The sequence below is a fragment of the Callithrix jacchus genome, chromosome 7 (assembly GCF_049354715.1).
Source record: "Callithrix jacchus isolate 240 chromosome 7, calJac240_pri, whole genome shotgun sequence".
NCBI lineage: Eukaryota > Metazoa > Chordata > Mammalia > Primates > Cebidae > Callithrix > Callithrix jacchus.
This window is the reverse complement of record NC_133508.1, coordinates 28,075,886-28,293,809: the sequence shown is the minus strand read 5'-3', so window position 1 is coordinate 28,293,809 and position 217,924 is coordinate 28,075,886. Positions and strand designations below refer to the sequence as shown.

At 38.5% G+C, this 217,924-nt stretch overlaps 1 protein-coding gene across 13 annotated transcripts; it reads left to right on the top strand.

Moving 5' to 3' along the window:
- Positions 1 to 502: 502 nt before the first annotated feature.
- On the top strand, positions 503 to 164,134 carry ODAD2 (outer dynein arm docking complex subunit 2). Of its 13 annotated transcripts, none has more exons than XM_035306996.3 (20): positions 503 to 650; positions 4,432 to 4,692; positions 12,803 to 12,960; positions 15,111 to 15,303; positions 16,346 to 16,452; positions 16,657 to 16,793; positions 19,642 to 19,758; positions 31,329 to 31,534; positions 33,610 to 33,708; positions 40,633 to 40,780; positions 59,553 to 59,699; positions 66,436 to 66,645; positions 70,699 to 70,941; positions 71,639 to 71,749; positions 74,713 to 74,867; positions 76,352 to 76,594; positions 92,615 to 92,729; positions 114,168 to 114,356; positions 115,928 to 116,149; positions 163,676 to 164,134. In XM_035306996.3, exons 2-20 carry the CDS (start codon positions 4,469 to 4,471, stop codon positions 163,787 to 163,789), a joined length of 3,138 nt encoding a protein of 1,045 aa, XP_035162887.1. In that variant the 5' UTR covers positions 503 to 650; positions 4,432 to 4,468; the 3' UTR covers positions 163,790 to 164,134. The 13 variants fall into 13 exon arrangements, with proteins under 13 accessions (XP_035162887.1, XP_008998342.1, XP_035162888.1 ...); XM_009000094.5 differs by lacking the exon at positions 503 to 650 and adding an exon at positions 774 to 814; XM_035306997.3 differs by lacking the exon at positions 503 to 650 and adding an exon at positions 774 to 3,417.
- Positions 164,135 to 217,924: the final 53,790 nt, after the last annotated feature.

Below are 217,924 nucleotides of genomic sequence, written 5' to 3'. Positions count from 1 at the left end.
TTATCCCTCACTGGGTTTCCAGTTGGCATTCTTGCTGGTAGGGTGTCTCCAGGTGGGGTCAAAATCATCTTAATGGACAAAGGTAAAAGCCATTTTAAAAAGAGATGGAGGACATGGTTTCATTTCACTCCCATCCTGTGCCCTATTGAAGAGCGCTTTCTGTTTCTCCGGTGAGAATCAGAGTATTCTAGTAAACCTCCAATATCCTATGAGTGGCCTTATGCTATTTGGGGGTATTCAGTGAAGATTTCAGGTACATACAACGCACTTGTCTGGAAGCCTGTGGAGAAATACAAAACAGAGTTTCTAAGGAATATTTTCTGTTTCCTTTCTGCTCCATTTTAAGTTTCTGCCAACTTCCCCAACTGCTCACGACCTTCGAGAAGGTCAGCCTTTCCCACCGCGTGGAGTGAGTTGGAATACCTACTCGGGAGTTGCATAAAAGTGTTTGAGAAAGGGAAATGCAGAGTTGAGTAAAAGTGTTTCCCAGGAGGGGCAGAGCGGAAAGCAGCAGGTGGCCGGGGCTGGTGGAACCCAGCTCGGGCGCAGAGCGTCTCCGGTGCGGGTATTCGGTGCAGCAGGTCCGCGGGAACCTCGGAGGCACAGAGGTCCCGGGACCGCGGTGATTGACGCGGCTGCATCACGGCCAGGTGAGGGTGGGAGCGGAGGGCTGCGGCGGCGCCCGGGGGAGGGCACAGGCCCGGGAGGCCTCAGCCAAGGGCGCAACTGCGCGCGGCCGCCGCACGCGCGGTGTTGACCTGCGTCCTAGCAACAGGCGGGCGCCGACTGCGGCGGGGCAGGGCGCTGGCTGCAGGTGAGTGCGGCCGGGGGGTGGGGGTCCCCACGCCCAACCCCGCGGGGGCTCTGCAGCCGGCCGCGCGGATGGGGAAACCGAGGCCGCTCTCCGGCCCCACCGCTGCTGCTCTCGCCAGCTCCCCTTTCCCTCCCGAGGGCCGAGGCCCGCCCTCTCCCCCTCTGTCTCCCAGCCTCACTCCTCCCAGCGAGGCCTGGCCTCGGCCCCCGCCCGCGGACCGTCTGCTCCTCGGTCCCCGCGCCCCCCTCTGCATCACCCCCGCACCAGCCCCTCCCGGATCCGCTCTCCACTTCTCCCGCTGCTTCCTGGCCTCTCCTGACCCTGGTTGGTCTTTCTCCTCCGCCCTTGCAGCCCTGCCTCCCGCTCCCAGCGTGGTCTTCCAGGTCCCTTCACACCTCGTCCCCTTAGCGAATTCATCCCTGGAAACCGGGATTCCAGCTCTGACGCCCCCTTCTTGTAATGAGTCTAGTGGGGGCCTAGGCTTAGCTTTGGTTTTACTTACGGCCCTGTTTATGTCAGTTTGAAAGTTCGATTTTTCATAGGTCTTTCTGAGTAACTTCTGTATTCTCAGAAAGCCGAGCATGCGCGGGCTCCCGGTGGATGTTACAACCACATTTGTAGATCTCAGAGCCGAAGACTGCCTTTCCATCGCCCCCTAAAGAATTCGGTTGTGCTTCTGCTTAAGTGTTAACGACATGATTCTGATTCCGGAATGGGTTTCATTTCACTAATGATGCTGGAAGCTTGAAATTGACCCTTAAAAAGAAAAACAATCTATGGCATCTATTGGATAAAGAGAAAAATGAGTGTTAAGTGATTCCCAGTTTATGTAAACATCCCAGTTTATGTAAACACGTAACCAAAAACTTTTTCCCTTTAAATCTTTAAATTTATTTTCTTTATTTCAAAGGCATGTGCTATGTATTTATATGGATTCATTTTAACTATGGTTCTTAAGCCAAAAGAGCTAATGGGAATTGGTAATGGGTAGAAACTGGAGAGCAACTGGTCTTGATTTTTAAGTCTTAGTTTCGAGTCGTACTAACCATTTTTTAACACCATTTATTTATTTATTTATTTATTTTCTAATAACATTGAACTTGCCTTCTGGATTGTCATAGACCACGCTGAGGTTTTCTTAAGCCGACCAACCTTCTTGAATAAAAATCTTGTGCATTGCTACGGTTCACTAGACTTGGAAATACAGTTTGAATAGATTCAAATGTTACGTTTCTGTCAAAATTTATCTTGACGTAAAAAAGAACGATTTTGCATTTCTTAGTTCTGTGTTAAGGGTCCTTCGAGAAGTTACTATATGCTATGTTGACTACCACAGTGTTAGCAGAATCTATGTTAATTTCACATTTTTTTCTTAAAAATGTGCAAGAAGCAATCTTTATAAGATCACCGACACAACTGTTATGTTTAAGATGAAAGACAGAACTGTTCACCTAAGCCTTTCTGTATAAGATAAGCTATTTGCACTTATTTTATACTATTTTACACTTATTTTATACAACATTGGGAAACTTGAGAGTCTCACACATACAAATCAAAATATGTTTATGTGTTTAAATCTAAAGATTTTCTCATCAATTAGCAATAGAAACAAAATGCTGGAATACTAAAACAAATGCCCAGAACAAATTCGTGCACTAACTTCTATATTTTATGTCATGAACTCTTGGGTATATATGTCTGGATCAGTTGTTCTAGACCCTGTCTGATCCAGTGCTTGTTTTCATAACAAATATTTTGTAATGCTGCTTTATTATCCTGAAATCAAGATTATAGACTATAATCCTACATATTTAATGTTTTAAATATCTATAGCGTGCTAACTATAAAACGAAAGAAAATAATTGAAATAAAATATCTGCATGTAAACACTAGAGTATACCACTACACTAGAGTATATAAGGAAGTAGTCAGATTCCCAGCCTTGCGCAGAATGACCGTGAACACAGCAGCCCCAAATGCAGACTGATACAGACATGTCATTGCAACTTAAATTTCTCAAATAACATCGCCATAAATGGTGTCATTTTCCAAAATGCTGAGCTCTTGGTACCATTCCATGTAAAACGAAGTATGTACAACCTTTCTTTCCTTTATGATAGCTACGGTTCTGGGAAATTCAGGGTGTATTAAAACTGTGACAAAACACTTTGCAGTTTTTGCAAAGTGCAGAAAAATTCTAGGCTCAGGTAGTGCTTATCTGAAGTTTTTCACTTACCAGATGCCTGGAAGTTACATCAGAATTCTTCCTTCTGAGGTACTGTCCTGCACAAAAGGATATTTTACATCCTTGGTCCTCAACACTAAAGGCTGGTAATGCCCCCTTTCCTATCATGTTGATAACTAGACATCTCTATAATATTTCTATACTCTTTTATCGGCAGAAGGTACTGACCTTTTGTGATCCAATGATCTCCTGTGATTGAATTTAATAGTTCTAAGATTAAATACAGTACAGAATGTAAAACCTACAAGTCTAATCTTTGTACTTTGAACCTTTGTAATAATGATCGGAGAAAGAAGCTAATTTTATTCTATATTTAACTTTATAGCCATTCTAATATTCTGGAAGAACGACTTTATTGGTAAGAGTTATTACAAAAATGAGAAAACAAACAAGTATAGATTATCTGCAAAAAATGTCTTATAATTTCCTTATAAAGTCAGAATATGTTTTCTAATTGGTTCTTATTTAATGTTACAGACATTGTTATTTTTTAAAAGATCTTCTTTTACAGACTAATTTCTACTTAGCCAATGTGAAATTTGTTTCACTTGAATTTGCTTTAAATTTTACCACTAGACTCTTCTGATAACTAATGTAGATAAAAAGGCTGGAAGAGCCTCACTTATTCCTACCTCTCTTACATTAACTCTTAAGAAGGTTGTGAATTACAGTAAATGTCATTCTGGGCAGGATATATGGGCAGGGAATGTGGTATTTGGATTGTCCAGATATTCTGGTAATAGGATCAATGTGTCCTATATCATTTTTCAGAAAAAAAATTATATTTCTCAGTACTGTTCTTATTCTATTTCTTTTTTAACGGAGAAGGCACTTGGGGAGCCCAAAGCTGTCAGAATCATGTTAATCCGTCATCATTATGATGATGCAGATATTATCACTATAAGATACTCGGGATAAAGTATTCCATTTAATAGTATAATTCTAAGCAATGTATGTCCTGGTTCAAAGGAGGGTTTGTCCCTGAAAATGCTGGCTCCCAGCAGAGCTGTGAACCAAAGCCCTGAATACCAACCTCTTTCACTTCTTTTTTCCACTCTTGGAGTTTTTTCGTTTGGGTTTTATGCCTATCTGTTTGAATCCTCTCTCTTAGGCCCCAGGGAATTAGAAAGAAGTTATTAATTTCAGGGTAGGCAAATATCAGAAAGTTCTTACATACTAGTTAGTTTTACCTAGTGCTGGTTTACTACTTTCTTGAACTGAAGAGCAATTAGATAATCTTAAAGAAATCACTCTTCTAAGATTAATAAGCGGAATGTGAGGTGGGGAGCACGAACGTAAAGTCTTGAAAATGAAAAATGTTTCCAGGGAAAGGTGGATGCTATTGTCTCTTTCTCTCTCTACTCTGATGTAGTGATTGTGCTAAGCAGGTCTGCGCACTGGCAGGTCCCATGGGTTTGGCTCTGGCGAAATTGGCGCAGTGGACCGCTGCTGGACATGGAGCTGGAACCCTGGAAATCACCCCTCTAAATGAAGCGATACTGAAAGAAATTATTACGTTTGTGGAGAGTTTTATCTATAAATATCCACAAGAGGCAAAATTTGTTTTTGTGGAACCACTTGAGTGGAACACAAGTTTGGCACCTTCAGAATTTGAATCAGGTTATGTTGTCAGGTAAGCCAGTTAATTGCTTCTAGTATTTGATATCTTCATTGTAAACATCTTCACCAATTGGTTGTAGGTTTGGGGGCAAGTCACCTAAACTCTTTGAATCTCAGAAGTCCCCTAAACCAGGGATTGTTCACCAGAGACACACAGGTGAAGTCTGAGGAGATTTGGCTTTACCAACATAGTATCTATCTAAGTTTTAAATCTAAAGTTTTTATTAATCAATGAGAGCTTGTTATGTTGCTCAGGTTGGCCTTGAACTCATAGCCTTGCCTCCTCAAGTGCCAGGACAACTGGCCAGAGCCACCGCGGCTCCTGAATCTAAAGTTTTTAAATGAAATTTTAATTTTTAATTTTTGTGGGTAAATTTCTTTTGACATTATCCAGGTAACTACACTGTCAACATTCATTGCTGCTTTCTGCCTGGCCTTTCCACCCATATGCTTGTGTGTGTGTGTGTGTGTGTGTGTGTGTGTATGCACTTTTTAGAAATGGAATCTCTCTATGTTGCCCAGGGTGGTCTCAAATACCTGGCCTCAAGTGATCCTCCCGCCTCCCGCCTCAGCCTTCTAAAATGCTAGGATTACAGGCATGAGCCACCACACCGGGTCATCCATATTCTTTCTAATTTTATTTTCATAAGTTTGTGGGGTACTACTGTATTGCCTGCTGGATTCCAGGAGCCATTGCTTTCGTGACCTCTGCTGTAGACAAAAATCTCTTCTGGTATTTAAATTCATCAATTCCTGGGAATAGCAGCAGGAGGTGGGGTGGGGGTGTGATAAAGGATTAATTTTGATTTTGCTCAATATAAGGGAGAGAATTCTTTTTTTTTTTTTAATTTTTTATTGGATTTTAGGTTTTGGGGTACATGAGCAGAGCATGCAAGACAGTTGCATAGGAACACACATGGCAGTGTGCTTTTCTTTCCTTCTCCCCTTCACCCACATTTGGCATTTCTCCCTAGGCTATCCCTCCCCACCTCCCCCTCCCACTGGCCCTCCCCTTTTCCCCCCAATAGACCCCAGTGTTTAGTACTCCCCTTTCTGTGTCCATGTGTTCTCATTTTTCATCACCCGCTTATGAGTGAGAATATGCGGTGTTTCATTTTCTGTTCTTGTGTCAGTTTGCTGAGGGAGAGAATTCTTAAGACTTAGTACTGTCTTCAGATGAGAGCCTTTCAAATCTGAGATGAAAAAAAATTTACTTTTGTCTCAAACAGTGAATCTATCTCATTCAAACATCGCTAATATATATATACATACATATATACACACACATAAATTATATAAACATAAATATAATTGCATAAGAATATATTATTTCATTACACATTAAAATTATACAAGAAACAAGCTAACAAATACACACACACACATATATAGGTACACATGCACACACCCCTATATATATATTTTGCCAACCTTAGTTTATTTTTACACCTTAGGCATTCTATTTTTTACTGCCTTGTTCTTTGGTTTGGATATGAACTGTTAAAGTCCAATCATGTCAAAAGAAGTTCCCTAGCTAGCCAAAGCTTCCTGTAGCTGCTGTTTCCCTTTTCTCCCTTTGGGATTATTTGTGAGAATAAAGTCAGAATTTCATTTTTAGAACTGGAGCAAAACCATTCTTAAACTGCATTTCAGGAGTTCTTTAATTCTTATATTGGTCAGCCTTCTCTCTGAGTTGATTGAAATCTTTTTTCTTTTTCTTCTGGAGACAGAGTCTTGCTCTTTTGCCCAGGCTGGAGTGCAGTGGCATGATCTTGGCTCACTGCAACTTCCGCCTCCCGGGTTCAAGCAATTCTCTTGCCTCAGTTCTTCCATGCCTGGTGAATTTTTTTGTATTTTAGGAAAGATGGGATTTCACCATGTTGCCCAGGCTGGTCTCAAACTCCTGAGCTCAGGCCATCCACCTGCCTTGGCCTCCCAAGATGCTAGGATTACAGGTGTGAGCCACCACACCCAGCCTGAAATCTTATTTTTTTTAATGGTGCATTTTTATTTCTAACTATGCCAGTGGTAACTTTCTCCAGAAGTGCTTGTCATTTCTGTGTCATTCAGCTTTCTTCCTAACCTTTGAAATACGATCTCCTACCTAAATGAATTAAAAACATATTAACTACTTGGCTGATCGAGGTGGCTCACACTTGTAATCCCAGCACTTTGAGAGGCTGAGTGGGCAGATCACCAGAGATCAGGATTTAAAGACCAGCCTGGCCAACATGGTAAAACCCTATCTCTACCAAAAATACAAAAATTAGCCTGGTGTGATGGCGCATGCCTGTAATCCCAGCTACTCTGGAGGTTGAGGCAGGAGAATTGCTTGGTTCTGGGAGGTGGAGGTTGCAGTGAGTGAGATTGTGCCACTGCACTCCAGCCTGGGCGAAAAAGCAAAACTCAATCTCAAAAAAAAATATTAGTTACTATTTTTTACAAAAATGCTTTTAAAGCAGATGATAGAAAAGAATATCATGATTCTAATTGTTTTGCCTCTGTATGAATTTTTGCTCCAAGCACAAACATGACCGCATCTGCCCCCTAATTAGGTGGGCTGTGACACATATGACTCAAATCTTTCACTGTTTCTCCTCTATTCTTGTTCAGCTTCTTTTTGCTTTATTTCCATTCTTACATCTCAGCACACATTTATTTATTTATTTATTATTTATTTGAGACAGGGTCTGGTTCTGTTGCCTACACTGGAGTGCAGTGGCATGATCATAGCTGACTGCAGCCTCCACTCCTGGTTTCAATGGATCCTCCCACCTCGGCCCGCCAAGCAGCTAGGACAATAGGCACTATAGGCACATACTACCACACCCGGTCAATTTTTCTATTTTTCATAGAGACACTATCTCACTATCTTTCTCTCACTGGTCTTGTACCCTTGGCCTCAAGAGATCCTTCCACCTTGGTCTTCTGAATTGCTGGTGTTTCAGACCTGAGCCACTGTGCCCAGTTCTGCATGCAGTCTTTATGCACAATGTTCCCTCCTAAGAAGGACACTTTGAAACAATTACTCTTTGATTTTTATACTTTGGTCATGTTTACTATGTAACTTTTCCTTGGGCTAATTTGTCAATCCATTCTTTTTGTGTCTGACCTTCATTGATGATATCTTTGATGTTGGAAGGGTAGAGAGAGGTATTGCTGTTGTAATAGAAGGAAGCCATGCTTGCCTGGCTCTGATGAAAACCAAGATTGCCTTGAAGAAGGCAAAGGGTACAGCTGAGATTTTGGTCATAATGGAAAATACCAGATGCTTTAACATCCAGGTTTTGACTATACCCCTGGTCTACTCCCCAAGCCAAAGAAAGTTCAGTAACCATAGCCAGTCAGGGTGTGCTACATCAACCAGTGATGTCAACCAGAGATATTCTCCATTGCCCAGAGACTGATTATCAAAACAGTCCCCACAACCTCATTCAATCCCCTTTAGACCAAACACACTCTTTTGGCTTCTCTGCTGTTAGTGCACTATTTATACATTTAATGAAAATGGGGAAGCTACTTTCCTTCCAGACAGGATTCAGGTCTGGGCATCCATATGTAAGGCCAAGATTATCCTGAAGGATTTAAGCTTGGAGTCTCCAGATGTGTTTCTACCAAATAGAAATATCCTTAGATATTTTAGAGTAAAGGCAGATGCCTCTCCTTGTGGGTAGACCTCTCAGGCCTCTTATTCCAAAGGAAGTTAAGTTTTATTTACACTGATTCTGCCGAAGTAGATAAGTCACCCTTTTTTGGTTGGTCTCTGCAGACATTGATGGGAATATATTTATATTTGTGGCCTTAGCTCTCATTTGATGTTGTCCATTCCAAATGCACTCTGGGCAACAGTCAATAAAAGTTGATCATCCTTTTTCTGAGTAGGCTAATGAGCATCTGATACTGAAATAGATACTTTAGTCACACACTAGAAAGGTTTTATGTTTCATCAACTGCCTTCTCTACTTTTGTGCTGATTATAGCACTGTCCATGTTACATGATTTGTCTTTTCCTTAGAATTATTCTCAGTGTTTTCATCCTGTGATAACATTTGTCATCATCTCTCCACGCTCAGTTTTGGGGTGGAGCTGGGGGTCAAATAGTTCTACTTTTATTTCATGGAAATCACAGACCTCTTTTTCATTTACTTACTTACTTACTTAAGACTGAATTTCACTCTTGTTGCACAGGCTAGAGTACAATGGGGCAATCTCAACTCACCACAGCCTCTACCTCCCAGGTTCAAGCAATTCTCCTGTCTCAGCCTCCCGAGTAGCTGGGATTACAGGTTTGTGCCACCACGCCAGGCTAATTTTTGGATTTCTAGTAGAGACATCGTTTCTCCACGTTGGTATGTACTGATCTCAAACTCCCAATCTCAGGGGATCTGCCTGCCTTGGCCCCCGAAAGTGCTGGGATTGCAGGTGTGAGCCACTGCACTCAGCCAGGTCTTTTTTTGTTATCATTTACAATTGCTTTTGTTCTTATCAGACAGGGTAAAATTCATAATCTTCCTAAAACAACTCAGAATGAAGCCTAAATCTGTTATAAACTAAGAGCAAATGACACCACTCAATGGCAATACCATCTGTGGCACACAGAACAGAGGTACTTTTAGCCTTTCAAATGTGGCTTGGGAAATTTATAAATTGGATAAGCATCCAGAATCACGTGAAAATGCTATTACCTAATTTTTTTTCCTTCTCTGGTAGAACTACAGTATGTTTTTTGAATCAAATGTGCTATGATGTTGCCATATTTTAGTTTTAAATTCTGACTCCACCACATCTCAGTGATTTATACATTGAGATAAAAATATGTTCTGGAAAGGAAGTCAGGTTGCCTGACCAATAGGGGTCTTCCCCTCAAGAATGCACAATTCACACATAGTTCATACCTTTCCGGACCTTAGTTTTCTGATCAATATCATGAAAGGTGGAATTTACATGATCTCTAAGGTTACATTCAACCTATAAAATAGTATTGTTTTATGAGACAATAATTATTGCATTTTGGTAAAATTTCTAGGTCACAGTAGTAGGATCAGTGCCCTAAGTTTTATTATTAAGCTATTTATTTTTTTGTCCCTGAAAACTGCTAAATAGTTTCTTAACTATGGCCTTATTTTCTATATTACTATTTAGACATGCATTTATTAAGTAATAAGACACTCAATGAGGCCGGGTGTGGTGGCCCACACCAGTAAGCTCAGAACTCTGGGAGGTGGAGATGGGAGACTCACTCGAACCCAGGAGTTCAAGGCTAGCCTGGGCAACATAGCAAGACCTTGTCTCCAAAAAATAAATAGTAAATAACTAAAGAGACAAATAAATAAACAGCCAGGAGTGGCGGCATGTGGCTGTAGTCCCAGCTACTTGGGAGGCTGAGGGAGAAGGATCCCTTGAGCCCAGGAGTTTGAGGCTGCAGAGAGCTATGATTGTGCCACTGTACTCCAGCCTGGGTGACAGAGCAAGAAGATCCTAGCTCTTAAAAAAACAACAAGCAAACAGCAAAACCCACTAAACTCGATATACTGGGGATTAAAGAAAAAAGACATTTTCCTGCTTTCTTGCTTTAGAATATAAACAGAATTTTTAGCTCCTTTCGACAATTCTGGTTTAAAAATCTCTCCATCAGGCCATTGGAGTTTTCAATAGCTTTTTCTTCTGACCTTCATAAGGTGGGTGCAGCGTTTTCTTTCCAAGAGCTCATTCTTTAGGTGTTAGAAACTGTGAGCCTGAAAACTGAAACTTCTTCTTCGAAATCCTGTGTATAGCTGGCCTTTTAAAAAAAAAAAATCTATTTTATTTTTTTGAGATGGGGTCTCACTCTGTCACTCACGTTGGAGTGCAGTAGTGTGATGTCAGCCCACTGCAACCTCCACCTCCTGGGCTCAAGTGATCTTCCCATCTCAGCCTCCCAAGTAGCTGGGACCACAAGCATGTGCCACCATGCCTGGTTAATGTAGCTGGCATTTTATTTATTAATTCTGTTAAGTTACAGGCTTCAACTGGTAGGAGCAATGAAAAAATGTCACCTGTGCCCGTGGGTTTCTCACCAGGAGTTTCGCTCTTTCCAGTTAAGTAGCTTGGTATCTGTGGCATTCGGTCAGCCTATTGCTTAGCCCTCTTTCCATCCACTTAGCATAAGTGGCCAGCCCTTGATGTGAGTAACCTTTAGGTAACAGGCCTTTAAGAAATCTCTTCAGTCCTAAGGACATTATTCCAGAAGCTTATTTTAGAGAAAATATACATTTTGTACACAATGCATGTCATTGGCAAGTCTACATATTTTATTCATTCATTTATTCCACAGATGTTTACTAAATGCCTTCTATGTGCAGTTCCTACCTGAAGTCCTGGAGATAGGGTAGTCCCTATCTGTACCCAGCAGAAGCAGACTGATAAAGTCCCTCTGTGAGCCCTCTTTTGCTGCTGTAACACATTGCCACAAACCTAATGGCTTAACACACACAAATGTATTACCTTATAGTTCTAGAGGTCAGAAGTCTAAAATGAATCTGCAGGGCTAAAAGCAAGGTATTGATAGGGTTGCATTCCTTCTGGAAGCTCAAGGAGAATTTATTCTTTGCTTTTCAAGCTTCTGGAGGCCCCTCCGTTCCTTGGCTCATGACTCACGGCTTATGGCTCCTTGGCTCATGGCCCACATCACTCCCACCACTGCTTCCATCAGCCTATTCCTGTCACTGCTTCCGTTCTTCCTGTCTTTCTAAGAACCCTGGTGATTATGTTTGGCTCCCTCCAGATGCCCAGAATAGTCTCCCCATCTCAGGATCCTTGACTTAATTTCCATGCAGAGTCCCTTTTGCCATGTAAGGTGACATGTTCATAGGTTTTGGGGATTAGGATGTGGCCATTATTCTGTCCCCCATAGTTCCTCTCCTCTTGTTTCTATTCTAGTGAGATCATCAGTAGTAAGTAATGCGGGTCAGTCAGATTTACTTTTTCTGATGAACTAGCAACATTTTACATCTATACATCTAAAAGCACTTCAAAATATGTTAGATTAGGCCAGGCATGATGGCTCAATGCCTGTAATCCCAGCACTTTGGGAGGCTGAAGCGGGTGGATCCCTTGAGCTCAGAAATTCAAGACCTGCCCGGCCAACATGGTGTAGCCCCATATCTACTAAAACTACAAAAATTAGCCAGGTGTGGTGGTGTGTGCCTCTAGTCTCAGCTACTTGGAAAGTTGAGGTGGGAGGATTGCTTGAGCTCAGGAGGCAGAGGTTGCAGTTACCCGAGATTGCACCACTGCACTCTAACCTGGGTGCCAGAGGGAGACCATCTCAAAAAAAAGAAAAAAAAAAGCTAGATCAGGTGTTAAGGTGTCAGCAGTTTCATCAGAGACAGCCTCCTATAATACAAAACCTGGACAGTTTAGTTAACGTTGTAAGTGGTGGAAATCTATAGAAATATTACTTTCATAAAAATATCTTAATATTTTTTAAATGTCAACCTGAAAAAAATCATTAAAATGGATAGAAACGCGAAGCTAGGAGACTCAATAACTTTTGATCAGGAAGCGCCCATTTAGAAAAACTGCCTCTTATCCCAAGGCAGACTAAATAAAGGAGTTTAGAGTGGGAAAGGAATCCACAGAGAGGATCTAGTGTGCCTTGAGTTTACTTTTTTTTCATAGCTTTTTTGTTCATAAACACAGTGTAGCCAAGAAAACCCCTAACCACTAATTACTGTGGTGTAAGAATTTTTATAAATAAAATAACATTAGAAATCCCCAAAGTATAAATGATTTGGCAGAACCAATGATTTTTTAAATGTGCCAGAAATCAACGCGTTTTAGAGAAACAAAACCAAAAACTGTGACTATTCGAGTTAAATTGTGAATCCAAGAAATTGCTAAAAAAAAAAAAAAAAATTCTTCCTTGGATATATCCTACTGGTCACTGTGGTTGCTGGTAAGTTTAAGGATGTAAGAGTTTGAGTGTGGAAGAAAGTGGGAAAATAGATGAGCCACTAACAGATGTATTTGTATTTTCTCTATTTTATAATGAGATATAGGAATAATCTGTCTAAATGTCTTAAATTTAATTTCTCCTGGCCTCCAGGTAGCATGAAGCTTTCAATTTTTTTTTAATTTTTTAGTGAAACAACAGTCAAATCAGAAGAAGTTGATAAAAATGGACAGCCTTTGCTATTTCTCTCTGTACCACAAATTAAAATTAGGAGCTTTGGGCAGCTGTCACGCTTATTATTTATTGCCAAAACTGCGAAGCTGAAGGAAGCACAAGCGTGTGTTGAAGGTGATCTTAGTCCTCCAGTCTGTAATTTGTACTTGTAGAAACAGTCTTGCTGGGGATCTGGGGAAAGGGTGGGAGGGTCATTTGTTAGAGTCTCTTGAAAAAAGTTCTACAATCTACAAAGTAGAAAGTCAAATGTACAACTTCATGAAAACGTTATTAATTTTCCTTGGCTGAAATATTATGCTCCTATCAAATTTCTGCTTTAAAATGAAAAGTCTGCTACATTACCACTAGTAAGTTTCTAGGTTTCTAGTTTTAGCATATGGTTTGAAAGAGAACCTTCTCAGCTTCTGGAAAGCACAGGGGGCTGTAGCCTGTGAGCTCAGTGTCAGGAGAGGAGACAGATGACAAGGGCCGGCTTCTGAATCCACTCTCTCCCTTGGCTTACTGCTCTGATGAATGAAAATCTATTTCCTTTAAAATGAATGTGCACTCTTCCTTTAGCAGAGACAGCCTTTAATAATCTCTCTTTCCACTTTTCTCAGCCGTATTCCGCTGTGGACCTCACAGCCTTCTGTGAATAGTTACAGTCATTCAACACTGTGGCAAATATTTTTCTTCTTCTTAAAGATCTGTGATGTTCGCACTATCATCTAATCATCTAACATGCAATAAATGAATGTGTTTTCCTGCTATAATCATGTTGTAAATGTTTCTTATGAGTAGAAATAGCTATTCATAGGTAATAATGTGTGTTTTTCTTTTTGGAATTATGTGACCAGTGGGTTTCTGGCACATGGTATTTGATTTCTGCCCATTTCTGTATGAGATAGGAAGATGGTCTTTTTTTTTTTTTAAGATCCCAACCTCAGGACTGAAGGGGTTTTTTTATGTCTTGCCTATTATTCCTTATTAGGTGAGAGTATCAAGTCTTGAAGAGTAAAGCTGAATTGAAGAAGATAGTTAATAGATGGATTGTTCATTCAATTCAACTTAATTGATAGACATGATACGTAGATTTCTATATAGCTAAATACTTATCCATTAGCTAAATACTTTTCCTTTGCTGCATTTTGCTGTTTCTGCAAGAATCTTGCCTTAGTTTCAGGTCCATGTTGCGTGGTACATGGCAATTTGGTAGTCAGTTTTATGTCATTCCTCAGAATCCACCAGCTATATCTTTCTGTAAATCTCTGTGATAACAGCCATAAGGCTATTAAGTTGAGATGCTCAATAAATGGTGAATTCTTTGGTATTCTTTGCTCTGCTCTTCTTCCCCCAGTGAAGTCCTTTTCGCAGCCCAAAGGCCGTGGCATATCCCATGGCCACATGGGAAGGTTAATGCCATCACTATACTTTTCTCATGTCATTTCAATCAAGCTTTCTAAATTAGTCTCATAGGCCTTCCTCCCCAAACCCCATCTCAATGTATATATATTTTTTCATCTTTCTCAAATTTTTCTATTCTAAACAAGGACTTTCCCCTTTCTCCTTCATTTTCAATCATATTGGGTTTTGACACTTACCAAATTCTGTTTTCAACATCTCTAGGTTCAACTTTCACATGTATCAGCCTTGATCATGAAGTGGTGTTTGTTTTTCAATATAACTTTAATATATATATATGTATGTATATATATATATGTTGCTAGATGTGTTTTCCAACTCTAAGACCACATGGCATTGTGAATATGCAGCAGTTTGAATAGGTGCGAAAGACTGGTAGTGGGTCTGTAGGCTTAGGAAAGCATGCTATTTTGGAAAGAAAGCCTTTATAAATACCCAGCACTGGTACACACACACACCTACAAACATGCACATATACTTCTATGATGATTCTTCTAAGGAGATAATTATTTCTCTATCTTCAAATAAATTCCTGATATACTAATTGAATGTACATTCTGAACAATGCCCCACAGCCAATGAACAAAGAAATAATGAATGAAGGTGTTGGTCTTTGTGCTATTAGGGAGATATGTAGATATTATAATATAAACTAGAGCATCTCATGAGATAGAAGAAAGTTCCTAAAAGCAATGGAATCTCAGACATAGAGATGAATTCTAATTGGGTGGATTAGAAAAAGCTTGATGAAAGAAACACATTTGAATAGACTTTGAAGGATTGATTAGTCTTAATGTTTGTTGTGCTAGAAGACAAAAGCGTAATGTTTATTTGTCTCCTTTTGTTGTTGTTGTTGTTGTCAGCTAACAGAGACCCCATAGTAAAAATCCTGGGTTCTGATTATAATACAATGAAAGAAGACTCAATTGCATTAAATATTCTTGATAAAATTACCAGAGATGATGATCCTGAACGTGAAATTAAGAAGAAGATTGCTATGCTGCTTAAGCAGTTGGATCGGCACCTCCTCAATCATTCCCTAAAACATATTTCATTGTGAGTCTTTTTTAAAAAGGAACCTCTAGTGGATTGAGCCACGATTGCACCACTGCACTCCAGCCAGGGTGACAGAACAACACTCTATCTCAAAATAGATGGATAAATACATAAAAAATAAATTTAAATTAAAAAATTTAAAAAGAACCTTTAAAAATTAGTTACAGAGTTGCTTTCAGAGTTTTAGAAAAAACACACAAGAAAAATGAAGTATGGAAGTTATTGCTATGGATTTAACTTTACATTTTATTGGAACGAACAATTTTCTTGGAATTAATTTATTCTAGTTCTAAAAATTAGAAGTTGCAGGTAACATTGCTAAAACATTCTGGTGGGGTTTCATGCAATTCTGAAGACATCAGGTGGCCTTATGATTTTCAAAGGCTCTTAAGACTATTATGCAAATTATTATATTATAATGCCAATATCATGTAGAGTTTGTATAGTCCAAAGCATGTTCATTTTTCTAATATTTTTTACTATTAGAATATTATCAGTACAAAATAAAGTGAATATTTAATGGAGTATGTTTAACGTTGCATTCAACATGAATCAATAATGTCCTCATGTGTTGACAGTGCTGCTATAAAATTATAGCACAGCTAAAATTAACTGCAATTTTTTTTTTTTTTTTTTTTTTTTGAGATGGAGTTTCACTCTTGTTACCCAGGCTGGAGTACAATGGCGTGATCTCGGCTCACCGCAACCTCCGCCTCCTGGGTTCAGGCAATTCTCCTGCCTCAGCCTCCTGAGTAGCTGGGATTACAGGCACGTGCCACCATACCCAGCTGATGTTTTTGTATTTTTAGTAGGGATGGGGTTTCACCATGTTGACCAGGATGGTCTCGATCTCTTGACCTCGTGATCCACCCGCCTCGGCCTCCCAAAGTGCTGGGATTACAGGTGGAGCCACCGCGCCTGGCCCAATTGCAATTTTAATTATAAAAAAAGATATTTATCATGATATAATGAAATGTGTTCATGTTTTTCCTGTAGATTCTGTTTAAAGTATTTAAGCTGACATTTTAAACATTTATTTCAGAGAAATAAGTTTAAATCCCATGACGGTGAAGAAGGATATAGAACTGCTCAAACGTTTCTCAGGAAAAGGAGACCAAACAGTCTTGGAATCTATTGAATATACTTCAGGTTTGATGCTTTCTCAGGCTCATTTTAGGTTATTTACATTTTTATAATTATATTTTCAAAATGCTTTCAATGTCTACATTACAAGAGAGGGTTTAAGAAGGGGAAAACTTAAAATTTCCACAGTATTTATTTTGTGGAAGCCAACACTTTTTACCAAACTCTAGGTTAAAAAACTCTTGTTAATTGCTTGATAATTGGTTTCAGATTATGAATTTTCAAATGGATGTCGAGCCCCACCTTGGAGACAAATTCATGGGGAAATGTGTTATGTGCTGGTGAAACCTCACGATGGTGAGACTTTGTGCGTTACTTGCAGTGCAGGAGGAGTATTTTTAAATGGTGTAAGTAAAATTTTAAAAACTTAACTAAAGCCAGTGGACTTTGGTTGTGAGCTGTAAATGTCTCAAGGGTTGTGTCCCAATGACCACAGAGAATGAATTATCGTTCTGTGGGATAGGAGCTGATTTTTTTGATATATGCCTACTGGGAAAATCCAAAATAGCTTGAGAATGAGCTCTCTTATTCCCCACTGCAGGTCATTAAGCCAATCTGATAAGAAATGAGCTTCCAAGTGACCCATTCCACATTATAAAGGTTTTTAACATAATTACTTCATTGTTCATTACACAGCTACCAAAGGATAGAAAGGACAAAAAAGGAGCATTGAGGTAATACAGATGTCATAACTGCAGCTTGCATCCTAAGAGTTGGAGGGATGAAGGGACAGAGAAGGGCTTATCTAAATGTAGAAGTTTGGAGACAGCTTCCCATGAAGCCAGGATCCATACCTCTGGGGAGGGCCCCCTTCCAGGCTGTGCTGGTCCCCTCAGAGTTCAGACCATCTCCATCAGGTGGGCTCCAGATCTCTGGAGAGTGGGCACTGTTCAGTTAATGCTGGTACCTCAGGAAGAGGATCCTTGTAGAGCTAGCAGAGCTGGGACCCAGACCTTTGAATATGGAGCACTGGATTGCTGATAGTGATATTTCGCAGGGGGTGTGGTGAGCCTGGTTCTGGTACTGTGAAAAAGAAACTAACCTGGAAACTGGAACCAACTGTTTCTACTGGAAGCAACTGCCACTGCAAGGAAGGAAGGGCCGTTGCTGGGGTGACTCTAGCAGGGACGGTGGGCCAGCAGGAAGGAGCAGGTTCCTCCTTCCACTCCCAGCCTTTCAGTCTTCCTTTAGCTGATTCTAATGACAGAGCCTAACCTAGGCTGGCAAAGGAGAAATACAACAATGCAGATTCCCTGCCTGAGTAGCACAAAGTAGAGGCTGGGTGGCTGGGTTTTGAGCTGAGTGATAAACAGCACACAGTATTCTAGGTTAAAACACTTTTAACCTAGGATACACAGAGACTCAAAACAAAGGGATGAAGAAAGATTTACCAACCAAATGGAGAGCAAAAATAAATAAATAAAAAGCAGGAGTTGCAATTCTCGCCTCTGATAAAAAAATTTTAAAGCAACAAAGATATAATGGTAAAAGGATCAATGCAACAAGAAGAGCTAACGATCCTAAATATATAGGCACCCAATACAGGAACACCCAGATACATAAGACCTATAAAGAGACTTAGACTCCCTAGACTCCCACACAATAATAGTGGGAGACTTCAACATCAGTATTAGATAGATCATTGAGACAGAAAATTAGTAAGGATATTCAGGACTTGAACTCAGATCCGGAACAAGTAAACTTAATAAACATTTATAGAATATTTAAATATACAAAATATACATTCTTATCAGTATCACATCACACCTACTCATAGGTTTAAATGAAATATTGATCGGCCATTATTAAGCATAATTATTAGCATAAAAGAGGTTTTCAATACCCATTTTTAGAATAAAACATTCCTGTTCTCTCTCCCTCTTTTTCTTCCTCTGTCTTCCTCTCCTTCATTCCTTTTTCTGTTCTTTCTTTCTTTCTTTAAAAAAAAAAGAAAAACTTTTAGACTCATCCCTATTCACAGAACCAGCTAGAAGGAGCTTAGCTTTCACCTCTGCAACATCCTGCCTTCAGTATCTTCAACATAAATTTGAAACTCAGAAGCAAAATTCTACAAGGAGCACCCAAGTCCTTAATGGGGACCCAGCCATCACAGGGGACTGCTGGGAGGGTTATGACATCTTGGCTTGGGTTGGTACTAAAATGCTGGAGCCTCTTTTCTGATTACCTATAGGCATCTTTCTGACATGCCTTTTGGTACTTTTCTTATTAGCATGACACTGAGCTCATTTCTACAAAGAGGAAGTACAAAAATAAGATTTTGCTTTGATTTGTCATGATATCTTAGAAAAATGAAATCTCTAACTAGGAATAAGAGATAAAAGGAGAAATGATTTTTTTGACCTTCTGGAGGTGGGCAGGGAGTCTTTATTTCTATCAAAGGTTATTATTGATCTATGCACATACAACTTATTTAGCATGGAAATATCTAAGTAAAGTAAATCCCTTTAAGTTAAAAAAAATGAAAGATAAGGACCATAAAACTACACACTAGTCATATGTATAGAAATGTTTTTGTGTATACAGTTGTATATAACATACTACAGTTACTTATATTTATATAGATACAGTTATGTGATGTGTATACATACATATATTGTGTTCTAGAGGAACAGGAAGAAATGTAGGGAGGAAAAGGAAAATGAAGAAAGGAAAGAGAGGAAGAGAGAGGGAGACACATGGGTGTATGGACAGATCATTACATAGAGATCTAGAAAAGAAGCCTATAGCAACCATGCGGCAGACAGAACAGAGTGTGACAAACAGGAACATTGGCTTTTTCATGGTGAAATTCTAACCTTGAAGCCTTTTATGACTTCATCAACTAAGGCTCCTGAAGTCATAATGCATGTTCAGAGTAGAGGAGAGTAGAGAGAAGGAAGCTCTCACTCCTCTGCTGAGTAGCAGAGTGCCTTACATGCACATAGGAGGTACTCGGTAAATGCTTGCTGAATGAATAAACAATTCAGTGAATGAAGGAATGAGTGAATGAATGGATAAATAGATAACATTAAATTAAGGAGGAAGGATTTTGCCTACACATTCCATGTATAAAGACTACCATACAGATTCTTCAGGGATGAAACAATGCACGTGCTTAGCTCGTGATATATTATTGGTCAGGTTCTTACAATTGTTCTTATGTTAATCATAGAACTAAACTTATTTTTCCCAAAGGGCAAAACAGATGATGAAGAGGACATTAATTATGAGAGAAAAGGTTCCATTTATAAAGATCTTGTCACATTTTTAAGAGAAAAATCACCACAATTTTTAGAAAACATGTCTAAACAGGTAAGTTTTATGGTTTCTTTTGAGCTTTCATAGCATTATGTTACTAAACTACAACTTTCTATGGTACAAGAAAAACAGGTAATTTTGCCTATTTTTGGATACTTTTTATTATTAGTGGTTTTTAACAACATAATATAAAAATATTATAAATGTACCATTGTTCAGGGTTCAGTGGCATTAATTACATTTGCAATGTTGTGCAAATATCACTATTGTCGATTTCTAAGTCTTTTTCATATCCCCAACTTAAACTACACCCATTAAGCAATAATTCACCATTTCTTCTCCCCCGACTTCCTGGTTAACTCTGATCTTGTGTCTATTTCTATTAGGCTTCTTATTTTAGATATTTCACATCACTGGAGTGGTACAGTATTTGTCCTTTTGTGTCTGGCTTCTTTCAGTTAGCATAGTGTTTCCAAGGCTCATCCATGCTATAGCATGTATGAGAATTTCATTCTTTTTATACTTGAATACTATTTTGTTTATGTATAGACCACATTTGGCTTATGCATTGGGTTGTTCTACCTTTTGGCTATTGTGAATAATGCCGCTATGAATATTGGGGTACAGGTATCTGTTGAGTTCTTATTTTCAATTCTTTTGGGTCTGTTCCTAAAAGTGGGTCGTATGGTCATTCTGTATTTAACTTTTGAGGGAACTGCCAACCTGTTTTCGATGGAGGCCACACCATTTTCATTCCCACCAGCAATATCCAAAGATTCCACTTTCTTCACATCCTTGTTAGCACTTCTTATTTTCTAGACTGTTGTTTAATTACAAACATCATAGCCAGTGTGAAGAGGTAATCCCACGGAGGCTTTGATTTGCATTTCCCTAACATTTAGTGATGTTGACCATATTTTCATGTGTTTGTAGGTTATCTGTTTATCTTCTTTGAGGAAATGTCCATTGGGTCCTTAGCCTATATTTTAAATGGAATCTTTTTGTTGAGTTTTCATTTTTGTATATGCTGGATATTAGCCCCTTATCAGATAGAAGGTTTACAAATGTTTTATCTTATTCTGTGGATGGCCTTTTAACTTTCTTGATAGTGTTCTTTACACACAAACATTTTTAATTTTGATGAAGCCTAATTTACCAATTTTTTTCTTAGGTTGTCTGTGCTTTTATTATCATATTTAAGAAATCATTGCCAAATCCAAGGTCATGAAAATTTGCTTCTTTGTTTTTCTCTAAGGATTGTATAGTTCTCTAAGGATTGTCTTAGCTCTTAAATTTAGGCGTTTGATCTCTTTTGAGTTGATTTTTGTCTGTGGTATAAGATAAGGTTCCAATTTCATTCTTTTGCATGTAGATAGTAAGTTTTCCCAGCACCATTTGTTGAAGAGATTGTTCTTTCTTCATTGGATGGTCTTGGCTTCCTTGTTGAAGATCAGTTGATCATAGATGGAAGAGTTTGCTTGGGGACTTTTAATTCTATTCCATTGGTCTATGTGTCTCTCTTTATATCAGTATCACATTGTTTTGATTACTATAGTTATATTAGTTTTGACATCAGGAAGTGGGAATCCTCAAACTTTGTTCTTGTTTTTTAATACTGTTTTGGCTATTTGATATACCTTGACACTCTATATGAATTTTAGGCTTGGTTTTACATTTCTGCAAAAAATACCATTGAGATTTTGATAGAATTTATGAGATTTCATTGAATTTATGAATTGCTTTACATAGTATTGCCATCTTAACCATATGAGGTCCTGTTTCTGAACAGGAAGTATATTTCCATTTATTTGTGTGTTTAACGGCTTTCAGCAATATTTAGTAGTTTTCTGTGTACAGGTTTTTCTCCTTTGTTATATTTACTCATTAATATTTTATTACTTTTGATATTACTATAAATGAAATTGTCTTCTAAATTTCATTTTTGATCATTCACTGGTGGTAAATACAACTTTTTGAGTGTTCAAATCAGATCTAATTTCTGTGTCTTAAAGTTAAGATTGGATTTCACAACTTCACTGAATTCATTTAACTCTGTATATGTGTGTGTGTGTGTGGTGTATTGTTAGGTTTTTCTGCATACAAGATTATGCCATCTGCATACAGAGATAGTTTTACTTCTTCCTTTCCAATTTAGACGATTTTACAATTTCTTTTTCTTGACTAATTACTGAGGCTAGGACTTCCTAGACTATGTTGAATAAGAGTGGTGAAAGCTGGCATACTTTTCTGATTTCTGATCTTTTTCTCTTGAGATGGAGTCTCATTCTGTTACACAGGCTGGAGTGCAGTAGCATGATCTTGAGTCACTGCAACCTTCACCTCTCCTCCCAGGTTCAAGTGATTCTCATGCCTCAGGCTCCTGAGTAGCTGGGATCACAGGCAACTGCTACCATGCCCAGCTAATATTTGGATTTTTAGTAGAGATGGGGTTTCAACATATTGGCCAGGCTGGTCTCGAACTCTTGGCCTCAAATGATATGCCTCCCTTGGCCTCCCAAAGTGCTTGGATTACAGCTCTGAGCCACCATGCCTAGCCTGATTCCTGATCTTAATTGACAAGCTTTTAGGCTTTCACTGTTGATCCTGATTTTAGCTGTGGAATTTTCCTATGTGCCCTTTAGCATGTTGAAGAAGTTTCCTTCTACTCAGTTTTTCTTTTCTTTTCTTTTTTGAGACAGAGGCTTGCTCTTGGGGTGCAGTGGCATGATCTTGGCTCACTGCAACCTCCACCTCCTGGGTTCATGCAATTCTCCTGTCGTAGCCTCCCTAGTAGCTGGGATTCCAAGCATACACCACCACACCTGGTATTTTTAATAGAGATGGGGTTTTGCCATGTTGGCCAAGCTGGTTTCAAATTCCTAACCTCAGGTGATCCACCTGCCTCCCAAAGTGCTGGGATTACAGGTATAAGCTACCATGCCCGGCCCCAGTTTTCCTTTTCTTGGTGCACCCATCATTTGGTAGACCTTCCTGAGAAGAAGATGTACATGGGAGGGAAAAAAAAGGAGGATTTGCATGTTAGAGAATACCTTTATTATTTTCTCACAGTTGTTTCTAGAGAAATGGTTTGAAATTTTTAATTTTTAGTTAGCATTTCAAAGGCTTATGTTTCTATGTGAACTGTTTTGGCTTTTTCCCTTCTTTGGGAGCCTTTAGGATCTTCCTTGGTGTTCTGTAATTTTTGTGGTATAGTTTATGCAGATTTTTGTTTGTTTTTGAGATTCATCCATGCTTTTCCATCTATCATTAATTTATTGCTTTTATGGGTGTATATTATTTTGTTATATGGCTATGCCACAATTTGTTTATCCACTCACCTGTTAATGGATGTAGGGTCATTTCAGGTTTTGGTCTATTAGAAATAAAACTACTAAGAACATTTTTGTACAAGGATTTTTATGATTATATAGTTTCATTATGCCTAGATTAAAAACCTAAGAGTAAAATGGTAAGGTCATATGGTAGTTGTATGTTTAACTTTTTAAGCAACTGGTAAATGGCTCTCCATAGTGGTTGCAATAATATACATTGATGTTGGCAATGTATGAGAGTCCCAGTTCTTCCACATACCCATCATTAACTGGTATTGTCACTCTTTTAACTACAGACATTCTAATAGTTGTATACTAGTATCACATTTGGTTTTAATTTGCATTTTTTGAATGCATCTTTTCATGTGTTTATTTGCCATTCACATATCTTATGTGATAAAGTGTCTATTCAGACTCTTTGTCCATTTTTTTTATTGGGCTATTCAGCTTCTCATTGAGTTGCAACAATCTTTATATAAGTTCTTGGCTTATTTATTCTGTCAGATATTTGATTTATAAATATTTTGTCCCAATCTGGGTCTTGCATTTTAATTCTCCAGTGTCTTTCAAAGAGCAAATGTCTTCAATTTTGATAAAGTTCAACTTAAAAAAAATTTTTTTTCTTAAATTTATTTATTATACTTTAAGTTCTGGGGTACATGTGCAAATCATGCAGGTTTGTTATATAGGTATACACGTGCCATGGTGGTGGTTTGCTGCATCCATCACCTTGTCATCTACATTAGGTATTTCTCCTAATACTATCCTTCCCAAATCCCTGACCCCCCGCTATTCCTCCCCTAGCCCCCTGCCCTCCAGGCCCTGGTGTGTGATGTTCCTCTCCCTGTGTCTGTGTATTCTCATTGTTCAACACCCACTTATGAGTGACAACATGCAGTATTTGGTTTTCTGTTCTTGTGTCAGTTTGCTGAGAATGATGGTTTCTGGTTTCATCCATGTTCCTGCAAAGGACATGAACTCATTGTTTTTTATGGCTACATAGTATTCCATGGTGTATATGTGCCATATTTTCTTTATCCAATCTATCATTGATGGGCATTTGAGTTGGTTCCGAGTCTTTACTATTGTGAACAGTGCCATAGTAAACATATGTGTGCATGTGTCTTTATAATAGAATGATTTATACTCCTTTGAGTATATACCCAAGTAATGGGATTGCTGGGTCAAATGGTATTTCTAGTTCTAGATCCTTGAGAAGTTGCCATACTGCCTTCCACAATGATTGAATTAATTTACACTCCCACCAAACTGTGTAAAAGCATTCCTATTTCTCCACATCCTCTCCAGCATCTGTCATCTCTTGATTTTCTAATGATCACAGCTCTAACTGGCATGAGATGGTATCTCAGTGTGATTTTGATTTCTATTTCTCTAATGACCAATGATGAGCTTTATTTCATGTTTGTTGGCTGCATAAATATCTTCTTTTGAAAAGCGTCTATTCATATCCTTTGCCAACTTTTTGATGGGGTTTATTGTATTTTTCTCGTAAATTTGTTTAAGTTGTCTGTAGATTCTGGATATTAACCCTTTGTTAGATGGGTAGATTGCAAAATTTTTTTCCCATTATGTTCATTGCCGGTTAACTCTATTGATAGTTTCTTTTGCTGTGCAGAAGCTCTTAAGTTTAATTAGATCCCATTTGTCTATTTTGGCTTTTGTTGCCTTTGCTTTTGGTGTTTTAGTTATGAAGTCCTTGTCTATGCCTATGTCCTGAATGGTATTACCTAGGTTTTCTTCTAGGATTTTAATGGTGTTAGGTCTTTTGTTCAAATAGTTAATCCATCTAGAGTTAATTTTTGTATAAGAAGTAAGGAAGGGGTCCAGTTTCAGCTTTTTGCTTATGGCTAGCCCTTTTTCCCAACACCATTTATTAAATAGGGAATCCTTTCCCCATTGCTTGTTTTTGTCAGGTTTTTCAAAGATCAGATGATTGTAGTTGCGTGACGTTCTTTCTGAGGCCTCTGTTGTGTTCCATTGGTCTATATCTCTGTTTTGGTACAGTATCATGCTGTTTTGATTACAGTAGCCTTGTAATATAGTTTGAAGTCAGGTAGCATGATGCCTCCAGCTTTGAGGTTTTTTTTTTGTCTTTTTTGCTTAGGATTGTCTTGTGGGCTCTTTTTTTGGTTCCATATGAAGTTTAAGGTGGTTTTTCCAATTCTGTGAAGAAAGTCATTGGTAGTTTGATGGGGGTAACATTGCATGTATAAATTAATTTTGGGCAGTATGGCCATTTTCACAATATTGATTCTTCCTAACCATGAGCATGGTGTATTTTTCTATCTGTTTGTGTCTTCTCTTATTTCCTTGATCAGTGGTTTATAGTTCTCCTTGAAGAGGTCCTCCACACCTCTTGTTAGTTGTATTTCTAGGTGTTTTATTCTCTTTGTAGCAATTTTGAATGGGAGTTCACTCATGATTTGGCTCTGTTTGTCTGTTACTGGTGTATAGGAATGCTTACAATTTTTGCACATTGATTTTGTATCATGAGACTTTGCTGAAGTTGCTTATCAGCTTAAGGAGATCTAGGGCTGAGACGATGGGGTTTTCTAAATATACAATTAGGTCATCTGCAAACAGGGACCATTTGATGTCCTGTCTTCCTATTCTAATACCCTTTCTTTCTCTTGCCTAATGGCCCTAGCCAGAAATTCTAATACTATGCTGAATAGCAGTGGTGAGAGAGGGCATCCTTGTCTTGTGCCAGTTTTCAAAGGGAATGCTTCCAGTTTTTGCCCATTCAGCATGCTATTGGCTGTGAGTTTGTCATAAATAGCTCTTATTACTTTAAGATACTATCCATCAATACCTAGTTTATTGAGAGTTTTTAGGATAAAGGTTGAGTTTTGTCGAAGGCCTTTTCTGCATCTATTGAGATCATTATGTGGTTTTTGTCTTTGGTTCTGTTTATGTGATGGATTACATTTATAGATTTTCAGATCTTGAACCAGCCTTGCATCCCTGAGATGAAGCCAACTTGATCATGATGTATAAGCTTTTTGATATGCTGTTGGATTCAGTTTGCCAGTATTTTATTGAAGAATATTGCATCAATTTTCATCACGGATATTGGCCTGAAATCTTCTTTTTTAATTGTGTCTCTGCCAGGTTTTGGTATCAGGATGATGTTGGTCTCATAATATGAGTTAGGGAGGATTCCCTCTTTTGTATTGTTTGAAATAGTTTCAGGAGGAATGGCACCAGCTCCTCTTTGTACCTCTGGTAGAATTTGGCTGTAAACCCAACTGGTCCTAGACTTTTTTTGGTTGATAGGCTATTAATTGCTGCCTCAACTTCAGACCTTGTTATTGGTCTATTCAGGAATTCAACTTCTTCCTGGTTAAGTCTTGGGAGGGTGCATGTGACCAAGAATTTATCCATTTCTTCTAGATTTACTGGTTTATTTGCATAGAGGTGTTTGTGGTAATCTTTGATGGTAGTTTGTATTTCTGTGGGATTGGTGGTGATATCCTCTTTGTCATTTTTTATTGCATCTATTTGAATATTCTCTCTCTTCTTTTTTATTAGTCTAGTTAGCAGTCTATTTTGTTCATCTTTTCAAAAAACCAGCTCCTGGATTTATTGATTTTTTTTGAAGGTTTTTTTCTGTCTCTATCTGCTTCAGTTCTGCTTTGATCTTAGTTACTTCTTGCCTTCTGCTAACTTTTGAATTTGTTTGATCTTGCTTCACTAGTTCTTTTAATCATGATGTTAGGGTGTTGATTTTATATCTTTCCTCGCTTCTCTGGTGGGCATTTAGTGATGCAGATTTCCCTCTAGACACTACTTTAAACGTGTCCCAGAGATTGTGGTACGTAGTGCCTTCATTCTCATTGGTTTTGAAGAACATCTTTATTTCTGCCTTCATTTCATTATTTATCTAGTCATCATTCAGGAGCAGTTGTTTAGTTTCCTTGCAGTTGTGTGGTTTTAAGTGAGTTTCTTAATCCTGAGTTCTATTGAGTGCACTGTGGTCTGAGAGACTGGTTGTTAGGTTTTACATTCTTTTGCATCTGGTGAGGAGTGTTTTACATCCAATTATGTGGTCAATTTTAGAATAAGTGTGATGTGGTGCTGAGAAGAATGTATATTCTATGGTTTTGGGGTGGATAGTTCTGTAGATGTCTATTGGGTCTGGTTGGTCCAGATCTGACCTTTTAATATCTATAGAATTTGTAGTCATTGTTACCTCTCATTCCTAACATTGGTCATTTGTGGGGTTTTTTATTCTGAGCCATCTGGCTTTTGAACTACAGATTTACTAAATTTTCTCAGGGAACTAGCTTTAGGTTTAATTTTTCTCTTTTCTACTTTGATATTTATGTCTTCTTATTTGGGGTTTAATTTACTCTTATTTCTCTAGTTTTTTTAAAATGTCACGATATATTTAATTTAATCTAGTCATATTTGTATATGAAAAAATTTTATGAATTCAGTTGTGAATAATGTTTTATTTGGAGCATACAAAACAATGGATTCTCAGCCCAAAAGCTCCTTCAGCTGATAACCAACTTCAGCAATGTTTCAGGATACAAAATCAATTTACAAAAATTACCAGAATTCCTGTAAACAATAGCCAAGCCAAGAGCCAAATCAGGAATGCAATCCCATTTACAATTATCACAAAAAGAATAAAATACCTAGGAATATAGCTAACCAGAAAGGTAAAAGATCCCTACAAGGAGAATTACAAAACACTACAAAGAAATCAGAAATGACACAAACAAATGAAAAAACATCCTATGCTCATGGATTGAAAGGATAAATATCATTCAAATGGCCATACTGTGTGAAGCAAGTTAGAGATTCAATGCTATTCCTATCAAACTACCAAAAACATTCTTCACAGAACTAGGAAAAACTATTTTAAAATTCATATGGAACTAGAAAAGAACCCAAATAGCCAAGACAATCCTAAGGAAAAAAAAAGCTGGAGGTATCACTCTACCCAACTTCAAACTATACCACAGGGCTACAGTAACCAAAACAACGTGGTACAGGCATAAAAAGCAGACACATAGACCAATGGAACAGAATAGAGAGCCCAGAAACAAGGCTGTAAACCTACAACCATCTGATCTATGACAAAGCTGACAGAAACAAACAATGGGAAAGGACTCTATTCAATAAATGGTGTTGGGATAACTGGCTAGCCATATGCAGAGATTGAAACATATGCCCCCTTTCTTATACTGTATACAAAAATCAACTAAAGAGCAGTAAAAGACTTAAATGGAAAGCTCAAAACTATAAAAACCCCAGAAGACCACCTAGACAATATAATTTTTAACATAGAAACTGGCAAAGATTTCATGACAAAAATGACAAAAGTAATTGCAACAGAAGCAAAAATTGATGAGTGGGATCTAATTAACATAAGAGCTTCTGCATAGCAAACTATCAACAGAATAAACAGACAGCCTACAGAATGGGAGAAAATATTTGCAAATGATGCGTCTGACAAAGGTTTAATATCTAGCATCTATAAGGAATGGATTTACAAGAAAAAAACAACCCTATTAAAAAGTGGACAAAGGACATCAACAGATACTTTTCAAAAGAAGACATACATGTAGCCAACAAGCATGTAGAAAAAGCTCAATATCACTGATTATTGGAGAAATGCAAATCAAAACCACAGTGAGATATGTCACACCACTCAGAATGGCTATTATCAAGAAGTTAAAAAATAGCAAATGCTGGTGAAGTTGCAGAAAAAAAGGAATGTTCATACACTGTTGGTGGGAGTGTAAATTAGTTCAGTCATTGTGGAAAGCAGCATGGCAATTCCTCAAGGAGCTAAAAACAGAACTACCATGTAACCTAGCACTTTCATTGCTGTGTATATACCCAAAGAAACATAAAGACACAATCACACATACGTTCATTGTGGCACTATTCACAGTAGTAAAGACATCAAATCAACCTAAATACCCATCAGTGGTAGACTGGATAAAGAAACTATGGTACATATATGCCATGGAATACTACACAGCCATAAAAATGTGATCATGTCCTTTTTAGGAAGAAAACCAAATAGCACATGTTCCCACTTATAAATGGGAGCTAAATGATGAGAACACATGGACACGAAGGGGAACAATAGACCCTGGGGCCTAGTTGAGGGTGGAGGATGGGAGAAGAGAGAAGATCAGAAAAAAATAACTATTGGGTATAGGCTTACTACCTGAATGATGAAATCATCTGTACAACAAATCTCTGGGCATGAGTTTATCTATATAACAAACCTTCACATGTACCCATGAACACAAATTATTTTATTTTTAGTAGAGATGGGGTTTTGCCATGTTGGCTGGGCTAGTCTCGAAATCCTGGCCTCAAGTGCTCTGCCTGTCTCAGCCTCTATTTTTTTTGTCCATAAGATTTCATGCTGCAAATTTCTTTATGAGCATTGCGTAAACTGTATTCCACAGATTTTAATGTATGATGTTTTTATTCAATATATATGAGGAATTTCTGTAGATCTTTTACTAATTTCTAGTTCTGTTCCAATGTATTAAGATACTTTATATGATTTTCATTACTTTAAGCTTGTTAATGTTCATTTTATTGTCCAGCATATGGTCTATTTTGGTGAATTTTTCTTTGTACATTTGAGGAGACTGTGTATTCTGGTGTTATTGAGTGGTGTGTCTTTTAAATGTCAATTAAGTCAAGTTGTTTGGTTGTGTTGCTCAGGTCTTCTATATCGTTACTGAAGTTTTGTCTGTTCATTTATTGAATGCTGAGACAGTTTTGAAGTCTACCAATTATGGATATATCTACTTTTCCTTTTAGCTCTATGTTTCCTTCCTATATTACGAAGCTCTGTTGTTTGGTGAATATACATTTACAATCATGTGCCAACTGATTCCTTATTAGTATGTGTGCCCTTCTTTGTCTCTGTCAATATTATTTGCTTTGGAGTCCATATTGTCTGATTTTAATATGGCCATTCCTGCTTTCTTTTGATTATTCTTTGCATGAACTATTCTTCTCCAGCCTTTTACTTCTGATGTAGTTGTATCTTTATATATAAAATAGTTTCTTTAGGCCATAAATAGTTAGGTTTCCTTTTTCATCCAGTTTGATGATTTCCCATTTAATTGATGTGTGTAAACCATTTTCACTTGCTGTAACTACAAATAAGTTAAATTTAAATGTACTATCTTGCTACTTGTTTTCTGATTGTTTCATCTGCTCTTTGTGGTGTTTTCCTTTCTCTGCCCCTTTTGAATTGAGCTTTTAAAAATGATTCCATTTTATTTATGCTATTAGTTTGCTAGCTATATTTCTTATTAAAAGTTTCTTAGCTGCCCTCCAGCTTATAATACATATCTCGAATTTATGATGTCTCCTTTAAGTAAGATTGTAAAATTCACAAATAGTTTAAGAAACTTACAACAATATACTATTCTTTGTGTTATTGTTGTCATACATTTTATTTCTACATGTCATAAAGCCCTCAAAACTTTGTTACTATTTTTGCTTTAAATAATTACTATTTTAGAATAATTAAAAATAATACACAAAGTTTTGTATATTTATTTTTACCATTTCTATAGCTTTTACTTTTTTTTGCATAGATCCATGTTTTGCATAGATCCGTGAGATGATGTTAATTCTGATGAATAATTTTCTTTAACATTTCTAGCACAGGTCTCCTGGCAGTGAATTTTCTGTTTTTGTTCATCTGTGAAGGTTTTTATTTTGCCTTTATTTTTTAAAGATTTTTGTTTTGCTCTTAATATAGAATTTTGGGTTGACATGTTTTTTTTGTGTGCTTTTTGCTTTTTAGTTCTTTAAAGATATTACTCTCTATTTTTCTGGTTTGCAGTGTTTCTGATGAGAGGTCTCTTACATTCTTATGTTCCTTCCTTTGTATTTAATATGTCTGTCACACTTGTCTACCTTCAAGATGTTCCCTTTATCTTTAGTGGAAGTAATTTCAATATGATGATTTTCAGTCAGTAGAGGGTTTTAGTTTAATTTTTTTGGTGGTGGTGAGGTACGAGCAGGTCCAGCCCTGCTGTTGTAGCTGTGCGTGCTGCCGCAGAGGTGTGAGTTTAGAAACATCACATTACTTACTGTCTACCTAACTCCGAAAGAAGCCTTAGTCTTGACACTGCCCTTATTTAGCTGTTACTAAGCACCACAAGTGAGATGCATCTGAGACTTCCTTTCCTGTATTTACCACCAGCATTAATCTTCAGAGAACCCTAGGTAATTCAGATATCATTACAAATTATTCTCATTTTATAAATAAAGGGGATTAGCTTCAATGAAGAACAGCAAAAGGAAAAGGATCCACTTAGCGAAGCCCCCAAGAAGGACGAAGCAGCTGCCTTCCACAAAGACATTTCTGGTTCAGACAAGAGGTCACTGGAGAAGAACCAAATTAATTTCGGGAGGAATCAAATGACCAAGAGATTAGAACCAAGCTTAAACTGGAAGACCACTGTTAATTACAAACAGTATGTAGACAATTGCATTAGTTTTCAGATGCATCTTTAGTAACCATATTCGCCTAATTTTTCACTTAACTTTATTTTGTTTTATTTTATTGTATGTATGTATGTATTTATGTATGTATGTATGTATGTATGTATTTTGAGAGGGAGTCTTGCTCTGTCACCAGAGTGTACCTCTCAGCTCACTGCAACCTCCGCCTCCCAGGTTCAAGTGATTTTCCTGCCTTGGCCTCCCGAGTAGCTGGAATTACAGGCACATGCCTGGCTAACTTTTTATTTTATTTTTTATTTTTGGTAGAGACAGGGTTACATCATGTTGGCCAGAATGGTCTCAAACTCCTAACCTCAAGTGATCTGTCTGCCTTGACTTCCCAAAGTGCTGGGATTACAGGTGTGAGCCACTGCATCTGGCCAGAACTTTTTTTATAATAGAAAAATACTGGGTAGATGTTTACATGTCCCTCTAAGGCACAGGTTGATTCCTTTCTGCCTCTCTTTGTATTCTAAGCAGAAAGATTTGGTAGAGTTTGTGTGTGGAGCACCATGGAGGGAAGGGAAGAACACAATTCACTTTCATATAGTTGGTGAGGCAGGGCAAATAATACACAGAAAAGATGATACAACACGTGGAGAAGTCACAGGGGAAATGTAAAAACCATGGCAGAGACCTGATTAAGTAAACACCGGGAAAATGTGGAATGAGGAAAATTACATGGAGTTAATCAGGAAAACTGTCACAGAGATAATGTCTTTTCTTTTAACAGAATTTTAATACTATAAAAAGGCTAGAGTCTAAAAAATATGAATGGGTCTGTATAAAGTAGACACTGGCTTGATGAATGTATGAAATATACTGAACAAGTGCCATTTAAGACCCTCTATAAATAGGTGTCAAAGCAAAAATTGAGGGCCGATGTTACTTAAATGCTGGGGCAGTCCAAAACACCTAGAGCACGATTTATTTATATATGTATGCATTTATTTGTTTTTGAGACAGAGTCTCACTGTCACCCAGGCTGGAGTCCAGTGGCACAAACCCGGCTCACTGCAACCTCCCCCTCCCGGCTTCAAGCAATTCTCCTGCCTCAGCCTCCCAAGTAGCTTGGATTTACAGGTGTGTGCCACCACACCAGGCTAATTTTTGTATTTTTAATAGAGATGGGTTTTTGCCCTGTTGGCCAGGCTAGTCTCCAACTCCTGAGCTCAAGTAATCCACCCACCTTTCCCTCCAAAAGTGCTGGGACTACAGGCGTGAGCCACTGCACCCAGCCCACTTAAAAAAATTTAGCAAATAGTTTGCAAGTCGTGGCCTGTAAGTGATGTTCTATGTTGTCCCATTTTTGGGTTAAGAACTGGCTCCTGGCTAATCACACAGGGACTTTTTCCTGCAGGGATTCTGAGAACTACAGGGCGATTGTGTTTTGGAAGCAAACCCTGAGCACTGTTTGAAAAAAGGAGTCCTGTGGAGAGGAGAGACACTCTGGCTCCTCTGATTGATTCTCATCAATCTTGGGGCGTTTGACTTTTGTGGCTCTGTTTGAAAGAGTCGATGTGCAAATGAAAAGTGCATGGGCAACTCTGTTAACGGAGAAGCGAGTTTTAAACTACTGCTTTTTCCATATGCTTACTCTTTCAACTATGAGATTCCTTAGCAGGTGTTCAAGGGAGAACACAGAATGTGCCAAGGACTATGCAAAGCCTGCGAATACCTGGAAAACCAGGTGCAGGCCCTGTTGCAATGTTGGATGGGGAAGATAACTAGACAACTAGAATTGAGGGTGATACATACCTAGACTAGAAGCCATTGGATGAAGGATTCACAGCAACAGTGGCAGCCTGTGAAGACCTGTTCCTAGGTGCTGGACAGAATGTTTCTTCAATACGTAAAACATAGGGCTGTGCTGAAAGAGTGAAAGAGACAGCTCCGAGTGTCAGAATGAGGCTGGAACTCTGTCAGGAACACATATCATTTGAGTGCATGGAAATAATGGACTATATATCTACATTGCCATCTTTTATTTTTTATTCATTATCATAAAGCAATAAAGTTAATATATTTACATATATATATATTTTAGGAGCAAAGGCTCAGTGAAAGAAATCCAAGAGGACAAACACACAGGAAAACTTGAAAAAACAAGACTATCTGTTTCACTCGGAAGAGCACAATTACGTCGGTACGTTTCTGGTCAACATGACAAATTCCCTAAAGCCACCTCACACAGTGGGCTGGTGAGCATGCAAATTAATGCCATTCTTACTATCAGGGTTCCAAGATATTTACATTGACAGTTACTAGGAGTGTTAGTAAAAACGATAACACTGGATTTCTTTAAATACTTTTACAAGATATTCTTCTCATGCAGACTTACCTGAAATACAGGGATTTACTAGCATTAGTTGACTCTGGGAAAAGAAATGTATTTAATGCCAAGAGCAGTGAACGAAGTTTTAGGAGCACTGGGCTCCTACTGATGACGTCTTGCCTCTAAACAGTCACGTCGTGGCAAAATTAATGTTATCTGTCTGAGCGTCCCTTTGCTAATCACAAATGACTGCTGATTTTGAAGTGGTCTACGTTATTGCTAATGAAAACAATTAAATATGAGGGCAACTAGTAAACTTCTTAGTTGATTGTCAGTGTGACAAAAGAAGTGACATATCTGGAAGATAAGGATCAGCCAGTTTTATGAGTTTCGGAGTGGCAGATATTAGCGCTTTTGTTACAAACTCATAGAAGTCATTGAGGCTGTGTCCATTTTTTTTTGTTTTGTTCTCTCTAAGTTGTTCAGATTGAGTAAATTCTGTTGTTCTATCTTCAAGTTCATTTATTTTTTCTTCTGCCCTATTCTTCAACTAATTCCATTCAGTGAGTTTTTAATTTCATTTTTTATAATTTTTAGTTCTAATATTTCCATTTGCTTTTTCTTTTCTATCTTCTATTTCTTTGCCAAGACTTTCTATTTTTTTCATTTGTTTCAAGCATGTTTATGTTGCCTACTGAAATATTTTTAAGATGGTGGCTGTCATTTCTGTCAGATAATTCATACATCTTCATCTCCTTGATATTGGCATTTTTCAATTGTCTGTTCTCATTCAAGATGAGGTCTTCCCTATTCCTGGTATGACAAATAATTTTCAGTTGAAATGTAGACATTTTGGTTATTATGAGACTCTGGACCTTATTTAAATCTTTTATTTATTTATTTATTTGAGACAGAGTCTTGGTCTGTCACCCAGGCTGGAGTGCAGTGGTACAATCTTGGCTCACAGCAACCTCCGCCTCCTGGATTCAAGTAATTCTCCTGCCTCAGCCTCCTGAGTAGCTGGGATTACAGGCATGCACTACCACACCTGGCTAATTCTTGTATTTTTAGTAGATACAGGGTTTTGCCATGCCAGCCAGGCTGGTCTTGAACACATGGACTCATGTGATCCTCCCGCCTCAGCCTTCCAATGTGCTGAGATTACAGATATGAGCCACTGCACCTGGCCTAAATCTTGTATTTTAGAAAACCTTCTCTGCCACTATATTTGCAGGTTGAGGTGTGTGCTGCTTCCCTAGGCTGGTGAGGAATAGAAATAGCAGGTTTTCCCGTAGGCCTTCATTGACACCTAAGGGGACAGGCAAGGAGGTCCTCATTGTTTCTGGAGGGTGGTGGGAGTTTATGCTCCACCTATGACTCTGCTGATACCAGCCTGACAGTGTGACAGGGGAGTCCTCAGTTACTTTGTCAGTGAGCTCTACTGACATCACAGTTCAGGGGAGTGGTTTCATTTTTGTTGAGAGGCAGTGAGCATCTGACTCTCTGTCAGGCCTTCTCTGATGCCACCCCAGCAGGTGGGTTGCAGTGTTTTCTTACAGTCTGACAAAGATAGACCCCAAGGCTCTTCACTTGGCCTTTGCTGTAAGAGGTAGAGTTGGGCCACGCTGTTTTCTGCAGTATTGACTGAAATAGATCATTTGTTATCTAAACATTTTCTGTTCTTATTAGGCTTTCCTTTTCTGGCCCTTTGAATTAGACAGAGCGTGACTTTCTTGGGTCCTGTTTTTTGTCTGCACCCACTGGAGTTTCTGCTTTGCTGGCTTTTCCAGTGCCCAGTCTAGGATGAATGAGACAGAAATAGAACCCAGGGAATGCACCGCTGTGTTCCCTTTAGATCCCTAGGTAGTCCTCTTTTTTTTTCCCCCTCTATCTTTCAGATTCACCTTATGCTTGTTTTATATACAGTATCCAAATTTTTAGCTGTACTTGGTGGGAGAAATAAAGAAAAGTATATCTACTTCATCTTTCCTAAAATAGATATTGGGCCAAAGTATTTCATTTTTAGCTAGTTAGAGAACTTTAGGGTAATAGGTTAAGGTAAAGTTGTGTATCTAAACAACAACTATTATTCAATGATAAAAATGAAAAGTTCTCTGTGTCTAATCTTGCCTAAGTAGATAGAATGCTGTGGTAGAGAAGTGTTTCTTAAAGTGGAATTTGTAGATCAATTCAACATTGGTGTTTGCTTCTTTTTCCTCCTGAATATGCAGTTGCTATGGGATAGGATAGGAAGGAATCATGTCAAATAGGAAAAGCATTTTAAAGTTAGCTATCAAAGGAAAAAAAAAGGCAGCTTTTCTTTGGGGTGCTGCTTTTTAAAATGGGATTATGGAGTGATTGGGTTGACATATTTCATTCTGCCCTCAACTCCAGGAGCTTGTTAGGCTAAGAGAAAGTAAATTTAGGCTTTCCCCAAAGAATTTAGACCTATTCTAGTATATGCTTCAATCTGGAATCTTTAAGTTAAATTTAAGCCACTTCTTGAATAGACCTGATCTACTGGAAACTTCACTCAGGAGGCTTGTTAAATGGGAACAGATGCTTCAATTCAGGCCTTCCCTCTACCGTGGTCCAGAGAGCACAATCATAGTATTTTACACGCAAATTGGCTTTTGGAAGTGCAAAAATTGGGGCTCTCTGTGCCAAAAAACCTGTAAGAAATAAAGAGAATCATGGAATCTTGCAAATTAATACAATTTAAAAATTGCCCATCCTCTTCCTATGTTCCAAAATGGAATAGAGTAGAAAAGACTTTTACGGACGAGAACCCACGGGGAGTTGGAGAGAGGAGAGGAGGGAGAGAAACAAAGAAAATGAGAAAGAATTAGATATGAGCATGAGGCTTGAATGGACTATTCCTTGCCCATGAGCTTAATGTTGAGTTAGAAGCTTCTAGAGCAATGAGGAATAAAGTTTGCTTTCTCTTAAGACTTTTTAGAATTAGAGCACAATGATCATGATTCCACTTATTCTATTTTTGTAAATCAATGTTAAATTTCTGCAGATGGCCCGTTTTCAGCCCTCGTTGATTTCACTCCAGGTTTGCACTGTGTAGGGTGTCAGTAACCCTTTTATGGATTACCTCGTACCCAGATATGTTTCTGAAAGATTAATGGGAGCCCAGAATGAATACATGACTCCAGGGAGCGGCTGGTAGGGTCCTTGGGTTCCTTTTACCCATGGACACAACTCTAAATGCAAACCCGATTGAGTCATGTCTCCTCCTGGACTTTCACCCCTGTCCTGCTCTACAATATCCCATCTGAATCATTCTTCCACTTTGCTCTTTCTTTTACATTTTTGACTTGGGCCTCCTCATACTACAAGGAAATGAATTTCTTTATGTCCTCACCCTATGCACTAAAGCCTCCACTCTCTCCTTTCTTGCATTTATTGAAAGTTTTCCTTGACAGCAGAGATTCTCCTTCAGGACCTTCTTTTCCCAAGGTCCTGTATAATCACAGAGGCAGAAATCTCCTCTTTATTGCTTCAAACTACCTTACTCTTCAGATTCGACCTCCTTTCCCATGAAGCTGATGTAAGCCTCTGACTTTGCTGTTTTCCATAGATCCATGATCACTCATGATGTTAACATTGACTTGCTGTGACTTTCATCCTACATCCAGTCATCATCTTGAAAAATCTGAAACCCCAAGAGGAAGACCAGGACCAAATCTTGGCCTACACACTCCCTGGTTTCAGTCTCCCTGACTGTCGCCTCCTCTCCATCAACCTGCCTCTGTTGCCACTTCCTGGAATTATCACCAAAAATACCCTCCTTTCATAATCTTAACCTAGACTGCATTCATTTTTTCATTCATTTATTCACACATGCTTTAATCTCTTGATTCTTCTAGCAAATATTTATTGAATGACTTTCTTGTGCTAGGTGAGACGGTATAAAAGACCAAAATGGTCCTTGCCTTTATGGAACTTACTAATACAATACAAGAAAACAGAAATAAAAATTTTCTGATAGTTACCCAGGTGGACAAGGTGCTAAGCTTCAAAATAATGGGAACTTAGATAATTACTCATAGACCACAGCTTTGATTCTGCCATTGCTGAAGATCAAGGTGAAGGCAAAAACCTAACAAGTTACTTAATTGATAGGGTCCCTAAGATTAAAACAGATCAGATCTTCAAAAGCAAAACCACAGCTTTTCCTTGGAGTTTGAGAAAGATACTGAAAGACGGCATTCTTCAGCAGCATTCCCTTGATACCTGGTAGCCAACAGGCCCTCCATGCACGTTTGTTGAATGTATATGCATGATAATACAGAACTATCTAACAAGTATTTCATGCTCTCTCTATGCCAGGCACTGTGATAAGCTCTTTACATACTAATTGCTGTTATCATCCCCGATTCTCAGGTGAGGAAACTGAGGCACATGTGAGTTAAATGACTACACCAACTCCCATAAGAACCAAGGGAACAGCTCCCATTACAACTATTTGTTTTACACAGCCACTTTACTAACCATGGAGTTTTGTTCATGCCTATTATTATTATTATTATTGAGACAGAGTCTTGCTCTGTCATCCAGGCTGCAGTGCAGTGGCACAGTCTTGCCTCACTGCAACCTCTGCCTCCCAGGTTCAAGTAATTCTCCTATCTCAGACTCCTGAGTAACTGGGACAAGAGGTGTGTGCCACCACACTCAGCTAATTTTTGTATTTTTAGTAGAGACAGGGTTTCACCATGTCGGCCATGCTGGTCTCAAACTCCCGACTTCAAGCAATCTACTCACCTTGGCCTCCCAAAGTGCTAAGATTACAGGCATGAGTTACAATGCCTGGCCCAAATTATTTTTTAACTCATTATCTCTATAATGAGAGTAATAACAACCTCCTAGATTGTTGAAAGAATTAAAAGGAGACATTTTACCCAGAGTCTGTTGTCCCGAATTCTTGTGACCAAATTCATGGGATTCTGAAAAACTCGCTTTAAAAAAGGGTAATGAAATTCATATAATGTATAATATATAACAACCTCTATTGAACCGTGAGCCAATATCCTATAATCAAAAACATGAGCATTTCTGTAGTGAAACATGAGTATTCACAATGAATTAGAGCAATAAAGGCCATAAATAGTCTAGTATCAATTCATACAAGGCCTCAGCAACAGGTTAAGTCCAGTGGGGGGAAAAGTCCATTTTCAGAGCTTTTTGGATTTCAGAATTAGAGGAAAAGTATTGTGGACTTGTGTTTTCTATAGTGGTCACTGACCTTGTGGCTTTGATATTTAAGGACACCTTAATATGTGATTGGCAAGAGTCATATTTTAAGTAATTTTGGATCCTTCAAGATGAATGATTTTTTTTTTTCTTTCCCCTTAATTTCTCTGAGGTTTCCTTGCTTGTAGAATGGGGATAATAGAGCCTGCCTTGTGAGGTGGTTGTGGGGTTTAGAAATAATGAGTACCTGGGACAAAATCGACATTTAGAACTGGTGGCTGCTGTTGGTATTATTTGATATTAAAATCAGCTAGAAGACCTAAAAGTTTGCTTCTGTCCTGTGAGATCAGGAACATATGGGAAACAATATCAGGATCAACATCCTGGGATGAGTGATGGACGAGCAGCTCCGGAAGCATCATTGTGGGTTTGGTGACCCAATGGCAATAACCTCACATCCAGCAGTGGGAGGTGAAGACAGGCTGGTGTGATGAGTGTGCATGAGAGACCTCTGCAGGGACACAGGGTATATATGAGATTACAGAAGGCTCTTATAATACTGTTGCCCATGCATCAAACCACAGAATGTAATGTTCTTCTGTGGAACTCAACACTTTGCATGCTAATGCCTCTCAGAGTCGGTGGTTAACTCTCGGTCCTGAACCTGATGATGTTCATGTCATTGCTGTTCTTTGGCACCTTGGCTTTCCAGGTACTTTGCTGTAGGCGTTCTGGAAAGATGTGCTGAATAGTGACTCTCCTTGGTAACAGAGCCTCTTTCACTTGAGGGCCTTGCAGCACTGTCCAGTTGAATTTTCTGGAATAATAGAAATACTCAGTGTCTGAGCTGTCCCGTGTGGTACATGGGCCATGAGCACTTGAAATGTGGCTAGTGTGCTTAGAGAACTGAATTTTTAAACTTTCTTCAATTTTAGTTAAATAAGTAAGTTGAAATACCTGTAAATATAGATGACCACATGTAATGAGTGGCGGTATTACTGAAAAGTATGACCTGAGGACATTTACTGAATTCTTTTGTTTATTTCTCACTGTTTTCTTTATCATGATTATTGCACCCAGAGCAATTGCACCTGCGATAGAGACAGGTTTATTCATCTCACGCATTTCCTTTTTTATTTTACTTTTTTTGAGACAAAGTCTTGCTCTGTCTCCCACACTGGAGTGCAGTGGTGTGGTAATGTAATAATGGTTTACTGCAGCTCAAACTCCTGGGCTCAAGTGATCTTCCTACCTCAGCCTTCTGAGTAGCTGGGATTACAGACATTCACCACTATGTCTGGCTAATTAAAAAAATATATATTTTTTTGTAGCTCAACATAGCAGAGTCTTGCTATGTTGTCCAGGCTGGTGTTGAACTCTTGGCCTCAAGTGATCCTCCTACCTCAGCCTCCCAAAGCACTGGGATTATAGGCATGAGCCACTGCACCTGGCCTCATGTAGCTCTTAATAGAGATCTACTAGAACTCAGAAGGTGTTGGTATCTGATCCATTGCTTGTGTCCATGTTGCCAAAATATTATTATTACCATCTCCACACTATAGCTTACATATATATATGTTGTTATTGTTCTAGAAAGAGTGCTGAAAAGATTGAGGAAATCATTAGTGACAGTTCCTCAGAAAGTGAGGAAGATGAAGAACCACCTGACCATCGTCAGGAAGCAAATGCAGATTTGCCATCAGAATATTGGCAAATTCAGAAGCTGGTGAAATATTTAAAGGTAAGAAAGGTCTATGGCACTATGTTTGTAATGTTCATTTAGAATACTTTCCCAAAAATATATATGCTGCTTTCAAGTTTACTTTATGTTTCTTTCAAATAAGAGTAGCAAACACTCCTGTTGTTTTATCTAGTGTGTGCAGGGGAAGGTCTTATTACCCTGAGAATGCAAGATTCATCCTCATGGAGCAAGCAGGCTGCCTGGTACCATCCCTCTCTCCTGGCTGGAGAGTGGGCCTGGTAAACAGCTGAAATTGTGACTTGCTGCCATTTTATGATTTGTAGTATGGTGTGGAAGAAATAACATGGATTTTTAAAGCTGAATTTTGGTTAAACTCTAGGCTGTTTCATTTACTAGCAATGTCACTGTTGAAACATTACAGTTTGATCCCTGATTTTCTTCAACCCATGGAATAAAATTAATATACCTGTACTACAGATTATTATAAAGTTTTAAAAAATATACTTGAAACATACAGCATGGTTTCTGAGACATTGTTGGTGCTTATAGTGTGGATTGGTCCGTTTTCATTTCTCTCTTAAGTCAGATAGCATATATGAGAATATTTTACATAATAATTGGCCCACATAATGTATTTAAGTACTTGAATTTGTGGGAGGGCAAGGGAAATGGCTCACCAAAACCCAGATTAATATTTATTTCGACATCAGATAGCAGGTATTGATGGTCTTTAGGCCTTGTGTAAAGCCAATGTCCAGAAGTATTTGTGAAAAAACATTTGACTTAATTCATGTTTTCTTTTTGGTTTTCCATGTCTTTGGTCAATCAACCAAGGGCATTTGCCAGTGGCTTTCCTTGACTTAATTATTGCGCAATGTAAACATTTATCAAAATACTACATTGTATCCCATAAATATATACAATTATTCTTGGTCAGTTAAAAATAAATAATATTTTGGCCAGGTGAGGTGACTCACACCTGTAATCCCAGCACTTTGGGAGGCCAAGGCGGGTGGATCATCTGGGGTCGGGAGTTCAAGACCAGCCTGGCCAACATGGTGAAATCTCATCTCCATGAAAAATACCAAAAACGTTTACCCAGGAATGGTGGTGGATGCCTATTATCTCAGCTATGGGAGGCTGAGGCAGGATAATCGCTTGAACCCTGGAGGCAGAGGTTGAGCCAAGATCACCCCATTGCACTCCAGCCTGGGGGGCAAGAGCAAAACTCTGTCTTAAAATAAATAAATAAATAAATAAATAAATAAATAAATAAATAAATAAATAAATATTTTCATATCTCAAAAAGGGTATGAGCTTATATGAAGCCCTAATGCTCAACTTGAAGACCCTTTTGGCAGGCTCTTAATGATTTAACCAACATCAAGGCAAAATGAAATTTTTTATTTTTAATTTGGACTGTTTGTCATGAAAGAAACCTCTAGACTATTGGAGAGGACAGTTAATATTTTGTGAGTTTTAAAATTTCATTTTTAAGCATGATACTTTATAAATATTAAATATTTTTATGGCATCTGTCAATTTTTAAAATGGTTTTTATTTGGCATTTATTTTGTGTTAATGTTTTCCTCAGTGTTTTGTATTATGAAATTTCTATATCAAGTGCTTATTGTTTTTACATGTTGGTGCAGTATATAATTATGTCACATAATAATAAATAATAATATTATTTGGCTCATAATAATACATATAATATATATAATAATAATATTTGGCTCATTATAATCTGGCTCAATAATAAATCATGCATTTATTACATAAGATTTTTTTTTTACAGAAAACCTCTGAAATTTTGAGCATAACTCTACCACAAAAACATGATTTACTGTTTATTATGATAGAAATGATTCACTCTTATTACAGGCATTCATTATTGTTTAAAGACATGTAAATGAAATGTTAGGAAAAATACAGAATCATATAACTTGGGAACTCATGCAAATTCCTAGGAATTTTGATTGCATATTCCTAGATCTTGAAGATTAATCTGTTGGGAATTTGGAAACACTAGCATGGAGCACAGGCCAGATTCAGGCCACATGCTCCTGAGCTCCCCTTTGCCAGGAGTACTTGTGCACAAACCACATTGATTGACACAGCGGCCTAGTCTGGCATGTACAGTGACTATGTGCAGCCTTGGGGCACTTAGGACACCCTTGCAACAGTGCCTCTGCATCTGTGCCAAACCACAGAGCCTCCTGTGATCGTCTCTCCTGGACTCTTAAAAAGCATGTCATCTAGGGAGGGGGGAACTGGCAGTGGAGAACTTTGCCAACACTACTCCCTCTCTTTGAGGTGGACAGCTCTAGACAGGCCCAATGGGGCTTAGACATGGCCCTTCCTTTCTTCCTTCCCCCTTCCTTCCCCTCCCCTCCCCTCCCCTCCTTTCCACTTCCCTCCTCCCCTTCTCCTCCCCTTCCCTTCCCTTCCCTTCCCTTTTCTTCCCTTTTCTTTCCTTTCTTTCCTTCTTTCTCCTTTCCTTTCTTCCTTCTCTTTTTTACCCTCCCCTCCCCTCCCCTCCCCTCCCCTCCGCTCCCCTCCCCTCTCCTCTTCCTTTTTCTCTTTCCCAGGCTGATCTTGAACTCCTGGCCTTAAGCAATCTTCCCACCTTGGCTTCCCAAAGTGTTGGGATTACAGGCATAAGCCACTATGCTTGTCCAAGGCATAGCCTTTCAGAAGATGCATTAAGAGAGTCCTGAGTTTTTCCCAAGAGTCCTGGTCCATTATCTTAATTTTATTAGCAAAAGGAAACATAGTCAAAATGGCAGAAACAAAAGATGGGCCAGGAAGCAGAATACCAGAGTAATTAGAAGCATGGTCTTTGACGCTGGAAAGACCAGCTGAGTTGAAATTCTGCCGCTTACTCAGTGGCCCTGGGTGAGTTGACTAACCCCTATAAGCTTCAGTTTCCTCACTGGCGAAGATGGAAAAATAAAAGTTCTCTCATATTAGGATTATTTAATGAAATATAACACATGTAAAGTGCTTAGCACAAAGAACTTGGTAACCGTTGGCAATTATAATTATTTCTATTGCTTATTATTATTGTAGAAAACGTGTGGCATGGAGACTTAACTGACTTGTATAGGTGGCCTTCAATTTTTACTTTCAGTTCTCTAGCAACCAGTAAAAGGAGGGAAACAAAGTGAGTTAATACAGAAAGGGAAAGTCTCTCAGCATCTCAAAATGAAAACAAACCAGTTGCCAGTGAGTATAACTGATCCTGGTGCTAAGAGCAGAAAGAATTTTCTCCCTTAGGATTTAATGGGGCAGGCATGGAGTGAGAGAGTGAACAGCCTCAATAATATCCTCCCAGTGAACAGAGCAAAGAGAGTGTCTCAAATAGCCTAATTACTGGATAACTATCTTGAGTTTTTCAACTATTTAGAGTAAGTCCATGTAGCATTAGGCAAAAAAGAGATGCACTATTTCTGTCCCAGTACAGCTAAAGAAAACATTTATTGATGAAGTGCTACTTAAATTTGCACAAGTTATTCATCAATAAATCATGTGCAAATGTGATACTCTTGGCCAGACAGTAAATTGCTTGGAATTCTTATAGTTCCCACAGGTAAATTTTCTTAACATAGCCAATAAAAGGAAAAGTGTATCTATAAATGATTTCAAGGTTTTTGACACAGATAAATGTTTTATATGGAGACACAAAACAATATTAAAAGTCTATGAAATGCAAAATTGAATGTCTCTAGGTAATCTCAAAATAAATACACCTGACATTTTAATTTGTGAAATTATGACTTAAATGTAGATTTAAGCTAGCAGAGAAATGTTCATGTTGACCTGACTTTCTATTTACCATTTTCCAAGTAGTGTAATGTCTGTGATTGTTGGGAAAAAAAGATTTGATGAGCTCATTAATACCCAAACAGGTCAGTGAACCATAGCTTATTCGTCTGGAGCTATGAGCTCATATGTTGGCACATACATGGCTTTTGTATTTAATTATTTGGTTTGACATATGTTAATTTCAATCTGCAAGTTTTTTCATCCAGAGTTTTTGAACACAATGTAATTTTCAAATTAATGAATATATCGTATTTTTACTCACCAACCTTCCAGCTTCTTTTCTCCCTGCAGCTGATGACTCTGTATTCTAATTCTTAAGGAAGCAATGAATCCCCTTTTCAGCTACCTTACTGATAAGCACCTGTGTTCTGCCTTCTGCCATTCTGATGGTTCAGGTTGTCTGTCTTAATACCTACTTCTTGAGTAGAGAGACCAGATTAAATTTATTGCTGTATCTTGCAGAGCATCTTGCTAATGGGTGCAAACTCGCCTCCCCACCTCTGCCCCTATGGTGCAAAAGGGAGAGGATGAGGTTCCTTAGTGGCAGGCCTTTGCTGTTCTGCACTCTCAGCTCCCTGAAAGTAGTTCTTCCGGCCTCTGAGCCTGCCTTTCCTTCTGCTGTTGACTTCTTTCCCACTTTTCTTGCATCCTTCTCTCTTTCTTTTCCTGCCTTTTTTCTTGTAGACATACCAGTAGATTGCTCTATTTGGTAACTTTATATGGATTTTATATTCTTCCCTGGCCAGGATTGTTTAAAAATTTTGCAAGGAAAATGTCTTGCTTTTGATCACTTCCAGTGATTAAAGGAGATGGTTTGTTAACGTCTCTATGCTCCATACTAATTCTATGAGTCTCTCTAAAACTTGAGTGAAATCGTGCTCATTTCTAAATAAGGTATGTGGAGATCCCCTTTTGTAAAATAGGAGAAGGGATGTAGGATATTTCCTTTGTTTGGAAATGTGGAAATAAATATTAGTTACAAGTACTGTATGCTATAAATTCATACAAACGGGGATCCTTCAGTAGAGATGGGTAAAATGTTGAAAGGTAATAATTATAAGTAGATTTGCATTTTATACACATTGTAATGAAAAAGAATTTCTGGACCCAAGGTCAAAAACATGTTGAAATCCATTTCAATGTGGATTGAAGGTGGAGTGGTCATGGTACTTAACACTATAGGATCAGTAAATCCAAGAACAAATTGAAAAGACTAGAATAGTGCCGAGAACATGGTTGGGTGGTCAGCTTTTTGGTAGTTTAGGGACATGTCAGAGGCTGGGCCTAGAATTTTGATTTATCTCCCTTGAAGATATTTCCTGGAGCTGTCACTAGAGGATAAGTTGCTCGTATTATCCAGGCACCAGCTCTAGGCTCCACAACGGTTATATGGGTAAGCACAGCTGGACATCTGCCCTTAGTGTGAGTTGCTTCATCCAGCCAGTCTTACTCCTGAGTACTTGCTGCAATGATGGAGCCCTCTAGGGTTCATTCCCAGGGCCTTTTCTCCATGGGTACCTCCTCCCTGTGGGATGCCAGCTTCTGTACCTGGGATTTTGATCACAGTCCAGGTGGGAGAATGGGGAAAAGGATGATGAAAGCATTGATTTGGAAAGATGAATCCAGCAGCAGGTGATATGCCATGTGAATCTGATGGGAAGGGATGAGAAGACAGTGACAATGGTTACATGGGTAGAAAGGATGGGAATTACCACACATTCATCCTCTCCCCTAACCCATGATGGGTTGGTGAGGGGTAGGCTGATATGTTCATTCTACATCATCAAATTCCTAAAACATTAGTGTTGATTTCACGTTTCACATGAGCCAGATTGTTTGCCATGCTTTTGCTCTGTAACTACAAATTGAGAATTTTCAGGCCATGAAAAGTGAAGATGCCTGGTGGATCTCAGCTTAGCAGTGGCCAATACTCTGTTCCAGAGTGACATCTAAAAGACATTCACATCAGAAATGCCACTGGGCTGCCAACTTCAGAAGGGACCCCCAGAATTCTTTCCTTGGCATATTTTGGATTTCTTCTCTGGAGGGGGATTCTTGGCAAGGACATTTTTCAGACCTGAAAAGCTTTGTTAAGGACTCCATTTGTGGGGCTCAGTTCCTTAATGATCTTACGTAAACGGATTACACACACACACACACACACACACACACACACACTCCTTGATCGGTTAGAGTTTGAGTGGTAATTGGAAGTTGTATGAGTTTTTGTTGTAGGAATTTGATGTACTTTGCAATCAATTACAGTTAATTAAATTCCTTTCCCATTACTTGAGTTTTGGGTATAGAGTGGCAGGTAGTTTGATCCTTGTTTCATTGGTGGAAAAGCTGAGAAATTCTTTGCTCCAGGCCACACAGAAGGCTGGCACCGAGTCCAGGCTTCTGTCTTTATTGCCCATTGCCTGGTTGTTCTGTTCCACTGTCAAGAAATTCAGGACCCAGGAGGCCTGCAGAGCTTGCTCTTGTACCTTTCTATCATTTCTCTTGTTTGGATTTGTTTATTTGAGTAAGGGAGTCAACAGGGAGCCCTTTCTATAAAGAAACTCAGTATTCACGTTTGGACGGCCATATTAGACTGTGCTCTTTTGCTAAGTTTTTACTTATAAAAATGGAAACTATTGTGATGGCACAGTTATTCTTGTTAAAAATAGTCTTTCAAAAATGGAAAACAATAGTCACTGTTTATCCACTCGAATCAACTCCAGTAGTTAGAAAGGAAAATAAGTACCACGTTCTTGAGAAACTTTCTTTAAGTTAATACATGTGTTGCTGCATTGATGCAGGTTGACTTTCTTAAAAAAGTCAGTGACAAACAGTAGGAGAACTTTTGTGATTATTTTTTTAAAATTGCCTGTTTGAAATCATAAGATATTTAAATTCTATCAGCTAAAAAATGTCTACTCATAATCTGCATTCATGTTTCCATAAATATTGTAGTGTAAGAAATGAATGTACTTTATTTGGATTACTGATAATGTATGTTATTTGTATGCTTATATTGCCCACAAAAGAAGAATTTGTCTTCTTTTATTTTTGTTATAAGGGAGATTGTGGAAGAAATGGAGAGGCTCATCTCCATCATTCCCAAAGAGAAATCTATATTTAAGTTTTCGAGCTTTAAGCTCTCCTTGTCTCTTGGTTGTCATAAATAAATATTTGTGGAGAAAAAGCAGAGTAAAGACAATTAGATCAGTATGATAATACAATGCTACTGACTTACAACAGTTTATATGACGACTAGCTAGCACTAAGCTACCACATCAACTTAATAACTGAAAAATGACAATATGAAAAATCTCAGGGGAGTTTCCTTAAGCTTTAACTCATTCATTCATTCACTCATGTGTTTATTCATGAATGTGTGTTATGAGCCAGCACAGCTAGAGCATAATGACATGATACACATACTCATCTAGTTATTTATACAATTTTTTATTGGAATGAACTGTGATATCTAAGGCAGTTTTATGTAGTAGATCTTTTTAGGGGAATTTCTTGCCCCATATATTTGCAGCAACACTTATTTTTGTTCCTTAAAATATGCTTTTCCCTTAAAATTAATTTAAGAAAACTAAGTACCCATTGGAGAAAAGTAATAGTACTGGCTAGTTCCCAGTTTATATAATGTGCTAGGCTGCTTTGCTTTCTGTTTTAAAAACACACACTCATGTCCTGTTACAGAGTCTGCATGCTGAAGAATTTCTAAACATATGAATTAAGGCATGAATAAGAGGCATCAGATTTGGTATAAATGATTTTTCATTTTACATCTCTCTATAAATCTATTGTTATCATTATCTAAAATTGCGTATTTGCAAGAAACATATTAAACTCCATGACCCTTTTTGGTAAATTGGCCTTGAGATTTCTGTTGGAGGGCTGTGGCTCTTCCCAGCCCTTGCTCCCTGGGTGTGTATGGCTGTCTGGTTGTGGCTGCTGATGTTTCTGTGACATAGAGCATAGCAGAAGCACGTGTTATTCTTCTCCTATTTCCCTTACTCCCTTCTGTGTTTAAAATATTTAAATATTGTACAAATAATACACTCATATATGCTTAGTGTGAAACTTCAAGCCATGCAAAGTGGAAGCCCCTTCCAGATATTTCTCTGCTTATATACATATACATATGTAGTTTATTCACATAAATGAAATCTTATTTCTTAGTCTACATTTTGCTTTTTGTATTTAATATGCTGTCTTGGTGATCTTTCATATCTACCACACTCCTTTTAATTATTATATAGTATATCATTAAAGGTGTATATCATTAATGTATTTAACAGTTGCCTTATTGATAACATTTAAGTTGCCTCTCAATTCAGTTTTTGTTACTACAAACAATACTGCAGCTAATATTTTTTACATATTCTTTGGATATATACATTATTTCTATGGAATGGGTTCTTTGAAATAAAATTACTTGGGTCAAAGAGAATGCACATTTACATTTTGATAACACTAATAGGGAGTTCTATACACATGTCAATATATTTATAAGATTTTTGATTGGAATGAACCATGATAGCTAAGGCAGTTTTATTTAATTGTTCAATGGGTATAAAATTTTATTTATGGGCTGGGGGTGGTGGCTCACGCCTGTAATCCCAGCACTTTGGGAGGCCGAGGAGGGTGGATCACGAGGTCAACAGATCGAGACCATCCTGGTCAATTTGGTGAAACCTTGCCTCTACTAAAAATACAACAAATTAGCTGAGCATGGTGGCGCATGCCTGTAATCCCAGCTACTCAGGAGGCTGAGGCAGGAGAATTGCCTGAACCCAGGAGGCAGAGGTTGCAGTGAGCCGAGATCGCGCCATTGCACTCCAGCCTGTAACAAGAGCGAAACTCCGTCTCAAAAAAAAAATTTTTTTTTTATTTATGGAAGATGAATAAGTTCTAGATATCTGCTGTACAACATAGTACATGTAGTAAACAGTATATATCGTGCACTTAAAACATTTAAGAAGTAGATTTCATATTAAGTGTTCTCACCACAAGAAAGGCAGAGATGAAGGAAATTTTTTCAGATGATGGATATATTTATTACTTTCATTGTAGTAATGATTTCACAGGTATATGCATATATCCAAACTCATCAAATTGTATACATTAAAGATGTGCAGTTTCTTACTATCAATTATATCTCAATAAAGCTATTTAAAACAAAGAGAAAAATAATATATGCACACTAAAATTTGAGAAGCCTTGCATTAAAAATTTTTATAGAGAAATAATGAAGAGTAATAAACAAAACAAACTTGGTTTATGTAAAAAAAGGTTTCATAGCTCTTTACAGAAAGCAAACATCAATTTACACTCTACCTGTAACATAGCAATGGTTTTCAGTCTTGGACCCTCAACCTCAGAGTGAAATTAGCCAAGGCTGTTAAACAAAGGAGCAAATAAACAAAAGACCCTGATGCCCAGGTACTGTTTTTTGGAAGTTTTGATTGAATTTGTCCAATATGGAATCTAGGCATTAATAGACTTTTAAATCTCCCCATGGTATTAAAATTGTTCATCTACAATGAGAACACATGGACACAGGGAGGGGAACAACACACACTGGGGCCTGTCGGGGAGATGGGCAAGGGGACAGGGGAGCATTAGGACAAAGAGCCGAATGTTTGTGAGGGTCAAAACCTACCTAGGGTTGGTGGGTGCAGCAAACCACATGGCACACATTTACCTTTGTAACAAACCTGCACATTCTGCATATGTATCCTGGAACTTAAAGTAAAAAAAAAAGGTTGTTAATCTAGGATTTAAATCCATTGTTTTAAATTCTCATTGATGGTCAGTCTTTTTATTTTGGCCAATTCTCATAGGGGCAAAATGGATCTAGTCTAAATTTTCGTATTTCTGATTACTAGTGAGGTTGATGATTTTTTTATATGTCGAATAGCCATTTTTTTGATCTTTTGCATACTTTTTCTGTGTGGTTGTTTGTCTTTTTAATTTTTGATGATGTAAATTAAACCTTTGTCTGTTATACTAATTGCAGATACTTATTTTCTCTTAGCATGTCAGATGTCTTTATTTTTTGAGATGGAATCTTGCTCTGTTGTCCAGGCTGGAGTGCAGTGGCAAGATCTTGGCTCACTGCAGCCTCTGCCTCCCTGGTTCAAGCAATTCTCCTGTCTGAGCCTCCTGAGCAGCTGGGACTACAGGAATGTGCCACCACACATGGCTAATTTTTGTATTTTTAGTAGAGATGGGATTTCACCATATTGGTCAGGCTGGTCTTGAACTCCTGACCTCAGGTGATCCACCTGCCTTGGCCTCTCAAAGTACTGACATTATAGGTGTAAACCACCACACCCAGCTGGATGTCTTTTTATGTACTCTTTTGTACATTAATAAATATTTACTATTTCTTCATGGCTTATAGGTTTTATTTCTTAGGAACTAGGAGTTCAGTTTTTATATCAATTATACCTCAATAAAGCTGTTTAAAACAAAGAGAAAAATAATATATGTTTTTCTAATATAGACTGGGCTTTTCTGAAGTCATTCCAAGAGGACAAAAATACTTTCCAGTTCCCTCTGTTAGTTTTATAGCTTTTTAAAAAAATTTTAAAGTTCAAATTCTTAATCCTTCTGGAATTCACTTGATGTGTAATGTAAGGTAAGGATCTAACTTCACTTATTTTTCTCTAGAGGGACAGTCAATTGTATCAGTACAGACTATTGGCCTATCTGCTTTTCCTCCAATGATCTGGGATGCCACCTTCATAAAATTCTGCCATCTCACGTGTGAGAGTTTGTGGATCTTTCTCTTTGCATTAACTTATTTGGATGTTCCCACGCTAATTCCGTGCTGTTTTAATTACCATAGCTTTGATATATTTTGATATTTGGTAGACCAGATCTTGGCTCACTGCAACCTCTGCCTCCCTGGTACCTTTCCATTTTTAAAACTTATTTTTTGGATTTTTCATCCTGGATCATCTTTAGAATAAATTGAAAATCAAGTTAACAAACCCCTAAAATTCTGTTGGCATTTTGGTTGGTTTACACGAATTTATAAATTATTTTTTTATAAACTGCAATTGTAATAATGTTGAATTAAGGCTGGCCACGGTGGCTCAGGCCTGTAACCCCAGCACTTTGAGAGGCTGAGGTGGGGGAATCATCTGAAATGAGGAGTTTGAGACCAGCCTGACCAACATGGAGAAACCCCGTCTCTACTAAAAATACAAAAAAATAGCCAGGCATGGTGGCACATGCCTGTAGTCCCAGCTACTCAGGAGGCTGAGGCAGGAGAATCACTTAAATCTGGGAGGCAGAGGTTGCAGTGAACCAAGATCATGCCATTGCACTCCAGCCTGGGCAACAAGAGCGAAACTCCATCTCAAAAAAAATAAATACAATAAAATAATTTTATTTCTTAGGAAATAAAATAAATAAATCAATAAATAAAATTGAATCACCCTGCTCAGGCCATTTAGTCTTTTACATACATTAGTGATATTTAGTAGGTTTTTTTCATGTGTATCAAAAGCATTTTCTATGAAATTTAGTCATAGATATTTTCTTATTATGTTGCTAATACTGACATGGGAACTTTTTCAAATTAAATATTTTGATTTGTTATTGTTAGTGCATAAATGGTTACTTTAAAATTCTGCTCTTGTATCCAGCCACTTTATTAAACTTTTTCAAATTCATTGTAATTACTCAGCTCATGCTTAGTCTTTTTAGTAAAATAATTATATTTGCTATAAATTTTTCCTCATTGCAATAACTAGAACATTCCAATAATTTTAAATTCCTGTAAATGTTTCATGGCAAATTAAAAAAAAAAGTGTATGGGCCAGGCCTGGTGGTGCATGCCTCTGGTACTAGTTGCTTGGGAGGCTGAGGCAAGAGGATCTCTTGAGACTGGGAGATGGAGGTTGCAGTGAGCTGAGATCACACCATTGCACTCCAGCCTGGGCAACAGAGCAAGACTCTGCCTCAAAATAAATAAATAAATACAATTAAAATAATGTATATACCATCCTTGCATGGTTCCTCACCCATTCCTGATAAAACATTCTCAGCAAGCTTGTAAAACAGCAACCTGAAGTCTACTTTATTTAAGAATATATGTATATTTTTCTTCTGGAAACAGTATTTTCTTTTTCTCCTCTGGGTTCCGTTCAGTCTTAGGTTTATGCGTGCTAAGTCATCAGTATAAAATAGACTTGCAAATAAACAGAAGGAACACGATGTCTTTTTCTGTGTTGACTCACATGGTTATGTACCACTCACTGTTGGTACCTGCCTGGTACCATTTCTGATCCTGGGAGAAGAAGAGTAACTCTAAGCCAACCTTCATGTTGGGCACCAGGTCCCTGTGATCATTAATGAGCAGTTGCTGGCAGGAGTTTGCTTTTCTTGCTCTCTGAATGGCATGTTTGAAGGAAAAAATGCTGAGAATGTTTGAAGCCAGCTGCATGACCATGTGATAATTGTGCCACTTTTTCAAGTCTCACCAGCTGCTTTCTGATTGCAGATGGAGAAGCCATGTGAGGTAGGGACAGGACAAGCGGCCTCTGGTCCTGATTATTCCCTGCCTGCCTTCTGGTCTCACTGTGGTCATGTGAGGCTGTGACAATAACTTCAAATGATGTCCTTGCAAGCATGTTGCCCAACAGAGTTGGAGTTTCATCTATGCTAATAGCATTCTTTCTTGAACAAAGTTGATAAAAACCTTTCAAAAGTTTCTTTACGGTTCATGATGAGTCACCTCTACCTCCTACTGCAATTCATCTTCTGTTCTCTGAATCCCTGCAGTAACCTGACTGGTGTCCATGCATCCATCCACACTTGCCCCATCCAGCCAGAGCGATCTTTTACAAATGGCATCATTGTAAATTACATTGGCCAATCTTGAAATAAAGATGAACATTCTCAGCCCAGACTCTGGGCCCAGCAGCCCAGCTGGTTTTCAGCTCATCTTGCACCATGCTCCCACCCTGGGCTCTGGCCTCCTTTAGGGGCTAAACATGACATGCTCTACTCCCCTGGGTTTTTGCATATACTCTTTGCTCTGACAGGTGGACATTTCATCACATCCCCTCCTTTGCCTGGGAAATCACCTATTTTCTGCCCAGATCTCAACTCAGATGTTCTTTCGCAATGGGTGATGCTCCAATTTAGGTCAGAGTTCCCTGTGATGTCCTCCCACAGCTCCACACCCTGTCCTGTGTAGCACTTCTCAGCTTCATAGTTTCTGTTTATTTGGGTGATCTTAATAAAGTTAAAAACTTTCTCCTCCACTACACTATAAGCTCCATGAAGGCAAGGACAGTGTCTGTTTTTGTACACTGGTGTGGCTCTAGTGCCGACCATCCAGCATGGCAACACATTTGTTGAATGAAATAACAAAATAACACAAAAGTGATTTGAGGCAGCCCACTCCCTGTTTTACTCTTGAATACATGGCTCATTTCCACATAGCAAATGTTTGTTTCTTCCTTATCAATGGTAAGGGAGGGACACTGCTCTATATAGTCCATGGGGTAATACTTACTTATTTCAAAGATTTTATTTGAAGTTATTTTAAAAAATCAATACTGTTTAGGAAGATATCTTTAATTCATCTTGTCTTTCAAAAATAAATCTTAAGAATAGTGAGAGAGAGCCACTTTCACTTAATCTCTGCATGTTTAAAACCTAATGGTGACAGTGAACCAATGCCTCCTAGTCATTGGAAAGAATGCCAATTGCAAAAAAAAAAAAAAAAAAAAAAATCCAAAGACCAACAGAGCCTGGAGATGTTTGAAAAGAAACAGAGGCAGGCAGACAGCTAGCAAAAGAATTGCATTAATTTAAGAAGTGGAAAAGCTTATTGGAAGCATTTTTCAAAGTCCTTCAGAAGCTAGTAAAATCATATTTTAGTGTATTTTCTCTAGCTCTTAAAACCTCACAAATGCAAATGCATGATAAAATGTGAAAATAAGTATTGGTAACTAATTATATTCTCAGGGGAGATTTAGTTGACAAAGGAGCGTGTTTGCACGTTTTCTTCTCAGTTTGATGTTTATGGCATCTGGACAAAGTGGAACGAACATTCAAAAATACTTTGACATAGCTGGTATTTAAAGAATAGCAATTGGCTAACTTTTGTGGCTCTGTATGTTGAATATTTTGGCTCCTGTCCTCTGGTATTCATTCTGAAAGATTTATAATCCTTTTGGGAGTGTGGTCAGTGACAAGAGTAGAACTAAATCCTGAAATGTGGAAAAACTAACTTTCCCTAATATAAAACTGTTCTACAAAAAATCCCTCAAGCCTATGAATATGTTTCCAGATTTTCAGAAAAAAAGTTGATTTACAGAATTTTTTTTCTTTAAGTATCTAACTTCTTGATGATCACTATAAATTGTCAGTCTTTTGCGTTACAAATTAGCCTAGAGATAATTCAGAAAAATGTGAACTCTTACCTTTGGGACATCTGCTGCAATTAAATGGCCTTTAAGAATTTATGTCATTGGTTATAGTGTAAATAATGAAATAAAGCCCAAAAGATGGGGAAATTGCCTAGAAGAGAAAAATTAAGACAACTTGAAATAGAAAACAAAGATTATGCTGAGTGTATAAGCCCAAAAATTGCTACCAAAGAAAATACTATAATGCAAGAATAGCAGTCAAGAAAGTCCTCAGCATGCACGATTAAGAATGTCAGGATGGTACATTCTTCTTCACAGAGTGGATCTGGGGCGGGAGGAGGCTCTTGGCTTAACCGAGGCATGACACGCTGTTCCATGTCTTCTTGCACTTTCTAGTCATGCTTAAGTCTGAAGCCTCTGCCTAAATAACTCCTCTAGCTGAAGCACTTGGTTTGGATTTCCAAACCCTTAATATAGGAACACTGCTCTGCTCCTTCAGACACTCCTGGGGAGGATTCTGGCTCCTTTTAACCTTTAAATTCAGAAAAAAATGAGCTTCGTTCAAATGAATTGTTTTTCTTATTTTCTTTGTTCTTTCTTTTTGTGCATGATTTAATTTCCTTTAATTGTGGTTAGCATTTAGAGTCTCCTTTATTATTATGTTAAAAAAATGTGTTTCTAGAGACAGGGTCTCACTGTGTTGCCCAGCCTTGAGTGTAGTGGTGTGATCAAAGCTCACTGCAGCCTCCAACTCCTAGGCTCAAGCAGTCCTCCTACCTCAGCCTTCCGAGTAGCTGGGATTACAGGTGCATGCCTGCACACTCAGACTAGATTCTTCTTCATGGCTTATAAAATATCTGCCTTTTGTTTTTCTAAAGAGGAAATGGAAGTATTGGCTTATAGGAGTCTTGTGCACCCAAATATGGGAGTTTATGAACGTGACAGTTATAGATAGGATTTTTAAATTTCATATTTCAAAACCAATGTATGAAAATTGGTGATATTGGTGGTGGTTACTTTTCTCCTTGATAGGAAGTAGAAAAGACACTAAAAGGGTTGGGCATGGTGGCTCACGCCTGTAATCCCAGCACATTGGGAGGCCGAGGCGGGTGGATCACGAGGTCAAGAGATTGAGACCATCCTGGTCAACATGGTGAAACCCCATCTCTACTAAAAATACAAAAAATTAGCTGGGCACGATGACGCATGCCTGTAATCCCAGCTACTCAGGAGGCTGAGGCGGGAGAATTGCCTGAACCCAGGAGGCGGAGGTTATGGTGAGCTGAGATTGCGCCATTGCACTCCAGCCTGGGTAACAAGAGAGAAACTCTGTCTCAAAAAAGAAAAGAAACGAAAAGAAAAGACACTAAAAGCTGTAAGAACATGACTTATTTTATGTGTAAATGGTAAAACTGAAGCTCTAGTCATTCTAAATTGTGAATGTAGAGGACAGCCTGGTGCATCCATTGGAAGCATTCATGTAGAAAACGAAAATTGTCAGTGACATCTTCACGGGATAGATGTTGAGAACATTTCTAGAGGCGTGGAAAGAATTTTCTTAAAAGGAGTAAGAAAAAAGGCTGACATCTCAACCTTTCTGTTTTCACGTTGGATCCTCTGGTAATCCCATTTCTGATTCCTATGCTAAAAGTCTTGTGTTGAATTCACAAGAGGATCTGCATATGTGTACATGTGTGATATGAAGGAGGAGGGGTTTGGGCAGCTTGTATGTAATTTCCATTTTCTGTGTTAACCTTATTATACATAAGACATGAACATGAAGAGATGAAGATAAATTGGTTAAGAGGTACAACAATACAGTGATATAGTACAATTAAGTTTAAGTTCCCTATTATAGTAAAGAAATTATAGTTAAGAATAATTTATTGTATATTTCAAAATAGCTAGAAGGGAGGAATTATAAAGTTCTCACCACAAAGAAAAGTGTGTGAGGTGATAAATATCTTAATTATCCTGATTTGGTCTCTACACATTGTATACATACATAGGATTATTACATGTAGTCTCAAAATACATACAACTATTATATATAAATTAAAAAATATTTTAAAAAATAACCTATTGTATTGAATTCACAAGAAGATTTGTGTATGCACAAGCTTGTGCTAGGGAGAAGGGAGTTTGCAGCTGGTATATAATTTTCATGGTCCGTGCTAAGCCTATTATATATTATCTATTTTATATATAGAAATATACTTTTTTGTCTTTTTTTATTATATTTTAAGTTCTGGGGTACATGTGTAGAATGTGCAGGTTTGTTATGTAGGTATACACATGCCATGATGGTTTACTGCATCCATCACCCTGTTATCTACGTTAGGTATTTCTCCTAATGCTATCACTTCCCTATCACCCCACCCCTTTCTATCCCTCCATTATCCCCCACCCCCCAACAGGCCCCAGTGCGTGATGTTCCTCCCCTCCCCATATCTATGTGTTCTCATTGCTCAACACCCACTTATAAGTGAGAATATGTGGTGTTTGATTTTTTGTTTTTGGGTCAGTTTGCTGAGAATGATGGTTTCCAGCTTTATCCATGTCCTTGCAAATGGCATGAACTCACCCTTTTTTATGGCTGCATAGTATTCCATAGTGTGTGTGTGTGTGTGTGTGTGTGTGTGTGTGTGTGTGTGTGTATGCTGCATTTTCTTTATCCAGTCTATCACTGATGGGCATTTGGGTTGGTTCCAAATCTTTGCTATTGTGAACAGTGCCACAAGAAACATACATGTTCATGTGTCTTTATAATAGAATTATTTATAATTGCTTTGAGTATACATCCAGTAATGGGATTGCTGGGTCAAATGGAATTTCTATTTCTAGGTCCTTGAGGAATCGCCACACTGTCTTCCACAATGGTTGAACTAATTTACACTCCCACCAACAGTGTAAAAGCGTTCCTATTTCTCCACATCCTCTCCAGCATCTGTTGTGTCCTGATTTTTTAATGATAGCTATTCTAACTGGCATGAGATGGTATCTCAATGTTACATTTTTATATTTATATTTATTATGTGTAATGTATTTAAAATGTTAAATTTATATGTAAACATAATGTATATTTTATATATTCAAATGTATATTTTAAAATTATAAAATATATAATGGATAATAGATAATGTATAAATTTATAAAATGGATGTTTACCTTATTTACTATGTATATCTAATCTATTTATATACATAATTATATATATACAGATAAATAATGGCAGTATATTGTAATGCTTAATAAATGGAAATAAACATAATTTGAAGGTGTATTCCCTTTAAACATCATTACTACGTTTTGAAGCAGGAATCAAAGGCTTGTCTATTACCAACACCTTTTGCAAAAATGAGCAGCAGTCTTGCTTTTGTGTGTGATGAGCTACTTCAGTGCTGATGTCAGAACTCCTGTTTATCAGCCAGCTGAATAGCAGTAGCAATAATATGTGCTACTCCTTAGAAGATTTTCAAAGCAGAAATGACCCATGGACATTCTCTAAGAATTCCTGCAGTGAATTCTGATTTTAATCTCCTGGCAGATCCGGTTCCCTGGTCAATCATTCTGTTTTAGTTTTAATCTTTCAGATTTTTTTCATTTTTTGAATCCTGAAGGAGCATCTCACCACTACTCTTTACATATAGTGATTCACCAAGAAGACATTGGCTTGCAAGACTCTCTGTGTTGGACCAGGATTTTGCTCACCACATTGATGCTTTCTCTCTTCTTTTTTTTGTTTTTGAGACGCAGTTTCGCTCTTGTTACCCAGGCTGGAATGCAACGGCGTGATCTCAGCAACCTCCACCTCCTGGGTTCAGGCAATTCTCCTGCCTCAGCCTCCTGAGTAGCTGGGATTACAGGCATGTGCCACCATGCCCAGCTAATTTTTTGTATTTTTAGTAGAGATGGGGTTTCACCATGTTGACCAGGATGGTCTCGATCTCTTGACCTCATGATCCACCCGCCTCAGCCTCCCAAAGTGCTGGTATTATAGGCGTGAGCCACCGCGCTCGGCCGCTTTCTTCTTTGTCCTGCCCATCCCATTGATTTCCAGAACCGATTGGAATTGCTTCTCTTTTCCCAACTCCACGTCCCTCACACCACCTACTCTAGGTTTCAGTATGGGTTGCAGTGCTGCTTCCTGCATGGTTTCCTTTTCTCTGGGTTCTCCTTATTTCAGGGTGTTCTATGCACATCTGTAGGAATAATTTTCAGACATACTTTGCATCATGCAATACCCTGTTCAAGAATTGGGGGGACTATCTCTTAGCTCCATGTACATCTTCCATTCCGCAGTCAGCCTCTCAAGGCTGGCCCCATGACTCTCTTTAATAGATGAATACTGCCCGATGTTATGACTGTTTAAAGGAGACAGCCCACCTTTAATGTTGACTCTTAATTGGAAAAATGTTTTACGATGCTCTGTACGGCTTTTCCATGCTTTAACTCTACCTGATCCATTTAACAAATTCTAGCCCACTCAGAGACACGTTTCCTAGTTCATGGATTCATAACTATTTAGTGCATTTCTATGGGACCATGGTCTTACTTAACCTTTCTCTGGTATTGCATCTTTATAGGGAGGAAATCAGACAGCTACAGTGATTGCGTTGTGTTCAATGAGGGATTTCAACTTAGCTCAAGAAACCTGCCAGTTGGCCATCAGAGATGTTGGAGGCCTGGAAGTGCTGATAAATTTGCTTGAAACTGATGAAGTCAAATGTAAGGTAAGTGGCTCTGTCACAATGGATGTGGAGTCTTTTTTTTTTTTTTTTAAATTTTTTATTGGATTTTAGGTTTTGGGGTACATGAGCAGAGCATGCAAGACAGTTGTGTAGGAACACACATGGCAGTGTGCTTTTCTTTCCTTCTCCCCTTCACCCACATTTGGCATTTCTCCCCAGGCTATCCTTCCCCACCTCCCCCTCCCACTGGCCCTCCCCTTTTCCCCCCAATAGACCCCAGTGTTTAGTACTCCCCTTTCTGTGTCCATGTGTTCTCATTTTTCATCACCCGCCTATGAGTGAGAATATGCGGTGTTTCATTTTCTGTTCTTGTGTCAGTTTGCTGAGGATGACGTTCTCCAGATTCATCCATGTCCCTACAAACGACACGAACTCATCATTTCTGATTGCTGCATAATAGTCCATGGTGTATATGTGCCACATTTTTCCAATCCAATCTATTATCAATGGGCATGTTGGTTGATTCCAGGTCTTTGCTATTGTAAACAGTGCTGCAATGAACATTCGTGTACATGTGTCCTTATAGTAGAACGATTTATAGTCTTTTGGATATATACCCAGTAATGGGATTGCTGGGTCAAATGGAATTTCTATTTCTAAGGCCTTGAGGAATCGCCACACTGTCTTCCACAATGGTTGAACTAATTTACACTCCCACCAACAGTGTAAAAGTGTTCCTTTTTCTCCACATCCTCTCCAGCATCTGTTGTCTCCAGATTTTTTAATCATCGCCATTCTAACTGGCGTGAGATGGTATCTCAATGTGGTTTTGATTTGCATCTCTCTGATGACCAGTGACGATGAGCATTTTTTCATATGATTGTTGGCCTCATATATGTCTTCTTTCGTAAAGTGTCTGTTCATATCCTTTGCCCACTTTTGAATGGGCTTGTTTGTTTTTTTCCTGTAAATCCGTTTGAGTTCTTTGTAAATTGTGGATATCAGCCGTTTGTCAGATAGGTAAACTGCAAATATTTTTTCCCATTCTGTTGGTTGCCGATCCACTCTAGTGACTGTTTCTTTTGCCGTGCAGAAGCTGTGCAGTTTCATTAGGTCCCATTTGTCTATTTTGGCTTTTGTTGCCAATGCTTTTGGTGTTTTGTTCATGAAGTCCTTGCCTACTCCTATGTCCTGGATATTTTTGCCTAGATTTCCTTCTAGGGTTTTTATGGTGCCAGGTCTTATGTTTAAGTCTTTAATCCATCTGGAGTTAATTTTAGTGTAAGGTGTCAGGAAGGGGTCCAGTTTCTGCTTTCTGCACATGGCTAGCCAGTTTTCCCAACACCATTTGTTAAACAGGGAATCCTTTCCCCCTTGCTTGTTTTTGTCAGGTTTATCAAAGATTGTATCGTTGTAGATATGTTGTGTTGCCTCCGGTGCCTCTGTTTTGTTCCATTGGTCTATATCTCTGTTTCGGTACCAGTACCATGCTGTTTTGAGTACTGTAGCCTTGTAGTATAGTTTGAAATCCGGTAGTGTGATGTCCCCCGCTGTGTTCTTTTTGCTTAGAATTGACTTGGCTATGCGGGCTCTCTTTTGGTTCCATATGAAGTTCATGGTGGTTTTTTCCAGTTCTGTGAAGAAAGTCAATGGTAGCTTGATGGGGATAGCGTTGATTCTGTAAATTACTTTGGGCAGTATAGCCATTTTCACGATGTTAATTCTTCCTAACCATGAACATGGAATGTTTCTCCATCTGTTTGTGTCCTCTCTGATTTCATTGGGCAGTGGTTTGTAGTTCTCCTTGAAGAGGTCCCTTACGTTCCTTGTGAGTTGTATTCCAAGGTATTTTATTCTTTTTGTAGCAATTGTGAATGGCAGTTCGTTCTTGATTTGGCTTTCTTTAAGTCTGTTATTGGTGTAGACGAATGCTTGTGATTTTTGCACATTGATTTTATATCCTGAGACTTTGCTGAAGTTGCTTATCAGTTTCAGGAGTTTTTGGGCTGAGGTGATGGGGTCTTCTAGATATACTATCATGTCGTCTGCAAATAGAGACAATTTGGCTTCCACCTTTCCTATTTGAATACCCTTTATTTCTTTTTCTTGCCTGATTGCTCTGGCTAGAACTTCCAGAACTATATTGAATAGGAGTGGTGAAAGAGGGCATCCTTGTCTAGTGCCAGATTTCAAAGGGAATGCTTCCAGTTTTTGCCCATTCAGTGTGATATTGGCTGTTGGTTTGTCATAAATAGCTTTTATTACTTTGAGATACGTTCCATCGATACCGAGTTTATTGAGGGTTTTTAGCATAAGGGGCTGTTGAATTTTGTCAAATGCCTTCTCTGCGTCAATTGAGATAATCATGTGGTTTTTGTTTTTGGTTCTGTTTATGTGGTGAATTACATTTATAGACTTGCGTATGTTGAACCAGCCTTGTATCCCCGGGATGAATCCTACTTGATCATGGTGAATAAGTTTTTTTGATTTGCTGTTGCATTCGGCTTGCCAATATTTTATTGAAGATTTTTGCATCTATGTTCATCATGGATATTGGCCTGAAGTTTTCTTTTCTTGTTGGGTCTCTGCCGGGTTTTGGTATCAGAATGATATTGGTCTCGTAAAATGATTTGGCAAGTATTCCCTCTTTTTGGATTGTTTGAAATAGTTTTAGAAGAATGGTACCAGCTCCTCTTTGTGTGTCTGGTAGAATTTGGCTGTGAACCCGTCTGGACCTGGGCTTTTTTTGTGTGGTAGGCTCTTAATTGCTACCTCGACTTCTGACCTTGTTATTGGTCTATTCATAGTTTTAGCTTCCTCCTGGTTTAGGCTTGGGAGGATGCAGGAGTCCAGGAATTTATCCATTTCTTCCAGGTTTACTAGTTTATGTGCATAGAGTTGTTTGTAATATTCTCTGATGATGGTTTGAATTTCTGTGGAATCTGTGGTGATTTCCCCTTTATCATTTTTTATTGCATCTATTTGGTTGTTCTCTCTTTTCTTTTTAATCAATCTGGCTAGTGGTCTGTCTATTTTGTTGATCTTTTCAAAAAACCAGCTCTTGGATTTATTGATTTTTTGAAGGGTTTTTCGTGTCTCAATCTCCTTCAGTTCAGCTCTGATCTTAGTTATTTCTTGTCTTCTGCTGGGTTTTGAGTTTTTTTGATCTTGCTCCTCTAGCTCTTTCAATTTTGACGATAGGGTGTCAATTTTGGATCTCTCCATTCTCCTCATATGGGCACTTATTGCTATATACTTTCCTCTAGAGACTGCTTTAAATGTGTCCCAGAGGTTCTGGCATGTTGTGTCTTCGTTCTCATTGGTTTCGAAGAACTTCTTTATTTCTGACTTCATTTCATTGTTTACCCAGTCAACATTCAAGAGCCAGTTGTTCAGTTTCCATGAAGCTGTGCGGTTCTGGGTTGGTTTCTGTATTCTGAGTTCTAACTTGATTGCACTATGGTCTGAGAGGCTGTTTGTTATGATTTCAGTTGTTTTGCATTTGTTGAGCAGTGCTTTACTTCCAATTATGTGGTCAATTTTTGAGTAGGTGTGATGTGGTGCTGAGAAGAATGTATATTCTGTGGATTTGGGGTGGAGAGTTCTGTAAATGTCTATCAGGTTTGCTTGCTCCAGGTCTGAGTTCAAGCCCTGGATATCCTTGTTGATTTTCTGTCTGGTTGATCTATCTAATATTGACAGTGGAGTGTTAAAGTCTCCCACTATTATTGTGTGGGAGTCTAAGTCTCTTTGTAAGTCATTAAGAACTTGCCTTATGTATCTGGGTGCTCCTGCATTGGGTCCATATATGTTTAGAATCGTTAGCTCTTCTTGTTTTATCAATCCTTTTACCATTATGTAATGGCCTTCTTTGTCTCTTTTGATCTTTGTTGCTTTAAAGTCTATTTTATCAGAGATGAGAATTGCAACTCCTGCTTTTTTTTGCTCTCCATTTGCTTGGTAAATCTTCCTCCATCCCTTTATTTTGAGACTTTGTGTATCCTTGCATGTGAGATCGGTTTCCTGGATACAGCACACTGATGTGTTTTGGATTTTTATCCAATTTGCCAGTCTGTGTCTTTTGATTGGTGCATTTAGTCCATTTACATTTAGGGTTAATGTTGTTATGTGTGAATTTGATACTGCCATTTTGATTCTAAGTGGCTGTTTTGCCTGTTAGTTGTTGTAGATTCTTCATTATGTTGATGCTCTTTAGCATTTAGTGTGATTTTGGAATGCCTGGTACTGGTTGTTCCTTTCTATGTGTAGTGCCTCTTTTAGGAGCTCTTGTAAAGCAGGCCTGGTGGTGACAAAATCTCTGAGTACTTGCTTGTTCGCAAAGGATTTTATTTTTCCTTCACTTCTGAAGCTCAGTTTGGCTGGATATGAAATTCTGGGTTGAAAGTTCTTTTCTTTAAAAATGTTGAATATTGGCCCCACTCTCTTCTGGCTTGTAGTGTTTCTGCTGAGAGATCTGCTGTGAGTCTGATGGGCTTCCCTTTGTGGGTAACTCGACCTTTCTCTCTGGCTGCCCTTAGTATTTTCTCCTTTATTTCAACCTTGTTGAATCTGACGATTATGTGCCTTGGGGTTGCTCTTCTTGCAGAATATCTTTGTGGTGTTCTCTGTATTTCCTGCATTTGAGTGTTGGCCTGTCTTGCTAGGTGGGGGAAGTTTTCCTGGATGATGTCCTGAAGAGTATTTTCCAGCTTGGATTCATTCTCTTCGTCCCCTTCTGGTACACCTATCAAACGTAGGTTAGGTCTTTTCACATAGTCCCACATTTCTTGGAGACTTTGTTCATTTCTTTTTGCGCTTTTTTCTCTAATCTTGGTTTCTCATTTTATTTCATTGAGTTGGTCTTCGACTTCAGATATTCTTTCTTCTGCTTGGTCAATTCGGCTATTGAAACTTGTGCATGCTTCGCGAAGTTCTCATATTGTGTTTTTCAGCTCCTTTAATTCATTCATATTCCTCTCTAGGTTACCCATTCTTGTTATCATTTCCTCATATCTTTTTTTAAGTTCCTTAGTTTCTTTGCATTGATTTAATACATGTTCTTTTAGCTCACAAAAGTTTCTCATTATCCACCTTCTGAAGTCTAATTCCGTCATTTTGTCACAGTCATTCTCCATCCAGCTTTGTTCCCTTGCTGGTGAGGAGTTTTGGTCCTTTCTAGGAGGCGAGGTGTTCTGGTTTCGGGTGTTTTCCTCCTTTTTTCGCTGGTTTCTTCCCATCTTTGTGGGTTTATCCGCTTGTCGTCTGCGTAGTTGCTGACTTTTCGATTGGGTCTCTGAGTGGACACCCAGATTGTTGATGATGAAGTCTTTCTGTTACTTGGTTTTCCTTCTACCAGCCTAGCCCCTTTGCTGTACGACTGCTGAGGTCCACTCCAGGCCCTGCTTGTCTGGGGTGCACCTCTAGCAGCTGTGGCACAGTGAGGGATGCTACCCGTTTCTTTTTCTGCTATCTTTGTCCCAGGATGATGCCTGCCAAATGTCAGTCTTTTGGATATAGAGGGGTCAGGGAGCTGCTTGAGGAGACAGTCTGTTCTTTTTAGGAGCTCAATTTCCGAGCTGTGAGCTCTGTTGTTCATTCAGGGCTGTTAGGCTGCTATGTTTGATTCTGCTGCAACAGAGCTCATTAAAAAAACCCTTTTTTTCTCAAATGCTCTGTGTTGGGGGGTTCGGGCTTTATTTTTCGATGTCCATTGAGGTGTCCTGCCCAGCTAGGGGGCAGACTAGCCACTGTTTGCCTGCCGAGTCTCCGCCCTGCTGTTGTGTGATTCGCCCTGTTCCTGCAGGCTCTGCTGTGGTCTCTGCCATGCCCTGCGGCGGAGTCTCTTCATTGTAGCGTGTTGCCTCGGCAACGGCAGGCTGCCTCAGCAGTGGGCGTGTATCTCAGTAGGGACGGGTTGCCTCGGCAACGGGAGGCTGTGTCTGCAGTGGGCGTGTATCTCAGTTGGGGCGGGTTGCCTCAGTAGTGGTGGATGCCCCTCCCCCACAGAGCATCTTGGACCGTCTGCTCGGGATAGTTTGAAATCGCGGTTTTGTTCGTCCCACTGGGTACCCTGAACGCTCTGTCCCTGCAATCCCCTGGGCTGGCCTACTGTCCAAGTCTCGTTCAGTCTCAAGTCCAGCCCTCTCAAGTCTCAGGTTGCCGGTTCAACAGGGCACCTGGACAAGTGCGCCCTGTGGGGACTGCTGGGTAGGGCCGGCCGCCACCGCCCCGGCTGCCGGCTTCACCAGGCAGACTTACTGCCTGGCGTCCCGTGTCTTTTTTATACTTGGGAGTTTCCCCGTTCTGTGGGCAACAAAGATCAGTCTGGAAATGCAACTCCAACTCACCTCTTTGCGGATTCAACGAGAGCTCCAATCCTGGGTTGTTCTCACAGCGCCATCTTGAGTCCTCCGGATGTGGAGTCTTGTTCCACCTTCCTGGGGCTCTCTTCTTAGCTCTAGGTGTCAGCCATTCCTTTGCTGCCTGGTTCTTGTCTTTATCTGCTGTTACTGCTGATGACCTGCTAATTCTGTTCACTGCGCTTTGTCTTTTCTCTGCTTTTCTTCTTTCTTTTGCTCTTCTCCATTCGTCTCTCATGCTTCCTGAATTAGGATTGTTTACGTAAATGAGAGAATATGCAGGATGTGTGTAACCTCTGGGAATGGAAACTATTTCTTAAAAAACTTAACTGGGGAAGGATTTTATGTAGACTCGGAATTTTTAAAAACATAGCATGGGTTACATATTCACCACTCTTTTTTCTTTTTTTCTCACACAGATTGGTTCATTAAAAATACTGAAGGAAATCAGTCATAATCCGCAAATCAGACGTAATATTGTTGACCTTGGGGGCTTACCAATTATGGTGAATATACTTGATTCTCCACACAAGAGTCTAAAGTGTTTGGCAGCTGAGACCATCGCGAATGTCGCCAAGTTTACAAGAGCACGGCGGGTGGTGAGGCAGTATGGGGGGATCACCAAACTGGTGAGTAGCCCTGACGTCATGATTGCCATCGAGCGCCAGCTGCACCACACACAGCTCCTTGCTGTCCTTCCTGGCCATGCTGGACATTCCATAGCCATGAGAGCGTGTTCTAGGAGCCTTCTGTCTGTATCACTTGTCCTTGAAAATTATTTTTGCATATTTATATTACTGAGTGTCCAAAATAAAAAATGTTCAAACTCATTTTTCAAAGAAATAGAAAATGTTTAAAGCAGATGTAATGGTCACCACCTATTGGTAGGGATGCATTCATGTATAGATTCATGTATAGATGTAAGAATGCAAAGCTGAAAACTGCTGCTCGGTGGAAAGCTGAAAACTTTAAAACATCAAAAGCTTTATAACTTGAAAAGCTGTTGACATCTATGATGCCATTTTTTTTTTTTTTTTTCAAGCAGGATCTCATTTCTGTTGCTCAGGCTAGAGTGCAGTGGTGCGATTTTGGCTCATTGCAACCTCTGCTTCCCAAGTTCAAGCGATTCTCCTGCCTCAGACTCCCAAGTAGCTGGGATTACAGGCACCTGCCACTGTGCCTGGCTAATTTCTGTATTTTTAGTAGAGATAGGATTTCACCATGTTAGCCAGGCTGGTCTCAAACTCCTGACCACAAATAATCCACCTACCTTGGCTTCCCAAAGTGTTGGGATTACAGGCATGAGCCACCATGCCCAGCCTATGATGCCACCAATAGACTGTAAAGATCTACCCACTATTATAGAGAGCAAATCCACTAGAAATAAACACAAACAAATTGTTCTCGGAAGTGATGACTGATTTTTCTTCCTATTTTTCTGCATTTGACAATTTGCCTTTTATGTGTAAGTCTTACTGGTGGCCCACGGCCTCTAATGTGGTGACCTTACTGGGAAAATGCTCTTCCAAGTGGACAGTCCGAGCTGCAGGCTCTTGTTCATCTCATTGTTAGAAGACTGAGAGCTGAAAACAGCCTGGGTGTTTAGCAGTATGTGCTCAGTAAAATGGTCTGCAGTGTATCCACAAGAAATATCCACTGAGACAGCTATCACTATTGTGTTGAAAATTTATTTATTTATTATTTTGAGATGGAGTCTCTCTCTGTCACCCAGGCTAGAGTGCAGTGGTGTGATCTCAGCTCAGTGCAACCTCTGCCTCCCAGATTCAAGGAATTTTTCTGTCTCAGCCTCCCAAGTAGCTGAGACTACAGGCGCATGCCACCGAGCCTGGCTAATTTTCATATTTTTAGTAGAGACAGGATTTCACTGTGTTAGTCAGTCTGGTCTCGAACTCAAGAGCTCATGCAATCCACTCACCTTGCCCTCCCAAAGTCCTGGGATTACAGTTGTGAGCCACCACACCCAGCTTGAATGTATATTTAATAGCAAGAAATAAAGTGCATAATATTTAATATTGTATAAAATCATGGCAGGATTAAAAACTGTTGCTATCTATGATCCCAATTTTTAGAAATAAGCATTAGAAATAAACACACACATTGCTCTCAAGGGTTTTCTCTGAAGTGATGACTAATTTTTCTGCCTACTTTTCTACATTTGCCAATTTGTCTTCTATTTCTAAGTCTTGCTCTTATAATCAGAAAAAGTAATTTTCTCAATAGCTAGCATCAAAATAAAAATACCAGAATCCTGCTTACCACCTTTGCCATCATTAGGAAAGGCTTTTAAAAAGTAAACATGTTTTCACCTCCTTAATAAGGATCATTAGCTCTGTGTCTCCCCCAGAACTGTTATCTTACTGTATTGTTTCCACTTCTGCACTTTAAGTGACAGGCCTTATTCATCCTTGTGCCTTTCAGAGCACGTAGCCCAGTTCCTTACCCATATTAAGGGTTAATGCATAATTCACGTAAGGGTGAATATGGATTTTAATGTAAATATGTACACTGAGAAATGTGTTCAGAAATTTGCCAAAAGACATTCTGTGTTTTCACTTGTCATCTTTAGAGCATTATAAATGTATTAGTTTCAAAAATAAGATAGAATCATGACTGGATAGATGCATGAATAGTTGGTGAGATACGTAATAAAATGAAAGTGGCAGAATGTTAATTACAGACTCTAGGTGGTGGATGTAGGGAAGTCTGTTGTGCAATCACTGTAAAATTCTTGAAGATTTTCTGTTTGAAAATTTTCATTAAAAATGCCAGAGAAAATGTAATTATTACTATGATTATCATTATTCTGCTTAAATAATGAAATAATTTGGCAGGTTGATGTGACTGTCTCCTGACACCACGCCCATTAAACTGTAATAATGGATAATGTAACATAAAATTTAAATATGTTTTATGCATCACATCAGGAATCTAGTACAGTAAGTCCTCATTTAATATCATCAGCAGGTTCTCAAAAATTGTGACTTTAAGCAAAACACATGTAACAAAACCAGTTTTCCTCCAGACTTACTGAAATAAACAAGAATTAAGTTCCTATGGCATATTTCTGGTCACAAAAGTATGACTTCTAAATGAAGACCTCAACACTGCCAACATTAAAAATGGAAATAACTATGACTTATACACACATTTAAGAAAGATTAATTAAAACAAGTAAGACAATTATTTAACCAGTCTTTGGTGAATCAGCCAATAGTGCTGGTCATGGTGGCAGTGGGTTAAATCAAGGAATAAATTTTCGCAAGGCAAAGATTGTGAGGAGCATCTCCTAACCACCAGGCAGTTCCAAAACAGTCACAAATGCTATGGGCTTTCTGAGCACTTCCATGCCACATCATTTGTTGTTGTGCATCTGTGTTCAATCCCAGGGTCTTCAAATTTCTCCCACATGGCTATCCCACCTGCAGTCAGCACCTGGAAGCCTCCATTCCCTCCTCCCCATTTTTCCTCGGTCCATATCTAATTAGACCAGGACTGTCCACCTGATTCAAGCCAGTCCCACTGGATCTCTCTCCTAGGAACTTGGAATTGGGATTGAGAGACTCTACTTAGCCTGGGCTATTACTCCCTTCTAAATTTGAGATTGGTGGTTATGGGCAGTATCTGTGGAATTTGACCGTCAGGGAGAGAAGAATGGGGTAGACATGCATAGATGATGTCTCCTAAGCCCCAGACAGAGACAGTGAACCTGCAAGGTGGCTGACAGCAAATCGCAGCTCTCAGGAGGTCTGGTTTCCCTTCCTCCATGGGGCAACCTGACATCCCGCTTAATCCTTATATATAGTAAATTGCCTTTCCCTTAAGATCTTCAGTGACTTTAGTTATTTCAAAGAAAAAAAATGGATGCTGGCAGTTGTGTTGTTTGGTTTGGTTGGCTTCAGTAGCACATGAGGAAGGCTGTGTCCTCCAAAGAGGTTTTATGGTTTTTGTTTCCTGGGTTGTTTTTTTTTTTTTTTTGAGGCAGGGTCTTGCTTTGTTGCCCAGGCTGGAGTACAGTGGAGTGATCACAACTCACTGCAGGCTTGAACTCCTGGGCCCAAACAATCCTCCCACCTCACCTCTGCCTCTGGAGTAGCTGGCTCTACAGGTGTGCACCACCACATCCAGCTTTTTTTTTTTTTTTTTTTTGGTTAGAAATAGGATCTTGATCTTGTTCTGTTGTCCAGGCTGATCTCTAATTCCTGGCCTCAAGTGATCCTCCCACTTCGGCCTCCTAGAGTGTTGGGATTACAGGCATGAGCCACTGTTCCTGGTCAGGTCTTGTGGCTTTAAGAGTATAAAGTCCATTCGGTTTTCCTTAGAAGGGGCTAATGTTTGGGGAGGCTAGTTTTTTGAGATGTTTGGGCTGAGGATGTGGTTTACAAATATTATCGATGTAAATATTAGAACCACGTTAAGAAAATACTATCTTGGTGGGCTTACATTTCTCAGGAAAAGGAAATGTATAAGCTCCCTAAGCCGAAGGAAGATTTTTTTGTAGGGTGTTGTTTGCTTTCCCTGGCTGCCATGAAGTATGAAAATTGATTTTTTTAAATGTTCTTGTTTTTGATGGAGGTGAGTTTAGTAAGCAACCTTGGTAGCTATAGAAGAATGCCTAAGGTTTTAAAGATTTCCATGAACACTGGATTTATCTATTCTTGTAGGTTGCTCTACTAGACTGTGCACATGATTCCACAGAACCCGCCCAGCTGAGCCTGTATGAGGCCAGAGATGTGGAAGTGGCTCGCTGCGGGGCACTGGCCCTGTGGAGCTGCAGTAAGAGTCATGCGAATAAAGAAGCCATGCGCAAAGCGGGGGGCTTTCCTCTGCTGGCCCAGCTGCTGAAGACTCCTCATGAAAACATGCTAATTCCAGTGGTGGGAACGTTGCAAGAATGTGCATCAGAGGTACTCACGCTGGTTCTGCTTCCCTTGACTTCTCAGCTTGACTTTCTTTAGTCCAAAAATTGTTTTTAAGGTTATCATGATGGCTCAAGGAGTTTTTTTTTTTTTCCCCAAGAAGTCAGCATCCTATGGGAAAGAGAGATCCAACTGATAGGACACTAGTTGAATCAGTACCTGCATACTGATTACTGTGTATGCTCTCTCTCTCTCTATATATATACACATATATCTATTATACTATATACCTATATCACAGGTACTATATATAGCTATATATCACACAGGTATATATATATATCACACAGGTACTGATCTAATGACTGATTTAATCAGCACCTGTGTACTGATTACTGTATATTTTATATATATATATATATCTCACAGGTACTGATTTAATCAGTGTCCTATCAGTTGATAGAACAGTGACATATATATATACATATGTCATATATATACTGACATTTTATATATAATCACATATATATGCTGATATTCATATATACACACTATATATATGTATATATACACACACATACATATATATTACTCAGTCGATTCTCTTATTGATGTGGGGATATGTCAAGCTAGAACTTGGGTGATTATTTCCTAAGAAAGTTTGTTCAGCATGTTTATTCATAAATGTAAACAGATACTTCTATTTGTGCCTTAGACACATAAATATGTGGGTTTTTATTCCTAGGAAAACTACCGGGCTGCAATCAAAGCAGGAAGGATCATTGAAAGCCTTGTGAAGAACCTAAGTAGTCAGAACGAGCAGCTGCAGGAGCACTGCGCCATGGCCATTTACCAGGTGCGATGAACTCTCTAGCAGGTGTGGGCACTCTTTCTCACATTGTTTAAGGCAGTTTTCTAACCATGTGGTTTCCTCCGGTGAGAATGGGACTCAGGAATCTGCATTTTATTTATTTATTTTAATTTTTAATTTTTTTTTTTTTTTTTTTTTTAGAGATAGGGTCTTGTTCTGTTGTCCAGGCTGGAGGACAATGGCACAATCATAGCTTACTGTAACTGCAATCTCCCAGGCTGAAGTGATCCTCGCATATCTGCCTCCCAAGAAGCTGGCACTTCAGCCATTTACCACCATGCCTGGCTAATATTCTTTATTTTTTTGTTTTTTCAGAGACAGTGGCCTCACTATGCTGCCCAGGCTGGTCTCGAACTCCTGGCTTCAAGTGGTCCTCCCTCCTCAGCCTCCCAAAGTGCTGGGATTTCAGGCATAAGCCACTGTACCCAGTCTGCATTTTTAACAAGTACCGTATTGGATTTTCATACACAGTTAGGTCTAAGAACCACTGTCCGGTGGTAATGAGAGATACGCTGTATAGGTCAGAGAAACCTGCTTTGACATCTGTGACTGTTTCTAGAAGACATTTATGCATCTTTGTTTCCTAAAATCACGTACTTAGTATAAAGTAGATAAATAAGTACATGGGTGCTTCTATATTGCTTTTAATATATCCTGTTCAAATAACCTTGGGACATTTATCTCCTACCAAGACTAGCCAGAGGAATGGGTGTGTGTGTGTTTCTGGTTTATCTTTTTACTGGTTTACTTACTGTAGTCTACACTAACTTTTTGTGTATTATACATTTCATAGTATACCAGAAAACAGATTAGAATGGTAAAGGGAGAAAAATGGCCTTGACAAGGTAGTGAATGGCTGGTTACTGTGCACATTAGCTTCTACCTAATCAGAGAAGATTTGCTAGAGGAATGCACTTAAGATGTGTAGTCAGAGAGTATGTCAAAAAGATACAAGGGGCCGGGCACAGTGGCTCACACCTGGAATCCCAACACCTGTAATGCCTTTGAGAGGCCAAGGCAGGCAGATCACTGGAGATCAGGGGTTCAAGATGATCCTGGCCAACATAGTGAATCCCATCTCTACTAAAAATACAAAAATTAGCTGGGCATGGTGGCATGTGCCTGTAATCTCTGCTACTCAAGAGGCTTAGGTAGGAGAATGGCTTGAACCTGGGAGTTGGAGGTTGCAGTGAGCCGAGATTGCATCACTGCTCTCCAGCCTGGGTGACAGTGAGACTCTGTCTCAAAAACAAACAAGCCAACAACAACAACAACAAAAGGATCAAGGGATTCATTTCATAACAAGATACCACAGACTGGGTGGCTTGAGCAGCTGAAATTTATTTCTTCGCAGCCCTGGAGACTATAATTCTGAGACTAGAGGTAGTTTCTTCTGAGGCCTCTCTCCTCAGCTTGCGTCCTCCCACCATCTCTCCTGGGTGTACGCCGGTGTCCTCGTCTCCTCTTGGACTGCAGTCCTGTTGGAGCAGGGCCCTCCCAAGTAATTTTTAAAAGGTCATTTAGCCTGAATGACCTCTTTAAAAGCTCTGTCTCCAAATACAGTCACATTCTGAGGCACTGGTAATTAAGACTTCAATATATGGGCTGGGCGCAATGGCTCACACTTGTAATCCCAGCATTTTGGGAGGCCAAGGTGGCTGGATCACCTGAAGTCAGGAGTTTGAGAACAGCCTGGCCAACATGGCAAAACCCTGTCTCTACTAAAAATACAAAAACAATTAGCTGGGTGTGGTGGTGCACACTTGTAATCCCAGCTACTCCAGAGGTGGAGGCATGAGAATCGCTGGAACCCAGGAGGTAGAGGTTGCAGTGAGCTGAGATTGTGCCAGTGTACTCTAGCCTGGGCAACAGACAGACTCCATCTAAAAAACAAAAAACTTCCATATATAAATTTTGAGGGGACACAATTTGGCCCATAACAATGGTATATAGCCCTGACTTGTATATATGCCTCACTGGAGTAACCATTGAGTTGATTAGAAATAGGGATTCATTTTTAGAAGATGCCTCTAATCCAGAATTGAAAATCACATGCAGAAGATAAACATGGCAGGTACCTATGTGGTGCATTGTGATGAGGATTTCTTCCATGGCCTCCATGGGTGGTGCATGACACATATCTACACCACATGACATCAAGAAACAACTGTGCACTTGGGGTAATAGCCAAGTCTCTGCTAACTGTATCATCTGTTAATGATACATCTGTATCATCTCTAGAGCCCAGGAAGAATGATCCATTGAGACCATCTGTGCAGTAAAGGTTTATTTCAAAGGATGACACAAACATGGATAAGCATATTTGAATAAAATGTCAGGTACTATTGATATCATCCACTGCTCTGGGCATGGAGACTTGGAGAAATTCTTTGTCTCTAATCACTTGAACCCAGGAGGTGGAGGTTGTAGTGAGCCATGATCATGCCACTGCCCTCCAGCTTGGTCAACAGAGCGAGACTCTGTCTCAAAAAAAAAAAAAAGAAAAGGAAAGAAAATACATTTGTCTCTAGATTTCAGGGGCCATTGAAGAGCTGACCAAATCCCTATCACTAATCTGTCTTCTCTTCTACGTTTCCCCAAAATTCTGAGTTGCATCGCTGCAGAAATCCTCTATCCCTCCATGTGGAGTTGTAGGTTTCTCACTGACCTTTTCCTCAGGAGATGCCCAGGCTATTTCAAAACTGGTTTGGGAGAATTGCCAAGTATGTATAAACTGCTATCTATTCCCAAAGCCACTTAAGGAGAGAGACATACTGTCAGAAACCTACCAGTAGAGAGATGAAATATATTTTACTTTGAGGCACCTTCAGAAAATGATCTCTCTGGAAAGAAGTTTCATAGCTACTAGAATGGCAGCCTTTTTAGCAATCATTGAAAGCTTGATATTCCTTGATCACCGACAGCCTCTGATTTGACTTTCTGTGCAGTGTGCTGAAGATGAGGAAACCCGAGACCTCGTTAGGCTGCATGGAGGACTTAAACCCTTGGCCAGTCTACTCAATAAGACTGACAATAAAGAACGGTTAGCCGCTGTCACAGGGGCAATATGGAAATGTTCCATCAGCAAAGAGAATGTGACCAAGTAAGAGAAGGAGCTCAATATTCTGAAATGAAGATATGGCTTCTGAAACACCTTCTTGTCATTTAATGCCATTCTAGTAAGGAGTCGATTCTAATGTTAGTGGTAGATGTACATTCTGGATGAAGTTAGCTGAATGATGGGATTCTTAGGATAGGATAGAATAGAATAGAAATTGCCCACTACCTGGTAATGACTTTTTCTGTGCCTCAGTGGCACTAAGAGGCTTGCTGACATGATCTCTCTAATTTGCATATGGGCAGCCATTTGAATTAGAAATATCTCTGATATTTTCCATGGGGACCTATCAAGGTGATTGAGTGGATTTCCCATGGAATCTTTAGAGGTGGGAATCTTTTTTCTTTTCTAAAGAGAAACAAGATGAATCAGCTAAATGTCAACTAACCAGTTACTCTTTAAAGAGTGGTCATTTTAAAATATGGTTGAATTTTATTTTAAAGTATTTATAAACTTTACAATCATTTGATTTATCTTAATTTTCAAATCTATCTCTTCATATTTTTTAAGAGTTTCCATTCTCAGTGTTGGGTATTCTGAGGCAATTTCTCCTTGACTCCATCTGATTATTGCCTTTAACAAGAAATTCACATCTTTGACCATTTAACACCAAATGTTTACTTAACAAAGAAGGCAAAGTGAAGTCATGGCTAGCTTAAAAGTAACCTCAGCTAATGGAACTTTTATCTTAATTAAAATCTCAGCTGCATCATAGTACTTAATAGTGCTGAAATGTATTAGAAAGGGAAAAATGTTCTGTATAGAAACTAGTAATTTTCAAATATCTACCTTTATGTAGCATGCTTCCTTTGGGGGTGTGTGTGTGTATTTGTGTGTGTATATATATACATACATGTGTGTGTATATATGCACACATATGCATACACATATATATGTATATATATATGTGTGTGTGTGTGTATACATATATATATATATCAGAGTGAAATTTTATAACAAGAGAGATGCTCAAATGTATTAGTGGTTAATATGGAAGATACCAAGAGTGACTTTTTATAAAAATCTAAGTAGCACAAGCTACTACTCCTTTTAAGAAACCAACTAAACCCAAATAGGTACAATAGAGCCATATTTGATGTGTTTAAAAACAAAAATATATAACATATAATTTATCTTTATGAAACATTTAGAAGACTTCATTCAGGTAAAGTCGTCTCTGTAAGATAGGGGGAAAAGCCCTAGCAAAGTGGACACTCAGATTTAGAAGAAGCTGTGGTTTTCTTAGAGACTGTACTGCATGGTGATTGATGGCGAAGGTCTGGAGCAGATGGCTGGGTGTAGACGTCAGCTCTACTATATACCGAGCTTCAGATTAGCCATCCAATAATGGGGATTGAATAATATCTGCATCATTGGGTTGTTGTAAGGATTGAATGAATGTTTAGTGATTTTTAGCTAACCTTATACAAAACACAATTCTCTCTCTGTCTTTCTTATGATGAACTTAGGTTTCGGGAATATAAAGCCATTGAAACCTTGGTGGGACTTTTAACAGATCAGCCTGAAGAAGTACTTGTGAATGTGGTTGGGGCCTTGGGAGAATGCTGCCAAGAACTTGAAAACCGAGTCATTATCCGGAAATGTGGTGGCATTCAACCACTTGTGAACCTCCTTGTTGGAATAAACCAAGCTCTTCTTGTGAATGTTACAAAAGTGGTTGGTGCTTGTGCAGTAGAACCTGAAAGTATGATGTAAGTGGCCCTGGAAGTGGAAAGAGTTTTATATAAGTGTTAGGGAAAACATTTGGGAGGTCACAGAAGAGTGTCATCATTTATAATTGATGTGCACAAATGATGAAAAAATACAATGTGTCATATAAATAATCATAAATTTATTAAATCATGACTTACAGAGCCAAAATGTTACCTTATATGAGATGAAAGGCTAAGTTGGGCATATTGGAAGGATTTACAATACATAGTAATCAATTTCCCAGGGGGAAACCTTTATTCAATCAACACTTTTCTCTGTCTCCTAGGGAAGTATTATACATCTATCTAACTAGGCTTCTAGAGAGTTCCAGGCACATTCTCATAATAGTCTTCTTGTTTCTCACCTATTCAGCAAATGTATTTTGAGCACCTAGCAAGAACTGTGAACTGATGAAGGGAAGAGACAAGGATTTTAAGTGTTGGTGTTACTCCTTATTGTCTAATTAGGAAGAAAAGACAATTTAAAAACAAGAGAACAAAAAATATATATATAAATATTTTGTTCTATTGTTCTTAAATAAATAATATTGTTCTCTCTCTCTCCTCTCTCTATATATATATGTGTGTGTGTGTGTGTGTTTTATGGGTACTGGGATACCTTTTCTTTCTTTTTTTTCTCTTTCTGTCATTCTCTTTTCTTTCTTTTGTTTCTTTTCTTTTTCTTTCTTTTCTTTCTCTTCTTTCATTCATTCATTTGTTTCGACAGCATCTCTCTCTGTCACCTGGAATGCAGTGGTGTAATCATAGCTTACTGCAGCCTTGAACTGCTGGACCAAGCAATCCTACCACCTCAGCCTCCCAAGTAGCTAAGACTACAGGTGTGTGCCACGACATCCAGCTAATTTCTAAAATTTTTTGTAGAGATGCAGTCTTACTCCATTGTCCAGGCTAATCTTGAACTCCTGTCCTCAAGTGATTCTCCCACCTTGGCTTCTCAAAGCGCTGAGATTACAGATGTGAGTCCACCGTGCCCTGCCAGTGCTTGGGATTCTTTATCAACAAAGTGCAGAGTTTGATGTTTATTCTCTAGATCTTCTTTATATAATCTATGTCTTTCATCTTATTATTTTGTGTGAACTTGATCTTTTTTGTGCTTTAACTGCTGTATTAAAAAATTCTTATTATTAGTGCACTTTTATCTAAGTCTTTTTACATCTTATGCAGTAGGTGCTGTACTATTTGGTGCATAAATGTTTCTAATGGTTATAAATTATGGCTTTAGATATTTCAAGGGCTGTTCTTGGTCATGTTTAATGTGTTTTGGCTTGATATCTACTTTGTCTGATAACAGAATCTTTATCCCTGCTTTCTTATTGTTTCCATTTGCTTGTATATCACAATCTACCCCTTTTTAGTCTTTCTGAATTGCATTGTTTTAGATATGCCCTTGCACGCAGTATATAAATTGGGTCTTGCTTTGTGAGCCAATTAAAAATATAGTTTTTATTTTGGTGAATTAAACCTATTCACATTCATTGATATGAATAATGTTTAGTTTCAATGATGTCATATTTTATAATTATATTTTGCTATAAGATTTGCAGTCTTTGTTCCTTAATTTTTTTATTGCTTGCTCTTTAATTTCCTGTTCTTTAGAAAGGTTTGCATTTTTAATTTTTTTTCCTTTTCCTTTTTTTTTTTTGAAACAGAGTCTCCCTTTGTCACCCAGGCTGGAGTGCAAAGTGTGATCTTGGCTTACTGTAACCTCTCCCTCCTGGATTCAAATGATTCTTCTGCCTCAGTCACCATTCTAGCTGGGATTACAGGCACTTGCCACCATGCCCAGCTAAGTAGAGAAAGGGTTTCACCATGTTGGCCAGAGTGGTCTTGAACTCCTGACCTCAAGTGATCCACTCACCTCAGCCTTCCAAAGTGCTGGGATTATAGGCATGAGCCACCATGCCCAGCCCATTCACTATTTAGTTTCTCGGTTTTTGTTGATTTCTTTTCATTCTCACCTATTGCCTGTATGAAAATCAATGGGATCATTCTATTTTTCTTTTTCTCTCTTTTCCTCCCAATTTTAAAGTGCACTATTTCTGTTTTGTTTTACATAACATCAAACATTATTATTCCACCATTGACCCTGCCTTTGTTTCAAACATAGATCAACAGTTACATATATATTTGTCTATATGATCTATGTACTTATGATTCAATTAGCTTATGTTCTATAGTCTTCTTTTAGTTTGGAGCTCACCCTCTAGGAGAATCTTCAAAAAGCACTCATGGGTGCAGAATTCCCTAAATTCTTACATGTTAAAACTTTCCCAAAATGCTCAATGGACAACCTTGCTAGATATAAAGTTCTTTTATTATTGTTGTTTCTTTTCCTATTTTTTTTGTCAGAGCCTCACTCTGTCACCCAGGCTGGAATGCAGTGGAACTGCAGCTTCAACCTCCTGAGCTTGAGTGATCCTCCCACCTCAGCCTACCAAGTAGCTGAGACTACAGGCTCATGCCACCCAGCCCAGCTACTTTTTGTAGTTTTTATAGAGACAGGGTTTTGCCCCGTTGCCCATGCTGGTCTCAAGCCCCTGAGCTCAAATGATCCAGACTCCTTGGCCTCCCAAAGTACTAGGATTGCAGACATGAGCCACCGTGCCTGGCCTAAAATTCTTGATTCCCACATTCTTTCATTAAATTAAAAAGAAAAATACTGCTCCATTGCCTTGCTTCATAACATGTTTTTGAAAAGTCTAATCTAATTATTTTGCCTTTGTAAATTACTTGATTTCTTTTTTGGTCTGGGGATGTTTTCTTTATCTTTGTAATGTAATAATTTTGCTAGGTTTATCTCAGAATTAATTGCTGTTTGTTAAGCTGAAATACAACTCATACGAATAAGGCAGGATAAGTAATTCATTCCTTCTTTTTTTAAAAAAAATTCATTTATATATTTATATATAGATATATGAGTTGTCAGGAATACCAGCAAACTCCAAGACTGATAAGGACTGTTGTGGGTTTTTTAAATTATTTGAATTCATGGAACTTCATGAGTTACTCAGTCTCTACTATTTTTTTATACAAATTACCCGGTATACATGATTCAAAACATACTAAAAGTCTAATGCTCTAAATTTTCCAATACTCCAAAATAGCCTTAAAATTTAAAGTTTTGCTTTCAGCATAAGTAAGTGCCTGCCTATAAATTTCATGTTCCTTTTTTTTTCTCATTGGAGGTGGGGTCTCACTCTGTTACCTAGGCTAAAGTGCAGTGGCATGATGAGGGGTCACTGCAGCTTAACTCCTGGGCTTAAGCTATCCTCCAAATTTAATGTTCTTTAGATCAAGGATATTAAGGAACAGGTATTTTTATTAATATTTTGCAAATGCCCAGGATTCTAAGAAGCATTACCTAACAATTTACATAAATAATATACTAATTTCCTACAATTTCTCTTATAAAATATTTTCCTTCCACACGTTGTAAAGTAAACATTCGTTGGACTGATTGTTACATGGCCTAGTGTTATGTGATTGTGTAATGAAAGACTCTTTCATATACACAAGGATAGAATTAAAACTTACCATGGAATCTGTAACTCTAAATTTCCTCTCTTCTGTGGTTTAAACATAATTATGTTGCATTTACATACTTTTTTTTCAGTTTTTACATTGGGTTTATTTTTCTTTGTAAAAAGAGGGAAAAAAAGTACAGCCATACTTGTTTGTATACAGAAGAGATTTCATCTCTCTGTGGCTTCTCAGGTATTTATTTTGCCACAGAACCAGTCTTTGTGACCTTTCAGGGTTTATGCAAAACATAAAATAGACTATATGTTTTATTTGTTTATATCAACAAGAACATTTTTCTTTTCTCTCACATTTTCATTTTTGTTTTTCATCTGCATACTTTTACAAGCATATATAAAAATGTCAATGGAGAGTAATTATGTGAATCATTTAATCTTCTGAATCTTGGTTTTCTCATTTTAAAACAGCCTCTTAGGATTTTTTAATTTGAGGATTATGTGGGTTTTGTTTTTCCACATTCTGTATCTCCTCCAGCCAGTTGTGATATGCACTCATATTAAGAGCTGAAAGAATGGGTTTCTCAGTACTATTTACTGTGAGAGCACATATTTGTATATGTGTGTTCACAATAAAGTAAAAAGCCTTCACATTTTTTTATTTGTAAAATATTCATAAAGGAAAGTGCATAATGAAAATTAACACATTATTAAATTATTCGAAGGGAAACACTTATGTAACTGCCATCCAAATCAGGAAGTAGAATACTGTCATTATTATAAACCCCCCGGCCATCGGTCCTCACAGCCCACTCAATGCCACCTCTTTTTACTCTGGGGATAGCTTCTTTTTTGCCTTTTATGGTAATTAGGACCCTGCTCCATTTTCATAATTTTGAGAATGCATCCCTATAAACTATAGCTTCGTTTTGTTTCTACTTGGAATGTATCTGAATGAAAGTATAGAGTGTTTTGTCTGACGTTTTTGTTCTAAATTATGGGTTATTTTTACACTTAATTGTTTAGTTTGGTGAGTTTTCACAATTGTATACAGCCATATAACCAGCAGCCAAAAGTAATTGTAAAACATGTCCATCATCCAGGAAAGTTTACTTATGTTATGTTTCAATCAATTTTCATGCCCACTCTAAGCAACCACTTTTTTATTCCCTCACTAGATTAGTATTGTATATCTTGCATTGGAATTTTCAAGTCATCATAGAATATGTGTTTAACTCTACTAGAAACTTTCAAATAGTACACAAAAGGGATTGTATAATTTTACACTCCTACCAGTGCCAATACTTAGTGTAGTCAGTCTTTTATTTTTTAATTGAGTCATTCTAATAGGATGAAATGGTAGGTCATTGTAGATTTCATTTTCATTTTCCAGTAATTAATGGTATTGAGTGACTTTTCATATTTGTATATATTGTTCTGTGGCCTGTTAAAGTCTTTTGCCCTTTTTAATTGGATTGTTTCTCTTTTGTTGATGTACTTTACCTATTCTGAATACATATGCATTATTAGATATATGTACTGTGGAGTAATTGTTCCCAATAAGTATTAAGACGGCCTTTTGAGCAGAAATCTTTAAACTGAGGAAGGTTAATTTTTCAGTTGTCCTTTAAGGTTCGTGGGTTTCTGTCCTGTCTGTGATCAAACTAGTTTTTCAGTATGGAATGAAAGGGGGTCAAAATTGATTTTTTCATACAGTATCCATTTGTCCCAGTATCATTTTTTGAAAACTATTTTTCATTTCATTATCTTGGTATCTCAGTTGCAATTCAATTGACTATAAATGAATGGGTCTATTTCTGAACTAATTTAAGGAAAATGGAAATCTCAATGATACTGAGACTGCCAATCCGTTAATAAGGTATGTATAACCATTTATTTGGGTCTTACATTTCTCTCAGTAATACCTTATAGTTGCAATGTAGACTATTGCACATTTTACAGTATGCTTTTTCTAGTTATCTACTTATTTATGGTTTTATGATTGATAATTATTTTTTATTTTTTCCAGTTGTTTATTACAAGTAATTGATATGTAATTAATTTTTGAATATACTTTTGTATATTTAAATATACCTTTATGTTTGCTGGCAAACTTGCTAACTTTATTTTTTCTAATAATTTTTTGTAGATACCATAGGGTTTTCTATGTGTAGAATTACATAATGTGCAAATAATGACAGTTTACTTTGCCCCACAATCCTTATGCCTATTATTTCTTTTGTGTGTGTTCTTTATTAAGCAGGCCAAGACCTCTGTTACAATCAAATGAGTGCAAATATACATGTTCTGTACCTAATCTTGGGGAAAAATCATTCAATTTTTCACTGTTAAGTGCGATGTTAGTGGTAGATTTTTGTAGATGCTTTATCAGATTGGAAAAGTTTCCTTCTATTCCTAGTTTGCTGTGAGAGTTGTATTTTAATAAAAAATGGATTTTTTTTTAATTGTATATGATGCTTTGTATATCTATTGAGGTGATCAGATGATTTTTCTTTTATTCTATTAATAAAGTGACTTACTGTGATTTGTTTTGAAAGTATGAGCCAACCTTCCATTCCTTGGATAAATCACTCTGATCATCTTGTATTACCTTTTTCATGAATTCTTGCATTCTTGCATTCATCTTGCTAGTATTTTATATTTTGTGTTTATGTTCATGAGATATATTGGTTTGTAGTTTTCTTTCCTTGTAATATCTTTGTCAAGTGTTAGTATCAGGGTTATGCCGGCCTTATAAGACAAGTTGAGAAACTACTTTTTCTCTTTGTTTTCTGATAGAGTTCGTGAGGGATTATTTTTTCTTAAATATTGATATAATTCACTTAGCAAAATTATCTAGGTTTGGAATTTTCTTTGTGAAAAGGATCCCTGTTTAATTGGTTTTTAAAATTACAAATTCAATTTCTTTAAAGATATGGCACTATGCAGGTTTTCTATTCCCTCGTGGGTCAATTTTGGTAATTCGTGTTTCTCAAATATGTTCATTTTATTTTATTTATTAGCCTAAAATTATTTGTAATATCCTTATATTATTCATTATATTATTCTTTTAATCTTTGTAGATTTTGTAATCATAGAAATTCTCATTTTTCTCTCTCTCCATCAATCTCAATTATGGGAGGACCGTGATCCATTAAAAAATAATCTGTGAACTAAAAATGATTTTTATATTTTCAATTGGTTTCACAAAACAAACAAGTCTATGCAATATAACTAACCCCCCCCAAAAAAACAAAAAACAAGGAAGACTATACAGTAGAGTTTATATGTTACCTACAAAGCCTAAAATATTTACTATCTGGACCTTTACAGATTAAAAAAAAGAAAAGAAAAGTTTGCCAACCTTTCTTTAGTGGTTTACCATTTTTATTCATCTTTCAAACAAACCAACTTTTGACTTTATTTTCTTTATTTTTGTCTATTCTGTATTTCATTAATATCAGCCTTTATTTTTATTATTTTATTTATTGTACTTATTTGTGTTTAACTTTTGCTTCTTTTTCTAGCTTCTTAACATAAAAGCTGTGTTCATTGGTATTATAGGCAAATTCTTTTCTTATATAATTATTTAAAGGTATACACTTTTCTCTAAGCACTGTTTTAGCCTCATCCCACAAATATAAGTCATGTTTTCATTTTTATTTAATTCAAAATAGTTTCTATTTTTTGTGTGATTTACCTTGGACCCAGAGGTTATTTACAAGTGCTGCTTAATTTCCAAAACTGGTTATTTTCCAGATCCCATATTGTTATTGATTTGTAGTTTAAAACCACAAGGTAGGGATCATATTATATGTGATTTCAGTTCTTTCATATTTGGCTTATGACTCAGTCATCTGGTCTGTATTTGTCAATATTCCATTTGCACTGAGAGAAAAAAATGTGTATTTTGCAGTAGTTGCATGCAATGCTTTTAAAATGTTGATTAAGTCAAGTTGGTTAAGTGTGTTTTTCAGTCTTTTCTATCTTTACCAGTTTTTAAATTTTATTTTATCAACTTCTGAGAAAGGGGTGTGAACATTTTCAATCATGGTTGTAGATTTGTTTGTTTCTAGTTTTTTTCTCCCTAGAGCTGTCTCTTGAACAACATAGGAGTTAGAGATGCTAACCCTCCATGAATTTGAAAATCATAACTTTTAGCCTCCCCAAAACTTAGCTTCTAATAGCCTACTGTTGACCAGAAAGAAGCCTTAGCAATAACATAAGCAATTAGCACATATTTTGTGTGTTATATACTGATTTCTTACAATAATGTAAGCTAGAGGAAAATAAATATCATTAAGAAAATCCTAAGGAAGAAAAAAATAGTTCATTAAGTGCAACTGAATCATCATAAAGGTCTTCATCTTGGTTGTCTTCACATTGAGCAGGCTGAGGAAGAGGAGGAAGAAGAGGTGTTGGCTTTGCTGTCTCAGGGGTGGCAGAGATGAAGGAAAATCCACGCATAAATGGTCCTGCACAGTTCAAATCCATGTTATTCAAGGGTCAACTGTATAAATGAATATGTAACACATACATACATATATAAATATATATGTATAAATATATATATGCACATTATTTATATATGTATGTGTTATATATATAAAAACACACACATATATAATGTATGTGCTATATATGTATATATGTATGTGTGTGATATATATAATATACAATATGTAATTATATATCATATAATTACATATTACATATTATATGATATATATATCACATATATAATAATATATAACATAGTATTATATATAATATATATATATATCACACACACACACACACACACACACACACACACACACACACACACATATATATATGAAATGTAAATGCTATGTTTCTCCCTTGCCTACAGAGGAGATAACCACAAATTGGTCATTAAAGGGAACAGGTAAACATTTATTCTGCCTTTATGGAGGAACTCTAACTGAGCTCTAGCTAATGAAAGAAAAGCTCTTCTTCATAGAATAATGCCAACTAACAAATTGAGAAGATGAACAGAATTAGAAAAATCACTATTTTACAACTCCAAATAAAATAATTATTTTAGGAAAAAGATAATTAACGGATGCTAAAACTTAAAGTAGGGAATGACTGTTGAAACAGGACTTTCTCAGGGTAATGTAATATGACCCCACAGATTGTTATACAATGAAAAGAAAAAAATGACATCTTTACAATGGAAAGATCTGGTGGTCAGCAGCATAATCAAATGACTAAACTCAGCATTGCTAAAAGTTGGACAACTAGATATTTTGCACCTCTCGATGTGTTGCAATGCCTTGAATGTAATAGGATCTCACTGATATTTATTGTATGATCTCATTCATTTTTATGGCTGCATAGTACTTCATGGTGTATATGTACATTTTCTTATCCAGTCTACCATTCTTGGGCATTTAGGTTGATTCTATGTCTTTGCTACTGTGAATATTGCTGCAATAAACATATGCAGGCATGTATCTTTATGGCAGAATGATTTATATTCCTTTAGGTATATATCTAACAATGGGATTGCTGGGTCAAATGTTAATTGGTTTAAGTTCTTTGAGAAATATTCAATCTGCTTCCCAAATGGCTGAACTAATTTGCATTTCTACCAGCAGTGTACAAGCTTTCCTTTTTCTCCGCAACCTTGCCAGTATCTGTTATTGTTTGACGTTTTCATAGTAGCCGTTCTGACTGATGTGAGGTGGTATCTCCTAGTGGTTTTGATTTGCACTTCTCCAATGATCACTGATCTTCAGCATTTTCTAATATGCTTGCTGGCCATGTGTATGTCTTCTTTTGAGAAGTATCTGTTCATGTCCTTTGACCACTATTTAATGGGGTTATTGAGTTTTGGCTTGTTAACTTAAGTTCCTTAAAGATCATGGATGTGAGACTTTTGTCAGATGCATAGTTTGCATATATTTTCCCCCATTCTGTGGGTTTATCTGTTTACTCTGTGGATAGTTTCTTTTGCTGTGCAGAAGCTCTCTTTAGTTTAATTAGGTCTCATTTGTCCATTTTAATTTTGCTATCATGTTTTTGTAGCAACATGGATAGAGCTGGAGATCATTACCCTAAGCAAATTAATGCTGGGATAGAAAACCAAATACCACATGTTCTCACTTATAAGTGGGAAGCAAACACTGAGTTCACATTGACACAATGAAGGAAACAATAGACTCCAGGGCCTACTTGAAGGTGGAGGGTGGGAGGAGGGTGAGGATTAAAAAACTACCTATCACATACCGTGCTTATTATCTGGGTAACAAAATAATCTGTACGCCAAACCCCCATGACATGTAATTTACCTATATAACAAACCTGTGCATGCATCCCTGAAATGAAAATAAAAGTTTAGATAAAAGAGAAAAAAATATTTACTGTAGGATGAACAATTTTTCTGAGGAAAAAAAAGTTTCTAGAGTCTTTCTAATCATATTGTTTATACCAACTATAAAAGCATAGATGGACCAGGTGCGGTGGTTCATGCCTGTAGTTCAAGCTGGGAGGCTAAGGCAGGAGAATTGCTTGAACCTGGGAGGTGAAAGTTGTAGTGAGCTGAAATCGCACCACTGCCATCTCAAAAAAAAAAAAAGTATAGACTATCCTCCTGCTTTCCAAAGCCCAAAGAATTTTTGATATACTTTTCCCAAGACTGCCACATTCATATCTTTTCTCCAAATTTGTTGTCTCATAGCCTATTTAGAATAATACATAGAGGTAGAAATGTAAAAACCTCAAGAATTTTTTAAAAGATAAAATTCTCTTCTAATCTGCTTTTCCCAGGGATGATCATTTCAATTCTGACATATGTTAATGTTTCCCATTTTACTAAATTGCCAACTTGGTTTCAAAACTTGTAGATGACAGTCGCATCTTTTAATGTTGTGGTTTAAGAACGTCATGTTCTTTTAAGCTAACCACACTTAGTATGAGCCACTGTCATACAGTAGTATTTATCAGTGTAATTTTCAGCAAATACTGTGAAGTTTTTAGAAAACATGCAAAATTATGGTTTCAAAATAGATATGTTAATATTGCCAGAAAGAAACCCTCCAGCCTTGCCTGTGCCCACAGTATGGGCACAGACTGTTCACATTTGTTCATATATGTGGCCTCAGTGAGCAGACGAGCCAGCCAAACCTCATAGCAGTCCTGGAAAATGTTAATATAACAGAGCCTGAGAAACATAGCAAGCAGCTGCATCTTTTTGGTTTGTTTATTTTTTTTAAATAGTCAAAATATGTACATGTATCCATCTTTCTAGAGCTGTTATTTTGCCAGCCAGGCAGTTTGACTTCTGGGATAAAGTTGAAGATCTCGAAAGCATGTAATTCAGGCCAGGTGTGGTTGCCCGTAATTCCAGTACTTTGGGAAGCCGAGGCGGGTAGATCACAAGATCAAGAGATCGAGACCATCCTGGCCAACATGGTGAAACCCTGTCTTTAACTAAAAATACAAAAATTAGCTGGGCATGGTGGCATGCGCCTGTAGTCCCAGATACTTGGGAGGCTGAGACAGGAGAACCGCTTGAACCCAGGAGGTGGAGGTTGCGGTGAGCCGAGATCATGCCATTGCACTACAGCCTGGTGACAGAGGGAGACTCTGTCTCAAAAATAAAAAAAAGCATGTAATTCAGTTTTGTTTTTATAATTTCAAGAAGTTAATGTAGGGTTGTATTAACATACAAAATGAGAAGAGCTACCATACTGTAGCTGGAAATGAATTCAGAGCAAGATGCTAATCAAATTAAAGAACTATATAAGGGATAGACTTGTTGAAAATGGGCAGTGCTATAAATTAACACCACCTGTAAGCCCATCACTGTATATGTAGAAAGCAATGAAATTGTCAAGAAATTCTAGGAAAATACACCTTCCACTTAGAGACAACTTCAAATGAAAACTTTACTGCTTAGATTTATAATTTGAATATGTATTTTATAAGTATGAGGTTTAAGGAGGAATGTGCTTGTGTTGGGAGAGATTTTTAATTCATTGAAAAAGAATAAGCAAAGGCTGTCTTGTTTCAGATCCAGTTCACCAATATTCACTGGTGTGGTAGCCTGCTGGGAGTGTGGTGGGAAATACAGAATTCCTGCTGTCAAGGAGATTACATGGTAATTGGGGAGATAAGAAGCACACAACACATGACTACAAGGCAAAGTAACATGGTATGAGGGGCAGGAAAAGGGAGAGCAAAATTTAAAAGAAGCTTAAAGGAGGAGGATGCCAGAGGATTTGTGAAAGAGGTTTTGTTGTAGACCTTAAGTGATGGATTATTATAGTAAAATACGGACATGGCTGGGAAACAGCTGTAGTTGGAAAGTGCATAACAGGGGGAGAATCTCTGTGGTCTACGAGTAAACCGGTGTCTTCTCTCTGTGTTCATGAGAAACCCCACGCTCACATTTATTGCACATTTATTACAGATTACAGTGGTCTGTTTATCACCCTCACGAGACTGCAGTTTCCCAGTGGTTAATTAAAATACAGTCAGTCTTCATTATTTGCAGATTCTGAGTTGATAAATTCATACGGTCTCTAAACTTTATTTATTACCCCTAAATCAATACTCACATCACTTGCACTGTTATACCTGGACACGTGTGGAGCAGGGACACATTTTGAGTCGCCTGGTGCACATGTTCTCCGCTGAAGTCCGAAAAGGTGACACTCTGACTTTTCATTCCAGCTCTCACACTGCGAACAGGTCATCCATTTGACAGTCTGTTTAGTGACATGTTTTTCACCGTTTGTGCTCTGGGATGGTGATTTTGCTGTTTTAATATGGCCCCTAAGCATAGTACTGACGTGCTGCCCAGTGTTCCTAAGTGCAGGAAGGTTGTGATGTTACTTTTGGAAAAAATCTGTGTATTCTCTAAATGCCATTCAGGCACAAGTTATGGAACTATTGGCTATAAGTCCAATATTCATGATTCAACAATCTATATTAAATAAGGTTTAAGGTGTCTTTAAAGAGAAATACATGTGAAACCATGTTAAATATTGATTGGTTGATGAAAACATTCTGACCAGAGGCTCATGGAAACTCACTTTATATTTCCCCCTGGGAGAGAGGTTCAGTATTTGTTCATCTAAGGTTTGCAGTGACTTGATAGAACATAACTTCCCCTGATGAGAATTGACCGTATCTGTCGTTTTTTTTTTTTTTTGATTGGCTGATTCAATTAAAAAAAAAAAATCAGACCACTGAGACGTGGTCTGGCTCTGTCATCCAGGCTGGAGTGCAGTGGCACAATCTCTGCCTACTGCAACCTCTGCTTTCTGGGCTCAAGCCATCCTCCTACCTCAGCCTCCCAAGTAGCTGAGATTAGAGGCATGTGCCATCATACCTGGCTAATTTTTCTGTATTTTTTTTTTTTTTTTTTTTTTTTGTAGAGACAGGATCCTTTGTTGCCTGGGCTAATCTCGAACTCCTGAGCTCATGCAATCCACCTACCCTGGCCTCCCAAAGTGCTAGGATTACAGGCGTAAGCCACTGTGTCCGGCCCAAATGTATCTGTTATTTGTATCTGTATGCCTAGTACTTAGTGTTTAGTAGATAGTCAAGGAGTCTTATGAGAAATTCCAGCTCCCTAAAAAATTTAAATACCGAGCTCTTGAATTGCAGATTTAATACCATGAAGGCAACAGGAAGCCACTGGAGAATTTTTTCCCTAGGAGTGATCTTTGGGTTGTGAATTGTTTAACAAGTCTGAATCATTGTGCTACCTAGTGTCATGAATATCCTGGCACCCTGCTCTCAAGGAGTCATTGCAGGAACTCTAAAAGTGTCTTTGGGAAAATTAATTTTGCAGGTATTTGTAAAATGGATTGAAATTGAGAAAAGTTGAAGACAGAAAACGAAGTTATGCACCCCACATAACGATCTTGAGAATAAATGGTAAAGACTGGGATTTGGGTGCTAAAATAGAAAACAGGGAAATGGACAGATATTTGAGTTATTGTGAAGTAAAACTCAGCAATAAATGAGTTCATGCAGGGCACAAGGGAGATGGAAGGGATAAAGTTTAACTCTGAAGTTTACTACTCCCGAGTTTGTTGGTTCCTATGTTGGCAATTTTTTTTTCAGTCATGCTCTCCTCATAGGAAGTTATCACTTTGTACTGTTCTGAGGTTTTTTTTTTTTTTTTTTTTTTGAATGGCGTCTCACTCTGTCACCAAGGCTAGAGTGCAGTGGTGTGGTCTCGGCTTGCTTCAACCTCCACCTCCCAGGTTCAAGCGATTCTCCTGCCTCAGCCTCCTGAGTATCTGGGACTACAGGCGTGTGCCACCATGCCTGACTAATTTTTGTATTTTTAGTAGAGGCAGGATTTTACCACATTGGCCAGACTGGTCTTGAACTTCTGACCTCAAGTGATCTGCCTGCGTTGGCCTCCCAAAGTGTTGGTATTACAGGTGTGAGTCACCGGGCCCTGCCTCTGAGTCTTCTTTTAAGATACCAGTAATGGGATCAAAATCTTCACTCATAACTCAATTGCTGATGAATTGCCTTGGGTTTGGGTGGAAATGGGAAATGATAGATCTAGTTTTACAATGATAGTGAATTTTTATAGTTGATTGTGAAATTTTATCTAGAACTTGTTTTAAAGTTAATTGTGAAATTTTGTCCTAGATTGAATGATAATATTTTTTATTGCAAATTTATGCCATCCAAATGACTTCCACTATTATGATGAGTTATTTCTGGTCAGCAGTACACAGTTAAATATTACTAATGCCAAATTTGCTGCGAAATTGCAAGAAGATAGGGCAGAGTATTTATTATTCACTATTGTTCACTGTGATATTTTATATGAAAAAAACAGAGGCTCAGATATTGGCATTAGTTATATTTTAAGTAGCATATGGAAGGCAATATGCCTTTTTAATTTAAACTTGAAAAGCAAATCCTTTATTGTGAAGTGCCAGTATGTTTCTTTAGAGTTTCCATAAATTGAGAAATAAAACTTTGTTTTCTCTCAGCATGGTATGAAAGTTTAAGGTTTGAAGACCTATTTACTTAAGATTTGCTTTAAAATACTTTTTATGGGTATTTTTTTCTTATTAGAAGTCCTTTTTTAGTCTGTTTTTATCCCGCTATAGGCTATCTGCATCACAATTTTTCTTTCAATGCCCTTTCAACATCACCAATTTTATAAGGTTATGCAAAACTGATATCCTACTTGAAAACTTTGGAATAATACATTTTCCCCACTGGTAAACTCATCTAAGATAATCAAGACATGTAGATATTTTTATGTCAATTTTCAAGGAAGAATTTGAACGGCATTTTAAGCTTGTATTTATTCTATCTGTGGCTCAATACTACATGTGTTTAATTCAACTTGAGATTAAAAAAATCAAAGGAATTTTGATGGCCTTTATCTTTTTTCATCTGCTTTGAGTTTAATACACCTTTCTGAACAAAGCCATGTTTGTAAAGGTTATTAAATTTTGTTCGGCCTTCTTCTCCACTGTGAGTACCCAGTGGACCTTACTGCGAGGTTATGCTCCTGGACTGATTGATATATAAACAGAAGACAGATGGTGTAGAGATGGCTCTGATGATAATTCATTTTTCAGCTAGTCATGAAGATATTTTGATTACAGTGTGTTTAAGTAATTATAACACAGTCTGCAATGTTAGTCTTGCTGGGAAGGCTGCACATGGAAAACAAGTTACGTGTTATTCATGCCCAACAAAGGATGCACTGTGGTGTAATGATTTTAATTCCTAATGCTAGATTAGGACTGAAAGCGTTTAAAGTATGTCATTCAGTAAGGTAAGTCAATTAAACATAGACCAAATAAAAAAGGGAACTGCACAGTTTTGAGGCATAAATATTTGTTTTGGAAAGTATTTAGATGTTACTATATGAAAGAAACCAGTATTTTTACATTTAGGTAACAGTCTGCATACAGCTAATTAAAAATTACGTGGCTTGATTTTCAGTTTATGTGAATCGCAATCATTATGCAGCTTGTTTTCTGTGTCATGGATTTAAAACTGAAATCAGAGGGCTGACAATTCAACAGGTTTTTTTTGAGACGGAGTTTCACTCTTGTAACCCAGGCTGGAGTGCCATGGTGCGATCTCGGATCACCACAACCTCCGCCTCCTGGGTTCAGGCAATTCTCCTGCCTCAGCCTCCTGAGTAGCTGGGATTACAGGCATGCACCACCGTGTCCAGCTAATCTTTTTTGTATTTTTAGTAGAGACGGGGTTTTACCATGTTGACCAGGATGGTCTCGATCTCTTGACCTCGTGATCCACCCGCCTCAGCCTCCCAAAGTGCTAGGATTACAGACGTGAGCCACTGTGCCTGGCAACAGCATGTTACCTCCCTACTGCTGATGAAGCTTTGCAAAAAAAAAAAAAAAAAAAAAAAATCTAAGCGAAATGTCGAAGGAGAAAGAATAATTAGAATTGTGTAAATAAGGGGATCATTAAAATGTTTGTCTTCACACACTAATGACAGTTTGTATCATGATTTTGGGCTCCACAATAGGATAATTGATCGCTTAGATGGAGTTCGTTTGTTGTGGTCCCTGCTGAAAAATCCTCACCCAGACGTGAAGGCCAGTGCAGCGTGGGCGCTTTGTCCATGCATCGAAAATGCCAAGGTAAGAACAGACGGCGAGTCAATCTCTTCTAGAGCCTCTAATACTATACTGAAAAATGCCACCACAGGTTACTAATTGCTTTTGGTTTATTGAAAGTCAGATTTATCTGGTGGGAGAGAGTGTGGTGCAGTGTTTATGCCAAAATAATTTTGGAGCAATGCCTTTTTTTCTGGTTAGTTTTAAACTGCCAAGCAAAACTAGTCCAAGATGGCAGTGCTTACCAAGTTCTGGCTGATTAGTACAATTGAAGCAAACACCTCAGGTAAATCAAAGTGAGAACAAGTTGACTGTTCTTGTCTCTTGGGGGATAAGAAAACTGTCTGCATTTGCCTGCTATGTAGAGAGAGTGCAGCCATGGGGGAAACGTGACTGTTCTATTGCCAAGCTGCGGTGCGCTCCGCCCAGTTCAAAATTGCAGGTGGCTTTGTTTACACTGTGAGGGAAAAACCGCTTACTCAAGCCTCAGTAATGGTGGATGCCCCTCCCCGCACCAAGCTTGAGCATCCCTGGTCAACTTCAGACTGCTGGGCTGGTAGTGAGAATTTCAAGCCAGTGGATCGTAGCTTGCTGGGCTCATTGGGGGTGGGATCCGCTGAGCTAGACCACTTGGCTCCCTGGCTTCAGCCTGCTTTCTAGGGGAGTAAACCGTCTGTCTCACTGGTATTCCAGGCACCACTGGGGTATGAAAAAACAAAAACAAAAACAAATCTCCTGCAGCTAGTTCAGTGTCTGCCCAAACGCTACTGAGTTTTGTGCTTGAAACCCAGGACCCTGATGGTGTAGGCATCCAAGGAAATCTTCCGGTCTTCCAGTTGTGAAGACTGTGGGAAAAGCATAGTATCTGGGCCGGAATGCACTGCAGGGTTCTTCAAGGCTTCCCTTGGCTAGGGGAGAGGGTTCCCCAACCCCATGCACTTCCTGGGTGAGGCAACACCCTCTGTGGGCTGCACCCACTGTCTAACCAGTCCTAATGAGATGAGCCGGGTACCTCAGTTGGAAATGCAGAAATCATCTGCCTTTTGCGTTGATCTAGCTGGTAGCTGCATACTGGAGTTGTTCCTACTCAGCCATCTTGCCCAGGTCCTGTTGTATATTTTTATATAAAGGACAGTTCTATAACAAATTTAACTTGACTCTAAATATCATCCTAAATATAGTATTTTATTAAAAGTGAGTTTTAATATGTGTTTGGAATAGAGGAGACCTATTATAAACTCGTTAATAATTTGTTACCACAGCAAAAAAATATAAAGGATCTCAAATGTCAATCTACAGGAATCACACTGTGTTATACAATGCAGCAGTGAAAAAAATCAATGTATTTTGGCAATGTATTCATCAATATCAATATCACAAATATGTTGAACAAAATAAAAGCTTGCAGAAATATATGATTTTTATGAAAGTTCAAATATATTTTTTAAAGTATAAAATTTAAGTAATATTGTTTAGAAAGAAAGAAAGAAGCCAACTGGGGAAAGATTGATACAAATCCTTGAAGGATAATCTTCATCAGTTACTTCAACTAATCAGCCCACTCCTTCATTCATAAATTTAAACAATCAAAGATCACTGAATATTTAAGGAATACTAACCATCTTAAAGACACACACCCACATGAACTAGCAGAACTGACTTAAACAGAGATAATGTAAGGAATGAAATATCACATAACATTTTTAAAATTAATCCTCTCAGAAACACCTAAGCATTTACATAAACTGTTATTAAAAATTCATAGGCGGCCAGGCGCGGTGGCCCAAGCCTGTAATCCCAGCACTTTGGGAGGCCGAGGCGGGTGGATCACAAGGTCAGGAGATCGAGACCATCCTGGTCAACATGGTGAAACCCCGTCTCTACTAAAAAATATACAAAAAATTAGCTGGGCATGGTGGCGCGTGCCTGTAATCCCAGCTACTCGGGAGGCTGAGGCAGGAGAATTGCCTGAACCCAGGAGGTGGAGGTTGCCGTGAGCCAAGATCGCTCCATTGCACTCCAGCCTGGGTAACAAGAGCGAAACTCCGTCTCAAAAAAAAAAAAAAAAAAAAATTCATAGGCTTAAAAATTATTTTTTCGAAATTGAGACTATATTTGGCAAATCAACAAATTTGGTAGAAAGGATGAATACTAAGATGAATATTGCTAAATAGTTGTAACTAATATAATAATAACTATAGACCTTTCCCTTTCCTAGAAAAGGATGTTATAGATACTGATTACCTCTCAATGGTCATTGAAAATCTATATTTAAATGTAGAATTTAATATTATCACTGGTGAGTTGCCATTTTGATAGATACTGTTTCTACTTAGTGCTGCTATTGTATATGAAGTATGTCTTGCCTTGCTGTGGACTTCGACTCCAAATCTCTCTAATTATTATTGGGCTTAAAAGATTTTTCAGTATTTTCAAATTTATTCTCACATGAACTTTCTTTCCTGAATATCTGGCTGGTCTCCTATCCAAGCACCCTAAAACATGACCCAGCCCATCTCTCTCTTTGTCCTTGGCCCCAAGGTCTAAACTAGATGCAAGGCTCCCAAAAGAGTTTCTTCCTGTTCCATTTCTCTCGAACGTCACCTACCCTCTGAATACTCCTTGACTCCAGCCTTCTTTTTACTTGTCTTGAGGGAAAGACAAGCTCCTGAAGAAGATCTCTGCTTGATCACATCTCTCATTAAGAACTTCCCTCTCTCCTGTGCATTTATCATTGAGGCAACGTGAACTTTTGAGAAATCTTCAACAAGGAAGTGACGTGAGCCACATGACTAATTAGAAAATTAACCATCTAACCTGTAATCCCAGCACTTTGGGAGGCCGAGGGTGGGTGAATCATAAGGTCAAGAGATCGAGACCATCCTGATCAACATGGTGAAACCCCGTCTCTACCAAAAATACAAAAATTAGCTGGGCGTGGTGGTGCGTGCCTGTAATCCCAGCTGCTCAGGAGGCTAAGGCAGGAGAATTGCCTGAACCCAGGAGGCGGAAGTTGCAGTAAGCCGAGATCGCGCCATTGCACTCCAGCCTGGGTAACAAGAGCTAAACTCCGTCTCAAAAAAAAAAAAAGAAAAAAAAAAGTTAGCCATATAACAGTGGGTGGCAAATTCGGCTATTACAGTAGTTCAGATGAAAATGATTAAAATTTGACCTAATACCATGGCAGTGTAGACGGAGAGAAGAGAGAATATAAGAAACAATTGAAAAGTAGAATCAGGAATTGGTGAGTGATTGGATGTTTGAATTTTGGGTTTCTTTTTTCTTTAACATTGACAGCTAGGAACATGATAGAATTTTTACCAAACATGGGAATAACATGGTCTGGAGAAAAGATGGTGGAGTTGCCCTCATCCAGGTAGAGATGTTCAGTCATTTGAATACATGAATCTGGATGTCAGGAGAGAATTCTGGATGGAGATATAAGTTTAGGGCTTGTCAGTCTGCAGGAGGTAGTGGAGGTCTGAGAGTAAATGGAAGGGAGAGGGAGCGGAGTGAGAGGAGACCCCCAATGACAGAGTGAAGTAAAGGAGGAAGGAGAGCAGGTGGGGAGGGAAAACCAAGGGAACTTGATTACAAAAAAGCCAAGAAAGGAGAGAAATCAAGGGAGAGGGAGAATATTCAACAGTATTATTTACCCCTAAAAGGAAAATTTCCATTGAAAAGTGAAGAGTACATTAAATACAGAAATTAGTTGTTCATGGTGATAGCCATTTCCACTGAGGGATGAGAGTTTAAGCTGGATGGCACTGGAGTGAGAAATGAATTGAGGGGTGGAAGTAGAGAAAGGTTTACTTAGAAGCTCAGCTATTAAGAGAAGGAGGCTATCATGAAATCCAGAAGGTAGCTTAAGTTTAGGAAATGATAAATATGGAAGAGGTATGTGTATGTGATTGTGTGTGTAGGTATGTATATCTCTATATCTCTATACCTAGATCTATCTAGAGAGAGTGTGCACACACAAGCACAGATGGAGAAAAAAAGTCAGTCATGGCTCTCACTGTTCCTTAATCCCTTAAGCACATTGCTCTTAGTACTGTAAAAGATTTCTAGAGTGCTAAATAAAAGGATGGTTCTAGAATGCATAATTCCTGAGGGTGAGTCCAGAAAGAACAAAACCAGAAGAACAAGAATAGAAAGGAATACTGAAAGAGGCACCTCTTTATTTCATCCAGTCAAAAAAACACACAGCCTGCTTGTCTATCTATCTATCTTTCAATCAATCATCCATCTATTACCTATCAATCTATGTCTTTGAATTTGAATATTACCTACCCACTGATATCTTTGAATTTGAATCCAGAAGTGAGAAACTTGTCAAAGGTATCCTGATTAATACCTGGATATAAATTTTTAAAAGTCAAAGTTGGATTTTTTCTAGCAGATTACTAATTTGACTGATTATTTTAACAATGAGCACTGGCTTTTCTGAGTAGGTATTAAGAAAGACATTTCCATATATTGAATTAACTAAATATGCAGGGTCAAAACATTGTTGATATGTTTAATATCAGAAAGTAAATCTTTGAGGCTAAATTTATGATGAACATTTTTAGATGCCAATTCAAAATAGGCAAAGAAGATACACAGCTTTTCAAAAAGTGCATTGGGATATGTGAGCAAAATGTTAAAGACACTTGTCTAGTAAATGCTTGAAATGAGAGCGAGGGAAATTTAAATCATCCTTCCTTAAGAAAGTGGCCTGATTTGCAAGGCTCTTTATTGTTAAAAAAAATCCTGTTTTTCAGGGTCAGAAGCTGATATTATATTCGTCTCCCACCTTGCATCCTTTCACAACAAATCTCATTCTTTCAAGGCAGAGGGTACTTCAGGAGTAGAATATGATGGAGATCATGTGCTCAGAAAGGCAAGAGGAAAGAAAGCACATTTATGATGTTTAAGAATAGTATCTCATTATTTACACAGATCCCAGTCAAACCATGGTCAGGGCAACTCTTTCTAATAGCACTTTGCATGATGATGAAAAGGTATTATTTAGATATGGCAACGACTACCCACATATGGCTACTCAGTGCTTGAAATGTGACTAGTAGGGCCAAAGAACTGAATTTTTATATTCAGTTTTAATTAAAGTTTAGGCCAGGTGTGGTGGCTCACACCTGTACTCCCAGCACTTTGGGAGACCGAGGCAAGTAGATAGCTTGAAGCCAGGAGTTCAAGACCAGCCTGGCCAACATGGCAAAACCCTATCTCTGCAAAATACAAAAATTATCCAGGAATGGTGGTGCACACCTGTAATCCCAGCTACTTGGGAGGCTGAGGCACGAGAATCATTTGAACCCAGGAGGCTGCAGTTGTAGCGAGCCAAGATTGCCCCACTCACTGGAGACAGAGAGAGACTCAGTCTCAAATAAAAAATAAAAATTAAAAAAAGTTTAAATAGTTACATGTGCTTAGTGGCTAGTGCCCAGGTCTGAGAAATGCAAGTAATAGAGAGTTGTTTTTGTAAGGCATCTGCTACGAAAAATTGTAAGCCTCAAGAATTAAATGAGTTTGTGTATGCTTACATGTTCATTATGTAAGTTTTAGAAACTAAAGAAAACCAAAGAAAAATCACTATAATTTCAGCACTTTGGGATAACTGCTATTAAGAGCCAAAAGTTGTTTTTCTCCTCCTCCTCCTCCTCCTTCTTCCTACCAATGACTAGTGAGTCTCTAATTCTCTCTATATTGTCTTTCCATGTCCCTGTCTAGTTTTCTTTGGCTATATGGTATTATATTGTATGGATATATCATAATTTATTTATGCAATTAAGTTTCCAGTGTTAAGGAACAATGAGGTTGACTGAAACAAAAATTTCATTCAAAGCTGGGCAAAGTGGCTCATAACTGTGATCCCAGCACTAGGGAGGCCAAGCAGGGAAGATCGCCTTAGCTCAGGATTTTGAGGTCAGCTGGGGGATCATATGAAGACCCCTTCTCTACCACAATTTTTTTTTTTTTTTTGAGATGGAGTTTTGCTCTTGTTACCCAGGCTGGAGTGCAATGGCACAATCTTGGCTCACCGCAACCTCCAACTCCTTGTTGTTCAGGCAATTCTCCCGCCTCAGCCTCCCGAGTAGCTGGGATTACAGGCACTCGCCACCAGGGCCAGCTAATTTTTTGTATTTTTAGTAGAGACGGGATTTCACCACGTTGACCAGGATGGTCTCGATCTCTTGACCTCGTGATCCACCTGCCTCGGCCTCCCAAAGTGCTGGGATTACAGGCTTGAGCCACCGCGTCCGGCCGGTTTTTTTTAAAAAATGTGCATGCCTGTAGTTCCAGCTACTCTGGAAACTGAGGTGGGAGGATTGCTTGAGCCTGGGAGGTTGAGGCTGCAATGAGCCGTGATTGCACCACCACACTCTAGCCTGGGCAACAGAGCAAGACCCTGTCTCAAAATAAATTTATTTAAGCCTTTCTAAAATGTTCTTTCACATAGGGAGAGAAAATAGTTACCTCTAACCCTTTGGTAGAAATTTTAGCATAGCTCCCCAAGGATTTATTTTATCAGTAACATTATATCATAGGTTAATTAGTGGTGATTTTCTTGGTGGTACATGAAATAATAGTTTATTTTACAACCAACTGCCTTTTGGATTAGTGAAAAATAATATGGCCAAAGATACATGTAAATGTATGTCCTTGGAGGTTACGTGTACTTGGAATTTTTTAATGGCCTTGTCTTTATATTCCCATCCAAAACGTTTCCCACTTGGTTATATTAAATTTAGCATTTTCAATGAATATTTTGTATGTTCTATTATTTTTAGATACATTAAAATTGTTTTCTAATAAGTCTGTTTGTTTGTTTATACATGTATTTCTTAGAGACAGGGTCTCACTCTGTGGCCCAGACTGGAGCACAGTGGCATATTTGCTCACTGCAGTGTCAGTTTCCTAGGCTCAAGCAGTCCTACTGCCCCAGCCTCCAGCGTGGTTAGGACTGCAGGCCTGAGCTACCATGCCTGCCTAATTTTTTCAGATCAATATAGGGTCTTGCTCTGTTGCCCCAGATGGTCTCAAACTCCTGGCTCTGGGTGATACTCCCACCTTGGCCTCCAAAAGCATTGGGATTACAGGCCTGGGCCACCATACCTAGCCTTCTAATAAGGTTATAAATTCTGAGGGAGAGTAGGGATGGGAAATGTTTTTTGAATATCTTGGAGCATCCAACTTGCAATAAAACAGTGGAACTAGAAGACGAGATCATACCTAATAATATAGTCCTTTCTTTCTCCCCGTCACTGCCCCTTTCCTATTTAGGTAAGTTAATGACTCAGCTATCTAGGAAGGAATTGCCTTTTATTTTGTACGGAAGCATTTCTACATTGTTTTTGCATACAATGCTTTTGCAAGTAACTTTAAACTTGTTAACTTATGAGTCATAGGATTTGGCATCATTTTGAAATAAATAACATCTTTGTTTGGATTAATGGCACTGACGGTAATGCTGCAGGAACCAGCCATTGTTAATTTTAGCTGAGAGCCACATGAAAGGGAAGAAAGCACCAGCTATGCCTTTAGATAAATTACTGCTACTTCAGAGCCCCTGCCACGTCTATCAGGCATCATGAAACCTGAGTACGCCATGTATATATGTGTCCATGTGGTGTGGACACGGTGAAATGTCAACTCTTCAAAAACAGATGTTATCCATTTTTTATATTGTTATCATACACATTAGGACACATTTTCAGATGTATCTCTTAAAAAAAAAGGATTGTGAAAATTGCTTCTAATGAATGTGGTACATCTTTTCTTTTTTCTTTTTTTGAGACAGAGTCTGGCTCTGTTGCCCAGGCTGGAGTGTAGTAACTAGATCTTGGCTTACTGAAATTTCCACCTCCCAGGTTCAAGTGATTCTCCTGCCTCAGCCTCCCAAGTAGCTGTGATTACTGGCATGTGCCACCACACCTGGCTAATTCTTGTATATTTAGTGAAGATGGGGTTTTGCCATGTTGGTCAGGCTGGTCTCGAACTCCTGACCCGAAGTGATCTGCCCGTCTCGGCCTCCCAAAGTGCTGGGATTCCAGGCGTGAGTTGCCACACTCAGCCCTAGTATGTCTTTTCTTTCTGGGAAACATTTAAAGCTACCTACCAGTGATGGAGCTAGGTAACCAAGTAGCAGAATCGAAGACTTCAGTAATGAATTATGTGATAATTGAGAGAAATAAATATTCACAAGTTGGCATTGCCTTTGCACTGAAATTATTTTTTTATTAAATGCATAAAACAAATGAACTGTAGGATTTTTATAAGAAGAAATATTGACCTTTTTGGTAGTAGACTAGTGTTTCAGTTTAAAAAGTTTAAAACTTGACTTCATTTTGGAGAAAGTAAGTATGTAATGGTCATTGATAGCTTATTGTTGATAAATAAAATGTCCTAGTTGAAACAGATATGTTTTTCCAGCTTAAAAATTATCTGTCCATTCATTATCTGATTGGAAAATCGGAGTGTGAAATGTGAGTCCGTTTTATGATCTTTATAAAACTCAAAAGAATTTAAGACAGAAAATAAGCATCTTCCCTTAGAAAGCCACACAATCTTTTTTAGTCTATCAAGAACCCAAGAACAAAAGGTCAAAGTAAAGTGAACTAATCATAAAAAATGATCTGCATATTTTTAAGAAGTTTTATTTGAACATTTACCAGTTGTTTTCTGTATTAAGGTCTAAGAAAAGTTCTTTTTCCCTATTAAGATTGTTAAAAAGGACAGAGATCCTAAGATTCAACCTCTGTAGTGATGTTATGTAGTAAATTTCAAGAGCTGTAAGTGTAGTTGCAGACGAATAACTTCTTTGTGAAAAATGTGAGAGATTTGTAAATGGAAGTGAAAAGCTGTTTCTTTCAAGCCAAATGATCAAACACATTTTTGGAGAAAAAGAGTGGTTGAACAGGTGTTCAGTATTATGAAGTCGTGATGTAAAGAATGCATCCGAATCTGGTAAAAATTCACGTATTAAATTCTTTGTTCTTAAGAAGCAAAACTCTCCGCTGCAGAAAGTAAACTCAAATTTGTGCTTTGTGAAGATACTGAAAAATATAAAAATTTATATAAAGATGTAATTGTCTCATATCACACAATTGTTTTCATGCCTTTTGCTAACATTTGTAAGAATCATTTTTTTCTTAAACTATCACTGCATTTGTAATATTATTTGTTTTGTGAATATCACAAGATAGTGACTAATTTCCTTAATTCTGTCTCCTTTCTTTAATAACTTTTTAAAACTTTTTATTAAGAAAAAAAGACATTCAGCTATATTTGCATTTTCATAAGAAGTGATTAGTGTAATTCATATTAATGTATGATCAACATTTCCTTATGAATTAGATAGGAAACAGGTATTCTTATTTTAGAATAAATATTCTGAATGTACAATAAGTCAGTTGTTGTATTAGGAAGAAAACTCAATATGTCTTCCAAATCAGTAATGTATCACCATGGTCTCATTTGGCCTTGTAACCTTCCTAAACTTAATTTTGTTACTTGTTTAGATGATTTCTGGTTTTAATCTTGAAGGAAAAAGAAAAAAAGAAACTCTAGTAGTTTTAAAACCAATGACCAAACTGAGTTCTGCTCCAAACTGAGAAGCCAATCAGAAATTTGAGAATGATTCCCCAAAAGAGAAGAAAAGATAATTTCTGTGAGGTTGGAATACATGCTTGGACAATTTAGCCAGGAATGTTGAGGACTGAGTATGGATGAGGCCAACTTCCTGACCACAGGTGTGACAGAACACAGCTGATCAAACAGAACAGGAATTTGACATCACCCCCTGTTTAACTTCAGCTGCCCAACAGGCCATGCCCATTCAGGAAGCCAACGAGAACTTTGAGGAGAAGGCTTGTGGAGGGGTTTAGTTTCACAACAGGAATTCTGCTGTAAACACAAGCTCTGATTTAGCCATGTTTTGGGCCGTCAAATGTACTGCTGTCCCACATGGTGCCAAAGAATCAACTTTTTTTTCCCTAAATCCAAAACATCTTTAAAATGTAATCCGTGTTTGTGTTCTGCCTGCCTATTTGAAGTCAGCTGTCATTTTCAGTCACCATATAGTTCTATGTATGCACCCCATCTGGCCCCCAGTTCCTAAAATTCTAAAAGATTAGAGTAACAAACTATAATACAAGGTTTTTTTGTATACTAGATTTTCAAGTGGGGACATGAGGGGTCCAAACAAAAGTCAGGAGCTTAAAAAGCCTGTCAACTGGGCGCGGTGGCTCACGCCTCCTGTAATCCCAGCACTTTGGGAGGCCGAGGCGGGTGGATCACGAGGTCAAGAGATCGAGACCATCCTGGTCAACATGGTGAAACCCCGTCTCTACTAAAAATACAAAAAATTAGCTGGGCACGATGGCGCGTGCCTGTAATCCCAGCTACTCAGGAGGCTGAGGCAGGAGAATTGCCTGAACCCAGGAGGCAGAGGTTGCAGTGAGCCGAGATCGCGCCATTGCACTCCAGCCTGGGAAACAAGAATGAAACTCCGTCTCAAAAAAAAAAAAAAAAGCCTGTCTTCAGAGCACAGCTGGAAGAATCACTGGCCACAGCTAAAATCTATCACTTTCCTCACTCCTCACCATCTCCCCACTACTGCCCTCCCATTCCCTACTCCAAAGAGCTACAATGGAGGCTGCTAGTCTACCAAGGGATTAAGCTGACAGAAGGGTAACACAGTGTACAAAATGGTAACTTACAATGAAAAGCATCACCTATTCTAAACAGGAATGTACAAAATTATGTACCAGCCACTAGCTACTCATGAAACCACTTAACCACTTCATTTTGAAAACACAGTTGGTCATTAGTTACTTATTAAATTAATAACTTCATCGTTTAGAGTAATTATATCATTATATTCACCTCAACCAAGAATGCCCAGAATCAAACAGTGCTCTCTGGCATGATCAGAAACTGTGCCGTCTCAAAATTCATTGTCTCAGACACTGACTGGGACCCCAGATGGCCTCTTCTTCCAGTTCGCTCGCACTGTGACCCCATCTGGCTCCCTGCCCATTGTTCTCACTCTTTTTTCTATCCACCAGCCTTTTGCTATCTTCAGTTCCCTTATTGCACATATTAACTCCATGATCTATCATTATACTTACTCCATTTTTTTGGATATGCATTTTTTGTTTGTATAAATGCAAGGGGTTCAAGTGCAGTTCTGCTCCATGGATATGTTGCACAGCACACACTGCATTTTAAATACCTTCAAGTCCATCTACTCTCTTTCTTTCCATGGAATCTGCCTAATGAATTCTCAACCCTGAGAGGAGCATTCATCCATTTTGTTCATGACTATAGTCTGGCAGGTGAATGTTGCAGAAGAAAATCATGTAATTGGGCCAGTTACCATCATTATCAACATGTGATTACCAATTTCAAATTGGCCAACATAACTGAGACCGCGGGACTGCTTAACCGTGAGAGTGTGAGAATGTGTAATTGCAAAGCTGCAATCATCTTTGAGTACTTAGGGCTGGGAGACTTGAAGAGTGTGGGAGTGTCGCTGTGAGACTGTGAGATCAGAATGTGGGACAGTGGGACTGAGAGACAGCACACCAAAATGTGGGACGGCAGAGATTTTGAGGTTGTGGAGCTTCAACACCACCAGTAAAGAACCCATGAGATCATAAGACTAAGAGACAGTGGGATTGGAAGATACTTTTCCATTTTCCAGCCTGGCCCTGGCTTTCTTACTGAGCAAAATTCCTGTGTGAGAGAATCACTCATGATGATTATCTTTGTGCTTGGGATTTATTCTGATTCAAATTTGATACGCTGTGTCCAACCAAGTTTGGCTGTTTTCTCTTCTCTCAAGAAGACTGTCCTTCTCCAGCATGCTTGCTTCTTTACCCAACAAGCCCCAGCTTTAGCAACTGTCCCAAGTGTGAAATATTCCTTATCCCTTGCTCAGTTTCTGGTTGAAAGTTTGGGTCCAATTTGACCTCTCTAGGCACACAGGTTCATATGAGAAATAGCCACAGGCAACCTTTAGTAGTAACATTTTTCTGTCTCCTTTCATGAATGTGGAAGCCCCTTGGTATACCTGTTTTCAGGAAGTGAACTAGATTTGGCTTCCCTGCCTGAAACACTTCTGTTTATTGTCCTGTAAAATCTAAACTAAATGCTGCTTTGTCTGTTTCTGGACCTAAACTCAGCATACTTAGAACTTTAGCTACACTGTGCTTTGGATGTTTCGCCAACTCATTCTTCTTAGTATTTTTATTTTTACTTTGCAGACAGGATTTTGTTCTGTTGCCCAGGTTGGAGATGATTATAGCTCACTGCAGCCTCAAACTCCTGGGCTCAAGCGATCCTCCCACCTCAGCCTCCCAAGTAAATGGGACTACAGGTGCCCACCATGCCCAGTTAATTTTTAATTTTTTTTAGAAACAGAAGTCTTGCTATGTTGCCCAGGCTGGTCTCAATTATAGTAATTCATTTGTAAAAATAGAGTAACATGACCACTGAAATAGCTCATGGCGTTTGCCATACCAGCAGAAGTACCATGTCTAGGTCACAGAAGATAAGAATTCCCCTACACTCTGCTCTAGTCTAACCACATCTGGAATTCCGTATTAAACTCTGGGTTTATTTTTGGAGGAACTTTGATAAATGAGAGAGGAGGCCTATGCAAACTATTTAATATGAAAATTCGTTAAAGGTACACAGCAGAAAGGATGAGGGAGACCAGACAGCTGGTTTCCAATATTAGGAAAGCATTCATAAAGATGAAGATTAGTTACAGTTAATATCATGTTATGGTTTACATTTGTTATAAGTTAGTAGACTCTTATCTACCAAGTTCAGAAGCTAGCCACATATCTACAGAAAAATATTATGTAGCAGATCCAACAAGTAAAATTTTGGAAAGCAATCTCTTCATAAATTGAAGACTGCTTGTTTTTGGAGTCTAATACATCATATAGTTAGATTTTTTTTTCTTGTAATTATGATTTCAAGTGTTGTTCTTAGCCTGATCCATACAACTCACTGTTTAGAAGCATCTGTCTGAATCTGAACAGGAAATTACTTTACTCTTCTTAATCTATGGGTTACTGAGTATAAGCAGGAAAAACATTTAAATATGTATATTTAAAACTCTTTAATATAAACATAAATTCCTATATAAAAGACAAATGCATAGATATACACACATTGCTTTATAAATAATTGCTATTTTATGATAATATATGACTTACATTTGTTTAGCACCTTATACTTGTTATAAAGTTCTTTGAAATACATCATTGGTTAAGAATGTCATGTAATTAACTCTGTAAGCCTCTGGTTACACAATGGTACCTCACAGTTTAGACCTCCTCATTAATGGAATATTGCATCTAAAGCAGAATCAACACAGGGCATGGTAAAAAAGAAAAATCACAGTTATCTGTGAAATCTAAGAAAATTATCTTGAATCAGTCTAGGGAAGCAGAAACGAATCAGAACGATTCCATTTATTTTTGTTGTTGTTGTTTTTCTTGTGATTCAGTTGAATAAAACTACTCTCAACATGTAAAGCATTTTTTGCTATGTATCTAGACTGTAATGGCTGTATCATTTCTTTTACCCAAGCTAATTTTCATCTCCTTTGTTTGGTTCACAAGGGCAAGGGACATAATTGATATTCTAATTTTGATTTTTGAAGTACTACATTTGGTAGGGTAAGGTAAGTCTAAATCAGCAATAATTTTTTTAAAGTTGTTGAACTTGTTAACTTCTGGGAATAGAACAAGGATCTTATTGTGATAAAGAAACACAAACAAGCTCTGTGCTTGAGGATATATAGTCTGTACTGCGACTTTTTAAAGGATTTAGTTTATTAAACATACTTTCGAGGACAAGATTTGCCTGTCCAGTTTTCGCTTTTCTGACACGCTATTCTAATGTGAGAGTCGGATTAAAATTTTTTTATATGTAATGTGCTATTTTTAAATCTTTTTAAAATACTGTATTATGCATCCTGTGCTCTATATGGCCCAGAGTGGTGTTTTTATAACTCTTCTGGTTAAAAATTTTTGTCTTGAGTCATGTTACGCTTGCTTTCCTTGTATGTGCTTTAAAGTTGCATTATGTGTATCTCACCTCATCAGAAAACTGCCAGTGCTTTTCACTGGAGGTAAGAGAAGGAATTTCATACCCATTAATTTAATTGCTCTATGTCAAAACACCCAGTTTTCTGTTTTATTCATTAATCTATAAATAATGTCCTAATATTTTCCATTAGCTGAATTCTAACCAAATGTATTTTGCTGTTTTCTATTTTTCATCTTGTTTGTTCTACTTGATTTTGTTTACTTTGAACTTGACGCCTTTTCCTACTTATTTAACCATCCAACCTTTACGTTATTAGCATTATGAAGGTGTTTCGTATTCTCTTTTTCAATCACTGTTTTTATTTGTCTTAGGGAATGATATTGGTAAAATAACTTCACCTTTTAAAAAAATGATTACTCTCCTAAGTAGTGAAGGTTCTTTTGATTCTCTATGAACTAGGTTTAATCTAATAAATAGCTGTGGGTGCTTCCAAGTCTTAAGTGCACAGTGTAGAGTGAAACAAACCTAAGGTCAGTTTGTTGTTTTGTCACTATTCATGAATCTCAAGCCTTTGTGTCTATAGAACAAAAATACCATGCCTCTTTAAGACAACGTTGTGAAGATCATATGAGGTAATGCATGTGGAAGTCCTTTATAAATTGCAAAAAATTAGCCTGTTGTTGTTTTTACTATTGTTGTTATTATTAAGGGGTTTGCCATTACAGACGAACATTTGAATTGTGCATAACCAATATTGTACCAGTGGTGAAACTGGCAAAGACTACGTTTCGAAGACATGTGAGAAGGTGGAAAATGTGGTGACTTTGCCCAGTCGTTCAGCATTAGTGAAAGACAGTTTTGGCAGAATAATTATTTTTTCCATCCTCGAATATACTGCCTCCCTTTCCATAGAAACTATGCGAGGCAAGACGTCATATGTTTAAAATCTTTAAATCTAAAAAGAAAAGAAAAAAATCTCACCTTCAAAACAAATAAACTTTGGGGGGACCTGCAGGCTTTTGAGCCTCACGTTTTCCTGTCCCACAGATTAGGAACCTTTAGGAACCTTATGGGACCTTATGGGACCCTGGTGAGATGTCCCCTTTGGCTCCTGGTATCTCATACCATGCACCTTAGGAAGTTCTTGGATCAGAGGCAGATGTGATCACTTTTGTCATTTTTCCCAGTACGGCCCCAGTGTTGTGGCTGACTGTCCCTACTGATGAAGCAACTGGAGAATCGGGAAGTCTTTAGACACTGTGAAGCCAACTCCAGAGGAGCAAAACTGATTTGGAATTTGGCCTGTTGAACTGATCTCATCAATTTATATTCCATCAGACATAGCTAATACTCTGTTCCTTTTAAGTGTTTATAACTATGGCTAAGTATCTTAAAGTTAAAACCCCCTTTTTAAATTTTTCACAATTCAACAAATATTTATTGCATGTTCACTGAGTGATAGACAGGAGCCTATATCCCCAGGGAGAGTCAAAGAACAAGAAGACTGGGTATCTTTGTCCTAGAAGAGCTCACAATTAATGGGAGAAGTATCTGTAAGAAAATTATTAAACGGCCGGGCGCGGTGGCTCAAGCCTGTAATCCCAGCACTTTGGGAGGCCGAGGCGGGTGGATCACGAGGTCAAGAGATTGAGACCATCCTGGTCAACATGGTGAAACCCCGTCTCTACTAAAAATACAAAAAATTAGCTGGGCATGGTGGCACGTGCCTGTAATCCCAGCTACTCAGGAGGCTGAGGCAGGAGAATTGCCTGAACCCAGGAGGCGGAGGTTGCGGTGAGCTGAGATCGCGCCATTGCACTCCAGCCCGGGTAACAAGAGCGAAACTCCGTCTTAAAAAAAAAAAAAAAAAAAAAATTATTAAACAACAAAAGGCTACAGATGCCTTTAGCTGTGAACGACCACATCAGATTTTAGGATTAGTCAATTCTGCAGCTCAACAGCGTCATCAGGGAACACTTTGTATAGAGGAGATAAGTTGTAACACGGTACGTGTACTGGAAAACACACTTGGACAAACCAAAGTGTAGCTGACCCTGGCTATTTTCCTTTCTATTTTGCCATTCCTTAGTGTGACCTGTGATGATTCCTGCCTCTAAGTAGGAGAACTCCTAGAGGATTCCTCAGAGACATCATCTCAGACCTCATTGGCCATAATTGGGCCCTAAGCCAATCATTGGCTGCTATTAAAATTTGAGTTCGAGTTTACAGGATTAAGTAGGAGTTTGTGGGAGTTTGAAAGGCCTTCCCAGTAAAGAAAATAGCAGATTCAAAGATGTACAGGAACATGGCACTTGAGGATACAGTATCCCAGGAGGCTGAAGTGTGGATTATGCCAAAGAGAAGACTGAGAAAGAAGAGAGTGAGGTTGGACCAGATCGGGAAAATGCCTGAATGTCATGCTAATAGTTATTCTGAAGGAAAATGAAGACAATATAGGATTTTAAGATATTGTCAGCCTTTTTGCCAATGTTCTTCTAGTCTTTTTGGAGATCCGACACTTATTCTCAAGGGAAAGACCGGTGTTAACATCATTCTTGGAAACCTTCCATGTTTATAAAAGTTTTACACTTTGAGCTATACTTTTTTTTTCGACTTTGAAAGTCATTTTGATTTGATATTAGAATGTTGATTTGCATTTTCTCTCCTTGAGTAGCTTAGAGGTGTCACTCCCTTTTTCTCATCATAAAACATCACTATTGGAAAGTCTAATAATAATGTCTTATTCTTTCCCTTAGAAGTGCCTTGGTTGGCTGGGCATGGTGGCTCATACCTGTAATCCTAGCACTTTGGGAGGCTGAGGCAGATGGATCACCTGAGGTCAACAGTTAAGGAGCAACCTGGTCAACATGGTGAAACTCCATCTCTACTAAAAATATAAAAATTAGCTTGGCTTAGTGGCATGTGCCTGTAATCCCAGCTACTTGGGAGGCTGAGGCAGGAGAATTGCTTGAACCTGGGGGGTGGAGGTTGCGGTGAGCCGAGATCACACCACTTCACTCCAGCCTGGGCAAAAGAGTAAAACTCCATCTCAAAAACAACAACAATAACAACCACAAACAAGTTGTTTGTTTTTGTTTTGCTCTACTATCTGCACTGTTTTCATAGGGAGAGTAAGATTCAAACACTTTGCCACTATCATCTGTCCAGAATTTCTCCCATTTTTCTTGAAAAAATAAATCAGTTCCGTGATTTTGTTATTGACAAATGTATGAGACTATTGACACCTATAAGATCACTGAGATTGTTCAGATATTTTCTCCTCCAAGTCTCATGTTGAAATTTGATCCCCAATGTTGGAGTGGTGCCTCGTGGGAGGAGTTTGGGTCATGGAGGCTGATCCCTCATGAATACCTTGGTGCCATCTTCGAAACAAGTGAGTTCTTGCTCTATTAGTTCCCCCCACCCAGCCAGAACTGATTGTCTTTTTAAAAGTCTGGCACCTCCCTCCCGTCTCTTGCTTCCCTCCTTTCACCATATGTTACCTACTCCCTTTCACCTTCTACATGAGTGGAAGCTTCCTGAGACCTTCACCAGAAGCAGATACTGGCACCATGTTTCTTGTACAGCCTGCAGAACCATGAGCCAAATAAACATCTCTTCTTTATAAATTACCCAGCCTCCGGTATTCCTTTACAGCAACACAAATGGACCAAGATAATCCTTGGAAAAGTTGAGCTTTGGGGCTATGCTTTTGAAGTCCCATGAAATTCTAAGAGCCACTGTTTTTGCTTTTGAATTTACACATGCATGGCCTCATTTGAGCCAAGTATATGGTTAAGATTTACAAATCACAATATTGTGAAGGGGCTCTCGGGTCAGACAGTCTGGAATCAAATCCTGCTTCTACCACTCTGTCATTTTACCTTTCACATATTAATTTATTTCTCTGTACTTTCTTCATCTATGACATGCAAATACTACTGCTCCAACTACCACCACTAACTGCCTCAAAGGGTAATTAGGATTAAGTAATGTTGGGTATTTTAAGGTTAATACATTCATGTTTATAATATTTTGATTTGAGAGCATGCCAATGCATAGAAGAGCAGTAAGGTAACATTGTAGAAGACAATTGAAAATACAATCATTTCTTTAACATTACCTAAAAATGTTTACAAAGAATGTCAATTAAATATTTTCCAAAGAAGTTTATGAATACATCAGAATTTAGAAATATCTCCTAACTATCAGAAATTGTATTTAGATCCAGGTCGCCAATATTGCTGCTGTCACTATTCACAGCAATCAGGTAAGGCAATGCGTTGTGGAGAGAAGGTGGCTTTGTCCTCACACTTGGGTAGAACCTGACTTATGTCCTGCTTTCACTACTTATTAAGAGTTTAGTTTGATTTGTTGTAGCCACAGTGAAAACTTCCTTTTAAGTCTGTGAGTTTGCAAACAATCAAATTTAATGAATGTTAATTGAGCATCTACTAACTGCTAGAAACTGGCACAGGTACAAGGCATACAACAATGAACAAGGGAAAAAGAGTCCTCACCCTCCTGGAACTTACAGTTCAGGGTCAAAGGCAAACAAAGAAACCACAACTACCTGGAGTGATAGGTGCTGTAATACAGAAGAACCAGCTATTATGCAAGATGCTGCTTAACTCGGACCTGAGGTTCAGGAAAGGTTTCCTGAAGAAAATTATATCTTAGTCGGTAGCTAAAGATGTGTAGGAATTCCCAAGCTAAGAGGAAGATAGACAGGAAAGGTTTGTGCAGAGTTGTGGAGACACACACATTTGAGGACATGAAACCTGAAGGACTAATTCATAAAGTAGTGTTCCCAATACTGGCTGGACAGTTTTTAAAAATACAAACATTTTAAGGAACCCCATGTCAAACTTAAGGATTCACATTCTCAGCGAATGAGTCCCAGGATTCTTATTATTAGCTCATACAGGGAGCCACTGGCTCAGGGTGTGTTGGGAGGAGGTTGGAGAAGAGGTGTCAAGGGCAGGGAAGTTGAGGCCGGAGAGATAAACCAGGGGTGCACCTTGAAGGGTTTGCAAACAATGTTACAGACTTTGAATTTTATCCTAAGGGCTGGGGGAGCTGTGGAAGAATTTGTTGAGTATGGAGGTGAGCTCATCAGATTTATGGTTTCTAAAGATCACTCAGTTGAGTAGGACATGGTGCCTACCTTCATGGGGGATGATGCCTACAATCTAATTTATGAGGTTCAACCTCTTTAAGCCTCAGTTTTAAAAATCTAAAATGGAAATAATACCTACTTTGCATGGTTCCTGTGAAGTTTAACTGAGATAACTTATGTGAAGTACATAGTACCATGCCTGATACACTGTTAGGACTCAAAAGATGTGAATTACTATTATTTGAGAAAGTGATAGATCCAAATAATTGGTGGACATTACACACTGACTCCCGTACAACCTCAGAGAAGGAGGAGATCTGTTTCCAGAATCTTTTACCAAATCCTTTTTCTTGGCCCACACCTGGGACACCAGAAAGAGCCCACTCTTATCTCGCTCCCCACCCTCTAATTTGCATGGCTTTAGTTACAGTCTTCATCCTGATGACTTCCAAATCTCCACTTCCAGACTGTTTTTCTCTTTTTGTAAGCTCCAAATCCATACATTCATCTGCATCCTAGATAGTTCCACTTAAATGTCTGTGGATACTTCATTCAAAGTAGGTCTTCTAATACCATATACCACCCCAAGAAAACCAAACCAAGGCAAACGAAACCAGCTCTTCCAACATTAGCCCTACTAAGTTAAGCCAGAGACATGGGAATCATCTCGAATCATTCCTATCTTCTCCAATCAGGCTTCCCAAATCCACACTCTTCTTTCCAGGCATACACCACCACCGCCCTTTTACAAACCATCACCACTTCTTCCCATGAGGACTAGTGAAATAGCCTCTGTGTTTTGTATACCATTCTTTGCGCCCACCCCAACCCTGCACCCTGTAATTCTGAGAAATCTCCTAAGATACAAAATTGATAAAAATTCTTCCCCCACAACACTTCAGCCTCTTAAGGGGCATTCTAATGCCCTTAAAAATAAACTCCAAACTCTTTACCAAGATTCTTCCTAAGGATCTTAAAAGTAAGACCCTTCAAGCTCTCACCTCTTAAGTCTCCCTTTCTCCCATGCTGCCTTTCTTATTTGATGCTCCAGTCATTCTGAATTAGAAAAAAAAAAGTCGCCTTCTCTCTCACTCCCAGATCTATGCAACATGATGATTTGTCCAACCAGAATCCCTTTTACACTGGATAACTCTTTGTCCCTTAGACCTTGGGGAATCAGCCCTTGAACGTTTATATTAGTTGAGCTTCCCTCATTTAGGGATTTGTAGTCTCTTCATCTCCTCTCCCTTCTAGTGCTATTTTTTATACTTGTAACTTCCTAATGCCCCATCTTCCCCACCAGTTGTAAGCAACATGGTGGCAAAAGAATATATAGAGTCGATCCACATTATTCACAGATTCTCCTTGGGAAATTGCCTACTTGTTCAAGTTTACTTGTAACCCCCTAATCAATACAGTCATTCTTGGACATGCACAGAGAAGTGAAAAATTTGAGTCTTCCAATGCACATGTTCTCAGCTGAGGTTGATGAAGTCGATTCTCTGCCTTCTTGTTTCAGTTCTCATAGTGTAAGCAAGGGTCTATTTTATGGTCCATTTAGTGCCATCATTTTTGCATTTTTGTGCTTTTTGTTGGTTATTTCACTGTTCTCAATGGCCCCCAGGTGTGATGCTGAAGTGCTACCTGTGGTTTGTAAGCACAAGAAGGCTGTGGAGTGCCTGAAAGAGAAAATATCTGTGTTAAATAAGCTCCATTCGTGAGTTATATGCTCTTCGTCATGAGTTCAATGTGAATGAATGAACCATATATATTAAATAAGGTGTCTTCAAACAGAAATACACATAAAACAAGGTTATGTATCCATCAACTGATGAAAATTTGTAGCCAGAGGCTTGCAGGAACCTAATCCTGTTCTTCTAAGAGAAACAGTTTAGTATTGACTAATTCAGTGTTTGCAGTTACTTTAGAGAACAAAACTACTGCAAATGGTAAGAATCAACTGTACTTTAATAACTTTGCTATCCTGAGTAGCTAACCCAGTGATTCTCATATAATCATTAATCAATAAATATTTGTTTGTTGAAAGTGAATTTTTGTATGTTATATATTTATATAGCTATATATATGTTCACACACATGCTTTATACATATATATGTAGAAATAATATGTAATATAGAAATAAATTAAGCTAAAGTTGTCTTTCATGCCAAAGATGCACCTCACAGCTGTATTGTTACAGTCTGCCTCTTAAAAAATGACTAAACGTGGGCTTAGTTTTGATAGCATCTTTATTTTTATTTTTGTCTAGGATGCTGGGGAAATGGTTCGTTCCTTTGTTGGTGGTTTGGAACTTATTGTCAATTTACTGAAATCAGATAACAAAGAAGTCTTGGCAAGTGTATGTGCTGCCATTACGAACATAGCAAAAGATCGAGAAAACTTAGCTGTTATTACAGATCATGGAGTTGTTCCTTTATTGTCCAAGCTGGCAAATACAGTAAGTAACATATCTTTTTGTCTTAAATGCCTATTGTCATAAGATATCATGGTGTCATGAGGAAAACAATGCATTTCAGTCCAGAAACCTGGATTCAAGTTTAATACCCATTGCTTATGAGGTATGAGATTTGGTCAACTCATTTAGTTTCTCTGGGACTAATATATGTGAAAGTGTATTTTAAACTATAAAATGTTAATATTGCAAGATCCTTATAAAATAGAAGCTGTTCTTTATTTGCCACTGGCAAGTGAAGTGGCAAATACAGACGCTATTATGTAAGTGTTAACTATCATCTTCACCACCGCCATCGTGGTTATGATTCTTGCTGGTTTTTCATGCCAACGTTAGAAGTCAAATGTGCCTCCCCTAGCTTAGCAAGCTTCGATCGATGGCATTCTTGAGCTAGAAGACTTTGGCAATCATTGCGTTGTTTATCCAGAGCGGTGCCAGACAGAATAAGCAGCCTTGAGAGACAATGACTTCACCATGACCAGAGGTATTTGAGCATAGCTTGGACTACCACTTGGCAGAAAAGTGGTAGAGCAGAAATTCAAATACTGGAAGGATGCTTGGTCTAGCAGACTTCGAGTTGCTAAGAGTATCTGTCAGATTCAGTTAAGGACACCAAGTTGTTTCCTGAATCAAAAGAACAGTACTCTTAATAAACACAAAGCCATCCGATGCAGTATGCCTATGCAAGACAACTACATATATGAAGAAGAAGATAGTCTGCATCAAAAAATACAGAAAGGAAAATGGAAGACCCAAAATGTGTCATCAGATTTGCTGCACTCTCTTCTCTTCTTTAGGAGTCAAGGGAACCAAGGTGTATTAATGATATAAAGAGGAATTCCTAGGGTGGAGAAATCAAGTCAATTTACTTATCCCAGTTAAGTGCAGTATCCCTTTAAAAATATCCAATATTCTTTAAATATTTGCATTCCAAAACAACTTGCTGATCTGTAATTTTGTGTTATCTAGTAGACTTACTCGAAAGAAAAGCTAGCCTTGAGCAAATGATTGATGTCGGATGCCTGGTCACCTTTCAGTGCACTAACTACATTCAGTTCATAACAAGAAAACTCAAGATTGAACGTTTGTCAATTGGTAACCCACCAAAAATCTAGTTCATTCAGTCAGGTGCAGTGGCTCACACCTGTAATCCCAGGACTTTGGGAGACCAAGGTGAGCAGATCACTTGAGGCCAAAAGTTCAAGATCAGCCTGGTGAAATCCTGTCGTACTAAAAATACAAAAATTAGCCAGGAGTGGTGGTGTGCACCTGTCATCCCAGCTACTTGGGAGGCTGAGGCATGAGAATCATTTGAACCCAGGAGGCAGAGGTTTCAGTGAGCTGATATCGTACCACTGCACTCCAGCCTGGGCAACAGAGTGAGATTCCGTCTAAAAAAGACAGTTCCTTCAAGACATCACCTTGGTAACCAGCCAACTGGCCCTTCTCTCTAGACTCATTGGTGTCTTAATGGTTAATAAACATAAAGTGCTTATAGACATGATCTCACAGGGTCATTGTGATGCACAGATCCCAATTCATTTTTCTTTGCACAGAATAACAATAAACTGAGGCATCATCTAGCAGAAGCTATTTCACGTTGCTGTATGTGGGGCAGGAACAGAGTGGCCTTCGGTGAGCACAAAGCAGTGGCTCCACTAGTGCGTTACCTGAAATCGAGTGACACCAATGTGCATCGGGCGACAGCTCAGGCCTTGTACCAACTCTCAGAAGATGCTGATAACTGCATTACCATGCATGAGAATGGTGCAGTAAAGGTACAGTTGAATGACTTTGTGGTTTAGTCCAAGTTTGGTTGATGCAGCCTGGAAAGAAACTTAGACATCACTAAGATTTCTCTAAAGGAGGTATTCAGACACAGAAGTGCCAGCCTGCTGTGTCACAGCTGCATTCAAGCCATGGGTTATTGTGAATTTTTTTAGCAAGATCTTATTGTGTTCCCCGAGGATGGAGTGTAATGGTGCAGTCACAGTTCACTGTGGCCTTGAACTCCTGGGCTCAAGTGATCTTCCTGCCTCACCCTCCCAAGTAGCCAGGACTACAGGTGCATGCCACCATACCTGGCTAATTCTTTTAATTTTCTATGGAGATGGGGTCTCACCATGCTGCCCTGGCTGATCTTGAACTCCCTGCTTCAAGTGATCCTCCCCCTTCAGCCTCCCAAAGTGTGGGGATTACAGGAATGAACCGCCATGCCCATATGTTACAATGATTTATGCTGCAGAAAAGTTGGATGGAGACAGAATTTTTCTAAATTAAAGCATAGAAATGTACTTAGTAAAACAATCCTTCCATAATTTGGTTTTGATGAAAGAAAATGTACAGCACATGAACAAGAAGTAGTATTCATAATTCCATTGACTATAGTGTTTACTAAACACATAAATAATAAAGGATAGAGACAACCATAGGCACCAACCAAACACCAAAGAAACTAGCTGAAACAGGCTGGGCACGGTGGCTCAAGCCTGTAATCCCAGCACTTTGGGATTACAGTGGGGCCGAGGTGGGTGGATCACAAGGTCAAGAGATCAAGACCATCCTTGTCAACAAGGTGAAACCCTGTCTCTACTAAAAATACAAAAAGTTAGCTGGGCATGGTGGCACACGCCTGTAGTCCCAGCTACTCGGGAGGCTGAGGCAGGAGAATTGCTTGAACCCAGGAGGCAGAGGTTGCAGTGAGCCAAGATCGTGCCATTGCACTCCAGCCTGGGTAACTAGAGCAAAACTCTGTCTCAAAAAAAAAAAAAGAAAGAAAAGAAAAACAGAAACTAGCTGAAACAGTAACCAGATGGAGCTTGACAGGCTAAACCATAACAACAATGGATAGATTCCAAGACATGTTTATTTGTTTGTTTGTTTAAATCTGTGCATCAGGAGACCATTAGGAAAGTTTCTGTAAAGAGACTAACTTATCTACACATTGCAAACTGCCTAGAATATTGTGCTGACAGTATAAAGATACTTACAGTACATGAACACCTTACATTAGGAAAAATTGATTTAAAATATTAGTTCTTTTCTATAGCCTGTTTCCTTGTATAATTTTGCTGTTTATTACCTTCATTTGGAGCCTATAACATCCAGATGTATTTACATTTTAAAATATATGCCGAAAATAGACTTCTTGATTTAGCTAAGAGTTAAAAACCCTAGTTAGTCATATCTAGTGAAATCTAGATATACCAGATATAAAACATCTTAGCAGGAGTAGTACTCTTAAAATACCAACTGGGAATTTTTGAGGCAGTTATTTTTAATTAATTCTTGAAATCTATTCCTGTGGAAGAATATGATGTTAATTTTTTTGAAATTAAACTCAATTTATGTTTGAATGTGTCAAACTTTCCATTGTAAATCTGTTTTTATGGCATGTAAATTAGGCCAGATTAGTTTCTTCAAGCAAAAATCTGGAGGAAGAAAAAGAATTGTTTAAACTAAGTAACAATTTTTAAAAGTAAATTATAAAAAATATATTGGAATATTAACTTCAAGTTGTTCAGGAATGACAAAAATGCCGTCATCTCAAGATGCCTGTGTTCCCGTTTCAGAAAGGAAGGTATTTCTAATTTAAAATTATACATCCTTTCATTGAACAGGGACTTGCACAACCTAAGTATGCATCCTTTTAAAAAAAAAGAAACTGTAAAATGTAAGCAGCCAGGAGAAAGGTCTGACATAGAGCATATGCATAAGACAAGTGCCAGTTAGTTTAAGCTGAAAAAGTTTTAAAATGTATTCAGGTGTACCTGTAATGGTTCAGTTGACATCAATGCCTGCTGTATAGGCAACTTGCAATGATTTCTTCTTATGCAAACCAGTAGATAATCCGAAATCATTCGTGAATATGATTCTTCCTTGTAAGGTGATGAAACTGTGTTCAGCCACCCACACAGTTAGGAAAGTTTCTGTAAAGAGAAACTTTAGAATTAGAAAAAGAAAGGCAATATGAAAGATTAGGGTGAAGGACAGAAAAGAAGCAAAGAAGGAACATTGTGTCTGTCATGTTCTAGAGCCTTTCTTGGGTTATTTTTGGGTTTTTGGGGGGCCTTTCTATTTATTTTGTTTGCATTTCAAACCACTTGTTATTTCTATTGGAGAATAACTGTAAGGAACAGGGTCCTTTTTTTGGTAAATTACTTGGCAGTAACATAGAAACAGGCCTTGCCGTGGTGTGTTATCAGCAAAAATATGCGACGTGGAAATTGCCTCTCTCAACCTTTTTTTCCTACTCTTTTCTGAGCCCCAGAACTCATGAGGTCATGAGAGAAGCATAAGAACCTATGTTTCCTTTCTCTGGTTTTCTCTCAGGAGGGAAAAAATGTAAATGTGGCATATTGGGTGTTGGTAGAATCATAATTTGATAGTTGCTTGGACATGGAATGAAGGAAAGCCTAGTAAAAAATTATTCCAGATTTCAGCCTAGATGAAGACGAAGATTTCGTGAGCCAGGTAATGCAAAACACGTTGTTGGTACATCGGGGTGGTTCAATTACCTGCGGAGAATGTGTCACAACTAAATGTGTGACTGCTAACATTTCTGACTTTGAATGCAAGTAAACTTAATACAGTATTTCGGCAAAACCCTGACCATCTTTGTTCCTTACTGCTGCTGCCCGGTTCTAGTCAAATGCTTGTTGTGTTATTTTCCAGTCGTACAAACTTTCCTGCTGCAGCGGCCAGTGAGTGAATGTCGACAGGCTCTTTGACAACGACCAGAGTCACCCTGTCACCTATTCATAAGGGATTGATCCTAGGGTTAGCTGCTTTGTTAGACAATTTCCTCAACAGCAATGGCCAATGTCATGCAGTGTATCCCGAAGGCTGAGGTTTATTCTGTCCTGACAGTGAAGGAGCAGGATCTGGAACATAATGAGTTCAGTTTCTCATGTGTTCAGTTTGAATAGTCAGTTTGAATTTTAAGTGTAGAGCAGCGCTGCCCAGCAGAAATGTCACATAAGCCACGTATGTAATACTAAATTTTCCAGCAGTCACATTTTAAGAAAAGATAAAAGAAAACGGGTGAAATTAATGTTAGTAATATATTTACCCCAATACGCTTGACCCTTGAACAATGCAGGGGTTGGGGTGATGACCCACTAAACTGTCAAAATTCACATATAACTTTTGACTGCCCCAGAACTTAACTACTCATAGCCTACATCAACAGTTGATTAATACGTATTTCATACATTTCATGTATTAGTACGGTAAAATTAGAGGAAGAAAGGTGTTAAGAGAAAATAAGGAAAATATATTTACTGTTTATTAAGTGGAAGTGGATCATCACAAAGGTCATCCTTGTCATCTTCACGTTGAGTAGGCTTAAGAGGAGGAGGTAGAAAATGGGTTGGTCTTGCTGTCTCAGGAGTGGCAGAGGCAGAAGAAAATCCACATATAAGCGGACTCTCGCAGTTTAAACTTCTGTTGTTCAAGGGTAAACTGTGTATATCAAAAATATTGTTATTTCAAAGTATAATCAATATAAAAAGTACTTAAAAGATACTTTATATTATTATTATTATTTATTTTTGAGACCGAGTTTTGGTCTTGTCGCCCAGGCTAGAGTGCAACAGCGCGATCTTGGCTCACTGCACTCTCCGCCTCCTGGGTTTAAGTGATTCTCCTGCCTCAGCCTCCTGAGTAGCTGGAATTACAGGCACCCACCATGGCAACTGGCTAATTCTTGTATTATTATTATTATTTATTTTTGAGACAGAGTTTCACTGTTGTTACCCAGACTGGAGTGCATTGGCACCATCTCGGCTCACCGCAACCTCCGCCTCCTGGGTTCAAGCAATTCTCCTGCCTCAGCCTCCCCAGTAGCTGGGACTACAGGCATGCACCACCATGCCCAGCTAATTTTTGTATTTTTAGTAGAGACAGGGTTTCACCTTGTTGACAAGGATGGTCTCGATCTCTTGACCTTGTGATCCACCCGCCTTGGCCTCCCAAAGTGCTGGGATTACAGGCATGAGCCACCGCGCCCAGCCCAATTCTTGTATTTTCAATAGAGACGGGGTTTCACCATGCTGGCCAGGCTGGTCTCATACTCCTGACCTCAGGTGATCCACTTGCCTCTGCCTTTGTACCCAACTCCTCAAAATCTGTCGTGTGTTTTCCAGTATATCTCAGTTTGTACCAGCCACATTTTAAGTGCTCACTAGTGGCTAGTGGTTTCCTTGCAGGACTGTACAATTCCAGAGGGGAGGGTGGAGAGATTCAGAAATTGTCAGCAGCATTAAGCCATTAATGAGGGTGGATGAGATATTTTTGGCAGAGAGTTTATAGAGGCCTGGGAAATATCTACATTTTCACTTTCGGGTCATGTAAACTGGGAAGAAGAGCTGTCAGACTAGACCGGAGAAGTTAAGAGGTTAACCAGGAGTTCTAGAAACCAACAGAAGAGCAACTTTCACAAGGGTTTGTGTTTAAATACTGCCAAGAGGTCAGCAAGGGTTTCCCGATCCAATTATGTTGAAAAATCAGCTTGTGTTTTAGAAGAGGTAAGAATCTCTTCTGAATGTGTTAATCAATCCCCTGTAATACAATGTGATAGGAATATTTAATTCTCTTTATGATTTTGCACAGACCTCCTTTTCAAGTGTTTCAGCCCAGGGATTTGTACCATTGCAAAATCTTGTGAATATAAATGCAGATTTGTTGCAAACTATGTTGAAAATATGAGAAGTCTAAGAGATACCTAAGTTATTTGTTAGTTATAATGAAACTCTAACATAGGAGAGTAAGGACGAAGAATAAATTGCAGGAAAAAAATCATCAAGGCAAGCCCTTTCCTAGGCAAGAAAAAGTGATTCAGTAGAAAACTGATGAGCACCTATAAAAGGCATCAAGCTTCTTTCTTTCCCCATGGTGACACTGGATTTGTTTTTGTAAATGTCTATACCAGGCAAATGAAAGCTACATTATGGCTTATAACTTTCTGAAAGGCAGGAAATTGAAGAGATTGCAGACAAATGAAACCAGAAGTATGTCCAGCATTGGCAGAGTGAATGGAGAGCAGTTCATTTGGAACTGCTGAATTGGTACAGCCAACAGGCTAGCTGCCTCCTAGGCTCAGTACATGTACTGGCATTCCAGAGAGCCAGAAAGATGAACCCAGAGGCAAACACACCCATCGTTTTTGAAGCCTAGCACAGGAAAAAAAAAATGCTGCTAATGTTTGTGAGTCAAGTAAATGGATTTTAGAGACTAGGGTCACATAGGAACACTCATTAAGTGCCTATATACTTAATGTTTTATCTAAATACATTTTCTGTTAATTAAAACTCTTAATATCACTGTAGTTTTGAGTACTTTTCTCCCATTCCAGACATTCCTTGGAGTGCTGAGAAGAGTTTACTAGGTGACATGCTATTAAACAACTTAATAGAACTAATTGATATCAATTAATATTTGCTACATATACAGTAATAAACAAACTTGTTTCTGATTGGCTTTTTTATTTTTATTTGTATTTCTCCTGTAAAGTGAGAAAGAAGTTTATGATTACTTAAGGGGTCCAGTAAGTTAGAGTTCAATACATCATATTTAACTTTAATATTATATGTACATCAAACGGGTTTTTCTTATTTTATTTTTTTTAATTTTTAGAAATCTTGACAGCTTTAAGAGATAATTGACATACACATGCACATATTGAAGTTGTACAATTTGATACGTTTTGACATATGCATACACCCACACATACACATGAAACTATTACCAAACCAAAATGATGATCCCCAAAGTTTCCTGGTACCCGTTCATAATTCCTCTCTCCTACCCCACTCAACCTAGGCCAATCACGGTCTGCCTTCTGTCAATATCGATAAGGTTGCATTTTCTAGAACTTAAGAACAATGGGTTTCTACCATAAGTGCTCGGTTTTATGTTTGACTTCCTTCACTCAGCTTACTTATTTTCATATTCCATCATGTTCTTATGTGGATTAATCAACTCTTTTATTGCTGAGTGGTAGTCTGTTGTATGGATATATCATAATTTGGTTATCCTTTCTGTTTTTGTTTAGTTTTGTTTTGTGACAGAGTCTGTCTCTGTGGCCCAGGCTGGAGTGCAGTGGCACTATCTGGGCTCACTGCGACCTCCACCTCCTCGGCTCAAGCAATTCTCCTGCCTTAGCCTCCCAAGTTGCTGGGGAGGCTGTGTGCCACCATACCAGGCTAATTTTTATAATTTTAGTGGAGACGGAGTTTTGCTGTGTTGGTCAGGCTGGTCTTGAACTTTTGACCTCAAGTGATCTGACTCCCTCATCCTCCCAAAGTGCTGAAGACTACAGGTGTAAACCACTGTATTGAACCTCCTTTCCTTTGTTAATGAAAATTTGAGTTATTTCCAACTCGGTTGTTACAGATAAAGCTGCTATTAACATTCATGTACAAGTCACTGGGTGGACATTTGCTTCCTCTTCTCTTAAGTAAATACCTAGGAGTGAATGGCTGGATCATATGGTATACGTACCTTTAACTTTTTAAAAAATTGCCAAACTGTTTTCCAAAGTGTGTTATTTTTGCATTCCACCAGCTGTATAGGACAGCATCCTTGCCAACACTTGGTATGGTCGGAGTTTTTGATTTTAGACATTCTAATAGGTATGTCATGGTGACTTATAATTTCTATTTCAATTTTCTTTTCTTTTTTCTTTTTTTTTTTTTTGAGATGGAGTTTTGCTCTTGTTACCCAGGCTGGAGTGCAATGGCGGGATCTTGACTCACTGCAACCTCCGCCTCCTGGGTTTAGGCAATTCTCCTGCCTCAGCCTCCCGAGTAGCTGGGATTACAGGCATGCGCCACTGTGCCCAGCTAATTTTCGGTAATTTTTAGTAGAGACGGGGTTTCACCATGTTGACCAGGATGGTCTCGATCTGCCGACCTTGTGATCCACCCGCCTCGGCCTCCCAAAGTGCTGGGATTACAGGCTTGAGCCACCGCGCCTGGCCCTCAGTTTTCTTAATGATTAATGATGTGGACATCTTATGTGCTTATATATCAGCTACATGACTTCTTGGGCAAAGTGTTCACCTGTTTTGACCACTTTTAGTTGGCTTGTTTGTTTTTTTAATTGAGTTCTGAGACTTCTGTATACAATGTGGTTGCTTACCAGATGTGTAATTTGCAAATATTTTCTCCCGGTCTGTAGCTAGTCTTTCATTCTCTTACCTGTGTCTTTTGAGAAGCAGACGTTTTTAATGTTGAGGAAGTCTAATTTATTTTTTTTTTATGAATTGTGTTTTTGGTTGCATATCCAAGAAATAATTGCCTGCCACATGGCAACAAGGATTTCATGCTTTCTTCTGGAGTTTTATAATTTTTGGTTTTACACTTTTGGTCTATGATCCATTTTGAGTAAACTTTCTATGACGCTGATTATGAATATAAGTTCATTTGGAAGGCATATTAGCATCATTTATTTTTAAAACTTTGCCCTTTTCTCACTGAATTTCTTCTGCAATGAAAAAAATATACTGGGCCATGCTCAGGGGCTCATACTTGTAATCCCAGCACTTTGGGAAACCAAGACAGGAGGATTGCTTAAACTTAGGAGTTTGAGACCAGCCTGGGCAACATAGCAAGACCCCATCCCTACAAAAATAAAAATATTAGCCAGGCATGGTGATATGCACCTGTAGTCCCAGCTACGAGGAAGGCTGAAGTGAAGGAATCACCTGAGCCTGGGAAGTTTAGGCTGTAGTGAGCTGTGATCACACCACTGCATTCCAACCTTGGTGACAGAGTGAAAAATTAATTAACAAAAATAAAAATCAATTTGATATATGTTTTCTTCCATTGTTATATTTGTCTCTATGTATGCCAGTACCACACAGTTTTAATTACTGTGGCTTTACAAAAGTAAAATTAGGTAGGATAAGTTTTCCTACCTGATTATTTTTTCGAAGTTGTTTGGGTTACTCTGGTGCCTTTACATTTCCATAGGAATTTAAAAATCAGTTTGCCAATGTATACAGGAAATGCTTTCTGGGATTTTGATTGGAATGGTGTTGAATTGACATATTTTAGGGGAATATCAACATCTTAACAATATTGGCTTTCCTGAATCATGAACAAGCGATATTTCCATTAATTCAGGTCTTACCTTTCAGTAACATTTTATAGTTTTGAGTGTACAGGTCATTCAAATCTTTGTCAGATCTATCTACATATATTTAACATTTTGATGCTACTGTAAATGGTATTTTTAAAATTTCAATTTCTGATTATTTATTGGTTTGGTGTAGAAATAGAATATGTATGTTAATTTCATATTCTCTAATCTTGCTAAACTCCCTTATTCTAGTAGGTCTTTAGAGATCCCTCAAATTTTCTACATAGTTCAGGAATCAACAAACTTTTTCCCTAAAAGGCCAAATAATAAATATTTTAGGTTTTATAGATCAATAGAGTCTCTGTTGCAGATTCCTCTTTGTTTTATTTCTACTGTTATTATTTTTATTTATGACAGTACAAAAATGTAAAAACCACTCTTCATATTGTGAGCTATACAAAAACACATTGTAGTTTCTCTGTGTGTCACCTAAGCAATCCTGTAATCTGTGAATAAATAGTTTTTATTCTTCTTTTCCAACCTGAATAACTTTTAATTATTTTTCTTGCTAGATTGCACTGGCTGGAAACTCTTATGGGTTGAACATCCCTAATCTAAAAATTTGAAATCCAAAATGCTCCAAAATCTGAGATTTTTGAGTGACAGTGTGATACCACAATGGGAAGATTCCACACATGATGTCATGTGACTGATTGCAGTCAAAACACAGTGAGAGTCTGTTTCATACACAAAAAAAATATTTAAAATACTGTACCAAGTTACCTTCAGGCTAGGTGTGTATAAGGTGCATATAAACATAAATTCATTTTGTGTTTAGATTCATGTCCCACCTCCAAGATAATGATTGTTGCTTTTGCTGTGCAAAAGCTCTCAAGTTTAATTAAATCCCATTTGTCTATTTTAGCTTTCGTTGCCATTGCCATTGCAATGAAGTCTTTGCCTATGCCTATGTCCTGAATGGTATTGCCTAGGTGTCTTCTAGGGTCTCTATGGTGTTAGGGCTTCTGTTTAAATCTTTAATTCATCTGGAGTTAATTTTTGTATAAGGTGTAAGGAAGGGGTCCAGTTTTAGCTTTCTGCACATGGCTAGACAGGTTTAAACGGGGAATCCTTTTCCCGCTGCTTGCTTTTGTAAGGTTTGTCAAAAATCAGATGGTTGTAGATGTGAGGCATTATTTTTAAGGCCTCTGTCCTGTTCCATTGGTCTGTATCTCTGTTTTAATACCAGTACCATGCTGTTTTGATTACTGTAGTCTTGAAGTGTAGTTTGAAGGCAGGTCACATGATGCCTCCAGCTTTGTTCTTTTTGCTTAGGATTGTCTTGGCTATGCAGGCTTTTTTTGGTTCCATATGAAGTTCAAGGTGTTTTTTCCAGTTCTGTGAAGAAGTTCAATGGTAGACTGATGAGGATAGCATTGAATCTATAAATTACTGTGGGCAGTATGGCCATTTTCACGATATTGATTCTTCCTAACCATGAGCATGGAATATTTTTCCATCTGTTTGTGTCCTCTCTTATTTCCTTGAGCAGTGGTTAGTAGTTCTCCTTGAAGAGGTCCTTCACTTTGTTAGTTGTATTCCTAGATATTTTATTCTCTTTGTAACATTTGTGAATGAGAGTTCACTCATGATTTGGCTCTTTGTTATTGGTATATAGGAATGCTTGTGAGTTTTGCACATTTATTTTGTATCCTGAGATTTTGCTGAAGTTGCTTATCAGCTAAAGGAGATTTGGGGCTGAGATGATGGGATCTTCTGAATATACAGTTATGTCATCTGCAAATAGAGACAATTTGATTTCCTTTTTTCCTAATTGAATTCCCTTTATTTCTTTTTCTTGCCTGATTGCTCTGGCTAGAACTTCCAATACTATGTTGAATAGGAATGGTGAGAGAGGACACCCTTGTCTAGTGCCAGTTTTCAAAGGGAATGCTTGGTTCCAGTTTTTGTCCATTCAGTATGATATTGGCTGTGGGTTTGTTTTAATAGCTTTTATTATTTTCAGATATGTTCCATTGATACCTAGTTTATTGAGAGTTTTTAGCATAAAGGGCTGTTGAATTTTGTTGAAGGCCTTCTCTGCATCTATTGAGATGACCATGTGGTGTTTGTCTTTGGTTCTGTTTATGTGATGGATTATGTTTATAGATTTGCATATGTTGAACCAGCCTTGCATCCCCAGGATGAAGCCTACTTAATCATGATGGATAAGCTTTTTGATGGACTATTGCATTTTATATGTTGTGTTTCACTTTCAGTCAGTTAAAATACTTTATAATTTCCTGTTTGATTTCTTCTTTGACCCATGAATTATTTAGAAGTGTGTTTTTTGAATTGTGTCATTTACTTTCCAATCATTTGGGGATTTTCCAGTGACATTTCTGTTATTGGTTTACTTAATTACATTATAGTTGGAAAACATGCATTGTATTACTTGCATTTAAAAATTTGTCTAAATGTGTTCTATGGCCTGGAACATTATTTATCTTGTTAATGTTCAACATATACTTGAAAAAGAATGAGTATTCTGATATGGTTGGGTACAGTGTTCTGTGAAGTTTACTAAGATTGAGTTGGTCGAGATTGTTCAATCATTCTACATATTTATTGATTTCCTACTTGTTCTGTCAATTATTGTGGATTTGACCATTTCTCTTTGCAGTTCTTTCAGCTTTCTCTTTACATAATTTAAAGTTCTCATTAGGTGCATATGTACTCAGAAATATTTTGTTCTCTCAAAGACTTCTTTATTGTTATAAAATGGCCATCTTTATTTCTGGTCATATTCTTTGTTTTGAAATCTTTTTCTGATACTAATATAGATACTCTTGGCTTTTTTTTTGAGGGTACTAATATTGGCATACTATAATTTTATAGCTTTTGCTATCCTTTAACCATATTTGTGTCTTTTTATTTAAAGTGGATAATTGTAAGCAGCAGATAGTTAGGGCTTACTTTTTTATTCAACCTTTTATACAACCTCTGCCTTTACTGGAAGGGGAAATGTTTACATTATTTACATTTAATGTGATATTGATACAGTTAGCTTTAAACATACCATCTTCTTATTTGTTTTCTATTTTTTCTATTTTTCCCATTTGCTCTTTACTTCTCTTTTTCTATCTCCTCTTGGATTAATTGAATATTTTATCACTTAATTTTATCTCATTTTGGCTTATTAGTTATTATTCTTTGTTGTCAGTATTTGATTTAGAGTTCATGGCATATGTATTTAATTCAGTATAATTTACCTTCTAGTAATATTATGCATATAAACTTATAACTTAAGAATTGCACAACCATATGCTTCCATTTTTGCTCTCCTCACTTTTATGCTATTTTTATCATACATTTGATTACTACAAGTGTTATAAGCTTAACTTGTATTGTTTTTGTTTTTGACTGTAAACAGCTGTCTTTCCCAGAGATTGAAATAAATGGGAAAATGTCTTTTACATTTACCTTCATAATTATTGTTTCCAGTGCTATTTATTTCTTTCTGTAAATGCAGATTTTCTTCTGGTATCATTTTTCTACTGCCTAAAAGACTTTTGACATTCCTGATAGTGAAATTCTGTTTATGATGAATTATTTTAGGTCTTATATATCTTTAAAAGATTTTTTATTTTGTATTTGTTTTAGAAAAATATTTTTGCTGGGTATAGAATTTTATGTTGACTTTTTTTCTTTCCCAACTTTAATGATGGTGCTCCATTTTATTCTCACTTGCGTCGTGTTTGAGAAGAAATCTGTTATCACCCTTATGTTAGTTCCTCTGTTTGTCGTGTATCTTTTTGCTTTGGCTGTTTTTAAGATTTTATCATTTTCACTGGTTTTGAGAAATTTGATTATGATGGGCCTTGTGTAGTTTCTTTCATGTTTCTTGGGCTTGGAGTTTTGCTAAGCTTCTGAGATCTGTGGACTTATGGTTTTCATCAAATTTAGAATTTTTTTCAGCCATTATTTCTTCAAATATGTTTCCATCCTCTTCAAGCTGTCTTTGTAAACTCCACTTTCACCTATATTTGGTGAAAATACTGGTGAAAGTTTTTTCACAGCTCTCTGAGCTACTGAAAGTTTTCCCACCGTTCCCTGAGACTTTGTTTATTTTGTTCAGTTTTCTTCTCTCTTTATGTTTTAAATTAGGACTTCTTTCTTGGTCTTCAAGTTCACTAATATTTTTTTCTGCAATGTGTAATTTGCCTGCATTGCTATCTAGTGTGTTTTACATCTGCAATGTGATCAGAGTTTGATTTGGATCTCCTTTTACATCTTTCATGTCTCTACTTGACATGTTGATTCTTTCCTCTGATTTCTTATGTAATCCGGTTCTAATATCATTTCTGGGTTGCTTTCAATTCCTTGAACGTTAACATGTTAAGTGCTAATTCTGGGGGGAAACGGGATATCCATAAATATTCCTGAGCTTTGTTCTAGGATGTAGATTGCTATTTTGAAACAATTTCATCCTTTCAGTTCTTACTTTTATGGTTTATTAGCAGCAAGGCTAGAGTAGGGATAATTTTTTCCCACTACTGAGGCAAGGTCTCTAGCTACTCTACCTGATCCTTGTGCATTATGAAGTCTTCCACTCTGAGTGGTGGACTGACACTGTTCCTCCCCTTGTAGGAGTTTAGAAGATTATTCCATCTAATCTAATCTTTTCAGGTGGTTCTTTTCCTGCCCTCAAATAGTTTCTTCTCATACAAGTGCTAATCAGTACTGAGCCAAAGATTCAAGAGGCACCTTATGCAGATCCTGGGGCTCTCTGTTCTGCTCGCCAATTTCCATTATCTGCCCTGAAGATTCCCATGGTTGTGTTTCTCCCAGACTTCCAGCTCTGTCTTCTCAACTCGGAGAGACTGTCAAGCTTTGTCTGGGCCCTGCCTCCCTGTGCTGCAGCCTATAAACATTCTCCTTCGAGTGAGTCTAGGTCAATCTTAGGGCTTATCTTTTACTTTTCCTTCTCTCAAGAATCATTGTCTTTTTGTTGTCTGTTTTCCAATGTTTTGAAAGTTATTGTTTCACATACTTTTTCATTTTTAAATTATTTTAGACAGGAAAGCAAATCTAGTCCCTGTTACTCCATCTTAATATGAAGCAGTCTTGTCTTTTGATATTTTCTTTAAAGAATAAATTTATAGAAAGTTAGAGCTGGTAAAGCCAAGGTTTCCATTTATTTATTTATTTATGTAGGCATTTATTTATTTATTGAGGCAGAGTCTTGCTTTGTCGCCCAGGCTGGAGTGCAGTGGCACGATCTCAGCTCAGTGCAATATTTGCCTCCCAGGTTCAAGCAATTCTTATGCCTTAGCCTCCCGAGTAGCTGGGATTACAGGTGCCTGCCACTATGCCCAGCTAATTTTTGTGTTTTTGATAGAGACAGCATTTCACTATGATGGCCAGGCTGGTCTCAAACTCCTGACCTCAAGTGATTCATCCGCCTTGGCCTCCCAAAGTGTTGGGATTACAGGTGTGAGCTACCACGCCCAGCAAATGTTTTCATTTTAAACACACAGTTTGCTGATGAGGAAACTAAGGCCCAAATAAGTGAAGTATCTGAACCTATACAATCAATATATGATATAATATCATAAATTATGATAATATTCAGTTTAGTTCTGTGTCCATTTGATTAGTAGATTTCAAACTGTGACTCATGGAATTTTGGGTCCCCCTATCAGAGATCAGGGGCTGGTACTGAGAGCTGTTGTGTGTGGTTTACCTACTGTGATTAGAGCAGCTACTTTTTCTATTTTACACATTAGAATTGTGCACAAGCTCCTATTTTAGAGTAGCTTTTGCAACTTTAAAAGGAATTGAAAATTACAGCACTTGGCCATGCTGCCCTTTAATAGTTCTGTTTATGAAATCCATTAGGAGCTATTTTTTTCACATTTATTTAGCACTTTGCTTCTCTATGATAGAGAAGTTTGCAAAATCACATTCTCTTCAATAGGAATTAAGAATTTTCATCTTGATTTTTATACAAGAGGATGTTTTAAAGCCACTTTTTTCCCTCGCTTGTTAAGTTTTCCTTGGGGAGCTCTAGGCAATGCTTTTGCCTCTGAGGTGATTCAGCTGACTTCTAAAGTATGCAGGAGCACTTGGGAAAAATTGAATGTGCCTAGGAGCGGCTGAGCTAATAGAATACTTGTCTTCTTCATCCAAGCAAGCTCTGCTTCACTATAATGGATCTACCTTGCTTCTGCTAAGTCCAATCCAACTCCTTCCCACCACCCCATTGCTAGCCAAATAAATGTTCCTCCCTTCTTAGAGCTACAAGTGAGAAAAAATGAAAAAGAAAAGCCTGTTAAGTGTAGCAAAAAGAGCTAGATAATAATGAAAGTCATATCATTTTTGTTTTTCCAGCTTCTTATGTGCCAGACATTATTCTAAAAGCACATTGACACTGAGTCTTTTATTCAATCTTTTTTATAAACTACGGAGTTGGAAATTGTTATTATCTTACAGATAAAGAAGCTGAGTCTCATAAAGATTAAATAACTTTTCCAAAACCACCCAGATCTTAAGGAAAGGACTTAAGAAATGTGGGTTTAGAGGCTGCTCTCTGAACCGCCATTGGAAGGTAAAGCTGAAGTGCCCAATGCACACGTATGTGTGGACTCCTATGCTTGTGGTTGTTTCTGAAGGACTGAGCCTGGTTGAGAAACTCTGCTTTATAGGATAGAGCACAAAAAGGAAGGAGACTTGGCAGGGAGGTTGCTTGCTTCATGGTAGAATGATGTCTGCCTTTTCCTTTACAACTCTCACATCCTCTTCTGAAAATCCATCCCGAAGACTCCATTTCTCTCATTAATTTTAACAATTTTCCAACCTCCTTTGCTGCCCTTGCAACGTGTGTATATTCTTATACGCAAGCTTTTAATTCGTTAAGAATATACACAAGCTGCAAGGGCAGCAAATGAAACTTTTTTTGGTTTGAGACCGGGTCTTGCTCTGTTGTCCAGGTGGGAGTACAGTGACATGATCATAGCTCACTGAAGCCTCTAACTCCTGTCAAGTGATCCTCCTGCCTCAGCCTCCCCAGTAGCTGGGACTGCAGGTGCATGTCACCATACCTGGTTAATTTTTTAATTGTTTATAGAGATAGGGTCTTGCTGTGTTGTCCAGGCCAGTCTTGAACTCAACCTCAAGTGATCCTCCCACTTCAGTTTCCCAAAGTGCTGGGATTACAGGTCTGAATATTTTGGGCAGATTAAACATTGTTACTAGCAGTGGTTATAGTATATGAAGTTAAAACCAGATGCTTTTGTGATTTTTTAACAAAACAAATCTTTATATTTATGTCTATTACATATTCAGGCTATTAATATTCTTAATTCTCAATGCTAAGTTTTTTGTTTTGTTTTGTTTTGAGACAGAGTATCACTCTGTCATCCAGGCTGGAGTGCAGGCTGGAGTGCAGGCTCATTGCAACCTCTGCCTCCCAGGCTCAAGTGATTCTTTTGCCTCAGCCTCCAAAGTAGCTGGGATTACAGGCACGTGCCACTGTACTCAGCTAAGTTTTTGTATTTTTAGTATAGAAGGTGTTTTACCATATTGGCCAGGCAGGTCTTGAACTCCTAAACTCAAATGATCCACCTGCCTTGGCTTCCCAAAATGCTGGGATTACAGTTATGAGCCACCGTCCCTAGACCTCACTGCTAAGTTTTACAGTTACCTCTCAGGTAATCATAAATATGTAGAGCCACTCTGCATCAGCCAGTTGCTTTTCTACCCAGCTATGCTGAGTAGCACACTATAGCATCTGCTACAATTGTATTCAAGACTTGTATATTTTTATAGATCACTGGAATGTTTTGTACATTATTATTGATTCAGCTCAATCTTTTATAAACCTTCAGGATTTTCATGCACAGATTTGTTGCAGATAGGCTGTTCTTATTTTAAGATTTTGCACTCCACGGTACGTGACTTCAGCCTATTTTTTTAAATAAACAATGACACCAGTTTCTAATTTGTCCCAGATATGGTTTTCTAATTTATTTTAGATAGCAGTTTCTAGTTTATTCTAGGGAATATATAACACGTTGCCTTAAATGTAATCACAGACACTGTTTACAAATCATACAACACTTATACAACATCTTCAGAAATTTATGAAGGACAGTTTGAACATGAAACTTTTGTTTTAGGACCCTCTACGTATTAAAAGGGTCTATTACAAATAGTGCTCCTATGAGCATTCTGGACATGTATGTTTGTACATATAAGCATTGATTGATGTTGGGTATATCCCCAGGAGCAGAATTGCTGGATCAAAGGGTATATGTACAATTGGCTTTAGTAATTATTATTAAATTATTATTTTTATTCCATTGCTTTCATGCCAGATGAGAGTTCAGGTATAAAACCTGGATAAATATTTTTGTTTGTTCAGAATTTTAATCAATCAACTGCCTTGCCTTTTTCTTTCAGTTTATTTAAATTTAAAGATTTTGCTACAGGGAATTATTTTTGGCTTCTACTTTTGGTTGATCTGGACATGACCCATGGCTTTATGGAATCTTCTTAAAAACAATCTTATATGCTTTTGAATTTTCTGTTTAACAAATTCATCTTTCAAATGGTAGAATATTGACAACTATTTGTGAAAAATACTTATCCACTCCATTCCCATATATTGATTATTAATTTATTGTAATCTGAGGAAAATATGTTTTGCTAATTGGATGCACAATCTCTTGGAAAGTATAGTCAAGAATGATCATGTTTAGTGTCTATCCAGAAAATGACATTCTTCACAAAGGTACCCTTTTGTCAAAGGAATGAAATAAAGATACAGGGTAGATATCCTCCACATGGACAGGACCTGTTCTTCTATTCTCCATCCCCAGAATTCAGGAGGAGAGAGCAAGCCCAAACCTCTCATAACCCTCTCGACAATTATAAGAAGAGACTAGTCAAAACTATATAAATGGACAAAATAATTACAAAGCGTGCTGAATGCTGTCAAGGAAACAAAAGGGGTCAAACGAAGACTAATGAAGGGACAACCCGCTATTGACAGGGAAGCCAGAGAAGGCATATTTGAGGAGATGCATCTTAACTAAGAAGGATGAAGTAAGAAGAATTTGCAGCCAGAGGGAAAGTGTTTGTTCAGTAGCCATAGGGTAGGAATGTCCCTAGAATTTCTGATGACTAACCTGGGCAACATAGGGAGACCCTGTCTCTACCAAAAACAAAAATACATAAGCCAGGCATGGTGGTCCATAACTGCAGTCCCAGCTACTCAGGAGGCTCAGGTGTGAGGATCACTTGACCCTGGGGGCTCAAGGCTGCAGTGAGCTGTGAATGTACCACCATCCTCCAGCCTGAGTGGCAGAGCAAGATTCTTCCTCTAAACAAAAAATAAACAAACAAACAAAAATAGAAGATCATTCTTGGAGGTGTGTAGGGAGAGGATCAGAAAGACTGGAAGCAGATCTGCCAAGTGTGGTGGCTCATGCCTGTAATCCCAGCAGTTTGGGAGGCCAAGGCAGGCAGATCACCAGAAGTCAGGAGTTCAAGACCAGCCTGGCCAACATGTGAAACCCTGTCTCTACTAAAATACAAAATTATCTGCATGAGCTGGGCATGGTGGCAGGCACTTGTATTCCCAGCACTTGGGAGGCTGAAGCAGGAGAATCACTTGAACCTGGGAGGTGTAGGTTGCAGTGAGCTGAGATTGTGCCAGTGCATTCCAGCCTGGGTGACAGAGAAAGACTCCATCTCAAAAAAAAAAAAAGGAAAGACAAAAAGAAAAGAAAAACTGGAAGCTGATCTATGAGACTGGTACGCTGTAAGCACATGAGACATGGTGGTCTAGACAAGACTTGATTACAGATTGGATGAGAGATTAAGGGAACGGGAAGAATTAAAAATCCGTTCACAAACGTTTTTTCTACAAAGAGAGAAATAATCATAGTAATACCAGTTGCTAGCATGCCTATTTTTCTTTTAAATTTCATTAGATAATTTGGAATAATCTGTTAAGTGATAATTACTTATTAATATCACTTAATAATTAAGTGATAATCATTACTTATCACTTAATAATTATCACTTAGTTATGAAGTGATAACTATTAATATTGAATGATTATCCAATATTAGGCTTAATAATTACATTAGCAAATAGTTAATATATATAGCTGATATATATGTTACAACATGTGTATTTCAGGTTCATCTATTTAAAAAGAGTAACAATCAATTACTGAGCGTTCACCCCTGGGCTATGTGCTTTATTCCTTATTTCACTTAATATTCACTATAACCCAGTTATTATCCTCCTATTTTAAAGACTGGGAAGCTTTAGCTCAAAAGTCTAAGTCAAGCATCCAAAGTCCCACAGATACAATGCAGGATCTTTTAGATATCAATAAATTACTTCATAACCCATATTGGAGCAACATAACTCAAACTTATGCACCAAAGAGAATTCCCATGGGAAAAGAAAGCAGCAGAGCCCTAAGAAGGTGCTGAGACAAGGAGCTCCAAAGCCTTTAGCATCTTTTTTCCATCTGTCATCTCTCCTCCTTTCTTGTTTCCTTTTATTCTTTCTCTTCCAGTTGGCTTCCTCTCTTTTGCCACTGTTTACTGCTTCTGGATTTAGGCAGCCAGCCACCCAAAGAGGCCACATATTTTCCCCAACCCCAGATTCAGTTCAAAAAGTTCAGAGAAGGAAAGCTGATTGGCCCAGTTTAGGAAAAGTACCCACCCCTTGTCCAATCAGTGGTGGACAAGAAAACGTGATACTTTACAAGATGGCTTCCAAGACTTGCCACTGGCAGTGGAACACAAGGACAGTCAAGGACATTTATGATTCTCTGGAAAGGCACTCCACAAGATTTCCATGAATGTGACAAATCAAAATTTAAATTTCTGAACCAACTGACATGAAAAACTCTTAGATCATTTAATATTCACTGTCTTTTGCATACTGTTATTTAGGCTGTTTTAGAGTCAAATATGTGCTTTTATCATGAGGTTGTTGCTGCAGTTGTTTTAAAGATGTACATAAATATGTACAAATAGATTAATAAAAGTTTTTTCAAAAAGGTGTACAGAGGATATTTACCAAATATTTAACTTGTAGAATATTCTGCCTCATTTATGAAAATGACAAATTCTTGCTGACAGCTTTGGCTAGTTTTATTTATTATTATTGTTTTATTTTCATTAAAGAACTCTTTCATAAGGCAAGCTTTGTGAGTTAAATCCATGTAAATTTTAAATGTGAAAGGTAATTATTCATAATTTTTGAAAATATTCCAGACTCAGCTACGGCCAACTATTGGTATGGATTTAGCATCCTGAAATTTAAACAGAATAACAGTTGGCTCCTTTTTGTCAAATACTTTGTGATTATATGAGGTGTACTATTATACTGTCAACCTAAGTTTGAGAAAAGATACACTCCTTCACAATTTTAAATCTGTGCAAAACAGTCTTCACTTTATGCACATATAAACCTGTGAAGTATTCTCATGTTGGTTTTGGGATTTTAAACTTGGCAAATTATACATCTTGATATTTTATATCTGTCGCTGTTGGCTCCCAACTTTATGTTGAAACCACAGCGTTTTTCTGGCACTCACATGAAGCTAATACTCTTCCATTGCTTTAAATTAGCTGCTGCTTAATTTTTAAGAAAGAGTGCACTAGATGGCAAATAATATTAGTAACAATAATATATCCAAGTCGCTGTCAACTATACAGTCTGCCTCAATTTGGGGCTGTTTAAAAATCCAAATATCTGACCATAATGTTGCACTAAAAAACATCATAGCAACAGGTGAGCATCCCTCATCTTTTGCTTTTGTTTGGTTTAGAAGAAACCAATAAAATCTGAAAACAAAATGTAATTTCCCTCTGAGTTACATAAAAAGCTCATCAAGTGTGAGCTTCTCTTTCCTGAGTTGAGTGAAGCCAGAAACCATTGCCTTCCTACTTGCTGCTGCGTGTCATATTTTTAGAGATTGTTACTTATATATCCTCAAAAGCTTACTATAGAATCACTGCCAGCTCAGAAAAAAAATTCAGGGTTAAGAAGTATTGGATTCCACAAAAATTTGATTTTGGATGGAAGAGTTATTCCTTTTCTTAACATCACCACATTACCAAAATTAGGAATGTTGGACTACGTTACAGTTTTTCTGATCACAAATAGAAGAAAACGACAGTGCTGGGTAGCTTATCTTGCCTAAATTGAACAGTCCAGGATTCCTCAAATTTAAATAGGTTTGCATATCAAAAGTGTTATATTGGCATAAGATGATGCTGGCACATGTTAAAGCATCTTTTGGTTTCAGAGAAAGACGCTTTCCTGTCGAGCTGTAGGACCATTGGATCTGTTCAACCGTAGCTATGCCCTGCAGCTTTTCTTGTTGATAAATCGTCCGTTCCAAATAAATGGAATTGCAGCCAGCTCTGTAGAAATAATTGCCTTCTACAAAAAGAGAGTTTTGGAGGGTCAAAAATACACAAACAGTATGGTAAAATAAAGTATACGCTGCTCCTTTTAATGGAAAAGATTGCTACCGGATACCTTTGCCAAATTCAATCAGTATGCCAAAAAGTCGGGGAATCTGGCAGATGCTATAGAGAGCAATTCCATCTTTCATCTATATTTCGTTTCTGTATTTATCTAGCTTTAGAAAATGCTGGGAATGTCTTTCCCTTCCGACTTGGCCCTTTAGCTAAACCACAGAAATACACCGGCAGCTTCTTGTAATTGTTTGGTTACTTAGACTGCAGTCAGTCTTTAAACTTGTGAGAAACATGTTCTTTCCATTGGAAATTTATGAAACACACCAACGACTGTTCGTTCTCATTTGCTGAAATTTATCATAGGAACAAAAAAAAATCCATTATATTAATTGGCAGCTATTGGACTCAACACACAGAGGCAGAAAGCCAACTCATTATTTTTAGCCTTCAGCTGACCCAAAATAGTGTTCTCATATAAGAAGTTATTCACAGATGCTAAATGTAAGAATTACAACTAATAATAATGGTATTTCAAACTTCATGAGTAAGAAGTTTTTGGCACTAAGAAAATATCTTCTGTTTTTCCCTTGAAAACAGCAATCCTGTCATATACAAAAAGTAAACAGTACTCGAATTAGTACATTAGAGTTTTTAATGTACCAAAAAATGCATACATTAACATTTCCTTTTAAGACTCCTTTTTTTCTCCAGTTTCTTCAGGATTAATCCATTTTTGTTATTTAAAAAAAATACAAAAATCTTAGATTTTTACAAGCTTTGTCCTCTGTGTTTTCCAGCCCATCCTTGTGGGGTAAGATGTCCCTCTTTGAAATGTCTTCGGAAATAAAAGTAAAGGAACTAAAAAAAGGTTACATTAAAAATCAAATTAATTACAGCTTATGCAGATGTCAATCAGAACAACTATAGATGTTCAGGAGTGATCAAGCACGATGGCTTACCCTTATGGCCAACAAGTCAGGGCTTGTGCGTGCTACGTTAGTTTACAATATGCTTGTGGGAAAAGCACTTTATTCTCTACGTCTTTGTTTACCCATGAGCAAAAGCAAGAAAAATGTTTGTGAAGTTTATTTTATCATTCTTTATGACTCATGTTTAAATTCTGAATCCCAATAGAGAGGGGGAATTAGAAAAGCACCCTAATATTCCATTTACAGCAGTGAAAACCATCGTTCAATTTGATGCCTTAGTCTGTATTTATACTCTGTATTTATACCTCTGCTTATTGTAAGAACATAAAATATACACACTAATGACTGAAAATGCTGGTATTTTCTCTAGACCCATGATTTTCTGAGTGTGGAAATCTGATCAAATTTCTGTGAAAATAAATTTCCAAGGTATTTTTCTTAGGTGATCACTTGCCTAGGAAACTACTTGCCAGAATGTCAACCTAATCTTTCCTTTCATTCCATTTTGGATGCAGAGAAGTAAAAACAAAAACCTCCCTGGGAATGAACTGTCTATGCCAAAGGGGCATAGAAACACTCATCTGAGATGTGCGTCCAAGACGGCACCGTGATAGGTCTCACTGAGTGAGCCCAGCATGGAACCGTGTGGTCACAGGACAGCACAGATGGGGATGGGAGCATCCTTGCCGTGACCCAGAAAGGGAGCAGAGATGCTGGTGTCTTTTACAGTGGAATTGTGTGGGCAACAAGTTTTCCCTCAGGATGAATATGACCTTTCTTGCATCAAAATTTGTTTTCTGTTATGTTCTTACACATCCCAGAAATCCGCACAGTGGGCAGTTTAGAATCTGGAAAGGCAACTCAAGAGCCTGACTTAAGCAACATTCCCTGCAAAGGCAGAGCCAGTCTTGATTTATATCTTTGAGGCTTAGTTTTAAACCGCTGAGCTATATACTCTTTAGGTTTGATGTTTATGAAATCAGTCCTCTGTGTTTCAACACCATTTCAAGTTTTTGCTCTGATAATTATTCAGTTAAATAAATAATTGAGATTATTAACCAACACTATTAATCAATCACTTATAGTAATTATTATAATTATTTAAGTCAAAACCACTAATATGGCTTAACTGTATTTTTTTTGCATCCTTTTAAATCCTAAAAGAACTTATGCTCTAACATAAAACAAATGATTTGATAGTGAACCATAAAGGTAAGAGCCCTGCAGCTCATAGGCACTAAAGCTGCCACAGGCCATTTTTCAGGAATAAGAACATTAGAGTTTTCTAATATACTTTTTATAGGATATAGCAATGACTTGTTTGCAAATTTAGATGGGCTTTGCAAATAATCATTTTAGATGGTATAGATACATGTTTACATATTAGTGTAATTTAGGAAGATGTCCCAACTCTCTCTCATCTATCCAGTTTAGAAAACTGATAAATCTTTTTTATTTAATGAAATAAAAAAGACAGGATGCAGGGAAGTGAGTGCGTGTTGGTGTTAGCAGATCTGGGTTTGGATTCTGGCCACCAGTGCTGCTGTCAGGTCACCCAGCTCTCCTGGGCTCTGTGTCCTTATCAGTTCTATAAGGATGATAATATTTTCCTTAAAGAGTTATAGGAAAGATGAAATACCTTTCTGTATATATACACACATACATATGTATTCAACTGTATATTATATATTCACCATTTATATATAGTTGACCCTTGAACAACAGGAGTTTGAACTGCATGGGTCCAATTTTATGCATATTTCCTTCTGCCTCTGCCACCCCTGAGGCAGCAAGACCAACCCCTCTTCTTCCTCCTCCTCTTCAGCCTACTCAGTGGGAAGATGACAAGGATTAAGACCTTTATGATGATCCACTTCCACTTAATGTATAGTAAATGTATTTTCTCTTCCTTATGATTTTCTTTCCTTTCTCTTTTCCTTTCTTTCTCTCTCTCTCTCTCTTTTTTTCATTCTTATCACCCAGGCTGGGGTGCAGTGGTGCAATCTCAGCTCATGCAACCCCTGCATCCAGGCTCAAGTGATTCTCCTGCCTCAGCCTCCCGAGTAGCTGGGATTACCAGAGCTTGCCACCATGCCCGGCTAATTTGTATTTGTAGTATAGATGGGGTTTCACCATGTTGGGCAGGCTGGTTCTTCCTTATGATTTTCTTAATAACATTTTCTTCTCTGTAACTTGTTTTATTTTAAGAATACATTATGTAATACACATGATATACAAACCAAGTGTTAATCGACTGTTTATGTTATTGGTAAGGCTTCTGGGCAACAGAAGGCTATTAGTCATTAGGTTTGGGGGCAGTCAAAAGTGATATATGGGTTTTTGACTGCATAAGGGTGTGGTACCCTAACCCTCACATTGTTCAAAGATTGACTGTACAGAGAGAGAGAGAGAGAGAGAGAGAGAGAACACACCTGCCTCATAGTAGTTGCACCTGAATGTTGCAGCAGCTGTTGTTGTTATAGGAGTAGAATTGTCAAGTTCAGGCTACAAGTGTGAGAAGGAAGACTTTCTAAGTTGTTCCTTCTCACATCTGACCTCCCTGGATTAAAGTCCCATTGAACCAACTCAGACAGCAGGTATTCAGTTCCTCGGCCTCTCTGTTTTCCACTATAGACAGAATTGGAGATGCCGGCTTCAGGAGCCCATCTCCTCAGAGCCAAGAAGCCATGTAGATGGACCCTGTGCCCGTGGTGGGATCTGACGCTCCTCCAAGGGCATGCTGGTGGGACTGTGGCATCCTCTATGGCTTGGCCAGGACGCAGGGTCATGCAATGTCTGCAAGCACAGATGTGTTCTGTCGGGACCTGGGTGATCTTGTGAAAACTCAGAGCCATGTCACAAGGTCACTGACAGTGTAAAACTGCACAGTATAGAATATATCAGGTTTCCACCCACAACTACAGAAGAACTTTCCATTAAAATCAGAGCATTCAGGCAATTTCTTTGGAGACCCTGTAACTTAGATAAGTGTCGTCTGCATGCAGAATTTGGGCTGTTGGTAAACAAGGACATCTGAGAATTAAAGGAGAGAATCACTGAGAAGCCTCAGCTTGTATCTACCGGAGTCAAGTCTTCTCTGTACTAGCCTTTTCTGCAAGTATATACCCATGAATCTGTCCCTGCTCTTTTGAAAACACTAGCATGGTTTCCCTTTGCTTTCAACAAGCTCTTTCATGATCTGTCCCCTGCCTGCCTCTCCATCATTATCTCACTCCTTGCCCCCCATCCTTCCTCATTGCACAACTTCCTGGATGTCCATCAACCTTCATCTTCCCCTCTTTGATGATAGCTCATGGCAACCAGCCAGAGAAGATGCTTCTTGGCTTCCCTTGAGTCTTGGTGTGGTCATGTGATTAGGTTCTCACCAATGGGAAGTGAGAAGAAGTGATGTGTGCTATTTGTATATTTTGCCCTATATAAGTGAGGCCTGTGTCTTCACTGGTTCCATCTCTATTCCAGAAGGCTGAGGGATAGTGCCTTTGGAGCAGCTTTGGACTCATTGAGATTGGCCAACACTATGAACGTGGCAGAGTGATGCTACCAGCCCTAGACCACATGCTCATATAATGTTACACCAGGGAAAATGCACTTCCAGATTATTTCAGTCACTGCATTTTGGAGTTTTTAGGTTAAAACAGTTTATCTGGGACTCAAATCAATGCATTCGTAGGACTTGTCTTGGCAATCATCTGCTCCTTTTGTGTCCTTTGGTGGGGTGTTAGTGACATGCCAGCATATCCAAGCTGGAGAGCAGAGCAGAGGCGGGATGCCACTCACCTTTCTGGCCAGCACCTTGGTGAGGCACACACTGCAAATCCTTGTAAGATGGCACATGTGGAACCTTCACCACCGATCTTCCTCGGCTTGGAACGTTCTCCACATCCCCATGTTACACGGTGCTTTGTTCATAACCATCTTTCAGGTTTCAGATTCGCTCTTGCTCTCTAGGGACATCTACCTTTGCTTTGCTGTCTGTAGGAAACGCACATCTCTTCTCCCCAACTGTAACAACATAATTGTGCATCTCAGTAAACTGCAAGACCCCTGTGGAAGTCAAGCCTTTCTTGTCTACTCCTGCATTTCCAGGAACTAGTTCGGTGCCCAGCACGGAGCAGAACATCACAAATATTTGTTGAATGAAGCAGTGAACTGTTCTCTCCATGTTTGTCCCACACATAACCATAATATACTCATATCAAAATACTCTTCAAATGTGAAGACAAAATAAAAAGTACTTGAGGAGAGATACATACTTACAATATTTTTCTTCTATGTAGCCACATAAGCCACAGAGTTTAAATTGTTTATTTTAATTTTTAAAGACTACAGGGAGGAGCTGAGTTCCTACCATGCATTTTATTTCCAGTGCTGTATTTTCTCTGCTGCTAGAGAAGTTTAATTTCCCTCCTTGATTTTTTTTTCAGTTTGTACCCTGGAAAAGTAAGGTGATAAATACAGACAATCATTGCAAAGTATGACTATTGCCGGGTGCTAATGTTTTCAAATTGCTGATGATTTTTAGGGACACCACAAATTGGCCACACTGTCAGAAGCATTTGGCAGTCATAACTGGCAGCAATAAATCAGACTGTAAATTTGGAAAGCATGCACCATATTTGAGAATGCACCCTGGAGTCACCTCTAAATATGTCATGGCCATGTAGCTGGGGTTCGGAGTAAATTGAACTACCCTTTATCATGTATTTTGCGGTATATGAAAAACTTCAAAAAGTGCGGCCAGGCAAGGGAGAAAGCCAATCTATTAAGGTAACAATTTCATCATAGATTCCACCTGCCCCTGCCAAGTTGGAAAAGCCATATTGTACTGATATTTTCTTCTTATACATTTTGACTTTACTGAAATAATTTGAAAAAAATTATTCCCATTACTTATTCCTTTCATGATAAGTAGGATAATTTTCTCAGTAGCTGCTTATGTCAGAGTAAATTGATATGCTGAAAAAGAGATATTTAGTTCTAACCTATGAGAGCTTTAGCATACCATGGGATCATAATAAATAAGATATGCATTGTGAGTGTATCCTGCTGAAATGCAACATTAAGTTCTTTTGCCATATGTGTTGAGCAATAAAGTTTAAGGGGAAAAAATAGCATTCGTAGTCACATGTGCTCTGGTAATTCAGGAAATGTGCTAACAGGTAGCTTATGCTGTAACACCAAAAGGAGCCAGTCAGATCATGTAGATTTCCAGGATATTTTTGACAAAGTTCTATACCAAAGTCATTGAAAAGAAATGTGTGTGTGTGTGTGTGTGTGTGTGTGTGTGTGTGTGTGTGTACAACATGAGGAAAGAAGGTGGAAAAAGTTGAGCTGTGGATAATTAGAGAACCTGGCTGTGCTATAAGGGACAAGAGAGAAAATAGTCAGCTAGCAGCATGTGGCATACTCCTTGACAGTACGCTTCTAGGGTCAGCACTAGGAGTGATCTTATTGAAGAAGCTAAAGATATTTGAAAGAGGGCATGCATGATAAAATTAAGTCTGTGTACAAGTAAGCTGTGAGAAACAAATCAGAGAGACCCAGAAACATTGTGTCCAGGCAAAAGAGTGGCTAATAAGCTTTATTGTGTACCAGAGAATTATTCAAGGATATTTTTTAAGGATTCTGAATTGAAATCAGTGGAAGGTTTCTGGGGAGTGGTTTTTAAATCTTCTCAGTCTCATTTGTTGCTGCAGCTGAAATATGCCAAGCATCTGAACTTCAAAATTGTGTTTATTGAGTTATCTCTGCATTGGCCCCTGAAGATGCAAAGATGAAAGTATGGGGTCCAACCTTCAGGGGAAGCCCTGACTGTGCTTGACTATGAGTCCAATATGATGCAGGAGCAATGATGCATGGTGGGTCAAGGCAGGCACTTAGAGGAGTGAGCCTCAGGTAGGTTCTGGTGCCCTCACAGGCTGCATATGGCAAGCAGGGGAAAGGGGAGCCACATATACCCATGGATCCACAGGAAGGGTTTGCAGAAACAAACAGACTCCATTGAGTGGAACAATTGCAAACATGAAGGCAAACGGCTGGGACTACAGAGTATAAACATGATGGCCAAAGGGCCAGGGAGGACCAGCTATCCAGCTATGCCTCAGAAAATGCCAACACCAGGCATCCAGGAACCAGGCCGGACCAGCTGCTTCTGTGTAGGCACCTATGCCAAGGGAGGCCATCTGTATGAAGATAAGAACATGGCATCTAGGGCTTGAGTTCAGATCCTGACTTTGCCAAGCTCCGCAACTTTGGGCAAGTTGCTTAATCTTTCTATGCTGCAGTTTCTTCATCTATACATTGGAATGTTAATAATAAAATGTAGCTAGGTTTGCTGAGAACTTCAAATGAATCAGTATCGTATAAGGCACCTCAAGTAATGCCTGATACATGGTATGTACTTGCTGTGGAAGTGTTAGCTACTGTTCCTATTATCCTCTTCATTCTTGAAGGTTCTATCCCCTCTGCCTTTCCTGGGTATATAATGGTGGATTTGGGCAGGGGAATGTCATTTTGGGTGATGATGAAAAAATGTACAGATTTAATATTTTATAAATGTTACCTCGAATACACAGAACATTTGAATTAGTATCAGAAAAGAACAAGGAATTGTTGTGATAGACCAGAGTCCATCAATGTTGCAGGCAGAGGTAGCATTATCTGCAGAGGTAAAGATGCATCCAAGCAAAAGGTAGATGGACTTCTGGGAGCACTGTCCCCTGGGCCACTGGCCTCCAGATCCCTCCTCATGACTCTTCCCTCCCCAATCCACTTCTCTAGGGCTAGACTGTGTTTTTCTCATAATGCCTTTAACATTGACTCTTGTTACCTGATGGAACAAAGGAAACAAGGACCTGCCCAGCAGCCCAACTTATCCAAAAGATGTACTAGAGAAAAAAAATTATTTAAAGAATCTTGCCAGATGAATAAGATGTGCACTGAAGACAGCTATGTTAACACAAAATAAGTATTGGCATAAATAAGCCATTTCAGTGCCCCAGATCCAAATTGATATTAAAGTAAGATCACCATCGAAAGAATGACTTTATTAAATCTCCATTAGGAACTCTGGGTTGGTTCCGGAAAAGGCTTAGAGATGCAGTCGACTCCAGTGCTCCAGAGAGGATATTAAGAAGAGTCAATACAACATAAAAACTATGCTCTGCATGTATCGTTTTAGGGGACCCCAAAAGACCTTCCTAAATAGAACTATTTCACTGGGCAGCCTGAAATGTACATATTATATTGCCACATAATTTGAAATTTCATAAATTAAAGATTTGGCTGAAAAACTATCTTCTCTAAAATTTGTAAATATACATTTTAAATCTGGGAAGATTAAGGAGGCTATCTATCAGCCACTTAAAACTCAGTAGGAATGTGTTTAAACTGTGTTCTTCCAAACATTGAGTTGAGGCTCCCTGAGAGAATGAGAGCTCTGGGGACTATGGTGCAGTAGTTTGAGGCAATTGTTAGAAGAGTAAGTACAGACTGAGCATCTGTGTGGAATGAATGGAACATGAGGAGGCTACCATCACCAGGTAGGAGGGAGCAGAAAGGGGAGGTGCTACGTGGTCAGAAAGACTATCCAGGACACCAGGAGGTGTGGAGACCAAGGATTAGGCCATGCTCCTATGATGCAGATGAACAGTTTTTAGAGTATCATGGAGTTGGAGAAGGGGGGAACAAGAAGGAACAGCAAAGTTCCAAGACCCTATGCTCTACTTTCTGTTCAGATGTTCCGTTTTATCTTACACACATGTATTCACATATATGTGGATTTAATAGAAAAAATAACTTTTGTCTGGGGGAAAAAATGGGTTCCACTGCTTTAAAGAAAAAAAAATTTTATCGCTGCCTGAATACCTTGCTTAGGGCCAGCCCTGAAGTTCTGAAAACCTAAGCTGGCAAAAATCGTGTCAGATGGGATCGGAAATGAACACAAGTCTTTGCCAGAGAGGAAGAAGGATCATTCTCTTCTACAATTCCGTTTCTTCACTGAAATGTGAAGCTCTTTTATAGATGAAATTGAAAGGCATCATTTTATGTCATTTTAGCAAAAAGACTAAAATTAATAGCTAGTTGCTTATTAAAATGTTTAGGAGATTATCAGGGGACGTTTTCAGAGTAAGTAGAAACATTGCCTTGTGAAATTTTACTGTAGTATTTTTTAGGTTTCATTTTTTAAAGTCTTAAGTTCTATTTGAAATAAGTTTTAAAAAAGAAATAACCACATTTGACATAAGCCTTCCAAAAAAATATATGAGACAAGGAAAATATTCTCAAATTGGTAGCAAATAACAAGACAGACTCTTAAGGTACACTCGATATCAACAGGGTACAATGGAAGGAAAGGCCAGGAGGCCTTGAGAATGAGGTTAAGTCAACGGGAGTTTGAAAAAAGCAGTTATTGGACCAAATGAATGTTTCACCTTAGGTTATTTCCCAAGAAATTAGTCATTTATTTTCATCCTTATGAGCTTAGTTCCAATTTAGTAGGAGCAGGGAAAGCTATTTCTTTGACATTGAAGAAGAAAAATTGTACTCTTCTTTCCAGCCTTGTACTTTATTTTTTCTATATTAATCTACTTTTCAAAGCTGAACCAAAATCAAAATAAAATTGGGAAAACAGGTTAACAAATGGATTTTGTTCCTTTTTTATTCCTTTTGAATTCTTTGGCTTCATCTCTTCTGGATACTACCTGTTCTATCTTCATCCACATGGAGGATGAATTCTATATTCCATCATGTATTTTAAATATTGCCTTGTCTTTGGTTTTGAATTTCTTCTAATGATGTGTCCATTTTGGAAGACAGATAAATAGAAAGGCAAATATAACATCAAAAACTTATTCTTTTTCTAACGTTAAGGAATACTGTGGAACTAATTATTCATTTTTAATGTGTATATCATTTAGATAATTCTCAGTTTGGTATTTTTCTTATTTTAAAGAATTTTGAGTTTTTCTTACTTGATAAGATTTAATTTGACAGTTTTGCATCAGATTATACAAATTCTTCGCATTTCCTAGAGTAAAGCTATAAACCAAAACAAAATTATTCCATGGAAAACTTATTTATGTAATTAAGGTAATTGCTTTCTAATAAACGGTGCATATCTTTTGTTACTTTTAAAATACTTCCATGTTAAATTATGAACAATAACCTTATGTCTGCATTAAGTAGGGATATGACTCACATGAACTTGCCTTTGATATTTAAAAAAAATGATGTTAAATACCTCAACTTCCTGTTCCATACATACAGACTTACCCGGAGTTACCTTCAGTCTAAACCTCTGCCCTCTGGCCTTTGAGTATTCCTTCTCCTGGCCTCTTCCATCCTCTGTAATGGTGATCTCATTTTGACTTCTCCAGAAGCTGGAAGTTCTGACATTGGCTATTCCCTCTCAATTCTACATATTTCGTCTTAATCTTCCTTTGCCTACTTGCTCAGCTCCTAACTCCCTATCAATTGATCACACCCACTGTGGAAATCGCCGTATCAGAGATGTAGCATTCTCTGAAGTGCCTCCTTGTCCCAGCTGCTCCTAGCTCTTCAGCTCACTGTCTTCTGACTTTTGCCTTAGAAAGTTCAGAGATTTCCCAATTGATGATTCAGATCTCCAGGATTTTCAAATGTTCTAATCCAAGGGACTCTTTTCAACCTTCAAGGAACTTAACCACCCCAAGGCATAGTATAATATTGACATCTCTGTTTCCTTCGAGTGTGGCCCTTCACTGGTTTCTATGATTTCATGACCTCCTTGTCCTCCCCTTCCTCTCTGATGACTTCTCATCTCCTCTGCATCTCCTTCTGGCCAATATGCTTGCTAGAACTTTTAAAGTAGCACAAGTAATATATAGTTACAGAAAAAATAATAGAAGCTCAAGATGAACAGAAGAGGACAATATCAACTGGAGCCTGCTGAAAACTCCTGTGAACACTTTTGGGGAATTAAAATTTGGCATTAGGGAGCCATTAAAATATTTTGAGCTGGAGAATCAGTGGGTCCCATTGGCCCTTTAGAAGTTACTCTGATTTGAGAATGGATGGGAACAGGGCTGGAAGATGAGTTAGGCAGTAGTTTAGGGAGAGAGAGTGGTGGTTGCAACTAAAATGATATCCTTGGAGAGGAGGAGAAACGGGTGGATTCAAGAGATAATTGAGAAGTAAAAACAACAGGAGTTTGTGACTTTTTTGGATGTGACACCTGGGGAGAGAGCAGAGTGATGATGTCTAAATGTGTGGCTTGGACAACAGGATTTAAGGAGATAGAAGAAATCTGCTTGTGGGGAGAAATGAGAGCTCATTTGGGACACAATGACTTTGAACATCTTGGAAAACAATGTAGAGATATGGAATATATATATGTATATATGTATGTATATATGTATATATGTATGTGTATATATATATATATAGTGTGGTGTGTGTGTGTGTGTGTGTGTGTGTGTGTGTGTGCTTGCTATGTATATATGTCCTTAAAGACACAAATTTGAGAGCAGTAGTTCATGAAATAATGAGAGGGAAGGACAGTTCCTTTGGAGGATTTATAGACAAAAAATGAGGAAGTTGAAAGACATACCATGATGTCCTGAGTCATATCATAATGGGCTAAAAAAGAGGATTCCAAAAAAGAAGCAATTAAAGTATTAAAGAGGTGAAAATACAAACACTCAGGAAACTGTTATTTTCACAAAGTCAAGAGAAGAGAATATTTTAAGCACAGGAGCATGACCAATGGGACAAGTGTTACTGAAAAGTAATATAAGACAAGAACCAAAAGTGTCCCCTGGATGCATAGCAAAGCGAATATGGATGACTTTGAATAAGAAGTAAGGAAATAGCGGCAGCAAATGGAGGTCACCCTTGGAAAAGTTTAGCTGAGAAGGAGTGAGGATGCTAGCTGGCAGAGGAGGTAAAGGAGTTCTTGGTGGTTTTCCATTGTTTGTTATGTTTCTGTTCTGAGATAGCAGAGATGTTTCAATGCTAACTGGCAAGAACAGGAAGGAGGGTGGAAGAAACAGTGAAGATACCAGAACGTTGGGGGCTAATGGTGCAGTCAGCTTCCAGAGGAGGTGGAGAGGGAGGCAGGAGGATGCAGAGCACCAGGGCAAGGAGATGAGCTTGGGCAGGAGGAGACAGCTCTTCCACATGGCAGATGGGAGGAAAGGATGGTACACTTGCAGCAGGAACCTGTGCGCGTGGTGGCAGTCAGTTGGGCCACTTCCCTTTTCGTGATTTCTATTTTTCCCACCAAGTAGGAGGCAAAGACATATGCTTGAGAGTGAGGGAACTGAAGTGGTGGGTTAGGTAATTTGAGGAGAGTGGAGATGGTTTTAAATAGCTACTGTGGAGAAGGTTGATGAGAGAGACACCTGGGTGGATGGCGGGGCAACATGGAGAGCCAATGGGAATTGGAGATCATAATGTGTGTGCCATTGCTGCAATGGATGTACATGATCCAGAAGCCTGGTTCAGAGCCAGGATTTCGACTTGTAATGTCACTATAGGAGACGAATGATAGAGAACAGAGAGTTAAACCTGGTGACAGAAAAGCAGGTGACATATTGGTAGATCAGAGCAGGGAGACTGCACTGGTAGATTGGTGCCTCTCATGTGCTTGATCCCATTCTGCCTCCTCCAGAATCTGGACTTTATGATAGACAGCAATGAGAGGCAGAGATGAAACAGTCACTGGTATCAGTAAGGTCCAGGTGTGACCATAAGAATGGTTGATTAATTAATGTGGAATTGAAGTGAAGATCAATGGAGTTGAGGAGATCAAGGTCTGATGTTAGAGTACAGGTTACTGCTTGGATGAAAATGTTTTTGTCTTGTTTGTTTCCAGTGGGGATGCGGTGTCATTTTTAATCATGATTTTATTCATATTTTAGAAAAACATACATTCAGTGGCTCAGGTATTAACAAGGGCTGCTATTTCATTTACTGTGTAGGAAACATTGGCTCAAGTCACCTTTTGCTTTCCATGCCCTGGGCAAAGTCTAAATTGTGAAGGATTCCAGATATTGCCACAGGCATCTCCAGCTTCTGATAACCTGATCCAGGTTATGGATCATCTTGCTCCTGTACACATGTTGTCCCTATCCTATGTGAAGCTGACTTAGATTTGGAACTCAACCCTTTTTACCTGTCCTCCTCATTAACAGCTTAGTCGTGAAGACAACAACCAAATCAAAACATTTTCATAAGGTCATTGTATGCAAAGCAAAAATAGTCAAGGTTTTGGAGTGCTGAAAGGAAATACATGTTGCAGCAATTCCAGGAACTTCCGAGTTGAGTATTAGGCATGTCAGTTCTTAAAAAGACTCATGGCTACCATTTGCCCAGATTGATAAGCTGTCTTTTCTCTTCTCTGCTGTCTCCCCTTGAAGAGAAAGAAAGGTTTTATTACATTCTGAATCTGAGCATTTTTGTTTTATCTAGGCTGCACCTTGAAAATCAGCTCCAGGTCTTTTGGCATATTGAAAACCTGGTCTAATTATTAAATTTATTTCAAGAGATAGTAGTTGGTGAGACCGGTGAAGGTAATGAGAAGATATAACCACAGATTCTGGGTTTATTTTGAAGGTAGAGTCAACAAATTTTGTTCGTGGCTTGGATAAAGGCTATGAGAGAAAGAGAGGAGTCAAGATTTTCAGCCCAACCAACTAGAGAGATGAGTTGGCATTAGCTAAGTAGGGGAGGCTGTGGGAAATAAGGTTTGAAATAGGAGGATCAGGAATTCAGCTCTGTCCCTTTTGAGGTGCATTTCTATATCCAAGTGGAAATGTCAAGTAGGAAGCTGAATGGCCTGGAGATCACGTTAGAATTCTGGAGAAGTCACGGTGAAATCCAGCTTGTTCCATTGTTTGACTGTTTTATATATAAAACCTTTCCCCAAGAAATATATTTCCAAATAGCCTCTCAGAAAATGAATCTAACAATATAATACAGACAGCCCACAGATTTTCAATCTCACACCAATGGAAGATAATCCAAGTTAAATCCAGACACTGTATTCAGAGTTTATATCAAGAGGCCAATTTTCTTAGAATCTGTAGGAAACCTATGGATTGTTCCAGATAAGGAGATCTATGAACTGTTACAGATAATTTAATTCATGTCTTTGTTTACTTGTGGAGTTTTAGTCCATTTTCTGGGACTATAACCAAATACAGTCTGGGTAATAAATAAGGAAAAAATTATTTATCACAGTTCTGGAGGCTGGGAAGTTCAAGAGCATGGCACCAGCATCTGGCAAGAGTCATCCCATGGCAGAAGGTACAGTAGCTGGGAGCAAGTACATGAGACAGAGAGCAGATGGGGGACAAACTTACCCATTTATTGGGAGCCCAATCCCTCTGTAACAGCATTAATCCATTCATAAAAGCAGAGCCCTCCTGACTTACTCACTTCTTAAAGGTCCCACTTCTTAATACTGTTACATTAGCAATTAAATTTCAGCATGAGTTTAGAAGGGGACAAACATTCCATCCATAGCAAGATTTGATGTTCTCTTAGCCTAGAGACTGATACAGGAGAAAACAGTAATTTGAATAAGAACTTACTGATCTCTTTTAATAAACATAGGGATGTGTTAGTTCTAATACCTTGACTTTTGCTTTTGACCATCTAACAGGACACCACAAACCTTCTGTTAATGTATTAATTTTCAACATGCTAGATTAAAATCGCTTATTTGGATCAATCCAATAGGAACTGTAGCAGAGAAAATGAGTTATCAGCAAATATTAATGTCTCTGGTCAACAACAATCTCCAACTCAAAATAACAACAATAATAATAATAACAGCCATAATTGGAGGCGCATAGCATGAGCACTTTACATTAAGTTTCCCATTTAATCCCATATCTATCTTCTTAGGAAAGTACCATTAAAAACCCTAATTTTATTAATAAGAAAACTAAAGTTTAGAGAGAGTTACCTGAGGTTGCATATAGTTAGGAGGGTGTAAAGTCAGGACTCAAATTCAGACTGTCTGAACTCATAGCCACTTTACTGCATAATCTATGAGAACATATTTTGCCCAGAAAATTGTCATATACACTTTGATCTAACCAATAGCAAAATGCAATTCTAAACAACCTTGTCCACATAGGTGTTTTTAATCCAGGCTTATCCTATTATTTCTTTAGCATTCTTATGTAAGAAGCCCCTGTGTGCACAGATGTTCTTTGTATTTAATAGGAATAAAAATTCAAGAGCAACTTGAAGCCGTTCCAAATGACACCATCAGCTTCCTCCGTGGGCAGGCAGAAACTTGTCACTTCCTTTTCCTCTGTCTTAGGGTACTGAGCAATATCCCACAATCTCCTGACCCAGAGAGTCATCAAGTCATTCTCCATTTCTAGCATTTTTGGAAGAAAGTCAATAGGGCTCTCTCTCTTATTTATCCCATTTCTGTTCCCAATACTATAGACCCAATGTGTGAATCTCCTGTCTGTCTGTCTGGGCACAATAGCTCTCTGGTAGAAATTTCATGAAGAAACATGGAAGAAAACCCAGAGGATACACTTATGAATGTCTGCACGTAGCACTGGATCAAACAAGCAGATCCAAGTTTTGCAGACATGGACCTCAGATCACATGCACACCTATCACCTCAAGGAGGACAGACACCAATAAAGGCAAGACCCTTGACCCCCTTCACCGACCAACAGAACCAAAGGTTTTGCCCCAATCAGCAAATGTTAACTGTGCTTTGAGGCCTCTGCCTCTGGTGAGCTGTCATATGAAATGAATTACCAAGGCTCAGAGTCTGGAAGTGCAAGAAACTGCGGTGGAGTCTCCGTTGGACTAGCAGCAGAACTCCAGCCAACCTGAATAGTTGGGAAGCCGTTCCATAGGTAGACACAAGCATTTCTTGTTATGGAGTGGTGCATGAGTGCTAGGACATCACCACAATGCCTTGTAAACAGGAGAATGTCAGAAGGGCTCGCAGTTCAAATCAGTTCTGGGCACTTAAGATCTTTTGGGAAAACCCCTCAGCCTGGTATGCAGGCTGGTATTCCAGAGCTCATCCGGCTCTAATGAAAACTCCTATTTCCAGGCTATGTTCACCCAAACAATGTCAAGTCAAACCACAAGAAAATCTGTTATCACTCAAATTGCTACATATTTTTCATACAACTGAAATCCTACATAAAATCATAAACTGTTCAAGGGAAATGTAAAAATTGAATGCAGACCCGATTCCCATGCTACCTTTGCCACACCTTCCAGAAGATGTGAACTGTGCAGCTGCATGCCAAGGGCATGAACCTTAAGATCAAAGCCCTTACACCAGAGGAAGCATTGGTGTTAACCCAATCTACAAACCACTCCTTATGCCTGTCCCCACTTTCTCGTTTGCTCCAATGTTGTAAAAAGTTATTTGTTTAAAAGATATTTTAAAGTGCTCTGTGCAATTAAGTTTTCAAAAGCATGGGGACTAGTTTTCCTTCCGTGTATATATGAAACTCCCAATAAATTTAAAGTCCTCGGGTGTGTTTTAGGGTAGGTGGAGGATTAAAAAGAGAAACATTTGAAAGGAACAAGGACTTCGAAAAGGTAAACCCCTTAGAATATTAAAAATTTCTGTATTGTTGGAAAGAAAGTCTATAGATCAAAAAATAGATGCCAAAAAAGTATACCAATTTCATACTCATTTGTACCAAATTTGTATCTCACATTCCTAAGAAAACAATTCCTTTTATGTAATTATGACCAAAAGATAAGAAAGCACCCCCACCTTGCTCCATGTGTTAGCGATTTGAAAACACGCACTGCACTTTCATTTCTGTCAGCGGTACATCAGATTCAAGATTTTGTACTGGGTTTCTGTTTTGCGAGTGAGTATTTCTATTAGTTTTAAAGAAACTAGTGCCTTAGTTTAAAGAAATTAGTGCCTTAGTTTGTTTGTGAGGCTCTTAGGAAAATAGAAACATATTCCTGAGCCCAATTCAAAACCAAGACACATATATGCTACATATTTTTCAGATGGTGGTTTGGGACAGTAGCATAACCTTATTCAATTTGTAAAATAGCATTAGATGCATAGCCTCTGGGTGTATAACAAAGCAAAGAGTAACATTCACTAACAATAAAGTAAAACTCGGGACATACAATACAGCGAGCTAGCAACAAAACTCAAAGAGGGTCATGGGGGTACTTCTCAAATATTAAGCCATTCAGGCCCTGCGCACACAGAAAATTGTAGACTTCCAATTATACCCTTGATTGAGACTGTACTTAACTAAGTAAAATACAGAGGGCTAAATTCAGCAGTAGAGAATAAATCATAGTGCCTGGCACATAGTAAGTTTGGTAGCTAATGAAATAATTTCATGTTATGCAAATGTTAGGTAATCTGTGGGCTTGGCATTAATGAGTCATTCAAGGTAAATTTAAGGAAGCAACTCTCATATACCATTCTAAGCCACACTTTTCCTCTCTTTATTTTTTTTTTTTAATTCAGTCTTGCCCATCCTGTAATTCTTTTCTTTTCTTTCTTTCTTTTCTTTTTTTTTTCAAGATGGAGTCTTACTCTGTTGCCCAGGCTGGAGTACAGTGGTACCTTCTTGGTTCATTGCAACCTCTGCCTCCTGGGGTTCAAGCAATTCTCCTGTCTCAATCTCCTGAGTAGCTGGGAGTACAGGTGTGTGCCACTACAGCTGGCTAATTCTTGTATTTTTTGTAGAGATGGGGATTCCATCATTTTGCCCAGACTGGTCTTGAACTCCTGACCTCAAGTAATCTGCCTTCCTCCACCTCCCAAAGTGCTGGAATTACAGGCCTGAGCCATCGCACCTGGCCCTATAATTCTTTAAAATAGTGGGCTACTGGCCGGGCACAGTGGCTCATGCCTATAATCCTAGCACTTTGGGAGGCCGAGGCAGGCGGATCACTTGAGGTCAGGCGTTTGAGACCTACCTGACCAACATGGCAACAGCCCATCTCTACTAAAAATACAAAATTAGCCGGGTGTCATAGCACACACCTATAATTCCGGCTACTTGGGAGGTTGAGACAGGCGAATGGCTTGAACCTGGGAAGCAGAGGTTGCAGTGAGCTGAGATCACACCACTGCACTCCAGCCTGGGCAACAAGAGCAAAACTCCATCTCAAAAAAAAAAATAGTCGGCTGCTGGGCTTCATTGGTTTAATTGTTAAGCTAAAATTCCACCAACCAGCATATGGGATATAGCATGAAGCCTTGTGGTTAATGTAAGAAACTTAAGGCAAAATAAATTCCCCAGCAAAGAGTAGTCCTCTTGGTACACTCAGGACTAGAAGTTACTCAAATAAAAAAAAATTATTTATAGAGTCAAAAAGGGTACCTGCTTAGATTAAATGTTTTCTTCTAATTAAGTCTTGTGAACACACAGGAGATGCTCTCTCCAGCGATCCTTATCTGGTTGGCTCTGAGAATAGCCACCACACAGCAGCTTTCTGTATGCCAAACATTATGACTCAGACACTTGACACTCACAGTCCATTGGTTTATGCAATGTGAAATTATGTAACTGGATCAAGAGTGGAATAAATATAACCGACTCTTGGAAAGCCCAAGCAGAGACTGCAGAACAATGACCAGGTGTAAAGGAGGATGGGCAAAACGCAGGCTAGATTTTGACAGACATCAGATCAAGGGTTTACTTTCCAAGGGAGCTGTACAGAGCGGCAGCAGCCAGTGCCACATGGAGCCTGGGCCATCGGTATCCATGGAGGTCAATCAGTGACAAGGCAGGGCCTGGAGCAGGTGCTGACAGAAGCTAGACTGACCTCAGGGCCAAAATTCCTCCTTTCTTCCAGATCCACCAGGCCAACCCTCCAGGAAATAAACGCCAGAACCAGACTTCTGAACTGGCAAAATAATCACCATGAGTATGAGTAGCATTCATGGAGCCTTTGCTTTGTATTGGACACTGAACTATGTGATTCAAATGTATGACCCATATGAAGCCAGGCCTCATGGTCCAGTCGTGACCTGAAAATGCAGTCAGAGAAACGAAAGCCTAGAAACCCAACAGCAACGGAAAATATATTTTTTAAGAGACGAGGTCTCATATCACTCAGGCTAGATTGCAGTGTTACAATCTTAGCTCACTGAAGATTTAAAGACCTAGGCTCAAGCAATCCTCCTGCCTCAGCCTTTCAGACCCACCCAGCTACTTGGACTACGGGTGGACGTGGCTACACCCATGCCTGGTTAATTTTTTTATTTTGTTTTATTTTTTGGATAGAGGCAGGGTCTCGCTATGTTGCCCAAGATGGTCTTGAACTTCTTTCTGGCCTCAAGCCATCTTCCCGCCTTGGCCTTCCAGTGCACTGGGATTATAGGTGGCACCTGGCCTAAAAGTAATTTGAATCCTAGTTTCACTTTCTCTTGAAGATACAGTACAATCATTTACTATTAAACTTTAAGTCCGTAATCTTTCTTATACGCAGTATATTTCTCTCACCTCAGAGTTGCTTCTAAAGTCACGTTTCTGCTTCAAGCCCCTTAAACTCGTCAAAACAGGATAGAAGTTCTCTCTTTCTCCCTTTTCATTCCTTCTCCTTCTGTTGCTCTTTTCTGTCCCATAAGGAGTCCTCTGCCCTTGCCAGTGTAAATTTCACCCACTGGTGCTCCTCCATGCTTCCCTCACACACTGCAGACTTGGGTTTACAGAAGGCTGGGGAAATCAGACGACATAGGAAGGGGAAAGACCAAAGGACATAAAGACAAGAAGAGGCTGTGAATACAGGTGTTTAAACATCTATCAAAGTTATATGTTTAATTCATCTTTGCAATGACACTCAGAGGTAGGTGATCTCTTTACGCATATGAGAAGGTTGGGTTAAGAGTTTCAGTAATGTATCCAGTAACTGGAGAGTCAGGGTACAGATCCAAGATGCTGTGACCTCAAAACCCATACCTTTGACTACAGTTTGGTACTGATTTTTCTGGGAAGGAGCAAACACCATAAGGCATCTAGATTCCTTCTCAGGTAGCTGGGGTTCGCAGCTGGGACTCTATTTCACTTCTTTCCGGATTTAAACAGCCACGATGACAAGAAATGTGAGAGGGGAGGCCAGGGACTGGAGTGGAAGCAAGGCGGGTGGCTGTGGGAGGGAGATGGAATTGCTATAGCTAGCAATCTATTCTCCTCCCATTACCTAAACAACAAATATAGGGCAATAGTAGACTGGCTTTTTTTTCTAAATTTCATTCGCTGTGGAAATCAAGCTTTTAGTGTAGCATTAGGTCCTCTAATCTGGGACCCAGAAGCACCTACAGGTAAGTGGCGTTATTCATTGTGATGAGCTTGTTGTAATGACAAAATTCATAAAGTAGTCATTGTTGTCTATTAAAGTGATTGACTGCTGGGAGTGTTTTTGTACTATATTTTATATAACAGTGAAGTCAATACAGGGACTCAGGAACCCTTATGAACGATCTACTCGGGAAAAGGAGTGAGAAAATAAGTCATGTAAAGGGAAATGAATAACTTTTTTAAATCCTATAATCAAGGGGTTGTACCATTATGTAATTGAGGGATCAGGTCAATCCCTTGATTATATAATTTACCAAGAAATTCATTGGAACGTTTTGCTTTGATATAAGAAATAATTTAAAGATCAGAAAGCAGAAGTGAGGAAAAAAACAGGCCCATTGGGCACAGAGACATATGAATATCAGGATCCGTTGGGATCCGGGCTGGCAGCACTCACGTTCAGTGATTTAGTGGTGAGGTGGAGGAGTGAAATCTGCAGGCTTACAGTTGGCACATCACACTCCAGGATAACAAAGGTGACCACGGTGGATATGGGCAACAAGGAGCTCAGTAAGAGCTGTGTGAGTGTGAAAAATGGGGTCTGAATGGTGTGAAGTATGTATGTAGAAGAAATCGCCTAGATTTTATAAAGTTATATCTGCCTTAAAGAATGTCTTTAACAGCCATTTGAACCGGCAATCCCAGTACTGGATATATACCTAGAGGGAAAGAAATTACTTTGTCAAAAAGACACCCGCACTTGTATGTGTATTGCAGCTCTATTCACAATAACAAAGATATGGAATCGACCTAAGTGCCCATCCACAGAAGATTGGATTTTTTAAATGTGATATATATTTGCCATGGAATGCCTACTCAGTCATAAAAAAGAATGAATCATGTCTTTGGCAGCAACATAAATTGAACCGGAGGCCATTATCCTAAGTGAAATCACTCAGAAACAGAAAGTCAAAACCGCATGTTCTCACTTATTAGTGGGAGCTAAAAAATGGGTACACATGGAATAATAGACATTGGAGACTCCAAAAGATGGGAAATGGGAGGAAGAGTATAAATCTAACTTGTACCCTCTAAATAGATACAAAATTTTAAAAATAAATTTGACTATATAGTAAATTGAGGTATAAAAAAGAGGTTAATAAAAATTCTGAACCATAGATCATGAGTTAAAAGTTGCAAGCTAGGAAAGGGATTTAAGTGTGAATAGCTATACAAAGATATCTAAGCTGTGTGTTAGGATAACCAAAGAGAGTGGCTACTCTATTCTTCCTGCCCATTATTTTTCCATTTTCCCTTTCCTACAGAGAGAGAGAGAACGAGAATATTTATGTGTGTATGGGTGCACGCAGCCACCTGTGTGTATGTATAAAACTGTGTAACAGGCCGGGCATGGTGGCTCAAGCCTATAATCCAAGCACTTTGAGAGGCGGAGGCGGGTGGATCACCTGAGGTCAGGAGTTCCAGACCAGTCTGGCCAACATGGCAAAACTCGGTCTCTACTAAAAATACAAAACTTAGCTGGGCATGCTGCATGCCTGTAATCCCAGCTGCTTGGGAGGCTGAGGCAGAAGAATCGCTTGAACCCAGGGGCAGAAGTGGCACTGAGCCAAAATCGCGCCACTTCACCCCAACCTGGGTGAAAGAGTGAGACTCTCAAAACAAAAGCAAAAAACTGTGTAACAATCTTATACTGACCTACATTTCCATGGCCATGCCCTGGATCTTGTCAATACTCAAAGCAACTTTATCTGTAAAATCTCCAGATATCTCATTTGCAGACTGGAATGCCTTATTTTCACTCTTTTCCTATGCTTTGATCCCACAAAACTGTTTTCCTGCATTGTTGAGGCCTCGCTTCCTAATTCTCCCAGCAGTCAGTAGCCTCCTGTTTTTACTTGCCTTCCAGCCCAGCACAGACCATATGGCTGTTCAAATGAATCACACTCCTGTAAACTATTTCTCTGTCTTATTCCGGGGATATTGAACGATGCTGGAGAAAAATAATAATACAAAACTCTCAAGGCATGAGTCCCTCCAAATGTCCCTGTTTCCCTCCTGCAGAACAGAATCTTTCTCTTGAATCTCAGAAGATGGATCATGTCTTGTTCCCTCCTGTTTCTCAAAAACATTGCCTCTTATTAGTGAATTTCCCAGTGTAGGCAATTACTCTAGATACAGTATGAAGAGTTAATCAGACAGGGACAAGACAGGGTGCAAGGACAGTGGGAAGCTGTTGTAGGCTTTGCTGGGATGAATGACAATGGCAATAAAGAGAAGTGAATGACTTTGAAAGATGTCTAGGCAGATGAATCACAAGAATATGATAATCAGTTGGCTGCAGCACAGGGGAGATGAGGGTGGGAGTGAGTGTGAGGCAGGGAGATTTCCGTCTCGAACAACTAAGTGATAACATCTATTATTGCTACAGAAAAATACTTGGAAAGAGATTCATGTTTATATAGAAAAAATAAAAAATTTCGTTTGGAATCTGTTAAGCTTGAGGTGGCTATGAGACTTCCAAGTGAAGAAGGTTAAGAAGTGTTGGATACGAAGTTTTCCATTCCAAAGAAGGTTCTGGGGTGAAGATAGAAATTTAATTGCTGGTTCCAGATGAATGCCATTTGAATTCAGGTAGTGAAAGATGTCGTCTAGGGAAGGAGAACAGAATGAAAACAGAAGAGGAATTTGTGCTGATCAACTCTAACAATTTTTGTTTGGAAGAAACAGAAAGAGCCATCGATTCAGATTGAGAAGATGAGAATGAATGGATAGGAGGAAAAGCAGGGGAGTACGGTAGAAGAAGCCAATGGCAGAGAAGGAGGAAGCGGCCAATTATATCAAATGCTGTTTTAAGGGGTCAGATAGGATGAGAACTCCTAAGTGTCCACTACCACTAGCCACATGGAAGGAAGTTACCGACATCCTCTGAGAGAGTCATTTCAGAGGAGACCTGAAGGCAGAAAGCAGCCTGGAGTGAGTGGGATGAAATTTAAGACTGGAGATAGGAATTCCAGACAACAACCCTAAAGAAATTTGGCTAGAAAGGAAAGAAAATGAGGTCAAAGTGGTGTCTTTTTGTTTTATTTTTAATGTGTAAGACATGTGTTTAAATAATGGAATCATTAGAAAGGAAGAGGTGAAAGCTGAAGTGGAAGAAAGACAGGGAGTATTTGGTAGTAAAATGTCCTAAGTATAAGAATGGATGGGCCGGGCGCGGTGGCTGATGCCTATAATCCCAGCACTTTGGGAGGCCGAGGCGGGTGGATCACGAGGTCAAGAGATCGAGACCGTCCTGGTTAACAAGGTGAAACCCGTCTCTACTAAAAATACAAAAATTAGCTGGGCATAGTGATGCATGCCTGTAGTCCCAGCTACTCGGGAGGCTGAGGCAGGGGAATTGCCTGAACTCAAAAGGCAGAGGTTGCGGTGAGCCGAGATCGTGCCATTGCACTCCAGCGTGGGTAACAACAGTGAAACTCTGTCTCAAAAAAAAAAAAAAAAGAAGAATGGATGAAGAATACAAGTGGATTGTGGGCCTTGGATAGGAGAGAGCCATTATAACTGGAAGGTAGGATAAAAAGATCTGCTCAGATGCTGGCATAGTTTTAGGAAGAGTAGTTTCTATCTAATGGCTTCTACTGCGTTTATGAAGGAGACCTTACTGGTCATCTTTTGGAAATGGGGGCTAAAAGGAAGAATGGGAGATTGAAGAAGAAGGAAGATTTAAAAGAGGCATTGAAAAGGGAAAGTAACCTAATGAGAGAGACACAAATTTTGATTGCTGGGCAGTGAATGAGAATCCAGTTGAGGTTGAACTGATAATGGACTGATTTGCCTTGTTGTTGGCATATAGCCTTCCATGGGCTCAGTTATTGGTGAAGGCACAGGGAAGAACAGAGTTGGATTTATGGACACTTACGGCTTTCCTGGATGGATGTCATAAGGAGGTTTAAGAAACTGGTTATGAGAATGATTCAAAAGATGGACTGTGCCATCGAAGCTGGTTGGAGGAAGTGAATACAGAAGATGGTTAAAGAAAAAGTATATAAGCCCATGAACAAGAGATTGTGATGAGAACAAATAGGTAAGATGGCTGCATTGCCAAATTATGGGAGGAGACATTGTGGTCGCAGAGTTTGGAGGTCAGACTTAAAAGTGATGAAAAGGCCAGGCACGGTGGCTCACACCTGTAATCCCAGCACTTTGGGAGGCTAAGCTGGGCGGATCACGAGGTCAAGAGATCAAGACCATCCTGGCCAACATGGTGAAACCCCATCCTTACTAAAAATGCAAAAATTAGCCGGGTGTGGTGGCACACGCCTGTGGTCCCAGCTACTCAGGCAGCTGAGGCGGAAGAATCACTTGAACCCAGGAGGCAGACTTTGCAGTGAGCCGAGATTGTGCCACTGCACTCCAGCCTGGTGACAGAGCAAGACTCCATCTCAAAATAAATAAATAAACAAACAAACAAATGAATAAATAAATAAATAAAAATAAAAGCAATGAAAAATTAGGACCCAGTATGACCCTGAAGGTGGAGGGCTGAAGTGTGAAGATCAGTGACAATGGGAGGTGAAGGAACTGAGAGGGCAGACATTCCTCACTACCCCAATTTGAACAACAAGATATTCTTATATACAACCTTCTCAATGTTTTGCATTATCCCTTTCTTATCTAATCTCATTGAGACAGGCAGGTGGGAAGGGGTCCCCAGAGAAACTTCAAATGGGCTGAGCACTGGGAGGAATGCTCACTGGAGTAGAGCCACAGAAGCTCCTGCTGTTTGCAGCAGGGAGAGCCCAGCCCCTCCTTTTTCTGGGTGATAACTGGGATTCAATCTGCAAAGCAGGAAGCACACCAGCAGGGACTCTGGCTTTGCAGAGGGTCCCTGTTTCCATTTTTCCCCCTGTTTTGCCCAATAAATTCCACTTTTCTCCCCCTTCAAATTGTCTGTGAGCCTAATTTTTCATGGCCCTGGGACAAGGACCCTGTCTTCAGCCGAACCAAGAAGAGAGTCCTACAGCATCATTAATGTAGGATTGGAATTGATATTTATCTGGAATTGATACTTATGTATGATGTGAGATTACCATTTTTATTTTATTCTATTGGATAAGCAGTTGTTCTGGGACCATTTATTGAATAGTTATTTCATTCCAAAATATCCCTTGAATTTGTTCCTTCCTCATGATCCTTATCTTTTATTCTTTCCTGTCACCTCTACATGAAATAATACAGTACCCTTCCACCTCTTTTCTCTACAGTCCATACTTTATAATTTGCTGTAAAAATTACCTTTCTAAAATACAAATATGACTATGTCACTCCCCTGATTAAAGTGCTTAAATAACTTCTTTTTATTACCTACAGAGTAAAAGCCACACCCTAAGCTTGGCATACGGACGACATTTCATGATATTTTTCTTTATAAGATTTATTTGCTTATCAAATCATCCTCATTTTCTAGCGTTATCACACTTGCATTCAAATGCTACTGTGCAGAAAAATACGTGATTCAAATTGACTTTTAAAAAATCTTTTACCAGGACTATTAATTAGAATCATAATTGGTAGATTTTTAATGTTCTAATTCATTTATTTGTCTTCTATGCATTAGATTCAGTAAGTTTCTTTAAGCACTTACAATCTAAAGAAGGACAGAAAGCATTAAGCCAAATATCTGTTAAAAAAGGAAAAATATGTGTAGCAGACATTTGAGTAAACTGCTACTGAGAGCCTGATGAGGAATAAATGGCATTTTAATGGAAATCATGGAGGCTTTGAGGAAAAGTTGGCTAGGTCTGTTTTGAAAGATGAATAAAATTTACCAAACCAGAGAAGGGGAAGGGAAGGCATTTTAGATAGGGGATGGCACCAATAAAGTCAAGAGAAATGGGAAAGTATGATCTTGGAGAAGAGGAGAAAGATGAGCAGGTAGAAAGGTATTGAAGCCAGAGGGCACAAACACTCAAGCCCCAGTTAATAGATCGGCTCTAGATGGTTGGCACTGGAAGTCACTGAAAGTCCCTAGTAAGTGACTGATAAATTGAGGTTGTGACATGATCAGACGGATTGGAACTCAGAGAGATTAAACCTAAGTGGGTGCTCTACTAGTCTAAGCATGGTATGCTGTTGGCTTGTTCTGAACGGTGGAAAAGCCAGAAAGGATGCAAGAGAAATTTCAGAAGCAGAAGCCCAAAATAGCAGTTAGATACCCAAAGAAACTGGGGAGGAAGGAGTCTAATTCAGCTCCAGAAAAGTAAGAAGCACATGAGGAATTCCTGCATCTGATTAAGCACCGTTTACATTTGCATTTGCTCAAATGGAATTTCTTATGCTTTTTGGTGGCTTTAAAAAATATTTACTATTGAAAATAATTTTCATAGCCTAACTTTATGTCTTAGATTAATGCTTTAGATTAATGCTTGTGTTCTTGTGTCCCTTTTCCTCCTCCTTATGTGTGACAGCTTCTACTGGATATGGTTGGGTCCCCTGACCAGGATCTCCAGGAAGCTGCAGCTGGTTGTATATCCAATATCCGCAGGCTGGCTCTTGCTACAGAGAAGGCAAGATACACTTGAACTTTAAATGGACATTACAAGCTACCAAATTCTTCATGGCACAGGACATGTCACTCCCATGACCAGGAAGCCTAAATTGGGGAAAATTTATTAGCAAATCCTTTCAACCATCTAAATAAAAACACACAAATTGAAAACACACAGGATATATTTCATCTGAAAATTGCATGGAGACTTTTGCTTCTATTTAATGCTCGAGGGATATGACATGTAATAAGATGGAAAGTCAATAAATCTGTGATAAGTTTCTGAGAATTTGAGAATATAAATATACAGTACACATATATAGTGCAAGTGATGCTTTTGTATTTGTGGTGGTTTTAATAAAGGATATGGCCTTTCCAATGTGTAGTTTCATGGTTGTTCATGAATGTCTCTACAATTCCCTTTCTGTTAAACCAATCTAACCATCTTGTCATTATGGCTTTGTCTGTTTGATCACTTGCAACCCACGGGAGAGTTCCGAGGAGATGTGCTGATTTCACAAACTGTTATTAAATAGAATTTAGAGTTAAGCAGCTGGACTTAGAGAGATCATCCCAAGGTCATCCCAAATTTCTCCTAAATATTAGCAAACATCTGAAAGGACACTGTATAACTGTCACTGTACCAGATAATGCAAATCACAAGAACATAAGCAATGAGGTTTTTTTAACCCTTGGATTTACAGAGCATAAACAATTATGTTTTATTTCTCACAGAGATTTACCAACATTTTCTTGAAAGCAATTAATTGATACTGATGTAAGGATAACATGACTTCACATAAAATTGCTTTGAATTTCTGAACTTGTTTTCAGCACACGAAGTACTTTTTAAAAGGTGGCTACAAAAAAACTAATAGCATTTTATCAGGTTATAGAAACATTAGAGCCCACTTAGAAGAATCACATATGTAAGCTCGGTGTGCTGAAATGTTTGGGAACTCACTGTCCCAAGTATTGTAACACTTGCCAGAAAAATTGCTTTGTATTCATCAGTGCCATAAACTGACAATCTCAGTTAATGCTTTAAAAAAGCAATCAAGGAAGTTTTATTGAAAAATATTAGATACTGGATATGTTGGTCATGATTTCAAGATCATAAACTTAATTGAATTAAACATAAATTATTTGTATGAAATGAAAAGCCTGTGCAGAATGAAAATCATATGAGGGATAGATACTCCGATAAAAAGATAAAGCCCTTCTGAGAATTTTAAGGTTTCGCAAAACAACAATTCATCATGACTTTTCAAAGGAGCTTCTTTCTAAAAGACGATAAAGCGAAGAACAAGGACATGGTATTAATGTCAACTAAAAATTGTAATAATAATAGAGGAAATCCCTTAACTTTCAACAGTAAAGATTTCTAATGTTAAAGTCACCGTTTAGCTTTGTTTCATCAGGCATTAAAAAGACTTCTAGAAACCACGGATTATGACAGTGACAGGAAATGAATAAACATATTGCAGTTGCAGTATTGTTAAGGGAAGCTTCTACCATATTCTCAGATTTTAAAACGTTCTTGAAGCAATAGTGATCCCAGGAGTGAAGAAAAGCAACAGGTAAAACAACAAAAAGAACTGTATGAATGCCAGAAAGGAAGGATCGTTTCTTTACCATGCACTTGCTAGGAGGAAAACTCGGGGCTTCTGTTTTTATGGTTAATAAATGAATGAAAAAAAGGCAACGGTGCCATTTTAGAGAAAATTAACATGAAGATTGTCTTGTATATTTCTAAGTAGGAATATTAATTCTTTTTTAATTCTTAAACACCAGAAATGTAGTAATTTTAGAGTAACCAAATGAGAAGTTGAAATTAAAGGTCTATTTTTGGCTTATTTTTGTGAAACGGCATCACAGAAAACTCTGGTCTTGCTAGAAAAATGTCAAAGCCAGTGAAAACACCCCCAGCTTTCAGAAAACATAGGTATGGATGATCACACCATTGTTTTGCTACCCCATACTGTGTGAGTACTCTTTTTCTATTTCATTAATTTTCTATGAGGTTTTTGTTGTTGTTGTTGTTGTTATATTTATTTTGTGCTATTTATGACTGACAGTCTTAATTCTTTGTAAGTTTTTGGTGACACTGTTCTTTTTTAGGCTTTATTCTCCCCCAGGACATCGAGGGAAAACAGTGTGCTCTCTTAGTAATTGATGGCTATTCCAATTTGAGAGGGGTTTAAGGGGGAAAGAATTTTAAATAGATATTCTTTGATCTTCCAGTCTCTTTAGTTTGCAAGGTTTTCTCTGATCCTTCTGCTTTTTGCAGTCAATGTTCTTTTGCTAATATCAAGATGACTTGCACGAAAGATGACTTGTTTCTTTCAGAAAATTTCTAGCTTCTGAAAGTAAATGCGAGGATAGTTTTTTAGGGCTTAGCACTGAGAATTCTGTTATTTTTGATAGAGTTTTATGTTACCATTATAAATCCCTAAGACATTTGCATGGAAATGAGAGACTACAATTAAGAATATTTAGAAAATTTATTGCTATTCAGGAAAATAAGAATCTCAGTTGTTGATAAACAGATGAGACCCAGAGCCACAAGTAAATCCATCCTTCTTTTTTTACCTAATGATATTACGTTAGCAAAAATAAAGAAACTTCTCCATTCCAAATAATGTAAAGCATTTAATCTAATTCCATAAAGATTTGGGAATGGAATAGTCTATGTCTATTCCTGTAACTCAGTGAAAACAATAAGGAAATCCACTTATTTAAGAGCCTCACTGCTTCACGTTCATTAAATTCCCCTCAAAGTGGTCCCCATGTACTTAAGTGTAAAACGTGGAACTCTCTAGATGAGAATGGAGTAGAAAGGAAACCAACTTTTATAAGATGCTACTCTATGCAAGCATTGTATTAGGTATTTTGTACTCATGATATCATTTGAAATACAAGAGAACTGATAAAACAGACACGCTCATATCTGATGAGGGCCGACTTAAAAGGGCATATTGATTTTGCAAGGTCAATTTAGCAATAATACCCAAAGTGTTTTAATTTTGTGTGCCTTTGTGCTGTGGTCCAAGGATTTATCTACAATAATGCTCAACACACCATTGCTTTATTTCAATTATGGTTCAATCACACAAGGAAAGCCTTATAGAACAATAAAATCGTTAATGACATAAAATCCTTTTCAGAATATATTGTTAAATTGATAATTAGGTTCTGATATAGTATATACAGTATGAGCACACTTAAAAAATTATATACACATAGCTAAATAATTACAATGAAAGAGCTGACTTATCCACACATATTCGTGAATACTGAAATATTTAAGAATGATTTTTGTTTCCTCTTTTGCTCATCTGTGTGTTTTCTGATCTATTTCACAGTGAACATGAATTTCTGTTTTTTCAGGGAAACCATTATCAATTAGTTTTACTTTTTTATCATTTGGAAACTTCTAAGCCAGACACTGTTCCTACTTCCTAGAACTAACTTTAAAAGAGAAGTTCTCAGTTTACAAATGGAATACACAACATACTTCTTGGAAATATAAGAAAAGTAGCTTCAACACCTGAAACACAATAAAAATATCCTTAATATACAAAATATACATTTGCAATAGACTTAATCTGCAAGTAACAATGCTGCAGCATAACTGAAACATGCTGAAGTGGACTGTATTAAATTCGGACTGTTCCCATATTTGGTTTTTGTCCATTACACACGTGTAATAACAGTTCCAAAGATCACTAATAGACTGCTTCACACAATGTTGTTTTGAGAAGGAAAGAATGATTTTGGCCCATTGATTTGTTTACTCCATCATAGATGCCTAAGATGAACAATATTGTGATTTATTAAGTCTCTTTATATATTTTGCCTGAAAAAAACCCAACAGAAGTACACTCCCAACCAAACTGTGCCAAGCAATAAGTAAATATGGGACAGTTTCATAGGCTTCTGTTCTCCCTTAAAGCATTATGTTTTTTTCCTTTGGGCTATTTCTTTATGCTCTGATTGTTACATTAATTTCTCTTTATTTCAACATTTGTTTCTCTTTTTTTTCCCCTCTAATCTCCATGTTTCCAGCTTCTACTTCCATTTTCTCTGACAAATGGTTATTACATTTTCTGGCTCTTAAAATATTTTATGCTTCAACTTCTATAAATGCAAGATGGAAAGTTGATATTTCAATATGTTTCTAATGTATAATTGTCAGGGCTGACTTGAAATCGTGTAACAGATGGAATCCTTATACTCTCAATTCAGTATTTTCAAATTTTCAAGTAAGAATGACTTATTCTTTATTTGCATCTGTCAAGACAAAAGGAAGCTTTTATTTTGCCAATTCATGCCACCCTTATTTATTAGTTGAAAAAAGTTGGGAGGCCGAGGCGGGTGGATCACGAGGTCAAGAGATCGAGACCATCCTGGTCAGCATGGTGAAACCCCGTCTCTACTAAAAATTACAAAAAATTAGCTGGGCACGATGGCACGTGCCTGTAATCCCAGCTACTCAGGAGGCTGAGGCAGGAGAATTGCCTGAACCCAGGAGGCGGAGGTTGCGGTGAGCCAAGATTACGCCATTGCACTCCAGCCTGGGTAACAAGAGCAAAACTCCGTCTCGAAAAAAAAAAAAAAGAAAAAGACATCTTTTATAAATTACATGAGTGCCCCATGATGCTCAGAGTTAATATTTGTAATTACAATTTAGAATCATGTCATAATTTTTTTCGTGATTGAAATATCTATTAGTGTACATCAGTATGGTTCTTATAGACTTGAAGAATCTATAGCTGGTTGGCTTGCCCATAGATGAAGACCACACGTATATCAAAAAGGGAGTCCAGACAAAGGAGTATGGATAGTTCATTGCAACTCCTTTCTCACCACTGGGGGAATAAAAGCTGTTGTTTGCCATTAGATTAGTTACATAAGCAATTTCAAACCTAAGTTTCCATAAGTACCAGGCAAGTAATCTAAATGAGAGAAAATCACTAGATTAAATAATAATACTGATATAATTGCTAATTGAATTTTAGCCTTAATATCTGGGAGAGAAAAGGGATTGGTGGAGACTATGGAGAGCTGGAGAATACAGGCAATTATTCATCTCTGGACAACCATTACCAGATCTGACAGCTATTCAGTAGAAATACATGTTTTTTATAGCCAATCTCCCAAATTTTAAACATGGTAGCTGTATTCGTCTTCTAGGCTGTTGTAAAAGAAAGCCACAGGCAGGGTGGCTTAAACAACAAAAATGTATTTTCTCATAGTTCTAGTGGCTGGAAGTCCAAGATCATGGGGCCAGCTGGCTGGTTTCTGGGGAGGCCTCTCTTCCTGGCTTGCTGACAGTCATCTCTCTGCAATGTAAGAACTTGGCAAACTCGGCATTTAAGAAGGTGTTGTCATACATTTGAAACACCAGTAAGGTGTTGTAACTGTGCCGCTTATGAGTTCCAAGATGACCTAAAAAAAAATGACACTAATTCTCTTAAGTTATACTCTGTGAGGTTTACATTGTGCTAAAAGGCAAATGTCCGTTTTCTGCAACTCCTGTGTGCAATGAAGACCTTTTAGAGAGAAAAAGAGGCTGAAGGCCTCTGAAAAGTTTGTGCTTGAGCTGTGAGAAAGATTTCTTGGGTGGGATGCTGCCGTGAGAATCTGCTCAATTTGCAATGTGGATAATCCATACTCACAAACAGGCCTGTGAAGATGTCGAGACTGATTCTTTGACTGCTTGCAAATGCTGCTTCTCACTCGCCCTGTCTATAACCCCTCCCTTCATTTGCAGAGAAACTGTGGCTCCAACTGAACCTCGTCTTGCGTTAAATGTTGTGCACACGTGAGGAGAATCACATGGTTAGCACCAGGCTTTGCTTTGATGGAGATGTGTTGCTTTTTCAAGCTTTGATGGCCATTCCTAATCTTCAGCTGCAAGGTGTAAAACATTAGGGGATCTCCTTGATTATTTTGTCCTGTGTGAAGCAATAAACAGATGCTGATGCTGATTTAAAACAGGAGACAGCTAATGCATTTTAATCTCTGAGGTCAATTTACTTAGAGTATTATCTTGAACTGAACTAATTATGAGCTAAAACAACAAACTTGAAGGTGTAAAGGAAAGGAGGGTCTTTGCTTTTCTGCCTATGAGTGCCATGAATGTACAAGACAGATGTTGAAGACAGGCTCTAGCCAAGATGTATGGCTGATCTGCTTGGAGTTCTAATGCAGAATCTGCTCATGGGCCTATAGCCCAACTTTTCTTACATGATGGCTATATGAGGCTTCCCTTTTTTCCTTTCCTTTCTCTTTCTTTCCTTCTTTCTTTATGTATTTTTTCTTTCTCCTTTTTTTTGATGGGGTCTCACTTTATCACCCAGGCTGGAGTGCAATGAAGTGATGTGCACTGCAGCCCTGACCTCCCAGGCTCAAGCAATCCTCCCATCTCAGCCTCTCAAGTAGCTGGGATCACAGGCGTGCTCCATCATACCCAGCTAAATTGGTTTATTTTTAGTAAGGATGAGGTCTCACTATGTTGCCCAGGCTGGTCTTGAACTCCTGGGCTTAAGCAATCCTCCCTCCTTGGCCTCCCAGTTTTCAGTTTTTTGGATAATATTATTAATAATTTTCTCAGAAAGGAGACTATTTTTATCTATACCCTTTCAGCAGAGAACTGAGGCTTTAGAGCAGGAACGAGGAATGCCTTATAAGCACTAGAAATCCTTTAATTTATTCTTAGTTCATCAGACGTAGTCCTGGCCAATCAATTCAAAGGCAATCAAAGGAAATTGATATGAATGTCTTCGATTTCCCTTTCCTCAATTCAATTCATTCTAATTTCAACCTACCTCCCCGTTCTTACCTCCCACTATTCTCCTTCAAATATATTCTACATGTAGTCTGGTCCAAAAAAAAAAAAAAAAAATCACATATGTTGACTCAGATGTGAAAAAATTTACGTAACTTCCTTTAATTTTTACATGTCTTTCCACTGATGGGTGAAAAGCTTGACTTTGCCAATTAAAAGTGTCTAGCCTCTTTGGATTAAAAATAGCTCCTCTTGGTTCAGTGCTACTTCTTTCAAAGTTGTTCCTCCTTCTCCCCCTTTTTTTCTCTGCCCTCCTGGGCACCTGTGAGCAGAGTTCTGAGAAATATAGGAAAGTTACATGCCCCTTTTTGTTCCTTTATCTCCAGCCTGCCTGTTCCCTGTCTTGCTGCAGGTAGCTATGAGTGTCCTGGTCACAGGGCAGGCTGGCATCTGTGCTGATGTGTGGAGTCTCTTGTGGATCCTAGTCAAGAAGCCCCCACCTCTGGCACCTCTCTTTACAATCCCTGGCCCTGTCTGGTGTCTGGGTTTTCTCAGCTCTGCTGGGCTCTCCCAGGAGGCTGGGAGCTGCTGGCTGCTTTCCCTCCACCACAAAGTCATACATGGGCTCTTTCGAGGCTGCCCTAAGCTCACTGGCTTAGAAATCTCCCTCAGCCAGGCCAGACATGGTGCCTCGCTGAAACTGGACCTTCCCTGAGAGGCTTAAACCCCTCCAGGCTGACTTTCATAGTTTATATTTCCTTCAAAGTAAGCCAAGCTCTCCAAGCAACCTCCTTCCCTTTCCTTCTTGCACTTCCAAGCTGTCCTCCCCAAACAGGGGAGTTTTACTCTCCTCTGGGTGTCAGGAGCTTTTTTTTTTTACCAAATTCTCCTTCATGTTTTTCTGATCCCAATCCTTAAACACTCCTTTTTTCATATAAAACCTGCTCAAAGAGGTCTGAGAAAACCGTCAACTCCTGCTTGAAAACCTAATTTTGGAGATTGTTATTTATTTGCAGATTTTATTTTGAAAATCTAGTTCGAAACTCAAAGCTGACTGAGCAAGGACTTTTTTCTTCCGGGTGGCATTTTGTCTCCCTTTCCCTGCAAAAAATTATCTTCAGCCTCTTGGCTTAAATAGAAAGAAGCCTGCAAAGCTTTAAAAACAACCAACTAACCAAACTAACAAACAAAAATACCCGACCCTGGAAATACTAAGGAGAAAGAAAATACATCACATGGTATTTCAAAATGTTGCCTATTTCAATCAGCCAAACTAAACGGCTTCTCTTCTGTGAATATGCTGGACTCTCCTGGTTCCACATCTTGTCTGTGTTGATCCCGTCACTTCAAATAAGTACTGGGTTTAGTCTTAACTTCATACTTGCTTGTCTGTTGCCTGGCTTTTTGCCTTAGTTGTTGTGAATGATTTCTCCTTTCATTCCTGATTTATTAAAAGGAAAATTAGCAATGAAAATGGCTTGTTACTGATGTCAGAGCCAAACCAATGGGCCACACATTTTCTTTGGCAGCCACTGAGAGATGAAAAGACAAAACATTATGGATGAAGGTTATAAGTTCTGGATAACCTGATGTCAGCTTCTAGTCAGTGAGAATTCTCTGCTTGGTGAGGGTGATCTTATCCGCTGAGATTTTGATAAAATTGACTTGAACCCACGAAGAGGGGGAAAAACTCAGCATTCTTCCTGTATTGCCAGGAATTCTTGAGTGGGACCTATGTTTTCATGTTACCTCATGATCCTGATCACTAGCTGATCATCTAGATGTTCCGTTGTCTCTAGTCCCACCTCTTGAAAGTATTCCCATCTCCTTCTTTTTTTCAAGCCCTTGTAATCTCAGACATGTAACACAACCTTTTTGATTGATTTCTGAAAAATAACCACTGGCCTAAGGCAAATAGAAGTAGATGTCGAGTGATGATCCGTGGATTTCAGGACTGAAGAAAGCTTTACTCTATTACTCCGTAAACCTACACCTAGGTTCTGTGTCCCAGCAGGTCTCACAACCAAGAACCTCTTACTGGCATCACTGGCCTTGGGCTCCTTCTTTCTCACCATCTATTTTCCTCTCCCACAACTTCTCCCCATTTCCAGAACTGCCACCCCATCCCCAGATGCTAACCTCAGACATTTAGATATTTCTGTATCTATTCACTTTTGCTGCTTAACCATTGTCAATAGCCATCTGTTGAGCGTGTGATTCCACTGGTCGGCAATTTGGACTGGGCTCAGTGGGGTGCCTGGATGCCTCTGTTGTCACCTGCAGGTTGACTTTGCTGTTTTGGCTGGCCTTTCACTTGTCTGGGGTCTCAGCTGGGACAACTGGGCTAGCTTGACTCTGCTCCACACAGTCTCTCATCCTCCAGGAAGCAAACCCAGGCTTATGGAGATTGCATTCAATTTCAGGAGAACACCCAAAAGCATATAAGGATCCTTGAAGCCCAGGGCAGCTGGTACATTGTTTCTTCTGCTGCATTCCATTGGTCATAACAAGTCACAAGGTCTCCACTAGATAGGGGAGCTACAAAGTCATCTTGTAAAGAGATGTGGATATGGTGGATTTGGGTGGGAGGTTATATAGGACAAATCCAAAGGCTTGTCTTTCACAACCAAAATAGTCACTAAGTTGTTTTTACTAAAAATACATTTCTTTCTTCTTGGAAGAACTTTGCAGCCACCTCTTAAACTTCTAGGGTTTTTCGTCCCAGGATCACAAGAAAATAAAGTCAGTATGTGAGTGTGTTTTGGGAAAAAAGGAGAGTTGTAAAAAATGAAAGTAATTATTTTTGCTCCTGGGTTTTGCTCCTGGGTGATAATTTAATATTTTACTCTTCAAAACTTTGCTTATAGGGACTCTAGGATAAGCCAACAATATAAATGTATATTTACTTCACTTTATTTTAATGTATCCCACCCAGAATTAAACAAAGACAAGTATCCTAACACCCTAATGTGGTATGTTCAGACAGGTTTCTAGCTACCCTGAAATTTGTGGAAGAAAAATGGGTCAGCCACCAACTGTGAAATTAAGTTTTAAGTACCCTGGAGATAATTACTTGTTACAAAATACATCATAAGACAATGACCCTATCTAACTCCACTTTCAACAATGGCAGAATTAATAAAGAACTAAAAGAGGATTGAACCTTCTGTGAAAGTAATATGTTAAGGGGGAAAAAAGGCACAGCATTCCTTTCCTAAGGAAAAGGAAAGAAACTGATGAAGAAAAGTAATCCATTCAGGGAAAGCAAATTTCAATAAGTTTAGGGTATGGTGAAATAAATAAATACATACATACATATTTTGGAAAACCTAAAGGGAAGAAAGCCATCCAGAAGAGCTGGATCCTCTTTAAACAAACAATGTTGGCAAGTGAACAAACTGTATGGGAAGTGCAGGACAGGGAACAAGGTGCCAAACTGGCAAGGCAGAACTGTGCAGAGTTCTGAAAGGCACATTAGAGAACCGTGAAATGATGTCCAGCCAGATCACCAAAGATGAACAAAAAGAAGGAACCGGGAGGTGCAGGGACCACATCAAAAGTGAGAAAGACTGCAGTGTGGGTAGACATGAAAGACATCAGGAAGCTGTTAATCAACTGCATTAATAAAAGCCTAGTTATTCCTGATCATGTTACCATTTAGCTAAACAACCAGCCCTGGATTTCACGTACGGTATTTCTCTGCCGGCCTGTTGCTCAGCTCCATATTCAGCATCTACTAAAATGTTTCGGTTGCAAATAGCAAAACCTTAACTCAAAATGCACTTTTTTTTTTTCTTTTTGAGACAGAGTCCTGTTCTGTCGCCCAAGCTGGAGTGCAATGGCACGGCCTCGGCTCACTGCAGCCTCTGCCTCCTGGGTTTCAAGCGATTCTCATGCCACAGCCTCCCAAGTAGCTGGGATTACAGGCATGTGTCAACACATCTGGCTAATTTTGGTAATGTTAGTAGAGATGGGGTTTCACCATGTTGGCCAGGCTGGTCTCAAACCCCTAATCTCAAGTGATCCACCGGCCTCAGCCTCCCAAAGTGCTGGGATTACAGGTGTGAGCCACCCCCCTACCCCAACCCAGCCAAAATGACTTTTTAAATAAGGGAAATTTGTTGGTTCATGTAAACCAAAAGTCTAAAGATAGAGTGTTATTTAGGTAAAGTTTGATCGAGGTTTGAATTCTGTTTGCCTGAAATTATCTTGGCTGTGCCCTCCTCTGTACTTTGGCTTCATTCTCAGCTGGCTTCCCTCATGGTTGCAAAATGGTTGCAGCAACTCCAAACCTCATATCCCCATTTCACAATGGAGTTTCTCTTCCTCGAACCACAAAGCACACTGTCTGGGCTTCTCACTGATCGAACTGACTCAGGTCATTACCTCATGGATTGACTGAGTCCTAGATATGTCCATCCCTGATGAACCAGGCACCGGTAAGGAGATGGATTTGTGCTGACTTGCTTGGGTCATGTGTAGACTGGAATGTGGCAGACTCCATCTCATCCAACCCACATTGCTGATACTCAATGTGGCAAGTGTGCAGGAAGCCAGTAAAATGCCTACCTCAGGTCGTTTGAACAGAAATGGACTCTCTGTTACTCTTCTTTTCTGGTTTGGGTGACTAAATTGGCAGTAATCAGAAACAAGGTTAACACGGAGCCATAGCTAACCATGGCGGGGTAGACAACATTCTCAGGGCATGAATATTACCCTAGGTATATCCCACCTCTGCCTAAAAGAAAAGCACCAGTTCTATGTATTAAAAGTATGAATAGCTTCTCTGCAGTCATCTTCTCTCTAACTATTGAAATCTCTAAATTTGTAGGAATGTGAACACCCATCTCTCACGCTGGATCTTTGAAAGGTCAAACATTCTTGTGCTTACAGCTCACTTCATGATAAAGCTGAAAACATTTAAAAGTAAATTAAATTCTTCCATGTGTAATTATCATCTGCATAAATTTAATTTTAACTTCAATGAAACTTAATTGGTTAGAATAAATGTGCAGACACGTTTTTATGCTCTTAAATGAACAAAAGTGATTTTTGCTCTAAAGGATAATTCCTGTTGTTTCTCTATAATTACTACCATTGATGTCTTTGAAATTTCTAGAAAAACATTTTTATCTCTTAGAGGAAGTGTTTAGAGTGAACCTCAAAACCTCATCTGCAAAATAAAGAATAGGTTGGTATTTATTACCACATTTTACAGAGGAGACACAGAGATGATAAATAAGGCATTGGGTTTCCAAGGTATTGAAGTGGTATAACTTTTTCTTCTTAAGTTACTAAGATTCACATTAAAAATAACTTCAGACTTGCTAATCTCTTTTACGCTTTCCTTGAACTTTCTTCTGGTTACTGACCCTATTCAGTCAAAGCTCAGCAAATGCGTGCATGAGAAACTATCTCTGCTATTCATTCATGGTCGAAGCTACTCTACTGGGTGTTTATTTTCTAGATACCTCTATCTTCCAGTCTCTTCCTTTTGTTATTTTTAGTTTATAGATTACATAATCTATAGGCTTAAACATCTATCCTTACAGTTAGATTTAAATATCTGGCACTTAGTAGGTAGTCATTAATATTTGTTGAAGGAAGGAATGAATGAAGCACAACACTGATTTATAAAGGAAAGAAAAAGGCGTACAGGAAAGATAGAAACTCTAATTCTCATGCCATCACTAGGGCCAATAATATGACTAAAGGAAAATAAAAATTAGAGAAATCCTGAACTAGCTGTGGAAAATAGTAAAAGGTGCCATTTACATATCAAAACTTAACAGAATTCCTGCTAAATTTAATGGGAATGGAAACAGACTAAAGGAAGTCACGAAAGGTCAACTGTAAATGCAGTTTTACAAACTGCTTTTATCATCTAGCAGTATGACTTGAAAATGTTTCCAGGTGGATATCAATAGTACCACTTCAATTGCTTATAAACATTTCATTATTTGTGTGCATAATTTAATTCTTGCCAATATGTAACTTGCATCAATTTTCACTTTTACAAAAATGTCATTGAACATCAAAAATCTTATTTTTAAAGGCAACTGCTTGCAGAATGAAGATTATAATTTTCAAAAATTATAAGGAAAAAAGCAAATGAGACCAAATATATGTAACAAAAGCTTAAAAGCAAAAGAAACTGCAAGGAAGTTGAAAATAGCAAAATACAAGGACAGAAGAGCAAACATATTAAATGAATAGAAATAAATGAATGCACCTCTTAAGAGATAAAAATAAGCCCTCTGTATTTGGGTCCAAAGCAACTCAATTTTATTCAGTTTAAAAGCAAGGCCCTAAAAAAGGTACACATAAAGATAAAAAGGCTATTCAAAAATAAATTAGGTAATGGTTGCATGAAAGACTTGAGTTCTTTCCTTCTCTCTTCTCTGACATCCTCTATGTTGGTTTCATTTTTTTGGCTTGTAGCAAGACAGCTGTAGCAATTTTGAGTGTCATAGCAGAAATAGCAATATTCTGGTGGAGATAAGATACCCTGGCTCTTGCTCAGAAAAAGGAAACTTTCCCAGGGGTTACCTAGCTACCAGCATACTTCCTTTTGGCCAGGATTGGACCTCATGCCCAATAAACACTCAACTGGAAAGCAGAATGGGCTCACTTTGACCAATCAAATCTTCACCTGAGACACATAGCTATTTGGGAAAGAAGTGGCTACCAAAACAAATCTGAGGTTTAGGAAGGAAGCGGGGAATAAATGGATTCTAGCCAGGCAAGCAGTGATGATCACAACATCAGATCAATGTTGACCAAAGGAAAGCTGATGTATACTAAACTGACTTAAAGACCAAAAAAAAAAAAAGCATTATTAAGGATCAAGGGCTGCTTTACTTAATGATAGACTCGCCAAGAAGACAAATACATATATATATATATACAGCGTTTCTCTCTGTCACCCAGGCTGGAATGCAGTGGCACCATCTCGACTCACTGCAATTTCCATCTCCCAGGTTCAAGTGATTTTCATACCTCAGTCTCCCTAGTAGCTAGGATTACAGGCCTGCACCATCATACCTGGCTAATTTTTGTATTTTTAGTAGAGACAGGGTTTCATCATATTAGCCAGGTTGGTCTCAAACTCCTGACCTCAGGTGATCCACCCACCTCAGCCTCCCAAAGTGCTGGGATTACAGGCATGAGTCACCACTCCCAACCGGAAATATAAATAATTTTATACAATTTTAGGTCATAGTGGGAGATTTTTAACACACTTTTTTCAGAGACATTGAGCAGAACAAAACTTAGTAACAATCAAGAAGTTATGAAGCACAGAATTATTAAGCTTGATGTAATTGATATATACATGTGTGTATATATATGTCTGTGTCTGTATACAGCATTACAAACAAAAAATACTAAATATATATTTTCAAGCACATATTGAAAATCTATAAAAGTTGATCATATACCTCACCACAAAATGCAACTCAATTAAAAATCAAAGCAGTAAAATTACAAATGAAATCAATTGCTAAAGATAGCCAAGGAACCAATATATTTAGAAATTTTAAAATCAATTTCTTAGTAATTAGTGGGTCAAAAAAGAAACCATGTTGAAAACTGTAAAACAGAACTGATTGGCAATATAAGCTCTACATATTAAAAATGAATGTAGAATTATTTGCAGGAAAAATTCTTTCTGAGACAACTGGGGTTGATCTTTTTTCTAATAACATATTTCCATCCAAAATGTTGACATTGACAGAAAAATTAAGAAAACATTTTACTTCTTCCATGTATTTTGGGAAGACTGCCCTCTGTTCTTTCTTTCCTTGAGTGTTTTCATGATGTCTCAGCTAGAGTCCATATGCCATTCATTTTCCCTTTATTAAGCATTTTTGTGGCAATTTTATTCAAATAGCCAGACCAGTAATGGTCAGCCTTTCTACACTACCACTTCACAGGGGAACATTTTCCTTATGCTAGCCAAGTGGCTATCAGAGGAGTTTCTTCATTGCCCTCTCTGACCACTCCACAAAGAAATGTAAATTGCTCTAAGCATGCTAACCTGGCCACCTCCTTGTGGACTCCATCACTAGCTATACAGCTCTGAACATTAGTAACCTCTTGTTGCTAGAACATCCTCTTCTGTGAATTTCAAAATTCAAAGCTATGCGAAATTTCTCTTTTAGCATTAACACAAATGAATTGCATGCTCAACTTGATTCAAAGGAGGGAGGAAGAAATGGACATTTCACTGCTTGCCCTGTGTAAAGAGAGTCTGTAGAGAGCTTTTCATTTGATTTGTCTATTAGGGATGATAATAAAGCCACAATGGGGCCGGGTGCGGTGGCTCACGCTTGTAATCCCAGCACTTTGGGAGGCCGAGGCGGGTGGATCACAAGGCCAAGAGATCGAGACCATCCTGGTCAACATGGTGAAACCCTGTCTCTACTAAAAATACAAAAATTAGCTGGGCATGGGGGCGCGTGCCTGTAATCCCAGCTACTCAGGAGGCTGAGGCAGGAGAATTCCCTGAACCCAGGAGGCAGAGGTTGCGGTGAGCCGAGATGGCGCCATTGCACTCCAGCCTGGGTAACAAGAGCGAAACTCTGTCTCAAAAAAAAAAAAAAAAAAAAAAGGTACAATGATTTCTGCTTCCGGTTTATTATACAAATAAATACATAATTATTTTATCTACAGTTGATTTGTTGTTATGGGTAGTTAAAATGCACAAATGTTTGTGCAAATCATCTATTATGGTAAAGAATGATTTTGCACATGGTTGTATTAAGGAAAATCCATTTTAGTTTCTTTTGACTTCATCCTAAGATCACAAATGTTGGCACTTTTAACCGAACAAAGGATAGACTTCCTTAAGCATGTTTCATGATAATAGCTTGCATTTTATTTTGGTTGGCTAGATGTATATTGCCTCTCCAAGACCTCAATTATATAACCTGGGATTTCCACATTGTTTTTGACAGAAAAGTCGAACAAAAATAAGTTATGCAGACAAAATTTGAAACACATGATATGGAATTGAAAGGACTTAGTGATGAAAAAGTTGTCTGACTTCATGGTAATCAAATCTTGAAATAGATTTCTCCTTAAACAAGGAAACAGTTCAAAGTATTTGGCTATGCATCACTGTTTTTTCAAGCTCAAACAGATCATATTGCTCCATCTCTCAACTATATGATATTTACAGCCGGACTTGGAAACTGATGCCGTAAACATCAAACTTACTGCAGTCTTGAATTATACTCTCCTTTAAGCAGCCTTTGCAAGACTCTGGCTTTACAATCACAGAAGGCAGGCAAGTCTGTAGAAATGAAGAAAAAATAACAAGGTTTTGAAAACCATGGACTGTTACAACAGATATTCTCTTTTTGTCCCTCCAATTGGATTAAGCTGCTTTAATCTTCCAATGCTATATTAACTTCCAATAATAGATACTCAGATTTAGTATCTATTATTCAATACCTCATAGGCTCCTAACCTATTTTGGGGTTATAGATCCTTACTTGCTTTTGATGAAGACTATGGATCCATATCCAAAAATACAAAACAAAGCATTTAACCATCAAAATTTTGACTATAATTTTAGTTGACTCATGGACCCTTAGATTCATTCATGGACCCCAGTTGAGAACACTGACCCTAAGGAATCTAAGGATACAAACCCTGAAGAAAAGGTAACTTAAACAGTATTTTTTTCTTTAACTTTTGGAATGTAAAAATCCTTTTATTGAAACTTCAATGTACACAGAAACCATCCATTTTAAGTACATTTTTTCAAAAAAGAATTTATCAGAATTAGGCCAGCTGCAGTGGCTCAGCCTTGTAATCCCAGAATTTTAGGAGGCCAAGGTGGGAGGATCACTTGATGCCAGGAGTTCAAGATCAACCTGGGGCAACACAGCAATACTTCATCTGAAAGAAAGAAAGAGAAAGAAGAAAGAGAGAAGGAAGGAAGGAAGGAAGGAAGGAAGGAAGGAAGGAAGGAAGGAAGGAAGGAAGGGAGGGAGGGAGGGAGGGAGGGAGGGAGGGAGGGAGGGAGGGAGGGAGGGAGGGAGGGAGGGAAGGAAGGGAAAGAAAGAAAGAGAAAGAAAGAAGGAAAGAAAGAAAAGAAAGAGGAAAAGAATAAAAAAGGATCTAGGAAGATTTTCAAAGAAAAAAACAAATGTAATTTGTAGAGGAATTTTGACCTTTGCAATCTTTTTACCAAAAATCTACATCCATCTCAAAAATGGATAGCTAAAGCATTAGATCAGTCTCCATATCCAAATGCTTTTATTTTTTCTTCTTTATTCTACTAGATAAGAAAATTCTAGCTCACATTATACATCATCAGAGCTGGAAGAAAATGTTTTATGGCTCTGACAAATGGTTCTGGATATTTGGATTGAAATGAGGAAGAAATGTCCAATTGAAGATTACTATACACTCTAAAGCTGGAGTCTTGTATGCTTTCAGTTGGGAGGTGGGGTAAATATTTGGTTGCATTTGACTCCAGAGAGCATTCCATAATTTCAGTTACAGCACATGCATGTGGTTTTATAATATGCTCAATATAATATTATTTTTTCTCTAAAGAAGGAAGAAAATTGAGCATTTGGTATTAAAAAGAGTGATACACACAATGATAGAGCTGTTTTCACCCATTTTGATTTTCTCAAAAAGTCCTCTCCAATGTCAAAAAGGCTTGTTTTGTTTTGGTTATTTGTTGTTGTTGTTTATTTGTTTTTTGTTCTAATGGATTAGAATCAAGCAAGTAACAAAACCAAATCTTCTTCCAATACTCGCTACTTTAGCAAGTTACTTGGAATCTTGGAAATGTTCTTGCTGGCACTGTTTTAATGAAACTGAAATATATAACATAACATTTCTCATAAAATTAAGGCCTTTTCTCTCATTTTAAACATGTGATACAGTGGATTATTATACATGTTGTTAATCTGTTCACTGAGCACACAGAATACAGTTTAGAACCACTGAATATAATCTGATTATATTCCCATTTTCCAGCATGATCGAAATGTTTAGTCAAGAGCAGGAAGTATGTTAATGGCTACTATATCGATTAAGCCATAAGTACTGCTGCAGGTCAAACAAGAATACAGAGTCTGGAACAAGACAGAAGCTTATTTTTCTCCATTGCATAAACTTCCAAGCTGGTACCAAGTCTCTTTTTTTTATTCTTTTTTGGAAATTTGGGAATTATTCCAAAAATGGAAAATTGTGTTCCATGAAATTATCAGGTGTCGATGCTCCTTCTCTTTTGGTGTAGTGCCAGTCTAGCATGTTGCTCATCTGCAATATTCCACAACAGCTCACAAGACCCATGATTTTGTGGCAAAGAAGAATAGGGAAAGGGAGGGTACAAACCTTAGAAGTTGCGCGTCTCAGTTTTACAAATCTCCTACCCATTAGGGCACATTCATATGGCCACACTTACCTGCAAGAGACCCTGGGAAAGGTAGCCTTTATTCTGAGTGGTCATGCACCCAGCTAAAATAGTGTAATAACATAAAAGAAAGGAAGAATGACTCTTGAGTTCAATCAGTTGTCTCTGCCAGAGCCTGCAACTATTTCCTATGAATTAAGTATAATGACTTTGACTTTCAGTTGCAAAGTTTTATTCCCAAGCAGCACCTGTCTTATATCCAGAGCTTGTGTTCCATCAATATTTTTTCTGATCTTTATCATGAATCACAATAGTTAACAAAAAAGTGCTTTGTCTCTAATAAGGGCCCATTAGTCCATTCTCACACTGCTAATAAAGGCACAGTCAAGACTGAGTAATTTATAAAGGAAAGAAGTTTAATTGATTCACAGTTCTGCAGGACTGGGGAGGCCTCAGGAAACTTTCAATCATGGCAGAAGGGGCAGCAAACACGTCCTTCCTCATGTGGCAGCAGCAAGGAGAAGTGTAGGGAACTGCCCTTTATAAAACCATCAAATCTCATGAGATTTATTCACTGTCATGAGAACAGCACAGGAAAAACCCACTCCCATGATTTTATTACCTCCCACTGAGTCCCTCCCACAACACATGGAGATTATGGGAGCTAAAATTCAAGATGAGATTTGGGTGGGGACCCAGCCAATCCATATGAAAGGTTATTCAGTAACAAGCAGAAAAAGAAAAAAATCAAAATTATGGAGTACTTTCTCCAAATACTTTCACAGCACATATTCCTTGAACAGATGAATAGTAAACATATGAATAATTTAATGCAATTGTAAAGCAAAGTATCAGCTAGCATGCATGCATGTACGATTAGAGTTTTCTTTAGGTCTGATCAAATGGGAACTTGACAGTTCTTATACCAAGTACATCCAAAGGGTGCTGCTGGCTACCAGCACCGGTTGCCTAAGAGCCCACCTTTGGGGAACATGATTAAGGGTCTGCATCAGAGTTCTTGTTTATTGCAAACAACAGAAATGGACTCTGGCTAGCTCAAAGGGAAAAAGAAGGGAATTTACCACAATGATATGGGGGTTGCTCATAGAAAAAGGAAAGTAAGCAAAAGGACAAGGTGTCAGGAAGGACAAAAGTCATGGCAGGGTAACCCCAGAAATCTAAAGAAAAGACACTTAGAACAGCCCTATCATTGTGGATTAGCCCTTGACATGTTCCGTCCTCCTCACTGTGCTCTAAAATCTTCAAACTCCTAGGAAAAGACTCTGCAGTTGATGTTATGGCTAAATTGTGTCCTCCCCAATTTCTTCATTAAAGTCCTAACACCCAGAACCTTAGAACGTGACTTTATGGGGAGATCAGGTCTTTAAAGGAGTAATTAAGTTAAATGAGGTCATTCGTGTGGTCCCTAATCCTACCAGTGTCTTTATGAGAAAAGGAAATTTGGGCACAGACCCTCACAGCAGAAGGCCAGGTGGGCATGAATTCAAATGTCCATCTGCAAGCCAAGGAGAGAGGCAGCAGAAGAAACCAACTGTGCTGACACCTTGTTCTCAGACTTCCAGACTCCAGGACTGTGAGAAAACAGATTCCTATTGTTGAAACCAGCCAGCCTAAGGTACTTCGCTACCCTAGCAAACAAAATAAGTTTGGCTTATCTTTTTACTTAAGACTGCATGCAATGAAGCAGAGGTAATCTACTAAAAGAAAACAGAAAGGAGGAGCAAATGTGTCAAAAACAGAAAACATGATACATCCCTCTGAAAAGTTGAAGCCTCTGCATTTAGAAGAGAGATTACGTTTATTCCATATTACTCCAAAAAAAAAAAAAGAAAGAAAGAAAATTAGTGACATTGGAATTTTGAGAAGATACATAATGGTCTAAATAGAATTAAAATCTGCTCCATAACTAAAATGGAATGAATTGCCTCACAATTGTCTTAAAGCAATTGCTATCCTTATTATTGCTGGCATTGATTGAGTGCCACTGTGTTCTGAGAACCGTATAGGGTACTTTACCACATTGTGTAATTTAATACGCCAATGGCCTCATGAATAAATGAGCATTACTATCCCAATTTAAAAATAATGAAACTAAAGTTAGTAAATATTAAAAGTAATAGCAAAAGCCACAGTTATTTTTGCACCAACCTACAATAAAAACCAGATTTTGAATCGAGGCCTATTTGAATTTGGAGCCAGAATTCTTATCCTTGCAGCAGCCTTGGTTTCAGCTGCTGAATTCTAGAGGCATTGTACTCTTCTTTGATTCAGCCACGGTTAGTAGATTCTTAGGGGAAGCAGAGGCTGGGATTTCTAAAGAGCAGTTGTCAATGAGACACTTTGAAAGGTTAAGGGATTGCCAAACTATGTGCTGTATAAGATAATGCTGGGGATGGTCACAAGATATTTAGCTTGAATATCTCTCTCCCCATCTTGGAAGAAAAGGCTGTGTACCATAGAAGTGACTCGGTGCTATTTTTTTGGTAACAAGTCTGCTTTTTGAGGTCAGATTGAAATGTTTAGAACTATCTCCTATATAATGAAGTCGTTCGTCTTATAATAGCATCTTCCAGCCGAGACTGCACATTAGAATACCTGGGAAAGCTGTTAAACAATATATAAGTCTGGGCCCCATTCTCAGAGGTGGTACTTCAGTAGGTCTGCGATGGGGCCTGGGCATGGATATTTTTAGAACCATCCCCCAGTGCTTCTAATACGCAACTAGGGTTGAGAAGCACTGCTTAAGAACCATGCAATCTAACTGCACTTCAGACTAACAATGAAACTCCATTTTTCTATAAGAACCCTATCTGATTTGCTTTTCAGTCAGAAAAGCATCAAACTCTGCCTCTGGTTTTTATCCTTCCAGGTCTGATAGCATCAATAAGTCCATCTTGCCAAACAACATGGACATGAAACTCTTTCCCGTTCACTATCAATGAGGCAGCAGATTCCTGATATCATTGCAAAGCCTGATGAAATGATGGCTATGCCTTTTTGTTCTAGCTTCTATATGTTCATATTCAGTTTAATTAAAAATTTTATGTGCTGAAGGGAAGTTGCCTAGAAATGGGACTTTAGTTAATGTATCCTTATCTATTGCCACAATAACACTGCCTAACAAACCATAAACCCTCACTGGCAGTGTCTATTGCTCATGTAACTGGAGTATGTTGAGAATTGGCTTGGTGGCTCTGCTAATCTGGGCTGGACTAGTTTGCTCAGCTGGAAGTCAGCTAGCCATTGTCTGATCCAGGCAATCACTGGGGGGCATTAGGCGTGGCTGGAGTGACTTGGCTCTGCCTACATTCTCACATCCTCCAGCAGGCTACCCCAGAGATGTAAGCCCTTTTCAAGACTCTGCTTATGACGGGTCAGTGAGAATCCCATTAGTCAGAGCAAATCACCTGGCTGAGCCCAGGGTTAATGGGTGGGCAGTCACTCCACCCACTTGCAGTGGGAGGGCAAAGGGTAAGAACACTGGGAGGGAGAAAGAACTGGAGCCATCATTTAAATTCAAGAACTGTTGGGAAAACATCATAACATCAAAGCCGGAAATAGAATACGGAAACTAAAGAAAGAGGATAGTATGGTGAAATAAGAAGCTGGAAAGACAAATTTTTTAAAGAGAAATGGGAGACCAATGGTGTGGCATTGTCGACTTTCAATTGGCTAGATGCCAGAGAATATGAGGGAAGAAACTGGCCTCCTACTTTTTACTATTGCCCTTCTACCTAAAAGGTAACAGTTAAAGTCTATAAAGTGTGGACAAATTATAAGATATTCAAGGAAACGATAATAAGAATGTGTGAGTATATATCAAACCCAGTCATTTTGTGTTATAATACATCAATGTCACTGAGATTTTTAGGGAATAAAAATATGTTTGCGTCAACTAGTAAGAAATACATTAATTAGGTACAGTTACTTATATTCTTAAATCTCTTAATGATTTGAAAACAACTTTAAGATACTATTCTATCAATTTTATATTATTTGTTTACCTGACTTTGCATAATAAAATAGATGTTTAGGCCAACATCATTAAAATGAGAACCCTGGCATCTTTCTGGTAAATCTATACCACCGTTTCCTTGGTCTTCTCAATCTCAGCTAGGTGTTCCTTGAAGTCAATTTTATATATAGGCAAATCCAGATAAAAGTGATTCTTATACCTTTCATTATCCCCAGATTTGACCCAGCTCTTGATCTGAGTAGCAAGATATAGTTTTTTAACTTTGCAAAAAAATACTTTGAACCGGCTGCAGGATATCTAGTGAAATGGTTGCCTTATTTTTGAGGTTTGGGAATACAGAAGATGGGTTTCTGTGTAAATGTTAAAATTATTTTTTTCTGTGGATCAGATTAATTACAGAAACAAAAGAAAGATTTATTACTAAGCATTTCCACATGTAAGACACAGAAAAATAGAAATCTGTAGTAGAAGTCTAAATTTGGAGTAGCTGAGATATGAGAACTTACAAAGTACATATGGCTTTTTTAATGTTTGGCCATCATTTTTTTCCACATTAAAGAGTACTTTTCCATAAATGTGTATATCCACATACATATATGTGTATATATATATATGTGGCATTGGAGCATCAGTATATTTTTTAGACAAGAACATTTTTGTACTTCAAGGAAGTTTAAAGGTTACCTTATTTAGCCCCTTAATTTATAGAACTGAAAAAGAATCCTCAAATAAGTTGAGATAATTTGTCCAATCATGCAGCAATTCAACCACCATCATGATAATATCTAGTATGTATGTAGTTTACAAAGCATTTTTATATTCATACTATTAATTTTAACAACTATGTTCAAGTATGTAGTGGTCCTCTCTATCTTTATTTTTTAGATGAGTAAACCAAGCATACAGATATTAAGTAACGTATCCACAGGCACTAAGCTGTAAGTGTCTTATTCTACCTCTACAATGTCAAAGTAGCCCAGCTGGAAACTGCCAATAAAACTGCAATGAGATGTCACTGTGCACCCATTAGAATCAGAATGTCGAAACTCAAAAGACTGACCATACCAAGTGTTGGAGGAAATGGAGCTCTTGTACCCTGCTGGTTGGGGCATTCCTTGAGCCCAGGACTTCAGGATCAGCCTGGGTGACATAGCAAGATCTCATCTATAAAACAAAATAAAATGAAACCAATTGTATTGAGGTGATTGGCCAATATATCTTTTTTCTTTCTTTTTATGTTTGGGCATTTTACAAGTTTTCTATAATATGCATGTATTACTTTTGTAGTGAAAAACCATAATAAAAAATATATTTTTAAAGATAATGCTTTCTAAGTGCCACTGCTGTGGTACATGCTTGTGCACAGGTCACGTTATATGTGGTCAGTGTGCTGCAGCAGGTGATTTTCAGTCTAAGCGGCGGTGCAGCCCCTCCTGGATCTCTCTTGTAGTGCTTTCCCTGGGGCAAGTTAGTTGCTCTGTCATGAGCAGTCCTATGAGGAGGCTCACATGGTAAGGAACTGAAGACCCCAGACAACAGTCATCAAGGAACTGTGGCCCCAGCCAACATCCAGCAAAGAACTGAGGCCCCACTCAATAAGCAGTGGGTTTATTACTCTTTTCCCCAAATCTCATTGAAATTTCAAAAGAGATAAACAGCAGAAGGAATGAATCTGTAACAGTGCTACAAACCAACGAAGAATAGCATCAACAAACCAAATATTGTGAAGAATTTCTGTAGGACACGAAGCAAACGTGATTGGATTTATGTGGAAACCAGAGCCCAGCCCTCCTAACTCCACTCACATATAGCAGAAGACCACCAGAGAAGCAAGTTACCATCTTCTCATGAAGAATTGTGGGCTAGAGTCAGCAGGGCAATGGAGCCAACATAAGCCACACACTCTTAATATACCTGATTAAAATGTTGCAGAAGTACTAGGCTAGCATCTCACAGAAATGGTGGCATTTTTCACCAGAATAAAGCCTAAAACACAGTTCTCTAAATAAAGCAGAGGGACTAAAACTGTGAGTTCCTCATGGAGCCAAAGACTAAAAATGGCTATTGGGGGAAAAAAAAGTCATGGAAGAAAATTCCATACTTAAGAAAGACAAATTTTTCAGATAAAAAGATATCCACTAGCCAAAAAAAAGCTGAGCAAAAATAACAAAAACAAAGAGCAAGAGAGAGAGAGAGAGCTAGGCATAGCCTGAAAAAGAGGAAAAGCTACCCAAAATATCTTGTAAGGCTAATATACCCTTGAAACCAAAACTGGACAAGGACAATAGAAGACTAAAGAAGAAACTAGTCCTACCTTGGCACATAGATGCAAAATCAAATGAGCCATGTACAACATACTAATACAGAATGACATGAAAGAGTATGTCCCATTGGACGGGCGAGGTGGCTCAACCCTGAAATCCCAGCACTTTGGGAGGCCGAGGCAGGTGGATCACAAGGTCAAGAGATCGAGACCATCCTGGTCAACATGGTGAAACCCCATCTCTACCAAAAATACAAAAAATTAGCTGGGCATGGTGGCGTGTGCCTGTAATCCCAGCTACTCAGGAGGCTGAAGCAGGAGAATTGCCTGAACCCAGGAGGCAGAGGTTGCGGTGAGCCGAGATCGCGCCATTGCACTCCAGCCTGGGTAACAAGAGTGAAACTCCGTCAAAAAAAAAAAACAAAAACAAAGAGTATGTCTCATTAATAGCAAGGTGTTTCAATGTTAGAAAACCTAATAACCTTAAAATATTAAAGTAGAAAAATACTTATTTCTATCATTGAGAAAATGTTTGGGAAAATTCAAATGTGCATAATTAAAAATAAATAAACCTAGAAAATTACGAATGGAAGATAGAAAAAACAATGATTGTCTCCTCATTGGTCAACTTCACTTCTTCTTCCTAAAAGAACTCCACCTTTATTCACTCTCCTCTGATGGCAATTGTGGTGGTTCTGAAATACGTCCACAAATTCTTTGCCTTTACCACTCCTCTGTTCGATAAGTGGATTGCATGCTTGGTCAGAGAGAATGAACTTCCCTGATAGAGGAGGTCCCTTCTTTGGTCAAAGGTGTATGAGTAGCTGCACTACCCTGCTAGAATCTCCAGACAAGCTCTCAAGAGGCAGAGCCTAACTAGTGACTCAATTCTGATGAATTGAGAGAAAGTGACAGTCATGAAAGGCAGTGCAGCCCCTCCTGGATCTCTCTTATATGCTTTCCCTGGGGCACGTGAGTTGCTATGTCATGAGCAGTGCTATGAGGAGGCTCATGTGGTAAGGAACAGAAGACCCCAGCCAACAGCCATCAAGGAACTGTGGTCTCAGCCAACATCCAACAAAGAACTGAGGCCCCAGTCAACAGGCAGCAAGGAACTGAGACCCTCCAACCAATAGTCAGCAAAGAACTGAAGACTCCAGCCAACAGTCACCAAGGAACTTAGGCACCCAACTAATAGGCATCAAAGAGCTGAGGCCCCCAGCCAATAGGCAGCAGGAACTGAAGACCCCAGCCAACAGTCAGCAGAGAGCTGAAGCCCCCAACCAAAAAGTAGCAAAAAAAACTATGGCCCCCAACAAATAGGCAGCAAAGAACTGTGGCCCCTCCGCCAGCAGACAGCAAAGAGCTAAGTCCCTCAGCCAACAGCCAGCAAGGAATTGAGGCCCCTGGCCAACAGTTGTGTTTATGAACCATTTTGGAGGCAGATCTTCTAGCCCCAGTCAAGCCTTCAAATGACAGCCACCCCATCTGACACCTTTACTGTGACCTCATCAAAGATCCTGAACATCAGCTAAGCAACTAATCAATTTTCAGATTCCAACTGCCACAAACTGAGCAAGGTAATAAAAGTTTGTTGTTCTAAGCTGCTAAATTTGGAGATATTTGAGTAATTTGTTGTGTCATGATAGATAACTAAAACAGTCTTCTGGGAAAGGTTAGACTTCTCAGGCCTGAGGATAAATCTATTACTTGTTTATTTAAGTTGACAAAAATTGTACAAATGTATTGGATACAGTAGGTTATTTTATTTTATTATTTTATTTTTGGGGGACACAATTACACTCTGTCCTCCAACTGGAGGGCAGTGGTGCAATCTCAGCTCACTGCAAAATCTGCCTCCCAGGTTCAAGTGATGCTTATGCCTCAGCCTCCCAAGTAGCTGGGATTACAGGCACATGTCACCACACTTGGCTAATTTTTCTGTTATTAGTAGAGATGGGTTTTCACCATGTTTGCCAGACTGGTCTTGAACTACTGCCTCAAGTGATCCGCTCAGCTTAGCCTCCCAAATTGCTGGGATTACAGATGGGAGCCACCGCCCCTGACCAACATGTTTTAAAATATAGATTCATTATAGAACACTTAAATTGAGCTACCTGACATACATGGGTTACTCACATACTTATCTTTTGTAGTGAGAGTACTTAAAATCTACTCGCTTAGCAATTATCGAGAATACAAGATATTGTTATTAACCGTAGTCACCACACTGTATAATAGATCTCTTGAATTTACTCTTCCTATCTACCCAAGGGTAAATCCTACTGAAGCATGTTAATGATGGCCATCTCATTAAGACGGTTTGGGACAGTGAAACATTAGTGTAAATATGCTTCTGAGAGTTGGAAAGATTTCCTCACTTTGAAAAAGTCACGAATATTCTCATTTCTGCCTCAAAAAGCTGTTCTCTGAATGAGACACTGGTAACTGTGACGGCAATTTCAAAATCATGACAAACGACAGAAATATCTACATGGAACTGGAGAGCAAAAAGATGAAGACTTCTAACCCCTTGATGAATCTGTGAGGCAGAGTTACCTCACCCTGGAATTCCCTGAAACTCTGACATTCTCAAGAAAAGGTTTTTAAAAATGCCTTTAATGTTTAAGCTTCTTTTGATTGGGCTTCCTATAGCTTGCAGGTGAGAGCATCCTCGTGGATTCAAAAGAAAACCCTTGTATTCATCTGCTCATCCTGCCATGACAAAATCCCATAGACTGGGTGGCTTCACATTTACCTCCATGTAGTTTGAAATTTCTCAGTGAGAAAGTTTTACTTTATAATAAAATACATTTGTTAAAATGCTGGATTAAGAACAATTTTCCTGATTTTAAAATAGAAAGGTTCTAATATATTTACCCAAAATGAATGACTAACATATGCCGTGGTCTACATAAGACAGACCTATATCTGATTTTCATGTTAGCTTCAGATAGTAATAGGTCACATTTTGTCGGATATACGTAAGTTATAAGCACTTCACATCTAAATTTAGAAAAAACAAAAAGTCAAATTCAATGCGGAAGATATTAGATATGTGCTTTGAAGCTTTTGAGAGTATCTTGACATTTTGTTTAATTAATAAACTCAGCTATTTCACAACATTGGCAAAATACGTGTTTATCTCCATTTTGTTCATGCCAGTTTGTTTCAGATGTCTTAGATGCTAAACATGGCTTTTAAGGAAAGTCGGCTGCAAGAACTTCACCAAGACTGATATCCCAACTCCTTTCAAAACTTGTGGCTATTTCCCTTTTCTCTGTCTCTACCCTATGATGCGGAGGATCAGATTAGTACGCCCAGAAAAGGAGTAGGAGGAACGTAAAACCAGGAAAAGACAAAAATAAATTAGCTGCACCTATGGTTGCAAAAAGAGTAACCAATCGGTTAATGAATAACAATAATATCCACGTGCATCTCAATTTTGATGAAAAATCTGTGACTTTTACTGATGCTAACTTGATTTGCTCTAAGTGCTGTTTTCATCATAATGTTACAGAACAAAACATGCCCTTGCTAAACAGCAGCTCTCTTTCCACACCCCGTCCCACCAAGGCCATCAGTGACTGAGAAGCCTGGACATGGGCTCTCTCTGTTGAGAGAACCTCAAAACCTACAGTGACCCTCCCAAGCGACTGTGACTGAGTTTACAAGGGTCACTCCAGTGGCTTAAACCACCTGGCTTTTATTCCCCAAAGAGACCCATTGCCGTGAGGTAACTGTCCTTCTCTGACTCAAAACTTCTTCCAGAGCAATGTGCTTAATGTGTCCTACAAAAGAGGGGAGTACTTTACCCACAACACGGGTCAGTCAATTTAACAAGTGGGCATCTTTTGAGATGCTTCAGAAATCAAGCGGGAGTTTTCTAAAGCAAGGAAATTTAGTATCGTTGGCCAAGGAAGAGAATTTAACTTCTTTTTTATTAGTTTTTCGTCCTCTTCTTTTTGTCACTTTACTTCTCCCACGACATTCCTTGAGGAAGTCATGCTCATAAAAGGCACATTCTGGTTACCTGCTGGCCTCTGTGAATGCAAATGGTCTGGTCATGGCAGATCCACCTAGACAGACAAGAAAGGGTCAAGGGGTCTGCAACGTTTAGAGTCTCTGATCACAAAAGGAGGCAATGATTTAAGCAAGAAAAGCCCTCATCCTGCCCTGATGGACGACAGGGTTCCAAATGGCGGGTCTTATGGACGGTTTGTGAAAGCTATCCCAGGGAGCTTACGAGTTTCTTCCAGGTTTAAAGGGCCTGTTAACACTAAGCCACATGAAAAAAATAATACTCCAGAGGGTTTTTCCCTCCTCTCCATGATGTGATTAACATCTGAAACTACTCAAATTATGCTCCAATGAGGAAAACTTAAACAAGAAAAAGCTCCCTTGAACATTAAAAGAATCCACTTGTTTTGTAATCTGCACTTTTATTCCCAGAAGCCCTTTCATTCCAGGTCTAATTCTGCTGGATCTTCAAGTCCTGCATACTTTGATGTTAGTATCAATCTTATTGGTGGACAGTCACAAGTTTTTGAAGTATTTTGAAAGCGGTTGCCTGCTAATAGCACAGACACATGAGCTTTGTGTGTCGATCCTTTGATGGGGAAAATATCTGACTGGATTTGGACACTCACACTTTTGCTTATAGTTATTCTGCCAGGTTTCGTCATCGGAATTTGGCAGTTTATCTTTTTTTCTAGCTTTCCTTTTTTTTTCCTTTTTTTAAAAAAAGAATTTTTCTCTGTCTTTTGATCTCTGTATGCTTATATGGAATTTTAATTTAATAATCACCTAGACAAAAGAAAAGCTACTTAAAACTAATTTTCAAAGACAGCAAGGCATATAGTAGAAAAATCTTCATGCTAATGTCAGGCAAGCCAACTCAGAGCCTATGGCTTCAAGAAGCCACCAACCTCTCAGAGTTGCTTCAGTTTACCCATCTCTAAAATGGGGTTAACTGGGACTATTTAAAGCAGGATTTCTAAAACTTGATTTATACATGGAAACTTTAAGAGAAAAAAAGACACCTAGAGTATTGATTCAAAGTGTTTCCTGATTTAATGTTGCTGAGCTATGCATAAACATAAATTTAGGTATAAGTTCTTTCTGCTTATTTTCACTGCTTATACCAATTACATTAGCCGACTGCTATGGAAATAATGCTGCATAACTGACAACCCCAGAAATCTTGGTAAATTACAAATACGAATATTTGTGTTTTCTATTCACAGTGGGGTTTGGCTGATCTCAGCCGGGCTAGGGGAGGATTAGCACCAGGTGGCAAGCAGATTCAGTTGTGCTTCCTATGTCTTCATTGCAGGACCAGAGGCAATGTGAGCCATGGTTGTTTGTTTTTAATGACATATCACAAGACGGCAGAGGCCAAGTCAAATCATGAATATGCATTGAGAGTTTCTTCTTGTGTCATATTCACTGATATACCAGCCAAGTCCAGCTTTAATGGGTCAGTATACTCTGCCTACTCTGAGAGAGGCACTGCAAAGACCCATGACAAAGATCATGGAAGTATAAATCCATAACAGGGAGGAAGGGAAAAACTGGCAGCAATAGTTCAATTCACAATTTTCCTTAGATTATAATTATTCAGTTGGATGCGGTGTCTCAAGCCTGTGATTCCAACACTTTGGGAAGTCAAGGTGGGGATCATCCAAGGTCAGGAGTTCCAGACCAGCCTGGCCAATATGACAAAACCCTGTCTATACTAAAATTACAAAAATTAGCCAGGCATGGTGGTGCAATCCCAGCTACTTAGGAGGCTGAGGCAAAAGAATCACTTGAACCTGGGAGGTGGAGGTTGCAGTGAGCCAAGACTGGGACACTACATCCCAGCCTGGGTGACGGAGCAAGACTCTGTCTTAAAAAAAATATTATAGTAATTCACTTTGCTCCCATATGCGATGTGCTTCCCCTACCCCTCAAGATACATCACAAGCCTTAACCAATCGTGACATGGGGCTCAAAGTTCAGAATCTTGTGCTCCTCGTTGAAATGTGGCTCTTGTTGATTTAGATATTCATAAACCAGAAAGGCAAGGAATCCGTCGACCTATACTCCCAACATACAATAGTGAAACAGGATTGAGGAATAGCAGTAAATGCCCTTTTTTTTAAAGGGGGAAGACTGAGAAGATAGATAGTGTTTACTGGGCCGGAGGAATTCTGAAATCCTGCTATGAAAGTATTAGCCAGTTTCCCCACTGGGACAGGGATTGTTCTTTGGAGCAATGCCCCAGTGCACTGTTCTTCATGTCTCAGCTCTGTCTCTGGCACAGCCTTCCTTTTCTATTATTTTTCCTGGCCACATCTGAAAAGAATACAATCGTCCCTCAGTATCCATAGGGAATTGGTTCCAGGATCCCCTCTCCTTGGATACCAAAATCTGTGGATGCTCAAGTCCCTGATAGAAATGATCTAGTATTTGCATATAACCTGCACACGTCCTCTCACATACTTTAAATCATCTCTATGTTACGTATAATACCTAATACAATGTAATACTTTGTAATAGATGCTACTATCTATAATACCTAAAACATAGTGGATGCTATGGAAACAATACTGTGGTTTTTATTTGTATTTTTTATTGTTGCATTATTTTTATTATTTTTTCAAATAATTTTGATCCATAGTTATTGAATCCACCCATGCAGAACCTGTGGACACAGAGGGCCAACTCTACTGGAGAATGTGAGAGCAGCTCTCGCACCCATTTCCTACCTATAGAAAGTTGAGAGCCTAGAGCTCTCTTTTCCATCTCAAAGTCTGTCTCTCAATCTCGCAACACTTTTGCAAACATAGTTCTCTCAAAAACCCACTGGTTTTGGATGCAGTTAATTTCAGACAGTTCCGTGTGCCAAAAGCCACACTTGCGATTCTTTGTGAGGCCTGTCTCTTTCTCTCTCTAAACTTAATTACAAGTACTTCAGGTACATCAGTTATCAGTGAGCCCACTTACTGGGCCACTTAAAAGCTGTTATGTCCAGGGGAAAGTACCTACTGTTAGTTTTGTTGTAATGAGCCTAGCCTGGATTTTGTCATTTTTCTGAGGCTATTTTTGTAGGTCTTTAAAATACAAGATATTTTTCAATTTTATACTTTACTGATTGAAAATGAGAAACAGCTTTATTTATCAACTTGACAGCTTCTGGAATTTCTAGGCTTGCTACATTCCCTATCAATTTTGCTTAAAAACTGGCCAATTCTTTTCTGAGCTTATCTCTTGTGGTATTTTTCAAATGCTGAGAATTGCAGCCTGTTCACGTTAGCAACATTTTGATTCAGAATCTCCCTGCCCAGTGCCACAAGTTTGTTAGATAACACTTTTTCCCTCCTTGGTCATCAAAAGTGATAGTTTAGCCGGAATATTTCACTGCCCCATGGTGTAGCCAGGGAGACATGAGCAGGGCAGAAGAGGGCCACCTACCAGGAATGTCAGGTGACCATCAGGTGATGGTCAGGCCATTGTTAACCACCTCTCTAAAATAATAATTGCTTGCAGATGATGCCAGGAAAAGGCAGTGTCCCAAAAGATAAAAATACCTGAAAATGGTGATCAATAGCTTCCCAATAAGATCTCAGGAGTTGGGTAAGTGGGCTCCAGCATGCACACTAAGAGGCAAAATGGCAGAGTTTAAGGGGTGATGACCTTCTAGGAACACTTCATTGATAAGGGAAGAACAACTCAAGTGAGCGTGCATACAACCCCAATAAACACACTACATGCTCACTTCCAAGTGCTGGCAGACCACTATGCAATGCATGCAGACATCCCAACCCAAGGGAAGAATCAGGAAAAAAGGGATGCAAACCCCAGAAGTATACTAATATGTATAGGACCCCAAGTCAAAGGTCCAAGCATGTCCTTGAACTCTCAAGTCACCTGCTTGGTCCTCTTCCAAGTGTACTTTACTTCCTTTTGTTCCTATGCTAAAGCTTTTTAATAAACTTTCCCTCCTGCTCTAAAACCTACCTTGGTTTCTCCCTCTGCCTTATGCCCCTCAGTCGCCTTCTCTCTTTTTGAGGAGGCAAGAATTGAGGTTGCTGAAGACCCGTACCGATTCATCACTGCTAACCACTGTCTTGTTTTCCAGCCTCCTGTAACATTCTGCCTTCTCTAAGGGAGGTATTGCAAAGTCCAGACAAAGGGTTTGGTTGTAGAATTCTGTAATGGAGAAGAAGTAAAAAACTGAGGAGAATAATTTACCACACTGATATAAATCAAAGCAAAAGATGAAACTCAAAGAAACAGTATTAATGTGACACTGTTGTCTTTTACTTACATCAAATCATAGCTCTAAATATGAATATGATGCATGTTATTTGGGATACAACTTCACTACCATGTACCAGATAATGACTGAAATATCTTAGCACTGTTCTGGATTTGAACTCCTGCAAGCCATCATTGATTTAATACACAATAACGTTGTCTTGACCAAAAGACCTCATACTTTATGATATGAATGTATATGCATGTTATTTACATATTAAGTCTGCCTTTGTGCCTTTCTCATTAGCATATGTCAGTTAAAGTAGCACAATGGACTACTTTGTGTGGCACTCTCATTATAAATGTTGATTATAAAATAATCTTTCTAATGATTCAGAATATGCTCATGTTAACCACATTCATAGTATTTCTGACATGAAACACAAGCATTTTGCAATCTTACCACTCATGTACTACTGAGAATATGGTCTGTAGATCCCTAAGCTGAGAACATTGATCTGTAAGGTTATTGGGGGTTTTAAATGACATGACATTGTTTAAAGAGCTTAGCACAATACTTGAGTAAGTGCTCAATAACTTTTAGTTTCCTTCCCTTCCCTTTTCACTTTATAGATTAGCGTTTCGTAGTCCACTGTGAGCATTAATTTGTCCAGCTCTGCCTTCAGGTGGAACATCTGTATAAATCCAGCTTTGTGAGTATTTTTAAACTGAGAGATTTTCCATCTGTTTTGGAGTTATAACAGCCCACATTAGCCTCACTTGAGCTCTTAATGATATATGTGTGATGGAAACAAGACGTTTTAATATGTAAGTATTCCTAGCCTCCTTCGTTCCTGTCTGCGCAGATTCTAACCCTCCCCCACAGTCTTAAGAATTCTTTCTTTGCCAGTCTAGTTCTTGGTATTTTTGTAATACAAAACTGGAAGGCAGGGAGAGCAGCCACGCCAGAGATACATGAAGAAAAGGGAAAGGATTTTTGCTTTCTGGGTCAGCCCTGGGTTCTCTATTGTGCAGAATCCAGGTAACGAGCAAAGCAGAAATGAAACTATAAAAAGAAGCCTAATTCTAAATTGATATAAATAAGAAAGAATTTGAGGTGGGGGCAGGAGGAAGAAGACAGAAAAGCCATGCTAGATTGACATTGAGAGAATTCCTAGGCATGCTAGAATTGACATTGAGGGAAGTTTGAGGAGAGTCTGCAACAAATAGAGAGCTTGAAAGAAGTGTGGAAGAGAGATGATATTTCTAAAAGTATTGTTGTGGGTTATAACATAGATCCCCTTTAATTCCGAGAAATACACACAAAATATTAAAATTCCTTCTAAGTTACTATTATGGTTTGAGTGTTTGTGCCCTCCCAAACTCATGTCAAAATTTAATTTCCATTGTAACAGTATTAAGAGGTGTGACCTTTAAGAGGTGATTTAGCCATGGGGGCTCTGTCCTCATGAATGGATGGATTAATGGAATTTTCTTAGAAGTGAGCTTTTATAAAAGGATGAATTTGTCTCCTCTGGTTCTAATGCTCTTTAGCTCTCTATGTGTGTGTCTCTCTTTCCCATGTGATCCCTTCTGCCATTTTATGACAGAGCAAGAAAGCCTTTGCCAGATGCCACTCCATATTGGACTTCCCAGCCTCTAAAACCACGAACCAATAAATTTCTCTTAACTATAAATTACCCAGTCTCTTCTATTTGACTATAGCAGCACAAAATAGCCTAAGTTACTTTTTGCTGATGAAGTCTAGATTTCCTCAGATGAGACAGTGTACTAAGACTGATCCTTATAAACAACTCTACACACACACACACACACACACTTGCTCACTTCACACACACTCTTGATATCTATGTTATATACAGTCCTTCCTAACTAAACAGCATCAGGATTACATATTTATTACTATGTAAAGTTTGACAAAATTGCTAGGTTCATTTTCTGGAGTGTGTTCTGTGTATTTAGCTTAAGATTTTCATATGAACATTCTTTCTATGAATGGAAAGTTAATAATATTTACATCATTTGTGTTTCACTGTTTGTCAGACTTCAAAATTCTTTTGAAACTCTTAGACAAGGTTACTCTACACACACATGTAGAGTCACACAGTGTTGAAGATAGCTAATCGATCCTCAGTTCCTCCTCCTTCTATCCCACATAGCTAGAGACTGCGTTCTCAGCTTCCCTTGCAGCTAGTTGGCCATTGGACTAGTTTTACACCAGTGAAAAGTGAGCAGAAGTGATTGTACAAGTTTTGCAGCAGGTGCTTAAGAGCAAATTGCTCACTCCCTGGATTTATTTATTATCCTTTTCTGGCAGGCTAAATTGTGTACAAGAACCTGTATCAGTTTCAACCGTCTGAATGAGAACAATGCTGTGGGAACAATAACATAGAAGGAACCCAAGTCCCAACACAATCTTTTGTCCACCCAAGCTGGTTAACCACTTCCCTCCAGACTGTATGAGAGAGATGTACACTTCTATTATGTTTGAATAGTAGAGGTATCTGTTATTGCCGTTTAACCTACACCATAATCAATACACCTAGAAAATGTTGCTTTCAATGCAACAAAGCCAAAAATACACAAGTGAAACTTAATGGAACTAAAAAAGCTTCTGCAAAGAAATAATCCACAGAGTAAACAGAAAACCTGTAGAATAGGAGAAAATATTTGCAAATTATGCCTCTGCAGATAAACACTAATATCCAGAATCTAGAAGAAACTCAATTCAACAATAAAAATGACAACAAATAACCCCATTAAAAAGGGGGCAAAAAAAACATGAACAGACATTTCTCAAAAGATAAGATATACAAGCAGCCAACAAACATTTACAAACTTGATCAACATTACTAATTGTCAGAGGAATGCACATTATAACCACAAGATACCATCTTAACACCAGTCAGAATGGCTATTATTTAAAAGTCGAAAAACAACAGATGTTGGTGTGGATGCAGAGAAATTGCATTCACAATTTGCGACTGGAAGAAATGCAAACTAGTACAGCTTCTATGGAAAATGGCATGGAGATTGCTCAAAGAACTAAAAATAGAACTACCATTCAACCCCGCAATCCCACTACTGAATATCTATCTGAAAGAAGAGAGACGATTATATTAAAAGACACCTGCACTCATATGCTTATTACAGCACCATTTGCAATAGCAAAGGCATGGGATCAACCTAAGTGTTCCTCAGTGGATGAGTGGATAAAGAAAATGTATACATACACCATGGAATACTACGCAGCCAAAAAAAGAGAATAAAATCATGCTTTTGCTGCAACATGGATGGCGCAGGAGACCATTATCCTAAGTGAAATAACTCAGAAACAGAAAATCAAATCATGCATGTTCTCACTCATAAGTGAGAGCTCAACAGTGTGCACACATGGACATAAAGATGGAAACAGTAGACACTACTAATAGTGAGATTTGGGCTCAAACCTCACCACTACTCAATATACACAGGTGACAACCCTGCACGTGTACCTCCCGAATCTAAAATAATTTTTTAAAAAAGAAAACGTTGCTTTCAATGTAAGGAGTTATTGACTAATGAATAATATATATACTATTCTCTGTATTATGTAAAAAATCATTGGAGATCATGTGTGGAAATTACTATTCACTGATAGGAAAATTAATCTCTTTCTTTACTGTTATGTTTTGATTAAAGTTTAAATGTTCAACGCTAGAGAAAACGAGAGTTACTAGAGCAATTAGAGTGAATTAGCTGGTAGATGCACCATGTTGTAGCAGTTATTCACCTACTTATTAAAAAAATGGAAAATTTTCCAGCTTCTAATCCAGCATATGCATAGCTTGGATATCATCTCTCTTGGGAAAATAAGCTCAACAAACTGAAAACCAGCAACTCTTCTTAGATCTATCAGAGAACTGAGATCACAGGGCAAAAACACTGCCCCCAAAATTGGAGAGATAGACAGGTGGATATGGAGAATTCCATCATACAGGGGAGAAAATTCAAGCAGAAACCTCCATGATCACCAGAACCTGGGTAGGAAAGACTAAGTGTAATTGACAAATTGCTGGAGGCTCAGTCTGGACAAGTTTGAGAATTAAAAACTTCTGGGGACCTGGTCTTAGAGGGAATGGGGAGCACTTTCAAGAATTTTACCTCTACGAGCACTCAAGGTTCTCACAATTAACGTCTCAGAAAAATCCCCTCCTGTTTCCAGTAGGGTGTGAGGAAAGTAGCCATCGTGAAACAACGCACAGAGCGTTCTATTTTCCTTACGAAGACTTCCCCAAAGAGAAACTATTTTGTGAGAGCCTAACCTACTGAGATTTTACTGGTGCCCAACTGATGCAGAGGAAGAGAAATCTCCAACTGCAGCCCCATCTATCCTTCCTGTCTAACCACAGCGTGGTGGGGGGGGGTGTGTGGGGGGGGACCTGAAAAGCACTTGTGAAGGTCACCACCCAGGGACACAGGCTCATTAAAAGACTGAGACCTCCTCATAGGACTAGAGGAAGCCTCTCCTCTCCACGTCTTATCGCCACATCAGTCGGGCTCCTGTATCACACAGGGGAATACAAAGGAAAGAAGTGTGAGTCTCAGATGCTTTTTTAAGTATAAGTCTCTAAGGGAAACCTAGAAAATACTGAGCCCCTACTATATACCAGGCAATAGCTTATTTGCCAAAGATACAGTGGTGTTAAACAAAAGTTGTCCTCTCATCGAGTGTATGTGGTATTGGAGGAAAAAGACCATAAACAATACAATTTCAATTAGAGGTAAGCAGTATTGCAGAGACTAAGAGGAAGAAAGGCCTCACCAGGCACAGCAGCTCATGCCTGGAATTCCAGTGCTTTGGGAGGCTGAGGTGGGAGGATTGCTTGAGGCCTGGAGTTCAAAACCAGCCTGGGAAGCATAGTGAGATTCCATCTCTATGCTCTGGGGATTTGGAGGAGAGCCATAAATGTAACTGCAGTTTAAAATAGAAACTTTGAAGAAAAATTAACAGCTTCTAGAATTAAAATACTGAAAAGAAAAGTAAAAACAATTTCTAACCTTTGTCAAAGAATGATTCCCAGCTGCTTAAATTTCTAGAATCAACCACACACACACACACACACACACACACACACAGAAGGAGTCTTACATAAAGCACAAGAATTTTAGGAAAGACATAAAATTAATAATGAAATATCTCCTTTTTGGGGGATTTTTTAAATATACTGGGTAGAATTCCATGATGGCTTAATTATGGCCTTGACTAAATGTGGAAAGATGGATTCTATTGACTTCTCAAGGTCCCTTTTCAATGAATAGTCTCTGTATAAATAGTATTTCCTATAAATAAAATTTCACAGTGAAAATCAACCTAAGCACATTGTACTTTATACCATTTCGTTTTCTAAACTTTGGCTGAAGTATTCCGAAATATTGGCAACTATATTACTTCTTTGGAAGAAAAATTAGGTAGTGAGATTCCTGGGCCCTTTTATGCTGGGAGTTTTAAAGAATTTGTACATTCCTGAGAACTCTTAGAATTCACATCCTCTGCATTTAAAAAGTTATTTTCCTGCCAGTTTGACATATCAACTCATACCTGAATTAAAGTCCTGTTTAAATGTCTAGGTCAAGCACAAGAAGATTCATAAGAGATCTGTTGCTTGAATCCTGTATGGTTTCCTATCTGGCAATTTTAGGGACCAGTTGTAGGGACCATCCATCCTCCCTTGCCAAATGCTCAGGGTTTACTAGGACGCATGATTTTCAGTGCTAAAACTGAGAGAGTTGGTCACCCAACAATTTAACAATATATTTTTCAGAGTATGTGTGTATCTGCGTGTGTGTTAGTGAGTGGGTATGGGGTGTGTGTGTTTCTGTGTGTGTGTCTATGTGGAGTATGCGCACAATGTGTGTGTGTGTGTGGATGTATGTACAAGCATGTGAGTTCAGATAAAGTTATTGTTATTTTTATTTTCTGTGTGTTTAACTTCCTTTTAGAGGATAATGACAAAATATAATGTTTTTTCCAATCTATGTGCTATGTGTGCAAGTCAGCCAGTAATTAGCTATTTATCAACTCATCTTAAGAAAAGAAAAGGAAAGTTCGGTATTTGCATTTTAAGTAAAAAAGAAAAATTCTCAAAATAGAGACATCTTGTCTTGACAATGGTATAGGTAACAGTTTTTAAAATGGTATTTCCCTTCCAGTCTGAATAAGCCCATATTTTAGGAGTGAATTCATCTTTAATTATGCAAGGCTGATAGGCAGAGCCTTATATACTGCTATTAGGAGAGGACATTCTCTGGGCTGAGTGGCTCGTCATGTGTAACAAAAGAAATTTTCACTTTCTTGTCAATTCGTCTTTTTAAAGGTTCATAAAATTGTGAAATTGGCTGTATCTGCTTCTTTTAAATAACACTTCAGTGTAAAAACAACTGATGCTGAGGCGTTAAACTTTTAATTTCTTAGATCCAAAATGTTGTCAGGATGAAGTGGCAATTTTTACAAAGCCAATCAACTCTGTGATTTTCTTAGTTGGAAGCAATGAAAATCCATAACTGAATAATGACACTCAAAAAGGAGAAAGCCCCCCTGCCAATACACATTTGAGGCAGTTACTACTTAAGCTCCTTATTCTAATAACATGTATCTAATGGAAAAATGTAAATATTTATCCTGCTTTTCCGGTAAGACTATATTTCAGGGTATCAAAAAAATCCACTTGATGAGACAAAGTTTATTTTATAAAGGAATACCATCTACGAGAAAAATTAAAAACTGAGTGCTGTGATAATGATTGCCAATACCTAATGAAAGTATTGGCCCAGGCAGGAATTAGCAACCAGTTTTGGAAGCAACTGATCTTAAAAGCATGAATGAGCAATCAGACATTCTCAGAGTAACACCAAAGCTTTCTTGCTAGTCACAGGTGAGAAATGTAAGTGTACAATAGAGGGACCAGGTTTTCATCACCCTAATCCCGTGGTCAAGTTTAACCTCACTTATATTGCAACCATCAAATATCATGTTCCTTGCTGTGACATACAAGAAAATGCAAACCGCCACCTGTGACGTTTTACCAAAATACTCACTGTGAATCCAGCAAACTTTCAGATCTAACTTGTGTTTATGGAAAACAGAGAGCATGAGGGGGGCAAGGCAGATAACAGCACCAGAAGGCACACAGACAAATGAGGAAGGTGGAGAATTCTGTGGGGTCATTGTTCCAGCCCATCCAACAAGTCAGTGTGTAATGAAAAAACATTAGGGATGGTGATTGATTAGAAAAAGACTTGGAGACAATACAATTGGATTCAAGATGTGGGCCTGGATTTGACTCTAGTTTGGACAGACTGGTTCTGAAGGGTACTTTGAAGACCATTGAAGATTTCAAATATGAATAGACTATAACATAACGATTTATCAAATTATAAAGTTAAAGCTCGTTAATGTAGAAAACCAGGTTACAAGTTACAAGGTATTATATCACTTATATTAAATACAGAAACATAGAAATATATGTAAATCATCTGAATGAATCACCGAAGTGGTACTAACAGAAATAATCCCTGAGTGGTAGAAGTGTGGTGCTTTCATTTTCTTATTTTTGCTTATCTTATTTTCTAGCTTTCCTATTCCACATACATGGCTTTGGTAACAATAGAATTTATTTATTGGTTAAGAAACTAAAAGAATTGTGTGCTGAGGGTGGGAGTACCACGGTTCAATGACATTAGGGTGTTAGACCTCTCTGAGACCTAGCGCTGATCACTGCAATCATTCTTGATGACTTTAAACAGAGAATTTGAATTAGAAGACAGAGTTGAGTTATAATCTGCAGGTCCAGAACCAAATCAGCACTTCGTATCCACATTTGCTGGACTCTTGGCTTTTAAATGACCTCGAGCTCAGATTCTCAGCTGGAAAAGATCGATAATGAGATTGTGCACTTAGGGTGTTGCATTACATGAAAAGATACACATGAGAGCCCTAGAACAATGCCTAGCATCCAAGAGCTCCATAAATACCAGTTCTTGTTCCTGTGATTGTTCTCTCTTGCAGTCAAGGATTCCATTGTCCCCTGAGTCACTTAAGGCTGCAAGCCATCCTGGAGGCTCCCTCACTTCTCCCACAATGACCCAGTGACATCTGCGGCTTCTTCATTCTTATAGGATGTAAACCAAAATAGTGGACATAAGATACAGGCCTTCCATCATCTAGCATTTGCCCTTTTCTTGGCAGTCTTCTCATTTCACTTTCTGTTAACACATCCTAAGCTTCAGCCTTAAGCCACAATAATTCATTCACCTTCTTGAGGATGTGACTATCCTCTTCAAGGATATCTACTTCATAGTTATATAAAAGCAAAACACATATAAAACACTCTTCATCTGCCCCCTTCAGGTAAAGATGACATTTAACAATAAGAGAAAGTAACTGCCTTCCAAAGACACTTAGGATTTGGAAATGTCATTGTGTGATTTTTGTTTCTGAAAATAACTTGTGTCATCTATTGAAACTCTGATTCCACCTAAAAACTTGGAAAAGGAATTTTCAAATCTACTTTAAAATCTCTTTAAAAGTTGCAGGGAATATGATAGTCATTTTTTAAAAAAATAAAAGTGCCACACTTTGTAATTTATAAGAAGAACTGATAAATATCAAGGAAGACTTAAAAGTGTAATTTTAAGCAAGGCCTTTGTGTAATTTCTGGTGGGGCAGTAAATATGGTCAGAAATCCACCTCTTCTGTATGAATCTCTGTCTTGTCCTGAGATATCTGGGATTTTAGGGATGGCAGCAGTATGAAAAAAAGGATACTAACTAGCAAGATGAAAATATAAAACTTACTGGTAAAAGTAAGTACATAGTCAAATTCGGAATACTCTAATACTGTAATGGTGGTATGTAAGTTACATATCTTTAGTATGCAGGTTAAGAGACAAAATTATTAAAAACAGGACGGGCACAGTGGCTCAAGCCTGTAATCCCAGCACTTTGGAAAACCAAGGCGGGTGGATAACGAGGTCAAGAGATCCAGACCATCCTGATCAACAAGGTGAAACCCTGTCTCTACTAAAAGTACAAAAAATTAGCTGGGCGTGGTGGCATGTGCCTGTAATCCCAGCTACTCACGAGGCTGAGGCAGGAGAATTGCCTGAACCCAGGAGACAGAGGTTGCAGTGAGCCGAGATCGCGCCATTGCACTCCAGCCTGGGTAACAAGAGAGAAACTCCGCCTCAAAAAAAAATTATTAAAAACAACAATAGCTACAATTTGTGAAGGGATATATAACATAAAAATATGTAAACTGTGACATCACAAACATAAAATGGGGGGAATAATAGTGTAGTGCTTTTATGCAATCAAAGTTAGTTGTTCAAAAGCAGCAAGTGACAAATGGGACCTTATTAAACCAAAGAGTTTCTACACAGCAAAGAAACCATCAACAGAGTAAACAGACAACCTACAGAATGGGAGGAAATTTGGCAAACTATGCATCTCACAAAGGTCTAGTATCCAGCATCTATAAGGAACTTAAACCAATTTACAAGAAAAAAGTAACCCTATTAAAAAGCAGGCAAAAAAACATGAACACTTTTCAAAAGAAGACACATATGTGGCCAAGAAGCATATGAAAAAAGCTCAACATTACTAATCATTAGAGAAATGCAAATCAAAACCACAATGAGATACCATCTCACACCAGTCAGAATGGCTATTACTCAAAAGTCAGAAAATAACAGATGCTGGTGAGGTCATGGAGAAAAGGAACAGTTCACTGTTGGTGGGAATGTAAATTAGTTCAACCATTGTGAAAAACAGTGTGGCGATTTTTTAAGTATAAAGCAATTCAAATTACATTGCTTTCACTAAAAATAGCCTTGTTGATAATATTAATAATTATGTATTGACAATAACATTTTGGTGGGAACAAAAATATCTTTGTATCATTAATAGAAAAAATTATTTTAAAATGTTGTTTATTTCACTGTTGCCTCTTTAAAAAACTGTCCATTTTTGAATGTTTTACAACTTACAAAATATATTAGTCCAATTGTACATCGATACCACCCATTACCAATAAATGCCTATACATGTATTAGTGCTGGCTGCCCTAAATATTTTTTACTGATAAGAGTGTACAATCAAACAAAGTTGAGGGCAATTGCTCCAGACCAATTTTCCTCAATGTATGGCTTGAGAAATGACTGTATCAGCACCACTGTAGAGCCTCGAGTCCAGAAAAAAACTAACTTTGAGCATCTACAGTTGGGATGTGGAACCCGCATTTCTAACAAGTACCCACTGCTGAAGGTGGTTCAACAGCTTGAAAAACCTAGCATGGAGGGAGATAAAAAGGATTCCGTGGAGACCGGAAGTGCCTAGGAATAAGGCATTCTACGACAGCCATAGGCTATATAATACAGCGTCCATAGTCAGCAGTCTCCTTGTTAGTCTTACTGAATTTGCAGAACCAACTTTAAGTGTATAAACTTCTTGCCCTCAGCAAAGAAATTATTTCCTAAAGCATGATTCTGCCATAATTGTCCCTGTAAAAAACCTACTTTCTCCAGATAGGGCTTTATAGGTTCTGCTATGGGCTGGATGTGTCCTGTCAAATTCATATATTGAAACTCAATCACTAATGTGATAGGCTAAATGAGTCCTCTCAGATTCATATATTGAAACTTAATTGCCAATGTGATAACATTAAGATAACTGGAGCACTTAAGATGTGATTAATTCATGAGGTTAGAACTCTCATGGATGGAATTAGGACATTATTTCCTAATTAAGGCCTTGAGTGAGTGGGTTGATTCCCTTCCCATTCTTCTGCCATGTAGGATGCAGCAAGAAGGCCCTCACCAGACACTGGATGCCAGCACCTTGACCTTGGACTTTCCAGCCTCCAGAACTGTAAGAAAGAATTTCTATTCTTTATACATTACCCAGTCTCAGGTATTTTGTTATAACAACACAAAAGAACTAAGACAGTGGCCCTGCCATTGCAATTCCAGGGGTTGAATCGTGTGTTAATCACTGTGGGATCATCAGAGAACAGACTCATGAAAAGGCTTCAATCAGTGCAATTTCTTTTTCGTTAATCGAGTGCCAAGTTTAATAATTTTTTTAAAAATAATAAATAAACACTTCTAATAACCAGTGCCACCCTTAAACCCAGGCAAAGGGCTGCTGCCCTGATTCCTTCTTTTAAAAAGCCTGTGTCACAACCACACACACTGTCATTTGGGATTGTGTGCTGTACAGGACATAGTGCAACCTTAAACCTAACTGTCTGCTCTTCTGATAACACCATTCAGACGCACGGAAATTCTTCTACACATTGTTTGCTTTATGTCCTCAAAGTAGAAGGCGATCACATCCAAATGTTGTAAAGGTTTGGGTTGCACTGCTGAGAACACTGAAGGAGAACACTGCTTCTGAGAGCTGGGAGAAAAGACCAATTAATCAACTCAACAGACCCTTCTCTTCAGAGAGCATGAATGCATTATATCTTTGCCTTGAGCAGTATTGTTTACTAGTAGTGCCTGGCATCATATTTTTGCTCATCCAATACCTGCTTCTGGAGGTTTTCAGTACTTAGTAAAGCTTTGCAACCGTTGCAACTAGTAGCAAAAGAATGTTTCGCAATATTAAACAACTCATATCACACTTAAATCACTAATTGTATACATCTTGACAAATAATTCATGAAATCTGATACCAATACTTTGCATTGAAACCAGCCATTTATTGAACACTAGCAATGCAAATAATTTCGTTTGTATAAAGATATTTTAAATTAATTTTCCAAAGATTAAATAAAATTTTATAATTGAAATTTTATATTCATTGATTATTTTTTCTTTTAATTTCAGTTATTTTAGAATAAAAACAGTATGTCATAAATAATACATGAAAATGAATTTAATTTTAAAGTCTGCCACATTTATTTTAATGTACATTTTTTATAAAAACATATTCAGATTTTAAACACTTAATAGAATTGCATTTACTTGTAATTCTTCCAAACACAAATTGTGAGAAAATATTGATTATAATAATACAGTAATTTTTTGCTGAAATAAAGACAAAAAAATTAAATTTAATAAAATATATAATAAATTATCAGATATAGTTCTTTTATTTTATTACTCATCTAAATACGGCAAGCTTAACAGCAAGACATCCAGACATGTGCAATAACAATTAAATCTAATTGTCTTTAATATTTTTCTAACAAAAGTCATAACGTTATACATAGTTTTTGATTTTCCAGCGAGATGGCACGCTTGTCAAAGTAGAAGGATGGGTCGTTTGTTTCTTTAAGTGTTTTAGCTTGATTTATAGGGTTTAAATATTTAGACATATGGTATGTGGGCGTCATAAGCCTCTTGCCTTAGGCTCCACAAATCTTAGGGGTAAGCCTGACGACTGTAACAAATGAAAACAAGACAAAACAGAGACAAAATAATCAGAGGAGGATTATGAAGTTTTAGCGCCACTGCCACCTTCTTCGTCAAAGCTACTGGGTTTCACCCCTCTTGAAATAAGCCACTTATAATCATGCCGTGTCTACTCTCACAAGAAAACAACATTTCAGGATTGCTGAGGCTATCCCAAAGCATGTTATTTGTCATGGTCCGGTGGGAAAGATGTTTTCAAGAACCCTCAGAATATTCAGCAGTAATTGTCTTCTGGGTCTGAGCCCACACACGAAGATGAACATGAAGTCAGCCTTTCTACCATGACGCTGAAGCTGTTGAAATCATCCTATTCCAGGTGACACTGAGACTCCACTCCTCCCCACTAGAAAAAAATGTCCCAAGCGGAATGAAAAGCGAACACATTGGCATTGAGTTTCTATCTGTGAAGAGAGGAGTTGGAAGGTGTGGATCTGCACATTTAGCTGTGCCTACGATTATGGAGACAAGGGTTAAGAGTTCTTTCTCCCTACCCTTCCTATATACCTTCAAAGAAACAGCAGAGTTAAGTGATATCGCATACAAGCTCTGGGGCCTGCCTGACTCGGTTCAAATCCCAGCCCCGCTAGTCACCAACTTTGTGACTTAGGGTAATCCTATGCCTAGATGTCATCTTCTACAAAATGGGTACTAAAGTGTGGCTGTGAGAATTACGTGAGTTAATTGCCTAGAATAGTGCACAGATACATAGGAAGTACCTTGTATGTATTATGTATTTTTAAATATCCTTAATTATGTCACCATTTATAAGAGTCTGGAAGAGTAGTACCAGGACATATGTCTTGAGCCACCTGCTATTGCAGGGCGAAGAAAAAGTTGTGGCATTTGGATATTGCAAGACTTCCCCTATCCTAGACTTCAGGCTGTTTAAATTATACAATTAGGTCTGGCATGGTGGTTCACACTTGCAATCCCAGAAACTTGGGAAGTCGAGACCAGAAGTTTGAGATTAGTCTGGACAATATAGCAAGATCCCATCTCTACAAAAAAAAAATTAAAAATTAGCTGAGAGTGGTGGTATCTGTCTGCAATCCCAGCTACTCGATAGGCTAAGCTGAGAGCATCTCTTGAGTTCAGGAGTTCAAGGGTACAGTGAGCTATGATCATGTTACTGTACTCCAGCCTGGGCAACAGAGCAAGATCCTATCTCTAAGAATCTATATAAACAAATAAATAGTATGCAATTTATTGGCCTAATGCCTTTTTCCTTTTCCCTTTCTACTAGCCCAAACTCCTTTCTCAACAAGATTTATGGTAGCCTACTCTATCAAAGCACTCTTAACAAAGATCAGTAGAGAGGAGAACAAAAAGATGCTCACACCTGCTGCCTGGCCTGAGGTTCCCTGGCTCAGATACTTGGGCGAGAATTAATCTTTCTTGTGTAGAGAATGAATGGAACCCCAGGAATGACTTCACTGCCACCCATAACAAGTTTGTGCACAGAACACCTCTGTTCCAATCCCTCCCTCCCTTTAGCACTTTTCTGAAACAGCAGTTTTACCAAAGTAGGTTGCAGGGAGGCAGGTTAGATGAAGACATGTGCAAGGAAGAGCAGTCACGAGTTAACCTCTGTGTGTCTACCATTACTGCATTTTTTTCCTCAACGGAAGTCCTAAAAATCGTTCTTGAAACCCAGAAGTTTTTGGCATAACATTCAAAACAGCCTGATGTAAGAGGTGAAAATACTGTTTTTCAATCAGGCTTAAATTTCTGAAATAATGCTCTCTTTTTGCATGTTTTCAGAAAGGATGTTGGTAATATGGTTACAAAATTTTTAGCAGACACATAAACTGGTCATTCTATCATCTTTAAGTTCCCTCATGCATTGCTACAGATGACTTACAGTTTTACTGGATTCAAGCAAGCTTTATATCAGATACCCTAAAGCTTTTTAGATGAGGTATATTTATTTTCCAGTGCTTTCTTAACAGGTTTGTAACTAGGCAAGGACTGTGTCTTTTAAATCAGATTCGATGCAGTTTTGGGCACAGAATTTTCCATGCAGGTGCTCCATAAATACTTATCATTGATTACTATAAAGAAACCAATAAAAAATAGCTCAAATTTTGTGAGTTTTCTGGGGTGGTGGGGGGGGTGTCAGCCAGAAAACAGTAAGCCTTGAAAATTAATCAGCATTTTTCCTGATTACATAAAACACAGGCATCAAAACCTAAGTACCAATAATACACCTAAAGGCATATCATATCAATAAGGCATATCATATCATATCAATAAGGCATATCATATCATACCAATAATGAAGAGGAAGAAAGAAAGGGAGGAAAGAAGGGAAGGAGGGAAGAGGGTGGGTGAGGGGAAGGATGTAAGGAAGGAGGGAGAGAAAAAGCATGAAAGAAATGAATGAAGGGAGAAAAGGAAGAAAGGAGAGAGGAAGAAAAGATGGAAAGAAAGGAAAGAGAGAGGAAGAAAGGGAGGGAATAGAGACAGGGAAAAAGAAAGGAAGAAAAGGACTGGACAGGGAGAGGAAGGAAGGAGGAAAAAGGGAGAGAAGGAGAAAGAGAGAGAGGAAAGAAAGAAGGAAAGGAAAGGGAAAAGGAGAGGAGAGGAAAGGTAAAGAGAGGAGAGAAGAGATGGGAGGAGAGGGAAAGAAAAAAAAGGAAAGGAAAGGAAAGGAAAGGAGAGAGGAGGGGAGGGGAGGGAAAGAAAAATGGAAAGGAAAGGAAAAATGAAAGGAAAGATTAGGATTTTTTAAAAAGAGCATAGCACCAAATAAGTGTAAAAATAATTAGGCTGATTCTCTAAACACATGCAACACAGTCTCAGGAGGCAAGAAAAGGAAGCACTTTTTCTTTCCATCTCCTTTCCAGATCTCCCTGGTGTAGCAGCCTCTAGGCATCTAGAAAGCACTTTTCTTAAGCTCACCTGTGGCCACTAGGATCTTTTTTTTACAGGTGTCTATTACTTAGTGTAAAGACTAAGTTCCTTTAGCAAGGAAGCCCACAAATACGTGACTTAAATAAGGGGCATTTGTCTCCTCTGCACTGAGAGCTGAGTAGTGTAAGCAGGAGGGCAGCAAACACAACCCCTCTCTGGCAAAATCCAGCTCATGACCTGTTCCAGCATCTCAGGTAAGAATCGCTTTTACATCTTAACTGGTTGGGAAAAAAAATAATCAAAGGAACAACACTAGTGTGTGTGTCTGTCTCTTCTTACACTGCTAATAAAGGCATATCTGAGACTGGGTAATTTATAAAGGAAGGAGGTTTAATGAACTCACAGTTCCACATGGCTGGGGAGGCATCACAATCATGGCAGAAGATGAATGAGGAGCAAACAGACAACTTACCTGGTGGCAGGCAAGAGAGTTTGTGCAGGGGAGCTCCCCTTTATAAAACCATCATCACATCTCATGAGACTTATTCACTATCACCACTATCACAGGACCAGCATGGGAAAGACCTGCCCCCGTGATTCAATTACCTCCCATCAGGTCCCTCCCATGACATGTGGGAATTATGGGAGCTATAATTCGAGATGAGATTTGGGTGGTGACACCCAAACCATATCAGTGTGGCACATAAGAATGACATAAATTCAATCTTCAGTGCCATTCAATCCAGTCTTATTGGAACACATCAACACTCATTCCTTAATTCCTTCATGGTCCAGTCTTGTCTGCAGTGGCTTCCTCACTACAGTGACAGAGTTCAATTATCATGGGGAAGATCGCAGGACCCAGAAAGCCTTTGCTATCTGGCCCTTTACAGAAAAAGGTTTTTGAAGCCAGGTTAGGTTAGCCTGACAGCTCTCCCTGGAGTGGTCCATTCGAAGCCCCAGGTTCCCTTTATCTTGTGACTCTGCTGTTTCTTAGGTCGTTATCTAAGCTGACATAGGTCATTGCCTCTTATGGACTGACCTGTGTCCCCTCAAAATTCATATGTTGAAACCCTAACCCCCAATGGGACTGAACTCGGAGACAAGGCCTTTAATGAGGTGGATAAAGTTAAATGAGGTCAGCTGGGTGCAGTGGCTCACACCTGTAATCCCAGCACTTTGGGAGGCCAAGGTGGGTGGATCACTTGAGGTCAAGAGTTCAAGACCAGCCTGGCCAACATGGCAAAACCCCATCTCTATTAAAAATACAAAAGTTAGCTGTGTGTGGTGGCCGGCACCCACAATCCCAGCTACTAAGGAGGCTGAGGCAGGAGAATTGCTTGAAACTGGGAGGTAGAGGTTGCAGTGAGCCAAGATCACACCACTGCAGCACTCCAGCCTGGGCAACAGAATGAGACTCTGTCTCAGGAAAAAAAAAAAAAAAGTTAAATGAGGTTACAAAGTTAGGATCCTAATTTGACACTAGTGTCCTTTTAAAAAGAGGGAAAGGTAGCAGATATTCTCTCTCTCTCCCCTCCCCTCTCCCCGACCCCAGCATGTGCACAGAGAAAAGGCCATGTGAGGACCCAGCAAGAAGGTGTTGTCTGCAAGCCAGGGGGAAAGAACTCACCAGAAACCAGCCCTGCCAGCACCTTGATCTTGGACTTTGAGTCTCCAAAACTGTGAGAAAATACATTTCTGTTGTTTGCACCACCCAGTCTGTGGTGTTCTGTGACGGCAGCCGGAGAGAACTAATACCCTGCCATATCCATGCTCCAACTCTCGGACACAGGAAGAGTTAGAGAAGTGAGAAGGCCAGCAATTTCCTTCTAAGCTTGTTGAGCGGAAGTTGTACACATCACTCCTGCTCACATTCAGTCCTTTGGTGAATTTATTCAGTTATCCTACATATATATCGAAAATGAAAACAGAGAGGATAGATTTGGGAGGGTTTGACACATCTTAGAGCACATATTATGATTAAACATTTTAAATCTACTAATTTTCTGAAGTCCATTAGGTTTTACATGTGGAGCCCTATTGGCCTAGGGACAAAAGTCCTCACTATTTTTATTTAAAAGGCCACGTTTTGACATAAAGGCAAATCGATTCTCAAGCTAGAAGAGTCTTCTGAAAATAATTCTAGTATTTGAAATAATCATTATTTCAAAAATAAATGCACATTTACACTTAAATGTCCCTTCTTTGTTACATGATGTGTTTGAAAAGCTATGTGCAGTCATACCGTGCTCTGGAAAACATAGCTGCTGGAAACTGCTCTCCTGCTTCTAAGCTAATAAATGACTTCATCGTAGATACCACTGAATCAGCCTTCTCAATCTGAACCATAACCAGGCAATGCACATGACTACATCAACACTGACATGTTCTAACACTAGAAACAGAATAATATTTGTCTATGGAGTACAAAATGGTTTGTAAAAATTGAAGATTACATTTATTAGAGGTATGTTGGACACTTTGCAATGTCTCTCAAAGCCTTGTTACTCTAATCTATGTATGGAAATGAATTCACCATATATGTATATGGGAAAAGTTATTTCAAATAAGTGAAGAGAATCTCTTTAATAAATCCGATGGGAGTAATCAGCTATTCAATGGGAAAGGAAAAAAATCAAATTAGATTTCTACCTCACAACATACACAAATGAGTTCCACAATGATTAAGAAGCAAAGTGGAAACAATTTTTTAAAGTATTGGATGAAAATACAGAAAAAGAAAAACCTTAAGCAAGACACAAAAACCAGAATTCAAAAAAGGAGACTGACTTATTGACCTATTTACATTTAGTCATTCTGTGAGACAAAGACAAAATTCATAAAAGACAAGCCACAGACCAGGTACATATTGTAACATATAAAAATATATATCATGGAAAAATTGTTTATAAATAACCATTATAAATCAATAAAGCACCTCATAAGGATATAATTCAGTTAAGAAATGCAAATGTGTTATAAAGGAAAAGCTTTTCAAACAATGAGGCATGATTTTACTCATTATCTAGATGAATATTATGAAGACTGAACATATGCAATGCTGTGTTGCACGTGAGGAAATGTGAGCGTGCATGTATCAGTGGTGGTGCAGGTCGGAGGACAATTTGGAAGTATCTATGAAAATTTAAAAATTGTGTTTCCTTCAACCCAGAAATTCTACAACTGGGTAACTATTCCTAGAGCAATACATATGCATATACCAAAATAATCATATGCAAGGATGTTTGATGTTTATAACAGTGAAAATTGGAAAGACAGACATATTTATAGGAGAATGATTAAGTAGATTATGGAGTCTTATGTAACAGTTTAAAAGAAGGAGTTACATTCATGAACTAATACATAAGTTCTTTATTAAATCATTGAACAAAAAAGCAAGAATTAGTTTAATACTCGGCGTGTGTATGTATATGTCTATTTATGTACAATCTCATTTATTTTAAAAATTCATAAAGCAAAACTATAATTGTTTTATTCATGTATGTAAATGCATAGACAAAAATGTGAACAAATGCACATCCAACCATCAATTGCCAGCTTTGAGTGTTTCCTCTGCACAGAATGTGATTGGGCGGAAGCGTCTGAGAGGGACTTTCACTTGTGTTCTTTGAGAGTGGATTTATGAAAAGACCCACCCTGCAAGAAGGCGTTGTTCATTCTGTATTATTTACACAACTAAAATTAACCTTATAAACAAAGCGGAAACATCTTATGGGATATTTCATGGCCACTCATTCTACTACTTAGCTCAGTGTTTCTGCAGCCGTATCTCTCACCACTTGTTCTGTTATTCCCTTTACACACTCTAGTATGTATCTCTGCCATCAAACTGGCCACGTGTGAACCTGCTGTTTTTTCATTAACTTGTTATTTTATACCATTTGAGCAGGAAGTTGTAGTCATTCTATGACTTTGTAGTTTGCTTTATTGCTCATAAGTAATAACCGGAAAAAGGAGTTTAAAAACACTCGTATTTTCAACCACTTTGACCAATATTTATTCTGAAATGTCAGGGTAGCTTGGTAAAATATCAAAATGCTAAGACTGGAGACTTATTGTTTTCTTTACCAGAAAGTAATAATTACATATATTTATAACTACAGAGTCTAATAAAATGAATTAATATTTCTTCCAAATGTTGTTACTTAACATCTTTCTAGCTTTAGCAAAGCAAAATTTTACTTTCACATTTAAAAAAATACCTTCCTAATAGTGTAAGGCAAGTTTGTGGAAAACTTATTATCTTCATTTTACACTTTGGTAAATTCAGGCTAAACCAACATCAGATTAACCAGAATTAAGATTAGGGCTCAAGTATTCCGACTTCTAGTCTAAGCTGTTAGGTGTTTTGGGGTTTTTTCCCCCTGTGTAAGGCAATCTTCCACAAACTACATACACTTTCTTAAATCTTTTAACATTTTCTGAAACTGGAGGTTTTACTTCTGAGGATTATAATATAGCATTTCATATACTGACATTGGATATGGCATGAGAAGCTGAGTAACATTTATTTTAGAAATAGGTGAAATTTAATAATGAATGTATTTGAACTGTGGATATAAATGAAGACAACACTTCCCTTTTGCCCACAGGTTAAATTTGTAACAAAATAAATGCTCATTTGTATATTACAGAGGGATATTTCACACCATTTCATTTCTAGTTTGGATCCTCCACTCTTCTTGCATTTTCAAGTGGATTCTAATTATTAAATCATAGTCTAAGGGAATTACCATATGTTAATTTTTAGTGACTTGAGGATTACTCAAGTGTATTTTATTCCTATACAAATGAAAAGTATTTTTGCAGAAAGATTTTTGCTGTATATTTCACTTCTGACTTTAAGAAAACAAATCTTACTTTAAGTATATCTTCAATCGAAGTGCTATAAATGCATTTTTAAATTGAGTAAATGCAGTTAAGTAAAAAAAAAAAATTCAGTTGTCCTATACTAGCATGTACCATAGCATATAGCTCAAAAAGTCGGTTGAATATTAGAAAATTGCAAGCAATTGTAATCATGCCTATTGCTTTACCTGGGACAGCTGACCAAAAAGTGTTACGGGGTGTGTTACAGCTGATTTCATTACAATTTCTGGTGACTAACACCACTGATAGAAACCATAAAAGAGAAGGCAACTCTTTTGTCTTATGAATTATCAATTAGCTCTGTTTCTGTTCTGAAACGTATTCGCTGAAAATTGTTGGCTGAAACCTTACTATTTACCCTTATCTTTAAGATCCTACAGCGAGATCTGTAGACCAGAAGAAGCCTGTGCTGAACCCACATCCCAAGGGCAGCGCCAAAGACAAGATGCGAGCGCTGCAGCAGCAAGTTATATAACAAAAGAACCGAGGACATCAGAACGTGCTCCAATGATACTTTGTAATCTGCCTTGTGCGCAAACATGTAAACCTGCCTTCCTTGTGCAGATGGTTTGCTGTCGCGTATTTTGGGAGGTGACACATGTGAAATTTTGAGGGTGTGATTAGTCTTTAAGATAATAGCTTTGGTATGTATTTTAATCACTTCCAGGCCAAGAAAAAAAAAAAAAAAAGGTGGGGGAAGATGCTAAGGTGGGCCACTGCCCCGACTCTGGCCAATCAACATTTAGAGGGGAAAAGGACAAGTGGTGCTATATCTTTAAGCTTAGGAGGGAAATCTAAGTTTGTTCTTTAAGAAGGATGAAAGTTTGCTGGGGTGGCGAGAACGCAGGCAGCTTCGTGTTGGCACCTTGGGAATCTTCTTGGCTGCCAGAAGCTCTGAGTTTGCAGTTGCACCTAAACCACCGGTTTGGCCACTCACATTTGCGGTAACGCTAGGAAGCAAAGTATCATCAATCAGAGAATCTGGTAGCCATTCTGTCTCCTTGACCTGTGTCCCAGCTCGAGATTCTTCTAAGTTCCATCCTCTTTGCTGCTTGCAGATCCCTGGCTCTGGGCGTACCTCCTCTTCTCTACACTTGGGTCACCTCAGGTTGGCCACCTGGGCTCACCCATCCTTGCTTTCCCCCATCCGTATACCCAGCGGCGAGGGCAGCCTCACCAGACCTTTCCCCAGAGGTGAACTTGTGCCTGGCTTTGACGGAGATAACCAGGACCCCAGAAGCCCAGTGACGCCAGAAAAGAGACTCTTGGGCGC

Excerpts from the sequence above, each read along its gene's own strand:
- ODAD2 (XM_035306996.3), top strand. The coding sequence starts at position 4,469 with ATGGGTTTGGCTCTGGCGAAATTGGCGCAGTGGACCGCTGCTGGACAT. Across the intron at positions 59,700-66,435 it reads CTGATGAAGTCAAATGTAAG|ATTGGTTCATTAAAAATACT; the intron begins GTAAGTGGCTCT and ends TTTCTCACACAG. Across the intron at positions 114,357-115,927 it reads TGTCCAAGCTGGCAAATACA|AATAACAATAAACTGAGGCA; the intron begins GTAAGTAACATA and ends TTCTTTGCACAG.